The sequence below is a fragment of the Hyperolius riggenbachi genome, chromosome 7, assembly GCF_040937935.1.
Source record: "Hyperolius riggenbachi isolate aHypRig1 chromosome 7, aHypRig1.pri, whole genome shotgun sequence".
Lineage (NCBI taxonomy): Eukaryota > Metazoa > Chordata > Amphibia > Anura > Hyperoliidae > Hyperolius > Hyperolius riggenbachi.
The window spans coordinates 164,206,097-164,456,943 of NC_090652.1; the positions used below are offsets into that span (position 1 = coordinate 164,206,097).

The window sequence follows — 250,847 nt, forward strand, 5'->3', positions numbered from 1 at the left end:
CTATAACTGTGTTTTCATTCAATGTACTACAACACTGCTGGGGGGGGGGGGGGGGTGTATCAAGTTCGTGCACCGTGTATAGGACTCAGAAGACTAGTATCTCTGCCTCTGGAACGGGAACAATCTTTCCGCGGGTCGTAGATATAGGGTTTGCGGCTAATGGCTTGACCATGTCTCCACCACAGGTAATTCCCCCTTAAAAGACAGGGCAGTTTTCACATTTCATGCTTTTCTCACTCATTCACCTTTTGGTACTTTATTTTAGCTACATTTTAAAGAGAATAATAAGAGAAAATTAAAGCAAATTATAATTTACAGTTTTCAGCCATTATAATTTTAAAATAAAATGTGCTACGAGGGATACAACTGACAAGTTTTATTTGCCCATTTGTCCCGGTTATTACAATGTTTAAATTGCATCCCTAGTATTATGTATCGCGACAATATTTTATTTGGAAATAAAGATGTACTTTTTCCATTTGCGTTTCTTTATACTAGATCAGTGATCTGCAAACTTGGCTCTCCAGCTGTTAAGGAACTACGAGTCCCACAATGCATTTGCCTTTATGAATCATGACTGTGGCTGTCAGACTCCTGCAATGCATTGTGGGACTTGTAGTTCCTTAACAGCTGTAGAGCCAAGTTTGTTGGGGAGATGTAAGCTGCCAGATACTTGTATCTACGCCTCTGGTGCTGAAGTGAAGTCCACTCCACAGGGGCGTAGATATACTGCCCGACTGTGCTTAACATGTTAGACAGATTTATGGATGCCTGGGTATCCTTTGTTTGTTTTCTCCAGGGAACAACAAATTATACCACTCAAAAAATAAATGGGCTGTGCTAGAATAGGGGAAAGAAAGCTACATCCGATAACCAGACCACAATGGTTGCTGAAACAGTATAAAACTGAATAATAAAATACTAAATACAAACAGTAACTGCTAATGCTGCTGTGACAAAAATAATGGTAAAACAGGTTCACATGTACTGTATGTAGTCAATTTATATGAATCATTAACCATCTGCACTCCAAAACACATGCTCACACTGTTCCTTACTCACACTGCTTAACATGAAAGTAGATTATTAAAGCACATCTGACTTCAAAATGCAACAGCACAGATAGATAGTGCAGTGTTTTTACTACCACCAACTTTATCTGCTCTATATTCGGACTGCTCTGTTGAACTGGTGCTGAGCAGTACAGTCTCTCCATAAAGACTTAAAGAGGTACTTCAGCCTAAACAAACATACTGTCATTAAGTTACATTAGTTATGTTAATTAAAATAGATCGGTAATATAATTTCTTAACCACCCTGTTTTAAAAGAACAGGCAAACGTTTCATTACATGAGGGCAGACATCTTTTTGGTTAAAAGGAGGTGACAGGGAGCATAAGACACAGTTCCAACTATCCTGTGTGCTGATCACCCCTCCCAGCTGCTAGGCAATGTGAATAACAACTTAGGAAATCCCATCATGCTTTGCACAGCATCAGGGGAAAAAGCCCGGGCAATTTTCTTTGATGGGTTTAGATAAAAATGCAGCTAAAAATTATGCTTTGGTAAGAAAAACAAAGTTCTGATGCTGCGAAACAATTAAACAAACACCAAGCCTTTTCAGTTCTGCTGAGTAGATTTTTAGTCCGGAGGTTCACTTTAATCCTTGTATACACACTAGGCCAAACTTGGCAGAGGTGGTTGCACATGAAACTTAGTACATGTGTAGCAGATAATATCTAGTCCCCTATTTACACCACCACAGGAAAATGCTCTGTTGAGGGGGTAAGACAACCAGGGCTCTATTCTAAATACTGTAGTAGCCCTGCTGTCTGATTTTATCATAAGAAGCTAAAGCAAAGACAAGGCAAGCCTCTTCTAGTCAGGTCAGGGATTCAAACACCACAGCCATAGACTGCAGTTTAACCTTCCCCCTCTTGACTACAATCAGAATGATTTATTTTGACGATTACAAAGGGGGGCTGTACTCGAAATTGGTTTTGGCTTATACAGGTTCTGGAAGGAGGGGGCTGCCATACTACGGCGCCACCAGTCGCACTTTGCATCATCTATCTCGTGTTTTATTTTGTTTTGAGTAAAGGAAGAAATGACATCACTATCTCCATCTGCCAGGATGGACTGGAGTGCACTAGATCACATTGACCATAGTTCTTTACACAGAGAGTCTAGGAAGGGAGTCTGTTAAGATTTTTTGATGCACTTTGGTGGGCAAACAAGTAACTGTACATGTAAGTACTGTTATGCAAGATTTCTAAGGTGCTGCAAAAAGGGCAAACAAATGGTACAATCACTCTACATTTGGCCCATGGCTCCCATCTCTGATGATTGTGTTTGAAGTTCTGTAAAACTATGCCTTATTGCACATCAGGAAAACATTCACTAGAAATAGACTGGTAGGAGGTGCACTGCATAAATATAATAATAGTTTATAAAAAGGTAGATGTTGAGTTACCTCCGCAATGAACATTCATAAGTGCCATTTATTCGGAAACATAGTAGACAATGCTTTTCACAGATCTTGCTCCCCTTCCTCAGATCATTTTTGGTGATTGATATGCTTGTGTGCCAGCTCTTGAGCGCCTTAGGATTTATTCATACTATCACCTCTGTTGGGAAGTCCTTTTTTTTTTTTTTATACTGGTGACTGACTGCCCTGATTGTTGAAGAACGTAAAGGCTGAGTGGGGTCAGTATATTTCCCCAACTGAAGAGAGAAAACTATGGAGGCTGACATATTTATTTTGTTTTAAATCAGGGGTCCTCAACCCCCGGTCCGCGGCCCAATGGTGGTCCGCAAGACATTTTTCGGTGGGCCGCGGCTTCTCTCCCTGCCTCCAGCAGAGTCATTAGCCAGTTTCAACAGCTCACTTGCATGCAGAGAGCCGCGGCAGCGGCCATGCATATCAGACGTCTCCAGTCCTGCCTCCTCCATCAGCGTGCTCAATCACACCCCCTTCCTCAAGCAGCAGTGGCCGTTCATATCGGAGGCCTTGAGCCCCCCCATCACTGTGCCCAATTACATCACCTTTCTCAAGCGGCGGTAGCCATTCATATTGGAGGCCTCCAGTCCCGCCTTCTCCATCAGTGTGCCCAAGCGTCACCTTCTTGAAAGTGCCAGCCTCCAGTCCTGCTCCTCCATCAAACTGGCCAGTGAAGGGCTACATCCCCTGCATCAATGTGGCTGTTTGTCGCAGTGTGCACAGCTGCAACGACGGGTGTGCTTTTTAGAAGCCTTTAGCCCTGTCCCTACCATTAAAGTGCCCAATCAGTCAGCGACCCAACCAGGAATTATGGTCCTGCATTGGCGCTTTATACACAGCGTGCAGGAGCACCTGGGTGATGTTAGAACAGGCATGGGCAAACTTGGCCCTTCAGCTGTTAAGGAACTACAAGTCCCACAATGCATTTGCCTTTATGAGGCACGACTGTGGCTATCAGACTCCTGCAATGCATTGTGGGACTTGTAGTTCATTAACAGCTAGGGGGCCAAGTTTGCCCATGCCTGGGCTAGAAGGAGCAGCTTTGACGGAGGTGACTAGGGAGAGCCTGACTCTGGCATTACATCAAGCAGGTATGTATGCCATTTTGTGAATTTTTTTCATGTGCTGGTTGTACTTTTAGGTAGTGGGGCAGTGAGGTAGTGCTGAAGGAAACTTGAACTGATGTTAAATGTATAGTCTTTTACATCAAGCTCCCCCATATTCCATGCTGTCCTTTGGGTCCCCTCAGTTCTTCCACCTGTGGCTCTATTACGTGTGCGACCTGAACGCTAGTGGGGAATGAGTGTGCATCCCAGTCCATGCGTTGCCAGTAGTGTTCTGCGCATGCGTGAATCTCCCGGTGATGGTAGCGCAATAGAGGTGGTTGGGGCCACGCAGTCGCCACAGCTTGAGTTTGAGTCACATATGTAACAGAGCAGCCAGCGGGAGAACGAGGGGACCCATAGGACACGAAGGGACCGCACGAAATACAGGGAGCTGGAAGAAGCCCCAGGTAAGTAAATGACGGCACATTTATCCTCCATTCAGATTTCCTTTAATCTAGACACTGAGCACAGTTTTATATATTTTAAAATGTACCTGAGATCTAATTAATGTGTTTATTCTTACCTGAGGCTTCCTCCATCCCCATGAGGTGCGTGGCCTCCTCAGCCTTCCTCTGTGGACCCTCTGTTCTTGTGCTATGCCTTTGGTAATCTGGCCAGTCATGCACTTCTGCACATGCTCAGCTGGGTACAGGCACTGCTACCGTGCCTGGGAGTGTTCTGCACCTGTGCAGGCTCAGAATGCTCCCCGCTGCAGGCGCGGCCAGACGGATAAGCAGGGTGTAGAATGGAGAAGATGGCGAAGTATCCCCTGCACCTTATGGGGCTGGAGGAAGCCCCAGGTAAGTATAAATAAACACATTAATAAAATCTCAGGTTTCCTTTAAAAAAAAAACTAAACTCCTCATAAGGGAGGCTCGTATATACACATTATTGTATTTTATGCGCTTGTTTTCTCCCCCACTCGGTCTGACGGGTCTTGGAAGTAATGTCTTGTGTCCCAGTGGTCCTCTTGTCCAAAAAGGTTGGGGACCCCTGTTTTAAATGATACAAGTTGCCTGCAAGCCCCGCTGGTCTATTTGGGTGCAGTAGTGTCTGCAACATACGAAAAAGGCATGCAGCTAATCTTGTCAGATCTGACAATGGCCTCAATTCACTAAGCAGTTTAGACTAGTCTACAGATGGATTTTAGTCTACTGATGGTTTAGTGTAATGTTTTAGACCTGGTCTAACATTCAGTAATTACACAATTCACAAAGGCAAACAAGGAGTAACCACGCCCACTTTTTCTGACAGAGATTAGACCAGCTGATTTTTGTAGGTAAAGTAATTCTGTGCAGTATTTTAGATGTGAGGATGGCATCTTTTGAATTAATTATACAGGAGTTTAATTGTATGCAGAGGAAAGCTCATCAAAGGAGAAGGATAGCTATGCGTTTGTGAATTGCATCATTTTGATCATTTCCCCTGCTTTACCGACCTGATTACCAAATGGTTTACACAAGGTCTAAAAACAGGTCTAAAACAATTAATAATAGTGAATTCCACTTTGATGCAACTGGCCAAACCATCAGTAGACTAAAAAACATCTGTAGACTAGTCTAAACCGCTTAGTGAATTGAGGGCATTAATGTCAGAAACTGCAGATCTTGTTCAGAGTATACGTCTAAAAGTATTAGAGGCAGAGGATCAGCAGGATATCCAGGTGACTGGTGTTGCTTAAAGGGGAACTTCAGTCTAAACAAACATACTGTCATCAAGTTACATTAGTTATGTTAATTAGAATAGATAGGTAATATAATCTCTTACCCACCCTGTTTTAAAAGAACAGGCAAATGTTTGTGATTCATGGGGGCTGCCATCTTTGTCATGGGGGCAGCCATCTTTTTGGTTGAAAGGAGGTGACAAGGAACAGGAGACACAGTTCCAACTATCCTGTGTCCTGATTACCCCTCCCAGCTGCACACGCTAGGCTTCAAATGTCAAATTAAAAATGTAAAAAAAAAAATTTGCACCAAAACAGCAGTACGAGAACAACAAAATCAGAAATCCCATCATGCTTTGCACAGCATCAGGGGAAAAAAGCCCGGGCAGTTTTCTTCTGTACAGCTAAAAATGAGGCTTGTATAAGAGAATCAAAGTTCTGATGCTGTGGAACTGTTAAAGAAACACAAAGCCTTTTCAGTGCTGCTGAGTCGATTTTTAGTCCGGAGGTTCACTTTAAAATGAAATATGGCAGCGTTTATATCCTTCTTGCTTCAGTTCTCCTTTAAGTTAAATGCACCAGTATTTAGCTATGTGTAGAATGTGTGTTTAATCTTGATTTTGTTGTCAGGAAACTATTGTAAGAAGCCCTTTAGGTAAGGCAAGGTTCACTGCTTAGATTGTTGTTCTCTCAAAGGACAGAGTCCAAAGGGAATGGAAACAGTGCAAGGTAACTATAAAGGCCAGAACTAAAGGTGGGGCATAGCCAATGTTTTTCACGTGTATGAGCCGTATAGGCAAATATAACAATGAGTAGAAATAACTTAAAGTAAAAAGTATGTAATGGTCAAATCTAATATGTAGAATCTTATGGATTCTGTATGGTTCTAACATAAGTTTATGGCATATACAGCATAATATAAAATATCAGGTAGGCTTTGAGCTATTTTCGACCAACACAAGAAATCTATACAACAGCATGTGTCCAGTGATGCTCATCCAGATGCCTGAACTATCCAGATATCCAAACTTTTTTCTGGTTTCTGAACTCGGTTACTGATTCCAGATAGCTGGATAAATCCGGAATGCACTATCCGAGTGAATCCAGATATTAGGTATCTGGAAATCAGTCCAGATACCTAATTCGGGTACCCGGATAGCGTAACCACGGAGATGACGTCTATGACATCATTGAGCCAATCAGAGGGCTCCCAGCCGAAGCCCTAGCATCCAATCACAGAGGGGAACCCTGGCCAGCCCCTCCTGTATATAAGACGGGCGCCATGATGAGAATCTCGTCCTTGCTTGTGACTGCTCACATCTCTAGTGCTGTTGGCTAAGCAAGTGCTGTATTACTGAGTTTGCTCCTAAACACCTGTACTACACCAGTATTTTATTGTTTTTTAGTTAGCTAGCTTGTATTTTGATTTTAGTCAGTGTGACAGTCAGACTCAGTTCTGCAGCTGCTAGGCTAGGTCACTACTACAACTAGTCTACTACTACCAGTTATGTATAGTTAATTTGTATTGAGTTAGTTTACTTTAATTGCAGTGCTGTTACAGTGTGGTAGATAGACTGACAGTTAGTGTGTCAGTGTGGGCTACTCTGCTGTCACTCCGTTAGTTGAAGTTCTACTATGGCTACTATCTACTAGTACTACTGATTTGAATAAAGTACAATTACCCCACTTCATTTGGACACATATAACGTTGTACTATGTCAGCTGGCACTGGCAGCCGGGGGGAGGGGCAGCATGAAAAGCAAGGGCAAGAGGAGAGGGAGCAGCATTGCAGCCACTATCAGTAGTTCTGCCGTGTCAGTGTCCATTCCGCCGCTAGCCACTAGCCGTGTACGCACTGGGCGCCCACCTGTTAGGGGGAGTCACACTGCAGAGGTGCAGCAGCGTGTAGCGGCCATTTTCCAGCAGGGTCGTCGGCGCACATTGCAGGAGAAAGACGCCGAGCCTGTGATGGAGCTGATGGTGGATGAGCAGCAGGCCACCTCCAGCTCTACAACAGAGATCTCTACCCACCGCCAGGGTCCACACAGAGCAAATCTTCTGCTGCCAGTCTGCCACCAGCTATTATGCCACTACAATAGCTGTATTTTGTTTAATTTTTATGAGATGTCTGGGCTGAAAACTGTGATGTCCCAGTTGTGCATTGGACACAATGTGGTCTGGAACCTCCTGATGTTAATTTACAGCCATTTCTTTTTTTTTTATTTCTTTTTTTTTGTATTATACCTCCCCACATAAACAATTGCCATTTTTCTTTAAAAAAAAAAAACATGATGCTTCATGCATAATTTAGTATAAAAGACGTTTTGGAAGCAATTTAAAGGCCACTTCCGGTTTTCAATCCAGATACCCGCATTCAATCCAGATAATGGGTTCGGATATCTGGATAGACTCGGATATCCAAACGGTTCGAATCCAGATATCTGGATTTATCCAGATTTGTTGCTATCCGGATCCAGAACAATCCAGATAGCAAAAAGAGGTATCCGAGCACCACTACGCTGTGTCCTCCTTTCTTAAAGCAAACGTGTGTGTCTTATTATTTACATCAGAAGTTGGAAGAGTGGCATGGACCAGAAGCTTCCTGGATCCTCAAAGCGCCAACCATTACAGCGCTGTATCCTTTTTTTTAATCTCCTTGCAGAATTTGATTGGTTCATTTTCAAGCTGCATAAATGTTCATATAAAACTTGTATAATCCTGCATCATCTCGGAATGATTTGCATCTCACTGACCATCCCTACTGTCTGCTAGGGGTATCTCCTTCCTGGATGAGGCCTCTTTATGGTTTGGTAGATTTTGCCATTAAGAGTTTGCATTGTGTCAGATGTATTTATCCATTAGTGCTAAAAGACAAGAATTCATGAGTACCGTTAAGGGGCCCATACACCTAACGATTTTCCCGCCGATATACAGCCGTTTCGATCACAGTGATCGAAACGGCTGTGAAATCGCCGCGCACACCGCTGACAGAACGATGGATTTCCGGATTTACAGCGGGTATACATTACCTGCTCCGCCGGCGCGAGTCCCGCTGTCACCGCTGCTCCGTCTCCGCGCTGGTCTGGTCTTCGGCATGCTTCACTTCTTCCTGCCCGGCAGGAAGTTTAAACAGTAGAGCGCCCTCTACTGTTTAAACATCCTGCCGGGCAGGAAGAAGTGAAGCATTCCGGAGACCAGACCAGCGCGGAGACGGAGCAGCGGTGTCCAGGGGACTCGCACCAGCGGAGCAGGTAATGTATGCAGGGCGGGGAGCGGCGGCAGCACCACCACCACAGATTGTGAACGGCTTCAGGCTGAAATCGGTTCACAATCTGTTTGCAGTACAGGTGGCCATACGATCCCTCTCTGATCAGATTCAATCAGAGAGGGATCTATCTGTTGGTCGAATCTGATGGCAAATCGGCCAGTGTATTGCCACCTTTACTCGGCCATACCAGTTCCACAGCAGATCTGGAGTTTGGCTCTATACCCTGTGCCACATGTTGCACCAGTAGCTGGAGTTCAACTACATAACAACCTGAACGTCAATGTCCAAATGAATCGCTTAGCATACCATAGCCTAATTCAATGACAGGGCTCGGTACCCTCAGGAAAGATGTATTCGCTTTGTAAGATTCCTGTGGATGGTCCACTAAGCACAGAAAGAAGGCACTCTGGCCCATATGGAATTATATGAAATAAACTTTTTCTGCTACGTTTTCTGCAAAGTGATATTATCAAAAGTGTCCATAAAATGCCTTTTAAATCATTATCAAGCAAAAAATTAATTTAAATAGTTTAAATAATACTTTTCTCACCTACTTTGAGGTACTTTTTCAGTTGCAAAGTACTGAGAAGTTATTCTAAATAGAAGATGTGAAATTGGACCTGTGCAATTAACTTTTTCTTCTGAGTTTTCTCCTAGGTGATATTTTTAAAGTTGTCAATAGAATGCCCTTTAAATCACCTGCAAACAAGAAAATATTTAAATTGTTTTAATAGTACTTTTTCACAAACCTTTTGGTATTTTTTCAATTGGAAATTGCAGAAAAGTTAGTCTAAATAGAAGATGAAAAATTATTTCCTAGGAGAAAACTCAGGAGAAAAAGTGAATTACATATGGGTCCTTGTGATAAAATAACTTTTAAACCACCAGCAAGCAAGAAAATACTCAATAATTTTGATTGCATTTTTTCACTAACTTTTGGGTACTTTTCAATTGTAAAGTTTATTAAGTTATTTTATTTAAAGAGACGATGAAAATTATCTACAAGGAGATACCTCAGGGAAAAAGTTAATTGCATACGTGCCATTATCCCCTAGGAGAAAACTCAGGAGAAAGAGTTGATAGCATATGGGCTGTGTTTTAAGTTTTGCCCTCTTTATGGAATTAATGAAACCTATTATGGAACCTATTGGGGGTGATGAAGGCACTATATCTAGTTTAGTATTTCTTCTTTCAAAGAGACTCGAAATTTAATATTCATAGTCTGCACCCAATCCAATATATGAGCTGGTTAAGATGAGATTTTATATATATACTGGGATCTGTATATAGTGCTCTAAGCTTATAGTCAGGATGTTTTCCAGACCATGTAAAACTCAGGAGTCACATATTAGCAGTGGCTGTAAACGTTTGACATTATTGAAATACAAAGTAATTAATGAAATTACCACAAAGCTGATCTTTGATGGTTAAATCTTTTTGAATTTGGAGATAAAGTGAGGGAAGCAAAATTCTCAAAAAGTAATTTGTTGTGCATTTTACTCTGGTACAAACGTACATCTTAAATGTATGAATGTTCTCTTAGATGTTCTGTAATAATGATCCTTTTACTTGGCAACTTCATGGGCCAATATTATTCACCATTATAAAACAGATATACACAATATATCACAAAATGTATAACAACAATCCTTCCTGTATATAGGATATGGAGAGCTCACCAAAAGTAGATTTATCAAAACTTATTAATGTCTCTCAAAGGAACAGGCAAGGAACTGAAGATATAATTTCTCTTTTTGTTTAAAAGTGTATTCACAGGATTCAGCTCTATACTTTGAATAAGAATGCAGGAAAATCGCATAGCAATCGCACACTGCTAAGCAATTTTCCATGCGTTCTGGCATTTCTTGCTAGGGAAATCAAGGCAAATCGCAATCACAAATCGCAAAGCAATTGTGACCAGGGCCAGATTTAGTCCAAGGCCACATAGGCCATGGCCTAGGGCACCACAGGACGAAGGGCACCAAAGCAGCATGTGAAACTGGTGCAGCATTTGCAAGCTTGCAAATGCTGCAATGAAGGGAGATCAGGTGAGCGCCTAACTGCGGTACTCTGCTGCTAGCTTCCTGTGCAGCAGCCACCTTGCTCTCTGTGCACATTTGCATTGTGGCTGGCGGCTATGGACTTGGGCAGCATTGGAGATGGAAAGGAAGAGGAAACTTCTGCACTGGAGAAGAGCGGAGAAATGAGTGACACAGATGGCTGCTGCGGTGTGAAGGCGAGCTAACTACGTATACTGAAAAGGGGGAGTGGGAAAAGGAGGGATTAAGGGGGTCATCTGGCTACTTATACTGGAGGGAAAGGGGGGAGGAGTCATCTGGCTACATATACTAGGGGGAAGGGGTCATCTGGCTACCTATACTGGAGGGAAAGGGGGAGGAGTCAACTGGCTACCTATGGGGGGAGGGGTCATCAGGCTAACTATATTAGAGGGAAGGGTTCTTCTCGCTACCTGAACTGAAGGGGGGCGGCTGGTGACAGTGGCCTAGGGCCGTAAAGAGTACAAATCCGGCCCTGATTGTGACCGATCGCGGTGGTGAAAAACATGATTGCATCGCAACAAGATTGGGTTTTCCAGTGCAAAAGAGCCCTTAGCAGTCACAATGTGCTCTTAATTTCTGTCAGCACTCACAGGTGGTCCCAGTCACTGGCTTCCAAATACTATTAAATATTTAGGGAGACTATTGACATATTTAGGGAGCATTTGGCATAAAAAACATTAAGTTGGCAGAGCCACATCAAGCACTAGCTGTAATGTCACATGCTGTGACATTACAGCTGTAATGTTCCAGATATCCACAAGGGGACCAGCAGGTAACAACCTGCTGGTCCCCTTGTGGATGTCTGGAACCAATATGGAGATGACTTTACAGGGCATTCACATCACGGCATTGATGTTGCATGTAAGCATGGAAATATGAACAGCTTATTAACAGTGAACCTGAACTGAGTATAATTATTTAAAATAAACACATGATGTACTTGCAAATGAATATTACATACTTACTTCGCCATAGGTTCCTCTCAGAAGCTCAGCATTTTCTTCTTACAATGATTCCTTTTAGTTCAGACAAGATTTTGGCAGAACTAAAATATATCAGTTGCTGTCACTTATATAGCAGTTGCTGTCAGTTATAACTGAAAGGACAACTGATGAGCAAGGTAATGTCCATGTTTCTCTATGGCTCAAGTGGGGGATATAAGTTTAAGGGCTCCTTCACACTAAGGGCGTTTTTGCCCTTTTGTCCAGCGCAGGCGATGACTTGTGCCAGGGAGTAAATGACAAAACCGCTCTGGAAAAGCGCTAGGAAAAGCGCTTTTACAAACAATGTTTTCGTTTTTAGGTGTGAACGAGGCCTAACAGTGTGCTTACCAGAAAGCTGGCCATTTTAAAAATGGAGGGCGGAGAATTCCATTGATCACAGTGGGCAAACAGGATGCAGGAGAGGAGAAAGAGATTGGTGAGACTACACAGGAGAAAAGTATGATGTGTGTTTGTTTATTTTGACTTTTAATTTTCAGTTCAGGTTTGCTTTATTAATAATTACCTTAATTTAACCACCTACGGATTAGGGGGCTCATGGGCCCTTTAAGAACAGAGCCGTCTATGCCCTTTCAAGACGTGATTGCTGTGATTGGCTCACAGCAATCATAGGTTAAGGCGAGGCCTACAGCAGGTCGGGTACCCGCGGGTAACCCGAAATACGGGCCGGGTTCGGGCACCCGAATTGATTTTTGCTGCGGGCGCGGGTCGGGTGTGTCTGCGGGTGCGGGTAGTGAGGAGGGGAAGCAGCGCCAGGAGGGGCAGTTGGGACAGCGACAGGGAGGGGGGCCAGAACTCCCTCACCTGGGTCCCCTCCATCTCGCTCCCCCTCCAGAATAGCGGCAGTGCTGCGGGTGGGTGGGCGGAGGATTACTCACCTTCCACTTCCGTTCCAAGCGCTGGCAGCGTCCCCTCGTCACAGGTCTCCGCCTTCAAATGCAGTGGCTGAAAGTGGGCTTTTGTAATGTTCTTGGGCACAGGTAAGGTCACAAACTCTGTATCTCCAGGTCCTACACCACTGATGGGGAACACGTGAAGAGCTTGTGTGTGGTGGGTAGGACACTGGATAAGGGTACTGTTAGAGTTTTGTAACATTACATATCTCTATAAACTACATTATTTCATATGTGCTTTTATGGATACAGCAGGCCTGTGTTACAAAGCAATTCTAAAAGCCTCATTGGCCATCATTCATAAAGCATTTCCGCATGCGGAAATGCTTAAAACAGCTGACTTTACCGACCACTTGGCAAAGTCAGCATTCATAAAGCCTCTTTCCGCATGGAAAAATTACACTACCGAGCAGAGTGATAAATCACCGCCTTGTGCGGTGATTATCGGTACAAATGAAGCAAAATGTTCATTCATGAAGATCACCGCAAGCGGTGTGAGGTCGGGAAGTACAGCTCCCTCTGATGTGGCGATACCAATGTAAGTGAATGGAGACACACAGACCTCGCAGGCAGCTGCCGCGGAGCGGAACACGGAGAAATGTATCAACTCAGCAGCTTCCGTGTCTCCGCAAGCCTACCGCCAGCCTAGTTCGGGGAATCTCCGCACTGCTTCCGCACATGGATACATCTTCATGAATGCCCACCCAGAAGTCTAAAAATCCGCCAGCGGTGTTTTCCCGCACTGATTCTGTTTACCGACAGCCTGTTCATGAATGATAGCCATTGTATCTGACCCAAAAACCTTTCTCAGGGCTAGGACCACAATAAGCCAGTAAATGACAGATACTCTGGTGTGTCCACAATGGCCTCAATTCATAAAGCATTACCGCATGCTGAAAACAGCAGACTTTACTGACCACTTAGCAATGTGCCAATTCATAAAGGCTGTTACCGCATGAAAAACTACAATTACCGACCAGGGAGATAAATTACCAACTTGGCTGTAGTTACCTCCAACACAAGTCAGTAAATTGTCAGCAAATGTCAATTCATAAAGCCTTTAACCCTGACGATAGTTACCGACACATCGGGTGAGGTCTTAACGAATTACAAGTGAGGTAAAGTGAGTCATCTGTGCGAGTCATGTCTGCAGGCAGGGACAGTCTGTGCGAGTCATTTGTGCAGAGAGGCGTCTGTGTGAGTTATCTGTGCAGGGCAAAAGAGCGATATGGCCACACTGCTCTACTCTACTGCTCAAAGGGCTGCGGTAATTTACCAACCTTCAACGGCAGCTGGGAAAATCTTTATGAATTAGCACACAGACCGGGAAAATACAGAGTGCGGTATTTTCCCAACAAGATTTTTTTTATCGCACTGCTTTTTATGAATCGAGGCCAATGGCTGTACCTACTGCAGATAAACTACTTGGCTAACATCCATCCCCAACTGCTAAGCACGAATCCCGATCAATGAGTTGCAAATATTTCTGAGTTCACGCAGGATTATGTAAATTTATTGAAAACTGACCAATCAAGGCCAACCAAGGCTTAAATTGATTGGTCCATTTTCAAGGTGCATAAACTTGTGTACAAATTTACATAATAGTGCATGAAATGGAAAACATTTTCATCTCATTGATCATCCCTACTAAGCACAAAGGGGGACATTTATCAAGAGTGTCTGAGACAAAATATTGGTAAGTCTTTAGAAATCCTTGCAGAATTGTCTCAGGCATCCTGAGAAATCACTAGATAGTGCAGTTTCCTTCTAAAACTGTTGTAAAATAGGAGGAGTTAGGAAGGTCTCTCAGACAGTGCAGTGTGTGAGGGAAGTAGCTGTTGCTGAGGTATCCTATACATCTGCTGTATTGCATCAATACCCGGCACTGGAAGGGTTAACAGCTTCACAGGACACCTGGCAGTAGGGGGGAGGAGTACTTCACAAATCATGTCTAGCCTGCACTGCTGAACTGTAGAACTGCTATTAAGCACTTCTTAATCTGCAGCAGTTTAGGAATGGATTTGCACTTTTCTTAAAGGGGAGCTATGGTGAAAATTAGGTGTCTGCCATAACCCTGTTATCACTGTACCTAACATTAGGAGCTTCAGATGCCAAGCAGTTTATTTTTTTTAAATGTGTCCTTGACAGGTTATACAGAGCGGATGCAGATATCCTTCCCGACGCATCTTGGAGCTAAGCGAAGTGCCATCCCCCTCTGCTAAGTCAGGCTGAGTTTAAAGCCCCATCTACACGATACGATTCTTTGTGCGATTCGATTACCATTCTATTAACGATCCGATTAAATCCGACATATCCGATCGGGATTCGATTCGATTGAATTCAATTTGCCATTGTGTTTTTTCTTTAACCCCTAGTTAATTCTTAACCCCAACCTAGCCTATTAACCCATCATTAACCCCTGAAATATCTATACCTGTTTATAAACTCTTAATGACTGCCACCTGTAGCGAATGGATACGATCGCTAGGGCAAAAGTTTGGGGCCCCAATGCTCTACAGATGTATTGCTCTGCTGTTGCCCATCGATGCATCTGTACAGCACTATGGCCCCTGAACTGTAGCCCTAGCAAACGCATCCGATCGCCATAGAGACACAGGCTGGGGATAATGGTCCGCCACATGCTCAGCTAATAATAAAAAATGGCAATGGCATAACCGAGAAGGACCAAATAATTCATTTTTAGTGTGTGTGTTTTATAACTGTGGGGCATGTCATGTGAAAATTAGGAAGGATGAAAAAAAAAGTATATTTTCTGCATTTGCCTAATTTTTCCCCCAAAAATTACTATAAAATAGATTTGGGAGAAAAATATTACACTAAGAAAGCCTAGATTGTACTGAAAAAACAAGATATATATCACTAAGATGGCATAACTGATGAAAAAGTTACTTCTGTACTAAAACGACACAGCTAAAGTGTAGTTTAACTGACAATTATCTGCAGATCAGATCCACCAGGATGGATCTTCAGATCTGCAGATAATTGTCTGATCTGCAGATGAAGGTCTGTTAAACAAGGTGTGTATGAGATCTGCAGATATCATAGACTATGAGTGCATTTTGCAGGAACTGATCTTTTGCAGATATTGATCTGTTGAATGTGTACAGCATCCTTGTTTTCAGCATCTTGCAAAGATTTTTATCTGATGGGGAGTAGAGATGTCGGCGAACCTGTTCGCCGGCGAACATCTCCCCCATGTACTACTTCCGGGTCGCTATGACCCGGAGTAGTACGCCTGCGCTGGCCCGGCGACGCGCGTCCTAGATCGCGCGCCTGTTGCCGGGCACTTTCTGCGCATGTGCGTGACGTCATGAGTGACGTCACGCTCATGCGCAGAGAGGGCCCGGCAACAGGCGCGCGATCAAAGACGCGTGTCGCCGGGCCGGCGCAGGCGTACTACTCTGGGTCATAGCGACCCGGAAGTAGTACATGGGGGAGATGTTCGCCGGCGAACAGGTTCGCCGACATCTCTAATGGGGAGTTCAGCTCAATAGAATAGACTGTGTAGGTATGGCTCTCATACTACATGGAAGGGGGTAAAATTGGTCTGTGATCTTTCATTTTCCAAAGACTTTTATCTGATGACTTTTATCTCAGGAAGATAGTGTCATATTGCAACAGGATCTGGATAGGATGGCTATATGAGCACATACATGGCAGATGAAGTTCAATGTTGACAAATGTAAAGTCATAGGCCTTTTCAAAGGACTAGAGGACATGATCTGCGCATGGAGTAAAAACGTTTTAGCCATTTATTTAAGAAAGGGTTCTTTACAGTAAGAGTGATTAAGATGTGGAATGCATTGCCACAGGAAGTCGTTATGGCAAACTCTATACCTGCATTTAAAGGGGGCTTAGATGCTTTCCTTGCGTTGAAAGACATCCATGGCTACAATTACTAGGTAATGCCTAATGATGATGATCCAGGAATTTTATTATGATTGCCATCTGGAGTCGGGAAGGAATTTTTCCCTTTAGGGGCTAATTGGACCATGCCTTGTAAGGGTTTTTTCACCTTCCTCTGGATCAACAGGGATATGTGAGGGAGCAGGCTGGTGTTGTACTTTATACTGGTTGAACTCGATGGACGTATGTCTTTTTTCAACCAAAATAACTATGTAACTATGTAACTCTGTAACTATGATGTGTGTACCCAGCTTTAAACGCCTCAAACCTCCAGCGGAATTTCCAGCCCTAATTCTGTTTAAGGCTGCTTTCACAGTAAGACGTTACAGGCGCACATTAGTGCAGCCTGTAGCGCAGCCCAACTCACAGTAATGAAAAATCAATGGGCTGTTCACAGTGCCCACGTTGCGTTACATTGTAACGCTACACGTTATTTAATAGTGCAGCATGCTGTGCGTTAGTTAAACTGTTTGCACATGCTCAGTATTGTGTGTTTTTTGGGGGGGGGGTTTTGAGCAGGAGAGGAGGAGGGAAGAGTCTGATATTGTTAGCCACATGGCTAATTAATATTCACTGCACTGCCGTGCAGTGATGGAAAGTTCGGCTCGATTCATTGAATCGATTCATTGAAAAGAGCCGGACTTCTTATTTCTACTGTTCAGAATCGATTCATTGAAAAGAGCCGGACTTCCCATCACTAGGTTCAGTCCTGCTGCTCTGAATAGATTCTGAACAGTAGAGATAGGAAGTCCGGCTCTTTTCAATGAATCGATTAATTGAAAAGAGCCGGACTTCCCATCACTACTGCTGTGTTTTCTTCCTGGAGCGGCCGCTGATTGGCTGGCGGGACCACGTGATGCGGAGTGTTCCGATCACATGGTCCCCGCAAGGTATGAGACAAAAAAGGTGCACCAACAGCCGCACAACGCGGCTCACTCTGGCGTCCACCTCCAACACCACCATGCGTTGCGTTAAGGGCACGTTATGCGACCTTAACATCCCCTAAAACGCAACGTCTTGGTGTGAAAGAGGCCTAAGTTTGGCTTATTGACATTCAAATCCTTGCAAAATCTGGGCCCTGGATACCCAAAGAACTTGTTGCAACTGCATCACCACACAATCTTACATCAAAAGGATCTAATAACTTGGTCACCCCCAGAGTCCACCTCAAAACCTTATGAGACAGAGCCTTCTGTCATGCTGCCCCTACAATTTGGAACTCCCTGCCACACCCAATCAGGGCATCTCCATCTCTGGAAGCATTTAAGTCCAAACTGAAAAGCCACCTGCTTAGCATGGCATTTATAAACATCTATTTCCTCTCTTAGGCCTCATTCACATCATACGTGCTAACGTGCGCATTTCGGCAGCGCATTTGATGTGCCACATGCAAATGCGCTGCATAGCCGTCGGGAGCTCAATACAGAGTATAGCACGCAGCGGGGGCTTTTACTTACCTCCCGGGGGATCTGGACCTCAGTAGCCACTCGCCTTCCTGTCCTCCGAGGTTCTGAATCACTCTGGTGAGATCACTGTCATTGATCTCACTACAGAGTTACAGTACCACCTGGAGGACGGAAGTAAAATTGCAGCGCTGGAGCACAGGGAGGTGAGTGAGAGCAGGGGCTGCTGCAGAGACTATGACGGCATGATTTTTTCCCTGATTTTAGGTCTGAAACGTTTTAAAGAAAACCTGTAACTACAAAAAGTTTCCCTTGGGGGTACTCACCTCGGTAGGGGGAAGCCTCTGGTTCCGATCAAGGCTTCCCCCGTCCTCCTATGTCCCACGCCGGTCTCGCTGCCCCTCCTAACAGCGGGCATATAAATATTTACCTCCCCAGCTCCAGCGCAAGCGCAGTATCTGCTCTCCGCTCGGAGATAGGCGGAAATACCAGATCGCTGTCGGCCCGCTCTACTGCGCAGGTGCAAGTCTCGGACAAGACTCGGACAAGAGATCTGGTATTTCCGTGTATCTCTGTACGGTTTGCCGCAACAGTGCCAGGAAAGGTAAATAAATCAGTGCTTGTCAGGCTTGTTGAGAGAGGATTGCCGGACACTTCGTGGGAGCCAGTGCTGGACTGCTTGCAGCTACAGGGGAGGGGGAAGCCTCATTGGGACCCTGAGGCTTCCCCCTACCGAGGTGAGTACTCCCCAGGGGAACTTTTTTTTGGTTACAGAGTCTCTTTAACCACTTGCCAACCGCCCACAGCCGATGGGCGGCGGCAAAGTGGATGCCGAAAGGACCGGAATACGCCATTCGGCGGCGGCTCCTTTGGGCGTGTTGGGGCAGCGATCGCGTCACTGGAGACGCGCGCTGTCCCTGGCAACAGGCTCCGCCCACCCACGACATCATCCTGCTGGCCGTTCGTAAGCGCCGGCGGGATGTTAACCGCTCGATCGCCGCATACAAAGTGTATAATACGCTTTGTAATGTATACAAAGGGCTCTATTCTCAAAGAGCCAAATTTTCCGCAAAATTTTACTGCTATATTCCCGCCAGCGGTAAACTCCGCATTTTTTCCACATCCACTAATATTTTCCACATGTTTTCCGCATGCAGGAAAAAGATGCGGAAACAGCCATTATTCATGCGGGAATGATGCGGTAAAAAGGTCGCATGAAAAAGTGTTTAAAAAAAAAAGTTAAAGTCCAGCAAGCACAGCCCTTAAGCCTCCACACTTCATTAAAGTCAATGGGATGCGGAATATATCACCTACTACTTATAGGTGATAAAAAATCGGTAATTAACGACGAAATGATGCGCCTGAACATTTTTGAGAATTGATCTTTTATTGCGGAAAATACCGACTTTTGCGGAAATTTTTCCGCATGAATCCCGCACTTTTACCGCACTTTTTCCGCATGCAGAAAAAACATGCGGAACATTTTGAGAATTCCAACTTGACGGTATTTTGGGTGCAAACTTCCCGCATGTACTTTACCGCATGCGGGCGAGCCCAATGTGTATTATACAGCCTGCCTCCTGCCCTGGTGGTCCCAGTGATCGAGGGACCACCAGGGCAGGCTGCAGCCCTCCATGTCTGCACCCAAACACACTGATCTGCCCCCCCCTGCCCCCTGATCACCCACAGCACTCCTAAGACCCCCCCCCCCCCCTGAACACCCCCCAGACCCCTGTTTGCACCCAAATCACCCCCCTAATCAGCCATCTATCACTCTCTGTGAACGCAATTTTTTGAATTAGGTCCTAATCTGCCCCCTGGGGGCTCCTGATCACCCCCCACACTCTCAGATCCTCCCCAGCCCCCCCCCCCAGTGTACTGTATAAATCTATCCTCCCCTGTAATCACCTGTCAATCACCACCTGTCACTGCCACCTATCAGAGCAGACCCTAAATTGCCCCCTGCAGGCACCCAAACACCCGCCCACACCCTCAGATCGCACGCAGACCCACCGTCATATCACCACCAAAGTGCATTGTTTACATCTGTTCTTCCCTCTAATCACCCCCTAATTACCCATCAATCACTCCCTGTCAATATCTGTCAGCGCTATTTTATAGATTAGGTCCCTAACCGCCCTCCGGGGGCTCCTGATCACCCCCCCTACCCTCAAATCCACCCCAGACCCCCCCTGTGTACTGTATACATCTATTCTCCCCTGTCAATCACCTGTCAATCACCCATCTATCATCCCGTCACCACCTTTCACTGCCACCCATCTGATCAGACCCTAACCTGCCTCTTGCGGGCATCTGATCACCCCCACACCATCAGATCGCCCGCAGACCCACCGTCATATCACCACTAAAGTGCATTGTTTACATCCGTTCTTCTCTCTAATCACCCCCTAATTACCCATCAATCACTCCCTGTCAATATCTGTCAGCGCTATTTTATAGATTAGGTCCCTAACTGCCCTCTGGGGGCTCCTGATCACCCCCCCTACCCTCAGATCCACCTCAGACACCCCCCCCTGTGTACTGTATACATCTATTCTCCCCTGTCAATCACCTGCCAATCACCCATCAATCATCCCGTCACCACCTTTCACTGCCACCCATCTGATCAGACCCTAACCTGCCTCTTGCGGGCATCTGATCACCCCCACACCATCAGATCGCCCGCAGACCCACCGTCATATTACCACCAAAGTGCATTGTTTACATCTGTTCTTCCCTCTAATCACCCCCTAATTACCCATCAATCACTCCCTGTCAATATCTGTCAGCGCTATTTTATAGATTAGGTCCCTAACTGCCCTCCGGGGGCTCCTGATCACCCCCCCTACCCTCAGATCCACCCCAGACCCCCCCTGTGTACTGTATACATCTATTCTCCCCTGTCAATCACCTGTCAATCACCCATCAATCATCCCGTCACCACCTTTCACTGCCACCCATCTGATCAGACCCTAACCTGCCTCTTGCGGGCATCTGATCACCCCCACACCATCAGATCGCCCGCAGACCCACCGTCATATTACCACCAAAGTGCATTGTTTACATCTGTTCTTCTCTCTAATCACCCCCTAATTACCCATAAATCACTCCCTGTCAATATCTGTCAGCGCTATTTTATAGATTAGGTCCCTAACTGCCCTCTGGGGGCTCCTGATCACCCCCCCTACCCTCAGATCCACCTCAGACACCCCCCCCCCTGTGTACTGTATACATCTATTCTCCCCTGTCAATCACCTGCCAATCACCCATCAATCATCCCGTCACCACCTTTCACTGCCACCCATCTGATCAGACCCTAACCTGCCTCTTGCGGGCATCTGATCACTCCCACACCATCAGATCGCCCGCAGACCCACCGTCATATTACCACCAAAGTGCATTGTTTACATCTGTTCTTCCCTCTAATCACCCACTTATCACCCATCAATCACCCCCTGTCACTGCTACCCATCAGATGAGACCCCAATGTGCCCCTTGCAGGCACCCAATCACCCGCCCACACCCTCAGATAGCCCCCCAGACCCCCTCTGATCAACTCGCCAGTGCATTGCTTGCATATATTCTCCCATGTAATCATCTACTGATCACCTATCAATCACCCCGTCACTGCTACCCATCAGATCAGACCCTAATCTGCCCCTTGCGGACAACCAATCACCCGCCCACACCCTCAGATAGCCCCCCCAGACCCCCTCTGATCAACTCGCCAGTGCATTGCTTGCATATATTCCCCCCTCTAATCACACCTTGAGACACCCATCAATCACCTCCTGTCACCCCCCTAGCACTCCTATCCATCAGATCAGGCCCTAATCTGCCCCATTTTAGAAAGAAGACACCCCAAGGTATTCCGTTAGGTGTATGATGAGTTCATAGAAGATTTTATTTTTTGTCACAAGTTAGTGTAACATGACACTTTGTAAAAAAAAAAATAATAAAAATCAATTTCCGCTAACTTGTGACAAAAAATAAAACCTTCTATGAACTCACCATACTCCTAACAGAATACCTTGGGGTGTCTTCTTTCTAAAATGGGGTCACTTGTGGGGTTCCTATACTGCCCTAGCATTTTAAGGGCCCTAAACCGTTAGTAGTCTAGAAACCAAATGCCTCAAAATGACCTGTGAATAGGACGTTGGGCCCCTTAGCGCACCTAAGCTGCAAAAAAATGTCACACATGTGGTATCGCCGTACTCAGAAGTAGTATAATGTGTTTTGGAGTGTATTTTTACACATACCCATGCTGGGTGGGAGAAATATCTCTGTAAATGACAATTTTTTGATTTTTTTTTACACACAATTGTCCATTTACAGAGATATTTCTCCCACCCAGCATGGGTATGTGTAAAAATACACCCCAAAACACATTATACTACTTCTCCTGAGTACGGCGATACCACATGTGTAACACTTTTTTGTAGCCTAGGTGCGCTAAAGGGCCCAACGTCCTATTCACAGGTCATTTTGAGGCATTTGGTTTCTAGACTACTCCTCACGCTTTAGGGCCCCTAAAATGCCAGAGCAATATAGGAACCCCACAAGTAACCCCATTTTAGAAAGAAGACATCCCAAGGTATTTCGTTAGTTGTATGGTGAGTTCGTAGAAGATTTTATTTTTTGTCACAAGTTAGTGAAAAATGACACTTTGTGAAAAAAAACAATAAAAATCAATTTCTGCTAACTTGTGACAAAAAAATAAAATCTTCTATGAACTCACCATACTCCTAACGGAATACCTTGGGGTGTCTTCTTTCTACAATGGGGTCACTTGTGGGGTTTCAATACTGCCCTGGCATTTTAGGGGCCCTAAAGCGTGAGGAGTAGTCTAGAAACCAAATGCTTCAAAATGACCTGTGAATAGGACGTTGGGCCCCTTAGCGCACCTAAGCTGCAAAAAAATGTCACACATGTGGTATCGCCGTACTCAGAAGTAGTATAATGTGTTTTGGAGTGTATTTTTACACATACCCATGCTGGGTGGGAGAAATATCTCTGTAAATGACAATTTTTTGATTTTTTTTTACACACAATTGTCCATTTACAGAGATATTTCACCCACCCAGCATGGGTATATGTAAAAATACACCCCAAAACACATTATACTACTTCTCCTGAGTACGGTGATACCACATGTGTAACACTTTTTTGTAGCCTAGGTGCGCTAAAGGGCCCAACGTCCTATTCACAGGTCATTTTGAGGCATTTGGTTTCTAGACTACTCCTCACGCTTTAGGGCCCCTAAAATGCCAGGGCAATATAGGAACCCCACAAGTAACCCCATTTTAGAAAGAAGACACCCCAAGGTATTCCGTTAGTTGTATGGTGAGTTCATAGAAGATTTTATTTTTTGTCACAAGTTAGTGAAAAATGACACTTTGTGAAAAAAAACAATAAAAATCAATTTCTGCTAACTTGTGACAAAAAAATAAAATCTTCTATGAACTCACCATACTCCTAACGGAATACCTTGGGGTGTCTTCTTTCTACAATGGGGTCACTTGTGGGGTTTCAATACTGCCCTGGCATTTTAGGGGCCCTAAAGCGTGAGGAGTAGTCTAGAAACCAAATGCTTCAAAATGACCTGTGAAATCCTACAGGTACTCATTTGACTTTGGGCCCCTTAGCGCACCTAGCCTGCAAAAAAGTGTCACATGTGGTATCGCCATACTCAGGAGAAGTAGTATAATGTGTTTTGGGGTGTATTTTTACATATACCCATGCTGGGTGGGAGAAATATCACTTTTGACACTTTTTTGCAGCCTAGGTGCGCTAAGGGGCCCAAAGTCCAATGAGTACCTTTAGGATTTCACAAGTCATTTTGAAGCATTTGGTTTCTAGACTACTCCTCAGGCTTTAGGGCCCCTAAAATGCCAGGGCAGTATAGGAACCCCACAAATGACCCCATTTTAGAAAGAAGACACCCCAAGGCATTCCGTTAGGAGTATGGTGAGTTCATAGAAGATTTTATTTTTTGTCACAAGTTAGCGGAAAATGACACTTTGTTAAAAAAAAGCATTAAAAATCTATCTTTGTTTGTTTTATTTTTGTTTCAAAGTGTCATTTTCCGCTAACTTGTGACAAAAAATAAAATCTTCTATGAACTCACCATGCCTCTCAGTGAATACTTTGGGATGTCTTCTTTCCAAAATGGGGTCATTTGGGGGGTATTTATACTATCCTGGAATTTTAGCACCTCATGAAATCTGACAGGTGCTCAGAAAAGTCAGAGATGCTTCAAAATGGGAAAATTCACTTTTGGCACCATAGTTTGTGAACGCTATAACTTTTACCCAAACCAATAAATATACACTTATTGGATTTTTTTTTTTTATCAAAGCCATGTAGCAGAATAAATTTGGACAAAAATGTAAATAGAAATTTTACTTTATTTGAAAAATGTCAGCACAGAAAGTTAAAAAAAAAATCATTTTTTTGACAAAATTCATGTCTTTTTTTGATGAATATAATAAAAACTAAAAATCACAGCAGCAATCAAATAGCACCAAAAGAAAGCTGTATTAGTGACAAGAAAAGGAGGGAAAATTGATTTAGATGGTAGGTTGTATGACCGAGCAATAAACCTTGAAAGCTGCAGTGGTCTGAATGGAAAAAAAGGCTCTGGTCCTTAAAGGGAACCTTAACTGCAAACAAAAAATGAGTTTTACTTACCTGGGGCATCTACCAGCCCCCTGCAGCCATCCTGTGCCCTCGCAGTCACTCCTGGCTCCTCTGGTCCCCCGCTGCCAGCTAGTTTCGTTTTTGCCGACTGGGAGTCGGCTGGCTGCCATGCGTACGTTTTTAAGCATCCCTGCTGGTGCAGGAAGCTATTGCAGACATCAACAAGTACATTTCCTGGTGCCTCCATGGCATCATAACAGCTGGGTTAGCTCCGCCCCCTAACCCCCATAGGACAAAGATTTCTATAAGTTACCTCCCTATGTGCGGCCCTATATTCTTTTTTCTGTCCTCCCTCAGGACATAGGTTTCTATGCGGTGTCCCTTTTAAAATTTTAAATATTCCCAGCAGGTTTACCCTTTCCTGCTGGCAGACTTTGTGTTGGGTGCTAAAGGCCTCTTATCAAAGTATCCGGGTGCCTGTACCGGAATACGTGACCGCAGCTCACAAGGTGGTTTGGTCACGCGCGTGTAAGCTGTGGATCCTCTTGATGATCCTCCATTTAAATTCCTCTATGGTCTCTTTTCTATCCTTTTATGCGGAAAGTTATTGGTGGTCAGTGGTTTCGCTTACCTGAACTGTACAGATAGCGTGAGCTGGACAGCGGGTAGCGGCTCGGCGTCTTCCGCATTCTTTCTACTCCTTCTCTCCCCGGCTACCTAGTGCGCGCGCGCGCGCGCGAGGAGGAGGATTCTTATGCTGTGCAGGGCAACCGGTCTGCGCGGCGAGTCCTTATGACGTGGTGCCCTCATGTGTATGCCGTCGGCCATCTTGCTTGTGGGCGGATGGCTGCGCGGAGCATGCTCAAGGCTGGGGGGAGGTCCCGGGCAGTATTTAAACAGCCACTACAGCGCTTCACTTCGAGTAAGAAGCTGGAGACGCTGTTGGACTGTACCTACTCGGGATACCTCTGCTCTTTAGGTAGATTTTAATAGTATATATACCTGCTGCATAAAAATTTCTTATATGGCTGTAGGTGTATATGGGACAAGAGGAGTATATATACGTATATAGGTATATATATATAGAGATATGTATATATAAATATGTAAAAAAAAAAAAAAAAAAAAAAAAAGGAGGGTAATAAATTAAATTACCTATTATGGTCTGCTCTTTTTTGCAGTTCCAAAAGTTCGAAGAAGACTTCAGCGTCCACGTCTGCGAAGAAATCTTCTCATAAAGATCAGAGACCTTCATCGAAAGATCGTCACTCAGACGATGAATATCGTTCGATGAGAGAGTCAAGATCACGATCGAAGAGACGTTCCCAGGAGAAACAGACTTATAGGGAAAGCACGCCCAAGGAAAGATCGAGATCGCCTAGGGAGCGCATTAAGCGTTGTTGGGCATGTGACGAACCAGCACTACAAGATAAAAAGCTCTGTGCCAATTGCTTTAGGGATGCATCGGGACAAAAAGAACGAGATTCCGCTGAAGCCTTAGAACTGATAAGGAAAGCAGTAAGGGAAGAACTGGAAAAGGAAAAACAATATAGTGCGACAGCCACACAGGAACAAGTTATGCTACAAGGGCAAGAAGAGGAAGAACTTACGGGAAGTTTCGACTTCGCATTAATCCCAAAATTGATACAGGCGGTAAAAGAAGCAATCGATTGGGAAGAGACGGAGGAGATTCCGGAACCGGAGAAATCAGCTAAATATTACCCCCATCTCCAGAAGACTGGACCCACTTTTCCTTTTATGCCGGAAATTAAAAACCTTATACAAGAAGAATGGGATACACCTGACAAGAAGCCATCCCTTCAAAATAAATGGGGAAAGTTTTATCCTTTAAATCAACAAGAAGCATTTTCCTTAATGAATACTCCAGCAGTAGATGCATCAGTCTCGGAGCTAGGAAGGCATACCACGCTCCCCATGGATAATTCAGCTGCATTTAAGGATGTTTTAGAAAGGAGAATTGAGAGTGACTTGAGAAAAATCTATATGTCAGCGGGCGGTGCATGTAGACCAGCAATCGTATTGACCGCTTTAGCAAAAGCAATGAAGAACTGGGCTTGCAACATAGAAGACGCGATAAATAATGGAGGAAGTAAAGAAGAAATCATTTCTATCTTACAAGATCTAAAAGTGTCAGCTGACTTTATGGGAGATGCAGCTATAGACTGTGTCAGAGCTTCCGCCAGATCTATGCTTTCAGCTACTACAGCAAGAAGAGCACTATGGCTTAAGCCGTGGTCGGCCGACCTAGCCTCAAAACAGAACTGGGTCAAAATACCTTACGACGGGAAACTTTTGTTCGGTAAAAAGATGGATGAGGCCATTACAAAAAAGACAGGTGGAAGATCTGGAATGCTGCCACAAGATAAAAAAGTTAGAGCACAGAGATTTCAACAAAAGTTCCAACCACAAAATAAGTACAAGGAGACCAAAACCTACAGGCCGGGTAAACAATATCGGCGTAATTGGAGAAGTGGACAATCCGGTTCTAGCAGAAGCAATAAGCCAGCTACAACCAGTCAACAAACCCATGGGAAGTCTTTTTGAGGGTACGTCCACCCACATCGATCAAGTAGGAGCAAGACTTGCCTTATTCACTCAGGTGTGGGTGGAAAAGACGACGGACTCTTGGACCCTAAATACTGTCAAACACGGTCACAAGTGGATGTTCAAAAAGAAACCACCAGACATATTCGTGCAAACAAAAATGCCTCAAAACCACGAGAAAAGACACTGCCTATTTCAGTATGTGGAGTCATTGGTGAAACAGAATGCAATAGAAGAAGTACCGACTCATCACAGATTCGAAGGGGTTTATTCCAGAGTGTTCCTGGTACAGAAAAAAACTGGAGACTGGAGGCCAGTGATAGACCTCAGAATATTAAACGAACACATACTACTTCAGAAATTCAAAATGGAATCCTTACAATCCATAGCATCATTAGTTCAGGAAGGAGACTTCATGCTTTCAATAGACCTCAAGGACGCTTATCTTCATATTCCAAAACACCGGCAGTTCAGAAAATTTTTGAGATTCCATTTTGCAAACATCCACTTACAGTTCAAGGCACTTCCGTTTGGCCTATCAACATCCCCAAGGACGTTCACAAAAATACTGCAAATAACAATCGCACTGATCAGAGAAAAGAAGATACGTATATTCCATTACCTGGACGATATACTAATCTTGGCACAATCAGAAACAGAACTACTGATACACAGAGATACAGCCCTTACTCTACTCCAAGAGATGGGGTGGCGCATAAACTGGGAGAAGAGCCAGTTAATTCCCACAAGAAAGATGGTCTTCTTAGGAGCATTGTTCGACACAACCCGGAACATAATATCTTTACCGGAAGAAAAGGCGTGCCACCTGGTGAACACGATAAAGAAGATATTCCAATCAACCTGGATCACAGCCAGACAATGTCTCAAGATACTGGGACTGATGGCCTCCACGATCCCCACAGTGAGGTGGAGTCATTGGCAAATGAGATCGCTACAATGTCACTTTCTGGATACATGGAACAAGAAGAATTTGTCACAAAAGATTTATATTCCACAAAAGACGAAGGAAGAACTAAGATGGTGGCTAGACGTTCAAAATCTCACTCAGGGGAAGACGTTCCTGCTTCCGAACTGGATCGTCGTGACGACCGATGCCAGTGCATGGGGATGGGGAGCCCACTGTCAGGGTCAACTGATACAAGCCCCGTGGTCATCCAGACAGGACCATACCCAGTCCAATATATTAGAACTGAGAGCAGTACGAATGGCGCTGGCGAGACTAACCCCACTATTAAGCAAGCAGTCAATATTAGTGAAGTCGGACAACAGAACAACTGTCTCTTATATAAAAAGACAGGGTGGAACGCACAGCCGGACTCTGTTGGAGGAAGTAAAACCTTTAATGTCTTGGGCTCAAAAGAATGTTTTGGAGATTTCTGCAACATATATTCCTGGCAAAGAGAATACAACAGCCGATCAATTATCCAGGGGATGGAAAAACAACAACGACTGGTCTCTGTGTACAACAGAGTACAACAGGATAGTGAAAATATGGGGTCTACCCGAAATAGATCTGTTTGCTTCAGAGAACAATTACAAGGTGAACAAATTTTTCTCCAGAACGAACTCCGAGCTGTCGGACGGAGTAGATGCTCTAATTCAGCCATGGAGAGCGAAGTTAGTATATGCTTTTCCACCAGTACCTCTGATTCTACGTTTCTTGAAAAGGTTGGAGAAGGAGAAGTTAATAGCAATTGCCGTAATACCGAATTGGCCAAGAAGGATATGGTATCCACTTCTACTTCAACTCAACACTACACAACCGATCACATTGAAAGTGACCAGACGACTATTGACTCAGGGGAGCACTTGCCATCCGAATCCAGATCGATTACTGCTGACGGCCTGGAGGCTGAAAGGTCGAGATTAGAGCAACTGGGATGTACAGATACGGTAATTCAAACACTCTTAAAATCAAGAAAGGCATCAACTAATGCTACCTATTCCAGAGTATGGGGAAAGTTTCAAGAATTCTTGAAAGTGCAAAGCCTGGAGACTTCGGACATAACGACTAATCACATTCTTGCCTTTTTACAAGCAGGACTGGAATTGGAACTCGGATATAATACTCTAAAATCACAAATCTCGGCCTTGGCAGCTATAACAGGGAAGCCTTGGGCAAAAGATCCTCTGATACAACAATTCTTAAAAGCAGTGTTGAAAATGAGACCTCCAAGGAGGGATTTCCATCCAAAATGGGATCTAACAGTTATCTTGGATTGCCTATCAAAACCCCCATTCTTCCCTCATGATAAGTGTAATATACTCAACTTGACTCAAAAAGTGACTTTCCTGACTGCAATTACTTCAGCGGCAAGAGTATCTGAATTACATGCTATTGGATGTAAAGAACCTTCACTCACCCTTTATGAGGATAGAGTAGTCCTACGCCCAATGGAGCGTTTTCTGCCAAAGGTAGTGTCACCTTTCCATCTTAACGCAGAATGGACACTCTCTAAGATGTATCAGGACTTACAACTGCAGTCCACACATCCGTTATGTGTGCCATCAACAATAAAGGCATATTTAGATTTGACAGAATCCTTCAGGGTTTCAGAACAACTATTTGTAATACCAACGGGGAAGAGAAGGGGGCAAGGAGCTTCTAAAAGAACTATCGCTGCCTGGTTAACAAGACTGATCAAAAGAGCTTATGTTATGGCAAACCTGGAACCTCCGCAAAAAGTCACAGCCCATTCAACCAGAGGCGTCTCCTCTTCCTGGGCATGTTTAGCGGGAGTGTCTTCAGTGGCAATCTGTAGATCTGCTAACTGGTCTTCTAAGAACACTTTTGTAGATCACTATAAAATTGACTTGTCGAATCTTGCCTCTGCACAATTTGGTAAATCAGTACTGAATGTAGCAAGCAATGTAAATAAAGTGTGAAAATTGCTATTGTGGTCCCGCCCATTTGTCTGGGTAGATAGTTAAGACCCAGCTGTTATGATGCCATGGAGGCACCAGGAATACAGGAAAATTGTATACTTACCTACGGTAATTTTCCTTTCCTGGTGCATACTCCATGGCAGCATAACAGACCCTCCCAATGTCCTTCGGGAGGAGATAGCAATTAGAATATAGGGCCGCACATAGGGAGGTAACTTATAGAAATCTTTGTCCTATGGGGGTTAGGGGGCGGAGCTAACCCAGCTGTTATGCTGCCATGGAGTATGCACCAGGAAAGGAAAATTACCGTAGGTAAGTATACAATTTTCCTGTATTTTACGCGTTACGGGTGTAATGCTTAAAATTTTACGCAATACACACGTAACGCGTAAAAATGTACTTGTTATCTGCAATAGCTTCCTGCACCATCAGGGATGCGTAAAAACGTACGCATGGCAGCCGGCCGACTCCCAGTCGGCAAAAATGAAACTAGCTGGCAGCAGGGGACCAGAGGATCCAGGAGTGACTGCGAGGGCACAGGATGGCTGCAGGGGGCTGATAGATGCCCCAGGTAAGTAAAACTCATTTTTTGTTTACAGTTAAGGTTCCCTTTAAGGGGTGGAAAGACTGTGGTCCTCAAGTGGTTAAAAAGACCCTAAGATCCAGAAATAATCATACCTCCAGGGAAGTTAATAAGTGAATAACATAATCTAGAGTATATTCTACAGGTACATACACACATCCAATTTTTATTGGCCAGTTTTACCACTTCCATGTAGCATTAAAGCACTATTTGTTCAAAGTATTACAAATCTTTTGGCCCTCATACTATATGTAGGTGGTAACCTGGCCAATCAAACTGTGTATGCAGCGAGACATGGCCAGGTCAGGATGTACTTGTTTCTACTTTCAATATGGTCAAATGTGCTTTGTTTAAGTGAACCCAGGCAAACCTCAGGTCAAAAAGCACATAGTTGCCTAAGAAACGTGTCAGCGTCCGAGAAAAGTGCCTAGGAAGAAGGAAGCCTCTGGAAGCCCCCAAAACAAATCTGACAACAGCTTGATCACGACCACACCTTTCTTCATGCACAACCATGGCTTTGCACCTGCACAAGTATGGCAGCACCTGTGCAGTACGCCCCAGACACTTGCGCACGAACAGCACCATGCTACTGTGCAGACACACACTGTTTCAGGAGGGTCCCGGGCAGCTACAGTGGTCTGGGGGATAGTGTGGAACGCCTCTGCTGTATTTTTCTCACCCATGGGAAGCCACTCTGTTATGTACTGCTTATCGCCCCTCCGCAGAAACAAACATGTCGCTATCCTGCAGGCTAGTAAACAGTTTGTATGGAACTCTGCCACAAACCGTCGCCTGAAGGCTGGAGCTCCAATCCCTGCTGAGCGACAAAAATTGAAGGTGTGTGCTAAGCTTGTGTGTCCTTTTACACTTGTCCATTATGGGCAATTGAATATGACACACTGCAATGCGGCGGAAGTGCTTTGGGTAACGCAGAAGCTGCAGTGAGTTACTCCCAGAAGTGCACCAGAATTTCCGGTTTCATTTTTTATTTCTTGGTTCGCACTGTGGCCATAACGCGTAGTGTGCCTTTTCGACTGCGTTGCAGTGCGATTGTTCCAATACACACTGCACCAAGTGTAAAAGGACTGCAGTGTTTGAGTGCTGTACAGACACACTTCTTGCCTCTGGCCAAGAAGTGTTTAATGTAATAAATAGGTGAGAATGGGAGATGGGCAATGGAATGGGTGCTGACCAAACAGCTTCTAGAAGGCAGTGTTCTAAAATGACATACCTCCTAACTTTTTGAGATGAGAAAGAGGGACACTTAAGCCACGCTCCTGCCACACCCATGATCACGCCCCATCACACCCCTAGTCGCGCATACCATAAAGATTTTTAAAAAATGTTGTTTTATAATTCAAACCACACTGGTCCTTTCTATCCTGGTTCATTTTCCTTCATATTAACATTTTAAAATTAGTAATATATCAATTTAAAGAGACTCAGAGCTGAGTCTTCCTGCTGTTTTGTTACATACACGGGGCTTCTTCCAGCCCCATAAGCATGGAGGTGTCCCTCGCCGTCCTCCTCAGCGCCTCCGTTCAGCCGCAATCTTCCCAGGTAAGAGGCTTAGTGATGCCAGCAGCGGACCTTCTGCACATGCGCAGACCTTCTGCACAAGCGCAAAGGGCCACGGCTGATGTCACTCAGTCAGACTGAGTCCGACTGAGCCGCGTAGCGGGAGTTGACTGTGGCTGAACGGAGGACTGCGGGAGGACGGCGAGGGACACATCCATGCTTATGGGGCTGGAGGAAGCCCCAGGTAAGTAAAAAACAGCAGGAAGACTCATCTCTGAATCTCTTTAAGGCCTTGTTCACATTGCGTTCAGCTAGCGTGTCCATCCACGGTGGACTTTTTTTTCCCTCATTTTTGGGCGATTTTCTGCGCATTCGCTCGTTTTTTTGTGGGCGTTTTTGTAAGCGCTTTTGCAGAGCTCTTCCGTCTTTTGATCCGGAAAAAAATCCAGAAACAATAAATACAATGTATTTTTTTTTTTAAATGCTCACTCAATCGCTTGCCAAAGTGATTTTGTGAGTGTTTTGCGTTGTTCCTATACTTTCCATTGAGGCAAATTACCTCAAAAATGGCTCAAGGCTCAATGGCTTTTCAAAGCGGATTGAAAATGAACCGCTCTGATATGAACTCTCTCATAGAGAGCCATTGCACAAGCGCTTTCAGGGAGATTTTGAAAATTGGCAGCGCTTAAAATTTAGCAAAAAACACCTGTAATGTGGACAAGGCCTAAGGCCCCATTCACACCTAAAACAGGAAAACTTCGGCGATTACCGCTAGCGTTTTGCAGGAGTGATTTTTCCGCGATTAACATGGAAAAATCACTGGACACTGCAGTGTTTTGGGAGCGATTGCGATTAGCGGTTCTGTATATGCTAATACGATCGCTCCAGAATCGCCAGAAAAATGCTGCAGGCTACGCGTTTGCATTTCAGCTAATCGCTGCTAATCGCAAAATGCTTAAGATGAGAACAGCCACATAGACTAACATTCAGGGCCGGCCCTAGACTTTTTGCCGCCTGAGGCAAATTTAGGAGAAAATTGCTGCCGCCCCTCCCCCCCCCCGCCCCTCCCGTGGGTACAGGGGGACCGGCCGCCGAGCCGGAGGGGTAGTGGGCAGGTCGGGGGTATTGGGCCTAGCGGTGGGTCGGACCTCCCCTCCCTCGCCTGGGTTCCCCGATCTGCGCTCCCCTCCAGCTGTAATTAGGAAGCAGCCGCTTGCAGATCGTAAGAGGCACGGGTGGGGAGGACTCACCTTATCCGCGTTCCATCGTGCGCTCCACTGACGTCACTTCCTGCATCGCCATCCACTTACAATACAGTGGGCGGCGATGCAGGAAGTGACGTCAGTGGAGCGCTCGCTGGAACGCGGAAAAGGTGAGTCCTCCCCGCCCGTTGCCTCTTACGATCTGCAAGCGGCTGCTTCCTAATTACAGCTGGAGGGGAGCGCAGATCGGGGGACCCAGGCGAGGGAGGGGGGGTCAGACCCCCCTCTCCACCGCTAGGCCCAATACCCCCGACCTGCCCGCTACCCCTCCGGCTCGGCGGCCAGCCCCCCCGGGCGGGTGCCGCCCCTAGAAGTTTGCCGCCTGAGGCAAATGTTTCACCCCGCCTCATGAGCGGGCCGGCCCTGCTAACATTGCACAAGTACTTTTCAAAACGCTAGCGATTTCCAGCGATGCTGAAATCGCCTGAAAAGCGCTCTAGTGTGAATGGGGCCTGAAGGATGCTAATAAAGTTTAGAGTCAATCAAACACATTTTTTAGTAGAGAAATATACAGTATCCTACTAATATCATAAATGGGAAAGTTCGGATGTTTGGATGTTTGGATGTTTGTTACTCGATCACGCAAAAACGGCTGAACGGATTTGAATGAAATTTGGCACACACATAGTACATTACCTGGAATAAAGTATAGGATACTTTTTATTCCCATAACCAAAAAGAGACAAATACAAATTTCACTGGAAAATGTAAACTGCAGCCATACACTGTTACACTGGAGGTGTGTTTAGCGTCTAAGGGTAGAATGGTTAATTTGCATATCTCCAGCAGTGATGCACTGGGAGACATCTCAAGCTCACTCCAACCTGAATTATCACAAATTCTTTCTGTTTTAAGAAAGCAAACGTTTGTTTTTCTTAACATCTTAGTAAGGGGGCTTTTAGGACCATTGTAGTCCCTTACACACTCCAATGAGTTCTGGGTCACCATGAGCTTGCTGGGTAGCATGTCCCTCTCGGTGTTACAAGCCCTACTGCATAGAGCCAAATTAATCTATGCCATGCACTGATAAGGATCAAACAATCCAAAACAGTCTGTATGCATGTTGGATTATTATGGCGCTGTACAAATTAACAAGCTAACACATCATTGCATTCCAGCAGTTCTGGAGGTGTGTTTAGTTTCTAAGGGTAACAATGGTTAATTAGCATATTTTCAGCAGTGATGCACTGGGAGACATCTCAAGCTCACTCCAACCTGAATCATCGCAAATTCTTTCTGCTTTAAGAAAGCAAACTTTTGTTTTTCTTACACTGTTAATGGTAGGGTTCTTAAACTTTGCACAGTTGGTCGTTGGGTGACTAGGGTTATTATTCAGAAAAGTGGTTGGAGCCTATAAAAGCCAATCAAAATTTACCTAATGATTTTCAAGGGGAATATTTACATTTCTGCCATTCTTGCACTGTTAATGGCACAAGCCTCAAACCTGGTATAGTTGATCATTGGGTGACTGGGGTTCAATTTCAGAAAGGGGGTGGAGCCACAAATAGCCAATCAGATTTGTTTCATTCCAATGCAAATTATTGTTGCCAAACACCGCAAAGCTCACAAACTTGGTAATTGAGTAATTGATTAATTGTGTGTTAGGGTTAGGAAAGTGGGCACAGCCAACACCAGCCAAATACATAAGCGGGAAACGCCGGGTCATAAGTGGGCGGAGACAAATTAAAATTTTACTGGGAAAATGTAAACAGCAGCCATTCTTACACTGTTAATGGTAGGGCTCTCAAACTTTGCACAGTTGGTTCCTGGGTGACTGGGGTTAATATTCAGAAAAGTGGGTGGAGCCTACAAAAAACAATCAAAAATTACCTATTGATTTTTCAGGGGAATATTTCATTGCTGCCATTCTTGCACTGTTAATGGCACAAGCCTCAAACCTGGTACAGTTGATCATTGCGTGACTGGGGTTTAAATTTATATAAGGGGGTGGAGCCCCAAACAGCCAATCTGATTTGTTTCATTTTAATGCAGGTTATTGATGCCAAAGACCGCAAAGCTCACAAACTTGGTCATTAAGTAATTGAGTAATTGTGTGTTAGGGTTAGGAAAAGTGGGTGCAGCCAACACCAGCCAAATACATAATCGGGCAATGCTGGGTCATCAGTAGGCGGAGACAAATACAAATTTCACTGAGAAAATGTAAACTGCAGCAATTCTTACACTATTAATGGTAGGGTTCTCAAACTTTGCACAGTTGGTCACTGGGTGACTGAGATTAATATTCAGAAAAGTGGGTGGAGCCTACAAAAGCCAATCAAAATCCACCTATTAATCTTTAAGGGGAATATTTAATTAATGCCATTCTTGCACTGTTAATGGCACTGTTAATCACCTGTACCTGGTACAGTTGGCCATTGTGTGATTGGGGTTCAAATTCAGAAAAGGGGTGGAGCCACAGCCAATCAGATTTATTTTATTTCAATGCAAATTATTGATGCCAAAGACCTCAAAGCTCACAAACTTGGTCATTAAGTAATTTTGTGTTTGGGTTAGAAAAAGTGGGCGGAGCTAGCACCAGCCAAATACATACCTGGGCAATGCCGAGTCTTCAGTGGGGGGAGACAAACACAAATTTCACTGGGAAAATGTAAACTGCAGCCATTCTTACACTATTAATTGTGGGGTTCTAAAACTTTGCACAGTTGGTCACTGGGTGACTGGGATTAATATTCAGAAAAGTGGGTGGAGCCTACAAAAACCAATCACAATTCACCTATTGATTTTCAAGGCAAATATTTAATTGCTGCCATTTTTGCACTGTTAATGGCACAAGCCTCAAACCTGGTACAGTTGATCATTGGGTGACTGGGGTTAAATATTTAGAAAAGGGGTGGGGCTACAAACAGCGAATCAGATGTGTTTCATTTCAATGAAAATTATTCATGCCAAAGACCACAAATCTCACAAACTTGGTCATTGACTATTGACAATTGTGTGTTAGGGTTAGAAAAAGTGGCCACAGCCAACAGCAGCCAAATACATACCCAGGAAACATCAGGACATCAGTGGGTGGAGAAAAATAAAAATTTAACTGCCAGAATGTAAACTGCAGCCATTCTTACACTGTCTGTCAATGGCAGGGTTCTTAAACTTTGCACAGTGGGTGACTGGGATTAATATTCAGAAAAGTAGGTGGAGCCTACAAAAGCTAACCAAAATTCACCTATTGATTTTCAGTAGTAGTAGTGGAGCCACAGCCAATTATTGATGCCAAAGACCGCAAAGCTCACAAACTAGGTAATTGTGTGTTAGGATTAGAAAAAGTGGACAGAGCTAACACTAGCCAATTACATACCCGGGCAACGCCGGGCGACCAGCTAGTATATATATATATATATATATATATATATATATATATATATATATTTATATATATATAATTACATAGAAAGAGGGACAAAGTCCTGAAAGAGGGACAGGGCTCCAAAAGAGGGACAGTTGGGAGCTATGAAATGATGTGCTAGTTCATTGCTGTCATTCAGCAATCTTACATGCAAAACAATATTGTGGGACGCCTGTACACAGGCTACACCTTGTAAAAATGATTTCAGCCAATGTTATTTTCTACCTTGTTCAGCCTGTATGCCTAGTACACACCATACAATTTTCTGTAAGATTTTCTGTAAAGCCCCATCTACACAATACGATTCTTTGTGCAATTCGATTACGATTCTATTTACGATCTGATTAAATCTGACATGTCCGTTCAGAATTCAATTAAATTCGATTTACTATTGTTTTGCAATGGCAAATCGAATTGAATCGAATCAAATCCCGATCGGACATGTTGGATTTAATCGGATGGTAAATAGAATCGTAATCGAATCGCACAAAGAATCGTATAGATGGGGCTTTAGATTTACCTGTCAGATAATTTCCGACATGTTGGATTTTATCTATCTAACCATCTATCTGCCAACAATTAGGCATTGTTCTACTCAGCAGGAGATAACCAGAAGACAATGCACCAGAGATAATGACCAGTCTCTACCAGTACTTTACAGAACATAATTTAATTACAGAAAATCTAACAGAAAATGGCATGGTGTGTACTATACATTACTGTGTTTTCTTACAAGAAATTACTTTTCTAATTGCATGTCCTTAATGTACCAAATACAGATGTGCCGGGTGAGTTAATTTATTTATATCATCCTTCTGTGTTTGCATCTTTCATTCTTCTTGACACGTTCATTCGCCATTATTCGAAGAGCATTGAAGGTAAACGTGGAAATGCATGAATGCCATTCATTTAGGTAGGCGGGCTCCATCAGCACGCAGCGGTGTAGCAGGAAGCATGTGACAATAGAACATTGGCAGTCGGGAGCTCCTTCCTCCATCCAGAGACAGCACAGCGCAAATCAGCAGTACACTCCCACTCCCTGAGCTGCGAGGAGGGGCGAAGGTCGATCCAGCACGAAATTGCACGCATAGCACGCAGGCATCAGCACTGGTGGAGAGTGCTCATCTGACTGTGCTGTTGTGGTGGGTTTAGAGTAAAAAAATGTCTTCGGATTTAGAAAAGCTGCGGATGTCTGGAGCGGGGAAGGCTCTCGCAGTCCTGACAAGCGGAGGTGATGCACAAGGTCAGTGGAAATCATATTATCTTCTTAGATGCACATAGTGGATGTGCTGCTTAACCACAAGTCTGTCGTCTAGGTGTCACTAGGGGAATGTATGTTCATTGAAATACTTTATTTACGTCTCACCAAACTCTCATTCATTTCCTGAGACCAAGTCACTACATTCTGCCGAAACAGATCTTGTGATATGTAAGTACTACTTAATTTGAACCCCCTCCCTCCTGGTGGTTGACTTTAACCCTAGAGGCATAGCTACACATTATGGGGCCCTACGGCAACATTTTGATAAGGCATTACGCAAACCTATCCTCACTTGAATATTCTCTATTGACAAGAATAAACCCAGCAACCTACATATTTTGCAGGGCTGTCAGGAAACCTGTGTTGACAGAATGTATTTCAAATGGTTACATATGTCCACCTTTGTGTACAATGCATTGCTAACCTTTTCAATTATTCATTAGGTCTATTCTCAGTAACCCAGGGGTTCTCAAACTGGGTGCTGTGGCACCCTGGTGCGCCTCGGGCACCTTTCAGGGGTGCCTTGGCATGCATCCCCATCCTTTATGCAAAACCATCAGGTAATGCAACTGCACATTGATATACAATGTGGCTGCATTACCTGATAGTTAACCTTTAGTCCCTGCAACCATGGTTGAATTTGAACATGAGAGGAATCGCAGTGCCTAATAAGCATCACTAGCTACTTGGAGTGAGTCGTCGCCTGATAAGGGTCATAACGGCATATCTGTAGTTGTTTGTAACGAAAAATCCACAACGCCGGATGGATTGCGGAAATACGGTCGCATCCGTTCCGGCAGGCGGACTTTACAACGCGGGATGCGGAAATTTGTCCGCATCCGTTGCGCAAAACCTTCCGAGCGCACAGCACCAAACTCACCAGCGTGCTGCTCACCAGGGCTCCGTCATCGTGCCTCTAGGGGGTGCGCGTGCACGCCAGACACGCCTTTATGCTCCTAGAAAGCGGGTCAGCTGACCTGGAGGTCAGCTGATGTTTTTGGCCTGCTCTGATTGGTTGCTGCTTGGGGTGGAGACTCCTTTCCCAGGCAGTATTTAAGGAAGTGCTTTTCAGTAGCACTTCGTCTGTATTTGCGATACCCTGTGTCAGCACTCAGACCTAGTCAGTTCCCGTGTGATAATCCGGCAGGACCCCGGCTCTTGTCACACCTAGTCAGCCTTGTATTTGATATTGTGTTATTTATTGGTTTATCGCCAATATATACACATATTATACTGTCTTGATTTATCGTGTATGATTCTGTGCCTGTCTTGACTATTCTTCTGTTTCCTGATTCTGTACTTCACCAGCCCGTACCGTTATCGACTATTGGCTTGGTTTCCGACTATTCTCTTGTCTCACGTTTCTGTACTGTTGCCGAACCTCATTTTGTCTGACCTTTCTCCCTTCAGTGGAACGTCTCCCACTGTAGGGTTCTATCTCTTTGAGACGACCGCCACTAGCAAACCATTTCTGCTAGAGGCCGAGACTCCTCCATTGTGTCCTTTGGAGGATCTCACACACGGGGTTCCCATTCAGAGGTAACCACACCTCTGAGGAATTGTATTTCTGTGCCCTATAGAGATACTTTATTATACCAAACTCCTATAAGTAGTGAGTGTCTCTACACTTTGCTATTGCACCAAGCACCTTCCTGCATCCGATTGTTCCGTGTCTCGCTATACTTGCTTTATTGGTGATTCTGCAGATCACCATATAATCAGGTATAGCATCTGTATTGTTGGTGATACTGCAGATCACCAATAATCAGAAAATCGGTGCTTGCTGACATCAATCGTTACATTGTTTTTGCCGAGGGGTGCCTTGAAAAAATTTCAAAGCCATGAAGGGTGCCATCACCCAAAAAAGTTTGGTAACCTATTGTTTTGTAACTGTATTCTCTGTTGTACAGCGACGCGGAAGATGCAAGTGCTAGATAAATCTAAAGTAATAATACATATTTAGAAATACCAGTACCTTTTGTCATAAGGTATTTTAACCAGGGATGTCACTTCCTGTAGGCATTAAAGGAAACAAGTATCTATGAAAAATATAAAAGAAACCTCCCCTATTGTTTTTTAAATGGGAGTGTGCCAAGGGTGGTGGTGGTAGCAGGCATTAATTAACCTCAGGGGGCTGCTCCCCAGCATTATACTGGCATCCATCTTCTCCAGAGAGAGACACTGTTGCAAGTTTTATGCCCCTCAGGACTACATCTCCCAGCATGCATTGTGGCAGTCGAGGAAGCGTAACACTGCTGGGAGCTTCAATCTGCAGCACCTGTGGGTTTCCTTGGAGAAAATGAATGCCAGCATAAAGATGGCAGGCTAGGGTGCAGCCTGCAAAGGTAAGTAGGTGCTAATCTAGTTTTGAGGACGCAGCAGAAAACCTCATAGGGAAATTCTGCCAATGTGACTGGGTGGGCAGTACCCTCTTAAACTGCTAGATTTCAGATTAGTAGTTTACTATAACCTATCACAATGCTTTGTGCTGTAGAGGGTGCAGTGATTGAAGAAGTGTTCCCTATGACATTTCCTGCTGGATCCCCTAACTAGCACCAGTAAGTAATACCTGCTGCCCCCCACGGCACACTCCATTTATGATCCTCCCCTAGGGGAGATTTATTTTGTATATTTTCTAAAATCTGTCCTTAGTTTCTCATGTTGCAAAACTGCTTTCCTGCAGTAAACCAAGATGGCGCCGCACTGGTAGCCAAGGCCACAGGGCTCCGGAATATTCTTTAACTCTCTCCTTCTCCTCTAACTATGTTGCGCCCAAATCCCCCCTTACCTACCGGGGAGGATGTGGAGGCACAGGAGAGCCTGGTCCACAGGGCTCAATCATCAGCCACGGGACGGCGGCAGCCTGCCAGCTGATCGGGGCCCACGTGTGATCCGCGCTCCACCACCGCTGCCCAGACTGCTCTTCGCCGCTCAGGGGGGGGGGGGGGGGGGGGGAAACTGTGTGACAGCCGCCACTGAAGACTGGCTTCTCCCTGGTCTCCGACATCGCATGGCCCGTGACCTGTAGCCATCGGTCTGCCACGTGGGGAGGTGACGCCGGTCCCGACACCATCCACAGCGGCTCTCGGACGGGACCCAGCCGCTGCTCCAACCTTGTGCACTCGCTGGCCCACAGGATGCTTCCCCCTGCAGCCGCTCCGGCGTATGGCAGACGGGACCACACTGGCAGCTCTCCTGCTCAGCGGCATCCCCCCGCCCGCTTTGATCAGGAAATCCCGTTAAAAGAACGGGATTTTCCTGGAGGGCTTCCCCCGTTGCCATGGCGACGGGGCGGGATGATGTCACCGACGTCGGGACGTCATTGGGAGTCCCGAACCACCCCTCAGCGCTGCCTGGCACTGATTGGCCAGGCAGCGCACGGGGTCTGGTGGGGGGGGGGCGCGGCGTGACGGATAGCGGCGATCGAGTGCGGGGCGGCGGCGATCGGTGTGCTGACGCAGCTAAAAAAAAATTAAACAAATCGGCGAAAACCTCCTGCGCGGCTTACCCGCTACTATGTTCGGGGTTACCACCAAGGAGGTTAAAGCGGCCCTGCATGGCCCCTAGGAAAAATACTCGCCTCCACCACTGCGGCACAGAAATGCTGCGGGCAAATCGTGGGACCGGAGTTCAGGTGCCCCAGCACAGGGTCTCCTGTGCCTGTTTCCCCTACACGAGCAGAGGCGGCCTGATCTCTGCTACTACTCCAGCCACCATGGGAACATGGCCGCTCCTCCACTGCGACCACAGAAGGCCTGTTGCCGCCACCCCACAGCACTCTGCTCCCAGGGCAGCCTCAGAAGAGGAGATGCTGGCGCTCCACCACCGGGTGTCCCTTCTCCCCCCCCCCCTCTCCCAAATTGCCGCTAGGCTGCAAGCTGGGGGCTGAATTCTGAGTGCAGCCATGGGATCCACCAGCCACACCACCAACCAGCTGGACAGCAGCACTCTCTGAACTCTGTCTCTCTCTGGCCAACAATCCTTCTTCTCATTCTCTCTCTCTCTCTTTATTCCTGTCTTCTCTCTTTTCTCTCCTTTATGGACTGTCGGACATTTATGGGGGGATCCGAGTTGCTGCTACAGAGTAGTTGAGCGCCGCCAAGGAGGCAGGCAGCTCCGCTCACACAGCACTGGGACCCCTCTAGTTTTTGCTGCTATGTATTTGCCTACTCTTGAAATACTACGCTGCATGTGTTATGCCACTCAAGTGTATATCTACTGCATGTCTGATACTGTACCGTACCATCACTGACCCTGTATGTGCCAAAAATAATTCCGGGTACAACTCCCGTTGTACTTGGCGAAATAAAACGATTCTGATTCTGCAGACTTTAAATCCGCTGCTCAATATTGGTACAGGTCAGACATGAAAGATGGTAAGCTTGTTAATAAACTCAGCCCACCACCTGGTCATGGAGCCTCTAGTCACCACAATAGAAATTGGTATGCTCTTTTTAAAGATTGCCATGCATAGATTTATGTTCAGATATGGCAAACCATCAGTATTTTGCTGATGGAAAAGTGATAGACATATTCATTCATTTTTATTAATTATTGAGCAAATATTAATCAGAAGCAATTACGTTTTCAGTAACCTGCAGCTTACCACCACCACATTTGATACTATTAAGAATTGATTTTTAATTTATTTTCCCAAAAGCTGTTGGGAAAGGCTGTAGCTGTTAAAGTAATTTGATGTGACTCAATGTTTTAATTGATTTGAATGTTTAATCTATTAAATAGTATATAGCTGCCCAGGGCTTAATAATGCTACATACACACTTGAGATAAAAGTCTGTGGAAAAGGCAAGATCACAGACCAATTTTACCCCCTTCCATGTAGTACGGGCGCATACTCTACTCAGTCTATTGTATTGAGCTGAACTCCCCATCAGATAAGACAAAGACAAACACTTATATTGCGCTTTTCTCCTGGTGGACTCAAAGCGCCAGAGCTGCAGCCACTAGGACGCGCTCTATAGGCAGTAGCAGTGTTAGGGAGACTTGCCTAAGGTCTCCTACTGAATAGGTGCTGGCTTACTGAACAGGCAGAGCTGAGATTCGAACCCTGGTCTCCTGTGTCAGAGGCAGAGCCCTTAACCACTACACTATCCATGCAAAGATAAAATCTTTGCAAGATGCTGCACACAAAGATGCGGTACACATTCAAAAGATCAGTATCTGCAAAAGATCTGTTCCTGCAAAAGATCCATTCCTGCAAAATGCATTCATAGTCTATGAGATCTGCAGATCATCATACACACCTTGTTTAACTGACATTCATCTGCATATCTGACAATCCTCTGCAGATCTGAAAATCCATCCTGGTGGATCTGATCTGCAGATGAATGTCTGTTAAATAAGGTGTGTATGATGATCTGCAGATATCATAGACTATGAATGCATTTTGCAGGAATGGATCTTTTACAGGAACAGATCTTTTGCAGATACTGATCTGTTGCATGTGTACCGCATCTTTGTGTGCAGCATCTTGCAAAGATTTCTATCTGATGGGGAGTTCAGCTCAATAGAATAGACTGTAGGGCTCTTATACTACATGAAAAGGGGTAAAATTGGTCTGTGATCTTGCCTTTTCCAAAGACTTTTATCTCAAGTGTGTATGTAGCCTTACCTCAAGCTAATTTACCCAGAACCTATGCCCTAATGGTGCATACACACATCCAATTTTGATTGACCAATCACCTACCAATTTTACCACCTTTATGTAATAGGAGTGCCAGCAGATTGTGTAGGCAAGCTCTCATGCTACATGGAAGTGGTAAAATTGGCCAATCCAAAATTGGATGTGCGTACAAGGCTTAAGATTAATCCTTGAGTTATGTGCCTAGCCTATCTCTGTGGGTAGGACATGTTGACGACATGGACCTTTATCTGGAGTTTTATTTATGTTTATAATAGAATGCTGTTTTGTAGAACCACAACATTTTCTGTGATAGGTATGGTAAAGAAGAATACCTTTGCCAAAGGTTCCCGTTTAAAGTGGAACTTACAGGGTACCTGTAGTTGGGGTACCCGGACTTCCCTGGTCTCTCTAGGCCCTTCTGTTCCCGAGTAGGGTTCCTCTGAGCAATATGCCTAAATGACAGCCCATTTGGGCTGTCGTTTACCATGGAAACTGACCCCCTCAAAATACACTTCTTAGACTTGGAAATCAGAGTGGATCCTGTTAGTGCCAATATTAGTACTTTGAACTATTTTAAACCTACTGACAGGAACGGATATCTTGATTATTATAGTGCCCACTATAGGCCCTGGCTTAAAAATGTACCGTATGGCCAATTTAAACGATTACGCCGAAATTGTACGAATGATGACGATTTTGATCGCCAGTCGACAATTTTGAAGACACGATTTTTAGAAAAACATTATCCTATTACCTTGGTGGACTCTGCTTTGGAGAGAGCTTCCGCCCTCTCCCAACAGGAGTGCTTACTACCCAAAATCCACACGGGAAGAAAATTGGGGGCGTCCAACTCGACCACTAATCGGCTGCCCATTGTTGTTGATTTCTCTGGACAGGCTGGGGAATGCAGGCAGATTTTCGAAAAGTATTGGCCAGTTCTGTTGAGCGATCCTGTGCTTAGACATACCCTTCCCCCCCCCAAACCCCAACTGGTGTTCCGAAGAGGCAAAACCATCAGGGGCCATATAGCACCCAGCAGATTGTCATCGAGTGGAATTGATACCAATGATGACAACCAGGCTAAACTGGGGTGCTATTCATGTAAGTCCAAACGATGCCTCTGTTGTAATACCCTTAACGATGGTGCAGTTACCTTTCAGATCAATGGTTCCATACAATTTCCGATAAAGAGCCATGTAAATTGTCAGAGTATATATGTGGTCTATCTGTTGGTTTGCCCATGCAATCTGGGCTATGTGGGTTAAACTACCCAGAAATTTCAAACCCGCCTGAACAAACATAGATCGAATGTTACTAAGGGGGAACCCAAACATGGGGTGTCCAACCATTGTAATTTAGTACACAACAGGGACTTCAATGTACTGAGGGCCACCATTATAGAGCAGGTGCACCATTCAAACAAACATGAGAAATACCGTATCCTTTGTAGACGGGAATCCTTTTGGATTTTAAAATTGGGGACCTTGGAGCCGGAAGGGCTTAATAAATGCCTGGAGGAGATGAGTCACCTGCAACACATGATGTAGTGCCAGTTTGACCATGTTGCTCTCTCTGGGGAAGGGGTGGGGGGGTTCCTTGCTGGGTGGGCGGGTGTGGAGACGTGCGCATACGGGTGCTTGGGCATGTGTGTGCTGTGCCCTGCGTGTGCGCCGTCTCCACACCCTTATGTACACACGAGTGTAGCACTCGGAGTGTCCATGGGACTGAGCTTTGATGCTAATATGATATATGTGTGGGTATGAGAAAAAATGTGACAATTGCTTTTATATGTATTAATTATTGGTAATTTTGTATATGTAGTGTAGCGTGCTGTCTGTTGCTAATAATGATTGAGGGCTACTGCCAGGGACGACTACTGTAACTATCAGACTTACTGTTCGGGTATGGGTACTTTCTTTGATACACATTGGGTGTCTGTGTGCTCTTTTGCCAGAGCACATTGAAACTTACATCTCCACTTATTTTCCCTCTATTCTATACTATACGGTGGTTGAGGTCTTCTTGATCCACTGGGACTCCGTAGTCACCTTGCAGAAAGGGCTGATTGGATGATATATAAGGGGCTGTTCCCCTATTTTATTGTAAGCTTTGACTTGAAAAAGCGGGGGTTGTTTTCCCCGCGAAACGCGTTGTCTATGCTTGTGCATTAAATTATATTTTACATATCCCTGCCTATGTGCTTCTTGCACCTTCATCCTCCCCACTCCGCTTTCCTGCCTCTGTGGAGGACCGGACGCCGCTCACCACGCTTCTCCGCGTGTGTTAGAGGAAGCGTCCAGGTCCCCATAGCAACTGCCGCTTGGATTACTGGGAAGGCGACGTCACGTACTTCCGCCCTGCCGATACGGAAAGCCTGGTCCCCGGCTGGCTTAGAGGGACAACTGCCTACCGCGGCTGAGTACGCTGTGCCGGCCACAATACGATTAGGTGAGACCATTCCACCTTCCTTCTGCTTCTTGTTGAATTGACTTCTCAGAGCGCTCCCCTCCTCTCTTTTTTTTCTCTACATGTATAGTGTTTGTGGGAGCTGCCGAGCAAACTACTTGGGTGGCCAGATCGCGCCTTGAGGGGCTCACTACCCCCATTTCTCTCTATCTGAGCAATATGCAACATTAATGGTGAATATTGCTCACAGTCGCACTCCCCTCCATGAAAAGCGTGGCCACATTGGGCAGATGTAAATTACGGCCTGCGCAGTGGTACAGGGGTGCTCCTGCAGGGCTTTTTTCCTCTGCGTACGAGCGGCTCCGTGCTACTGCGCAGATGTGAACCCACTGGCGCCTGTGCAGAGGGGAGTGCTCACGAGAAGGTGAAGTGTCCTGACCGACAACAGGTGGGTCTAGGAGGATTGGGGAAGTCCAATTAGGACAGGTAAAGTATAGTGCACCAGGGGTGGGGGGGGGGCAGCATAGGGCCTGAGAGGCGGTGGATGCGGTCTCACATGGAATCGGTCTGTGGTGTACAGTTCTGTCTGTAATCAGATTCGATCAGAGAGAGATTTGTCTCATGGTTGAATCTGCTCATCATCGCTAGATGTATGGCTACCTTAACCTCCCTGGCAGTACGCAGTTTCGGTGGCTGCATCCGCGGGAGGGATTTTTGTAATAGTTGTAGCTAGCACTAGGCTTTCTACCAGTGTCCCCAAAGTCCCCTGCACCTCTCTGATATTCCCCGATCGCCGCCGCTTATATTTACCCAGCCGCAATCCCGCGAGAGCTGCAGCCTCCGCAATCCGCTTCAGTCGTCGCTATGCTGACGATTGGACATGGCGTCATGCGCAGTCCCGATCCTCAACAAAGAAAGAAGGGCTACACCATATCATTTATGATCATATGATGCACTGAATTTCGGTCTCCCAGTACTCGCCGACTTTGCGACACATTACCCCAATTTGTTAAACTCAAAAAAATACATATAGGCTAGGGTTCTCAATGTGTTGCCAGGTAAACCATTTATTTATGACACTGTACAAAAAGGCTTGACTACATGCAAAAATCAGCTATCTAAAACACTTTAAAACCTTGCTGGAGCATCTGTGCATCACACTAATAATGAACACGACTCTGACCGATAACCATCTAATCTAAGCCGGCAGTTCATACATTCCTCCACACACACTTGCAGCCATGGCGCCCACAAACGCACTTGAAAATACTGGAATTCAGTGGCAGTTGCTTAGCCAGATTATAGGCAACCCATAGGGAGCAGAGGGATCCGACTGTATGACAGCGAAAGACAGCAGGTATATTGCAATCCTGTACTTCTCACAGAGATAGTCCCATAATTGGTACAGCAGCAGCTAATAGCCATGCACATGCAATAGTGCTGATAATCTCACCACCTCCGTCGTATGGTTCCTTCAGTGGGTACCCACTCTGTTAACGACTTGCCACTGGGGTTTGGGTGTTCCGAACGGAATTCCGCATGTGTTCCGTGTATGCCGGTGCATAACTAGCACTCCAGCAGCCAGGCCATACACCCTCTCCCATGCGTTTGGATCATGCAGATCACACAGACGCCAACGGAACTTCCGCAATTAGGTCCGCATGCGAAGCCTGGAGCTGATTGGGAGGCTGCGCCATCGTGGTATCCCTGGGGGGTACGTATACCGGCGGCAATCGGAGGGGATTGGAGGGACTTTGGGAACACTGGTAGCTAGCCTAGTGCTAGCTACAACTATTACAAATTTTATTACAAAAATCCCTCCCGGGGCCATGCAATCCTCTGCGGCAGTTACCCCGAGGGTAGGTCGGGGTTACCGCCAGGAGGGTTAAAGAACCTCAAAAAATATAAGAACTTGCCTATAATCAATTTTCTTATTTGCATTATGTAGATTTTTTTTTTCTTTCAGTTTTATTGAGGTTTTCAAAATGACAATACAATGATAAAATAGGGAGTAACATATCCCAATTAGCAGCATATAATGCTTCTTGTACAACAATATTTTATGCATATATCACAACTCCGCACAAGTCACTGGAATCAAAATAGGCTGTCTGCTGAAAAAGACTTGGGAGAGGTCAGCCCCCCGTCGCTACCAGCTGGACTCGCCAGCCCAGGGTGGTTGGCGTGCCCTCAACAGGGACAATGATCCCTACCTTCTATGAACCTAACCTTGGTTCCTCTTAAAGAGAGTCTGAAGCGAGAATAGATCTCGCTTCAGACCTCATAGCCTACTAAAACGCTGCTATCCCGCGGCTTAACGGGGGTCCCTGTCCCCCCAAATCCCCTCCGTAATGCGGGGGAGCGCTTCCGCATTGGGGCAGGGCTAACCGCCGCAGCCCTGCCCCACGCGTGTCTGTCAGATGCGTATCTCCGCCTCTCCCCCGCCCCTCTCAGTCTTCCTTCACTGAGAGGGGCGGGGGAGAGGCGGCGATGCGCGTCTGATAGACGCGCTGGGAGGCAGGGCTGCAGCCGTTAGCCCTGCCTCCAGGAAGAAAAAAAAAAGCGACCAAGTCTGCGACCAAGGTTTGCGGGGGGTGGGTTGGGGGTGAAGGGACCCCTGTTAAGCCGCGGGGTAGCGGCGTTTTAGCAGGGGCACATGTGCCCCTGCTATATATGAGAGCTGAAGCGAGATTTAGTCTCGCTTCAGTGTCTCTTTAAGGAGGAACAGAACACAGTCAGAGACAAACATTAAGAGAGGAAAAGGAAGAAATGAAGGGAAAGAAAGAAGGGGCTAGTAGAGGGAGGGGAAAAGAAGGGGGGGGGGAAGCCCACCATGTTGCCAAAGGCAATTGCCTTATTATAGTGGATTACCTGTAAAGGGGCCCATACACCTAACGATTTTCCCACCGATATACGGCCGATTCAATCACAGTGATCGACTCGGCTGTGAAATCGCCACGCACACCGCTGACAGAACGATCGATTTCCGTCCGAAATCGATCGTTCCCGTCGATCCGTCCGTGCGGAAGATTTTTCTCGATCGCTGGCGGGTCGGGAGTGCGTCGCTAGCGGCGTTCGAATGCCCGACGACCGACGCAATACAGCGGGTCTACATTACCTTTTCCGGCCTGCGCGAGTCCCCTGGTGTCTGCTGTCTTCTCCGCTCTGGTCTGGTCTCCGGCTCTACTGTTTAAACTTCCTGCCGGGCAGGAAGAAGTGAAGCATGCCGGAGATCAGACCAGAGCGGAGAAGACAGCAGAGACCTGGGGAGTCGCGCCGGCGGAGCAGGGAATGTATGGGCGGGGGCTTAGCGACGGCAGCACCACCACCACAGATTGTGAACGGTTTCAGGCTGAAATCGGTTACAATCTGTTTGCAGTAAGGCAGCCATACGATCCCTCTCTGATCAGATTGGATCAGAGGGATCTATTTGTTGGTGGAATCTTATGGCAAATCGACCAGTGTATGGCCACCTTAAAGAGAACATGAGGTGGCATTGTATTACGTTAGTGGGGCACAGAGGCTGGTTGGGCACACTAACACCAGCCTCTGTTGCCCCATCGTGTGTCTCAAAGACCCCCCTGCTCGCCGCTATACCCCCGCAGTGCTGGCGACACGCAGCGTGTCGCCAGCACAATGTTTACTCTAGCGCTGTCTGTCAGCGCCGCTCCGCCGCCTCCTCCGCATTGCCGCTACCCGCCCTCGTCCCTTCCCTCCCGCTGATTGGAGGGAAGGGACGAGGGTGGGTAGCGGCGATGCGGGGGAGCGGCGCTGACAGACAGCGCTAGAGTAAACATTGTGCTGGCGACGCGCTGCGTGTCGCCAGCACTGCGGGGAGTATAGTGGCGAGCAGGGGGGTATTTGAGACACACGATGGGGCAACAGAGGCTGGTGTTAGTGTGCTCAACCAGCCTCTGTGCCCCACTAACGTAATACAATGCCACCTCGAGTTCTCTTTAAGGAGGTTAACTATGACCTGTGATAGTAAGGTGTAGATTTTTTTTTTTTTTTTTTTTTTTTTTAAACTCATGTTTTCAGTCTCTCATGGAGGGCTCTGTGCCCTCCATTTTCCTTAGTATTTGAGGACTTTTGGTTCCCCTGAAACATTTGTCCTACTTCTGTCATTTTACAGTGCAGATTTGTAACCGAAAGGAAAATGACTGGTTGCCATGGGCAACAAGCAAATCAACATGCATAAAGCCTGGGATCAAAGTATTATGTGTCAAACAAGAAAAGTTGTTCAAGGTTAAATGAAGAGCAGTGCTCACTAATGCATGTCCTCAACATCACATTACTGGAATGTTAGTTGACCAATAGGAGCAGCGTAGTGAGTTACACAATTTTTTCCTCGAGGCTCTCAATACAATGTGCATTCGCGTTCACGCATGCATTTTTCGCTAAAGGCTCATATACACATCAGGCAATAGTCTTTGGAAAATGAAAGATCACAGACTAATTTTACCCCATTCCATGTAGTATGAGAGCCATACTCTACACAGTATATTCTATGGAGCTGAACTCCCCATCAGATAGAAATCTGCACACAAAGATGCTGTACACAGATAAGATGCTGCACACAAAGATGCTGTACACATTCAAAAGATCAGTATCTGCAAAAGATCTGTTCCTGCAAAATGCATTCATAGTCTATGAGATCTGCAGATCATCATACACACCTTGTTTAACAGACATTCATCTGCAGATCAGATCCACTAGGATGGATTTTCAGATCTGCAGATGATTGTCTGATCTGCAGATGAATGTCAGTTAAACAAGGTGTGTATGATGATCTGCAGATCTCATAGACTATGAATGCATTTTGCAGGAACGGATCTTTGGCAGGAACAGATCTTTTGCAGATACTGATCTGTTGCATGTGTACAGCATCTGTGTGTGCAGCATCTTGCAAAGATTTCTATCTGATGGGGGAGTTCAGCTCCATAGAAAAGACTGTGTAGGTATGGCTCTCATACTACATGGAAGGGGGTAAAATTGGTCTGTGATATTTCATTTTCAAAAGACTATAGTCTGATGTGTGTATGTGGCCTAAGTGTCAGTGCCCATCATTTCACTAGTTGTGGATGTGTCTTTTACTTACTTGCATTTTAACTTGCTATCATTAAAATGTGTGTTTTACTATGAAAATGTAGCATGCTCCACTTATAAAAACACAGTGCAGTGTGAAAATACTGAAGGCTAATATGGTTTTCCTATGGAAAACTGTTTGAACTGCATTGTTAAAACTGCATTCGTGCACAAAAATACACATATAGTGGGTAAGAGCTTTTAGGGCTGAGTCTCACTTCAGACCGGCAAAGAAACGCAACTTCAGATGAAAGAAAAATTTTATTGATATCAGACACTAAACCGTCACTAGATAGCAATATGTACAGTGTTTTCATTGGTTTGCTTTACAGGTTTTAGAGACAGGGTTCCTTTAAGGGCTTTACAGGCATTAGAAATGGACATTGAGATGCAAATAATTTTATATTGATTGTATACAAATTTACCGGGCCGTGGAGTTGAGTCACCTTCAGAGCAATTTTTGGGTACCTGGGCCCATACGCAATTCACTTTTTCCTCCCTAGTTATCTCCTGGAAGAAAATGTTCATTTTCTCTTTAAAATAACCTTCAAGCATTTTACAATTGATAAAAGTACCCAACAGTACTTTACTTTTCATTTCTGGTGCCCATGCTAGTGATGGCACTTGTATTGACCTGAAGAAGTGGGCTGAGACCCAAATACATCTTATAATTTTTCTATACCTACCCTGTGTTTTGGGTTTTTTACACCTGGAGTGGCAAAGATACCTCCCTCCCTGCTTTGTTTTTTGCTTCATTGAAATTCCTAATTTTTGGGCGCCTCCACCACCCCAGTACTGCACAACACATCTCCTTTGGAGGTGTTTTTCTTTCAGGTGTGGTTATCTACAACCAAGAAGGAACAACCAGGAGTGCAACCATCCAGTGCCAGTAGGACCTGGAATACAGGTGCAATCCACCTTTGTGTGTATAAACACTCTTGTGCTTCAAAATTAACATTTAACACCCTATGATACTGCACCATTTTGCTCCTAGTCTCTCTTTGTCATACAGATGACCTTGGTGTTCCCACAGTGACCACTTTTACTTCTATCATAAATTTTATATACAGTAATAGCAGTGCTTAGTCCACAAAAATGAACCAAAAAAAAAAAATCAAAACAGTTTCTTGTGCTGCTGCAATAAGTCACCATATTTTTAAAGCTGAGATTTAAATCTAACTGTGTACACAGGACTGTTGAAATACTTCAACGTGGTTTTGTTTTTCAGCCTTAATTGTAGATTGTCCCTGCCACTTTCTGCCTTTCTGAGCTGGTTGCTTTCTCTGTTGTGTGATTTTGGTGAAAATTGTGGGTACAGATTTTTAATTGACCTAGTATAGTTCTTCTTAAAGGGAAGGTCCCAGCAGCATAAAAAAAAGACATTTACTTACCCGGGGCTTCCACCAGCACCTAGTTCTGCGCCTGCGCAGTATACGCCGACCACGTGCAAGTGATTGACAGCGAGGGACATGGTGGCTACTGAGGACTGGAGGAAGCCCCGGGTAAGTAAATGTCTGTTTTTTGGGGGGATTTTTTTTTTTTTTTTTTTGCTGCTCGGACCTTCCCTTTTAAGGCCTCCTTTCCACGAACTGTTGAGCTGTGTGCTCGGCAATTAGTTACCAGGCAGCAGTGAGCAGTTACCAGGCAGCAACAAACAGTTACCAGGCAGCAGTGAGCAGTTGTCAGAGTTTGAGAGGCATTTCACTGCCTATCAACAGTTCGTGGAAAGGAGGCCTTAGAGAGGTAAGGCTGTATTTCAGGGCTTCGTAGGTGGAAATGTTTGTTGCCTGGAACAACCACTCCTAGTTATTGCTTCATTTTAAAAACAGCAGTGGAACCATAACAGTTGGAAGCAGGACAAATGTTTCCTTCTCAAAACAATCATTTTGAGGAAGCCAAATGGCTCGCGGCACAGACTTCCTTTATCTATGTACACCATTTAAATATGAATTTTTAGAAAACCTGTTGGCCACAACAATGAAAATGGGCTCCCTCTGGCCATTACTTTTGGTGTGTAACAGTTTGTAGTTCAGGGACATGTTTTAAAGAGAAACTCCGACCAAGAATTGAACTTTATCCCAATCAGTAGCTGATATCCGCTTTTACATGAGAAATGTTATCATTTTCACAAACAGACCATCAGGGGGCGCTGTATGACTGATATTGTGGTGAAACCCCTCCCACAAGAAACACTGAGGACCGTGGTACTCCTGGCAGTTTCTTGTCTGTGAACCTTGTTGCATTGTGGGAAATAGCTGTTTACAGCTGTTTCCAACTGCTAAAAAAGCATGCAGCAGCTACATCACCTACCAACAGTAAAAATGTCACCATGTACTAAATGTCAGAATGTAAATCAGGGATTTAAAAGATTTTACAATGGGTAAACACTGAGTACATCATTCATACATAATTATTGTAAAAAATGAAGCACTTTTTTATTACAATATTTTCACTGAAGTTCCACTTTTTAAAGAATCTGTATTGTTAAAATCGCACAAAAGTAAACATACCAGTGCGTTAGGGGACATCTCCTATTACCCTCTGTCACAATTTCGCCGCTCCTCGAACCATTAACCTGCTGAGCGGTCTGGACGAGCTCAGCTCGTCCAGTACCGCCGGAGCCTGCCGCTCAGGCCCTGCTGGGCCGATTTGGCTCAAATAAAAAGCAGCACACGCAGCCGGCACTTTGCCAGCCGCGTGTGCTGCCTGATCGCCGCCGCTCTGCGGCGATCCGCCGCGAGCAGCGGCGAAAGAGGGTCCCCCCAGCCGCCTGAGCCCAGCGTAGCCGGAACAAGAAGTTCCGGCCAGCGCTAAGGGCTGGATCGGAGGCGGCTGACGTCAGGACGTCGGCTGACGTCCATGACGTCACTCCGCTCGTCGCTATGGCGACGATGTAAGCAAAACAAGGAAGGCTGCTCATTGCGGCCTTCCTTGTTTATTCTGGGCGCCGGAGGCGATCGGAAGAACGCCTCCGGAGCGCCCTCTAGTGGGCTTTCATGCAGCCAACTTTCAGTTGGCTGCATGAAATAGTTTTTTTTTTATTAAAAAAAAACCCTCCCGCAGCCTCCCTGGCGATCTTATCAGAACGCCAGGGTGGTTAAAAGTGGTTAAAAACAGTTTTAAAAAGTTTGTTTATAAACAAACAAAATGGCCATCAAAACAGGAAGTAGGTTGATGTACAGTATGTCCACACATAGAAAATACATCCATACACAAGCAGGCTGTATACAGCCTTCCTTTTTAATCTCAAGAGATCATTTGTGTGTTTCTTTCCCCCTGCAGCTATCCTCCACTGAAGTGTCAGGCTGTTTCTTCCTGCAGTGTGCAGACAGCTCTGCCTGTATGTAATTCCTCAGTATGTGAAAGCCCAGCCAGCTCAGAGGAGGATTTATCCAGCTTGTAAAAGATAAGAGAGAAGAGAGAAGCTGCCCTTATCTAAATAATACACAGGCAGTGTGCAGAGAGGGGCCTGGAAGGGGGAGATGCATCACAGAACCACAACACTGAAGAACTTGGCAGCCTTCCAGACACAGGCTGACAAGTCTGACAAGAGAGAGATAAGTTGATTTATTACAGAGATGGTGATAGTAGAACGTGCTGCAGTAAGCCAGAACACATTAGAATAGCTTTTGGAACTTGTAGGATGATAAAAAAACAGGATGCAATTTTTGTTACGGAGTCTTAAACTATCTATATAACTGATATATTTTAACTGTGTTCTTTTCCATTTTAGGAATGAATGCTGCTGTTCGTGCTGTTACTCGCATGGGTATTTATGTTGGAGCTAAAGTTTATCATGTCTATGAGGTATTTTTTTATTTATTGTAGTAACAATATCTTCGCTTGTTGTTTAATTGCAAAGTTAAATTACACTATAAGGCATTTTTTTTATATTAAAGTGACTCTATATTGAGAGGCATATGTAGGCTGTCATATTTATTTTTTTAACAATAAAAAAACCCCAAAAACTCATTTTTGTTTACTGTTAAACAATGACATCTTATTAGGATTGGTACTTTATGTATTCATGTCTATTTCATCATGTCACATGTCGCTTCAGATATGCTTCAAAGCCACTGACCCGAAGAAAGTTTGCAGATCAGGTGCTCTGACTACGTAAGTATGGCTACATAAGCGCCATGCTTGTTTCAGGTGTGTGATTCAGACACTGCTGAATCCAAAAGATGAGAAAAACAGACAAGTAGCATTGTTTGAAGGGTAATCAGTTTGGCAGTTTCCATCTCTCTCACTACAGGTTTACTTAAAGGACAACTGAAGTGAGAAGAATATGGAGGCTGCCATATGTATTTCCTTGTAAACAATACCAGTTGCATGGCAGCCTTGCTGATCTATTTGGCTGCAGTAGTGTCTGAATCATTCCAGAAACAAGCATGCAGCTAATCTTGTCAGATCTGACAATAATGTCAGAAATGCCTGATCTGCTGCATGCTTGTCTATGGCTAAACATATTAGAGGCAGAGGGTCAATAGGATAGCCAGGCAACTGGTATTGCTTAAAAATAAATAAATATGTCAGCCTGCATATCCCTCTTGCTTTAGTTGTCCTTTAAAGGAAATGTCAGGCAAATTAAGGTAATCAAGCTCTACTTACCTGGGACTTCTTGCAGCCGACATGCCCCTTGTCGCAGCTTCGCTCCCAGCCGCAGGCCCAGGGTCCCCGCCAGTGCAGAGGCCGACTCCGCGAGGTCATCCTATACTGCCCTTGCGTGAGCACCACTGTCAATCGCTTGCACGTGGGCTGGAGTGTTCTGCGCAGGCGGTTGGGAGTGGAGCTGCGATGAGGGACATGTTGGCTGCAAGGGGCTGGAGGAAGTCCCAGGTAAGTAGAGCTTGATTACCGTAATTTGCCTGACATTTCCTTTAATGTGTACCATAAGGGTGGGTGCTTACATGCGATTGCTCTCAATTTTTGATTTTGCAACTTAAAAGAGGAGCTATTTATAGGAAAGCGATTTTGGGCTCTGCTTTCACCTAATTAATCGCTCTGAAAATGCTGCAAGCAGGGAGATGCAGGGCGATTTCGACAAATTACAATTGCTCCTGTGGGCTCACCTTAATTTTCATTAGCCTAGTGTTTTAGAATCCGTGGCAATTCAAACATGCAGCTAAAATCATTCTGGTGGGCCATAGCCCTTACAACTTTTTTTTTTTTCTTTAACATAAGTTATTTGAGCCTTCTCTTAGTAATGATTTCTTACATACCCTTTGGTTTGTCTTGGTGATGTCTCATTTCTTTTAACCTGTCTCACGGTCCTGCCATGGTGATTTTTTTTGTTCTCCGTCGGCAGCAGCAGTAGCTGGGTCTCTAAAATGCCCCCCATCCTACTGTATAAAGTTTTATCTCAAAGATATAATGTATATGTAGGATCTAATTGTAAGCTTACAAGGGCAGGAACTTCCCCACTGCATCTCATGTTTTTCTATTTTATGAAATGAACATGTACCAGCATTGGTCATGTTTTCAAACTACACTACAGTTGTATATATTTGTACTGGTGTTCTGATTTTACAGCGTGTTCAACTGGTCATGTATATATGCTCCACATTATTGTCTGTCATGTACTATGTACAACGCTATGGATAATTTTGGTGCTATATAAGATCCGGGCACTTCTTCTAGTGATGTCAGTCGGCTGCATAGCTACACTGCTCTCTAGCATTTTTACTTTCAAGAAGAAGCTCTTCTCTTCTGCATTCATAGATAAAAGAAAGATCACACAGCTTAATGAGGCTCGGTTCCCAATTATGCTGGACCACGTGCACCCAGGGGGATCAGACAGTGTAGTATTTGCTCTGATGGTCCGCTGTGGTTTGGCTGGAGCCAAGGGGCAAATGCGTTACTACTATTGTCTGTATCGTGAATGCATCCGCCTGCACGGGTTTATCCCAGACTGCACAGTAGTGTGATCCGCTTACCACAACAGATCCCACAGATCTGGTGCAGAGTGAGCGGTGAATGGACAAAAAAATGTCCATTCTCAGGTCAAGTGGGAACACGGCCTGATTGATACGCCTGCAGGGGCAAGTTTGGACTTAGGGCCCGTTCCCACTTGTGTAGTGCGAATTCGTATGCGAATTTTACCGCATATCCGCATACGTTTTTGCGTATGTTAGTAAGAATGTGAATTTAACCATGTCAGTGCATGTGTGCTCTTACATTGATCTTGTGCGAAAATGTACGTGAATTTGCATAGTGAAAACGCACGCGAATTTTCTATTAATTTCCTGCACAGAAAAACGCTCTGTTTTCCTGACAAGTGGAAACAGGCCAATTAACTTGTATTGGTTATGCGAATCTACGTGCAGAAAACGCATGCTGATTCGCGATAGTGGAAATGAGCCCTTTAGGTGTCTACATGCTCACAATCCGTTTCTCCTCTATTTGCGTTACACGCCAGGATTGAACTTGAGCATTCCTGAGTAATTTTTGGTCAAGATATTGAACAACAGTAATCAGGTATACCTATTTTTTGTATGATCAAGCCAGCAGGAGTGTGAGATAGACCATAGCCACAGCAGCATGTGAGCAACAGATACCTTGCTTTATACTATTTCAAGATCAATTGATCTACGACAAGATTGCTAAAATATTGTGTAATATCTGATGGTACAAGATAGTAGAACAGGTAAATAATTCCATAACAGGTATTGTTTACCTGTTCCTCAGAGCAATTGCTTTTTGACAAATTAGCTATATGACAAATATTGTCACAACTCTTAATTTGCTTGTTTATTTGCCTTCTTATTTTATAATATGTTCTCCTCAATACCTGCTTTTGAAACGCGCACAAAGATAGCAAAGACATACATTCTCTTAAAGCAGGATTTAATTCTATAAATTACATACACGCAGTTGTATTAGAAAAATAATTAGACCAGGACCGGCGGCAGGGAACAGAGGATCGTAGGACAGCGCGGGACATGACAGCTGCAGGGGACCGATAGAAGCCCCAGGTAAATGTCAGTTTTTTGTTTTTTAAACCCTCCACAGAACCCCTTTAAATGCCAACTGAAGTGAGACGTACAGGGGTTGGACAAAATAATGGAAACACCTAACATTTTGGCATCAGAATCTTTGAACATGTTTTAACCATTTACCGGCAACCTAGCGTATTAAAACGTCATGCTTTTGCCTGTTAATGGCAACATGACGTTTTAATATGTTGCACGTTCCCGCCGCCGCACCGCACGTGTGCGCGCCGCTACCGCCGCCGTTTCCGTCGGGTTCCCGTGCTGGGTGATTGGGGAAGAGGACCGAGAGGTCCTCTACCCAATCGCACTGCCTGGAGTGAATGAACGCGACCGCGAACAGCGGCCGCGTCCATTCATAAAACAGGAAACTGTTTAATAAAGAGTGTAAAAAAAAAAAAGTGATCACTTCCTATATGGGAGTGTTCACTAGCGCCATCTTGTGGCCAAAAAGTATATTACACATACAAAGCACATACATACGCAAGTACATACACACTATTAATAAAATTACACTTACAACCCCTCCCCCCCCCCCCCCCCCAAAAAAAAAAAACACTTGTAAAAAAAAAAAATCAGCTTAAAATAAATAAATAAATAGTTGCCTTAGGGACTCAGCTTTTTAATCTATATTTTATGGGGGAAAATTATTTTAATTTATTATATACGGGCAAAAAAATAAATAAACAGAAAAATAACACCTATATTTCAAAATAATATATTATCGCGATACATTGTGATAAGGACATAATTTAAACGGTTTAATGAACGGGACAACTGGGCAAATAAAATGTGTTTATTTTATCCACAGGAGAATGTTTAATTTTAAAACTAATGGCTGAAAACTGAGAAATCATTTTTTTTTTTCATTTTTTTGTTTTTTTTCCCATTAAAACGCATTTAGAATAAAAAAATTCTTAGCAAAATGTACTACCCGCAGAAAGCCTAATTGGTGGCGAAAAAAACGAGATATAGATCATTTTCTTGTGATAAGTAGTAATAAAGTTATTAGGGAATAAAAGGGAGGAGCACTGACAAGTGAAAATTGCTCTGGTCCTTTAGAGTAAAAACCCTTGGGGGTGAACTGGTTAAGAAATCAAAACTTGACATATGTTAATTTTTTTTGTTTATTTTCATTTGATATGTTTAATTAAAATGTTTTTTTTTACAGATATTTAAACCAAAGTTGGTTATAATTTATAAAAATGGCAGATCTCTCAGACTTTCTAAGAGGCCAAATTGTTGGTGCTTTTATGGCAGGCGCTACTGTAACAGAAACTGCCCCAATGCTTGGCATTGCAAGAGGTATTGTCTCAAAATAATGACTGCCTTTGAAAGAGAAGGAAAATTGTCCTCAGCAAAGCACAGTTGTGGCAAAAGTCAAAGTTGTCTGAGAGAGACCGTCGGACTCTAAATCGAATTGTTAGAAAAGCTCGCAAGACCACGACTCCTAAAATCACTGCAGAGCTGAATGAACACCTGCAGAACCCAGAATTGGTCCCTCGAGCAGTGGAAATATGTGATTTTTCTCTTAAGAATCTTCGTTTACCTTATTTCCGACCTCCGGATGAGTGTGCGTTTGGAGAGAACCGAAAGAAGCATTTCATCCAGACTGCCTTCTCCCAACCGTAAAACATGGCGGGGGTTCTGTGATGATCTGGGCTGCTATTTGTTGTAAAGCTGCCGGGCCAATGATTTCCCTTCATGGAAGAATTAACAGCCGAGACTATTTAGGAATTCGGGGCGAAAAAGTTCATCCTATGGTTCAAGAACTGTTTCCGGAGGGGAATGCCATCTTTCAAGATGATAATGTCCCAATCCATACAGCTAAAATTGTTAAAGAATGGCACAAAGAACATTCTAATGAAGTTGAGCATCTCATCTGGCCACCACAATCCCTAGACCTCAACATTATTGAGCATTTATGGTCGTTATTAGAGATTAAAGTAAGAAGTCTATTTCTGCCGCCATCGTCTCTAAAATAACTGGAGGGTGTTTTAACTGAACTCCTTTAGAAACAATTCACAGTTTGTATGAATCAATACCTTGGAGAATTGAGGCTGTGATTGCCACAAAAGGTGGACCTACACCATATTAAAATATATTTTGTTGATTTTCAAGGTGTTTCCATTATTTTGTCCAACCCCTGTATATTGAGTCTGCCATATTAATTTCCTTTTAGGCCTCGTTTCCACCATAGCGAATCCGCATGCGGCGACGAGATGCGGATTCGCTTGTTACACTGAAGTGGCCGGGGCTGTTTCCACATGTGCGGCGTGCGGGAGCGATTTGGCAGCGGGCCAAATCTGCACGACGGGACCCACCGAATTCGCCTGCGTCGGGAATCCGTGCGAATCGCCGCTAATGTTTTTAATAGTAAAAACGCATGCCGTTTTTACATGCGTTTTTACCCGCGATTTCGCGTGCGATTTCGCACCTTTTTCAATGTTATTTTGCCCTGGCAGTGTCATGGTTAATTTCGCATGGCACCCTGCCATGCGAAATCGCACGCGAAATCGCGGGTAAAAACGCATGCGGAAACGCATCCGCATGCGTTTTTACAAGCGTCGGAATGCCGGCGAAATCGCGTCGCAACAGTGGAAACAAGCCCTTAGACAATATCAGTTGCCTGGCAGCTCTGCTGATCTGTTTGGCTGCAGTAGTGTCTGAATAACGCCAGAAACAAGCATGCAGGTAATCTTGTCAGATATGACAATAATGTCTAATGCTGGGAATACACAGTACGCTTTTTGAGACATTTAGATGGCTCGATTGATATCTTGATAATTTACGACATGGCCGATCTCCCGCCCTATCGATTTCGCATAGGGAACAATAGGAAAAGATAAGAAAAACGGAAGATAAGAGAATCGAGCGGGGAATCGATCGGCCGGCAGAATCGAACCCCAAAAACGCACCGTGTATTCCCAGCATAACACCTTATCTGCATATGCTTGTTCAGGGTCTATGGCTAAAAGTATTAGAGGCACAGTATCAGCAGGATAGCCAGGCAACTGGTATTGCTACAAAGGAAATAAATATGGCAGCCTGCATAGCCCTCTTGCTGCAGTTGTAATCTAAAACGTAGCAATCTAAGCTTAAAGGACATTTTTAGATCTGTGCTTGTAGATTGGCTCTAATCTGAAAGTCATTTCAAGCGGCTCAATTTACAGGTAATTTGAGTGTTTTGGTTTTACACTGATATTGTTCAAAAGCAAGCTGTAATTTGCTTTGTGCAAGAATACTGTTGGTCTTCTGGAATATACCCCATTACAGGTATCCTCAACATTTGTCAAAGACAAACATACACTGTTTTTTTGTAATGTTACTGCTCTTGTGAAGGCTAAAGGTCCATATCCACGGCAGAGGTGCTTTGTTCTTCACCAACAATCGTTTCGCATGATATTGTGTTACAAAAATTTGTTAAACGATGGTTAAAAATTGCCAATAGACTGCGATAATTGTTCATTTTGAAAGACCGTCATATCGGCAATGATCGTTCAATCTTTCGATAGTCAATGTACTATAGCGGAAGAATAATTTGGTTTGAACCATCACTCCCACAACCGTTCACATCCCATCCGCTTTCTGCCAATTGCGATCTTGAAAGATATATCGGGAAATGATAGTTTCTTGCCGGAGCTCCACAATGTAATCTTCTTGTGGGTACTTAGCTTAAGCTGTAGTTTAACTTCCCTGATATTTTCATTGGAGAATAGATAGACTGGTACAAGTGAGCAGTTCTTGCCTGCAGATTGCTCCAGGTACTTCCTGATAATGAAACTTTTAGGAGTGACATCTCCTGCTGGTTATGGAATTTTATATAGTCAGTCACTGCCCTGGCTTTCTCAGTGCTTACATGAAAAAAGGGTGCAGGGGATTGCCGTTAGTAGAATTACCAACATTCTTCTACTTAATTCCAATAGTAAAATATCAGTAATCTTTACCGATATTTTTCGCGTCTCAACCTAACCCTGCTCTCACACAGAACCCTCCCTCTACCGATGCCTAACCCTAAGACCTTCCTTTACCAATGTCTAACCTTTAGACCTCTCTCTGCCTATGCCTAACATTTAAAGCCCTTCCTCCTCCCCCCCCCCCCCCCCCCCATACTTGACCACACAACCTTAACCCACCCTCGCCACAATGCCACGATTTGCAGCAAAGGAGGTCAATTCTGTATCCTGGGGGTGCCCGATAGCAGGCACCGCCATCCACCTAAATTTCCCTTTTTTTGCCACAAATTGCAGCTTTTATAATATTAGTCTATGGCGGCGCGCTTTTTTCCATAAGGGCTTCTGCACTCCTTTTTCCTGATTCACTCCCAGTGTCTCAGTATTGTATTAATTTTTCTTTTACTTAAAGGACAACTGTAATGAGAGGTATGTGGATTATGCCATATGTATTTCCTTTTTAAAGCAGGAGGATTAGCCATACTATCCCAGGGAAAAAAAAGCATATATAAGTAGATAAATACTTGATCTACTTACATAACACATGTATTGTACTGTCCACCTTTTGATTTCAGTGAATTGTATATAGTAAATGAAGAGAATTCTGTTCCTGGTGGGGACCATGTCTTTTTCTCACAGTTTGAGGCTAAATACTGATGTCATTTCTTCCCTTAACTTTTTTTTTCCCTCCAATCCTGAGTCACCTCAGCCTTGCTTGTAAACACAAGTGAGCAGAGGATCATGTTTCAGCTAGGCAGGGAAATAAAGGGAAGAGGAGTAATATAGTATAGATAAAAAGAACCACCAGCATTCAACTGAATGACAATGGCTATTAAAGGGCCAGTGCTCCTATGGTTTGCAGTTATCATGTACCTTAAGAGCAGAAAAAAAAATTGAATGCAGCATCAGCATTTTTATTACTTTAACCACTTGCCGACCGCCAACTTCATATTGGCGGCGGCAAAGTGGCAGCCCCAGGACCACGTAACACAGAATGGCGTCAGGTCCTGGGGCACTGTTTTGCCGGGGATCGCGCGCGCATCCCCCGGCAATAGGCTCCGCCCACCCGCGACGTCAACCCGCCGGCCAATCGGAAGCGTCGGCGGGTTGTTAACCCGACGATCGCCGGATAGGAAGCGTATAATACGCTTTGTAATGTTTACAAAGTGTATTATACAGGCTGCCTCCTGCCCTGGTGGTCCCAGTGTCCGAGGGACCACCAGGGCAGGCTGCAGCCACCCTAGTCTGCACCCAAACACACTGATCTGCCCCCCCTGCCCACCCCCCAGACCACTGTTTGCACACAATCACCCCCCTAATCACCCATCAATCACTTCCTGTCACTATCTGTCAACGCTATTTTTTTTTTAGTCCCTAAACTGCCCCCTGGGTACTCCTGATCACCCCCCCACCCCTCAGATTCTCCCCAGACCCCGCCCCCCCCCCCTGTGTACTGTATGCATCTATCCCCCCTGATCACCTGTCAATCACCTGTCAATCACCCCCTGTCACTGCCACCCATCAATCAGCTCCTAACCTGCCCCTTGCGGGCAATCTGATCACCCACCCACACCAATAGATCGCCCGCAGATCCGACGTCAGATCACCTCCCAAGTGCAGTGTTTACATCTGTTCTCTCCTGTAAACACCCACTAATTACCCATCAATCACCCCCTATCACCACCTGTCACTGTTACCCATCAGATTAGACCCTAATCTGCCCCTTGCGGGCACCCAATCACCCGCCCCACACGCTCAGATTGCCCTCAGACCCCCCCTTATCAATTCGCCAGAGCAATATTTACATCTGTTCTTCCCTGTAATAACCCACTGATCACCTGTCAATCACCCATCAATCACCCCCTGTCACTGCCACCCATCAATCACTACCTGTCACTGCCACCCATCAATCAGCCCCTAACCTGCCCCTTGCGGGCAATCTGATCACCCACCCACACCATCAGATTGCCCCAGACCTACCCTCAGATCACCTCCAAAGTGCATTGTTTACATCTGTTCTGCCATCTAATCACCCACTGATCACCCATCAATCAGCCCCTGTCACTGCTACCCATCAGATTAGACCCTTATATGCCCCTAGGGCACCCAATCACCCGCCCACACCCTCAGACTGCCCTCAGACCCCAGCCCTGATCACCTCGCCAGTGCATTGCTTGCATCTATTCCCCCCACTAATCACACCTTGAGACACCCATCAATCACCTCCTGTCACCCCCTAACACACCTACCCATCAAATCAGGCCCTAATTTGCCCCGTGTGGGCTCCTGATCACTCGGCCAAACCCTCAGATCCCCCTCAGACCCCCTTCCGATCACCTCCCCAGTGCATTGATTGCATCTATTTTCCCCTCTAACCACCCCCTGAGACACCCATTAATCACCTCCTGTCACCCCCCCCTAGCACTCCTATCCATCAGATCAGGCCCAATACAACCTGTCATGTAAGAGGCCACCCTGCTTATGACCGGTTCCACAAAATTCGCCCCCTCATACACCACCTGCCATCAAAATTTGCAGATGCTTATACCCCTGAACAGTCATTTTGAGACATTTGATTTCCAGACTACTCACGGTTTTGGGCCCGTAAAATGCCAGGGCAGTATAGGAACTCCACAAGTGACCCCTTTTTAGAAAAAAGACACCACAAGGTATTCTGTTAGGTGTATGAAGCGTTCATAGAAGATTTTATTTTTTGTCAAAAGTTAGCGGAAATTGATTTTTATTGTTTTTTCACAATTTTAATTTTTCACTAACTTATGACAAAAAATAAGATCTTCTATGAACTCACCATACACCTAACGGAATACCTTGGGGTGTCTTCTTTCTAAAATGGGGTCACTTGTGGCGTTCCTATACTGCCCTGGCATTTTAGGGTCCCTAAACCGTGAGGAGTAGTCTAGAAAACAAATGCCTCAAAATGACCTGTGAATAGGACGTAGGGCCCCTTAGCGCACCTAGGCTGCAAAAAAGTGTCACACATGTCATATCGCCGTACTCAGGAGAAGTAGTATAATGTGTTTTGGGGTGTATTTTTACACATACCCATGCTGGGTGGGAGAAATATCTCTGTAAATGGACAATTGTGTGTAAAAAAAAAATCTAATATATGTCATTTTCAGAGATATTTCTCCCACCCAGCATGGGTATATGTAAAAATACACCACAAAACACATTATACTACTTCTTCTGAGCACGACAGTACCACATGTGGGGCACTTTTTTGCAGCCGAACTGCGCTAAAGGGCCCAAAGTCCAATGAGTACCTTTAGGATTTCACAGGTCATTTTGCGACATTTGGGTTCAAGACTACTCCTCACGGTTTAGGGCCCCTAAAATGCCAGGGCAGTATAGGAACCCCACAAGTGACCCCATTTTAGAAAGAAGACACCCCAAGGTATTCTGTTAGGTGTATGACGAGTTCATAGAAGATTTTATTTTTTGTCACAAGTTAGCGGAAATTGATTTGTATTGGTTTTTATTTCACAAAGTGTCAATTTCCACCAACTTGTGACAAAATAAAATCTTCTATGAACTCACCATACTTCTAACAGAATACCTTGGGGTGTCTTCTTTCTAAAATGGGGTCACTTGTGGGGTTCCTATACTGCCCTGGCATTTTAGGGGCCCTAAACCGTGAGGAGTAGTCTAGAATCCAAATGCCTCAAAATGACCTGTGACTAGGTCCCTTAGCGCACCTAGGTTGCAAAAAAGTGCCACACATGTGGTATTGCCGTACTCAGGAGAAGTAGTATAATGTGTTTTGGGGTGTATTTTTACACATACCCATGCTGGGTGGGAGAAATATCTCTGTAAATGACAATTTTTTGATTTATTTTACACACAATTGTCCATTTACAAAGACAAAGATTCTCCTGAGTACGGCAATACCACGTGTGGCACTTTTTTGCAGCCTAACTGCGCTAAGGGGCCCAACGTCCAATGAGCACCTTTAGGCTTTACAGGGGTGCTTACAATTTAGCACCCCCCAAAATGCCAGGACAGTAAACACACCCCACAAATGACCCCATTTTGGAAAGTAGACCCTTCAAGGTATTCAGAGAGGAGCATAGTGAGTCCGTGGCAGATTTCATTTTTTTTTTGTCGCAAGTTAGAAGAAATGGAAACTCCTTTTTTTTTTTCCTTTTTTTTTTTGTCACAAAGTGTCATTTTCCGCTAACTTGTGACAAAAAATAAAATCTTCTATGAACTCACCATGCCTCTCAGTGAATACTTTGGGATGTCTTCTTTCCAAAATGGGGTCATTTGGGGGGTATTTATACTATCCTGGAATTTTAGCACCTCATGAAACATGACAGGTGCTCAAAAAATTTGGAGATGCTTCAAAATGGGAAAATTCACTTTTTGCACCATAGTTTGTAAACGCTATAACTTTTACCCAAACCAATAAATATACACTGAATGGTTTTTTTTATCAAAGACATGTAGCAGAATAACTTTCGCGCTCAAATGTATAGGAAATTTTACTTTATTTGAAAAATGTCAGCACAGAAAGTTAGTCATTTTTTTGACAAAATTCATGTCTTTTTTGATGAATATAATAAAAAGTAAAACTCGCAGCAGCAATCAAATAGCACCAAAAGAAAGCTGTATTAGTGACAAGAAAAGGAGGTAAAATTCATTTAGGTGGTAGGTTGTATGACCGAGCAATAAACCGTTAAAGCTGCAGTGGTCTGAATGGAAAAAAAGGCTCTGGTCCTTAAGGGGTTTTATGACTGCAGTCCTTAAGTGGTTAATACACTCCGACCAATTGCGGTTGAAATTTGATTTTTATGGTGACAATCGTGCTTTAAGCAACACCAGTTGCCTAGCAGCCCTGCTGATCCTCTGCCTCTAAATACTTTCAGCCATAGACCCTGAACAAGCATTTTGCAGATCAGGGGTTTCTGACATTGTCAGATCTGATAAGATTATCTGCTTGCTTGTTTCTGGTGTGATTCAGACACTGCTGCAGCCAAATAGATCAGCAGGGCTGCCAGGCAACTAGTATTGTTTAAAAGGAAATGAATTTCAGCTTCCATATCCCTTTCACTTAAGTTGCCCTTAAAGCGTCAATAGTTCTTTGTTTATTTTCAGCAGCTGTATTTCCCAAACCTTTCTTCAGGTATAAAGCGGTAAAAGCTTCTGGATTTCAGGAAAGTAGTTAAATTGCTCTGCTGTGAACCTTATCGCTGTGGCTATCAGGGCTGTGGAGTCGGTCCAAAAATCCACCGACTCCGACTCCTCAGTTTAGGATTCCACCGACTCCGACTCCTCTAATTTGCATATTACAATTTTGTTGATTAAAAGCATGTAACATGAAATTCGTCTCTTAACTGCCAACGCTTAGGAATTTTACAAGACAACTGAAGTGAGAAGGATATGGAGACTACTATATTTATTCCCTTTAGACTAAAACTAGTAACTTGTAAAAGGTACAAACCGGAACAAAGAACATCTATCAGGCCCTAGGCAATGTAAGTGTGGGTACATGTAAGAATGATGTGCAGGTACTCTGCAGGGGAATGAGGAGATTGTAAACAGACAACACCTCTGTGTTCAATGTGCACAGCATTCTCAGTGGATTCCCTGCAGCTCTGTGGGGAGTGCATATGTAGAGTATAGTACTACTGTGTAACAAAGTAAACAGATGAAATTAAAGTTTTATACATACCTGGGGCTTCCTCCAGCCGCCTTCAGGATAATCAGTCCCTCGTTGTCCTCCTCCACCACCTGGATCTTCTGCTATGAGTCCAGGTACTTGAGGCAGTCGGGCGTAGTGCGCATGTACACACTCCGCCGCCAGGAGCAATACTACACCTGTGCAGCACTATTGCGCAGGTGCAGAATGTTCCTGGCTGTGGGAGCGGCATGCGGCCGGACAGCGCTGACTGGCTGAATTACCAGGACTCATAGCAGAAGATCCGGGTAGTGGAGGACAGCGAGGGACTGATTAGCCTGAAGGGGGCTGGAGGAAGCCCCAGGTATGTATAAAACTTTACTTTTCATCCGTCTCAGTTACCCTTTAATTTGTAGTCACCAAACCAAATTTTAACAACATATCAAATTATTTGATTTCATCAGCAAAGGGAGTGCATACATTTGCATAAATCAGCATCAATGCAGAATTATTTCCATCTCATTGACCATCTCTATTAGTGACACAGCTACACATCAGGCTTTATTCTTACAGCATAGATGTTATTTAGTATATATGTTACGGCCAGAACCCGAAGTTTGGCCACTTCTAGTTCTGGCCGGCCACTTCGGGTTCTGACCGGCCAATTTGCGAAGTGGCTGCTGCGCTGCGGCCAATGTTAGAAATGGATTGTTTACTCTGATATTAATGTATCTTCTGGCCGCAGCGCAGCGGCCAAACGTATAACCACTTAGTTAATTTGTTGCAATTAAGCCGGCGGCAATGTAACAATTCAAGCCGCCGGCTTTTTATCTGCCTCTCTCTCTCTCTCTCCTCTTATGGCCAGCCGGCGGGGGGACACGCGTGTCCCCGAGAGTCGTTCGTCGCAGCAGGGGCAGCAGAGCGGGGAGGCTGCAGACATTGCTTCTGCCAGCATCCGCTCTGCAAGAACGGCAGGCTTCCCTGCCGCGACGAACGACTCCGGGGGGGGGGGGACACTCGTGTCCCCGCCGGCTGCCCATAGGAGAGCGAGGGAGGCGGGGGGAGAAGGAGAGAGAGGCAGATAAAAAGCCAGCGGCTGGAATTGTTACATTGCCGCCGGCTTAATTGCAACAAATTAACTAAGTGGTTATACGTTTGGCCGCTGCGCTGCGGCCAGAAGATACATTAATATTAGAGTAAACAATCCATTTCTAACATTGGCCGCAGCGCAGCGGCCACTTCGCAAATTGGCCGGCCAGAACCCGAAGTGGCCGGCCAGAACTAGAAGTGGCCAAACTTCGGGTTCTGGCCGTAACATATATAAGAGATTCCTGTGTACACATCATGTATACAGTCACAATCAGATATGTATATCTGACCTTAAAAATACGGGGACTGCTTTATTGAAGCAGCACTAGTAACTCATTTTGATTGGTTTATTTCATTTTTGTGGACTAAGCACAGCTATTACTGTGTATATACTGTATATATACATTATTTTTAATGACTATTATCTGAGAAATAGAACATTTTATCATATTTTCTATTTTAATTACAGTTACAAATTCATTAGGAGTCGGAGTCGGTGCATTTTTTCCCGACTCCGACTCCAGGCACCCAAAATTGCCCGACTCCGACTCCACAGCCCTGGTGGCTATGCATGCACTGCATTGAGTCACAGCTGAGCGCTACTGCACTCAGATGTGGCGGGGTTTCTGGTTGCCAGGTAACCGCACCGCGTGTCAAACAATGGCACATGGTGTTATGAACAGCAACATTTGGCTGCATTACATTGCAACATTCATGCCAACAAGAGCATAGTTCAGCCTCCAATGTAAAACAGGCCTTGATATTCTTTCACACCTGCAAATAACAAGTTTGTCAAGTAGAAAATAAAATACAGTTCATCACAATATAACAATGATAAATGCACCTACAATATTCAAAAAATATACAGTATATTAAATGAATATGCACTAGGGGTCTGTGCTAAGCATTCTGTGATTACCATGCTGACATATGCACAAAACCCTGTACAAAATAAAGTATGTTAAAGAAAAATAAATAGTACTGAAATGCAAAGTTTGTAGTGGAAAACAGTAGTGCATCTACTATCCCAGTGTTTTCCAACACTATATTATAGCATATATAGCTTGCTTGAGTAATTAATGCATTAGCTAAGTACCCCTTATTGTGGGTAATACCTCAATGAAGAGAGCGCTTTGAATGGAGATTCACATAGAAAGCGGCACATGCCACAAAGGCATGAAACTATTGGAAAGAATAGTGAACTTCCAGTTAATAAAATAATTTGGGTTGTTTTATAAAGATTGGAAAACAAAAAAAAAACCATAATGGACCTGCAGCACAGGATGTTGTAATATCAATTACATTGGGGAGGGGGGGGGGGGGGGGGGGGGTTGCTGTACAATCAGTAAAACAGCAGTTATGCGACTGCAGTCATGCACTCGCCTGCATTGAGAACTTTTTACAATAAGTTCATGCGATGCGGGCCCAATTACCAGTAATCTCTTGGTGTGAGTCCATAATGTGACAGATTGCACAAATTATCAGGAGATAGTTGTGAACTTATTCTACCCAACATCAGATTTAGAAACAAAAAATCCAGTACTGATTTGTTGCACCACTTGTGTTCTTTACACATCACATCACTAGTCAATCTGAGGTCACCCATTGGGACGAGGGGCATGTAGTGCAAATAAAAACAATTTAAACATTATAATGTGTTCCACCAGCACTTCTCATTCCAAGTGTGCTCAGTAAATGAATATTGACATTGCATATACATTGAGGGCCCTTTTCCACTACAGCGTTTGCGATTGCTTAATCGCAAAACCGCAAACCGCTAGTGATTTGTCAAATCGCTACAGTTTGCTTTTAGCATAGGAATCGCGGTAGGTCATTTCCACTACCGCGATTCGTTTTTGACCGGATCGCGATCGCGCGGCGGAGCGATTATTGCCGCGATTTTGCTATGCAGTGCATAGCATAGCAAAATCGCGGCCGCGAACGTCGGGGAATCGCCGGTAATTGCGATTCAGCAATCGCTAGCGTTCAGCGTGAACGCTAGCGATTGCTAGTGGAAAAGGGCCCTAAATGACATAAGTATGCTTCCATTTGTTGTAGATGTGTAACATAGATATGGCTAATTTTGTAATATCATGTACGGCTATGAACTCAGACCTTATTTTCAATGGCTGAATTCGAAGTTGCTACAGTGTTTAAATCTAGTGAAAATATGGCCTGGACAATTGTTTATTGCTGGGATCAGTTTGTTTTCAATATATTTTTTTTTTTTTTTTTTTTTTTTTTTTGTATGCATGGGGAAATATGTATATATCTGATGAGAGATACTAATCACTGAAACAATCACAGTTTACTTAGGAGCCGTTCAGTTCATCATAAATAATGAATCTTCAGTCACCGATGTCATCCACAAAAGGTATTGGAAAATTTCAAGAACACAATGTGTGTAACAAAAATTAATCTGTACAGGTATGGACTTATCCAGAGTATTCAAGATGTTCTTTTGCCTTGCAGCATTTAATTTGCATGTAGCATGTTGGTAGATGCAATATGAATCGCCAGTTCAAGCATGGCAGTGTGCTGGAGCATTTTAAGTCCTATGTACTGTAGTAATTGATAAGCATTTGTGTTTAAGTAATTGACTGCACAACATAAATTTTTAGGCAGTGTAAAATGTTATGTATTTCATTAAAAATTATTACTGGTAGGTTCTGCTGCTGTGCACAGACTGTGAGTGTGGTAATGGCAAGTTCCTTGCAGGAGGAAACTGTCGATCACTTCACCTGTCTTTTGAAAAAATCTCTTTCCAACGAGCAGTCAGTCCTATTCCTAGCTTATTTGCCTGAAGTACACCTAGACTCTAGGTCCTAGAGTAAAGGTGGGTACACACGTCAGATAAGTCTTTGGAAAATGAAAGATCACAGACCAATTTTACCCCCTTCCATGTAGTATGAGAGCCATACTCTACACAGTCTATTCTATGGAGCTGAACTCCCCATCAGATAAAAATCTTTGCAAGATGCTGCACACAAAGACCGCTGTACACACGCAACAGATCAGTATCTGCAAAAGATCTGTTCCTGCAAAATATCCATTTCTGCAAAACGCATTCATAGTCTATAATATCTGCAGATCTCATACACACCTTGTTTAACGGACAATTATCTGTGGATCAGATCCACCAGGTTGGATCTTCAGATCGGCAGATAATTGTCTGATCTGCAGATGAATGTCCATTAAACAAGGTGTGTATGGGATCTGCAAATATCATAGACTATGAATGCATTTTGCAGGAACAGATCTTTTGCAGATACTGATCTGTTGCGTGTGTACAGCATCTTTGTGTGCAGCATCTTGCAAAGATTTTTATCTGATGGGGAGTTCAGCTCCATAGAATAGACTGTGTAGAGCAGGGGTGCCCACACTTTTTCGGCCCGCGAGCTACTTTAAAATTCGCCGAGGCCAGGAGATCTACCGATGTTTCAAATGCCCCTTGGCATGACGCTGGCGTCCAGGTCTTCAGGCCTGGCTCCGGTGGGCAGCGTGAGTGGAGTCGGAACTCGGAAGTTGTCCGCCTCTCCACCCGATTGGCTGCGCGCCTCTCCTCTCCTCTCCTGGATGACTGCGCGCCTCTCCTCTCCTGAATGGCTGTGCTCCTCTCCTGATTGGCTGCGCGCCTCTCCTCTCCTGATTGGCTGCACGCCTCCCCTCCCCTGATTGGCCAGGCTCTCTCCTCCCCTCCCCTGATTGGCCAGGCTCTCTCCTCAGGCGGTCGCGATCTACCGGTAGATCGACCTATTGGGCACCCCTGGTGTAGAGTATGGCTCTCATACTACATGAAAGGGGGTAAAATTGGTCTGATCTTTCATTTTCCAAAGACTTTTATCTGACGTGTGTACGCACCTTTAGAGAGCTATAGTGCCTAAATTGCTGAACACTGGCACCAGATACAAGCAAATTAATGGCTTAAATTTACTAAGCATTAAAGAGAAACCGTGACCAAGATTTGAACTTAATCCCAATCAGTAGCTGTTACCCCCTTTTACATGAGGAATCTATTACTTTTCACAAACTGATCATCAGGGGGCTTTGTATTGCTGATATTGTGGTGAAACCCCTCCCACAAGAAACTCTGAGGACCATGGTACTCCTGGCAGTTTCCTGTCTGAACCTTGTTTCATTGTGAGAAATAGCTGTTTACAGCTGTTTCCAACTGCCAAAAAAGCATGCAGCAGCTAAATCACCTACCAACAGTAAAAATATCACCATGTGATAAATGTCAGAATGTAATTTGGATTTAAAAGATTTTACAATGGGCAAACACTGGCTAAATCATTTATACATAATTATTGTAAAAATGAAGCACTTTTTTTATTACATTATTTTCACCGGAGTTCCTCTTTAAAGCATGTGGTAATTCATAAAAGAGCTGACTTTTGCCAAACACCTTGTCAAATGTCAATTCATTAAGGCTGTTACCACATGGCAAGCTGAAATTACTGTCTTAGTGAGGTAAATTACCGAGTTTCATGGCAAATACCTCAATGCATGCCAGTAAATCTCAATTCCTAATGATTAGAGCATGTAGTAAAACCAAGGTGAGATGTTCAGTATTTATCTCCAGTTTTAAGCTGTTGGTAACCAACAATCAGCGTTCGATAACAATCTTACAGGCAAAGCAGAAGGCCAATAGGAGGAGCCACCCGGTCCTACTACTCCCACCATTGGTGCCGATATACTGTCGACCGGGACAAGTTTCTCTCCTTCAGGCTATTAATAAAAATGTTGAGGAAGACTGATGCACAGAGTTTAAGAAACTAAAAGGGACAATGCAGATCTAAAAGCATATTGGGCATGCCTCTTACTACTGTAATGCTGTCACAGCACAGAAGTGGGAGAACCTCACCATAGCAGAACCTGGCTTGCTACAGAGACCTAGACCTATTTTTTTTATTTTTTTATTTTTACCAAACAGCTTTTAGAGAATTAAAAGGAGGTATTTTCTTGGAGGCGCCCAGTATGTATCAGTAAGTACTGTATGTTTTCTAATCGCTAGATTAAATTAAAAAGAGGTATTTTACCTCTTCAGACGATAAAAGTGACAGTATTGAAAAGGAAATTGTATTAGTAAAACTTAAAGCTGTTGACAATGCGTTTCGTGGGTCCTCGCCCGCTGCCTCAGGTCAATAACACAGGGTAAACCTGATCTGCAAGAGTTGTGGGTTGTGGGGGCCTTTATAGTCTAGATATAGACTACACAGATGCCCACGCTCCACATCTCTCGCAGATCAAGTTTACCCTGTTTTTGACCTGAGGAAGCGTGCAAAGACCTGTGGCACGTGTTGTCAACAGCTTTACGTTTTAATAAACTTTCCTTTCCAATACTGTGGCTTTTATGGTCTGAAGACAGATGCACGTTTGAAGACCATACTTTTATTAATACATAGTGGGCGCCTCCTAAATACCACCTTTCTGTCTAGTTTCTAGGCACCTCCTCAGGAGGTGATAGTTCTTTTTTCTTTTTCCTAAATTGTAGTATCCTACAATGAGGAAAAATCTCTGAGAGAGCGACTGACCCAGGTTCTGGAGGATCTGGATTACCGAGCAGGGATGTGTTTTGTTTTTTTGTTTCCAACCCCCCCCCCCCCCCGTATGTGAGCATGGTGGTTGCAGGCTGCAACCTACCTTTGTGAATATCCAATACCCATGATACTTTATAGAGACTTTATGTGTGCATCAAACCAAGTAACATCTGACAAATCTGGCTTTGCAAATTTGGCCTAATTGGCTACTCACGAGACCTAGCTCATGCAAATATGCATTTGCTTTCGCATGCCAAAGTTTTTGCAGGGTTAAAACCAATACCGCAAAGCGGTTGCCCTGCTGGAATTAGTTCATGCTACATTAGCACTATCCAGGAGTGCCATGGGGAGGCTTCCCAATGCCCCCTACACTTTTTATAGAGAATATATCCAATACCCATGATGTTTGTCTATTTATAACCTAACGGTACTACACCATTTGGCTCCTTGTTTTCCCTTCACCTCATAGGTACCAGGACTCCTTACCTGAGGAATCTGTACTTCTATACAACAGCTTTAGGCCCCGTTTACACTTAATCAGTTGCTCTCAGTTATAACTTAAAGGACAACTGATTTTCAAAGTAATGTCCATGTTTTCCTATGGCACAGTTCACACTTAACGTGTTTTAACTGAAATCTTTTTCACAATGCACTGCTATGGAAAAGAAAAAAAAATGCGTACCAACTGATTAAGTATAAACAGGGCCTGAGGCCTCGATCACATCTCTTCAGCGCAGGTAGCCATGCGATCGCAAAGCGTACGATCGCACGTCCTCTGCACTGCTACCCGCTGCGCTGCTGATCCCATCCATTGACTTGCGGGCAAAATGCAGGTAGCAGTACGCAAGCGCTTCATAGCGCATCGTACTGCTGCGCAGGGTAGTAGATGTGAACAGTAGAAGGGCTGTCTATGCCCTTCTGCCGTTCCTGCATTTCAGCTTATCATACGCGCTTCCAAATGCGCACGGAAGCGCGTATGATGTGAACGAGGCCTTGGGGTCCATTTCCACGGGCAGTTGAACTGTGTGCTTAGCAAGCATTTATCAGGCAGCTGTGAGCAGTTGCCAGACAACAGCAAGCAGTTGTGAGAGTTTGAGAGGCGTTTTGCTGCCTATCAACTGCTTGTGGAAAAGGGCCCTTAGTGAATTGAAGCCAATCAGTTTTTAGCACATGGCCAGTCACTTGTCAGAAAGGGTCCAAAATTAGCTTGTTTTAGCTGCAAGAGGTAGGTCAGGAAGCTTGCTTTGCTGCCAATCACAGGAGTGCCTACTTTTACATATGCAAGATATGGGTCAAAAATGTGTGCTTCACCTGTGTATTTAGCGATCTTACAGTTTTCAATAATTACAGACTTTGTAGACAAAAGCTTCACAAATTACAGTATATACTAAAGAAAACTTCAAAAAGAAAGACCACAACAATCTGATCAATCATCATGCCAGCATCCTATCTATAGACATATAGAAAAGTAATATTTCTGCTGGTTTCCATCTTTTGTTTCTCTGATTCCCTTATTTTTTTTCTTCTTCCCAACGCACCTCAGTGTTTTCCCTCCCTACTGCCATGGCTTACTTGTCCTCCCACAGCAAGGGACCCATTTTTGAAGAAAAAGGGTCTACATGTTTTTTTAAGGGCACTTTATTTGGCAATTTTTAGGGGGGATGTTACACTCCCCTTTAAAATGACTTTTATTTTGAGTATTATCTTGCTTGCTGGGGATTTTAAAGGCATTTTAAAGCTGTATAAAAACTTGACATAATCAATAAACATGTTTTCCTACTTTTTGTATGCCATACACTTATCATATTTGCTTTTGTGCATAAGTATTATTGTAACAATTTGTGTCAGCAAATAACAGAATTCTGATTATAGGTGATCTGCAGTATCGCCTATAATGCAGATGTATACCTGATTTATATGGTGATCTGCAGAATCGCCTATAATGCTGGTATATCAGAAGCTGTAGTGACAACAATATATAGTGATTTGGTGCAAAAGTAGTACTGATAGGTTTAACAATACCTCACCAGAGGAGCTGGTGGGTACTAACAGTACAGTGCCCCTCACCAGAGTCAAGGGCCCTCTGGTGAGAGTAGAGACAGATCGGGTTTGGCAACAGACAGATGCAGTACAAAATCGGAAGGCAGAGACTGAAAGGTATAAACCAGCAGAGTCAGCAGCAAGATCAGATGGGCAAAGGTACAGAATTGCTGAGCAGAAGAATAGTCAGAACAAGCCAGAGTCATGCACAAATAATACACAGTAGTATGATTAGAGCTATCAAACAATTCCTATCTTGTGTGAAATCCCCGGTTTCCTCCCTGATCAAAGCACACCGGAACTATCTAAGGGTCTGAGCTCTAACACGAAGTATTCGCAACAGCAGACAAGTTGCGAGTGAATCAGCTAGGCTTTTGAAGCAGAGGAGACCCATCAGGCATGCCGTCCTCCTCTGACATCAGCCGACCGGTCGGTCAGCTGACGCACTTCCTCCTCGCATAAAGGTCCTGTCTATGCACACGCGACAAAGCAACCCTATGTGCAACAGACAGCCCCGTCCTCGGCATGCGTCCAGCTTTCCCGGTAGTGATCTTGTAAGTCCTATGTTTAACCCTTTGAATGATGTTCTAGTTAAAAAAAAATTGGTGGTAGTATATAATATGCTGTAAATAATATTTTAGAGCAAATAAGAAATGCTGGGTTTCATTCTGCTTTATAGGTATGAACAGATAAGGAAAAAATTCAGCTATATGCATACGGGCAGAGCTGTCGGTGAGTACAGTCTCCTTCAACATCACTGGAGAAACTTGGAGGAACTCTGACAGGAAGGGGGTGTGATGCAATTCAGTAATACTCCTAGGGGCCATCACATTGATCACAGTGCGATGCAACGTTTTCTGTCAGGATAATGCAGTGGATGCAGTGCAATTACTGAGTGACGTGCATGTTTACTTTAGCTGTGAGGTATAAGTTTATGGTACTGCATGCCTCACTGTATGGTTGCTCTGAGCTGGTAATTGTGCAATGTGACTTTTGTGAAACGTTCCGGTGTCATCGCAGTGTTCTCTTCATAGTGCTAAGAAGCCTGGGGACGGCTAGTGGTAAAGTGGACCTGAACACAGAAGGAAAACCTAGAGAAATGCACCCTGTATGCACTTAGCCTGTTTAATGCCATTCATCTGTGACTGAGTGACATGTTGTAATTTGATCTCTCCTGTGTCACCTGTGACCTGACTGAGGACAGAAGGAAAGCATAGAGAAATGCACCCTGCATGTATTTAGAGAGTTTAGCCTCTCTAAATACCCCACATCTGTGTTTAATCACAAGTTGTAATTTGATCTATCGGTCTGCCCTGTGTCAGCTGACTGCTATGGGCCTGGCTGTACCTATTCCTGGCTACCTATACTGCAGGCACCTTTTCCTGGCTACCTATACTGCAGGCACCTTTTCCTGGCTACCTATACTGTGGGCACCTATTCCTGGCTGCTCAGTGAGTAATTTGGGCGCTGTCAAGAGAGAGAGCACAAATTACTTTAAAAACACTGCTATTCGTCCGCCAGCAATAGCTGGAATCTGAATTACATCTTTCCCCACTATCCACAGTGACCTGGAGAGGGAATAGTATTTAACGCGGCCAGGACTTTTGCAGGAGCAGGGTGAGCCGGTTTACAGCTTTACCCTGCGCCCAAATCTCCCTGCAGCTTAATCATATGTATGTTGAGGGAGTGGGGCACATCTGGTTACCATACTGGGGTGGGGGCACATTAATGTAAGGGAGAGGCCTGGGTACAAATAATTGTGTAATACTGTATACCGTGATACCATCATACCGTGAATATTCATACCGTTGCAACCCTAATGCACATATCCCTGTGTTTTGTTGTATCTTTAATTAAAAGAAAATGAATTTCTTTTGAAAAGTAAAACACTCAAAACATACTGAACTTGGCAAATACACGTTTTTAGACCAAAGACATTCAACGTTTTTAATGTCCTAGGTTTGTCTGAGTAATGGTCTTGGTAAAGTCACTCGATAATTTAAAGGTTTTCTTTTTCTGTCTAACAAAGTAATTAAAAAGGTAATTGACTGTAACTGGTCAGTGGAGTTTTGGTATTAAGCCTTCTGGCCCTCTACAATCTAAAAATATTCTCACAAATGCATTCCTCCACAGTAGTTTACTGCACGTGGAATTTCCAATATGTTGTTTTAGTCTGGATAAGGCATCAGTGCAGTTAGCCAACATTTTATTGAGACTCTTGTGTTACGAACAGCCACCGTTGTCACAAAAAAATGTAACTGTACCTCTGCACTTCATGGTTTAGAGCAGGCTTAACTTTTTTGAAGTCCAACTTCAGAAAATGTTATTGAGAAAAAGGCCAAGAACCACCTTTTGTTTTGTTTTTTATAGCTGTTTGTGTATCCATATACAGGATCTTCTCAAAAAATTAGCATATTGTGAAAAAGTTCATTATTTTCTGTAATGTACTGATAAACATTAGACTTTCATATATTTTAGACTCAAATACACACAACTGAAGTAGTTCAAGCCTTTTATTGTTTTAATATTGATGATTTTGGCATACAGCTCATGAAAACCCAAATTTCCTATCTCAAAAAATGAGCATATTTCATCCGACCAATAAAAGAAAAGTGTTTTTAAAACAAAAAAAGTCAACCTTCTAATAATTATGTTCAGTTATGCACTCAATACTTTGTCAGGGATCCTTTTGCAGAAATGACTGCTTCAATGCGACGTGGCATGGAGGCAATCAGCCTGTGGCACTGCTTAGGTGTCATGGAGGCCCAGGATGCTTTGATAGTGGCCTTAAGCTCATCCAGAGTGTTGGGTCTTGCGTCTCTCAACTTTCTCTTCACAATATCCCACAGTTTCTCAATGGGGTTCAGGTCAGGAGAGTTGGCAGGCCAATTGAGCACAGTAATACCATGGTCAGTAAACAATTTACCAGTGGTTTTGGCACTGTGAGCAGGTGCCAGGTCGTGCTGAAAAATGAAATCTTCATCTCCATAAAGCTTTTCAGCAGATGGAGGCATGAACCCACTTTTGAACCAGAAACAGCGGCAGAAGCGCCTGACCTGGGCTACAGAGAAGCAGCACTGGACTGTTGCTCAGTGGTCCAAAGTACTTTTTTCGGATGAAAGCAACTTTTACATGTCATTCGGAAATCAAGGTGCCAGAGTCTGGTGGTAGACTGGGGAGAGGGAAATGCCAAAATGCCTGAAGTCCAGTGTCAAGTACCCACAGTCAGTGATGGTCTGGGGTGCCATGTCAGCTGCTGGTGTTGGTCCACTGTGTTTTATCAAGGGCAGGGTCAATGCAGCTAGCTATCAGGAGATTTTGGAGCACTTCATGCTTCCATCTACTGAAAAGCTTTATGGAGATGAAGATTTCATTTTTCAGCACGACCTGGCACCTGCTCACAGTGCCAAAACCACTGGTAAATGGTTTACTGACCATGGTATTACTGTGCTCAATTGGCCTGCCAACTCTCCTGACCTGAACCCCATAGAGAATCTGTGGTATATTGTGAAGAGTAAGTGGAGAGACACAAGACCCAACACTCTGGATGAGCTTAAGGCCGCTATCGAAGCATCCTGGGCCTCCATAACACCTGAGCAGTGCCACAGGCAGATTGCCTCCATGCCACGCCGCATTGAAGCAGTCATTTCTGCAAAAGGATTCCCGACCAAGTATTGAGTGCATAACTGAACATAATTATTTTAAGGTTGACTTTTTTTTGTTTTAAAAACACTTTTTTCTTTTATTGGTCGGATGAAATATGCTAATTTTTTGAGATAGGAAATTTGGGTTTTCATGAGCTGTATGCCAAAATCATCAATATTAAAACAATAAAAGGTTTGAACTACTTCAGTTGTGTGTATTTGAATCTAAAATATATGAAAGTCTAATGTTTATCAGTACATTACAGAAAATAATGAACTTTTTCACAATATGCTAATTTTTTGAGAAGATCCTGTAGACTTTGCTTCCTGTACTAACAAACTCTTTCCAGCAAGAACAAGTATAAGGTTAGGGCCCCTAGTGGCGTACATGTAAAAAGGGCGCTGGAGATAGCCACTATTAGCATTTTGGTAAAGTTACAGAAATTCTACTAGTTAATTCCGATAGTAAAATACCAATATTTTTCTATAACTTACTGTACTATAACTTAACCTTGTCCTGTTAACGTCATACTAGCCATCTTTCTTAATGCCTAACACTAACCGATACCCCTGGTGGTGCCTAACACTAAGGAACCTGGCCCTAATACTCCTCTGGTGGAGCCTAACCTTAACACCCCCATGCTTAACACTAAGGACCCCCCCATTTCCCACTAACCCTATCTGCCAAAATTTCCCACTCTACCATAGGCTTCATTTTGCACTTGCTATTTGTACCTGTAGTTTGCATAGTGGGTGGCCCTGGGGCCCGCTATTTTATAGGGCTCCAGTGCCCAAATTACTGCTAATTGCAGCTATTAGCATTGCCGTTGTGGCAGCACCATATTTACGAGGGAGTTTGGCTCCCATTTTATCTACTTCTGCCTGGGTGTGGCTCTGCAAAATGTAAAAACTATAGGCTCACTATACACCAGCAATTTTGTATGTGTACCTGTCTTTCAAGGATATAAAGAGATGATTTGCATATTTAGAAGTAATGCATCATGGCACACTTTATTGCTTAGTGTAAAAGAGGCAAAAAAAAACTTTTAAGACCATGAATGGTATGTGTAGTACGGATAATTAATAGAACATTAGCAGCAAATAAAGTCTCCTATTTTAGTTTCAGTTCTATAACTTTTTAACTAAAACCTTTTTTTTTTTTTGTAACATTGCATCATTCTGTCATATTTGCAGTTTGAAAACCACACTCTGTATTTTAATCTATAGCAAAGAAACTTGTGCACAGGACTGCAGCTATTACAGCCTGAGTGCAACTTCCTAAGGATACTCACTGTACATTGCTTGAAGAAAAAGAGCGGTAGTGCACATCCGGCTAAAACTTAACATTTATTCCAAACTTGTTAAAAACAGTTTCCAAGCAATACAAAAATGGAGAGAGGTACAGGCAGAGAGAAGGTCAACAGCCGTTTCGCGCCTATATAGCGTGGCGCATCAGGACAATTTGCCCCATAAAAATACCCCTTTATATATCCTCTATCTTACCTGTTATGGTGGGTGGGTGATGGTCACGGCTATCCAGCTTCCGCTGTTTGAAATGCACGCCGCATTGGAAATATCAGCCAAGTTTCCCCATTAGTTACTTCCGGATTACGACAAAACGTCATTTCCGGGTTAAGGCCAGAGTCTGAGAGCTGACGTCGCGTCGTGGAACGCAGACATCGCATGTTTGCCATCATAGATGCGACACAATATACGTGTCCATTAGTTCCTATGGGAACCTATGCCATCTTGTGGCCATATGGCTAACTGCACATTAGACTTTAAAATGAGGGGAAATTAACATCACCGCCCACTTTGGGTAACATAGAAGAATACTATCCCGCAGGTGTAATGGGTGGACACAATGATCATTGAATAATAGATTATACATTACTCACCACCCCCCAACATAGAACAGGACCCAGTACATCCCGGGATACAGTCCAAATCTGTTCAAAAAGAATGCACAAAAAGTACATGATATTAAAATCTAGATTAAGGGTAAGTATAAAGAATGTCATAAAAACTAATTAGTACTGTGGGAATTCTTAACTCTGTACCAGAAAAAGATCTATTACAGGAATACTGAAAAGTTATTTCTTTCATTTAGACCCAATGGGCCAGTGGCCTCAAAGAAGGAAATCCAGTACCTCTCCCCTTGCAATAATTTTTTATGCCAGTCTCCCCCTCTAGTATCTTTTTTAACTACTTCTAATCCAAGGAACCTGAGGCCTGTGACATCTCCCCCATGGGCACACCGCATGTGTTCGATTACTCGAGGGCAGCCTTCTCCACTATGGATGGACCTGCAATGGGCCTGGTAACGGTCCTTCAGCATATTTGTGATCTCGCCTACGTAGATACGCTGACAAGAACACACCAGGGCATACACAAGTCCCCTGGTTCTGCAATTGATAAATTGCTTAATTTTGCAGGCCCGACCACAGTGGACAAAACTACCGCCCCCAACAATAAAATTACAGCACAAACACCGCTGGCATCTAAAATTTCCCAATGGACGAGAGGCACCAAGCCAAGACCTGGTTTGGGGACTTGTAAATTCGCTATGTGTTAATCTATCCTTTAAGTTAGGAACTCTTCTGTAGGAAACACAGGGGGGCACAGAACTTTTACAACCAAAGAGTTTGTCTAGCTGTATAATCCACCAGTTTTCCTCAATTGCTTTTTTGATGGTTTCATACATTGGTGAATAGGAGAAATGCATATGAAAACTATTTTGTTCTCTATGTCTAACCTTGGAGGTCAATAATGATGCTCTATCTTTCCCTGCTGCCTTACTAAACGCCAAATTAATTAAATGATCTCCATAACCTCTAGAGCTTAACCTCTGTTTAAGTTCATCTGATTGTAGCAGAAAATCCTCCCAAGTACTTGCATTTCTTCGCAACCGGAGAAACTGGCTATATGGCAGACTTCTGGTTGTCGTCGAGGGGTGATAGCTCGTGGCCTGTAGTACAGAATTGGCCGACGTTTTCTTTCTAAAGGTTTTAGTCAACAAGCCTCCACCCCTCACGACAATGTCTAAATCCAGAAATTGTAGTTGTTGATCTCCCCAATGATGAGTAAACAGCATATTCACATCATTAGAGTTCACATACTCCATAAACGCTACAAATTCCTCTCTGGTCCCTTGCCAAATTACCAAGATGTCGTCTATATAGCGGATCCAGAGTTTTATCCGCTCCAGGAACCCATTCCTCGACGAATAGATGGTATTGGCCTCCCAGTGGCCCATGAAGAGGCCAGCATAGGTGGGGGCCACTGGGCTCCCCATCGCTGTGCCGACCTCCTGACCTCTGTATTTTAAACTATAAAACAGCAGAACTAATGTCCCTTTGAACTTTCCTGCAGTAAAACCTTGTCTCAACCCGTCTTCGGTTTCTTTGATCTATAAGTGCAGGATTGTCTTCAACCCAAGAGTTGAAGAGCTCACAGAAGTTCCTTTGCATAGATAACCTAAGTTTATTTTACTCTTACTGTACTGGAAAACAATATGAGATGATTTTTTTTTGCTACTAATTTCTATTTCTTTCTATTTCTTAGCTGTACTACACATACAATTCATTATCTCATTAGTTTATTTCCACTTCAGGTTTGCTTTTAAAGCTGAAATATTTTAAATACCTTCTGTTTTAAAGGGAGTCTGAAGTGAGAATAAATCTCGCTTCAGACCTCATAGTTAGCAGGGGCATGTGTGCCCTTGCTAAAACGCCGCTATCACGCAGCTTAACGGGGGTCCCTTCACCCCCAAATCCCCTCCGTACAGCCGGGAAGCGCTTCCGCATTGGGGCAGGGCTAACCGCCGCAGCCCTGCCTCATGCGCGTCTATCAGACGCGTACCTCCGCCTCTCCCCCGCCCCTATCAGTCTTCCTTCACTGAGAGGGGCGGGGGAGAGGCGGCGATGCGCGTCTGATAGACGCGATTAGAGGCAGGGCTGCAGCCGTTAGCCCTGCCTCCAGGAAGAAAAAAATTCACGACCAAGTTTTGTGGGGGGGGGGATGTGGTTGGGGGTGAAGGGACCCCCGTTTAGCCGCGGGATGGCGGCGTTTTAGCAGGGGCACACATGCCCCTGCTAACTATGAGCTCTGAAGCGAGATTTATTCTCGCTTCAGAGTCTCTTTAAGAACCCAAAAATATATTAGAGGAGCTGTTAGGTATAGGGTCTCAGAGACAACAAACACATATATCAGTAGATAAATACTGGCTGTACTTACATTACATATGCATTACACTGTCCACATTTGGATTTCACAGAATTTTTATATAGTATTTTCAGAGATTGATGTTCCTGACAGCTCATGGCAGGTTCCATGTTTGAGTGTCTTGTCTGAAGCCAATTGTGATGTAATATCCGCCCTTATACCCTGCTTCCTGATTGATTATCCTTTAGCCCTCCCAAGTCCCAGCCCTCAGACACTCCCAACCCTCAGACACTCCCACCAGTCTCTGGTCTAACTAGGTCATATTGTCTGTCACTCAGCGGGGTGGGGGGGGGGAGGGATTGTGTGCGATCTCGCTGTCAGTTGGGGTGGGGGGAGCCGTGCGCGCGATTGCGATGTCAGTCGTTTTACGGCCGATTGCGATGTCAGTCGTTTTACGGCCGATTGCGATGTCAGTCGTTTTACGGCCGATTGCGATGTCAGTCGTTTTTCGGGCCGATTGCGATATCAGTCGTTTTGCGGGCGATTGCGATGTCAGTCGTTTTGCGGGCGATTGCGATGTCAGTTGTTTTGCGGCCGATTGTGATGTTAGTCGTTTTGCGGGCGATTGCGATGTCAGTCGTTTTGCGCCGATTGCGGGCAGAGCTGCTGACACTAGCAGGGGGGTGGAGGTGCGGGCAGAACTGCTGTCACTCGCGGGGGGGAGGGGGGGCTGGGGGGTGCGGGCATAGCTGCTGACACTGCGATTGCGATGTCAGTCGTATTGCGGCCGATTGCGATGTTAGTCGTTTTGCGGCCGATTGTGATAGTCTTTTTGCTGTCACACGCGGGAGGGGGGAGGAGAACGGGGGGATGTGCGGGCATAGCTGCTGTCATTCGTGGGGGGGGGGGCGTGCATAGCTGCTGTCATTCATGGGGGGGAGTGTGCATAGCTGCTGTCACTCGCGGGGGAGGATTGTGTGCGATCTCGCTGTCAGTTGGGGTGGGGGGAGCCGTGCGTGCGATTGCGATGTCAGTCGTTTTACGGCCGATTGCGATGTCAGTCGTTTTTCGGGCCGATTGCGATGTCAGTCGTTTTGCGGGCGATTGCGATGTCAGTCGTTTTGCGCCGATTGCGGGCAGAGCTGCTGACACTAGCAGGGGGGTGGAGGTGCGGGCAGAACTGCTGTCACTCGCGGGGGGGAGGGGGGGCTGGGGGGTGCAGGCATAGCTGCTGACACTGCGATTGCGATGTCAGTCGTATTGCGGCCGATTGCGATGTTAGTCGTTTTGCGGCCGATTGTGATAGTCTTTTTGCTGTCACACGCGGGAGGGGGGAGGAGAACGGGGGGATGTGCGGGCATAGCTGCTGTCATTCGTGGGGGGGGGGGCGTGCATAGCTGCTGTCATTCATGGGGGGGAGTGTGCATAGCTGCTGTCACTCGCGGGGGGGGGGGTTATGGTGCGGGCAGAGCTGCTGTCGCTCGCGGTGGGGGGTATGGTGCGGGCAGAGCTGCTGTCACACGCACGCGCGCTTGCTTGCTGTCACTCGCGGGGGGGGGCATGCGGGCGTAGCGGCTGTCACTCGCGGGGGAGAGGTGGGATAGCGGTATGTGTGGGCAGAGCTGCTGTCGCTCGCGGGGGGGGGGGGGCGCGGGGGTTGTGCAGGCATAGCTGCTGTCACTCGTGGGGCAGGGGGGGTATATGGTGCGGGCAGAGCTGCTGTCACTCGCTTTGGCATGGTGCGGGCAGAGCTGCTGTCACTCGTGGGGGGGGGGAGTGCGGGCGGGCGGGCATAGCTGCTGTCACTCGCTGGGGAGGATGGAGGCATAGCTGCTTTCACTTGGGGGGGGGGGGGTTATGGTGCGGGCATAGCTGCTGTCTCTCGCGGGGGGGGAGGGGGGGGAGTGCGGGCATAGCTGCTGTCACTGGCAGAGCTCGATCTGAGGGGCTCTCACAACAGGGAGGGGAAACCAGGAAGGACGATAGGAAGCAGCCAATCAGGCTGCAGTAAAGATTTGGAGGAGGGATAGGGAATTGAATGGGAGGATCTTGCCAGATCAATTATTTCCAGCATGTCTGATCTGATTTCTGATCGATTTTTCCATAGAAGTAAATGGAAAATCGATCGGGAAATCAGATTGGACATGCTGGAAACAATTGATCTGGCAAGAAATCTGCCAGAAAATCTCATTATGTGTATTAACCCCCCTGGCGGTATGAAAAATTCTGCCAGGGGGCAGCGCAGCAGTTTTTTTTATTTTTATTTTTTTTTAAATCCTGTAACGAGCCCAGGGCTCGCTACATGATAGCCGCTGCTCAGCGGCATCCCCCCGCCCGCTTCGATCAGGAAATCCCGTTCAAAGAACGGGATTTCCTGGAGGGCTTCCCCCTTCGCCATGGCGACGGGGCGGGATGACGTCAGCGACGTCATTGGGAGTCCCGATCCACCCCTCGGCACAGTGTGGAACATCTTATATTTTTTAATAATACTTTGAACTGTATCCACAGGAACTGGAAAACATTTAAAAATGGCCTTGTAGCCCTTCCTGACTTGTCAGCAGCCACAATGCACAGCCGCAGGTCCTAAATGAGCTCCTTTGTCTTAGCCATGACTGTCCACAAACCAACTGCAGATAGCTTCTTTTTCACCTGTTGAGTTGATTAAAACAGCTGTTCCCAATTAATCAGGGTAATTAGGATGCTTTAAACAGATTGGACTATTTGGAATGGTATAGAACTTTGGATTTTCCCACAGACTGTGACAGTTTGTGAAGGGTATGAATAATTTTGGACTGGACACTTTTTGCTCAAATTTAAATAAAAACAGAGTTTTCCCCCCACAATAATGCCTTTTGTACATCGTCTTATTATCTTTTGGGAGTCACCTATGTCATTTCCCATCAACAAATTACTTGCTGGTTGAATAAAAGTAACTAAGTCAAAATTTGCCAGGGGTATGAATAATTATGGGTAGCACTGTATATACTTTGTACAGTGCTGTGGAAGATGTTGGCGCTACATAGGTATTAAACAAGTATACATACTTACACATATTTTACATTTTACAATTCTTTTCAACAGTGAACCATTTTGTAATGCACTTGACCAGGATCACTGGTAAAGTGTTATATACATTCATTACAATAATGGTTAAAGGAAAAAGGCTTTATTTTAATTAAATAGCAATGTATCTAGCAACCACTTTTTGTGCGAGTGTGTATAAAATGTCAGTCATGAATTTGTAAAACCATAAAATGAATAAATGAATCAAATCAGTGTAATTACGGCAAATGGACTTCTTATTAACCTGATCCTCTTAGGCTGGGTACACACTGCACATAAAAATGCTCTTACTATTGCGCTGACTTAAGTCATACATGCGGTGTTCAAATAAACAATGGTGGTGCGCTTCTATATAAATTAAAACAATATGCAAACAATATGCAGTGCACTAGACCAAGGCTTTTCAACCTGTGGTACGCGTACCACCGGTGGTACTTTGCTGTTGGCCAGGTGGTACACACAAGGTTTGCCTGCCACTTTATTGCCCGCATGCCACTTGTCCTGCCCTGCCTCCACAAAGTTTGGCTCCTCCTCCCTCGCTCCTTGCTTTTCTGCTCTGCAGCATACTTCAGACCTCAGATCAGTGGGGAAGAGACAGACAGGCAAATGGTGCACAGTAATGGTGCAGATACAGAAAGGGACATCACTGCTCACTTTCTGTACTTGAAGTATACGTGCCGTCACTGTGCACCGCTTGCCTGACTGTCACTTCTCTGTGGCTGGCTTACCAATGATCTGAGGTGTGAACTATTCCGCAGAGCAGCACAGCAAGGAGTGAGCAAGGGGGAGCCGAACTTTGTGGTGAGTCACTGCCTAGCTCTCAGCTCTCTGATGGTGGGACTAGGCTACCTATAATTATGCAGGGGGGGGGGGGGGGGAGCGAGCACTGTAATAACAGTGCAGGAGATTTGGGCGCAGCTGGCGCCATCATAGGCCGAAATAGGAATTACGGCTATAGCGACGCACAGTCAGTAACTTCGGCGCCATCAGAAGACAGAGCTGAAGTTGCTTTTAAAACACTGCAATTCGGCTTCCAGCAATTGCCGTATACCAGCTGTATCCTGCACCCCAGTCTCCCGGCGGGCAGTTCATATGTATGCGGGGGAGGGGAAAGAGAGGAACTTGCAAGACTAACTATATTGGCAATTTACCTACAGATTGCCAATACTGACAATATGTAGGCTTGCAATCTAATTGTAGTCGTTTTCCCCACCAATGCCTCCTACTTTTCCCCTCCCATATGCCCTCTTCTTTTATTAAAGTGTACCTGTAAGAAAAAAAGTGCCCCGAGGGGTAAACCTCAGGGAAGGGGAGGCCTTTGTATCCTAAAGAGGTTTCCCCCTTCCTCCACAGTAGAAGGGATCCAGTTCTGGGAGCCCCAAAGTTCTCCTTGTCGGTGTGTGCGCATGCGCAGTATTTGTTTTCCTTGACTGCAGTGCTTGAGTTTAGGTCTTCTTTAAAGAGGTTCTGTGGGATTCTAAAAATCAATGAAACAAGCTGACACTTATCTGGGGCTTCTATCGGCCCCCTGCAGCTGTAATGTCACGCGCCGTCCTCCTACGATGCTCCGTTTCCCGCCGCCGGTCCTGGTTTAATATTCGTCTAAGCAGACGAATAATGTTAGCTCCTGCTCGCGTCATCTGGAGCTTACTGCACAGCAGCAGTGTAATAACTTGTGTGATTACACTGGGACCGGCAGCGGGGAACGGAGCATCGGAAGAGGACGGCGTGGGACATTACCGCTGCAGGGGGGGCGATAGAAGCCCCAGGTAAGTGTCAGCTTGTTTGATTCTTAGGCTGCAAAATAACTCCTTTTAAGTGAGAAGAATACGGTGGCTGCTATATTAATTTCATTTTAAACTATATACGTTGACTGGCAGCCCTGCTGATCTATGTCTCTGCAGAAGTGTCTGAATCACACCAGAAACAAGCATGCAGCTAACCTTGTCAGATCTGACAATAATGTCAGAAACACCTGATCTGCATGTGCTTGTTCAGGAGCTGTGGCTAAAAGTATTAGAGGCAGAGGATCAGCATGATAGCCAGGTAACTGGCATTGCGTAAAAGGAAATAAATATGGCAGCCTCAATATGCCTCTTACTTAATTTCTCCTTCAACTACTCACTTTTTTCACTGTAGTGGTCCTTTAAACAGTTGAAATTTGACAGTTGGAAAATGACAGCTTAAATAAGACAGGTAGAAAAGGGCAGTTGCAATTTGGCAGTTGAAAAATAGCAGTTGGAAAATGACAGTTTGCAAATGGCAGTTAAAATTTGACAGTTGGAAAATGGCAGTTGGAAAATGGCAGTTAAAATTTGACAGTTGGAAAATGGCAGTTGGAAAATGGCAGTTAAAATTTGACAGTTGGAAAATGGCAGTTAAAATTTGACAGTTGGAAAATGGCAGTTGGAAAATGGCAGTTACAATTTGACAGTTGGAAAATGGCAGTTGGAAAATGACAGTTGGAAAATGGCAGTTGGAAAATGGCAGTTAAAATTTGACAGTTGGAAAATGGCAGTTGAAAAAATGGCAGTTAAAAGTCCAACTGCCATTTTCCAACTGTCAAATTTTAACTGCCATTTTCCAACTGTCATTTTCCAACAGCCAAATTTCAACTGTTTTTCGACTGCCATTATCTTCCAACTGTCATTTTTTTAACTTCCATTTTTCGACTAGCCTTTTCCAATTGTTTCCTTCTTCCTTTCCTATTTTATTTATTTCGCGAACACATGCCTTGAGATCCTCAATGTTGAATGTTGATTTGCCACCTCATTTTGTGTTTTGAAGGCTAGATTTGCATCACGATTTGCACAATTTAAAACTGGCTATCTCTAACAGTGACAGGTGTCAGATATGGTGGCTGGATAGTGTAATGGTTAAGAGCTCTGCCTCTGATGTAGGAGACCTGGGTTCAAATCTTGGCTCTTGCTATTCAGTAAGCTAGCACCTATTCCATAAGGAGTTCTTTGGGCAAGACTCCCTAACACTGCTACTGCCTACTGAGTGTGCTCTAGTGGCTGCCTCGCAAGCACTTTGAGACAGGAGAAAAGCGCTATACAAAAAAAGGAATTATTATATGGATAACTGCAGGGCAGTTTCTAGGCTAAATTGCACCCAGGGTGAGTGTGTAAAAATTGTGCCCCCACTCCCCACATGGACTTGCGAACCCTTACTCTTTAGTGACAGCCACACAGCCACAGGTCACAAGTAGATCTGCCTACTTACTAGTGACCAGCCGCTCATCCAGGAGAAAGCAGGGACCAGAAGAACACACAGGCGAAGAGACTCTTCTATGGGCGCTGCACACTGACAGCCTGCAGTACCGCTACAGGACACCAGGTGTCATCACGCAGTGGTGACAGCCTGCAGTACCGCTACAGGACATCAGGTGTCATCATGCGGTGGTGACGTAAATAATGACTTGATGTCAGACGCAGGCAGCCCAGGAGGAGTCAAGGAAGGTGATCGCTCCGGTAATTTTCTTTCTTCTTCCATTTGGCTGCACTGCGCGTCACCAGCTCCCTAGCGGTTATGTCCTTCTGCCTGTGCCCCCCTTCTTCTACTTGCCGGTCTGTGCCCAGTGCGGTCGCCCTGCCCGCACTGCCCAAGAAACGGCCCTGGATAACTGTAGAGAGGGAGTGGGGAAAAAAGTCTATGTTGGCTTTTTATCTTCTTATCTTGCTCCCAGTCTAATGACCCATTTATTGTCTTCAACTGTCATAGTGGTTCTCTTTCCAGGCTAGCACTTATAGCCACCTTTGAAACTTGTCCACACATTCTCTACCTTAGTGTTGGTACTGGTGTTCCTCCACGATGGTGACCGTCTCTTTCTTGGGCTACTTCAAATGTATTTATTTATTGTGTATTATGGTGATTTATTGTTGCGGAGTTGTTTTTCAGATTAACTTGCACTGTTTTATTCTTGATAAAGAGGTACTTTGTTGCTTTGGAATTTTGGATTATCTTAATTACAGATCTTTCTGTACCAATTTTTTGGAGTGCCAACCATTTACTTCTCTTTACAAAAATATATGGCACGTGTTTTGCTCTGCATGGCAGTATTAATTGAAATGAGGAAGCACTGTGTTGGCACAGAGATGCATGCAGCAGTTTGTCAGAACACAACACAGCACAGCACATGAGTCTGTAAAGCCTCATCTACACGTGTAGATGAGGCGGCGATCCGGCGGCTCGATTAGCCGCCGGATCGCCTCTTCCGCGTGCGCCGGAATCAATACCTGCTTGATTTCCGCTCGTCCCCGCCAGCGCCGCTTATCTTCCCCTCGATTCCCTGCCATTGTCCCCTCGCGGGGAGCGAGCAGGGAATCGGCGGTGGGGAGATCCGTCCTGTCAGATCTTATCAATCGAGCCGCATCAGCGGCTCGATTGATAAGGAACATTGCCGCCACATCTACGCGTGTAGATGAGGCTTTACACATTACTGAAATAAGCTCAGCAATGCAGCAGTACATCCTGACCTTCACGGTTGTTATCAAATTACCATTTTAAAGGACCACTATAGTGAAAAAGTAAGCAGTTAAAATCTTTCAGAACCAACATGTTTTTGACTAGTCGAGTTCCTCATTGGGGATACAAAGGGTTTTCTTTGTTTTTTAAAATAATTTCCTAAATGGCAGTTGCTAAGTCTAACTGCCAAAATAGGACCAGCCAGCGTCCGTACTCGCACACTATTTAGGCAGTCAGACTTAACAATGGCCGTTCAGCAAATGCTTTTGAAAACAAAGGGAAACCCTGAGACTCCATCATGAGGCGATGGACTAGTCCAAAACCTGTTGGTTCTGTCAGCTTTTGAAGCGGACCTAAACTGAGAGCTTCTTCTCTGCTCTAAGGAGATAAGCAACAGCATCATAACTTTAAAGAAAAACATTTCTTTGTTACAACTTGCAGGAATCTTACAAAAACCCTGCAGTGTTTACTTTCTGGTGTCCTAGGAACACAAAAGGGTTAACCTCCTGTGTTTACATATTAGCCCAAACTATGGCATAGAGTGGCACAGCTGCCAACCCTAACTTACACTTGCCTTTTACTTGTTGGTAAGGCCTAATTAGACAGGCTAATCTCTCTAGACCAGGGCTTTGCACCTGTGGTACGCTTGCCACCGGTGGTACTTTGCTGTTGGCCAGGTGGTACACACCAGATTTGCCTGCCACTTTTTTTGTCCACCTGCCACTTGTCCTGGTCCTGTCCTGCCTCCACAAAGTTTGGCTTCCCCTCCCTCGCTCCTTGCTGTGCTTCTCTGCAGCATACTTCAGACCTCAGATTAGTGTGGAGGAGACAGCCAGGCCAACGGTGCACAGTGATGGCGCAGATACAGAAAGTAACATCACTGCTTATTTGAAGTATACACGCCGTCACTGTGTACCGCTTGCCTGGCTGTCTCTTCTCTGCGGCTGGCTTACCAATGATCTGAGGTGTGAACAATTCCACAGGGCAGAACAGCAAGGAGTGAGCAAGGGGGGAGCCGAACTTTGTGGTGAGTCAATGCCTAGCTGTCAGGTGGTGGGGCCTGGCTACCTATAATTAAGCGCGTGGGGGGGGGGGGGGGACTTGTATGGCTACCTGTATTGGCAGTCTACCTCTAGATTGCCAATACTGACAATATGTAGGCTTGCAATCTAATTGTAGTTTTTTTCCCCACCAATGCCTCCTACTTTTCCCCTCCCAAATGCCTTTTTTCTTAAAGTGTACCTTGTAAGAAAAAAGTGCCTCAGGGTACTTACCTCAGGGAAGGGGAGGCCTTTGCATCCTAAAGAGGTTTCCCCCTTCCTCCACAGTAGATGGGATCCAGTGCTGGGAGCCCCAAAGTTCTCCTCATCGGTGTGCGCATGCACAGTAGCTGCTCTCCGTTAAGGCGCCAGCAGAAACAACCAAGCCCGACTGCATCCAATCTACTGTGCAGGCACACTGGTGGTACTTGAAAGTTTTCAGGCAATAAAAGTGGTACAATTAGTGGAAAGGTAGAAAAGCCCTGCACTAGACAATGAGATTACTATGTCACAGCCATGGTGTAAAAGAGCCTGCATGGCACACTTAAACTTATCTCTGTAGCAGGTACACTCCTTTAGGCCTTAGCATGATACCACAACTTGATATCACCCAGTAAGAAGGGGCACTAACCCTTTTTCTAGCCCCTCTATTAGATAGGGTCAACATTGCTTTGGAGTCATCTAGGTCGCCCATATTTTATCCAGATATCACGGTTGGTTCTCCTGCTTGAATATGCCTCATGAACCAAATCACCTCAGAAAAAACAGTCGAGTCACCATAGCCTAAAATGATATAACATAAGGTAAGATTGCACACTCCTATGTAACTGGAGTAACATAGCACCCACAGTTTAAACAGGTTCTACCCTGAGTGATGGCCTCCTGGCTGGTTAGGAACAGTGCTGCACGTCTACTCGGCCCAGAACCAAGTTCCACCCTTTACCACTACGAACCGCCATGTCCACACCCTCCACTTTACTAGTTGCGTCGCTCTCACGACTCATCGGGAGCGTGGGCTAGGCAGCGCCATGTTAGTATGTTATATTGCATTTCCAGAACCTACTACTTTCGGAGATGTGATTATAAAATTCTAACGTGGACTTCTTTTTAGTGCACTCTTTTGCATAAAAATGTTCTGTGTATCAGAACAGAAGGAATGCTGTTTGTTCCATTCTGACAAGTGGAGCCCTGTTTGGGACCTGAACAATTTTTCCAGATTGGGCACATGACGTGGATGGTGATGAGGTCGAGGGAATCAGTGCTAGCCTATGAGAATGGAGATTGTCCTTTCTCACTAGGCTTCTTGCCGCACACATTCGCCTATCTCCATCCATTCAGGTCCTCCACCACTGCTGCTGCTATCCATTCGGGTCCCAGCATGGAAGAAATGCTTGTATACCGACCACAGCCCCATCATGCTCTCACCCTTTTTAGGCCTCGTTCACATTACATGGGTTGCCGTCTGTATTTCGGCAACACGTGCAGGAGGCAGACACGCATGAACATCAGAAGTGCGTAAACTGCACTGTCTGATGTTCACACTACATGGGTTCCATACCAGTGCGGTGCGTGAACGCATGCTGTGCTGCATGCATTTTTTAGAAAAATGCGTTGCTGGCCCATTCACTACAGTGAATGGGATCAGCCACGCAACTCATAAAAACGCAGATGGCGTGCAATCGTACGCATTACATTTGATTCGCACGGCCATCTGCTTGTAATAATGTGAACGAGGCCTTAGTGTTTTTGATTTTGTTACACGTTTATTCGTGTTAATTATGTCACTGTTATTACCAATTCTGTACTTTGTACAGATTCTGTATTTTTTTATACTGGTGTTTATCATTGTCTGTATTATTCTGTACCCAATGTTTGTTTTTTACCTTGTACAGCGCCACAGAATATGTTTGCGCTTTATAGTTCAATATTTTTTTAAGTGTTTTAATTTGAAGTGCAACTTTTTTTTTAAATGGGGTGGGGGGTTACATAATGGATAATTACACACATGTGACACTGGCTGATGCTATTTACAATAAGCAGCAAGTCTGTAGTAATGCAAAACTTTATTTTGATAAATTTGACATGTAGATGATTATTTTTTCCAACTTTACTGCTTTAAAATGTTACCCTGTTCTAGTACAAAATGGCTTGTATAATGATATATCATTTTCTAACAGAACACTACAAAGGTATCTGGCAGCTTAGTTTGTGGCTGTTACAACTTTTTTTTCCAGAAAACTTGCTTTAACCACTTTCAAACCACAGGTCTTTTTCCCTTCAAAACCAGAAAAATTTTGACATCACATTCCTCCCATTCATTCGCCAATATCGCTACTTATCACACTGAAATGATCAATGTATTTTTTGCGGGGCAAACTAGGCTTTCTTTGGGCAGCATTTTTTGCTAAGAATTATTTTATTATTTTATTGTATATGCATTTTACAGGGATTCAGCAATTATAGTTGAAAAATATGTGCTAGTATAGATAAAAAATGCATTTGCCCATTGGTCCCGGTTATTACAATGGTTAAATAGTACATGTATGTTGAGATTTTATTTAGAAATAAAGGTGTACTTTTTTCCATTTAGTGCTTTTTCTTTTTTTTTTTATACTATAACAATTATTACAAGCGTTTATAAAAATAACAGTAATAAACCCTCATGACATATTAAAAAGTCCATAAGTTAACTATGTATTTTTTTCAATGGTGTCATTTTTTTTTTTATTTTGTGTAAGGGGTTCAAAATGCATAATAATGCATGTAATTCTATATAGAGAAATGTGTGTGTGTGTGCATTTTTACTTTTTGGCCACAAGATTTTGCTACACTTAATTGCAGAGTACTGTAAATAGTACACAGGAACTATTAAGTGTAACGTTTTTGGTTACAGGTGGTGAATGAAATACCAGTGTCTCTCTGACGCAGGCTCGCATTCATCACAGGCACGGTGATCATGTTTGGGGACAACTGTTTCCCATTCACCGATCACGGAATGATGGGATTCTGATTAAAGCTAAAGATTGCGAACGGTGGTGGTAAGTAAACAATACGCATATATGTGTAGCAAAGATCCGGAAGTGGTTAAATCATGACATTATACAAATTGGTACTGAAGATGCCCAGAGTTCTGCTGTCTGTTTCTCTCAATGGTTCGCCTGTACATGAAATAAACCATTTTGCATCCCCTTGCGCCCCACTTGCTTTACTTAATTTGCTACAATGACACATTTATTCCACATGGAGGAGGGATCCTTTACATCCAGAGGAATGCTGGGTATGTGTACACATAGTAAGGAGTCACACTCCTCTAATGGCTAACACAGCCATACAATAACCAGAGCTGTTACAGGCATGTCTGCACTAATTAGAACTAATGAGAAACTATATTGTGAGCATTGTGTTGTGTGTGTGCATTTGAAAAGCGGATGCTTTAAATCATTCATTAGTGAAGGCCCAGTTGTTTATGTAGGTGTATATGATTTGCGCTATCACTGAACCTTCACTGTATCTGCCCTGCTCATTGTTATGATCAACAATTAAAGGCCAAAATCACTGAAGGGACCCAATGATGCATGTATATGTGCTTTGAGATTAGTTATGTGTAGCTGCTAATGGGGCTTGCTTTTATAGACCTGTTGCAAATCAAAGCGCTAATGCATGTTTTGAGTTCTGTACGTATTGAGCTGTTTGTAAATGTTTATTTTGTAAACGTCTCTTCTCTTTTTTTTAAAGGGGTATGAAGGATTAGTTGAAGGTGGAGATTGTATCAAACAAGCAGACTGGTTAAGTGTATCGAATATAATCCAACTGGTAAGTTTAAATCAAAAACTGTACATTTTCCAAGAACCAGTTCATTAATCTTTGTTTCCTGTCATTGGAATTCGAAGCATATTGCATGGCAGCACATTGTTATGCAGTGTCAGCTCCGTGTTACTTCGACATGGCCGTGTGTTGTACTACACAAAATGCAGCACCCACTAAAGAGAAAAGTGTGTCATGACAAATGGTCTCTGTGCCCTGAGACTCTGCAATCCAAACAAGGTGTAGTTGGCAGCACTGTATTAAAAAAGCTCTTAATTGAAGCGCAAATCTCCATGTAACAAAGTTCAGCAGCTGCAGATGACAGCATGCTGTTTTAGAAGTCATGTTTCAAAGCCTTATAGCTGCCACTTGCGGTAAATGGTAGCTATACAGCTTTGTAAAAGGACTTTTCTGAAACTGCAGGCTGTCTGCTGCAACTGTTATACTTTGTTACATGGAGATTGGAGCCTCCATAAAGAGCTCTTTTACTACATTGGTGCTGACTACACCTTGTTTACTGTGAGCACATGCTGTTAGAAAAAAATGTATAATAGTTTGTTGTATTTTTGGTGGTTTGCTGAGAAGGGCAAATTGTTCAGCAGCAGACCATGTGAACAAGCCCAAGGGATGGTTGTACGTAACATGAGGTGCTGGGCAAAAATTAATGTGGGGCCCCTTACATTTTCATACTGTACTGACCGTAAACTTGTGACCTCTACAATGTCTGACTTGTGGAGCCCTTAAAGGACCACTATCGCGAAAAAAGTATGCAGTTAAAAAATGTGACAGATGACAGGTTTTGGGCCAGTCCATCTTTTTAAGGGGGATTCTCAGGGCTTTCTTTGTTTTCAACAGCATTTCCTGAACAACAGTTGCAAAATTGAACTGACATAATAGTGTGCAAGTGATTAGGGAGGCCGGCTGGTATCTTGCTATTTTGGCAGTTAAACTGCTGTTCAGGAAATGCTGTTGAAAACAAAGAAAGCCCTGAGAATCCCCCTTAAAGAGAACCTGTACTGAGTAAAATTATTTAAAATAAACACATGAGGTAACTTCAAATGAACATTACATAGTCACCTTGCCATCAGTTGCTCTCAGAAGCTCACCATTTTCTTCTGACAATGATCCCTTCCAGTTCTGACAACATTTTGTCAGAACTAAAATATATCAGTTGCTGTCAGTTATATATCAGTTGCTGTCAGTTACAGCTGAGAGGAGAACTGATGTGTCCATGTTTGCCTATGGCTCAAGTGGGCAATGTTACAGTTTAACTGTGTGCTGACCAGGAAGCTGTTATGGGGTAATGGCTATTTTCAAAATGGAGGACGGAGAATTCCATTGATCACAGTGGGCCAACAGGACGCAAGAGAGGAAAAAGAGATTGAGGAGTAGACTACAAAGGAGGTAAGTATAACTTATGTATGTTATTTTAACTTTTAATTTTCAGTTCAGGTTTTCTTTAAGCTCAACACACCATACAATCTTGGTTGTACAGATTTACCAAATCTATGTAGTATAAGGGCCAACAGATTGAAAATACCTTGAATGATTGAATGGGGAAGCTCTTATACTACATGAAAGTGGTAAGATTGAACAACCAAGATTGTATGGTGTGTGTTGAGCCTTAAAAAGATGAACTGGCCCAAAACCTGTCATCTGTCACATTTTTTAACTGCCTACTTTTTTCTTTCACTTTTGTTTTATTGCAGAGAGAAATCAGAATAACACACATTTAGTAATAAACATGAATTCAGTATATCTAGAGGCATATATCGTATTGCTTAATCTATCATAGCTCTGCATTGATAATAACAGGATTAATAAAAACAGAACCCTATAAACAACATAACTTTTCAAGTAAAGAATAGTTTCCCTGTGTAAAAGGCACATTAAACAGACCTATATCCTGCGGAATAAGTAAAATGTTCAAAACGTATAAGACCCCGGTTATCCAGGATAAGAGATACCAAGAATAGTAGCATTAGACCAACAGTCCCAGTCAATATGAAATTTATAGATAGTGTCTTGTAAGGTATGATGCAGAAAGTCCATTGTTCTGACGCATTCCACTCTGTGCCGAATTTGTTCCAGAGGAATCACAGAATTCTTCCAGTTACGCACAATAGCCCACAAAATAGAACACAAAAATACAAAGTATATTCTCTTCCATTTCCTGGGAATACTCTCGTTTGGCATTAGCAAAATTACATGTTTAGCTTCTAAATGTATATTTAAAGATATCAGATTGCTCAGATCGTCTCAAAAAGCCTTCCAAATATTTTGAACCACAGGGCAATTCCAGAAAATGTGAGAAAATGAGCCCTCTTCTTGGCATCCCCTAAAACATCCAGAAGAGGCAGTAGGGAATATTTTGTGTATTTTTAAGGGAGTATTATACCATCTCGTGAAAAGCTTCAACGCAGTATCTCTAATCATGGGTGTTTTAGTCACAGTGATCATATTAAGGTTAATCTTAAGCCAGTCTGCATTATCTAAAGTAAGGTGCAACTCTCCCTCCCAATCCAACATCGCTTTAGTTTTTTGTGTTTGTGTAAGATTATTACATTGCTGGTAAATTAGGGAAATAATCCCTTTTTGGGTGGTTGGAGATAGATATGTTTTCATGGAATGTACAATGAAATCTGCCGTAAGGGCCGGTGTGTTTTTGGAAAAAACTTTTAATTTGAATGTATCTAAAATACTCAGAATAAGGGATGTTATAATTAAATCTCAGCAGAGAGAATGGAATGAATTTATCCGCCATCCAAAAGCGATTAGATGTGGTGAGCGCATTAGTGATCCACCAATAAAATTGGGAGGAATCTCGAAATGCTGGAGAAAAGTCTGGATGTCCGAGAAAGGAGAGTTTAGGAGGCTTATCTGAGCAAAGTTTCATAGCAACTTTATGTGAATGCCATAGAGAATAATTATTCCATACAATAAGATTTAAAGAACTTAAAGGTCTGGCAGAGTGTCGTTCTAAAGTCGGGACTGAAGCTAAATTAAAGGGTAGAACAGAATCTCTTTCAAATTGCACCCATGGGGTAGTAGGTTGCGGGTCATACCATGATAATATTTGTGCAAAACGTGTTGCAAGCAGATAGTACCATAAGTTGGGCATCCCAGCTCCTCCATGTGAGATAGGTCTATATAAATTGACATTTTTAAATCTAGCAGGCTTGTTGTTCCAAATAAATGTATTTAGTAGTTTCTGAAATTTATTAACCAGACTTCTACCCAGTCAAAGTTAGCCCTGTATAACTTGACCACTGAGGGAGGAAAATTTATGGGCATGGCCTGTGATTTTGCGACATTTACTGTTAAGCCAGATAGATCCCCAAAATGATTCAAAAGCTGAAAAACTATTGGCATAGATGTTATGGGCTGCGATAAAGAGTAGGGCATCATCAGCATATAGACTTATTTTAATTTCGTTCCCATTTTGAACATACCCTTTGATATCTGGGTTATGCTGGAAGGCTAGGGATAAAGGTTCTATGGCCATTGAAAATAATAAGGGTGATAAGGGGCACCCTTGCCTAGTTCCCCTACTAATTTGAATTGGTTTAGAAAGGACACCAGGAATTCTTAATTTAGTCTGTGGAGAGTTATACAGGGCTAAAATGCCATTCACAAATGACCCCATTATCCCCATTTTAGCGATGACTCTATGTAGATAAGGCCATAAGACTGAGTCAAAGGCCTTATGTAGGTCTAAGCTTAGCATCAAAAATCTTTCATTATTAATTTTAGCATCCTGAAGTATATTGCAAGCCAATCTAGTGTTGTCTATAGTTTGTCTTTGTGGGATAAACCCAGCTTGAGAGGGGGAAATTAAATCGGTGATTACTACTGATAGACGGTTGGCTAGGATCTTGGAGAAAAGTTTTGCATCGTTATTCATAAGTAACTGCCTACTTTTTTCGCGATAGTGGTCCTTTAAGGAGTTTGGAGGCTGGGGTAACTGCCCTATTTGATACTGTGAAAGCACTGGCCCAAACAAGCCCTTAACCATTTAGAGAAGTATTAGGGAGGTCTGGTAAGCTATAAACAAAGTAAATGTTGTCAGTTATAACAAGGAATAAACACTGGTGAACTGGTGTTAGCAGAGGCTGCAACTGTAGGAAAGGAAGGTTGCTTTGGTACTGGTGCCCACAGCATGGCTTCCGCCATGTGACATAGTATACCAGCTTTAGGTCATTAGAACTGGTGCAGAATGCAGATATTCTTCTTATGACTGACTGATAAGGTAAGGGATTTTGTGTGTATATGTAAATGGCATATACAGATTAAGGCTTCTTGCACATATAGCGTTACATATAACTCCTCTAACTCATCACAGTGGCCATTGAGCTTAATGAGACAGACCACAATGCCCGCAGCGCAAATGCGCAATGCAATGGAAATAGTCCAGGCAACGCAGAAGCTGCAACTTGTTGCCGGTTGGTAAGAGCGGTAGTGCGCAGCGCAGTACTCCATGGGAGGTGATGGCACCACAAACAACCTTTAAAGATTGGTGCTGCGCACAAGTGCGCATCGGGGGAGTTGCTGTGACATACTTCCTGTCAGGCAGTAAGAAAATCACTGAGCGGGGGCGGGGTCATGCAGATTTTCTTGTTGGGGCAATCTGCCATGGGGACCAATTTGCTTGCAGTGGTGTGATGCGCTGAGGTAGAGCTTTTCTGCAGTATGCAAATTGCACCACACATGTGTGCAACTGGCCTTAATAAACAAAAACATACTTGTTGTCTGTCTTTTGTTAGCTTTGGAATTCATGTTCGCAGGGGTCACACTTGTCTCTGTTTTCTACACTTTTCAGAAAACTGAAAGACAAGTGTGACCCCTGCCTTACAGCAGCTATTGTAATTTATATAGACACAGACAAATTGCACAAGATCTCAGGGTTTTTTTCTGAGCGCGAAATCTGCATACAAATCTGACCTAGCCCATTGATTAACATGAGCTCTTGGTTGAAATCCGTTTTTCTTTGCAGAAAATGCGCTCGAAAGCCGTCAAGTGTGACCCCTGCCTGATTTTTGTATTTACTCACACAAACCATGGTTCTCGGCCATTTTCTTCTTTCTTTTGTCTAATTTTTATTCAGCAGTAACATATACAGAATCCCACAGTCAATGCAATGTACAGTATACTATTTGAGCTTAAATTCTTCATATAGAGAATAAAGTAATTGACCACTGAAACCTTGCAAGTAACCTGGATCAACCCCTTTTTTTGGAAAGACCCAAAATTACATAATGGCCTGATGAGTGGAGCATTTTTTTTTTCTTGCCTCTAGCAACCAAAACTTCATTCTTTCATTTTTAAACAAACATTAAAAATGACATCTCAAAGCAAGGCAAACTTTTCAGTGAACAGTCATTCATACGTATACTGACTGAGGATGGCAATTGCAGATGTACAGTTTGTGTGATCACATTATAAAAGTCAAGATATTTGGGTTAACAGTCTCTCTATGGGGCTCCAGTGAGAGGTAGTGGAGCCTGGTCCCTCAGTCAACACAGAATGTTGAAGCACTTGTCAAGTCAGTTTTGATTACAGATCTGCTGCTCTCTCCCAACACATGTATGATGTAACAAAGGTTTTTTGGGGGTTTTTTGTCTTTTTTTTGTTTTGTTTTGTTTTTTAAGTGCAGCTGTGCGACCATAGCTGCCACATCCTTTTTCTGAATGACTAGAAGGGGCCTTGGACATTTTCTCCAGAGCCTGCCATCTAGATCTACATTCTTCCCCTATAGTAAGAAACACCTCAGGTTTTTTACGCTTCTCTTTTTCTATTCCCGGCGTTTGGGTGAGCGGTTCATTTTTGTGCTAAGCGGTTTTCTAAGCGTTTTTTCCAAGCAGTTTTGTAATTCACTCCCTGACGCAAGTCAGGAAATTAACGCTTTTACCCGGTAAAGAATAAATACAATGTATTTATTCTTAAAAACCGGGAATGCAATCGCTACACAAAGCGACTTTGTGAGCGTTTTGCGTTTTCCTCTACCTTACATTGAGGTGGAATCGCCTCAAAAATGGCCCATGCATCGCTTCTCTGAGCGGATCAGAAACGAACCGCTCAGATGTTAACTCTGTCATAGAGAATCATTGCACAAATGTTCTTGGGGCGATTTTGAAAAATCGCCCGTGTTTGAAAAAAGGGCAAAAACACCCTCACTGTGAACAAGCCCTAAGAGAGTCAGCAGCAAGCAGACGCGTATCTACCAGCATGCACATATGTCATTTGCCCTGGGCGCCCGCTTCTCCAGACAACTAGGGGCGCAGACTGACTATATCATTCAAAGTTATCACATGCGCCGTCAGTAGCAAGTGATCGGCACCTGATTTCCTCTATCACATCAGTTGTGTACAGCCACGCTAGAAACAGCCTCCTTGTATTTCCTGCAGAAGCCCCGCCCAGAATTCTCCGCCTTCTCCAGTCTGCTGTGTGAGTGAGATCAGATGTGCACAGCATGGCACTCAGTCTCTGCCCACAGCCGCAGCCTCCTCCTTGAGCCCGCCCACTGCACACCACAAAAGGAAACATCCTGTACTCGTAAGTTACTAGGTGTATGTAAATAGGATAGGATAGGGGGGGTTGTGTCTTGTAGTGCTGTGTGTGTGGTGTGGCTGGGACTTGTAGTGCTGTGTGTGTGGTGTGGCTGGGACTTGTAGTGCTGTGTGTGCGGTGTGGCTGGGACTTGTAGTGCTGCGTGTGCGGTGTGGCTGGGACTTGTAGTGCTGCGTGTGCGGTGTGGCTGGGACTCTTAGTGCTGCGTGTGCGGTGTGGCTGGGACTTGTAGTGCTGTGTGTGTGGTGTGTCTGGGACTTGTAGTGCTGTGTTTGTGTGTGGTGTAGCTGGGCTGGGACTCTTAGTGCTGTGTGTGCGGTGTGGCTGGGACTTGTAGTGCTGTGTGTGTGGTGTGTCTGGGACTTGTAGTGCTGTGTTTGTGTGTGGTGTAGCTGGGCTGGGACTCTTAGTGCTGTGTGTGCGGTGTGGCTGGGACTTGTAGTGCTGTGTGTGTGGTGTGACTGGGACTTGTAGTGCTGCGTGTGCGGTGTGGCTGGGACTTGTAGTGCTGTGTGTGTGGTGTGGCTGGGACTTGTAGTGCTGTGTGTGTGGTGTGTCTGGGACTTGTAGTGCTGTTTTTGTGTGTGGTGTAGCTGGGCTGGGACTCTTAGTGCTGTGTGTGCGGTGTGGCTGGGACTTGTAGTGCTGCGTGTGCGGTGTGGCTGGGACTTGTAGTGCTGCGTGTGCGGTGTGTCTGGGACTCTTAGTGCTGCGTGTGCGGTGTGGCTGGGACTTGTAGTGCTGTGTGTGTGGTGTGTCTGGGACTTGTAGTGCTGTGTTTGTGTGTGGTGTAGCTGGGCTGGGACTCTTAGTGCTGTGTGTGCGGTGTGGCTGGGACTTGTAGTGCTGTGTGTGCGGTGTGGCTGGGACTTGTAGTGCTGTGTGTGTGGTGTGGCTGGGACTTGTAGTGCTGCGTGTGCGGTGTGGCTGGGACTTGTAGTGCTGCGTGTGCGGTGTGGCTGGGACTCTTAGTGCTGTGTGTGCGGTGTGGCTGGGACTTGTAGTGCTGTGTGTGCGGTGTGGCTGGGACTTGTAGTGCTGCGTGTGCGGTGTGGCTGGGACTTGTAGTGCTGTGTGTGCGGTGTGGCTGGGACTTGTAGTGCTGTGTGTGGTGTGGCTGGGACTTGTAGTGCTGTGTGTGTGGTGTGGCTGGGACTTGTAGTGCTGCGTGTGCGGTGTGGCTGGGACTTGTAGTGCTGCGTGTGCAGTGTGGCTGGGACTTGTAGTGCTGTGTGTGTGGTGTGGCTGGGACTTGTAGTGCTGCGTGTGTGGTGTGGCTGGGACTTGTAGTGCTGCGTGTGTGGTGTGGCTGGGACTTGTAGTGCTGCGTGTGCGGTGTGGCTGGGACTTGTAGTGCTGTGTGTGCGGTGTGGCTGGGACTTGTAGTGCTGCGTGTGCGGTGTGGCTGGGACTTGTAGTGCTGTGTGTGTGGTGTGGCTGGGACTTGTAGTGCTGTGTGTGCGGTGTGGCTGGGACTTGTAGTGCTGCGTGTGCGGTGTGGCTGGGACTTGTAGTGCTGTGTGTGCGGTGTGGCTGGGACTTGTAGTGCTGTGTGTGCGGTGTGGCTGGGACTTGTAGTGCTGCGTGTGCGGTGTGGCTGGGACTTGTAGTGCTGCGTGTGTGGTGTGTCTGGGATCTGAAGTGCTGTGTTTGGGATCTGAAGTGCTGTGTGTGGTTTTCATTTGTCACTTGGGGGGGGGGGGGGAGGGAGGCCTCACACTACCTGCAATTGTCACTTGGGGAAGCTGCATTTATCACTTGAGGGCCTCAGTCAGGCCATGCACACCCTGCCCACTCCCACAACCCCTCCCCCCAATGACAAATACCTACCGAGTTAATGACTCCACCCGTCTGTAAAATAATTGTCTACGTTTTTTAACCTTTTGTCCAGGAAAAATTGCATCAAACCCCCGCCCCCCCCATTCCCAAAAGGGGCGCAATTTAATTGCTTGCCATGGGCGCCGTCATCCCTAGATACGCCTCTGGCAGCAAGTCAGCTAATTTAAATAGAAAGTTGTGGTAGAAATTTTAACTATTTTTTTTTATTTGTTGTACATTGTGTATTGATCATAATATAAATTACCGAAATGACATTGTTTGCCTGTTTCAGGGTGGCACCATTATTGGCAGTGCCAGATGTAAAGCGTTTATGACTCACGAAGGACGATTGGCTGCAGCTCATAACCTTGTACAACATGGTATTACTAACTTGTGTGTCATTGGTGGCGATGGAAGCTTGACTGGAGCAAATATCTTTCGAAAGGAATGGAGTACTCTGCTTCAGGAACTATTTAAAGAAGGTACAATAACTGTATGCTACATATCATTATATGGCCCTTATTCAATTCTCTTTTTCTCCAAGGTGATACTTTCACATCTTATCAATAAAATGCCCTTTAAGCCAACAGCAAGCAAGAAATTACTCTGAATAATTTTGACAGTACTTTTTTTTTCTATTTTTTGGAACTTTTTTAGTTGCAGAGTGCCGAAAAGTTATTTTAAACAGCAGATGAAAAATTATCTCCTAGGAATAAGGGCCCATGGCCCATATGCAATTCACTTTTTCACCTGAGTTATCTCCAAGGTGATATTTTTAAATTGGTCGATAAAATGCTTTTTAAGCCACCAGAAAGCAAGAAAATACTCAAAATAATTTTGATATCACTTTTTCATTTACATTTTTGTACTTTTTTAACCTCCTTAGCGGTAACCCCGTGTGTGACACGGGGTAAGCCGCCGGAGGGTGCCGCTCAGGCCCTGCTGGGCCGATTTTCAGAATTTTTTTTTTTGCTGGACGCAGCTAGCACTTTGCCAGCTGCGCCAGCACCCCGATCGCCGCCGCGCGCCCGATCGCCGCTATCCGGTGCGGCGCGCGGCCCCCCCCACCCCTCCCCCAGACCCCTGCGCTGCCTGGCCAATCAGTGCCAGGCAGCGACAAGGGGTGGATCGGGTCTCCCAATGACGTCCCGACGCCGCTGACGTCGGTGACGTCATGTCGCCATGGCGACGGGGGGAAGCCCTCCAGGAAATCCCGTTCTTTGAACGGGATTTCCTGATCGCCTATCGCCGGAGGCGATCGGCGGGGCTGGGGGGATGCCGCTGAGCAGCGGCTATCATGTAGCGAGCCCTGGGCTCGCTACATGATTTAAAAAAAAAAAAATAAAAAAAAAAACTGCTGCGCTGCCCCCTGGCGGTATTTTTCATACCGCCAAGGGGGTTAATTGAAAAGTGCTGGAAAGTTATTTTAAATAGAAGGTGAAAAATTATCTCCTAGGTGAAAACTCAGGTGAAAAAGTGAATTGCATATGGGCCCATGTGTCTTCTTCAGTAAGATTGGCTGGAGATCATCAAGGAACATAAGTGATCCAGCAAATCAGCCCTACGTTAACATAAGAAAAATAACACTTTAGGGTCATATCAGACCATTTTGCGGTGTGACGGGTGAAGAGTTGCAAATGTTTGCTATCCAATAGCTGGATTATGTATACTCACCCAGGATCTCTAGCTCAGGAAAGTGTTTAGTAAACAAATCTCGATGTATACTATATTTTTTTTTGTCGAATTGCTAATGATTTCATGTTTGTTTTTTAATATTTCCCTTCTTGACCCCGGAATCCTTTTATGATCCAAACTAGTGATGAGCAGGAAATATAAACATTCTAATTTCCTCCCAAAATTAGACACTTAAATCCAGCAACTGTTAATTAATTAGTTGGGGCTTGCTAATTAACTGGCAGCTAAAGGCTTTGATTGGCTAAATGTAATGTCCTGCCTGGCCACTTAGCCACTATGAATATGTGACACTGTTGTCATAGTTGTACTGAATTAATTTCAAGGTTAACATGGGCTCTAATGCAAACAAAACACAAAGAAAAACAATGGAAAAAAGACAATAAAAACAAATGCATCTTTGGTGCCGGTTGCTGGACTTTGCAGACAATTGTTGGTGAACCCTCTCGTAATTATACAGTACAGAGAAATTTGTCAGATAGGGAAAATGTTTGCAAGTAGTAGTGGTGGCTGGTGTTGTACTTTATACTGGTTGAACTCGATGGACGTATGTCTTTTTTCAACCAAAAGAACTATGTAACTATGTAACCTGAAGGGGTGTGGTGCTGTTTCATGGATTCATTGGGCCAGATGTGCATTTGATTGCTTTGTCTCCTCTCTGGAATCAGCTGATGGTGGATCACTAAGGTTTGACCATGTGATCCCAAGAGTAGGAAGTAGTAGATGCTATGCTAAATCTCCTAGGATCCTTGCATTACAATAGAGTTGTTGCACAAAGCTGTATTATGCTGCAATGTCTGGTATTACGCGCAGGTTCATGCACACATTTTAACCACTTGATGACCCACCCTTTACCCCCCCCCTTAAGGACCAGCGCTGTTTTGAGTGATCTGTGCTGGGTGGGCTGTGCAGCCCCCAGCACAGATCAGGTTGCAGGCAGAGAGATCAGATTGCCCCCCTTTTTTCCCCCCTATGGGGATGATGTGCAGGGGGGGTCTGATCTCTCCTGCCTGCGTGTGGCTGGCGGGGGGGGGGGGCACCTTAAAGCCCCCCTCCGCGGCGAAATCCTCCCCCTCCCTCTCCTACCTGGCCCCCCCCGGCGATCGAGGCTGCACAGGACGCTATCCGTCCCGTGCAGCCAGTGACGGGACGTCCCCTGTCACATGGCGGCGATCCCCGGCCGCTGATTGGCCGGGGATCGCCGATCTGCCTTACGGCGCTGCTGCGCAGCAGCGCCGTACAATGTAAACAAAGCGGATTATTTCCGCTTGTGTTTACATTTAGCCTGCGAGCCGTCATCGGCGGCCCGCAGGCTATTCACGGAGCCCCCCGCCGTGATTTGACAGGAAGCAGCCGCTCGCGCGAGCTTCCTAATTAATCAGCCTGCAGCTGGCGACGCAGTACTGCGTCGCTGGTCCTGCAGCTGCCACTTTGCCGATGCACGGTGTAAGCGTGCGGTCGGCAAGTGGTTAACACCCAATTCCTGTGGCTTTAATGCAAGGGGTACTATTTTTTGCATTGTGGCTAAGTAACAGTTTGCTGGAGTAACTAAAAGAGGGAAACCATAAAAAAATTACTGGGCATATATTTTTCATGAACTACCGGTAATGCGAATTGATCATTTGCTTGTAGCAGATATAATGCATACATTTATGCTAGTACTTAGAGAATTCATAAAATATTGCTTTAGTGCACAGTAGTGTACAAATGCTTTGTGTGCGTCACGCGTAAAACTCTGTGCAGCGTCTCTTGCTAACATTTATGTACAGTAGCTGTACTAACAGTTTTGTTTGTGAATCATCCCCATATCTACATGAGGAAGTGGGACTTGCATTTACAGGAATCTGATGCAGGGCAATTGTAAAAGAAGGCATATGTGTAGTGATGATGGGCAGATTCAACCAAGAGACAAATTTCTCTCTAATCGAATACACCGCAGGCTGATTCCCGATCCATTTCATGCTGAAATCGATCCGGAATCGGCCTTGGAATGCCATATCACCTGCCCAACGCTGTCCCCCTAATGTGCAGTGCCCTGTGCATTATACATTACCTGTCCATGGCTGCGCTTGTCCGCCGCTTGCTCCGGGCACATTTCTTGGCACATACACATGTGAGCACATGTGACGTCACGCGCCCACAACATTCCAGCAACCACGCGAGGGGCATGTTAGGACCAAGGACTGTGGTGGACACGGACAGGTAATGTATAGTGCACTGGGCACCAGGGGGTTGGGGAGGGCACATTAGGGGGGTTTCATTGTGTTCGTTCCCCCCAATATCACTCACCATACTGCTGCGCACCAAATCAAAGTCGGCACTTCATCTTGCTGCATGTCCGACTGATTTATGCAACAGATTTTGGCCCAAAATTGGTCGCATCGTTGATCGGGCATGCACTTGGTGGCACAGATTTTCATTGGATTATAATTATTTAATCAGATGGTTGATTGGCCGCCAAGTCACCTGATGTATGGCCACTTCAAGACCTCTGTTTGTTAATGAAACATGTTTGGACAGGTGTGCAGCTGCAGGCAAGCATAGCTGTAAAGTAGGGTCTTCAACTTCACAAATTAAGTTCCAAAGAGAATACTTGTAATTTACACTTGTTAACATGATTTCTCTATAAAACATTTCTGATATGTGCTGTAAATTTGGCAACATGTTTAATGTGTTTGGAATTTTGAGATGTAAATCTGATGTCAGTTAACATTTTTCAGGAAAGATAACTGAAGATGTGGCTGCAAAGTATTCTCATTTGAATATTGTTGGTCTTGTTGGCTCCATTGATAATGACTTCTGTGGTACAGACATGACCATTGGAACAGATTCAGCATTACACAGAATTATGGAAGTAATTGATGCAATTACTACTACTGCTCAGAGGTAAATAAGTGTTGTGTTTTTTTGTTTTTTTTTGGTTTTTTTTTTAGTCCTTTTTGTTAGAACTAAAGGCTAGCATATTCTATTAAATGTATGGCTGATTTTAAAATTGACTGTTTTTTTCCGAATTAAAATTTTGTATTACGTGTCATAAATTAGGTGTAAGTAGAAATCTGAACAAGCATTGATAGGACCATCCCCACAACTAGCTTGGAATTGCTTGTTGCTGTACAAAGCTATGTGGACATTGCTCGCACACTATCCCGACTCCACCGCAATCCCACTGCCCTAAATCCATAAAAGAATAGCATTTCCTAATTAAGCCCGAGTCAATATTTTGACCAAAAATTGATGAAGAAAGCCTTAGTTTTTAAAGGGTACCTGAAATCGCTATAGAAAGTTAGGGACCATTGGTGTGCTGAAACCTTTTTTTCCATATTTGACATTACTATTGAATATTGTTCGCGGCCACGCTCCCCGCACACTACAAGTAAGCTTGCACTGCTTAGGTGTGTGGACAACCTGCGCAGTAGCACGGAACCAATAATGCACATTTTTGTTCGCTACAGAAGTGATCTGCACTACTGGCTTTCTGTGCGGTTGTGCTAGTATACAGAGGGGTGTGCAGCCACACAGTGGAAGGGTCCTGAACATCTTCAATATACCGTAATTAAGTTGTGAATTGGTCTTGGTATATATGTAAATACGGGATTGGAGATGACTCAAACTGTGTGGAGTTTTACCTCCACATATGCATTAACTAAATTTACATGTATTTGAAGGGAAAAAAAAGACATAAAAAGAATGAGACTATTCATGCACTTTAAGGATCACAGCCAAGAGAGTCGCTAACTTTTTTCTTTTTTTTTTTTTTCCCCCTTTCCAAATTTTCAAAAGAAACTTTGTGTGCTGGTTGGATTATTATTATTATTATTATTATTATTATTTATTGTATTTATAAAGCGCCAACATATTACGCAGCGCTGGACCATAAATAGGGATACATACAATATTTAGGGGTGACATACAGCAAAATGACAATACCTGAATACAAGAAAGACCAGATCATGCAGCACAGTATGAGTACAAGGTAATGGTTAGTCACTGGAGGGGAGCATGGAGATTAGGCAAGTTAGGTTCACTCAGATGCATAGCATGGGATCGCAGTAATGGAGGTGCATGATCAGGTAGGACACAAAAGGAGGAGGACCCTGCCCAAAGGCTTACAATCTAGAGGGAGAGGTAACGACACGGAATGTAGGGGACCAGAGTTCCGCTGTGGGTTTAGAGCACTTGTGAGGGGTAGTAGGCCAGAATGAAAAGGTGAGTTTTCAGGGCTTTCTTGAAGCTGTTGAAGGAGGGTGCTGCCCTAATGGGTGTAGGTAGGGAGTTCCATAGTGTTGGAGCAGCTCTTGAGAAGCCCTGGAGGCGTGCATGGGACTGGGTGATGCGGGGGGCGGTTAGGCGAAGTTCATTGGAAGAGCGGAGTGAGCGGCTAGGGATGTACCTCTGAGTAAGATCGGAAATGTAGGTTGGACAGGTTTTGTGGACAGATTTGTAGGTCAGACACAGTATCTTGAATCTGATTCTGGACTGGATAGGAAGCCAGTGGAGGGATTCAAGGAGGGGATCCGCCGTGGTGGAGCGATGGGAGCAGTGGATAATGATGTATACCATATGTAATTGTCCAGTAATGAAAGCCACTTGTGTTCTATTGCTACTGTATTGTAGGTAGACAATATGACTACTGAAGCAATAAGCAAATAAACGCCTGGCAATGATTACGGGAAATATGTGATTTTATCAGATTTTATCCTTTCTTTGTACATTGGAGGCTATATTCATGCAATTCTGTTACTAAATGTACTCCTAGGTATGATACTGTGGTCAGTTGAAAACAGTTTTTCATCCATTTCTACCAAACAGAAGACCCTTTCTGTCCCAATCATTGACTAAAAGCCTGATCTGCTTGTCCCCTTGGGCGGCTCTGTTCAAGATGGAGTAGTGTTTACATAGCAACTCACCAAACCGTTTAGAAAAACTTAATTTACCACTGCGTTGGCACAAGGCCAGCCCAAGTTTGTCAGCTAAAACCAGACCAGGCAGTTTGGACGTTTTTGGACACGATATTTGAAATATATATATATATATATATATATATATATATATATATATATATATATATATATATATATATATATATATATATATATATATATATATATACATATACATATACATATACATATACATATACATATACATATACATATACATATACATATACATATACATATACATATATACATATATACATATATATATATATATATATATATATATATATATATATATATATATATATATATATATATATATACATATACACATACACATACACATACACATACACATACACATACACATACACATACACATACACATACACATACACATACATATACACATACATATACATATACATATACACATACATATACATATACACACATATATATATATATATATATATACACACACACATATATATAATGTATATGCATGCACGTACTGTACTTGTATATGGGTATATGCATATAATACATATATACATGTAAATGTTTACTTATGTTTTTTCCTAACAGTCCAGGTCCGCTTTAAAAATAAGTCCCGCCCCCGCCGACGTCACGCCGCCACCTTAGTTCCGCCACACTGATTGGCTGCCGGGTACCCGGAACAAGAGGGGGGATATGGGGATCCCGGTGGCCAGAGAGAAACCGTAGACAGGCAGGGAGGGAGGCGTGAGTCCAGCTGCGCAGCGCCGATTGCGCGCAGGACTCCAAAACAAAAAAAAAGTAATTCCTGACCTGAGCTTGGGCTTGCTTTTTTTCCTACCCGGAGCTCAAGTCGGGGTTACCGCCAGGGAGGTTAAAGTGATGGGCTGAATGCAAACTCTTGAACTTATGTAAATAGGTACCACCATTTAAAAGATAGCGTTGCTGTTTAGCATTGCAACAATAGCAATGTGCACATGGGATGCCTGGTAACAATGGGCCTTGATGCACTATGTAACGCTAAAGTTGCCTTTCGCAGGAGTGAACGGCAATTTTATTGTTACTAACGCCAGGGGAGCACTGCATGATAACCTGTTAGTGCAACTAGCGCATTAACCCGGTATCACTCATGGCGCTACAGTGTTCTCCTCAGAATTTTTTTCCAGCTGGGTGGCTTGAAAAAGTAGTCGGGTGGCATAAAGAAGTAGCCGGGTGGGGCAAGATGAGAGAAGGCAGGACTGGTGCTTCTCTGTACAACTCACAGACTTACAGCAGAGAAGGAGGTGAGCCGATGACAGCTGGGTGCTAACCAAAACTAGCCGGGTGGAGCACCCGGGTGAAAGAGCCTGGGGAGAACACTGAGCTAATGGGTAATGGATGGTGTTCTCTTTTTTTTTTTTTTTTCTCTGTGGAATGGATGGTGTTCCCCTAGTGTTAGTAATGGTATAATTGCCATGTGCTACCTGCGCGTGGCATCTGTAATGTTGCCTGGTACATCAGGCCCAATTACAGTTATCAGTTAAAAGTAATGAGCACTCGCTAAAAGTGCTGTTTTATATTGCATTATGTCAGCATTCATCAATGTATTGTCTGCAGCAAATCCAATTAACAAAAATAACTGAAAAAGAGGTGGTTCAGCCAATGCAGCTGATGTGTTTTCATAAGGTGGTCATACAGAGGTTGAATATGATATTCGATTCAACAATCTTTTCTAAGGATTAACCTTTCCCTGCCAGCCGATTTGTCCAAAACACGAACATCTGCTGCCAAGCAGTTTTTAGGGGAGCACTCATTAAGTTTACTTAAGATTTTTTTTTACAAGAAAACCTACATGAAATAGGACATATTATATATTATTTTTTCCATAATGAATTGGGCTTGAACACTTAAACAAAATTTTGTACATTTTCTGGAGCTATAACACAATTTTTGAGTGAAATATGTTAAAGTGAAATAAAAATAAAATATTTCTGGTTTTTTTTTTTTTTTGTTTTTTTTTCGTTTTGTTTTGTTTTTTTCCCAAAGAAGAATTACATTTACTGACAAAATGTTACTCTTTAAGACTGTGTTAAGCCCTGATTCTGCTGAATCCAGTGATACCAGATGGGTATTGGTATCCCACTTTTCTGTCCTGGAATAGGTGCCGCTAGTACAGGTAGCCAGACATAGGTTTCCCTAGTATAGGTAGCCTGGAATAGGAGCCCATTTTGGGCTCACATACACATGTACTCTAGAAATTTTGCGCAGATGTCAGTGCTATATAAATACATCATTTGGTAGGTCATTAGACTATGACTATCGTATGGGAATAGATTGTGAGCTCTTCTGAGGACAGTCCATTACAGGGAGAAGGCTACATGCGGTGCGTGCAAAAAAAAAAAATGCCTGGGTATAGTTGCCCCAAGAATAGGTAGCCAGATACAGGTTTCCCCATTCTGGGTAGTTAGCTATAGGTGCTCCTAGTATAGGTAGCAAGTTAAAGGTGCCCCCATTATAGGTAGTTAGCTATAGGCACCCCCAGTATAGGTAGCAAGTTAAAGGTGTCCCCATTTTAGGTAGTTAGCTATAGGTGTCCCCAGTATAAGTAGCACTAGTGCTCTAAACCTACAGCTTAACTCTGGTCCCCTACCTTTCATGTCCTCACCTATCCCTCTAGATTGTAAGCCTTCGGGCAGGGCCTTCATCCTTCTGTCTCCTACCTTATCACGTACCTCCATTACCGTACACCCATCCTACAGATCTGAGTGAACTCGACTTGCCTAATCTCCATGCTCCCATCCAGTGACTAAGCATTACCTTATACTCCTACTGTGCTGGGTAATCTGATTAGTATGCATTCATGTATTGTCTTGCTGTATGTCACCCCTAAATATTGTCTGTAACCTTAACTAATGTACAGCGCTGCATAATATTTTGGCGCTTTATAAATCAAATAAATAAAAAAATAGGGGTCCCCAGAATAGGTAGTTTGCTATAGGTGTCACCAGTATAGGTAGCAAGTTATAGGTGTCCGCAGTATAAGCAGCAAGTTATAGGTCTCCCCAGTATAGGTAGTTAGCTATAGGCACCCCCAGTATAGGTTGCAAGTTATAGGTGTCCCCAGTATAGGTAGTTAGTTATAGGTGTTCCCAGTATAGGTAGCAAGCTATAGGTGTCCCCGGTGTAGGTAGTTAGCTATAGGTGTCCCCAGTATAGGTAGCTATAGGTGTCCCCAGTATAGGTAGCCTGGAAGGGGGAGCCTGCTGGCACACAACGGTGGAGAGGGGGCTCAACCACCCCCTCCCTCACCTGGGCCCCCCTTCTGCGCTCCCTTCTCCAGGTTTTAGTGCAGCAGGCGGGGAACGACTCACTTCGTCCTGGTTCCAGACGCCGGAGCTTTGCCACAAAGCCTCTGCATGTAACCTGTCTTGTCTCCAATGCTGCTGACTGTACTTCCGCTAATCAGGAAGTACAGTGAGAGACATTGGAGACACATGACGCAGATCTCCAGCTCCTGAAATGCAGAAGCAGTGAGTAGTTCCATGCTCGGCCGCTGCCATTGCACTAAATTCTGGAAGGGGTAGTGCGGCCCCCTTCCTGTGCTGCTACCCCCTCCTGCCGCTCGGTGCAGGACCTGGGAAGGCCTATTTAAAGTATAAGAGGCTAGGCTTACCGGGGATTCTCCAGTGTTCCTGGTGAGCCAGCCTGAGCCTGTAGGAGCCCTCAGTATAGGTAGCAGGTATAGCTGCCACTGCGGAGAGAGGGGTTGACATCCTCTTCCTTCCCTCCACATGGGCCCCCCTCCTGTGGTCCCCCTGAATAGCTGGAAGGAGGGATACTTGTTTGTAATTACTCACCTGATCGCTGGCTCCATGCGGTCTCCGGCAGCTGGCTGCTCTTCTGTTCTCTGTATTACGCGTAGTAATCACACTTCATACAGGAAGTAGAGAGGAGATGGCTGCCGGCGTGGGACACTGGCATGGAGTGAGCAATTGGGTAATTACGCACTGACTGCTGCTCCAGCTATTCAGGGAAGCAGAGGAGAGGGGCCCAAGTGGAGGGAGGGAGGAAGGAATGATGTCGACCCCCCTCCCCGCTGGTTCCTGTGGGCAAAACTGCCAAATAATTTACTAGGTATGCTGCTGGCACTTAAAGCACTTACCTGTTACAACGTACCTAATACATGCTTGGCAGTGAAAGGGTTAATAACATCGACTGTAAATCATATCTCTGCCACTGGCCGTGGTTTTGTGCTCCGGTCTCTCAACAAGTGGTTGGTTGTCTCACTTCATAGCACCAGGTGTAGGGTTTTAAATGCTTGCAGACTGCTCCATGCCAGTTGGCATGTACACTGAGGCAGCCCCTGGACCGCTCAACGCCAATTGGCGTGAAGTCCTTGGGCGGGGTTTTGCAGGAGCATCTCCTCCAGTCTCCCAGCAGCGATCACCACTAGGAGACTGTTAGACAGCGAAACCGCAGTCATTTTACATTGTACAGCGCTGCGATCTACGGCAGCGCTGTACTGGGGACAGCTGTGACGCTCGTTTCTCCCCCTGGGAGACTCAGAGAGCGATCGGCTCTCATAGGCTGATGTCTGTTAGAGCCAATCACTGTGATTGGCTGGGGGAGGGAGAGAAGGGTGTAGTGAAAATAAAATAAAAAATAGCACATTTTATTAAAAAACAAACAAAAACAAATAAACATTGTGGGAGCGATCAGAAATCTCTGTTGGTGGGTAGAAGAGGAGGAAGGGAATCACTTGTGTGCTGATTTGTACGGCCCTGAAGTGAGGCCATAAAGCTGCAGTGGCCTAAATTGTAAAAAATAGTCTGGTCACTAGGGGGGTGTAAGTCTACGGTCCTCAAGTGGTTAATCTTGGTCACTAAACTATCAGTGGAGCTTACATAATCTTCCCATGTTTACATGGTTTCCTTTGTTCCCAGTTAATTGGTTTTCCCCCAATCATTGACCTGTTGGGGGTGGGGGGCAGTTTTTGACATTAATTATTCAAAGTGTGCTGTAAAGATCTGAGAGTGAGCTTTCCTCAGGAAGACAATCTTGCATGTCCATTTTGTGCGTACCTCTGAAGTTCCCTGCAGGAATTAATTATTATTTTTCACTTTGATGGCTATGCTTTTCTTTGATCTGACACTGCAGTGAAAACAAACTCACAAACAGGCCCAGAGGCAGCTCTAACCCTTAAGTGTATGGAACATCAATGAGGTATTGCTCATGTAGGGTAATTTTAAAGTTTTTCAAAAAGCTAGCAGGTAGCCCGCTTAAAAAATTATCTTTGTTCATGTTTGTGACAGGTGCACTTTAAGAATATTTGTATTACTATTGACCAGGGATGTTCAGTGAGATGCAATTTTTTTCTGTATACGTGATTATGCAAATCGTGTATTTAAATTTATGCAGCTTGAAATCTGATCAATTGAATGCCATATTGCAGGGATTCCATAGGTCTCTTTTCAAGCTGCATAGATTTGCATACAAAGTTTGCATAAACCTGTATGAACTCAAAACTACTTGTATCTCATTGACCATCCCTACCAGTGACTTTCATTACTTAAAGTGCGTGCATGCGCTGTATGTCAGCAATGTACCCTGTAACACTAGTTTTTTTTTATTTAATACAAGTACCGTATGTTGTGTCTTCTCTATAGCCATCAACGGACCTTTGTATTGGAAGTCATGGGGCGACATTGTGGGTAAGGGAAAAAGTTTTACTTATCTTATACGGCTATCTGCCATGTGTAATGGAACAAAATTTTTGTTCTTTCGTGCTTCCTTTTACAGTATGTTCTACTATGGGCCCTTTTACACTTAATCAGTTGCTCTCAGTTAAAACGGAAAGAAAACTGATTTTCAAAGTAATGCCCATGTTTCCCTATGGCACCTTTTACACTTAACGCGTTTTAACTGAAATATTCTTCCCAATGCACTGCTATGGAAAAAACGCGTTTTAACTGAAATCTTCTTCCCAATGCACTGCTATGGAAAAAAAACGCGTACTAACGCACACCAACTGATTAAGTGTAAAAGGGGCCTATGGCTCTTGGTGTAGAAGCAATTTTGTTTTGTAAAGGAAATTATAAACATGTGATGCATTATGAATGCTAGTACTGCAGTGATTCGCATAATATTTCTTACAATAGTGTGATCAGCAGAGTCTGTGTTTTAATGTACAGTTCGATCCTCTCTGTAGTATAGCTAGTACAGTTGTACTTTTAGGCTCCTGACAATTCAGTAGCTAACTGCTATACCTTGTCTTTTTCACTTCCTTAAAGGGAAGGTCCAAGCAAAAAATAAGAGTTTCACTTACCTGGGGCTTCTACCAGCCCCATACAGCCATCCTGTGCCCTCGTAGTCACTCACTGCTGCTCCAGTCCCCCGCTGGCAGCTTTCTGACCTCGGAGGTCAGGGCCACATTGCATACATTTTTACGCATTCCAGCTAGTGCAGGAACAAAAATGTATGCGTTGCACCACTAACGCGTAAAAATGTATGTGTTAATGTTCCTGCACTAGCGGGAATGTGTAAAAATGTACGCAATTCGGCCCTGACCTCCGAGGTCAGAAAGCTGCCAGCGGGAGACTGGAGCAGCAGTGAGTGACTACGAGGGCACAGGATGGCTGCATGGGGCTGGTAGAAGCCCCAGGTAAGTGAAACTTTTTTTTTTTTTTTTTTTTTTTTTTTTGCTTGGACCTTCCCTTTAAGGAGGATTAAATGTATAAAAAAAAAAAGTGCTTCATTTTTACACTAATTATGTATAAATAATTTAGTCAGTGTTTTGCCCATTGTAAAAGCTTTCTTCTCCCTGATTTACATTATGACATTTATCACATGGTGACATTTTTACTGCTGGCAGGTGATGTCAGTGCAAGTAGCTGCTGCTTAATATTTTTGGCAGTTGGAAACGGCTGTAAACAGCGATTTCCCACAATGCAACGAGGTTTACAGACAGGAAACTGCCAGGGCCATGGTCCTCACAGTTTCCTGTGGGAGGAGTTTCACCACAATATCAGCCATACAGAGCCTCCTGATGATCTGTTTATGAAAAGGAATAGATTTCTCATGTAAAAAGGGGTATCAGCTACTGATTGAGATGAAGTTGAAATCTTGGTTACGGTTTCTCTTTAAATCCTTTGATTTATTCAGCTAGTTTTTTTTTATGTTGTACAACCTTAATTCTCCAGAGGTTACAATGTTCTCTAGCCTTCAATATTTTTCATATTTGTGGCATTATTCCCTTTATTAACTTCTGTTTTTCGTTATAGATATCTTGCCTTAGTCTCTGCTCTAGCATCTGGTGCCGATTGGCTTTTTATTCCAGAGTGCCCTCCTGAGGAAGGCTGGGAAGATGTCATGTGTTCTAGACTTGGAGAGGCAAGTATATTCTATATTTGGTAATATATTTATATTGGACATTCAATAAATATTCTGATTGCAGGGCAAACACAACTATACATTGGCCAACTGTTAAGACTGCAGTTTTTGATGCCAAACATCCTGACCTGACAAATTTTGCTCCATGAGGAAGTTAGGCCTATGATACTTAAAGAGACACTGAAGCGAAAAAAAATTATGATATTATGATTTGTATGTGTAGTACAGCTAAGAAATAAAACATTAAGATCAGATACATCAGTCTAATTGTTTCCAGTACAGGAAGAGTTGAGAAACTCCAGTTGTTATCTCTATGCAAACAAGCCATTAAGCTCTCTGACTAAGTTAGTTGTGGAGAGGGCTGTTATCTGACTTTTATTATCTCAACTGTAAGTGAACTGTTTACTTTTTCTCTGCCAGAGGAGAGGTCATTACTTCACAGACTGCTCTGAAAGAATCATTTTGAATGCAGAGTGTTGTGTAATCTGCACATATTATAGAATAATGCAATGTTAGAAAAAACACTATATACCTGAAAATAGAAAAGTATGAGAATATTTTCTTTGCTGCTAATCTTCTAGAAATTATTCATAGTACACAACCAATTCATTATATCATATTTTTTTTTTTCGCTTCAGTGTCTCTTTAAAGGAACTCCAGCCTAAACAAACATACTGTCATTAAGTTACATTAGTTATGTTAATTAAAATAGATAGGTAATATAATCTCTTACTCACACTGTTTTAAAAGAACAGGCAAATGTTTGATTTCATGATGGCAGCCATCTTTTTGGTTGAAAGGAGATGACAGGGAGCATGAGACACAGTTCCAACTGTCCTGTGTCCTGATCCCCTCTCCCAGTTGCTAGGCAACGTGAACAACATAGGAAATCCCATCATGCTCTGCACAGCATCAGGGAAAAAAAGACCGGGCTTTTTTTCTTTGATGGGTGGAGCTTAGCTAAAAATGCAGCTAAAAATTATGCTTTGGTAAGAAAAACAAAGTTCTGATGCTGTGAAACTGTTAAAGAAACACCAAGCCTTTTCAGTTCTGCTGAGTAGATTTTTAGTCCGGAGGTTCACTTTAAGAGCCTCTGCAGAGGCTTCCCACGTCCTCCCATCGTTGCCGCAAGTGGTCTCCCAAAAGAGATCTGACAAAAGCTTGTTGAATCTCTGCGACCGCATTACTCTTCACTCACAAACACGGCCATACTGCCCCTGTGCTAGTATGGCCACGCCTGCACAGTAAGCTGGAGCAACTCATGCACAAACGGCTCTCTACTACTATGCAAGCATGGCCACCCTCGTGCATGAAGAGCAGCGTGGTCACCATCTTGAGGAGGATTTTGGACCACCACGCTGGTCTGGAGGAGGAGGACATGGGAAGCCTCTGGAGGCTGCATTTCCAAACTTTGATATTGTCCTTGTAAATATTTACACATTAATTAGATAGCCTCTCCGTTGTCTCTTTTCAATACTAAATAATCCCGTTTTGATTAACCTTTCTTAGTGTTGTTAATTCTACATCATTTTTTACGCTCTACAACAGGCTTTCTCAACCAGGGTTCCCTGGAACCCCAGGGTTCCTTGAGTACTCTGCAGGGGTTCCCTGGCATTTTCCCCCATCATGGAGGGAAGTATAATATGCTCATATTATAATAGGGGGTACGGTAAAAACCAGCACTAAATTGGAGGTCAGAATAATAATGAGCACATTAATAAAAAGCACTTGGATAAGGAGACAATGTGTGGCAGTGTAATAGGGGGTAGTGAAATAAATAGCCACAGCTACTTTTAAAGACCATGCCTTATAGAAAATTCAGGGGTTCCTCGGGATCCAAAGATTATTTGCAGGGGTTCCCTGAGATCCAAAAATTATTTGCAGGGCTCCTCCAGAGTAGAGAGGTTGAGAAAGGCTGCTCTACAAAGATGGCAACTTTACGTATTTACATTGGGCCTAGCTCTGAGCCCTGAGGGACCCCACAATCTGGCAGATTTTGGACTAGTTCATCTCTTCATGGGGGATTCTCAGTATTCTTTCTTCTTTACAAAATTATTCCCGGAGAGTCCCTGTACAAAGATGCTAACTGGCCTCCCTACTCACTTGCACACTGTATTGGCAGTTGAACTGAGCAACAGCCATTCAGTAAGTGATTTTGAAAATATTAAAACCCTAAGAGTACCACATGAGGACATAGACTACTTCAGAACCACACATTTTACTGCATACTGTAAGTGACAGCTATACTGAAAAAATGTAATTTATAATACACTTTTGCTCTGGGGCAAATGTACACCTTTTTCAAAACTTGATAGTTACTCATAAATAACTTATCCTTAGAACCGATCATCATGTAATCTGTTTTTCTAGTTAAAACTTTTTTTAAAAAGTTGTAATACAAACCTTATTCCTGTTTAGTGCACAATCTAGTGAAACTATGGAGTTCTTTGTGTCATTCACACCACTGTATAACTCTTTATCTATAATTTTTTATTTTTCAATCATTTTGATCATTTGCAGACTCGAAGCCGAGGTTCAAGGCTGAATATTGTTATTATTGCAGAAGGAGCAATTGATCGGAATGGGGCACCTATTACATCTAAATATGTAAAAGAGGTGAGTTGATTGTTTTAGGTTTTAGGTTTGTTTTTTTAAGCATTAACTATTGGGATTTTTTTATTTACCGGGACGGTGATTAAAATGTATGCACACACCTCAACATTTTCATCATTTAAACAATTTCTTATTTAGAGTCAATGAAAGTTAGATAATAATAGTCATCAACTACCTGCATATGAACGTCTTATTCTAATTCAGTTGTTTATGCAACACAGGTCAAATTGCAGTTCTGATTGTATTGTAAAGCCCTATAATGTGCAGCCAGCAGGGTTGCCAACCTAAATTTCTTTCACAGACAAAAGGCCCTAAAAAGCAGGACATCTAATTTTGTGACAACTGCAGCAATCCTGAGGGCCCTTCACCCCCAATGTGAAAAATGCATCATTCTTATGGGCCCCTCACTCCCGATGTGACAAATGCATAATTCCCGAGGGCTCTTCACCCCCAGTGTGTCATATGCAGCAATCCTAAATACTTCTCATCCCCAGTGTGACAAATGCAGCAATTCTGAGCCCCCCCCACCACGTAACCCAATTCTACAGTATGCCCCTCAGACCCCCCCCAAAAGTCAGATAATATATCTCCCATATACCCGTATAACTTAGTTAACATATATGCAACATATCCCCTATAGCTATGCAGCACCCTTCCAATCACCACTTGGCAACTGGGTGGTGCTGATAAAAAAAAAAAAAAATGTAAGTGATGCTGCCCAGCCTGGTGTACGTCACAGATCACATTCTGATCGCAATGTATAGACTTTGTGACGGGCATCTTCTTCAAAAAAAATTGACACTATAGTCAGCCCAATTTTAAGTTGTTTTTTTGTTTGTTTGTTTTTCTTACAGACAGTTGCCAACTTGTAGTATGAGAGAAAAGACCTCCATACCTCATTAGTTTCCCCCTACATTTTCAAAAAGTTTTATGGGAAAATTAGATTAGATGAATGATGGTCCCAAAGCAGGGGTAAAACTCAAGAGAACTGCTGGATGTGACCCTTAGGGAAGGTGACAAAAATGGAGGATAGGAAGTTTTTGTGTGAGGAGCGAATGGTGCAAGTGAGATGATATCTGGAAATTAATGAGGAACCCTATGAATGGGATTCTTATCTAATCTGATCCCACAGCGGTTCTGTATTAATCATGATTATTTTGCTCAAGTACAGCCTGTGCCTGCACAGTAGCATGGAGCCGCTCGTGCATGGAGTAAAAAAACCTGCATAATGGACTCAGTGTTACTGCTCAGGTGGGGGCTGTACTTGCTCCTGGGGAGTGTGGCCACTCTCATACATTGATGGGAGCACAGCTGCGAGAACATACTCGACAAGCCCCTGTTAAATGTGTTCAGAGGGTCCCTGCACTGGATTGGTGGGCACCAGGTAGATACGGGAAGCCTCTGGGGCTATCCAGAAGCTTCCTACTACTGAGGTAAGCGTTTTCATTTTCATTCTATTTTTCCCTTCAGGTACAATGAGCAGAACAATGTCTGAATGGGGGTATTACATGTTGTTAAATGCAAACATGAAAAATATGGCATTATTTTAGATATACAGTGTTCGACTTAATATATCATGTCTAAATATTCTGTTTTACACAGCTTGCGGTTCAGCGCTTGGGATTTGACACAAGAGTCACAGTTCTTGGCCATGTACAGAGGGGAGGAACACCATCAGCATTTGATCGTGTCTTGGTAAATTGAAAGTTTTTTTGTTTTTTAAATAAATGGCAAGAGTCATACTGTCTCCTGTTCTGTCATTGTAGTTGTTGGTGCAAAAGCTATCACAGCCTCCTTTAACATCCTACAAAAGTTACAATCCAGTTGGGAATAATTTTCTTGGGATATGTTAAGTTTGCTTAAATTGTGACCTTGATCAGTAATGCCATGCGCTTATACTAATTGTAAACACATAGGCATAAGAACATGTTCAGATGTAATAGTCATTTATTGGAAACGTGAACTTCTAAAACTTTCACTTATACTATATACCAGAAGTAGCAAGCCACATGTACAGATAACCTGGACTCTACCTGGATAAGTTGCAAGTTGATTTTACTTAAAGGAACCTTAACATAGCCCCCCCAAAAAAATTCACTTACCTGCATGCGTAGACGGCCACAGGGACGGGATCGAGGATGCGTGGGCCAAGGCCGCGAAGGCGCACTGGCTAGTTGCCGAAAACGAAACTGAGCTGCGGCGGGGGACCGGATGAACAGTGAGTGACGGCACAGGACATCTGCAGGGGTCTGGTGTAAGTGAATTTTTTTTTTTTTTTTTACTCTAAGGTTCACTTTAATGACATATAACGGCAACAGCATGCACTATTTCATCAAGTTCTATTGAACTTTATTACTGCTCTACATTTTTTAACCACTTGCCGACCGCGCACTCATAACGCGCGTCGGCAAAGTGGTAGCTGCAGGACCAGCGACGCACATTTGCGTCGCCGGCTGCAGGCTAATTAATCAGGAAACAGCCGCTCGCGCGAGCAGCTGCTTCCTGTCAATTCACGGCGGGGGGCTCCGTTGATAGCCTGTGGGCCGCCGATCGTGGCTCGTAGGCTAAATGTAAACACAAGCGGAAATAATACGCTTTGTTTACATTTGTACAACGCTGCTAACAGTAGCAGCGTTGTACCAGATCAGCGATCCCCGGCCAATCAGCGGCCGGGGATCGCTGTCACATGACAGGCAGGAGCCTGTTAGAGGCTGCACAGGACAGATCCATTCCTGTGCATCCTCCGATCTCCGGGGCAGGGAGGAGAGGGAGAGGGGGGAATCCTGCAGTGGAGGGGGCTTTGAGATGCCCCCCCCCCCCCCCCCCCCGCCAGTTACACACAGGCAGGAGCGATCAGACCCCCCAAGCACATCATCCCCCTAGTGGGGAAAAAAGGGGGGCGATCTGGTCGCTCTGCCTAATGTTTGATCTGTGCTGGGGGCTGTAGAGCCCACCCAGCACAGATCTCAGTAATCAGCACTGGTCCTTAAGGGGGGTAAAGGCTGGGTCCTCAAGTGGTTAAATAGACACTATATAAGCCAGGAATACAAAAAACAGATTTACTCACCTGGGGCTTCTACCAGCCCCCTCCAGCCGTCCTGTGCCCTCGCAGTCACTCACTGATCCTCCGGTCCCCTGACTAGTTTAGTTTTCGCTGTCAAGCTCTAACAGGGAGTCGGTGGCCTTTCTGCGCCTGCGCAAGCCTGGCCACGCGTATCCTTTATGTTCCTGTTCTCAATAGCGTCCTGCACAGGACGCTATTGCGGACAGGAACGCGAAGAAAAATGTGTGGTCAGTCCTGTCGGGCCTTTCAGCAAAAACGAAACTAGCTGGCAGCAGGGGACAGGAGGATCCGTGAGTGACTACGAGGGCACTGGATGTCTGTAGAAGCCCCAGGCAAGTAAAACAGATTTTTTTATTCCTGGCTTAAGTGTCCCTTTAAAGTGTAACCGAGCCGAAGCTTGGGTACAAAATCACATACTTGCCTAAGAAGAAGGTTGCCCCTGGGACCAATAGAGGTTTCCCACAGCTTCCTCCGGTCCCCCATTGCTGCTTGCAAACCCTAATCATCAGAAGGAGCATCTCGGGCAGCAGTGGAGGACCAGAAGGACAGCATGGTGAGCTTCTGGTGGATCCAGAAGCTTACCTCTCTTTAGGCAAGTATGTGTTTCTGAACCCAAGCTTCAGCTTGGGAATCTCTTTAATCATTGAAGTCTATAAAACACACCCCAAATGGGTGGGCACAAACTTAAAGGTACATGAATCACCTTGCTATACACAGTCTTAAAGGACAACTCAAGTGAGCAGCATATGGAGGCTGCCATATTTATTTTCTCTTAAATAATAACAGTTGCCTGGCTGCCCTGCTGATCTGTTTGGCTGCAGCAGTGTCTGAATCGCACCAGAAACAAGCATGCAGCTAATCCTGTCAGATCTGACAATGTCAGAAACATCTGATCTGCTGCATGCTTGTTTTGCGTCTATGGCTAAAAGTATTAGAGGCAGAGGATCAGCCAGGGATGCTCAAATCCGAATTCAGGTGAAACCCGGATAGTTGCTATCCGGATTTCACCCAGTAAACCTGGGGGGGGGGGGGGGGGGGGGGGGTTAAGCTTACCTGTCTGACATCTTCTTCGGTCCGTCCCATCGGCGCCTCCCACAATGCGGTCCACGTGCATCGCGTGACTACAAACACTTCCTCCTTCAACCCGGAAGGAGGAAGTGTTTGTAATCCCGTGACCACCGCGTTGAACGCATCGTGGGAGGCGCCGAGGGACGGACCGAAGAAGACGTCAGACATGTAAGTTTGACTCCGCCCCCCCACCCCCAACCCTCCCCCTGCCCACCCTGCACAGGTTTACTGGGTGAAATCCGGATAGCAACTATCCGGATTCACCCAAATTCGGATTTGAGCATCCCTAGGATCAGCAGGACAGCCAGGCAACTGGTTTTGCTTAACAGGAAATAAATATTGCAGCCTCCATATCCCTCTCACTTCAATTGTCCTTTAAAGGGGAAACATTTGCATGGAACAACTGCATAAACTCGCATGCATGAGCAGAAAGTCTACCCCCCAAAAAAAATCTCAATTCTCATTGAGGCCATGAGAAGAAAGTGTGTTCAGTATCAGTATCCTGCTCGTCCTTCTCAGCAACATAGTCCTACAATCAAGCAGAGTAATGTACCTTTTCCAATATGCACCATCAAAAGTCACTGCCATTATGTTGATGTTCTGAAAAAATGCCTGCCAATGGGAAATTCAAATGTAACTTTGTAAGTTATGTGTGTGTGTTTTCTGATAAGGCTCTTTTTATGTTATTGGTCCGGTGGTTTGACCTACATTGCCCATGCCACATGGGCATATTTTAAATAATAGATCACATTAAACAATGCACAGGAACAATTTCACAGACAGGGATCTGATGCACAGGGAAAATTACTCCAGATTGGGCCCCTAGTAGGATTGCTGACATAATCGCCCCAAGAATGCACATGCAATGCTGCACTCCAAACATGGGAATGTCTCATTCCTTCTAGGTAACCAAGTGGATGCCTGGACTTTTTACTGTGAGATGTGTGCCCTCATTAATATGTCACTCACACTTATACCTTATCTACCTCTGTAGACAAACCAGGGATGAGATGTAAACACTTTGGATAATAAAGAATCTGATGTAATCAAATCCCAAACTTTAAAGGAACACTGTAGGGGGGTCAGGGGAAAATGAGTTGAAGTTACCCGGGGCTTCTACTGGTCCCCCACAGACATCCTGTGCCCGTGCAGCCACTCCCCAATGCTCTGGCCCCGCCTCTGGTTCACTTCTGGAATTTCAGACTATAAAGTCTGAAAACCACTGTGCCAGCGTTGCCGTGTCCTCACTCCCGCTGATGGCACCAGGAGTGTACTGCGCAGGCCCAATATGGTCTGTGCCTGCACCGTGCACTCCTGGTGACATCAGGGGAAGCGAGGACATGGCAACTTTAACCACTTAACGACCGCCCCCAGCCGATGGGCGGCGGCAAAGTCCGGGCCCAAACGACCGCAATACGCCCATCGGCGGGGGCGGCTGCGGGAGTGGCTATGCGGCGATCGCGTCATTTGTGACGCGATCAGCCGCCGGGGACTGGCTCCGTCCACCGCTCGCTGTAACCCGCCGGCCGTTCGGAAGCGCCGGCGGGTTACTAGCTGCCCGATCGCCGCACGGAAAGTGTATAATAGGCTTTGTAATGTATACAAAGCCTATTATACTGGCTGCCTCCTGCCCTGGTGGTCCCAGTGTCCGAGGGACCACCAGGGCAGGCTGCAGCCACCCTAGTCTGCACCCAAGCACACTGATTCCCCCCCCCTGCCCCCTGATCGCCCACAGCACCCCTCAGACCCCCCCCCCTGCCCACCCCCCAGACCACTGTTTGCACCCAATCACCCCCCTAATCACCCATCAATCACTCCCTGTCACTATCTGTCAACGCTATTTTTTTTTTTAGTCCCTAATCTGCCCCCTACTCCCTCCTGATCACCCCCCCACCCCTCAGATTCTCCCCAGACCCCCCCCCCCCCAGACCCCCCCCACCCCGTGTACTGTATGCATCTATCCCCCCTGATCACCTGTCAATCACCCGTCAATCACCCGTCAATCACCCCCTGTCACTGCCACCCATCAATCAGCCCCTAACCTGCCCCTTGCGGGCAATCTGATCACCCACCCACACCAATAGATCGCCCGCAGATCCGACATCAGATCACCTCCCAAATGCAGTGTTTACATCTCTTCTCTCCTCTAAACACCCACTAATTACCCATCAATCACCCCCTATCACCACCTGTCACTGTTACCCATCAGATTAGACCCTAATCTGCCCCTTGCCGGCACCCAATCACCCGCCCACACGCTCAGATTGCCCTCAGACCCCCCCTTATCAATTCGCCAGTGCAATATTTACATCTGTTATTCCCTGTAATAACCCACTGATCACCTGTCAATCACCCATCAATCACCCCCTGTCACTGCCACCCATCAATCACCCCCTGGCACTGCCACCCATCAATCAGCCCCTAACCTGCCCCTTGCGGGCAATCTGATCACCCACCCACACCAATAGATCGCCCGCAGGTCCGACATCAGATCACCTCCCAAGTGCAGTGTTTACATCTCTTCTCTCCTCTAAACGCCCACTAATCACCCATCAATCACCCCCTATCACCACCTGTCACTGTTACCCATCAGATTAGACCCTAATCTGCCTCTAGGGCACCCAATCACCCGCCCACACCTCAGAACGCCCTCAGACCCCAGCCCTGATCACCTCGCCAGTGCATTGCTTGCATCTATTTCCCCCCTCTAATCACACCTTGAGACACCCATCAATCACCTCCTGTCACCCCCTAGCACACCTACCCATCAGATCAGGCCCTAATTTGCCCCGTGTGGGCTCCTGATCACTCGGCCAAACCCTCAGATCCCCCTCAGACCCCCTTCCGATCACCTCCCCAGTGCATTGATTGCATCTATTTTCCCCTCTAACCGCCCCCTGAGACACCCATCAATCACCTCCTGTCACCCCCCTAGCACTCCTATCCATCAGAACAGGCCCAATACATCCTGTCATCTAAGAGGCCACCCTGCTTATGACCGGTTCCACAAAATTTGCCCCCTCATAGACCACCTGTCATCAAAATTTGCAGATGCTTATACCCCTGAGCAGTCATTTTGAGGCATTTGTTTTCTAGACTACTCCTCGCGGTTTAGGGCCCCTAAAATGCCAGGGCAGTATAGGAACCCCACAAGTGACCCCATTTTAGAAAGAAGACACCCCAAGGTATTCTGTTAGGTGTATGATGAGTTCATAGAAGATTTTATTTTTTGTCAAAAGTTAGCGGAAATTGGATTTTTATTGTTTTTTTTTCACAAAGTGTCATTTTTCACTAACTTGTGACAAAAAATAAAATCTTCTACGAACTCACCATACCCCTAACGGAATACCTTGGGGTGTCTTCTTTCTAAAATGGGGTCACTTGTGGGGTTCCTATACTGCCCTGGCATTTTAGGGGCCCTAAACCGTGAGAAGTAGTCTAGAAAACAAATGCCTCAAAATGACCTGTGAATAGGACGTTGGGCCCCTTAGCGCACCTAGGCTGCAAAAAAGTGTCACACGTGGTATCGCCGTACTCAGAAGAAGTAGTATAATGTGTTTTGGGGTGTATTTTTATACATACCCATGCTGGGTGGGAGAAATCTCTCTGTAAATGGACAATTGTGTGTAAAAAAAATCAAATAATTGTCATTTACAGAGATATTTCTCCCACCCAGCATGGGTATGTGTAAAAATACACCCCAAAACACATTATAATACTTCTCCCGAGTACGGCGATACCACATGTGTGGCACTTTTTTGCACCCTAACTGCGCTAAGGGGCCCAAAGTCCAATGAGTACCTTTAGGATTTCACAGGTCATTTTGCGACATTTGGTTTCAAGACTACTCCTCACGGTTTAGGGCCCCTAAAATGCCAGGGCAGTATAGGAATCCCACAAATGACCCCATTTTAGAAAGAAGACACCCCAAGGTATTCCGTTAGGAGTACGGTGAGTTCATAGAAGATTTTATTTTTTGTCACAAGTTAGCGGAAAATGACACTTTGTGAAAAAAAAATTAAAATCAATTTCTGCTAACTTGTGACAAAAAAAAAAATCTTCTATGAACTCACCATACTCCTAACGGAATACCTTGGGGTGTCTTCTTTCTAAAATGGGGTAATTTGTGGGGTTCCTATACTGTCCTGGCATTTTAGGGGCCCTAAACCGTGAGGAGTAGTCTTGAAACCAAATTTCTCAAAATGACCTGTGAAATCCTAAAGGTACTCATTGGACTTTGGGCCCCTTAGCGCAGTTAGGGTGCAAAAAAGTGCCACACATGTGGTATCGCCGTACTCAGGAGAAGTAGTATAATGTGTTTTGGGGTGTATTTTTCCACATACGCATGCTGAGTGGGAGAAATATCTCTATAAATAGACAATTGTGTGTAAAAAAAAAAAAAAAAAAATTGTCATTTACGGAGATATTTCTCCCACCCAGCATGGGTATGTGTAAAAATACACCCCAAAACACATTATACTACTTCTCCTGAGTACGGCAATACCACATGTGTGGCACTTTTTTGAAGCCTAACTGCGCTAAGGGGCCCAAAGTCCAATGAGCATCTTTAGGCTTTACAGGTGTGCTTACAATTAGGCACCCCCCAAAATGCCAGGACAGTGAACACACCCCACAAATGACCCCATTTTGGAAAGTAGACACTTCAAGGTATTCAGAGAGGAGCATAGTGAGTCCGTGGCAGATTTCATTTTTTTTTGTCGCAAGTTAGAAGAAATGGAAACTTTTTTTTTTTTTTCTTTTTTGTCAGAAAGTGTCATTTTCCGCTAACTTGTGACAAAAAATAAAATCTTCTATGAACGCACCATGCCTCTCACTGAATACTTTGGGATGTCTTCTTTCCAAAATGGGGTCATTTGGGGGGTATTTGTACTTTCCTGGAATTTTAGCCCCTCATGAAACCTGACAGGTGCGCAGAAAAGTCAGAGATGCTTGAAAATGGGAAAATTCACTTTTGGCACCATAGTTTGTAAACGCTATAACTTTTACCCAATCCAATAAATATACACTGAATGGTTTTTTTTTTTATCGAAGACATGTAGCAGAATAACTTTCTCGCTCAAATGTATAGGAAATTTTACTTTATTTGAAAAATGTCAGCACAGAAAGTTAAAAAAAATTATTTTTTTGCCAAAATTCATGTCTTTTTTGCTGAATATAATAAAAAGTAAAAATCGCAGGAGCAATCAAATAGCACCAAAAGAAAGCTGTATTAGTGACAAGAAAAGGAGGTAAAATTCATTTAGGTGGTAGGTTGTATGAGCGAGCAATAAACCGTGAAAGCTGCAGTGGTCTGAATGGAGAAAAAGGCTCTGGTTCTTAAGGGGCGAAAAGACTGTGGTCCTGAAGTGGTTAACCACTTGCCGACCGCCCACAGCCCATGGGCGGCGGCAAAGTGGACGCCTAAAGGACCGCAATACGCCTTCAGGCGGCGCGTCCTTTAGGCATGCCGGGGGAGCGATCGCGTCATTGATGACGCGCGCTTCCCCCGGCAACTGGCTCCGCCCACCCGCCGTAACATCCCGCCGGCCATACGGAAGCGCCGGCGGGATGTTAACCCCGCGATCGCCGCTACAAAGTGTATAATACACTTTGTAATGTATACAAAGTGTATTATACAGGCTGCCTCCTGCCCTGGTGGTCCCAGTGTCCGAGGGACGACCAGGGCAGGCTGCAGCCACCCTAGTCTGCACTCAAACACACTGATCTGCCCCCCCCCCCCCGCCCACTGATCGCCCACAGCACCCCTCAGACCCCCCCCTGCCCACCCCCCAGACCCCTGTTTGCACCCAATCACCCCCCTAATAACCCATCAATCACTCCCTGTCACTATCTGTCAACGCTATTTTTTTTTTTATCCCCCCCCCGGCCCCCTGCCCCCTCCTGATCACCCCCCACCCCACCCCTCAGATTCTCCCCAGACCCCCCCCCCAGACCCCCCCCCCCCCCCTGTGTACTGTATGCATCTATCTTCTCTGATAACCTGTCAATCACCCGTCAATCACCCATCAATCACCCCCTGTCACTGCCACCCAACAATCAGCCCCTAACCTGCCCCTTGCGGGCAATCTGATCACCCACCCACACCAATAGATCGCCCGCAGATCCGACATCAGATCACCTCCCAAATCCATTGTTTACATCTATTCTCTCCTCTAAACACCCACTAATTACCCATCAATCACCCATCAATCACCCCCTATCACCACCTGTCACTTTTACCTATCAGATCAGACCCTAATCTGCCCCTTGCGGGCACCCAATCACCCGCCAACACGCTCAGATTGCCCTCTGACCCCCCCTTATCAATTCGCCAGTGCATTAATTACATCTGTTCTTCCCTGTAATCACCCACTAATCACCTTTCAATCACCTATCACCCATCAATCACCCCCTGTCACCCCCTGTCACTGCCACCCATCAATCAGCCCCTAACCTGCCCCTTGCGGGCAATCTGATCACCCACCCACACCATTAGATCGCCCGCAAACCCGCCGTCAGATTACCTCCCAAATGTATTGTTTACATCTGTTATCTTCTCTAAACACCCACTAATTACCCATCAATCACCCCCTATCACCACCTGTCACTGTTACCTATCAGATCAGACCCTAAGCTGCCCCTTGCGGGCACCCAATCACCCGCCCACACGCTCAGATTGCCCTCAGACCCCCCCCCCTTTTCAATTCACCAGTGCATTAATTACATCTGTCCTTCCATGTAATAACCCACTGATCACCTGTCAATCACCTGCCAATCACCTATCACCCATCAATCACCCCCTGTCACTGCCACCCAACAATCAGCCCCTAACCTGCCCCTTGCGGGCAAACTGATCACCCACCCACACCAATAGATCGCCCGCAGATCCGACATCAGATCACCACCCAAGCGCAGTGTTTCCATCTATTCTCTCCTCTAAACACCCACTAATTACCCATCAATCACCCCCTATCACCACCTGTCACTGTTACCCATCAGATCAGACCCTAATCTGCCCCTTGCGGGCACCCAATCACCCGCCTACACGCTCAGATTGCCCTCAGACCCCCCCTTATCAATTCGCCAGTGCAATATTTACATCTGTTCTCCCCTGTAATAACCCACTGATTACCTGTCAATCACCTGTCAATCACCTATCAATCACCCATCAATCACCCCCTGTCACTGCCACCCATCAATCACCCCCTGTCACTGCCACCCATCAATCACCCGCTGTCACTGCCACCCATCAATCAGCCCCTAACCTGCCCCTTGCGGGCAATCTGATCACCCACCCACACCAATAGATCGCCCGCAGATCCGACGTCCGATCACCTCCCAAGTGCAGTGTTCACATCTATTCTCTACCCTAAACACCCACTAATTACCCATCAATCACCCCCTGTCACTGCTACCTATCAGATTAGACCCCTATCTGCCCCTAGGGCACTCAATCACCCGCCCACACCCTCAGAATGCCCTCAGACCCCAGCCCTGATCACCTCGCCAGTGCATTGCTTGCATCTATTCCCCCCTCTAATCACACCTTGAGACACCCATCAATCACCTCCTGTCACCCCCTAGCACACCTACCCATCAGATCAGGCCCTAATTTGCCCCGTGTGGGCTCCTGATCACTCAGGCAAACCCTCAGATCCCCCTCAGACCCCCTTCCGATCACCTCCCCAGTGCATTGATTGCATCTATTTTCCCCTCTAACCACCCCCTGAGACACCCATCAATCACCTCCTGTCACCCCCCTAGCACTCCTATCCATCAGATCAGGCCCAATACAACCTGTCATCTAAAAGGCCACCCTGCTTATGACCGGTTCCACAAAATTCGCCCCATCATAGACCACCTGTCATCAAAATTTGCAGATGCTTATACCCCTGAACAGTCATTTTGAGACATTTGGTTTCCAGACTACTCACGGTTTTGGGCCCGTAAAATGCCAGGGCGGTATAGGAACCCCACAAGTGACCCCATTTTAGAAAAAAAGACACCCCAAGGTATTCTGTTAGGTGTATGACGAGTTCATAGAAGATTTTATTTTTTGTCAAAAGTTAGCGGAAATTGAATTTTATTGGTTTTTTTTCACAAAGTGTCATTTTTTCACTAACTTGTGACAAAAAATAAAATCTTCTATGAACTCGCCATACACCTAACGGAATACCTTGGGGTGTCTTCTTTCTAAAATGGGGTCACTTGTGGGGTTCCTATACTGCCCTGGCATTTTAGGGGCCCTAAACCGCGAGGAGTAGTCTAGAAAACAAATGCCTCAAAATGACCCGTGAATAGGACGTTGGGCCCCTTAGCGCACCTAGGCTGCAAAAAAGTGTCACACATGTGGTACCGCCGTACTCAGGAAAAGTAGTATAATGTGTTTTGGGGTGTATTTTTACACATACCCATGCTGGGTGGGAGAAATTTCTATGTAAATGGTCAATTGTGTGTAAAACAAATCAAACAATTGTCATTTACAGAGATATTTCTCCCACTTAGCATGGGTATGTGTAAAAATACACCCCAAAACACATTATACTACTTCTCCTGAGTACGGCGGTACCACATGTGTGGCACTTTTTTACACCCTAAGTACGCTAAGGGGCCCAAAGTCCAATGAGTACCTTTAGGATTTCACAGGTCATTTTGCGACATTTGGTTTCAAGACTACTCCTCACGGTTTAGGGCCCCTAAAATGCCAGGGCAGTATAGTAACCCCACAAATGACCCCATTCTAGAAAGAAGACACCCAAAGGTATTCCGTTAGGAGTATGGTGAGTTCATAGAAGATTTTATTTTTTGTCAAAAGTTAGCGGAAAATTGATTTTTATTGTTTTTTTCACAAAGTGTCATTTTCCACTAACTTGTGACAAAAAATAAAATCTTCTATGAACTCACCATACTCCTAACGGAATACCTTGGGGTGTCTTCTTTCTAAAATGGGGTCATTTGTGGGGTTCCTATACTGCCCTGGCATTTTAGGGGCCCTAAACCGTAAAGAGTAGTCTGGAAATCAAATTCCGCAAAATGACTTGTGAAATCCTAAAGGTACTCATTGGACTTTGGGCCCTTTAGCGCAGTTAGGGTGCAAAAAAGTGCCACACATGTGGTATCGCCGTACTCGGGAGAAGTAGTACAATGTGTTTTGGGGTGTATTTTTACACATACCCATGCTGGGTGGGAGAAATAACTCTGTAAATGGACAATTGTGTGTAAAAAAAATGAAAAAATTGTCATTTACAGAGATATTTCTCCCACCCAGCATGGGTATGTGTAAAAATACACCCCAAAACACATTCTACTACTTCTCTTGAGTACGGCAATACCACGTGTGGCACTTTTTTGCAGCCTAACTGCGCTAAGGGGCCCAAAGTCCAATGAGAACTTTTAGGCTTTACAGGGGTGCTTACAAATTAGCACCCCCCAAAATGCGAGGACAGTAAACACACCCCACAAATGACCCCATTTTGGAAAGTAGACACTTCAAGGTATTCAGAGAGGGGAATGGTGAGTCCGTGGCAGATTTCATTTTTTTTTGTCGCAAGTTAGAAGAAATGGATTCTTTTTTTTTTCTTTTTTTTGTCACAAAGTGTCATTTTCCGCTTACTTGTGACAAAAAATAATATCTTCTATGAGCTCACTATGCCTCTCAGTGAATACTTTGGGATGTCTTCTTTCCAAAATGGGGTCATTTGGGGGGTATTTATACTATCCTGGAATTCTAGCCCCTCATGAAACATGACAGAGGGTCAGAAAAGTCAGAGATGCTTGAAAATGGGAAAATTCACTTTTTGCACCATAGTTTGTAAACGCTATAACTTTTACCCAAACCAATAAATATACACTTAATGGGTTTTTTTTAATCAAAAACCTGTTTGTCCACATTTTTCGCGCTGCATGTATACAGAAATTTTACTTTATTTGAAAATTGTCAGCACAGAAAGTTAAAAAAATCATTTTTTTGCCAAAATTCATGTCTTTTTTGATGAATATAATAAAAAGTAAAAATCGCAGGAGCAATCAAATAGCACCAAAAGAAAGCTTTATTAGTGACAAGGAAAGGAGCCAAAATTCATTTAGGTGGTAGGTTGTATGAGCGAGCAATAAACCGTGAAAGCTGCAGTGGTCTGAGTGGAAAAAAAGTGCCTGGTCCTTAAGGGTTAGAAAGACTGTAGTCCTCAAGTGGTTAAAGTCTGAAATTCCAGAAGTGAACCGGAGACAGGGCCGGAGCATCGGTGAGTGGCTGCGTGGGCACAGGATGTCTGCGGGGGACCATTCGAAGCCCCGGGTAACTTCAACTCATTTTCCCCCGACCCCCTACAGTATCCCTTTAAGTAATGTTTGTTTCACATAGTTTGCACGACGGTTGAAAGTGGATATGAACAAAATGTCTCTCTCACACTCAACATTCTCTTTGCATTGTTGTTTCCTGAGGGTCATTATATCTATATTTCCCACTGGTTCCGTTGAATCAACCACTTATCCCTCCTTTAGCCCTCTCATCCTTCATCATGGGCAAGGGTAGGAGCATAGGGGCCCCATCGGGGGCCAAACCAAAAGCAATTAGATTTCAAACACAATTACAACAAAGAAATGGTGAACATTGATAGCCTTGAGTTCGCCACAGTACTAGAATCTAAAGCATAGCTGGCAACTGATACTGCATCAGCTTGCGGAATGTTGGTATGCAAGCTGGGAACATTAAGGCTAACCAACTATTTAAGTACATATACACAAGTCCTCAATGAAGTGCAAAAAAGAAGTGTTCTCTTTTAGACAACTTTTCACACGGGATTGTAACTGACCATCAGAGAAGACTCCCAGGTGTTCCAGGAGGGAGTCTGAGGCAGAAACAGTGGGTTGACCAGGGGAGTTAACTAGTTTCTGTGTGCATCAACCACTTTCAAGACTTTTCATTTTGGCTTTTATTCCCTAAATTGTTGAGAAGCCACCCAAAGATTGCTGTCTGGGTTCCTTTTCTTAGTATAAAAAAATAATCAAATGGACGTATCTGCCATCTCTGCCGTGGCAGTCATGTGACACGAGAGAGATCAAATTACAACTTGTAATTAGACACAAATGAGTGGGAAAACACACACACACACACACACACACACACACACACACACACACACACACACACACACACACACACACACACACACACACACACGTATATATGTATGTGTGTAGATAAATACTTGATCTACTTACATAACACATGTATTGTACTGTCCACGTTTTGATTTCAGTGAACATAAAATATAGTAAATGAAGAGAATTCTGTTCCTGGTGAGGGCCATGTCTTTTGCCCATAGTTAAGGCTAACTCGTGATGTCATTTCTGCCCTTTACTTTTTTGCTTGTCTCCTCCAATCGCTGAGTCATCTCAGCCTTGCTTGTAAACACAAGTGAATAGGGGATTAGGTTTCAGATGAGCAGCTGGCAGGGAAATAAAGGGAAGAGGAGGAATATATTATAGATAAAAAGAACCCCCAGCATGCAATTCTTTGGCACGGACTAATAAAGAGCCAATGCTCCTTAAGTATGTGATAACTCCAAATCATAACAGCAGAAAAAGTTCTGAAAGTTTTGAATGCAGGCTTAGCATCTTTATCACTTAATACACTCAGACCAGTTGCTGTCAAAATGTGATTGTTATGGTGACAATACCGCTTTAAACATAGAGAATGCAATAATAACATAAAATAACGATGTCTAATGGAGAACAATAATAGCATATCAGTTAAAGAGTGCTTTATAGTCCAACTTTGAGCAATCGATGGAAACCAGATAAAAATTTTGGTTAATATCAGTCAGTAAATTGAATCAATAGGGTCTAGTTCTACCCACAACTGCTTCTAGTTTTTAATTCTGTTCACTCTTCTTTGTCTCCACTTCTTATCTTCTCTCTGCAGCTCTTATCTGTACTTCAGCAAAAATTGAGTTTGGAACAGTTTGGTGCTGTTTTAAAACAGTTAAAATCAATAATGCAAGTATTTTGGAATATTAATCAGAGTTTTCGTTCTAAACATTGAAACCACTGATGCTTTGCATGTGCACATCTTTTTTTATTTTATTTTCCTCTTTGCATTTTGTTTTACACTTATTTGGATGTATTTGTGTGGCCAGCACACAATAAAGTTAGCACATGGGTCAGTATGGGAAAGCAGATGATACTTGCACTGAGAATAGCGATCAATGCAGTAACAATCAATTGCATCATTCTGTTAGTTTTGTATTGCTGGAAGCTTTTGAAGGTGTGATCTTCCATCTGGTCACCAGGGATTAACTGCTGTTGTCAGTCATACTATGTAAACATTTGCTGATAAAGTTATTTCAGGTAGATTGATCGACTGTGATTTAAAAAACTGACCCTTGGATGGTGCCATTTATGGTGCTCAAATATTGCGGTGGTTTGTAAGGAAATTGGGCATATGTATTAATTTTGTACAATCTTATTTGCTGACTAGTAGAACTTTCAGGTTAGTCACTGACCCAAGAACTGCACTAACCCATGTCACTAACCCAAAGTCGCAAACCCATTTACTGTACCATCACCAAAGTCATAAAACATGCTTTCTAAGGTAATTTGAAAAGAATACAGATGCTGGATTATGTTTGCAGGTTAAAAGTACCTGATTATATTGATTAAAAATATTTGTGCTATGAGTAGAGCAGTCACATAGAAATGTCTACATATCGCTAATATGAAGTGCCACAGCACCTCTGAAAAGCTTCTGTATTGCTGTACCGCAGTTGTGACTATTACTGATCACCTTCTGTTCTTTGTGACAGCCATTAGAGTGAAGATACATTCAGACGGGCAAGATTTGTTTTACCAAACAATCATTGTTGATCATTCAGAATTATGGGTTTAGGAAAAATTGCTGTACAGACACATTATTTGGCTATGGACAGGCAGCCTGTTCTGTTCTATGAACAATGGAGGAGGGGGACAACAAGCAAGTAGAGACTGGAATTGAGAATAATGCACTTACCGGTACATTATTGTGAGAATTAATGCACAATTTGTCATTTAGTGATTCAACATGACAGATTGCTAAAGGATGTTGTGGCCTCTATGTTCATGCAGACAATCACAAATCATCATTGAAATGGTGCTTGCGTGTCTGTAAGGCTAAGTTTTTCCATTGCTGCGATTCCGGGCCGATTCCCCGCCCACGAATTCGGATAGGATTTGACAGCCTATTGAAGTCAATAGGAAGCATCCAAATTCGTGGGCGGGGAAAAATCTGACGGCCTGCAGCATATTCTCACGTCACCCATCCGAATCCCATAGCCGTGCATAGGGCGGCTAGTGGGATTCGGCTGCAAGACGCAGGACAGCTGTGCCGGCATTGCGTCTCGCAAGTCGCATGCCGAGCACAGTGAAAACAAGCACTAAGAAGCTTAACTGGAAACAACTGAAATTCTCCCCAATGTTGATGTAAACACCATGAAGTTGGAATAGGATTGACTCTTCCTTACTTTATGCAGGTCCTCTAAATAGGTAGTGCAGATACCGAAAGGGTGTCAGAGTGCAATGATAGCAATGTGGAAAAAGCTAGTGGTGGTGTGAGAGTAGCCCCTGGGAACTGTATCTTCTACAACAGTGGTGCTTGGCAAGTAACTCCAATAGAGATACATATAGGTATGTGCCGAATGGAAATATACCACTGCCTATAGATAATCCCTAACCTTCTCATCATTAAAGGGAACCTAAAGTGAGGCTTCCATGTCTATTTCTTTTTAAACAATACCAGTTGCCTGGCTGTCCTGCTCTCTCTGCTCTCTCCCTCTTTGGCAGCAGTAGTGTCTGAATCACATCTGAAACAAGCATACAGCTTATCCAGTCAGACCTCAGTCAGAGCACCTGATCTGCATGCTTGTTCAGGGTCTATGGCTAAAAGGCAGAGAATCAGCAGGACAGTCAGGCAATATGCATTGTTTAAAAGGAAATAAAAATGGCAGCCTCTATATCCCTCTCGCTACAGCCACAGAGATCCCTAAGATGTCAAGTGAGGGAAAACTAAAGTAAAACCCAAACCCGAGGTGGCTTTAGGTTCCCTTTAAGAGCCTTATGGTATGAAATTGGTGATCAATGATCATATTTATTGTCCAGCGCTGCGTAATATGTTGATGCTATATAAATCCAGTTGATGATGATCACAGGCCAGCCACCTAAAAAGGAGGTATGTTGCTTGATCTAGCCCCCACTCCTCGGTGTGATCCAGTTTTGTTGGGCCCCATGGTGTGTCCCTAGCTTTGTAGTGCTCAATAGTCATAGACCAAGTCGAAGACCATCAGACTGAATGGGAGCTGCATTGTGACAGCTGGGTGGATCACCTGGTAAACAATGGATGGTAAGGACCCTGGCTTCACCGTAAACTATACTGTAAACAATCTCAGTGGTGGCAGTGTAAACAGATAAGCTAAATGTTGCAGAGTGGTGCTGTGTGCTATTTTCAGTGACATCCATTAGCCATGATGTCAGGAAGATTTTTTTTTTTTTAACAGAATTTTAATTCTTCCCTTTTTTTAAAAACTAGCTCCTGACATTTTGAAACATGTTTTATTATTGAATGGTTCAAAATACCAGTATTTCATTAAGCTTTTGTTATGCGTTTTCTTTATTTGCAGAGCAGTAAAATGGGTATGGAGGCAGTAATTGCACTGATGGAGGCAACTCCTGAAACTCCAGCCTGTGTCGTCAGCTTGTCTGGTAACCAGTCTGTGCGGCTGCCATTGATGGAGTGTGTCCAAGTGGTATGTAATATATTCTGTGCTCTAGCTTTATAACCAAGATAGAGAATATTATCTTTTATTAGTTTAGTTTTGTTTTTTTTCCACATAAAATGGATGCCATTAGCCTTGTTGCAGTACTTTCAAAGTGGACAGCAGTGCTGCTGTTTTTGCCTCTTCTAAGTGTTTACTTTAAAGAGAACCCGAGGTGTGTTTAAAGAATGTTATCTGCATACAGAGGCTGGATCTGCCTATACAGCCTAGCCTCTGTTGCTATCCCAAACCCTCCTAAGGCCCCCCTGCACTCTGCAATCCCTCATAAATCACAGCCCTGCTGTGAGGCTGTGTTTACATCTGTAGTGTCAGTCTCGGCAGCTCCCCCACCTCCTGCATAGCTCCGGTCCCTGCCCCCATCCCTTCCCTCCAATCAGCGGGGAGGAAAGGGACGCAGGCGGGGACCGGAGTTCTGCAGGAGGCGGGGAGATCTCACAATGATTTAATTGTAATTTATGTTTGTAAATTGGAAAATACAATTTTGAAAAATGTATAGTTTTCCTAATGCTATTTCTGTTAAACTTCCGTGAAACCAGGACAGCTGGAATGTCATAAAGTACTGTGTTTTTACAGCTTTACTATTCCAACTGTACTTGAGATTATAGAAATACGCATTTATACGTAGCTGGGGCTTCCTCCAGCTCCCTGTGGGCCATAGGGCTTCTTCCCTGTCCTCCCGAGCCACTCTTTGAAGGGCCTGTGTGATTAATAAATATCAGGAGGAGTGTTTAAAGAGCAGAACATCACACTCCATCTGCTCCTTTAGTTCATAAATATAACACTATTGTAGTTGTAAGCCTACTGTTCTGTTTTTCTAGTTATTACTTCTCTAGACATGAAGTTTTGGGCTAGTTCACATGGGCAGTGGCTGGCTGGCATAGTTTGTGCGAACGCCGCATTGCGATCCCGATTTGTTTTTCCTGTCATTTCAGCTGACCCTGAAAGCAACCTGCTACTTCCAGGGTTGCTTACTGCCGCATGTCAGTTTTACCGTGCAGGAGTGAAAGCTGCTGGAAGCCATCAAGTGCTTCTCTGTACACTTGCAGAAAAAGCAGTTGACCGACAAGCCGCCAGAAGGCCGCGTGAACCAGCCAAAATAAACATCTGCAGCTAATAATTTTGAAAGAGCAAGTATTTTTAAATTATATAAATTAAAAAAAATAATTTTACTATTCAGTGTCCAATGACAAATCATGGTGTTCTTCCTTAGGCTGCTTTTACACTTGTGTGGTGATCCTGTGGCAGGGAAGCCTGCCATTTGATCACCACACAAATCCATTCTTCATATGACCCTGCAGCAGAGTGCGCTGACAGGGTCATATGCATAGGCCAAACCCCTGCTCAGTGACGCACTCACTGCTGGACAGGAAGTACGTCACTGGGATTTCCGTCGTTTCCACTTACTGCATCTCTGTTGACTTGCATTATTGCATATTCTGTGCAGTAGGTACAGATCATGCTGTAGCACACTGTTGACTGCAACGGGATTGCTTCGATTTGAATACTTTCATTGCACCCATTGCCTTAGTGGCCTCTTGCAGTAAAAAACGCTAACTGTAACACCATTGTGTAAAAGGGCCCTGAAACAGGAACTGTAGTGAAAATAATGGAATTGCTGCTTTTTTACAATATTCATTTATAGAATATTTAGTCAGTGTTTGCCCATTGTAAAATCCTTCCTCTTCCTGATTTACATTCTGAGATTTATCACTGGTGGTGGCATCTTTAGTTCTGCAAGGTGATCTGTACAGAATGTTCGATGGCTGAGAGTTCTATACACTGAGGGAGATGCAGCTTGCCTGGTAGTTGGAAAAAGCCATTATTTCCCACAATGCAATGAGGTTCACGGACAGCAAACTGTTAGGACCATGGTCATGACATCACACTGTGGGATGGGTTTCACTACAACATCAGTCACACAGATATCATTGATAATCTATTTGAGAAAAGGTAGATTTCTCATCGTAAAGGGGGTATTGGCTACTGACTGGGAATCATGGGAACCTAAACTGAGAAGGATATGGATTTTTCCGTTTAAAATAATACCAGTTGCCTGACTTTCTCTAACCATCTCAGTGTACGGCAGGAAAAGGAGAGACTCCAGGCTCCTCCTCCAAGGGAAACACAATTGACAAGAAGTTTAAAAGGCCCCCACCCCCTGCTACCCTCAGTATCTTGTGTTTCCGGCCTGCCGAGGACACAGTTGACAGCTTTAGTTTATTTATCTATTTGGCGACTTTGTGTAGCTATGCAGAGCAGTTTGTTTGGGATAAGATCCCATCCTGGCCTGTGATCAGGCGTTGGGAAGTTTATCCTGCCTGCAATAGTTAGACATAGTGCTTCTGTTCCCAGGTGGTCATCATGTCTGTGTGTGTTATGACGCTGGGAATCTCCCCCCTTCGGTAGCCTGAAGGGTCGCAGATGATCTCACTTAGCTCGGCCAGGTGGGCAGTTTGAGCGGTGAGTGCACGCGGGTGCACAGTGGCATCTGACAAGGGGGAGATGGCTAGGATGAGACGGCACCAATATTTTTGTATATGGACAACGCCGTCCTCCAGCAGCCGTAGGAAGTGATCACAGCAGAAGCTTAAGGATGTGGTACTTCCGGATCACTCCAGTATAATGGAGGAGACAGAGACGCCGGCTGAGCGGTTGCTGTTGCAAGTCATGGCGGATCCTCTGTCGGCAGACAACACGGATAGCGGAGCAGTGCTTTTCAGCGCTGCTAGCTTTGGGCGCAGCCAGCGCCGCCATAGACTGTAATAGGAATCAGTCTATAGCGGCGCTCAGTGAGGAAGGTCGGCTCCGTCAGCAGACGGAGCCGAAGTTGTTTAAAAAACACAATAATTCGGCCTCCAGCAATCGCTGGAAGCCGAATTATTTCATTCCCCCACTATCCATGTCGGCCTGGAGGGGGAATAGTAATTAAAACGCCCCGGACTTGTGCAGAAGCAGGACCAGCCATTTAACAGCTGGATCCTGCGCCCAAGTCTACCAGCGCCGTATTCAAATGTACGCCACGGTGATGTAGCGTTTACCATGTATTTGCTTGGGGGGAGAATCTGAGGGGACAGTACAAAGATTAGAATCCCTAAGTTTCTCTTTTCTCCAGATGGGGCTCAGCGATTGCTAAAAGCCCTTACCCCTGATCCTATTCCTGTGAGTTTACAGAAGTAATTTTCAGGTCTAGCATTTGCATAGGATTGTTACATACTAGCTGTGGGGACTGATAATTATTTGCTGGGGAAATGCATTCACATGGCTGAGATTAGAGTGGTTTCCCTTGTATGTTTTGTGCTATTTCTTCTCCTGTGTCCAAACAAGCAAGCAATAGATGCAGGACTGGATGAAGGTGGAATGTTGCCATTGCAACAATAGGCTTCCCTGGGATTATAACAAATTAGCTGGTCAAGGCTGCACAGGAATAAAGTTGATTGGCAGAATTAGGGGTATAGAAACTTCCACCCAACAAATCTCTGAATAATTTCAGGTGGTCCCCTGATTTGCACTTGTGTGCAGATTATAATTTGCTTAGGCTGGTTAGCCCTGCATTTATTTGCTGAGACTTGTTAACCTTGATTTTCTTTGCATATGCTTGTTAGCCTTGCTTTCATTTTGCATAGGCTTGCAAGACTTAATTTCTTTTGCAGAGGCTTGTTAAGCCTTGCATTTATCTGCATATACTTGTCAGCTTTGCTTTTATTTACATATGCATGATAGCTTTGCTTCAATTTACAGAAGATTGTCAGCCTTGCATTTGCATGCATTAGCATTTATTTGCATATGCTTGTTAACCTTGCTTTCATGTGCATAGGCTCGCAAGACTTGACTTCTTTTGCAGAAGCTTGTTAAGCCTTGCATTTATTTGCATACGCTTGATAGCTTTGCTTTCATTTGCAGACGCTTGATAGCTTTGCTTTCATTTGCAGACGCTTGATAGCTTTGCTTTCATTTGCAGACGCTTGATAGCTTTGCTTTCATTTGCAGACGCTTGATAGCTTTGCGTTCATTTGCAGACGCTTGATAGCTTTGCGTTCATTTGCAGACGCTTGATAGCTTTGCGTTCATTTGCAGACGCTTGATAGCTTTGCTTTCATTTGCAGACGCTGGATAGCTTTGCTTTCATTTGCAGACGCTTGATAGCTTTGCTTTCATTTGCAGACGCTTGATAGCTTTGCTTTCATTTGCAGACGCTTGATAGCTTTGCTTTCATTTTGCAGACGCTTGATAGCTTTGCTTTCATTTTGCAGACGCTTGATAGCTTTGCTTTCATTTTGCAGACGCTTGATAGCTTTGCTTTCATTTTGCAGACGCTTGATAGCTTTGCTTTCATTTTGCAGACGCTTGATAGCTTTGCGTTCATTCGCATAGGCCTGTTAGCCTTGCGTTCATTCGCATAGGCCTGTTAGCCTTGCGTTCATTCGCATAGGCCTGTTAGCCTTGCGTTCATTCGCATAGGCCTGTTAGCCTTGCGTTCATTCGCATAGGCCTGTTAGCCTTGCGTTCATTCGCATAGGCCTGTTAGCCTTGCGTTCATTCGCATAGGCCTGTTAGCCTTGCGTTCATTCGCATAGGCCTGTTAGCCTTGCGTTCATTCGCATAGGCCTGTTAGCCTTGCGTTCATTCGCATAGGCCTGTTAGCCTTGCGTTCATTCGCATAGGCCTGTTAGCCTTGCGTTCATTCGCATAGGCCTGTTAGCCTTGCGTTCATTCGCATAGGCCTGTTAGCCTTGCGTTCATTCGCATAGGCCTGTTAGCCTTGCGTTCATTCGCATAGGCCTGTTAGCCTTGCGTTCATTCGCATAGGCCTGTTAGCCTTGCGTTCATTCGCATAGGCCTGTTAGCCTTGCGTTCATTCGCATAGGCCTGTTAGCCTTGCGTTCATTCGCATAGGCCTGTTAGCCTTGCGTTCATTCGCATAGGCCTGTTAGCCTTGCGTTCATTCGCATAGGCCTGTTAGCCTTGCGTTCATTCGCATAGGCCTGTTAGCCTTGCGTTCATTCGCATAGGCCTGTTAGCCTTGCGTTCATTCGCATAGGCCTGTTAGCCTTGCGTTCATTCGCATAGGCCTGTTAGCCTTGCGTTCATTCGCATAGGCCTGTTAGCCTTGCGTTCATTCGCATAGGCCTGTTAGCCTTGCGTTCATTCGCATAGGCCTGTTTGCCTTGCGTTCATTCGCATAGGCCTGTTTGCCTTGCGTTCATTCGCATAGGCCTGTTTGCCTTGCGTTCATTCGCATAGGCCTGTTTGCCTTGCGTTCATTCGCATAGGCCTGTTTGCCTTGCGTTCATTCGCATAGGCCTGTTTGCCTTGCGTTCATTCGCATAGGCCTGTTTGCCTTGCGTTCATTCGCATAGGCCTGTTTGCCTTGCGTTCATTCGCATAGGCCTGTTTGCCTTGCGTTCATTCGCATAGGCCTGTTTGCCTTGCGTTCATTCGCATAGGCCTGTTTGCCTTGCGTTCATTCGCATAGGCCTGTTTGCCTTGCGTTCATTCGCATAGGCCTGTTTGCCTTGCGTTCATTCGCATAGGCCTGTTTGCCTTGCGTTCATTCGCATAGGCCTGTTTGCCTTGCGTTCATTCGCATAGGCTCGTTAGCCTTGCGTTCATTCGCATAGGCCTGTTTGCCTTGCGTTCATTCGCATAGGCTCGTTAGCCTTGCGTTCATTCGCATAGGCCTGTTAGCCTTGCGCTCATTCGCATAGGCTCGTTAGCCTTGCGCTCATTCGCATAGGCTCGTTAGCCTTGCGCTCATTCGCATAGGCTCGTTAGCCTTGCGCTCATTCGCATAGGCTCGTTAGCCTTGCGCTCATTCGCATAGGCTCGTTAGCCTTGCGCTCATTCGCATAGGCTCGTTAGCCTTGCGCTCATTCGCATAGGCTCGTTAGCCTTGCGCTCATTCGCATAGGCTCGTTAGCCTTGCGCTCATTCGCATAGGCTCGTTAGCCTTGCGCTCATTCGCATAGGCTCGTTAGCCTTGCGCTCATTCGCATAGGCTCGTTAGCCTTGCGCTCATTCGCATAGGCTCGTTAGCCTTGCGCTCATTCGCATAGGCTCGTTAGCCTTGCGCTCATTCGCATAGGCTCGTTAGCCTTGCGCTCATTCGCATAGGCTCGTTAGCCTTGCGCTCATTCGCATAGGCTCGTTAGCCTTGCGCTCATTCGCATAGGCTCGTTGACCTTGCGCTCATTCGCATAGGCTCGTTAGCCTTGCGCTCATTCGCATAGGCTCGTTAGCCTTGCGCTCATTCGCATAGGCTCGTTAGCCTTGCATTATTTTCAATCTACAGAGAATTGAAGCGATAAGCTTTTTGGGAGAACCAAAGACTGATTGGTCCAGATATGCATTTTAGATGGGACTCTTCTTCAGTCAGGGCCAACATTTTGGTCGAAAGGTGCTTCAGGCAGCAGTCCCTCCCTCATGTGAGTATGGGGTTACTTGCCTATCTCTCCTTTTCCTGCCGTACACTGAGATGGTTAGAGAAAGGTCAGTTTAGACTTACCTGGTAAAGATGTTTCTAAACATCTCAGTGTACGGCATACTACATCCCTCCCTCTATGCTGCCTTCTATCCTTTCTTCCTGACTTTTTTTGCACTGTTTTGGTGTGGATTGAGCAGTAGACAGGAGTCTGGGTCACGTTTGGGTGTCTCATTGGCCGGATTTCTTGTCTATATACTGAGGGTAGCAGGGGGTGGGGGCCTTTTAAACTTCTTGTCAATTGTGTTTCCCTTGGAGGAGGAGCCTGGAGTCTCTCCTTTTCCTGCCGTACACTGAGATGTTTAGAAACATCTTTACCAGGTAAGTCTAAACTGACCTTTCCTGCTGATCTTGTGTCTCTAATACTTTTAGCCACAGCCCCTCAACAAGCATGCAGATCAGGTGCTCTGACTGAAGTCAGACTGGATTAGCTGCATGCTTGTTTCAGGTGTGTGAATCAGCCACTACTACAGCCAAAGAGATCAGCAGGACTGCCAAGTAACTGGTATTGTTTAACCAGTTCCTGATTTTTGATACAAATGTATACACCCCTGTGTTTAGCACTAGCAGAGCAGGGGCGTATATATACGCACTGTTTACTTACCACCACCAATCGCGATTCCTGCGTCGTTTCCGCCGTATCCCCGTTCTTCCGTGATCAGGGCATGAGAATCGATTTATTCTCAGCCCCGATCACTGTGCCGTTATGAATGGGAGAGATGCATCGCTCATTCATAACCCCAAGGAAACTGTTACAAACATTTTCCTTCCTATCTGCTGTAAACAGCAGACAGTAAACTAAGTGTAGTGCCATCTTGCGGCCAAAAAGGAAAATACAGCCAAATGCACCCAAATATACCATAAGACACTTTTACATTCAAACTTTTATTAAATATTTATTTTTTAACCCCTTCCACCCCTACCCCATAGTTACCAAAATAAAACTTGTAAAAATAAATAAATAAAATTACAACATTAAAAAAAAAAAACTACAGGGTGGGCCATTTATATGGGGAATTGGTGATATTAACTTCGGCCTGGTGCACACCAGAGGAGTTTTTCTGAGCGTTTTGAGTTTTTAAATCTGCTGCTAATGGTATCCTATGTGTCTGTGCACACTGGAGCAATGAGGTTTTGTAAAAAAAACCCATAGCATTACATTGGGAAGAGCTTTTGAAACCTCTAAAAGCTCTTCCCAATGTAATGCTATGGGTTTTTTTTTTTACAAAACCTCATTGCTCCAGTGTGCACAGACACATAGTATAACATTAGCAGCAGATTTAAAAACTCAAAACGCTCAGAAAAACTCCTCTGGTGTGCACCAGGCCCTCCTGTTTGTGGCACATTACTATATGTGAGGGGGAAACATTTTCAAGATGGGTGGTGACCATGGTGGTGATTTTGAAGTCGGCCATTTTGAATCTAACTTTTTATTCAAATAGGAAGAGGGTCATGTGACACATCAAACTTATTGGGAATTTCACAAGAAAAACAATGGTGTGCTTGGTTTTAACGTAACTTTATTCTTTCATTCGTTATTTACAAGTTTCTGACCACTTATAAAATGTGTTCAATGTGCTGCCCATTGTGTTGGATTGTCAATGCAACCCTCTTCTCCCACTCTTCACACACTGATAGCAACACCGCAGGAGAAATGCTAGCACAGGCTTCCAGTATTCATAGTTTCAGGTGCTGCACATCTCGTATCTTCACAGCATAGACAACTGCCTTCAGATGACCCCAAAGATAAAAGTCTAAGGGGGTCAGACCGGGAGACCTTGGGGGCCATTCAACTGGCCCACGACGACTAATCCACTTGCCAGGAAACTGTTCATCTAGGAATGCTCGGACCTGACACCCATAATGTGGTGGTGCACCATCTTGCTGGAAAAACTCAGGGAATGTGCCAGCTTCAGTGCATAAAGAGGGAAACACATGTAGCAATTTCGTATATCCAGTGGCCTTGAGGTTTCCATTGATGAAAAATGGCCCCACTATCTTTGTACTCCATATACTACACCATACCATCAATTTTTTTGTTCCAACAGTCTTGGAGGGATCTATCCAATGTGGGTTAGTGTCAGAAAAATAGCGGTGGTTTTGTTTAACTTCACCTTTCTTAAATTTGCCTCATCACTGAACAAAATCTTCTGCGTAAACTGAGGGTCCAGTTCCAATTTTTGTTTTTCCCATTCTGCAAATTCAGTGCGCCGATCTGGGTCATCCTCGTTGAGATGCTGCAGTAGCTGGAGTTTGTAAGGGTGCCATTTGTGAGTGGCTAATATCTGCTGAAGGGATGTTCGACTAATGCCACTCTCTAGTGAAATGCGGCGAGTGCTACGCTGTGGGCTCTTGCTGAATGAAGCTAGGACAGCCACTGATGTTTCTTCCTTAGTGACAGATTTCATGCTTCCACATTTTGGCAAATCCAACACTGAACCAGTTTCACAAAACTTAGCAAGCAGTTTGCTAACTGTATCATGGGAGATGGGTGGTCTCGTAGGGCGTCTTGTATTGAAATCTGCTGCAATGACCCGGTTACTGCGTTCACCGGACATCAACACAATTTCTAGCCGCTCCTCATGTGTTAACCTCGGCGGCATGTTAATGACTGTAAACAAAGAGAAACTTGTAAATAACTCATGAAAGAATAAAGTTACGTTAAAACCAAGCACACCATTGTTTTTCTTGTGAAATTCCCAATAAGTTTGATGTGTCCCATTACCCTCTTCCTATTGAAAAAAACAAAAGTTGGATTCAAAATGGCCGACTTCAAAATGGCCACCATGGTCACCACCCATCTTGAAAAGTTTTCCCCCTCACATATACTAATGTGCCACAAACAGGAAGTTAATATCACCAACCATTCCCATTTTATTAACGCGTATCCATATAAATAGTCCACCCTGTACATAAATGGTTACCTTAGGGACTTTTTATATATGTATGTTATGAGGGTATATTGCTGTTGCTTTTGTAAATAAAAGCTTATAATTATTTCTATAGTATAAAAAAAAAAAAGTAAACTGAAAAAATACACCTTTATTTTCAAATAAAATATTATCGCCATATATTGTACTAGGGACGCAATTTAAGCATTGTAATAATTGGGATAAATGGGCAGATAAAATGTTTTTTTTGTTTTATCTGCTATAGCACATTTTATTTTTAAACTACAATTGCTGAAAGCTGAGAAATGATGAATTTCGGCAATTTTTTTCTTCTTCCCTGTAAAATGCATATATAATAAAATAATTCTTAGTAAAAAGTACTGCCCAAAAAAAGCCTAGTTTGTCTCGCAAAAATAATATATAGATTGTTTCAGTGTGATAAATAGACATAAAGTAATGGGCGAATGAATGGGAGAAGCGTTATGTGAAAATTGCTCTGGTCTTGAAGTGGAAAAACCTATGGTATGGAAGGAAACATCCATATCCCTCTCAGGTAAGGTTCCCTTTAAGGACACATTCTGCAAATATAATATTTTATTACTATTATTATTATTTAGTAGATACATGGCGCCGACATCTTGTACAGAATATGTGTATGCATAAGTCTTTTTTTTTTTTTTCTCTTAAAGAGACACTGAAGTCTCCTAAAATTCAGCATTTTATTGCAAAAACCCTTTTTATTGCAGAATCAGAATCAGTTTTATTTCGCCAAGTACAGCAGAGCTGTACTCGGAATTATTTGTGGTACACATGGCATAGGCATAGTATAGGAAGACAAGACGTACAACACAACACAAACAGTTGGAATTACAGTATTGGTATAGGTCTGACCCTCGTTAGTAACAGACCCCGGTCATCAGTTAGTGTTCTTCTTGTCATGCAGGAACAGTCCAATACTAATAATAGTTAGGACAATAATAGTAGTAATAACGATGATGGTGGCCCCCATACTGCCCAGGGCAGTGAGAACCAGGGAGGTTAGCGGTGAGAACTGGCTGGAAGGCCCCGCTAGGGCATGCCAGAAGGCGGGCCTGACGGGGGGAGGTTGGAGTTCAGCAGCCGAACCGCTTGGGGGAAGAAGGTGTTCTTCCGTCTGGAGGTTTTGCATGGTATAGTCCTGTAGCGGCGGCCCAATGGGAGGAGCTTGAAGTAGTGTCTGCCTGGGTGGGAGGGGTCACGGGAGATCACAGTGGCCCTCTTCATCGTCCAACCGGAGTGGAGTAGATCAAGTGGTGGAAGAGGAGACCCGATGATCCTCTCTGCGTCAGTTATGACTCTCTGTAGTTTGTATTTTTCACTGGCCGTTAACCATACAATGATTGAGGAGCAGAGGATGGATTCTATGGTGGCAGTATAGAAGCTGGCCAGCAGCTTCCTGGGCATGCCGAATCTCTTTAGTTGGCGCAAGAACAACCACCTCTGCTGAGATTTCTTCTGAATGTTGGTGGTGTTCTGCCCCCACTTCAGGTTGTTGGAAAGAGTCATTCCAAGGAACCGCACAGATGTCACCCTAGAGACTTTGGTATCCTCAATGAGGACAGGTGGGAGGGGGGAGGATTCTTCCTGAAGTCCACGACTAGTTCAACGGTTTTAGCAGCGTTGGGTACTAGGTTGTTGTCTCTGCACCAGTTGCAAAAACCTCTTTAACATTATTGCCCTAACTAAAACACTGCATCCCTGCAGCTGAACACTAACTAAATCCCCCCCAAACTCCCCTCGCAAAATCCACAACTTTCTTGGTCGTGGATTTTGCTGCCCCGGGAGGCAGAGGTTTCGGCGGCAGCTCTGCCTCCATGCACGTCAATCCGCGCATATCGCCGCCTCTCTCAGTGAAGGAAGACTGAGAGGGGTGGGCGGAGGTGGCGATCTGCGCTGATAGACGAATGTAGAGGCAGAGCTGCAGCTGAAAGCTCTGCCTCTCACGGAAGCGCAGTGTGCCCGGGGGAGTTTGAGGAGATTTAGTTAGTTCAGCCGCGGGGATGCAGCGTTTTAGTTAGGGCAATAATGTTAGAGGTTTTTTTGCAATAAAAAGCTGAATTTTAGGAGACTTCAGAGTCTCATTAACTGTCCCTCAGAGGGGCTCACAATCTAATCTCTACCATAGTCACATGTCTATGTATGTATGTGTGTATGTATGTATCATGTAGTGTATGCATCATAGTCTAGGTCCAAATTAGGGGAAGCCAATAAACTAATCTGTATGTTTTGGGGGTGTGTGAGGAAACTGGAGTTCCCGGAGGAAACCCACACAGACACAGAGAGTACATACACACTAGATAGATAGGTGTGTGTGTGTGTGTACTATGTTATATTGCAAAGTGGAGCTTAATAAATGTTTTTTTTTTATATTTTTGTCTGTTCTTCTTTGAGGGAGGTAAGTCCACCATAGCTTCCCCCTTTTAAATGGTTTTTAGACGTTTTTACCCTATTTTGGCGCCTCTGTTCAAACATCTATATATGTTATAGCCCATGTCTGTTTCTAAGTTTGTATAGCTCCATGGAATATGTTGGCGCTTTATAAATCAAATACCGTATTATTTTGGTTTATAAGACCCTTTTCTCCCCCAAAAGTGTGTGGTGGAGGGGGGGGGGGGGGAGGAGGAGGTGTCATGCGTCTTATAGTCTAAGTACTACATTTTCAGATTCCCCTGTCCCCTCCGATGTCCACTGTCCTTCTCCCCCCCCCCCCTCCCCCCTTCCAGAGTCCACTGGGTCCCTGAGCTGGCTGCTGACCCTCCCCCAATCACCTCCCAACTTAACAGACTCTGCAGAGTCTCTGGGGAGCAACAGTTAAGATGGGGGAGGGACACCTTGGAGGCCCCTACAGGCTCTGGGGCCCTGAGGCAATTGCCCATTTTTTCCTATGGTAGCTCCGGCCCTGCCTGTTACATACAGAAAGTGAAGGCCGCTGTTACCCCAAAGTTTCTTCAGGCTACGGAAGTAGCCGCTCAACTTTAGGAATAATCAACGACTCAGGCAGGGGGCGCTGCCCCAGATCACCAATCACAGCCCTCCGTTCTCCCTTTTCACTTCCTAATAGCAGCCGAAGGTCTTGTGGGCGGGACCGTGGCTCTGTCATAGGGGGGCAATCACTGCAGCGATGGGCCCCTATGACAGAGCTCTGGCCCCGCCCTCAAGACAGTGAAGGGGGCAGGGAGACGGGACAGCGGACACTGGAGGGGACAGGCACACCAGATCACAAAGTATGTAGGGAATGAGGGCACAGGGGGGACAGAACGACATGAGGACAGAGGAGGACACAGAAGGAAGGGGACAGGAGGTACAAGAAAAGAACAGGGGGTACAATAATTGGGGGGGGAGGGAGGTCCATAAGACGTGTGGTACGCAGCGTGACCAAGCTTCATACCGACGTGACACGGTCATCGCTCCACCACCTTAGTGCCTACCACCCACCTCCTACACTGTTCACTGTAAGCTATGTTTGGATATACACCGCTATTGCACTTGATCTGTATTTGAGTGTCATGAATATTGACTGTCACATCACATGAATGAATTTGTGGGACGGAAGGTGCACGCTTGCCCTCCCTTTTTTTTTCTCTCTTGAGCAAGATTGTGCTATCTGCATTTCCTACTAGCTGCAGAGCACACGTCCAAGTCACTGTTGGATCTAGCAGCATATGGTGTTGCATGGTCACGGAATGTATACGTTGCTGTGTACATCCCTCCACAAACATGTATGCAGTCTGCGCTCCAGGAACTCGCAGATCAAATCACTGAGGTGGAAAGGGAGTATCCCGATTCTTTTTTTTTTTATTTTTTTATCATACTAGGGGATTTCAACAGTGCTAACCTTTCCAAAGAACTCCCCAAATACAGGCAACACGTCACAAGCGCAATTAGAGAAGGTAAGACACTTGATCACTGTTACACTACGACTAAGGACTCGTATCACTCTGTCAGCAGGGCAGCTCGGGGGAACTCTGATCATGCTGTTATACAGCTTATCCCAACATACATACAAAGACTAAAAACTGCCAAACCTGTAGTGACCACAGTTAAGAAATGGACGAGTGAAGCTGTAGAAAAACTACAGAGCTGCTTTGATTTAACAAACTGGAATATATTTAAAGAATCCACCAGTGACCTAAATGAATACACTGACGCTGTGACATCATATATTACCTTTTGTGAAGAGTCCTGCATCCCCACAAAAAAGTGCACCAGGTACAAAAACGATAAACCCTGGTTTATATCACATCTTAGGAAGCTGCGCCTCAATAAAGAAAGGGCATATCGTACAGGCAATAAAGTCCTCTACAAAGCTGCGAAATACAAACTGCAGAGAGCCATTACTGACGCAAAAAAAGATTATTCTAAAAAACTTGAGAAACAATGTTCAAACGCCGACTCGTTCACAATATGGAAATCTCTGCATGAAATTACCAGCTACAGGAAGAAATCTCCGCCCTCACTACACAATCTACAGCTTGCAAATGAACTGAATACATTTTATTGCAGGTTTGACACTAGCAACAAAAGCCAAACACACCAAGTCAGTCTGCATAATTTACATCTGTGTAACAGGCAAACTGAACACTCTTCCTGCCAGCCAACTTCTCCACCCCCTGCGGTGCCTCAGCATCTACACAACACAGGAGGCCAGACTCAATCTATTGACCTGTCCCCAGATGTGCATGCTCTAACAATATGCCAATCAGATGTAAACAGACTCTTCAAAAGACAAAACACTAAGAAAGCAATGGGGCCAGACACCGTGTCTGCGAAATGCTTGAAACTCTGTGCCGATCGATTAGCTCCTGTATTCACAGACATATTCAAAGCATCTCTCGAACTCTCAATTGTTCCGGCCTGTTTTAAAAGCTCAACTATTGTACCAATTCCAAAAAAATTCAAAACCTACATGTTTAAATGATTACAGACCTGTTGCCCTGACATCATTGGTCATGAAAGCATTCGAAAAACTGTTAATGGCTTATCTGAAATCTATCACAGATCCCCTGCTGGACTCTGCAATTTGCCTACAGGCCTAATAGATCCGCAGATGATGCCGTGAACATGTGTATGCATTATGTACTACAGCATCTAGACACCCCAGGAACTTACACCAGGATTTTATTTATAGATTACAGCTCTGCATTTAATACCATAATGCCATCTCTGCTACACAGAAAGCTCTCCCAGCTACACATACCTGAATCCATCTGCAAATGGATAACCGATTTCCTAACTGACAGGAGACAGCATGTTAGACTTGGTAAACACACATCAAGCTCTCTGACAGTCAGTACTGGTGCACCCCAGGGATGTGTGCTTTCCCCACTGCTCTACTCACTGTACACCAATGATTGCATCTCCACAGATCCATCTGTTAAGGTTCTGAAGTTTGCAGATGACACAACAGTAGTTGGTCTCATAGAAAACGGGGACGAGTCTGCATACAGGCATGTGGTGGGACAGCTTTCCTCCTGGTGCAGCAGCAACAACTTGGAACTAAATGCTCTCAAAACCATGGAGATAATAGACTTTAGGAGATCTCCCCCCCCCCCCCAGCACCTCCCATTAACCATAAATGGATCCACAATAACCCAGGTAGTCATTCAAGTTTCTTGGGTCCACTATCTCACACAACCTAAAATGGGACAACAACACTGCCACTATTGTCAAGAAAGCGCAACAGAGGATGTACCATCTACAGCAGCTGAAAAAGTTTGGCCTACCTCAAAATTTAATGGTGCAGTTCTACACTGCAATTATCAAATCCACCATAACATCTATGACTGTATGGTTCGGCTCCTGCTCAGCATTAGAAAAGGTGAGGCTGCAGCGCATCATCCGAACAGCGGAAAGGATAATTGGCTGTAGCTTACCTTCCCTGCAGGATCTTTACGCTAGCAGGTGCAGAAAGAGAGCAACCAAAATTGCCTCTGACCCCTCTCACCCAGCTCACTCCGTCTTCCAGCGCATGCCTTCAGGAGTAAGATTCCGGTCAATCGCTACCAAAACCTCTAGACACAGGAACAGCTTTTTTCCTCAAGCGGTAGCCATACTTAATGCTGAACCACGTTAGAGCTGTAAATGAACAATTAACGCATTGCTTACTGCCACTATACTTGCATAAATGTCCTTGACTTGTAATATACACACTGTCTGTCCTTGTATTGTTTTTGTTTGTGTTTGTTAAGCAACTGCCAAGACAAATTCCTTGTAGGTGCAAACTTACTTGGCGAAATAAAATTGATTCCGATATACCTATGTGATCTGCCTAGCTCACGTGTAAGTCCAATAGGAAGTGCCACACACAACTGCTTTTTTGCTATCTAAGAAACATTTAAGAGTAACTGTCGGGCTGCAAAAGCTAATTTAAACCTCTATTCTCCTGTGTTAAACAGTTTAGAAGCAAGCCAAAAAGGCAATACTGAAGTTAAAAATCTCTTACTTTTGATGTGTGCTGACAGCAAGGCTCAGTATTCCCAAGCTCTTAAAAGGACGAGAGGCCGCATAACATACAGCAAAGCATTCTGGGGCCCTCCCCTCGGCTGCTAGTGAGAAGTTACAGGGCCAAGTTACAACAGCATGTAACTCAGTCCAGCGCACAGCACTGATAACTCTCCGGGCAGAGTACACTGCAGGAGTCCGCTATTGTTCCTAGCCACATGGCTAATTAATATTCACTGCACAGTAGTGTTATTCAGTACGAGCTTTTCTGTGAGTGGAATCATCAGGAAGCAGGCAGGACATGAGGACACATTTGGCTTCATAGGAGACAGACAAACATGGAACCTGCCATGAGCTGTCAGGAGCATCAATCTCTGCATATACTATATAAAAATTCTGTGAAATCCAAACGTGGACAGTGAACTGCATATGTAATGTAAGTACAGACAATATTTAGCTACTGATATGTGTTTATTTTCTCTGAGACCTTATACCTAACAGCTCCTCTTTAAGGTACAAGAAAAGAACAAGGGGAACAATAATTGGGGGGGGGGGGTGCATAAGATGCCCCTGCACCATGGATGCACCAGGTTAGTTTTTTTTTTTTTCATCATTGTCCTCTAAACCTAGGTGCGTCTTAAGGTGGCCATACACTTATAGATTTGCAGCAGATTCGACCATCAGATAGATTTGTCAGATGCCTGTCAAGTCGAATCTGACAGGAATTTATGATGTGTGCCACACACTAGGAACAGATTTCCAATAGATTTCAGAATGAAATCTATTGGAAATCTATCTAAATGCATTATTGGACCATTAGATGCAATGCAACTCTATAGTCTGCAACTCTATAGTCTGCCAGCAGCAGATCGACCTAGATCTTCCATCCTGTCAGATCAAATACATCAAAATCGGCCACAAATCGATTGAACAATAGATTTGAAAGAATCGATTTCTGATCGATCGATTGTATAGAATTGATCGCTCGATGGCTGAAATCGACCAGTGTATGGGCCCCTTTATAGTCTGGTGCAACTTGTATTCCAAAAAAACACAGTAAATGTGTGATTTCCAGGGGCACAAGGTATTTGTTTGGCTTTATTATTTCTTTAGCATATAAAAGATACCTATGCACTATACAATATTTTGAATAGAGTAGATGTTAGTTTAAGAAAAAAGTTTCAAAAAGGCCTTCTCCATTTATCATGGATTGTTTTTCTGAACAATGATTGAGAAAGGCTGTCCTCTTTGTGATTGTAATGTGAGTGTGACAGTAGCACCCTGATCATGAGCAGTGCGCAGTTGATGGCTGTCTTGCTTGGTACTGAATCTGTACAAAGCTAGCAGAGGAGACGGTATGATTGATATTGGTTTAGGTGCAGAAATCTGGTTTAAAATCTATTGGTGCAAGTTGGGGATAGTCTATGAGAGGCTATTAATTTTAAAAAACTGTCGCCAAAATCTTAAATTTAAAACACATAAAAATAAGTACATTTCTTCCAGAGTAAAATGAGCCATACATTACGTTTCTTCTATGTTGCTGTCACTTATAGTAGGTAGTAGAAACATTACCGACAGATTTTGGGTTAGTCCATCTCTTCATGGGGGATTCTAAGCATGGCCTTTATTCTTTATAAAGACATTCCCTGAAAAAAGATTTATACAAAGATGCTGTCCCGCCTCCCTGCTCACTGCACACTTTTTGGCAGTTGGACAGAGCAACTGACATTCACTAAGTGAATTTTTTAAAAATAAAGAACACCCTGAGAACCCCCCATGGGAAGATGGGCTAGTCCAAAATCTGTCGTAATGTCAGATTTCTACTACTTACTGTAAGTGACAGCAACATAGGAGAAAAGTAATTTATGGCTCATTTTACTCTGCAGATGAAGGTCCGTTAAACAAGGTGCATATGAGAGCTGCAGATATCATAGATTATGAATGCATTTTGCAGGAACTGACCTTCGGCAAGAACTGATCTTTTGCATGTGTACAGCATCTTTGTTTACAGAATCTTGCAAAGATTTTTATCTGATGGGTGTACTAAGCTTAATAGAATAGACTGTGTAGAGCAGGGGTGCCCACACTTTTTGGGCTTGTGAGCTACTTTAAAAACGAATAAGTCAAAATGTTCTACCTATGTACAATTTTAGGACCACAATTGTATATACAGAATAGAAAATGTAGTGCGGTTGGGATCTACCATGAAGTCCTTGTGATCTACCGGTAGATCATGAACTACCTAATGGGCACCCCTGGTGTAGAGTATGCTCTCATACTACATGGAAGGCGGTAAAATTGGTCTGTGATCTTTCAATGATCTTTCAAGTGAGTACTTAGCTTGAGGAAGAGCAGTTTTAAATGAAATTAGATAAAGGGAACCTAAACTGAGAACGATACGGATTTTTCCTTTTAAAATAATACCAGTTACCTGACTCTCCTGCTGATCCTGTGTCTCTAATACTTTTAGCCACAGCCCCTCAACAAGCATGCAGATCAGGTGCTCTGACTGAAGTCAGACTGGATTAGCTGCATGCTTTTTTTCAGGTGTGTGATTCAGCCACTACTGCAGCCATAGGGATCAGCAGGACTGCCAGCAACTGGTATTGTTTAAATTGAAACATCCATATCCCTCTCAGATTAGGTTCTCTTAAGTTAGAAGCTTTAATTTACATTAACCACTCAGTTGCACACTCACTGTAAGATTTCATTATGACCTACTGTTTTCATTTTAAAAAAAAGGGTGGCCCTTTTGTGGCTTGGAAATCATTATACATTTTATTTATCATGGTACTTTTATCACTGTCATTACCAATGCTGTATTTTTTATTCTGCATTTTGTATCATTTTTGTATTTTGTCACTAATTATGTATCTTGTATATTGGTGTATACCATTGTCTGTATTATTTTTTACTCCTATGTTTGTTTCTTACTTTGTACCGCGCCACGGAAAATGTTGGCACTTTATAAATCAATAATAATAATACTTAATGTTTCTTATTTTCCAAGACGAAAGATGTGCAAAAAGCTATGGAAGAAAAGAAATTTGAAGATGCAATTCAGTTGCGAGGAAGGTAAGAGGCAAATGTCTGGAAAAAAAGGTTCTTTCTAGACCAATAGTAGTAAGTGCATTTTATATCTGACTTCATACGATGGAATGATAAAACCCGTCCTGGACATTGGGTCAGTCGAAGTAATGTAGAGAGAGGAAATGCAGTAATAGCAGTGGATTCAGCTGCAGTTCATGTTGGACTTGAAGGCTGCACAATGTAGGCTCGGATTACGGTTTATTTCCTTTTGCTTTTTCTAGCCTGTAACTGTCTGTTGCTTTTTATTCTTTAGTAGGATGTTTAAAACAAACTAAATTCTAGATAGGTGTTAAAAATAATTTGCAGGCATTAATGCACCATTACCTGTACACTCTTAAAAGTAAATTAAATTATTTTCTGCAGATTCGAGAGTTTTGATTGAATCTGCTTGTAATCTGTTTTGTACTGGGGTTCAATTGATAACTCTAATAAAAAAAATCCAAATCAGTTGTTTTCTCCTGCACTTAGTAGTCACACTAGGCAGACTCGCATGTGCATTTTCCATAGCACATAGTGGAAAACACATGCGATTCTGCCTAGTGTGGACCTACCCTCAGTGTAGCAGATTTGATCAATTTCAATTCAATGAGTGTACAAATCTGAAATTTAACTGTTTCAAGCTATTATTTCTAAAAACTATGCAATAAGCTATTTAACTGACCCTTTTTTCTTGCAGGAGTTTTGAAAACAACTGGAACATGTATAAGCTTCTTTCACACCAAAAGCCATTAGATTTTCAGGTAACTTCACAAAATTGAAATGGCATGTTTTTATTGTGCCTGGAGTGAAAGTATTTTTTTCCCACGCATGCAGGAACCGCTTTAATGTGAGCCAGCCCATTGATTATCAATGGCTGTCACATCTGGAGCATTTCTGCATGCAGGAAAACTGCATTCGATTAATCCAATTGTGACCCATGCCTAAGAGATCGTCTAAGCCGAGGTTACCTCCTCCCGCTGAAAGTCTCTATCATGTGGTCCATGGTTGTTCCTCCTTTTTCCCTCATAGCAACAAAATGCATTGCTAGCATGTAGGTTAGCTATGTGTCTGTGGAGCACTCTGCCCCAAACTGTTGCCCAAGGAATCCCAAGTCTTGATCCCTGCACAAGTGTGTGTGTGTGTGTGTGTGTGTGTGTGTGTGTGTGTGTGTGTGTGTGTGTGTGTATATATACACACCTTAAAGAGAGTCTGAAGCCATAAAAAAATGTTTTTATTGGCCAGTTATATTAAGCATTAAGATCCTAGCCAATATGCCACATTCCCACGGCAGAACAAACTATCCCCCCGAAATATCCAATGCAAAATTCTCCAATCCTACCGATTAGAGGCGGAGATTGACTGGACTGGAGGCAGAGCTACAGCGCAAAGCTCTGCCTCCCCCGGGCAGCAAAATCTACGACCTGGAAAGTCGTGGAATTGTGCCCCGGGATTTTGGGTGGATAAATACCTTCTTCTGCCGCGGGGATGTGGCGTATCCGCTATGATCAGCTATGATAACTGGCAAATAAAAATGTAATTTTTATGGCTTTAGACTCTCTCTTTAAGGGCTCGTTTCCACTAGCGACCGTGCATCCTGTGAGACGCACAGCAGGACTTCCTTCCTGTGAGAGTACACAGCCGAATCCCGAAAGCCATGCATGGCTATGGGATTCCCTGCCTCCGGCACGGAAAAATGCTGCAATGTTGGCTGAATCGCTAAGGCAAGAGCGATTCGGATGGTGGCAGCATTATCCCCTATGGCAGAGTTTCCCCGCACGATTTGCTTGCGGAGAAACTCTGCGGATTCAGCACGATTTCCGCAGCAGTGGAAACGGGCCCTAATAGTGTATGACAACTTCCGACTTGTAAAGAAGATATTTATCATACAGTAATGTATTGAATTCTATGTAGTGCCTAATCATTTAAATAAAATAACTGAAAGAAAAACAAGAAAAAAATCAAAATGGTTACAGTAAAAGATAAAAAAGTACACCAGATCAGAGTGATTGAATATGCCTGTAATCAAACTGAAAAATTGATAAGTGTGTGGCTACCATTAGTGGTCCTTTCATACCTAGATGTCTGACTTGTACAGATGAAACACTTATGGGTGGTATGGTCTACTGGAAACCTCTTGTGAAGACTGGTTGGAGTTCTTAATTTCAGTTGACCTTGTATATAAAGCTATAAATGCATTTGTTTGGTGGTTCAATTTCCAGGAGGTAAATTGCACAGCACCAATAAATTGCCTAGAACGTTTGCAAGGTTCAGCATGACTTTTTTTTTTTTTTTCTCATGAACACACTTTGAGCACCATTCTTAAAATTTCTGTATTTGCAGCATAATAAAAATCTTTGTCTTAATATAATAATCTTCTTTACTAATATATTTTTTATTATCCCCTCAAAGAGCAATTTCAATATTGCAATCTTAAATGTTGGCGCCCCGGCTGCAGGAATGAATGCAGCAGTTCGGTCCGCTGTACGAATTGGAATTTCACAGGGGCATAAAATCTACGTAGTGTCTGATGGATTTGAGGGCCTTTCGACCGGACAGGTAAAAACTTCTGTCCTTATGTCTTTCTTCCCTTCATACGGAACATTCATTACCTTAAGTTTCTTAACTCCTTTTGGACCTGCAGGATTTGGACCCATAAGGACCACAACCTTTTTGTTTTTCAATTTTTCCTTTGTGATCACTGATTGTGTCACAATGATCACAGGGTCAGGAACCAATAAAATTGGCTTCCAACCAGCACACAGAGCTTAGTGGGGATGTAAGCACAATCCCAGTGGGGGCACACAGGCATACATTCAAAAAAAGCCACAAGTTGAGAAGGGTGCAGTATTGCGGTAATTGAATATTGGTAGTGTTCCTAATTAATGCTTCAATAGCATGTTATTGATCATTGGAATGCAATCTACTGATCTTATGTTGGGGGGGGGGAGGGGGCTGACCTTGTTCATGGGAGACCAGGGTTTTTGTATGTATGTTTGATACGTTATGTTTGATATGTTAAATAAAAATGTTTTTTCAAAAAAAAAAAATATATTGGTAGTGTTACTGATATTCTACTAAATCAATATAGTAAAATATCGGTAATATTTACCAATATTTTACTATGACCAAATCTCTCCCTACAGCTCTGCTTTATAGTTATGTCTTACTTGATTGCATTATTTACTGCACAAGATGAGGTCAGTTGCGATATTCCTTCCTCTGGGAATACATGTGTGAGAAAAGCACCCTCTTGTAGCAATACTGATGCTCGTTGGTTTCCTTAGGATACCATGAATGTAATTGTGGTGGAGCATTGTGCTGTTAAACTTCTGTGTGCACTGCTCTTAACCACTTGCCGACCGCGCACTCATACCGCGCGTCGGCAAAGTGGCAGCTGCAGGACCAGCGACGCAGTATTGCATCGCCAGCTGCAGGCTGATTAATCAGGAAGCAGCCGCTCGCGCGAGCGGCTGCTTCCTGTCAATTCACGGCGGGGGGCTCCGTGAATAGCCTGCGGGCCGCCGATGACGGCTCGCAGGCTAAATGTAAACACAAGCGGAAATAATCCGCTTTGTTTACATTGGACGGCGCTGCTGCGCAGCAGCGCCGTAAGGCAGATCGGCGATCCCCGGCCAATCAGCGGCCGGGGATCGCCGCCATGTGACAGGGGACGTCCTGTCACTGGCTGCACAGGAAGGATAGCGTCCTGTGCAGCCCTGATCTCCGGGGGGGAGCAGGTAGGAGAGGGAGGGGGGAATTTTGCCACGGAGGGGGGCTTTGAGGTGCCCCCCCCCCCCCCCGCCAGCCACATGCAGGCAGGAGAGATCGGACCCCCCCAGCACATCATCCCCCTAATGGGGAAAAAAGGGGGGTGATCTGATCTCTCTGCCTGCTACATGATCTGTGCTGGGGGCTGCAGAGCCCACCCAGCACAGATCACTCAACACAGCGCTGGTCCTTAAGGGGGGGTAAAGGGTGGGTCCTCAAGTGGTTAAAGGGAACATGAACTGAGTAAAATTATTTAAAATAAACACATGATGTAGCTGCAAATTAATATTACATACTAACCTCACCAGCAATTCCACTCAGAAGCTCACCATTTTCTTCTTACAGTGATCCCTTCCAGTTCTGACAAGATTTTGTCAGAACTGAAATATACCAGTTGCTGTCAGCTATATATCAACTGCTGTCAGTTACAACTGAATGTGCAAGATAATGTCCATGTTTCCCTATGGTTCAAGTGGGCGATATTACAGTTTAACAGTGTGCTGACCAGGAAGCTGTTATGGGGGTAATGGCCATTTTCAAAATGGAGGACGGAGAATTCCATTGATCACAGGGAACAAACAGGATGCAGGAGAAGAGAAAGGGGTTGATGAGTAGACTACACAGGAGGTAAGTATGACGTGTGTATGTTTTATTTTGACTTTTAATTTTCAGTTCAGGTTCTCTTTAAAGGGCCACTATCGCAAAAAAAAAAAAATGATCAGTTTAAATCTGACAGAACCGACAGGTTTTGGACTGGTCCATCTCCTCATGGGGGATTTTCTGAATCTTCTCAGCATTTTCTGAATGGCAGTTGCTAAGTCTAACTGCCAAAATAGTGTGCACGTGAGTAGGGAAGCTGGCATCTTACTATTTTGGCAGTTAGACTGCCATTCAGGAAAGGTTTTTGAAAACAAAGAAAACCCTGAGAATCCCCCATGAGAGGATAGGCTAGTCCAAAACCTGTCGGTTCTGTCAGATTTGAACTGCTTTTTTTTCCGCTGGAGCGATCCTTCAAGTCAACTGCCACCATTCCCCCTTTATAAATAGAATGAATTATGTTTGGAGAATTGCTGACCAGGAAGCTGCTATGGGGGTAATGGCCATTTTCAAAATGGAGGACGGAGAATTCCATTGATCACAGGGAACAAACAGGATGCAGGAGAAGAGAAAGGGGTTGATGAGTAGACTACACAGGAGGTAAGTATGACGTGTGTATGTTTTATTTTGACTTTTAATTTTCAGTTCAGGTTCTCTTTAAAGGGCCACTATCGCAAAAAAAAAAAAAAAATGATCAGTTTAAATCTGACAGAACCGACAGGTTTTGGACTGGTCCATCTCCTCATGGGGGTTTTTCTGAATCTTCTTAGCATTTTCTGAATGGCAGTTGCAAAGTCTAACTGCCAAAATAGTGTGCACGTGAGTAGGGAGGCTGGCATCTTACTATTTTGGCAGTTAGACTGCCATTCAGGAAAGGTTTTTGAAAACAAAGAAAACCCTGAGAATCCCCCATTAGAGGATAGGCTAGTCCAAAACCTGTCGGTTCTGTCAGATTTGAACTGCTTTTTTTTCCGCTGGAGCGATCCTTCAAGTCAACTGCCACCATTCCCCCTTTATAAATAGAATGAATTATGTTTGGAGAATTGCTGACCAGGAAGCTGCTATGGGGGTAATGGCCATTTTCAAAATGGAGGACGGAGAATTCCATTGATCACAGGGAACAAACAGGATGCAGGAGAAGAGAAAGGGGTTGATGAGTAGACTACACAGGAGGTAAGTATGACGTGTGTATGTTTTATTTTGACTTTTAATTTTCAGTTCAGGTTCTCTTTAAAGGGCCACTATCGCAAAAAAAAAAAATGATCAGTTTAAATCTGACAGAACCGACAGGTTTTGGACTGGTCCATCTCCTCATGGGGGATTTTCTGAATCTTCTCAGCATTTTCTGAATGGCAGTTGCTAAGTCTAACTGCCAAAATAGTGTGCACGTGAGTAGGGAGGCTGGCATCTTACTATTTTGGCAGTTAGACTGCCATTCAGGAAAGGTTTTTGAAAACAAAGAAAACCCTGAGAATCCCCCATTAGAGGATAGGCTAGTCCAAAACCTGTCGGTTCTGTCAGATTTGAACTGCTTTTTTTTCCGCTGGAGCGATCCTTCAAGTCAACTGCCACCATTCCCCCTTTATAAATAGAATGAATTATGTTTGGAGAATTGTGCATGTAGGGTGAAAAATGTATTTATCATTTAATAGTGTATCTACTAATAGACATCACAGTCCAGGCAGATTTATGATGTTATAGCACTATGGTTATAGGAACAGTTACTACCATTTTTTTTTTTTAAATTTTAGATTAAGGAGGTTAGCTGGCATGATGTTGCTGGATGGTTAGGACGTGGTGGTTCAATGCTGGGGACAAAAAGGTGAGTTGAGAAGATTCTTTGTTCCTATGATATTTACGTTTTATTATATGAAAAATCTCAAAACCCGGGAATTGCAGACAAATAATCTGATTAATGCACATATACAAATTCTGTTAGTCTAACAAAGCCTGGACCAAGGTAGTATTATCAGAATTGTTGTATTGGTGAATGCTGTACTTTAGTATAGTATAGCCAGGACCAGAATCACTGTATTGATGATGTTCTTATAATAATAATTCTTTCTTTAGTCTCTTCAAATAGCGGACAAAATTCACGGGTACACAGACCGAAATTTCACTTCACATACAAAGACTGCCTGACACGTGTTTCGCGGCTATCAGCCGCTTCCTCAGAGGCACATCGTATACAAACATCTGTTAAAAAACATATAAGCCGAAGTACATACCATTAGAGACCCATGCGCAGGTCAGGATAAAAAGCCACTCCAGAAAAAAACTAAAGGGATGGGGTCAATTATACATACAGTGGCTTATAAAAAGTTTTCGGCCCCCTTGACATTTTCCACATTTTGTCACAACTGCCACAAACCTGAATCAATTTTATTGGAATTCCACATGAAAGATTAATACAAAGTGATGTGTAGGTGAGAAGTGGAATGAAAATCATACATGATTCCAAACATTTTTTAGAAATAAATAACTGCAAAGTGGGGTGTGCTTAATTATTCGGCCCCTTTTGGTCTGAGTGCAGTCAGTTGCCCATAGACATTGCCTGATGAGTGCTAATGACTAAATAGAGTGCACCTGTGTGTAATCAGTACAAATACAGCTGCTCTGTGACGGCCTCAGAGGTTGTCTAAGAGAATATTGGGAGCAAGAACACCATGAAGTCCAAAGAACACACCAGACAGGTCAGGGATAAAGTTATTGAGAAATTTAAAGCAGGCTTAGGCTACAAAAAGGTTTCCAAAGCCTTGAACATCCCACGGAGCACTGTTAAGCGATCATTCAGAAATGGAAGGGGTATGGCACAACTGTAAACCTACCAAGACAAGGCCGTCCACTTAAATTTACAGGCCGAACAAAGAGCGCTGATCAGAAATGCAGTCAAGAGGCCCATGGTGACTCAGGACGAGCTACAGAGATCTACAGCTCAGGTGGGGGAATCTGTCCATAGGACAACTATTAGTCGTGCACTGCACAAAGTTGGCCTTTATGGAAGAGTGGCAAGAAGAAAGCCATTGTTAACAGAAAAGCATAAGAAGTCCCGTTTGCAGTTTGCCACAAGCCATGTGGGGGACACAGCAGACATGTTGAAGAAGGTGCTCTGGTCAGATGAGACCAAAATGGAACGTTTTGACCAAAATGCAAAACACTGTGTGACGGAAAATGAACACTGCACATCTCTCTGAACACACCATCCCCACTGTCAAATATGGTGGTGGCAGCATCATGCCCTGGGGGTGCTTCTCTTCAGCAGGGACAGGGAAGCTGGTCAGAGTTGATAGGAAGATGGATGGAGCCATATACAGGGCAATCTTGTAAGAAAACCTCTTGGAGTCTGCAAAAGACTTTAGACTGGGGCAGAGGTTCACCTTCCAGCAAGACAACGACCCTAAACATAAATCCAGGGCAACAATGGAATGGTTTAAAACAAAACATATTCATGTGTTCGAATGGCCCAGTCAAAGTCCAGATCTAAATACAATCGAGAATCTGTGGCAAGATCTGAAAACTTCTGTTCACAAACGCTGTCCATCTAATCTGACTGAGCTGGAGCTATTTTGCAAAGAAGAATGGGCAAGGATTTCAGTCTCTAGATGTGCAAAGCTGGTAGAGACCTACCCTAAAAGACTGGCAGCTGTAATTACAGCAAAAGGTGGTTCTACAAAGTATTGACTCAGGGGGCCGAATAATTACGCACACCCCACTTTGCAGCTATTTATTTGTAGAAAATGTTTGGAATGATGTATGATTTTCTTTCCACTTCTCATGTGTACACCACTTTGTATTGGTCTTTCACATGGAATTCCAATAACATTGATTCATGTTTGTGGCAGTAATGTGACAAAATGTGGAAAACTTCAGGGGGGCCGAATATTTTTGCAAGCCACTGTACTGATCTTAGTACACTAAAGGAGCTTTTTGTGCCTGGCACTCAGTAGGTGGGGGGCGATTGGGTCTGCTGCACCTTTTAATAACCCGTCCTAATCCACTTGGCTTTGCTCTGCGTGGGTGGAGGGAGCGTGCAGTCGGGCCAATAGGAACACAGTTTAAATCACAGTACAAACAAGGCAGCCTTCACCCCCTGGTCACACCCCCGCATCCATCCTGGACAAGATCTTGGAACAGGTCAGATCCATCCACATTACATATGCCTTGCTGTTAACCCGGACAATATATATTTATGCTCGCTGAGGAAATAAATGTGAATTGAGAAGCTGTGCACGGGGCTGCCTTGTTTGTACTGTGATACATACTTATCTTACCCCTAAGTTTGCGATAGATGTCACTGCGATCTGAAACAATGCAGACCAACAAAAACTATAAGCTAAAATCAAGGCAGCCCCGTATAGAAAAGCTAAAAAAGGCTCCTTTATAAGAAATACCACATTGAGAACCAACACCATGAAAAAACATCTATGCCCCAAGCCCCTATAGGTGACAGACACTCACTGGTGTCAAAATTAATGCAAGGCATACCACCATTTGTATAGATGGGTATAAAGTGTACATACACCAAAGTGCACATTGTCACTGTCTATACAAATGGTGGTATGCATTGAATTAATTATGACACCAGTGAGTGTCTGTCACCTATAGGGGCTTGGGGCATAGATGTTTTTTCATGGTGTTGGTTCTCAATGTGTTATTTCTTATAAAGGAGCCTTTTTTTTTAGCTTTTCTATACGGGGCTGCCTTGATTTTAGCTTATTGTTTTTGTTGGTCTGCATTGTTTCAGATCGCTGTGACACCTATCACAAACTTACGGATAAGATAAGTATGTACAATTGACCCCATCCCTTTAGTTTTTTCTGGAGTGGCTTTTTATCCTGACCTGCGCATGGGTCTCTAATGGTATGTACTTTGGCTTATGTTTTTTAACAGATGTTTGTATACGACGTGCCTCTGAGGAAGTGGCTGATAGCCGCGAAACACGTGTCAAGCAGTCTTTGTATGTAAAGTGGAATTTCGGTCTGTGTACCCATGAATTTTGTCCGCGATTTGAAGAGACTGTAAAGAAAGAATACATTTTAAGAACATTGGTTCAAAAAAAGCCCCATTGTATTGTTTGGTGTGCAAGTGCTGTGTCTTGATTTATCAGGGGTGAACCACACTACGCTTTTTTATTCTGTCTATATGATATTGATGATGTTCTGCCGGAGGGTAGCACTGCCAGAACCAGAATCACTGTGTTGATGAAGCTGTACCTTAGGGTAGCACTGCCAGAATCGCTGTGTTGGTGAAGCTGTATCTTAGGTTAGCTCTGCTAGAACCAGATCACTGAAAGCTTGCATGATTTAACTCTATCAGTTTGCTTTTAAAAGGTATTACTTTTGCAAACCTTTGTTCTTTTCTACCTACATAATTTGTTTGGCTAAAAGGGTGCAGAAACTTTTGTGCTACTGCCAGAACAAGAATCGCTGTGTTGATATCGATGTACTTTAGGGTAGCACTGTTAGAACGGGGATAATTGTTTTGAGAAATGCTGTACATTATAATAGTATTAACAAAATCACTGCATTGATATTACAGTATGGTAATAATTCAAGAACCAAAATCGCTTTCTCTGAGATTCTTTACATTGGAGTTATATTAATTGAGATTCCGCTGAAGCACAATAACTGAATTATAAAAAGCAAATGTGCTTTTTTTGTTGTTGTGGTTTTTCAAACTATGTAATGTAAAGTCACCTACAACCTCTGTTATTATCTGCTTGAAGGAAACCATACTGAAAAAATATTGTAGTTTTTGACACCAGCTGTTCGGACTGGTGCACACCAGAGCGGTTCTAAAGCATTTTTTTTAAAACGCTTGCAGGGGGAAAAACGCTTGGCTAATGATATGGAATGGTGCACACCAGAGCAGTTTGTTTTTCCCCTAAACACAAACTCCTGTCCTGCAGCATTTTTTAGATTTCTGAGGCGTTTCTGCCTCAATGTTAAGTATAGGAAAGTGGAAAACCACTCTTGAAACGCTAGATCCTAGCGGTTTTCCAAGCGTACTGTTCAGTAACAGCTTTACTGTAACAAAATGACATCTGCTACACAAAAACGCTCCAAAAAAACGCTAGGCATGTTTAGAAAATCTCTCTAGACTCGTTCTAAAAAACTCCTTCAAAAACCTCTAGCGTTTTGCAGACCTGCTAGAGGTTTTTGGTATGCACTGGCCCTTAAAGAGAACCCGAGGTGTGTTTAAAGAATTTTATCTGCATACAGAGGCTGGATCTGCCTATACAGCCCAGCCTCTGTTGCTATCCCAAACTCCACTAAGGTCCTCCTGCACTCTGCAATCCCTCATAAATCACAGCCATGCTGTGAGGCTGTGTTTACATCTGTAGTGTCAGTCTCAGCTGCTCCCCCGCCTCCTGCATAGCTCCGGTCCCTGCCCCCGTCCCTTCCCTCCAATCAGCAGGGAGGGAAGGGATGCAGGCGGGGACTGTAGTTCTGCAGGAGGCGGGGAGAGCAGCAGACTGACACTATAGAGATAAACACAGCCAGCTCTGACAAGCTGTTTGTCAGCAGCGTGGCTGTGATTTATGAGGGATTGCAGAGTGCAGGGGGACCTTAGGGGGGTTTGGGATAGCAACAGAGGCTGGGCTGTATAGGCAGATCCAGCCTCTGTATGCAGATAATATTCTTCAAACCCACCTCGGGTTCTCTTTAATCTGTGAATGTAATATGCTTATATTCTACACCAGCTGCTTACTTGTTAACACTCAAAAGTTCATCCACATGTTTATTTCATGCAGCAGCATCTATTGCCTAGCTTTATGTTGTATGCTCCTGCTATGGTGTATCATGTATCAGTGCACACTTCACGCTACAGTGATAACCCTTCTTCTGTAACAGTGTGCTTCTCTCCCACAACCAATAGACTCAATCTTACTAACGTGACATTTGATTAATACAATGATTTTGTTATATTTGTTGGTTTCAAAAGTGAGAGATTTTGAACTAAAAATAATAGGCCACTTATATGAAGGGTCCCACAAACCAGGACCCATCACACAAAATGCACCCAAAACATGACATAAATAGCCAAGTGTAAAATGCACATCATAACCTCTCCTATCGGTTTATGCATGTTTATAATGGCATTGACTCTGACAAAAGACAATCATTCCATGGAGCAAGAAGAGGGCAGAAAGGAATTTGTGTGTGACTGTTTAGGCGTGGGTAGCTATTCCATAGCTTGACTGATTGGGGAGTGTTGAGTAGGCATTTGAGCTTAACATTGAGGAGAGAGAGAGAGAGAGAAGTTAGTGACGCAAGTCCGGTAAATTTCATTGTATGTTTGGGACATTTCAATATTGAGCACAAAGTCTACCTTATGTGAATTGTTTTCCACAGTACAGGTGCAACTTGATGTGTTGCCTCTTTAAAGAAGTGCTGGTGATGATATGTTTTTCTGTTTGACTTTTAAGGACAATTCCAAAGACTTGTTTACCTGCAATTGTGGAAAACATTAGAAAATACAGCCTTCATGCTCTTTTGGTTATTGGTGGATTTGAGGTAAGTTCAAGAGTCCAAAGCATATTTGGTTAACATGAGTAAATGTATTCCCTTTAAATTGAAAGGGAGTTCACACAACTTGGCAAGCTGTCTTTTATGTAAAAAACCTTATATTGTGAATCTGCTCTGTAAATTTAAAGCATGCTTCTATTTATATACCTACTAGCTGATGACCCGGTATTGCCCGGGTATGTATTTGGCTGGTGTTGGCTCTGCCCCCTCTTTCTAACCCTAACACACAAATACTCATTTACCAAGTTTTTTAGCTATTGGGTCTTTGGCATCAATAATTTGTATTTTCTCATTGAAATGAACCAAATCTGACTGACTGTTTGCAGCTCCACCTCCATTTCTGAATTTGAATCCCGGTCACCCAATGACCGACTGTAGCAAGTTGGAAGCCTGTGCCGTTAACCGTGTAAGAATGGCAGCAGTTTAAATATTCCCCTTGAAAATGAATAGGTACATTTTGTTTATCTGTTGTAGGCCTCACCCACTTTTTTCTGAATATTAATCCCATTCACCCAGTGACTAACTGCATAGTTTGAGAACCCTGCCATTAACAGTGTAAGAATGGCTGTAGTTTACATTTTTCTAGTGAAATTTGTATTTGTCTATGCCCACTTTTTGTAACCTTGACACGCAGTCACTCAATGACCAAGTTTATAAACTTTCAGGTTCCTGGCATCAAAATTGTGTGAATGGAAGCAGTTTATCAAATAAAGAAATCTGATTGGCTGTTTGTGGCTCAGCCCACTTGAGTGAATTTGAACCCCAGTCACTTAATGACCGACTGTAGCAGGTTTGAGGCCTCTGCCAATAACCGCGTAAGAATGGCAGCAGTTTAAATATTCCCCTTGGAAATCAATAGGTGAATTTTAATTGGCTGTTGTAGGCTCCCCCCACTTTTCTAAATATTAATCCCAGTCACACAGTGGCCATCTGTGTCAAGTTTAAAAACCCTGCCATTAACAGTGTAGCATTGGCTGCAGTTTATATTTTCTCATGTAAAAAGTTAGTTGTTTTTGGCTCCACCCTCTGTTTCTAACCTTGATATACAGTCACTCAATAACCAAGTTTGAGCTTTGGGGTCCTTGGCATAAATAATTTGCATTTTACCACTGAAATTTAAAAAAATCTGTGACCCCGTCCCCTTTTCAGAATTTGAATCCCAATCACCCAATGACCGATTGTCCCAGATTTGAGGCCTCTGTCAGTGTAAGAATGGCAGCAATATAAATATTACCCTTGAAAATCAATAAGTGAACTTTGAGTGGCTGTGGTAAACTCCACCCACTTTCCTGAATATTAATCCCATTCACCCAGTGACCAGCTGTATGTAGTTGGCTCCGCCCACTTTTTTGAACCTTGACATACAATCACTCACTGACCAAGTTTGTGAGCTTTCACTGAAATTAAACAAATCTTATTAGCTGTTTGTGGCCCCGCCCCCTTTTCAAAATGTGAACCCTAGTTACCCAATGACAGACTGTACCAGGTTTGAGGCCTTTGCCTGACATGGAAAGGCCGCTCGATCGAGCGGCCGTTTCCATGGTAACCCGCAGACGACCAGTTTACGCCAATCGGCGTTAGCTGGTCGTCAAGAGGTTAATCCCCGTCACTCAGTGGCCAACTGAGTCAAGTTTGAGAACCCGGACCTTAACAGTGTAAGAATGGCTGCAGTTTATTTTTTTCCATGTAACAAAATTATTTTTGGCTCCGCCCACTTTTTTTTTTTTACCTTGACATACAGTCACTCAATGACCAAGTTTATGAGCTTTGGGGTCCTTGGTATCAATCATTTGTATATTCCCATAGAAATAAAACAAATCTAATTGGCTGTTTGTGGCTCCAGAATTTAAACCCCAGTCACCCAGTGACCGACTGTATTAGGTTTGAGGATTTGCTATTAACCATGTAAAAATGGCAGCAAATTAAATATTCCCCTTGAAAATCAATAGGTGAATTTTGATTGGCTCCACCCACTTCCCTGAATCTTAGTCACCCAGTGACTAACTGTGCAAAGTTTGAGAACCCTGCCATTAACCGTGTTAACCGTGTAAGAATGGCTGCAGTTTATATTTTCACAGAAATTTGTTTTTGGCTCCGCCCACTTTTTGCAACCTGGACACACAGTCACTCAAAGACTGTTTGTGAGCTTTTGGGTTGCTGGCATCAAAAATGTGTGAATGGAAGTTTATCCACCAAAAGAAATCTGATTGGCTGTTTGTGGCCCCCTTTAGTGAATTTGAACCCCAGTCACCCAATGACCGACTGTAGCAAGTTTGAAGTCTCTGCCATTAACAGTGTAAGAATGGCAGCAGTTTAAATATTCCTCTTGAAAATTAATAGATGAATTTTGATTGGCTGTTGTAGGCTCCACCCACTTTCCTAAATATTAATCCCAGTCACACAGTGGCCAACAGTGGTAAGTTTGAAAACCCTGCGTTTAACAGTGTAAGAATGGCTACAGTTTAGATTTTCCCATTAAAAATGAATGGCTGGAATTTGATTGGCTGTTTTATGCTCTGCCCACTTTTCCTGGATTTGTAACTTCGGTCACCAAGTGACCAACTGTGCCAAGTGTGGGGACTTTTGGCTTGATCACTGTGAGAATGGCAGCCTTTTACATTTTTCCCATTGACATGCATGGGTGAAATCTGATTAGCTGTTAGTAGCTCCGCCCAGGTAAGCAGGGGGGAGCGAGACCCCCAGAACATATCATCCCAGGTAGTAAGGGATCTGTATACCAAGTTTTCATTCAAATTGGTCAAGGCATTTTCGTGTGATCGCGGCACATACATACATACATACGATTTTATATATATAGATAATGTAACATTAGAATGATCAGGTACAGGTAGAGCACAATAGCAAGGATGGGAGACTAGGCATGGTCTGTTGTTTGGTAACAGACATAGGTAACTGATTTAAAGCTAGGGTCAAACAAGGTTTCTCTTAAGAAAGTACATCACTGGCCACCTTGAAATAAGAGGCTTATATACATTCGCTTACACTTACACATCCTTATGTATGGGGATATATGGCAGCGCATGCACAGAACTGAATACATGTATGTGCATGCATACCTGTGCACACCTTTAAAGGAGTCATCAGGGAAATTGTAATAAAATAAGGGCTACTTACCGGGGGCTTCCTCCAGCCCCAAGCTCCCAGCATGTCCCTCCCCGCAGCAGTTCGCTGCAGCTCCGTCCCGGTCCCCAGTGATGTCAGGGCGACCTCCAGGTCAGCCTGTACTGCGCCTGCACGAGCGGCCCTGTCATTCACCGCCACGTGCTGAGAGCTTGGGGCTGGAGGAAGCCCCCGGTAAGTAGCACTTATTTTATTACAATTTCCGTGATGACTCCTTTAAACAATCATAGACTGTGGTTGCTGCACATGGACAAGACAGGTATACCCATCATGGGTACTGTAATGGTGGGGTAAATAGGAGACTCTCCTGCAGTTCAAAAATCACATAGGATAAAATCTGAGGAGCTCTGCAGCTGATTACTAGAACAGATCTAAAATAAATATTGATACTACTCTTACTATACATTACCATTCTCTTCTGATACAGCAAAGCTGACAATTCAGCTGTAAAATGAACCGAAAGAGGAAGTGAAGACTTAAGCTGGCCATACACTAGGCCGATTCGCTGCCGATCGACAGCAGATTCGATCACTGGGATCGAATCTGCTGTCATATCGTTAACACTAAATTTCGATCTATTTCGTCCCGAAATAGATCGGTCCCGTCTATCGCTCCGTGTGGGAAAGCAACGTCAGTCGCCCGCGGGTAGGGAGCACGTCGCTAGCGGCGTTCGAGTGCCCGACGACCGACGCAATACAGCTGCAATACATTACCTGCTCCGCCGGTCTCTGCTGTCTTCTTCTCCTCTCTGGTCTGGTCAGACACCACATGTAGCTAGCTAAGTGCTACATGATGTACAAAGTTTTTTTGTTTTGTTTTTTTAAATCTCCCTGGGCCATGCGATCACCTGCGGCGGTAATGGACGAGCTGAGCTCGTCCATACCGCTCAGGAGGTTTAATATCTGTGTTTAAAGCTTTGACTGTCTCAGATGCAGCATGGCAGGTTTTTTTCATGTTTTGCTCCCATACAGACAAATCTTAAACTTTAAGACTTGCTACCGTTCCCTCTATTCAGATTTGTCTCTTAGGGTTGATGCAGTTCTGAGCGTTTTTAAAAACACTTGCGCTTTGAAAAGCACTTGGCTAATGTATTTCAATAGTATGGTGCAACCTCGGTTTACAACCTCAGCTAGCTATAATCGATGCCTTACCCACAGTTTGACTGTTCAGTGAAAGTCTATAAAAACAACTATAACTGCATGCACTGAATTAATTTTTTGTAATGTTTTGACAAAATTCTAAATTTTTAGCTTTATTTATAGCAATTTAAATTCAGTTTTATGCAAATATAAACTTAAAAGCAAAGCTGGGTCATCTCAAGGCCAAATTATGCCAAAACAATAAAACAGAAAGCTCTGTACACAGCCTTTGCCAGAGACTTATGATTTACTGCATAATCCTAATATATTTTATGAAGTAATACCTCCTTAAAGCGGAATATAACCCTGCATTTCAACTTTGCTCTAAAACATTATTTACAGCATATTATATGCAAAAGGCATTTTTTTTTACTAGACCAGCATTGGAAGGGTTAAACACAGAGGTTTTAAGTTCCCTACAGACATTCAGATAGTTACATTCTATTTAGTTAGTGTGTAACTGTTTATCAATAGATACATCTCTTTGGCTGTCCTCCAAGCTCCTTCTCAGTGAGAGAGATGAGTCATAATAAACACATATTTGTAAACAAAAAGTATCTAACTCAAGTTCGGATTCCTCTGCAGAAATCTCTAGGGACTTTAGAGCCCTGTGTAACCCTTCCAATGCTGGTCTAGTAAAAAAAAAAATGCTGGTTGCATATAATATACTGTAAATAATGTTTTAGAGCAAAGTTGAAATGCAGGGTTATATTCCGCTTTAATATCTCATTTGTTTGGCAGGCTTTTGAAGGAGTGTTGCAGCTTGTTGAGGCCCGAGAACAATATGAGGAACTTTGTATCGTCATGTGTGTTATTCCTGCAACCATCAGCAACAATGTACCTGGGACTGACTTTAGTATTGGATCAGACACAGCTGTCAATGCTGCCATGGAGGTAAATACCGACAGCCTTTATGTTTGATATCTTAAACTCTAGATATACTAACAAAAATAATTTTCAATGCTCTCTCTTTGTGGAAAACTTGAAAATCATGGCCAATGGAAATCCTAAGGGGCGAAACATTCATTCTACAAATAAAAAGCACTGTATCAATTATAAAAGAATAATCTAACATTAGCTGCTAAGCGAATCCCAGTCTGCCCTTCTGTAATGTCAGAGTACATCAGATATTATCAATACCTCAGAGAGGAGGCATACTGTATTGGATATTATCTAGATTCTGTCTATATATAGGGGCACAAGACACTCTTCTTCAAACAGAGAAATCACACATGGGTAAAGGTGGCCACACACCATACAATTTTTTAAATATCTGTTCAATTTAAGAATTGCAATACATTTTTCTGACTGATTGTAACATTTAAAAAATATGACCAATGTACCACACACCTACGGAAACTCTAACAAAATTGCTAGGGTGTGTATATTAATAAATTGACAATCCAACACACACCATACAATCTTTAGAAAGATTGAAGAAAAATATCTGGCAGTCCGGATCGATAAAAATCGAAGAAAACGGGAAATCCGATCGGATTTTTCAGTCGAATGAAAAAAAAGCTTCCGATTTTTTCGGGAAATACGATCGTTTTTATCGAATTACTGTAAAATCGGATCATTTTATTGTATCGTGTGTGGCCACCTTAAGGCGGACCTGAAGATGGTTAAAAAAAAAAGTTTCACTTACCTGGGGTTTCTGCCAGCCCCCTGCACGCGCCCTGCGCCCATGCCAGTCCTCAACGATCCTCCGAACCCCCGCCACGGCGCAGTTGTTTCAGTTACAAGTCAACAACCACTGCGGCCCTGCCTGCACACATCCTCGTTCACGCTCCTGGTACGAGACAATCTCTACTGCGTCTGTGCAGGACGCTCCTGGTAATGGGAGCGCGAGCAGCCCTGGTCACGCAGTGGACAGCGACTCTACAGATGGAAGCTGCGCCGTGGTGGCGGATAAAGACTGGTGCTGGCACAGGGCGGCTGCAGGGGGCTGGCAGTAGCCCCAGGTAAGTGAAACTTTTTTTCTGTACCTGCTTCAGGTGCGCTTTAACTTCACACCCTGATGCTGACTTAAGGGCCTGAGCCCACTAACGCAGTTGTATCCGCTTTTCAGCATTTCTAACATTGATGTGTAACTGAAAAGCGGACATAACTGCGACAGTGGGCTCAGGCCGTAAGGGCATTGAGAAGGGGAGAGGGGGTTAATTTTCCGCTACCTCCTAGAACATGACAGCTCCTACATCTATTTTAAACCAGGAGAAGATGCAGGAAAATGAAGATGAAATAATCCAGGGCACTGCTGCATATTGTCATTAAGATTCTTTGGGTGAGCATTGTGTCTGCCACTGATTTTAAACTTTGTTTGATATTTGCTGCTAAAATCCCTTTAAAGGGAACCTGAAATGAGAAGCATATGGAGGCTTCATTATTTATTACATTTTAACTAATACCAATTGCCTGAAAGTCCTGCTGATTTCATTTGGCTGCAGTAGCATCTGAATCGCTCACCTGAAACAAGCATGCAGCTTATTGGGTCAGAAAATCTGATCTGCATGCTTGTTCAGGGTCTATAGCTATAAGAAATAGTCAGAGGATCAGCAGGACAGCCAGGCAATTTGCATTGTATAAAAGGAAAGAAATGTCAGCCTCCATATCTCTCTTACTTTAGATTCTCTTTAAGAAATACGGACACTTTGCTGACTTGCTTGTAAAAATAGTTTTAAACGGTCTGCAGAGCTGATCCTCAATAAATGACACTTCCCAAACCATTGATGACCAAAATGAGTATGCACATTGTTGTAGGTGTGTAACTCGGACACCACCAAATCCAAAAGATCAGCACTACAACCAGACAGTTTATATTTTAGGAGGAAATAGACATGGAAGCCTTTGTATTCTTCAGATGGTTTCCTTTGCATGAATCAATGACTTAATGATTCCTTTAAAGCGAACCCGAGGTGGGTTCTAAGAATCCTAATAGCAGACAGAGACTGGCTGTGCATATAATCACCAGCCTCTGTTGCTATATATCTTCTCTCCAGGGCCCCCCTGCACTCTGCTCTGCCCCCCATAAATCACAGCCGCGCTGTCGACACGCAGCGTGTCACCAGCCGACTGTTTACGATTGCCTATCAATCTCCGCCGCTCCCCCTCCTCCTCCATAGCTCCGGTCCTCGCCCGCGTCTCTTCCCTCCCCGCTGATTATATTGCTATTAGGATTCTTCGAACCCACCTCGGGTTCTCTTTAAGGTTCCAGATTCTACCAAGAGACAGCTCTCTCTCTGATCGGAGAGAGATCTGTTGGCTGCCCATACACTGCAGGCCAGTTCCTGTTTGAGTTCAGCACAACATTTTCCAGGAATCGGCCTTGCAGCTCCTGACTGTGTCCCCCCCACATGTTTCTATTCTGCTATGCTTTGTCGTCTGTTATTTTTATATGCCTATTTAATTTTAAACATGGTAAATTAAAACTTATATTTCACAGATTGTTCCTGTTGCAGTGTTTCTAATTTTTAAGAAATATATAAACATAATAACATTTGCATTTCTTTTTCATTTTAATAGAGCTGTGACCGAATCAAACAGTCTGCTTCTGGAACAAAGCGACGTGTGTTCATTGTAGAAACCATGGGTGGATATTGTGGCTACCTAGCTACAACAACAGGAATAGCAGTTGGTGCTGATGCTGCATATATTTATGAGGACAAATTTAACATCCATGATCTTAAGGTGAGAACAGATAGGGTGGGACTAAATAAGTTTTAAAGCTATAGTTGAGTGAACAGTAAAGCATTTTTATTTTAATGTAAAATCTCCAGTTTTCTCAAAGACCTCAGAGTATAAGACTGTGGCCTCAATTCACGGAGCATTATCAAACGTTTATCAAACACTTTATCAAACGTTTGATAATTTACCTCATGGGTAAAATCTCATTTTAAATTCACTAAGGTGTTATAAATTTATCGAATGTTTTACCGATAAAACGTTCAACAAATATATAACACCTTAGTGAATTTAAAATGAGATTTTACCCATGGGGTAAATTATCAAACGTTTGATAAAGTGTTTGATAAACGTTTGATAATGCTCCGTGAATTGAGGCCACAGTGATAAAAACCAAAAGCCATAGTGTTACATTTAGGTGGAGTTGTACTCCTAAAATAAGGTCACATGTCCAACTGTCCATGGCAACTGCTCCACTGCTTGTAGATACCGTTTTCATTCGTCTCCATTTGGATGTGAGTTCTCACCAGGCCTAATCTGTCACTCTCCTAGAAACCTTTTTTGTGAGGGAAGTAGCCAGGGGTTTTACCAATCAGGGTAGTCTTTTCATTGTAGAGGTAACTACCTAGTGACTTCCACCAATTTTTTTAAAAAAAATGTTAAGCCTTTTTATCACTTGAGTGCCTCATATAGCTTTTGTCATTGCATTATTTTAGCTATGTTAAATACCCCGTCAGTGAAACTAGTATTTGGGTTAAATACAGTTATAGGAAAGGCTGTGGTACACACTTCTGTCACTGCAGTGGTTACTTAGACTGAAGAACATGAGATATCTATTGCCTCTGCTGACTCCATTATGACTCTTCATATGAAGTCAGTGCAGCATGTCTTGCTGAGACATGGAACTGATGCCCTGTCAGACCAGTGCACAGATCTTTATCACTTATTGCAGTGGAAGAGGTAGCTATCACAGGAACTCTCACTCATGGTATTAAGCCTGTCACTAGGTTAATCCTATAATCCTAGTGACAAGTTTGCCTCATGACTGAAGATAATTCCTTTATTGAGCCGCATTGTCAAATTACAGCACATACATTTGGTCACAGAAAGTGCTGAGAATCGTCCACAGGATCAACTTCGATTCTTCAAACACGTAAGAAAATGCCGAGCAGAGTATGATCTAAAGTCCAATCCACAGCATGAGATAAAATATTCGGCTTAAGACTGATTATGAAAATATTCTTTCAACAATACAAAATATTTTTGTGAAGATTTCTATTTTCTTTTTTGTACATGCATTTTTTAAGAGGTGTGGATGCTACTAATTGTGATAGAGGAAGAGATTTGACAATAGATGCTGCAGGGAGGGTGAATTGTGATAGAGGAAGAGATTTGGCACTAGATGCTGCAGGGAGAGTGAATACATCTGGACCAGTGCTACTGACAGTGTGCACTCAGAGAAATGTAGGTCAATTCTCTCTCTTTTGCTTGGATTATCTCCATTCATTTATACCTGATTGTTACTAGTTAGAAGACGATGCCTTAATTTTTTCTTCAGCTGGCTTAAGTGTGCAATGAGACTCGAGATTCAGCTTAATGGATGCCCTTGCTCTCCCTTTTTTTCTGTTTCCAACCTAGATAGGGAAGAGAAGAGCGCAGGTGACAAAGTTGAAAAGTAACAAAGAGTTAAGCTACGTTCCCATGCTGGCCTAAACTCGACCGTGGCGGACGAAAATTCTTACCATGGTCGAGAACAAGAAAGTCAGACCTGCATCTGTACAGCGGCCACACCAAGTCTGCTAAAATTCCGGCATGCCGGATCTATAGAATGCACCGCACAATCGCATTGTCCTCCCCAGCCCACAGGAATTTGGGCAGTTCTGTGGCGCTCATTCTTCCAGTACGACTCCTTGGGCAATGGAGACGTTCCAAAGATCCCCTAGGGCATAAGTATGGTGGATGTGTCAGGAAACTCTTACAAGCATGGCGGGAGAATTCAAGTTCTATGCAGACAGTGCCCTGTCAGAGTTTGTTTTGGACCAAGTGCGCTAGAATTCTTCAGATGTTCCAGTTGCTTCCAGAAGCAGGAGGGATTGTTGTAACATCTTATTCTTTGAGGATGTCTTTAGTGTTATGCCCTCTGTTGTTTCATTAGGATTCTTCAAAAAATAAGTTCAAGTCCTATTGTTGAAACGAAAACAACTGTACATTGCTTGTGCTGTAGTGTATGCAACAGCAGCTATGTAATGGAAAAGTGCTAGACACTTAACTACAGTGGCACTACTTCATATATGACAACACACAATGTACATTTGTCTCTATTGCAAAGAGGCAATATTTGATCTTTTGAACACATTTAAAAATGCTATAGCAGATTGGAACAGAATGGACATTTTTTGAAACATCCCATTATTAATTTTTAATAACATTAAATTGCTAAATTGATTCTGTAGCAATTGTATGCTTGCACTGTAACTTGTACATTCTGTTTATTTTGTATTTATATAGTGCTGACATTTTACACTGCTTTACAGACTCATGTGTCCATCATAGTCCAAGGCCAATTTCATCAGTTTGTCCTCCTTGTTTACGATAATCATGCTCTATTATAAATTTTAAAATCAGGTTTTTATCTTTGTTTTTTGTTTGTTTGTTTTTTTTTAGTCAAATGTGGAACACTTGACTGACAAAATGAAGACAGATATTCAAAGAGGACTTGTGCTAAGGTAGTACACTGTTTGCTGCTTAGGTATCCTATTAGTTGAAATGTTTAATATATTTTATTTAACAATATTTCATAATGAAACACTTTATATGTGTTATATATTTATATATGCATTATCTTGATTTGCCCTTATAGTCTGTCTTTGAGCAAGAACTAAAATCCTTAAACAGACCGGTTTTATTTTTGTAGTATAAAATACACATGTGCTAATCCAAAAGCCATGTACTCTTTCTAGATTTTTTCTGCTCAAGAAGATTGTCCTTTACTGTCTTCGGTAAAAATATACTGTGAGCTTTTTGTCCCTAGGCCTTCTCAAAGGACTAGAGGACATGATCTGCACATGGAGGAAATACGTTTTAGCCATTTATTTAGGAAAGAATTCTTTACAGTAAGAGTGATTAAGATGTGTAATGCATTGCCACAGGAAGTAGTTAAGGCAAATTCTATACCTGCATTTAAAGGGGGCTTAGAAGCTTTCCTTGCGTTGACAGACATCCATGGCTACAATTACTAGGTAATGCCCAATGATGTTGATCCAGGGATTTTATCTGATTGCCATCTGGAATCGGGAAGTAATTTTTTCCCTTTTGGGGCTAATTGGACCATGCCTTGTAAGGGTTTTTTCGCCTTCCTCTGGATCAACTGGGATATGTGAGGGAGCAGGCTGGTGTTGTACTCTGTTCTCTGGTTGAACTCGATGGACGTATGTCTTTTTTTCAACCCAAATAACTATGTAACTATTTGGAACAAGAAAATTTATGCGTGCTCAAACACCACTAAGCAATTATAAGGAGTACAATAAAAATTGTAAAAAAGAAATTAGGCAGGCAAAGATTGAAGCTGAAAAACAAATCGCTAAGGATATCAAATCTAACCCAAAAAAGTTTTACAAGTACATTAACTCTAAAAAAAGAAAGGTTGACTGTATAGGACTCCTAAGGATGAGGGTGGGAACTCAATGGTGGATGACCAAGGTAAGGCAGAGTTATTAAATGCTTTCTTTGCTTCTGTCTTCACAAAAGAAACAGCACTGTTGCAAACTACAGAGGCGGAAGAGTCTCAATCTTCTAACTGTAATAATAAATACTTAACGCAGGAAGAAGTGAAGGTAAGACTAAATAAATCAAAAATAGACAAGGCACCTGGCCCGGATGGCATGCATCCTCGGGTCCTAAGGGAATTAAGTTCAGTTATAGATAAACCCCTTTATCTTATCTTTTGTGACTCTTTTGCAACTGGCAGAGTCCCAGTGGATTGGCGTACAGCCCACGTTTTCCCATTATTTAAGAAGGGCAAAAAATCAGATCCAGGAAATTATAGACCTGTAAGCTTAACATCAGTTGTAAGCAAACTATTTGAGGGGTTACTAAGAGATACTATACATGACTTCATAGTAGAAAATAATCTTATTTCTCAGCATCAACATGGGTTTACTAAAGACAGGTCCTGTTTGACTAACATGCTCCGCTTTTATGAGGTAGTGAATGCTAATATGGATATTGGGAATGCTCTAGATGTGATATACTTGGACTTTGCAAAGGCCTTCGACACTGTTCCTCACAAAAGTCTGGTGCAAAAGTTGAGGATGCAAGGACTGGGGAAGAGTCTGTGTTCATGGATAGGGAACTGGCTAATGGACAGAAAACAAAGAGTTGTGTTCAATGGATCGTACTCAAAATGGGAGACTGTTAGCAGTGGGGTCCCACAGGGGTCTGTTCTGGGTCCAGTGCTCTTCAATTTATTTATTAATGACCTAGTAGATGCAGTAGTGAGCAATGTTGCTGTTTTTGCAGATGATACAAAATTGTGCAGAATCATCAATTCTCAGGAAGATAGTGTCATATTGCAACAGGATCTGGATAGGATAGCTATATGGGCACATACATGGCAGATGAAATTCAATGTTGACAAATGTAAAGTCATGCATTTTGGACGTACTAATGGTCTAGCACCATACAAAATAAATAGGATACAGTTGGGGACAGCAAACTTGGAGAAGGACTTAGGAGTACTCATTGACAACAAGTTAAATAATCGTACTCAATGCCAAGCAGCTGCAGCTAAAGCTAACAAAATTTTGGGATGCATTAAAAGGGAAATAAAAACTCGAGATGCTAGCATAATATTGCCCCTGTTTAACTCTCTAGTAAGGCCACATCTGGAATATGGAATTCAGTTCTGGGCACCACATTACAAAAAAGATATTGCAGTTTTAGAGCAGGTGCAGAGACGAGCAACAAAATTGATACGTGGGATGGAGGGTCTCACTTATCAAGAAAGGTTAGATAAACTGGGTTTATTTAGTCTAGAGAAAAGATGCCTTAGAGGGGATCTAATTAACATGTATAAATACATCAGAGGGCAATATAATAGCTTGGCGGATGAGCTTTTTGTCCCTAGGCCTTCTCTAAGGACTAGAGGACATGATCTGCGCATGGAGGAAAAACGTTTTAGCCATTTATTTAGGAAAGGGTTCTTTACAGTAAGAGTGATTAAGATGTGGAATGCATTGCCACAGGAAGTCGTTATGGCAAACTCTATACCTGCATTTAAAGGGGGCATCACAATTACTAGGTAATGCCTAATGATGTTGATCCAGGGATTTTATCTGATTGCCATCTGGAGTCGGGAAGGAATTTTTCCCTTTAGGGGCTAATTTGACCATGCCTTGTAAGGGTTTTTTCGCCTTCCTCTGGATCAACAGGGATATGTGAGGGAGCAGGCTGGTGTTGTACTTTATACTGGTTGAACTCGATGGACGTATGTCTTTTTTCAACCAAAATAACTATGTAACTATGTATCCACGTTTAACCCTAACAAATCTGGCCTAATTGGCTTATCATGAGGCATAGCTCATGCAAATATGCATTTGCTTTCGCATGCCAAACTATGCAGGGTCAAAAACAATACCGCAAAGCGGTTGCCCTGTGGGAATTAGTTCATGCTACATTAGCACTATCCAGGAGCGCCACGGGGAGGCTTCCCAATGCCCCCATACAACCGGGGGGCCGCGGGGCCCCAGGCTCTCTCACTGCCTGGGAACCACAGTGGCACCCCGGAGGAGGAGGCTGGGTGGCGCAGGTTATAGGCGAATGAATGGAAGGAGCACTGACAGGTGAAAATTGTTCTGGTTTTTTAAAGGGAAAAAAACCCTTGGAGGTAAAGTGGTTCATCTATCCTTATCTTTTGACATCTCTATTAATCCAATAGTCCAAGCCAACGTTTATCTGAAATTCAACTTTAACGTTGCTCTTTTGTAAAAAGCCCAAATCCCACAAACCTTTTTATTATTTAGGTTAAGAAAAGTACAGAAAGCGGTTCAAAATCTTTGAGGGACCTTATGGCTCTATGGGCCTGATCCAATTCACATTTTTCTTTTAAGTTTTCTCCTAGGAGATACTTTCCATATTCTGTTTAAAATAACTTTTCAGCACTTTACAATTGAAAAAGTACTAAAAAGTACATGAAAAAGTACTGTCAAAATTATTCAGAGTATTTTCTTGCTTGTTGGTGGCTTAAAGTGTACCTGAGGCGATATGTGGAATGAGATAAACCTGTATGTACAGTACAAAACATATTCACCACTTCCCAATCACATTTTATTTCCTTTTAAAAACCAGGGCGATTTTCACATCACGCTCCTCCCAATCATTCGCCAATAACTTTATCATTACTTATCACATAAATATTATCTATATCTTGTTTTATTTGGCACAAATTAGGCTTTCTTTGGTTGGTACTTTTTGCTAAAAAATTATTTTATTTTATATGCATTTTAAAGGTATTATTAAGAAAAAAGGAAAAACAATTATTATTTCTCAGTTTTCAACCATTATAGTTTTAAAATAATGCTTTCCATGAGAAAATGTATGCGTGCTCAAACACCAAGTTTAACCCTAGCAAGTCTGGCTAACTATGTATGTTTCCCAGTTCATTGTTGGCAATTTGCCTGGTTGGCTTTGCTTGTCCAGCAGCTGCTGATCCCAGGGGCGTAGCAATAGGCCCTGCAGCGCCTGTGCCCGCGCGTTTTTTGGGGGCTGGAGGGGTGGCAGCATGAGGGGAAAGCCTTGCCCACAGTCGGCGGGGAGAGGGGAAGTTCCCCCTCTCCCTCACCTCGGGGTTCTCCCCTCTGCGCTCCCCTCCAGCTAGTGAACCTGTGTGTGGGCAGCGGGCAGCGGCGGCAGGATACATACCTTCTTCCTTGCGTTCCATCGCCGCCTTCTCGCTCTAGCGGCTGACGTCACTTCCGGAAGCGGAAGTGACGTCAGCCGCTAGAGCGAGAAGGCGGCGATGGAACGCAAGGAAGAAGGTATGTATCCCGCCGCCGCTGACGTCACTGCAGGGGGATTTTCTGGTGTTTGCTGCCCACATTACGATTTTCTGGTGACTGCTGCCCACATTGTGATTTTCAGGTGTCTGCTGCCCACATTGTGATTTTCTGGTGTCTGCTGCCCACATTACGATTTTCAGGTGTCTGCGGCCCACATTACGATTTTCTGGTGCCTGCTGCCCACATTACGATTGTCTGGTGCCTGCTGCCCACATTACGATTTTCTGGTGCCTGCTGCCCACATTACGATTTTCTGGTGCCTGCTGCCCACATTACGATTGTCTGGTGTCTGCTGCCCACATTACGATTTTCAGGTGTCTGCTTCCCACATTACGATTTTCTGGTGCCTGCTGCCCACATTACGATTGTCTGGTGTCTGCTGCCCACATTACGATTTTCAGGTGTCTGCTGCCCACATTACGATTTTCAGGTGTCTGCTGCCCACATTGCGATTTTCTGGTGACTGCTGCCCACATTACGATTTTCTGGTGTCTGCTGCCCACATTACGATTTTCTGGTGACTGCTGCCCACATTACGATTTTCTGGTCACTGCTGCCCACATTATGATTTTCTGGTCACTGCTGCCCACATTATGATTTTCTGGTCACTGCTGCCCACATTACGATTTTCTGGTGACTGCTGCCCACATTACGATTTTCTGGTCACTGCTGCCCACATTATGATTTTCTGGTCACTGCTGCCCACATTACGATTTTCTGGTCACTGCTGCCCACATTATGATTTTCAGGTGTCTGCTGCCCACATTACGATTTTCTGGTGTCTGCTGCCCACATTACGATTTTCAGGTGTCTGCTGCCCACATTACGATTTTCAGGTGTCTGCTGCCCACTTTATGATTTTCTGGTGTCTGCTGCCCACATTAGGATTTTCTGGTGACAGCTGCCTACATTGCGATTTTCAGGTGTCTGCTGCCCACATTGCGATTTTCTGGTGTCTGCTGCCCACATTGCGATTTTCTGGTGTCTGCTGCCCACATTACGATTTTCTGGTGTCTGCTGCCCACATTACGATTTTCAGGTGTCTGCTGCCCACATTACGATTTTCAGGTGTCTGCTGCCCACATTGCGATTTTCAGGTGTCTGCTGCCCACATTACGATTTTCAGGTGTCTGCTGCCCACATTACGATTTTCAGGTGTCTGCTGCCCACATTGCGATATTCTGGTATCTGCTGCCCACATTACGATTTTCAGGTGCCTGCTGCCCACATTACGATTTTCAGGTGTCTGCTGCCCACATTACGATTTTCAGGTGTCTGCTGCCCACATTACGATTTTCAGGTGTCTGCTGCCCACATTACGATTTTCAGGTGTCTGCTGCCCACATTGCGATTTTCAGGTGTCTGCTGCCCACATTGCGATTTTCAGGTGTCTGCTGCCCACATTACGATTTTCAGGTGTCTGCTGCCCACATTACGATTTTCAGGTGTCTGCTGCCCACATTACGATTTTCAGGTGTCTGCTGCCCACATTGCGATATTCTGGTATCTGCTGGCCACATTACGATTTTCAGGTGCCTGCTGCCCACATTACGATTTTCAGGTGTCTGCTGCCCACATTACGATTTTCAGGTGTCTGCTGCCCACATTACGATTTTCAGGTGTCTGCTGCCCACATTACGATTTTCAGGTGTCTGCTGCCCACATTACGATTTTCTGGTGTATGCTGCCCACATTAGGATTTTCTGGTGACTGCTGCCCACATTACGATATTCTGGTGACTGCTGCCCACATTAGGATTTTCTGGTGACTGCTGCCCACATTGCGATTTTCTGGTGACTGCTGCCCACATGGCGATTTTTCTGGTGACTGCTGCCCACATGGCGATTTTCTGGTGACTGCTGCCCACATGGCGATTTTCTGGTGACTGCTGCCCACATGGCGATTTTCTGGTGACTGCTGCCCACATTGCGATTTTCTGGTTACCTCTGCCCACATTACGATTTTCTGTCCCACATTACGATATTCTAGTGAACGCTGCCCACATTACAATTGTCTGGTGAATGCTGTCCACGTTACAATTTTCTGGTGACTGCTGCTCACGTTACGATTTTCTGGTGACTGGTGCCCACATTACGATTTTCTGGTGAACTCTGCCCACATTATGATTTTCTGGTGAACTCTGCCCACATTATGATTTTCTGGTGAACGCTGCCCACATTACGATTGTCTGGCGAATGCTGTCCACGTTACAATTTTCTGGTGACTGGTGCCCACATTACGATTTTCTGGTGAACTCTGCCCACATTATGATTTTCTAAAGGCCCACATTACGATTTTCTGGTGAACTCTGCCCACATTACGATTTTCTGGCCCACATTACGATTGTCTGGTAAAATGCTGCCCACTTTACAATTAATTTACAGTGAAACGCTGCCCCATTACGATTATTTGGCACCTATGGGGGGGGGGGGGGGCATCCAAATATTCGCAGGGGGGCCCAGTGATTTCTAGTTACGCCCCTGGCTGATCCATTGAAGTTTTGCTTCAAGACGCCTCCAGCTCATTTGTGTAAACCCTTGAATAACATTCTCAAGATCCTCCCCTGATTTATTTATGGTTGCATTACTAGGCTCCCTAATTCTAGTATTCTAAAATCTAGGCACCCTTATTCTATCCTTTGTGGCTTCTTTATTTCATTTGTTAACCTGCTGGGCATTCTGATTATACCTCTTTTTTTTTTTTAATCATGTAGCTAGCCTCCCTGCCAATTCCCAACCACCCTTCCAATCGCCGCCGGCGCCTATGCCCGTCAAAAAATCACGTTCTGAACGGCATTTCCTTGAGGGCTTTCCCTGTCGCCATGGCGACGAACGGAATGACTTCATCGACATTGTGACGTCATAGGGAGTCCCGATCCACCCCTCAGCGCTGCCTGGCACTGCTGGCCAGGCTGCGCACGGGGTCTGGAAGGGGGGGGGCCCTATTACGCGGCAAAGTGCTAGCTGCGTGTTTCAAAAAAAATTATTCAAATTGGCCCAGCAGGGCCTGAGCGGTGGCCTCCGGCGTCTCTGGACAAGCCTAGCTCGTCCAGAACGCTAGGCAGGTTAAAGGATACCCGAGGTGAAATCCTTTTTACAAATGGAGGCTCCAGGCATGTTTAGGCAGGAGTCCTCATGCCCACTGCTTCCCTCGTTCACCTCTGTCCCCCTCCGTTCCAGTGTATAAGCCCCAGGTGTGCTCCTATTATATTCAGTTGAAGCAATGTTGATGAACCTCCAGTGGGGGGGGGGGTAGTACATGTGCTCTGCAGAAAGGCAAAGATCTGACAGCACCAGGTTAGTAAATTATAGCTCTTTAAAGAGAACCCGAGGTGGGATTTACTTAGGCTAGTGGGGCACAGAGGCTGGTTGTGCACACTAACACCAGCCTCTGTTGCCCCATGGTGTGCCTCCAAGACCCCCCTGCGCGCCGCTATACGCCCCGCAGTAGTCGCCAGCACAATGTTTACCTCTCGCCTGTCTGTTAGCGCCGCTCCCCCGCCTCCTCCTTATCGGCGCTACCCACCCGCGTCACTTCCCTCCAATCAGCGAGAGGGAAGGGACGCGGGCGGGATAAGTAAATCACACCTCAGGTTCTCTTTAATGCATATTCTTTAACAAAAATTATAACTCTTTAATGGGTAGAAAACTCCTATGAGCGCATCATCAATAAACCTGCCCCAGAACATGCTAAAGTCCCCGAACACCACAGTGTCTTCCCACCAGCCCAGGAACAATTTTGCATACAATAGCATACATACTTTGCCCATTGTGCTGCCCCTGAGCTGGTGGTAGTTGGTACCACCAAACAGAAACACATTGTGTATTCAAGAAGTTGGGCCAAAAAAAGAATGCGAGCATATAAATGTCTTCCCTTGTCTGGAGAAAATGTTCCACAGCATTGGCAGCTCCAGGATTTTTCTTATTGAATGTGCTATGCAGATGCTGGATCCAGTGCTGGGTAGATGTCAACTTGTGGCGTGCAAAGCAGCAAAATGGGCATGTCCATGCACTGGAAAGTGGGGGTGGTAATGGCGGGCCATGAGCAGGGCCAAATGAATTTAGCTGTGTAATTCAGACAGTAGGCATCAACAGCACTATATAAAGCCAGATGTAATAATAATAATACTAATAATCCGAACATTTGTATAGCGCTTTTCTCCTGTCGGACTCAAAGCGCTCAAGAGCTGCAGCCACTGGGATGCGCTCAAGAGGCCACCCTGCAGTGTTAAGGAGTCTTGCCTTGAACTCCCTACTGAATAGGTACTGACCCTAGCCAGGATTCGAACCCTGGTCTCCCATGTCAAAGGCAGAGCCCTTAACCAGTACACTATCCAGCCACTACCAGGCAACCCCGCTCCCAGTATAGGTAGCCTGGTGTCACATAAGTATATGCCCCTTCCCTTTTTTTTAGTCTGGTGCACAGTGCACTTCTGGGACCTCCTGATGTTTAGGCAAAGGATTTTTTTTTTATAATATGGCATATTGTTGATTGTCACTTAAAATCCTAGGGCACATTTGTTTATCAATTTGCTTATCAATTACCACAATATTACCACCTTTGTCACCTGGTTTACTAATCAATTGGTCATTATTCTTATATTCATCAAGAGCCTGCCCTTCTTCTCTTATGAGATTATCATGTATATGAGAAGAAGGGCAGGCTCTTGATGAACATAAGAATAATGAACAATTGATTATTAAACCAGCTGACAAAGGTGGGAATATTGTGGTAATTGATAAGCAAATGGATAAACAAATGTGCCCTAGGAATTTAAGTGACAATCAACAATATGCCATATTAAAAAAAAAAAAAAAAAAAAAAAGTCTTATTCATTTTCTTGCAACCGTGTTGACAAATGTATAAATGTGTGAAAACTAATAATGAGGGGCAGAAATCTTGATTTTACTGGGTGGAGCCACAGTAGGTATACCCTCTGTCTTCTCTCTTGGTAAATTATTTTGAGCTTCTTTCTCATTCTGAGCTTTTTTTGTGTGCGTGTCTTTTGCCTCTTGTGATTCAAGAGTTTTCTAGCAAAGAGATATCTTTAGTCCATTCAAAAGCAGAACATTTACAAGTCGGGGCAAATATTGAAAGCTTAGTGTGTAGGGTGGTTTGTGTTAGTCAATTCCCTTTCATAAGCCTCTGGAGTGTCTGCTACCATTGTATCAGCTCATGTGGAATTTGTCCTGGAGTCCACAATAGTTACAAATATTTACACTAAAGTGAAAATTTTACAGCTCAGATAAAATCAAAAGATTTTTTTTGTAATACATTATAATTCAGATTAAAATTATGTGAACATTTCTTAGTGAAATCTGTACTTCTGTATTATGTCGTCCAGGCAGTTACACACTCAGGAAAAGTGTATACAATGTTTCAATTCCTTCAGCATCAGCAAGTGTATACAATGTTTTAATCCCTTCATGTTTTTACAGATAACAGCCTGGAATCTTTTGAGGAGCTGTGCAGAATGAACACATCTATTAACATAATAAATAACAGTACACAACTAAAGTATCAGGAAAAAATAGTTTAGTAAAATTAGTAACCCTTAACCCCCCTCTTAACTCCTAACCTTAACCCTAACCATTCACCTTCCCCCTCCTTAACTCCTAACCTTAACCCTAACAATTCACCTTCCCCCTCCTTAACTCCTAACCTTGACCTCCCTCCTCCTTAACCTAATTCTTAGCCTCCCCCCTTAACTCCTAACCCTTAATCCCTAACCTTAATCTTCCCCTCTGTAACCCCTAGCTCTGTAACCTCCCCTTTCAACTCCTAACCTTGACCTCCCTCCTCCTTAACGCCTAATCTTAAGCTCCTCCTCCTTAAGCGTTAACCCTTCACCTTCCCCCTCAATTCCTAACCTTAACTCTTAACCTCCCCCTAGTTAACCCCTAACCTTAACCTCCCTCTTCCTTAATCCTAACCTTAACCTCCCCCTTCCTTAACTCTTAACCTCCCCCTTGTTAACCCTAACCCTTAACCTGCTTGCCCCCCTCCTTAATGCCTAACCCTTAAACCCTAGCCTTATTTTCTCTGACCCCTCCTTAACGCTTAACCATTAATCTCACCTCCTTAACTCCGGACCTGGACATCCAAGGTTAGGAGTTATGGAGGGGGGCAACGGTTAAGGGTAAAGGAGGAGGAGGTTAGGGGTTAAGGAGGGAGGTTAAGGTTAGGGGTTAAAGAGGGAGAGTTGTTTAAGGGTTAAGATTAGGGGTTAAGAAGAGGGACGGATAGTGTTAAGGTTAGGAGTTGAGGAGGGGGTTAAGGTTAGCAGTTAAGCTGGGGGAGAGGTTAAGGTAAGGAGTTTAGGGGGCAGTTAAGGTTTAGGGCTAAGGTTAGGAGTTAAGGAGGGGGTTAAGGGTCAGGTTAAGGTGGAGGGAGGTTATGGTTAGGAGGGGATGGGGGGTGGTTAAGGTTGGGGGTTTAGGAGGGGGGATTAAAGGTTAGGGTTAAGGTTAGGAGTTAATGAAACTCTGAAGTCTCCCTAAAATTAGGTTTTTAGTTTAAAAACCTCATTAACATTATAGTCTGACCTAAAACACCGCAGAACCCCGACTGAAATCCCCCTCGATCACCCCAAACTCACGAGGGTACACGCAGGCAACTTCCACATAGAGGCAGCGTGGCTCTGCCTCTATGCGCGTCAATCAGCGCCGGATCGCCACCACTCCCCCGCTCCTCTCAGTCTTCCTGCACTAAGAGGGGCGGAGGAGAGGCAGAGATGTGCGCTGATTGACGCGCATAGAGGCGGCAGCAAAATCCACGACCAAGAAAGTCGTGGATTTTGCCCTGTACCCCCGTGAGTTTGGGGTGATCGAGGGGGTTTTCAGCCGCGGGGATGCAGCGTTTTAGGTCGGACAATAATGGTAATGAGGTTTTTAATATAAAAACCTCATTTTAGGGAGACTTCAGAGTCTCTTTAACTACTTCCCGACCGCCGTATAGACAAATGGCGGCCGGGAAGCTGACGCCGCAAGGACCGCCGTATAGACAAAATGCGGCGGTCCTTGTATGGGCGTGGGCGGAGCGATCGCGTCATCCGTGACGCGATCCTCCGCCGGGAGTCGGAAGCCTGGCATTTTGCCTCTGCTCGCCGGCCACTTAGCAGCGCCGGCGTGCGGAGGGATCTCGGGGATCCGCCAATCAGAAGGTATAAGGCACTTTGTTAAGTAAACAAAGTGCCTTATACGTGCTTCCTCCTCGCCTCGTGGTCTCATTGTTGCAGAGACCACTAGCGAGGAGGAAGCACTTTGTGAGTATCACAGCACACATGTTTTTTTTTGCCTACAGCCCCCCTGATCTCCCACCCCAGGCCTCATACCCCCCCTGATTACCCCAGCAGACCCCTGCCAGCACCCTTGCACCCCTTTAAAAACCCCAACCCCCCCACCTATCACTAACTTTAAACGCTATCCCCTGCGTTAGGTCCCTAACTGCCTCCTAGTCACCCCTGATTCCCCCCCCCCTACCTTTAGATCACCCCCAGACCCCATCCCAGACTACCCCCCTGTATACTGTATACATCTGTATACAGCTACCTTACCCTCTGATCCCCCTCTGATCCCCCTCTGATCACCTGTCTATCACCTGTCCATCACCCCTTGGCACCCCCACCCATCAGAGCAGACCCTAACTGCCCCGCGGGGGTAACCGATCACCTGCCCAGGCCCTCGATTGCCCTCATACCCCCCTTCTGATTACATCCCCTGCTCTTTGTTTACATCTGTCCTCCCCAGCAATCACTAACTGATCTGCGATCAGTAACCCCCTGTGTCTGCCTCTCATCAGATCAGGACTCAGTCTGCCCCGTGCAGGCTCCTGATCAACCCCCCACCCCCTCAAATCGCCCTCAGACCCCCCCCTAATCACCGTCCAAGTGCATTGTTTTTGACTGTGCTGCGCTTGTATTCGATTGTGCTGCGCTTGTATTTGATTGGGCTGCGATTGTATTTGATTGTCCCGTGATCTGCTTCGATTGTCCCGTGATTGTTTGATTGCCTGAGACCCCACTTCCCACCACACCCAACCCCCCCCCCCCCCCACCCCCCACCACACCCAACCCCACCCTCCCCCCACCACCTCCAACCACCACCTTCCGAGTGCATCAGATTTGCTTGTGCTGTGATTGGAGTCGATTGTGCTGTAATTGTATTTGATTGTCCCGTGATCGGCTTCGATTGCCCCGTGATTGTTTGATTGCCTGAGACCCCACTTCCCGCCACACCCAATCCCACCCTCCCCCCATCACCTTCCGAGTGCATCAGATTTGATTGGGCTGTGATTGGAGTCGATTGTGCTGTAATTGTATTTGATTGTCCCGTGATCGGCTTCGATTGCCCCGTGATTGTTTGATTGCCTGAGACCCCACTTCCCGCCACACCCAATCCCACCCTCCCCCCATCACCTTCCGAGTGCATCAGATTTGATTGTGCTGTGATTGGAGTCGATTGTGCTGTAATTGTATTTGATTGTCCTCTGAGACCCCACTTCCCACCAACCCCAATACCTCTCAAATACTCCCTTTTTGCTAGGTAGGTGCTCTTTTTTTCTGGGTAGTCTCGGAGGAAAACCCCATAAATTTAGCAATCCAAAATGGCAAGAAGGGGGCTTTCCGATGACGAGGTATACAGGTACATGGACCAGTCGGATGAGTTCTTTTGGGAAGAATCATCCGTCGAATCTTCCGGGTCCGAATTTGAACCTGTAGAAAGCAGTGGTTCCCTGACCGATAGTGATGACGAGGCTATGGTCCCGGCTAGAGCCAGGCGTACCAGACCCCAAGTCGTTAGACCGCAGGTGGCGCAGGATCCGCCTCAAGGGCAGCAGGGTGGTGCTAGCGCTGTTGATAGTTTTCTTGGTGAGGCAGGCACCAGCAGCGCAGCATCTCCTGGACTTAGTGCCAGTGCTTCCGTAGACCCTGGCGAAGTGGTGAGCGTCAGCATGGAAGTGGAAACTGGTACGGTGGCAAGTGCAGTAGTACCCCCGTCGCAGCCACCAAGAAGAAGACGGGCCCGTAGTACCCATAGACTCCCAGAGGTGCTGGCACAACCAGATTGGCAATCCCCTGATTCCGCCGCACCCGTAGTGCCCCCTTTCACCGCCCAGTCTGGAGTCCAGGTGGCGACAGCTCATCTAGGAACGGTCCTAGACTTTTTGCAGCTGTTCATCACCCAGGTTCTCCTGGACTTAATTGTGGTTGAGACCAATCGTAAAGCCACACAATTCATCACCGAGCACCCGGAGAGCATGTATGCCCAGCCTTTCGGGTGGAAACCAGTCCAAGTTTCCGACATTAAAATCTTTTTGGCCCTTATCCTTCACTTGGGACTAATGAAACAAAATGTATTGCGGTCGTATTGGTCTACGAACCCAGTACATCATGTTCCCTTGTACCCTGCTGCCATGTCCAGGACACGATTTGAGTCCATCCTGCGCTTCCTGCACTTCAACGACGACGAAACCTGTCTTGAAAGGGGAGACCCTGCTTATGACCGGCTCCACAAAATTCGGCCCCTCATAGACCACCTGTCCTCAACATTTGCAGATGCTTATATCCCTGAACAGAACATCTGCGTAGACGAGTCCCTCTTACGCTTTACCGGGCGCCTTGGCATCAAACAGTACATCCCAAGCAAGCGCGCCCGGTATGGGGTGAAACTGTATAAGCTCTGTGAAAGGGCCACAGGCTATACATGTCGTTTTAGGGTCTATGAGGGAAAAGACTCAAAATTGGAGCCGGTCGGGTGCCCTGACTACCTGGGGAGCAGTGGAAAGGTTGTGTGGGACTTGGTGTCACCCTTGTTCCGGAAGGGGTACCATCTTTTTGTGGACAATTATTACACAAGTGTGGCCCTCTTTCAGCACTTAAAGTTAGAAGGAATCCAATGCTGTGGCACTGCGCGGCCTAGTCGCCAGGGCTTCCCCCAACGGCTCGTTACCACCAGACTTCAACGGGGGCAGAGGGCCGCCTTGCGTACTGAAGACCTGCTCGCGGTGAAATGGAAGGACAAGAGGGACGTTTACTTTCTGTCCACCATTCACACAGACACGACAGTCCAAATTCAACGGGCAACTAAGGTCATTGAAAAGCCCCTTGTCGTCCACGAATATAATGTCAACATGGGAGGGGTGGACTTCAATGACCAGAGGTTAGCGCCCTATTTAGTTACCCGGAAAACAAGACGCTGGTATAAGAAAGTGTCTTTTTATCTGATTCAATTGGCAGTTTACAACAGCTTTGTTCTCTACAGTAAGGCTGGGAGAACTGGATCTTTCCTCCAATTTCAGGAACAGATCATTCTGGACATCCTGTATCCAGGAGGTGCCAGGCCCCCCCCCCCAGATGCAACTAGCCGACTGCATGGTAGGCATTACGCCTATCAGATTCCGTGTGCCCCAGGTCAACGCATCCGAAGAAAACGTTGTCGTGTCTGCAGCAGGACTGGAAGAAGGAATGACACCAGTTTTTATTGTCCCCGCTGTCCTGACCAGCCTGGCCTATGCGTAGGGCCGTGTTTTGAGAGGTACCACGAGCAGGTACACTATTAGAACCTAGGGAACTCCAGACACAGGAGTAGGCACACACTCAGTGGTCTTTCGCACATTGTCGCAGGGAGAGGAGAGATAAGCTTGAAAACCAAACGGGTAAGCATAAAAGTGGCAAGAAGGATCGGTTTCCATGCTTGATATTGCTGATCTGTCCTGGGTTGGCGATATAAGACGGCATGTTTGAATTTCCCTTGAGTGTGGACACCCCCGGTTTATATGTGATTTGGGCCTATGATGATGCTTTAATGCCACACAGAGTCATCTCTATTGGCAGGCATATTGCTGTATCCTACAGGCATAATGCTGTACACTAAAGTTCTGAGGCCCAGTCACATAAGTTGGTGGCTCACCCTGAGTGCAGGGTGGCACGGGGTGTCTCTCTCCTGAGGTTATCACTGCCATTGATGTGGAGCAAGGTATGTTTGCCGTTCATTTTTCCTTTCAGCCCAGAGTGCATTACTTGTATACCCAATATAAGGAGTATAGCAGAAACTCCTAATACTGGCCATACATGTAATGATTGCAGAGACCCTAAAATGCCAGGACAGACTCCACAAATGACCCCATTTTGGAAAGAGGACACCCTAAAGTATTATGTGAGGTGCACGGTGAGTTCATAAAAGATTTTAGTTTTTGTCACAAGTTAGCAGAATTTTTTTTTAATTTTTTTTTTTTAACAAAGTGTCATTTTCCGTTTACTTGTGACAAAAAATAAAATTTTCAATGACCTCACCATTACCCTCATGGAATACCTTGTTGTGTATTCTTTCCAAAATGGGGTCATTTGTGGGGTTTGTTAACTGTCCTGGCAAGTGGGCGGGGTGCTAAATTGTGAGCACCCCTGTAAAGCCTAAAGGTACTCATTGGACTCTGGGCCCCTTAGAGCAGTTAGGGTGCAAAAAAGTGCCACACATGTGGTATCACCGTACTCGGGAGAAGTAGTACAATGTGTTTTGGGGTGAATTTTTACACATACCCATGCTGGGTGGGAGAAATATCTCTGTAAATGGACAATTGTGTGTAAAAAAATCAAAAGATTGTCATTTACAGAGGTATTTCTCCCACCCAGCATAGGTATGTGTAAAAATACACCCCAAAACACATTGTACTACTTCTCCCGAGTACGGCGATACCACATGTGTGGCACTTTTTTGCACCCTAACTGCGCTAAAGGGCCCAAAGTCCAATGAGCACCTTTAGGCTTTCACAGGTCATTTTGCGGAATTTGATTTCCAGACTACTCCTCACGGTTTAGGGCCCCTAAAATGCCAGGGCAGTATAGGAACCCCACAAATGACCCCATTTTAGAAAGAAGACACCCCAAGGTATTCTGTTAGTAGCATAGCGAGTTCATAGAAGATTTTATTTTTTGTCAAAAGTTAGTGGAAAATGACACTTTGTGAAAAAAAACAATAAAAATCAATTTTCCGCTAACTTTTGACAAAAAATAAAATCTTCTATGAACTCGCTATGCTACTAACGGAATACCTTGGGGTGTCTTCTTTCTAAAATGGGGTCATTTGTGGGGTTCCTATACTGCCCTGGCATTTTAGGGGCCCTAAACCGTGAGGAGTAGTCTGGAAATCAAATTCCGCAAAATGACCTGTGAAAGCCTAAAGGTGCTCATTGGACTTTGGGCCCTTTAGCGCAGTTAGGGTGCAAAAAAGTGCCACACATGTGGTATCGCCGTACTCGGGAGAAGTAGTACAATGTGTTTTGGGGTGTATTTTTACACATACCCATCCTGGGTGGGAGAAATAACTCTGTAAATGGACAATTGTGTGTAAAAAAAATTAAAAAATTGTCATTTACAGAGCTATTTCTCCCACCCAGCATGGGTATGTGTAAAAATACACCCTAAAACACATTATACTACTTCTCCTGAGTACGGCAATACCACATGTGTGGCACTTTTTTGCAGCCTAACTGCGCTAAGGGGTCCAAAGTCCAATGAGCACCTTTAGGCTTTACAGGGGTGCTTACAATTTAGCACCCCCCAAAATGTCAGGACAGTAAACACCCCACAAATGACCCCATTTTGGAAAGTAGACCCTTCAAGGTATTCAGAGAGGGGCATGGTGAGTCCGTGGCAGATTTCATTTTTTTTTGTCGCAAGTTAGAAGAAATGGAAACTTTTTTTTTTTTTTTTTTCTCACAAAGTGTCATTTTCCGCTTACTTGTGACAAAAAATAATATCTTCTATGAACTCACTATGCCTCTCAGTGAATACTTTGGGATGTCTTCTTTCCAAAATGGGGTCATTTGGGGGGTATTTATACTATCCTGGAATTCTAGCTCCTCATGAAACATGACAGGGGGTCAGAAAAGTCATAGATGCTTGAAAATGGGAAAATTCACTTTTTGCACCATAGTTTGTAAACGCTATAACTTTTACCCAAACCAATAAATATACGCTGAATGGGTTTTTTTTTATCCAAAACATGTTTGTCCACATTTTTCGCGCTGCATGTATACAGAAATTTTACTTTATTTGATAACTGTCAGCACAGAAAGTTAAAAAAATCATTTTTTTGCCAAAATTCATGTCTTTTTTGCTGAATATAATAAAAAGTAAAAATCGCAGGAGCAATCAAATAGCAGCAAAAGAAAGCTTTATTAGTGACAAGAAAAGGAGCCAAAATTCATTTAGGTGGTAGGTTGTATGAGCGAGCAATAAACCGTGAAAGCTGCAGTGGTCTGAATGGAAAAAAAGTGGCCGGTCCTTAAGGGGTAGAAAGCCCTAGGTCCTCAAGTGGTTAACCTCCTTGCCGGTTATCCCGAGCTTAGCTCGGGGTAACCTGCGCAGGAGGATTTCTCAGGGCCGATTTGCATACATTTTTTTTCCTACACGCAGCTAGCACTTTGCTAGCTGCGTGTAGTACGCGATCGCCGCCGTTTCGCCGCTACCCGCCGAGCCGCCCCCCCTGCCCCAGACTCCTGCGCAGCCTGGCCAATCAGTGCCAGGCAGCGCAGAGGGGCGGATCGGGATTCCCTGTGACGTCATCCCGCCCCGTCGCCATGGCGACCGGGGAAGCCCTGCAGGAAATCCCGTTCTGAACGGGATTTCTTGCTTACTCTGATCGCCGAAGGAGATCGGAGTGGGTTGGGGGATGCCGCCGCTCAGCAGCTATCATGTAGCGAGCCCTGGGCTTGCTACATGATTTTAAAAAAAAGTGCTGCGCTGCCTCCTTGCCGGATTAATTAGACCGGCAAGGAGGTTAAAGATGGTGGAGATGAAGGGTTAGGGTTAAATTTAGGGGTTAAGAAGGGTGGGTTAAGGTTTAATAATGTTACTATTTTTTTCCTGTGTTTTCGTTATATACTGTAATTCATTATGTAAGTAAATGTGTTCATTCTGCACTTAATAGCCACAGCACCTATATTGTAAGAGGTTCCAGGCTTTAATCTTAAGCTGGCCACTAACGGTCCAATTTCTAGCGAAAAATCGTTCGAGCAATCAAAAATTCGGATTGGTTGTAAATAATCTCCATTGGTGGACACAATCGATTATGAACGAGTGAAAATGTCGCCCGAATGAATTTTCGTCGAACGAAAATTTGGATTTTTGTGGTGGTCGTGATAGATAGGAAGCAATGATTGGTTAGTTGATGGTGTAGTGAACGATTTTTCGTCCGATCAGAATTTCTGATCGCTTGAACAATTTTTCGCTAGAAATTGGACCGTTAGTGGCCAGCTTTAGACACTGATGTTGAAGGGATTGAAACATTGTATACACTTGCTGACTCTGAAGGGATTAAAACATTGTAACTTTTTTTCTGTGTGTAACTGCCTAGACGGCAGAAGTACTCTGAAATCCTTATGCACTGAGCTTTATACTTAAAGGACAACCGATGTGACATGATGAAATAGACATGTGTATGTACAGTGCCAAGCACACAAATAACTAGGCTGTGTTCCTTTTTTTTCCCCTCCGCCTGAAAGCGTTAAAAATCAGGTATGCAAATTACAGTTTTTGACCGGGTCAGGACCGGATCGGACTGGGCCAGACTATAGCATAACCCTCACTGATAAGTGATTACAGCCAAAACACAATTTCCTGTTAGTAAGTGGCTTCTGAAAGCAGGTAAGAGATAAAAAAGGGTGAATAATTCATAGATTTTAGCTCTGGAATACTTCAATGAAGGTGTCATTGAGCAAAGACAATGAAACATTAAATACTTAAAAACTAGATTTAAATATAAAATAAAACTGTGGGACATCTCAAAAAGTCATTTTTTGGAGGAGGACAGCAGATACAATTCTTTTTCTCGTCAGTTTATTTTCACCTCGGATGTCCTTTAAAGAGGAATTGCAGTGCAAAGTGGGGAAGAAAATAAATCAATTAATTGTAAAGTGAGAAGTTAAAAAATAGAGGAGAGATGATTGATCGCCGTGTGATTTGTTCATATTGTTTGATCCACAATCTGCCTGCATGTAATCATCTTTACTACTGGCAGATATGAAAAAAAAGCACCAACTGCTATTATCTATAACCACACCCCCTAACAATGCGATAGGCTAAAACTGGAGAAACGCAAACAAAAATGCACCCGACCACCGGGAGCCCGATCTAGTGTAATATCGTCTTGCTGGGTTAGAGGTGAAGTAATTCTGGTGAAAATATACTCACAAATCTGGGTTGCTCCAAGGAGGCAACCACTCGTTATCGCAGATAGGGAAGTGCCGTCCCCACTCGGCCTTTTCTTGCTAAGTATCGGTCACAACTCCAAATGAAAAAATATTCGGCTCGCTATAAAAGCGAGAACGAAGACCTTACTAATAGGGTACTGTATGTAGATTGAGAGGAAAGGAGGCGCCCAATAAGAAAATTTGTATAAATTATATTAAAGCATGTACCAAAAGACACATGCTCTCAATGATTAGAAAAATTTGAGAATTTTACTCATAATAAAATTGAATATGTTTTCATTTATTAAATGAGAACAGCACTGTGACAACGCGTTTCTCGGCGTGAAGCCGCTTCCTCAGGTCAAGTGAGTGCCTTGAAATAAAACAAGAAGTAGCGCTCAGACCACTCAGCACCATTTAGATTAAAAACAAACAACATTAGATAAAATACATAATTATGTGCAAATCTGTCTGTTTTTCACATACCTATGTGATATACTATTGGTTGGTATTCAATTTTATTATGAGTAAAATTCTCAAATTTTTCTAATCATTGAGAGCATGTGTCTTTTGGTACATGCTTTAATATAATTTATACAAATTTTCTTATTGGGCGCCTCCTTTCCTCTCAATCTACGATAGGCTAAAAGGTTGTTGGTTTTTTTTTTTTTTTTTTTTTATAGATAAACATATGCACAGAGGGAGATACTGGTTGCTTAGCAGTTGGAAACAGCTGTTTCTCACAATGCAAAAAAGCTCACAGACAGTAAACTGTCAGGACCTAGGTGCTGACATCACACTGTGGAAGGGGTTTTACCACAATATAGGCCATACAGACATACATGGTTTATTTGAAAAAAAGATTTCTCATAGGAAAGGGGGTAACAGCTACTGATTGAGATGAAGTCCAATCCTTGGTTACATTTAGGCCCGGTTCACATCTGCAATTTTTAACGGAACCGGCGATACGAATCCGGCCATTTGGATCCAGTGAAAACGATCCGTTTTACAGCCAGTGTGTTGTAATGTAAAACATCCGTTTTCCATTGGTTCCTATAGCGCTGCAAAACCTTATGTTTCCATTCCACTGAGCGAAACAGTCCAGGAAATTAAGTTCTGCAGCAATTTTTTTTTTGTCCGTTCAGCGGAACGTACAGTGGTGAAACCGTACGGCCGGTTCCGTTGGCAAAAGCTAATGTGAACCTGGCTTTAAAGTGGCCACACACCATACACATTTTTTTTTTTTTTTTAATTCGAGTATTCCGATCCAATTTCCTGATAGGTTTTGATCAGAATATTCAATGTACCACACACGTATATTTGAAATTGCCACAATTTTGGGATAAACAATTGAAAGCTCAGAAAAAATTGGTTGGTTTAAAGTGGAACTGTCGTGAAAATTTTAAAATTTAAAACACATACAAATAAGTAAATTTCTCCCAGAGTAAAATAAGCCATAAATCACTTTTCTCCTATGTTGCTGTCACTTACAGTAGGTAGTAGAAATCTGACATTACTGACAGGTTTTGGGCTAGTCCATCTTGTCATGGGGGATTCTCAGCATTATTTATAAAGACATTCCCTGAAAATAATTAATACAAAGTTGCTGGCCAGCCTCCCTGCTCGCTGCTCACTATTTTGGCAGTTGGACAGAGCAACTGCCATTCACTAAGTGCTTTTAAAAATAAAGAAAACCCTGAGAAGACGGGCTAGTCCAAAATCTGTCGGTAATGTCAGATTTCTACTACTTACTGTAAGTGACAGCAACGTACGGGAAAAGTGATTTATGGCTCATTTTATCTGCATTGTATATAAACACATGCACGCACGAGCACACGCACACACACACCCTTACCAAAAAGTGAAATTTCTGCAAGATTCTCAATAGCTCATTTCTAGTAGTCATTCTTTATTATGGTGTTACATATATTCACATATTTATTTAGTTTATCAAAATCGCTTTTACTAACATTTCATATTTCCATTAGTATTCCATTACTTTGTCACCATTTCTGTTATTATTCTGGTCATTTTTAATTTTGTAAACCTCCACTCCTGCCCCAGTTTCAAATAAATTAATACTTTTGTAATTTTCATTTCCCCTTCATTGCAAATAACTTTCTTGTTAGTGATTTTTCTATAGTGGCTGTATTTCAGTACACAACTTATTTATTTTATTGTATTCTGAAAAGTAAGATCTTGTTTTGTTCTTAGGAATGAAAAATGCCATGACTACTACACCACAGAATTTTTGTATAATCTGTATTCAGCTGAAGGAAAGGGGATTTTTGACTGTCGAACCAATGTTCTTGGACACCTGCAGCAAGTAAGTTACCTGTAAAACTAAGAATGTGGTAGCTTTGTTAATGCTTGCGTTGGCGCTAGAAGCTTTCTAAAGGTTAAGATGGCCATACGCTTTTCATTTTTTGCATTGATATCCAGCCATTTCAATTCTTCGTTAGAATCTACTAGAAATCGATGCAGCAAATGATTTTCCGAAATCGGTCATTCGCAACTGTTTTCAGTCTATTGGCTGCAGGTTAGGAGCTCGTCATTAGCAGCATTCCATTTTGAGACAGGCGAAAAATATACTTTCATCTATCCAAATCACGGTTCCGGTCTCTTCTCTTCCCAGCTGCTCCTACCTCTCTCTTCACTCCCAAGTCCAGGGGCACCTGTGCAAGGAAACAAATGCTAGAGATTCTCCTCACAGGGTATATATTAAAGATTAAAAACCTCTCTGCCATTAAAAATAAGTGAGCAGGGGCTATTATGACTAAGGAGAAAAAAGGCCATGGTGGGAGCTAATGGGCAACAAGAGGCGGTATAGGGGTAAGTATAGGGGCACCACCCCTATACTGCCTCTTGTTGCCCATTAGCTCCCACCATGGCCTTTTTTTCTCCTAACCTAGTCATAATATCCCCTGCTCACTTATTTTTAATGGAAGGGTTTTTTTTTTAAATCTTTAATATATACCCTGTGAGGAGAATCTCTATTGTCTTTTCTCTCCCGTCTTTTTGGGTAGTTTTTTGTTTTGGTAATTTAAGGCAATAATGAAATTGATTAAATTTATTAAAAAACAATTATCCTTTGTAATTACTAATATTGACTAGGCATGCCATGCTGGGACTTTTTATGTGCCTCTGCACTATTGGTACCTCCTTTCAGAATGAATCTTGCTCCTCTTTTCTCCACACCTTTCTTTTTTTCTCCCCTGGATCCCCCCTTTTTTCTCCCTCTTTCCATGGGGCTTATATCCCTCACCTTTCACTCACCACTTCTTTCCCCTCACTCTCACTGACCCTATATCCTTTGGTACACCTAGATACTTCTCACTTTCCACCTCAACATAGGTCCTCATCCACCCTTTTTCCCGTACGGAGCCGGTGCCTATTCAGCTAATATAGCTATTTATATGTGAGAATGCCTCCATATCCTGCCAGGGGATACACAATTGATTAATGTGCTTTCCCCCCTCTTCTTAGGGGGTTTTGTATGTAGATCCCCGGTTCGCCTAACGCCCGATGTGAGTCGGGCGCAGGGCTTCTGGGGTTGCTAAAACAAACAACACTGACATGTACGTTGCAAGCGCGAAGCGCTCTATCCAGTACATAGCAGGACCTCCCTCGCACAGTCATTGGCCAGCGTGCAGCGGCGTCATAGATGACTCGTGCATGCGACCTTCTGTGAATGACTGTGCGTTCCACCGGCCCTTTCCGGGAACCAAGCCGGGTAGTGACGTCAGTTCCTATGTGGGTGGTTCTATACGGCGGACCGGAAGTGTGCTTGTTTAGCGCATTTAAACCCCGCCGCCTGTTCTACACTTGTTGCACTTCACCTCAGAAGAAGCTTGGCGCACGCCATGCGAAACGGTCGTTAGGCCGTGCACCTACCGACACCCACATACACCCAGGTACAGCCTTTGTGGACACTTTATTGGCTATGACACACGGTTTGATGTTTGCCATACTTGCAATGTTCACTTCACTTTGCTATCTACGTGTTCATTTGCTGCACATTAAATTATAGTGCCTGACTCATGCATTAGTGCACAGATGCTGGCCTGGCTGTGCACATCCTTGATCGCACACCCGTAGCTGAGAGCGCTTTGGATTGTGGGTATACACAGAGCTCACCTGGCCGTGAGTGCGCGCGATCAGTCGGGCCAGTGCCTACGTACTAATACCCGACCTGGCTAACCAGGGAGTGGCTGCAGGTGGCATTTGCGCGGGAAAGGAGGGGGATAGAGGAGATTAGGGAGAGCAGTGGGCAAGAGGGCTACTTCATATACATGCCTGCTAACCCCCCCCCCCCCCCTTTTACTTTTTACTTTTTACTTTTTGCTCTGGTATCAGTATATATATATCTGGTATATTTTCAGTGATTCTTTTATATAATATTTCCCTCATCTCTCTGCTGTAGATTGCTAGAAATTCTTGTACTTGTACACTGAGGCACAATTTCCTGATTGGTAATGATAGAGGTAGAAAAAACACTATAATGCCAAAAGTGTTGCGACTTCCGTCCAAATAAATGAGTGCAGTTGTTCCAATCAGTTCCATGGTCGCAGGTGTAGGGGGTCACTGCACATTGCACAGAAGTTGCAAACTTTTTGCAGTCAGTAGCTACAGCTCAAGAATAATGAATATGAAACTTCATAGAATGGGTTTCCATAGCTGAGCAGCTGCATGCTACCCTTACATCACCAAGTGCAGTTCAAAGCTTTTGGTACAGTGATGTAAAGTACCCTGCCACTGGACTGCACTGTCGCAAGAGTAAAGTTTGGTGGCGGGCAGATAATGATGTGGGGTTGTTTTAGGGGGGTCGGCCTTCAGGACTCCCAAGACATTTTGCACCGTTTTATGCCTCCAACTTTGTGGGAATACTTTGGGGATGACCTTTTCCTGTTTCAACATGGCTGTGAACCAGTGCACAAAGCAAACTTCATAAATACTTGGATGAGCAAGTTTGGTGCAGAGAAACTTCACTGGCTTACACAGAGCCTTGACCTCAACCCAATAGGACACCTTTTGTAATGAATTTGAGTGTAGATGGAAAACCAGGCCGTGTCATCCAATATCATTGCCTGACGTCACAAATGCTCTTCTGGAAGAATTGTCTAAAATTCCCTAAAGCTTCTGGAAAGCCTTCCTAGGAGAGTAGAGGCTGTTATAGCTGAGGGGGAAGCCTATGAGTCAAGAAATAGAAGTTTTATATGTGTGTTAAGGCAGGTGTCCGAATACTTTCAGCCGTATAGTGTACATATGAATAAGAAAGGTGTTATGGGAAATGTACTTCAGAACAATGAAAAGGTGTAGAATAAAGATTTTCTTTTTTATTGCTAGGGTGGTTCTCCGACTCCCTTTGATCGCAATTATGGAACAAAACTGGGTGCCAAGGCTGTACTATGGATTTCTGACAAACTGAGAGAATCGTATCGCAGAGGTAAGAGAAATTTACGATCAAAACCATTATTTTAGCTTTTTGTCTTCCGAAAATGTTGTTGCATGTGTTGTAAAATGTCCATTTGTGTCACTCCTCAAAAAAAAAAACACAATTTGTTTATTAGGTTTTCTGAAAATAAAGATATTGTAATACTGGTTACAGCAACAACTGTCAGCATACCTGTCAAATAGGGATATTGTTGTGCATGGTATGCACTTTTCATTTTTGTTTCAAAAGTTAATTCAAAACATTCATCATAGGTAATACATGTATAAGTATTTATACATAAACCTGAGGAATTAAAAAGCCAGTATCTGCATATTACATCCCAATATCGTAATTTATTATATCATTAAAATATTATACCTTAACCACTTATTGTTTACAGTACAGTATATCTACTCCCCTAAAAAACTTCATCTAAGCCTCAGGGGAGTAGATATTCGTAACTCTGCTACAATCGCCGCTGTGCGTGCTCTCACGTGCTCACGCACTAGTTCTTACTGCTACATGTTAGACCGGAGATCAATGAATGGGAATGCAGTTCCCATTCATTTTTCTAGTTCCCCGTGTCCATGATCGCACATCAAGTAGATGCCTGCGGTCATTTGTAAACACTGTAACTTACACTTACACTTACACGCATTGGTTCCTGTTTGTGTACTAAAAGCATGCGCAGGAAGCTAATAACTGAGGACATCTTGTGGCCAAAAAGTAAAATTACACCTACAATCATTTACTTTAATAAAGAGACCTGCACATAATTTAAAATTAACCCCTTACCTCCCACTCTCTCCCATAAATGCCCAAATAAAACTTTTACATTTAGAAAAAATTATAAAATAAAGTAAAAAAAACAAAACGACATAAATACTTACCTTAGGGACTGAACTTTTTTTACATGTATGTCAGGAGGGTATATTACTATTATTTTTTAAAATTATGGGCTTGTAAATAGTGACAGATGCAAAAATGAAAACCTGCACCTTTATTTCAAAATAAAATATTGGCGCCATACATTGTGATAGCAAGATAATTTAAATGGTGTAATAACCAGGACAAATGGGCAAATAAAATACGTGGGTTTTAATTATGGAAGCATGTATTATTTTAAAACTGTAATGGCTGAAAACTGAGAAATAATGATTTTTTTAATTATTTTTCTTAATATTCCCATTAAAATGCATTAGAAAAAAATAATTCTTAGCAAAAGGTACCACCCAAAGAAAGCCTAATTAGTGGCAGAAAAAAACAAGATACAGATCATTTTGTTGTGATAAGTAGTGGTAATGTTATTGGCAAATGATTGGGAGGAGCGCTGAAATGTGAAAATTGCTCTGGTCCATAAGGTAAAAATACACTCAGGGCTTAAGTGGTTAAGATGCCAAATGAGCCATACTAACATAGATCCAACAATAGTAGCATAATGCTGACCGCAGTCATAGTCTTGATCAAAAGAGGTTGGAACCAGCACCACTAAATGATTCAAAATAATCAAGACTTGCTAGGTGTGCAGGGGGCATACAAAAACTGATAATGCAATAGACAAGGAGGAAAGAGTAGCCCAATATGCACCACACTAGACAATATATCAAAATGTATATAAAGTCATCTTTATTAGAACATCAATAAAGATAAAATGTATAAAAACAACAACATGAATCTGGGGTCCCAGTAATAATGTACATATATTAGTAATCCAAAAATGAAGAAACCCAAGTTTTAGACAATGAATAATTAATTGGATAACCTCTCAAATGCCACAATGAATCATATAATCTGAAAGTCACAGCGTTTCAAAAAGATAAATATATAATGTATGAACACAACGTGATAAAATGTGCGAAAAGACCTTGAGCAGCCTGCAAAAATGGTATGTTATTGTATTGTACTGGTACCAAAAAATGGTGAGAAAAATGATACAAAAGAATTATAGAATAATACTAGAAAAAATGGTACCTATATATGTTACGGCCAGAACCCGAAGTGTGGCCACTTCGCGTTCTGGCCGGCCAATGTGCGAAGTGGCCGCAGCGGAGCGGCCAATGTCAGAAAAGTAATTACTACACTAAGCTACAATGTATTTTACAGCTGTCTCGCTGCGGCCAAATGTATAACAACTTGCTTAATTTCATTAAATATAGCTGGCGGCAATGTAATAGATGAAGCCGCCGGCTTTCGCACTGCCTCCTTCTCCTCTCCATCCAACCCCCCGCCTCTCCCTGCCTCCTATACGATACGGAGCAGCCGGCGGGGACACGCGTGTCCCGAGAGTCGTTCGTCGCGGCAGGGGTATCCTGCCGTTCTTGCAGAGCGGGTGCTCTGCTTCCCCTGCCGCGACGAACGACTCTCGGGGACACGCGTGTCCCCGCCGGCTTCTTCGTATCGTATAGGAGACAGGGAGAGGCGGGGGGGGGGGGGGGAGGAGGAGGAGAAGGCAGTGCGAAAGCTGGCGGCTTCATCTATTACATTGCCGCCGGCTATATTTAATGAAATTAAGCAAGTTGTTATACATTTGGCCGCAGCGAGACGGCTGTAAAATACATTGTAGCTTAGTGTAGTAATTACATTTCTGACATTGGCCGCTCCGCTGCGGCCACTTCGCACATTGGCCGGCCAGAACCCGAAGTGGCTGGCCAGAACGCGAAGTGGCCACACTTCGGGTTCTGGCCGTAACATATACAAACAATGATCAATAAAGTGCATACAATGAGTGCAAAATCACAGTTCAAATGCATGAGGAAATGCATATAAAAATAACCACAAACAATGTGCAAGGAATGCACAAAGGCAAGAGAAAAGTGCCGAAAGTACAAAAGCTGAACTTACTGGAAAGGTGGCAGGAGAGGGAGAAGTGGACCCCAGGTCAAACCTTAGTGCAGCTCGCGGGAGACTGCCCGCTTCTGAGAAGGCTGAATGCTGGGGATAAAATGCTGCCCTTTGAACTATCGAAAGGGAAGTGACATATACGCTATGCCCGAACGTGATGCGGCCGCGTCATTACGCCAGCCTCATCCGGTTGCCATAGCAACCTAGACATGGCTGCGCCGTCTGTGAGAGCCAATTGTAAAAGGGTAAGGAGGGGCGGAAGCGCTAGTTGAACATAGTGTAGAAAAAAGAGGAAAAGGAGATGAGGAAATAAAGATGAAAGGAAAAGGGGTACTCTTATGTAAAAAACATACATTGTATTGAAGAACATCATAATGGAAGCAATAATAATACGTATATAAATAATGATAAAACAAACTTCACTGGCTTGTCAAAACTTGTGCAGAGAGTGACCTCTACTGGAGAAAGAAAATAACACTGCATAACATATTTGAGTCTTAGTTCTTGAATATATTCTCTATCTGGCTTTCTTTGCTGCGCATGATGTATTGAGTATCTTCATACTGCAGTTTAAGTGGAGGAATGATAATTGGGGAGTGAAGGGAAAGAGAAACAAAACAAAATATATATATATACATACATGTACATCTCATTTATTGTGCACAAGAGTGGATGTGCTCTCAAATGTGAGATGTAATTTGTCAAATTAACACCAGAGAGCAAACAACCGAATATATGTACCCAGTACCAGCACATGGGCCAAAAATAAGGCCAAATGGCGAAGAAATAGGGCTCAGTGTAAAAGACTACTAAACGAGAAAACCGCGTTTAGACCACTAGGTGTTTGGGTGCCCATTTCAAAGATCCACTTAGTTTCTGCTCTGAGTAAGGATTGGGTGATATCTCCTCCTCGTGTGGGTGCAGGGATTTTTTTTGAAGGCCAGTAACTTTCCAACCAACTGTGCTGCTATTATGGTACATAGGAGCATGGTGAGCCACAGGGGTAATCTTTTTTTCCTTCTAAGTGATCCTTAGCTGCTGATCTGATCGTGGAAAAGTGTTTCTGTATGCGTACTTTTAGCATATTTTTCGTCTGACCAATATATTTAAGGCCACAAGGGCATTCCAAGCGATAGATCACACTGGTGGTTTGACAATTAATAAATTGTTTGAAATTGAAATACCTTGTATGTGTAGCATTCCATACCTGTTTGGTAGGTGTCATTTCTGGGCAGATGTTACAGCTGCTACAGGGATAGCTGCCTTTCGGTTTTGTGGAATGCTTTTGTTGCGTACTGTAGTGGCTTCTACAGATTATATCTCTTATGGTGGGGGCTCTCTTCGCTGTTAATGAGGCATGCTCTGTTACACATCACTGGATCACTACGAATGACATACCAATGTCTGTTAAAGGGAACCAGAGGCCCCAGAAAAAAGATTTTATACATACCTGGGGCTTCCTCCAGCCCCATACGCACGGATCGCTCCCACGCCGCCGTCCTCCGCTTCCTGTATCCGGTGGTACCGAGTCCCGTAGTTTCGGCCAGTCGGCGGCAGCATGCAGCCAATTGTCCGCATCACAGGGGCTCCCGGCATACCCTTACGCGTGCTGCTGCATACTGCGCAGCCGCACGCGTAAGGGTATGGAGGGAGCCCCTGCTCATGCGGACAATTGGCCGCGTCCGCCGGAAGTGACGGGGCCCGGTACCGGCGGATCCAGGAAGCGGAGGATGGCGGTGTGGGAGCGATGCAGGCTTATGGGGCTGGAAGAAGCCCCAGGTATGTATAAAAACGTTTTTCTTTTTAGAAGTATGTCGTCTCTGGTTCCCTTTTAAGACTATTGCGTATCTGGGTCCATTGGCTGTTGTACATTGTGCAAAATCTGACTAGAACTTCTTTTTCTTTTACCTTTGGTTGTAACAAATCCACTCTATTGCTTGATCTTGCTATATGTAGAGCTCTTTTGACAGACTTCTTTGGATAGCCTCTATTCAGGAATCGTTGTGCCAACTTGTCTGCTTCTCTCTCAAAGTCAGATAGATTTGTACAGTTTCGTCTCAGCTGGTGGAATCGTCCGAATATTACGTTTGTGCCTGTATGAAAAGAATCAAAATGTAAGACTGTTGACAGCAGTTTCTTTATGGTACAGTGTGGTATAAATAGCGCCTTGCTTACTCAATTTTATTTTTAAGTCCAAGAAACTTTCTTCAGTCTGAGAGTAATTAGCTGTAAGAAAGATATTGTGGTCATTGGTATTTAGGAGAGAAACAAATTCCTGGGCTTTCTCTATGGTGCCATTCCATAGTATAAGTATGTCGTTCACATACCTAAAGTAACCAAGAATACTTTATGGTACACTCCCATTTTTGACGAACAAATAATTTCCCTTTCCCACCAACCTAAGAAAAGGTTGGCGATTGAGGGGGCGCACTTAGCTCCCATTGAAACGCCATGGGTTTGCAAATAATATTTACCGTTGAAGGTAAAGAAGTTATGTTTGAGGACGTAGTCAAGCAGTTGGAGAAGGAAGGTATTGAAATCGTCCCTTGAGGTTGAAGTTGACCTGAGGAAGTATTTGACGGTTGATAAGGCATCTCTGTGGTCGATATTCCTGTAGAGTGATCCTACATCACAGGTAATGAGTAATGAGCCTGGGGGCAAGACCATATCATCCTGTTCAGTGAGAAGAGCTGATGATTCTCTTACATAAGAGTCCAGACTGGTCACATGGTCCGGAAGAAAACAATCAATAAAAGAACAGCAACATTCCAAAAGACTAATACCTGCCACTATTGGTCTACCTGGTGGAGCTTCTCTATTTTTATGCACTTTAGATAGCAAATAGAGAGTAGGTGTGACTGGATGTTTTACTGTCAGAAACTTCCATTCTCTGAGTGAGATGAGTCCAGTATGCTTTGCCTCTCTCAATATCAAGTCCAGTATGCTTTGCGTCTCCCAATATCAAATCAAGTTTGTCTTTAAAAAGAGCTGTAGGATTGGTGTATAATCTACAGTAGAATTTTTTGTTGTTTAATTGTTTGGCAGCGGTAGGCCAGACCACTACATTACCCCGTTTATCAGCCTCTTTGATGACTATATCAGTTCGAGAACTTAGTACCTGTAATGCTCTCTGTTCTTCCTTTGTCAGATTGTTCTGTGTACCAGGAGTTCTCTGGATCTTCTTTAGATCTTGGAGCATCATTTCAAAAAAGACTTTGACCTGTGCACATAATGCAAGAGAAGGCATAAAGTATGAAGGGGGCCTAAACCCAGTCTTTGGCCGGTCTTCTTGTGGGGGGTCGTTTTCACTTACCAGATCGAGCAAATCTTGTAAGACTTGACGCTCTATAGCTTCTGGAAGAAATAGTGCATCGTGTAGTTGTGGAGTAGTCTTTTTTTTTTGTGTGATACACAAATTTGAGGGTCAGTTTAAGACAGAAGAGATGGAGATCTTTCACTAGTTCAAACAAGTCAAATTCCTTAATAGGAGAAAAGGATAAACCTTTTCTCAAGACTTGGACCTCGATCTGGGTAAGGGGTTGGTCTGACAGATTGATAATTTCTTCTGCTGCTACAGCTCCTCTGGACTCCCCAGTGGTCTTTTCTTTTTGTTCGGGGTGTCTTTCAGGGCCTGTGCATAACTGGTTAATCTTTTTCTGATATCTCCTGCCACCCCTTCGCTTTCGCTTCCAGTATCTAAAAAATCAGACGTATCGGAAGATTGGTTGTTATATGGTCTGACTGGCTGATGCCCACCTACTGCACCCTCTTTTGGTTTAGCATTAGGAAGTCTTTTTGGATTTTTCCTGTATCTTCTTCCTCTGCGATTGCCTCTGTGCCTCCACAAATAGGCTTTGTTTTGATTGTAATCTTCTCGATCTCGTTGCAGCTTTTTCTTTTTTTGCCTCAATAGTGTCTTGTTCTACTTTAGCTACATCTCTCTGTAATTGGGTCATGAAAGGCTGCACGAGAGTGAGAGAATCATATTTATTAAGGTCTTGAGGGAGGCTATTTATTGGATTTTTGAGGATGGGTAACAACTTTCTATCATGTCCTAGAAGCATTTGTATAGTAATGACTGAGCATTTTGCTAGACCTTCTATGCAGTCATAGTCTTGGGGAAACTCTGTTCAAGAACCCCTGGAGGCAACGAAGGGTTCTTAACAGAAAACATGAGATTAGGGTCTAACTGCAATATAACCCAGAAAATAATATTGAGTGAGTTGGAAGTTCTCCTGGATACTCCCTACCCATTTCCCAGGGAATTTGCTGTGGGAATGAAAAAAGAGAATGAATGAACAAGAGGGGAGGATAAGGCAGCACGGTGGTGTAGTGGTTAGCACTCCCGCCATGCAGCGATAGGTCTGTTTGGATTCCAGCCAGTATCTGCACAGAGTTTGGATGTTATCCTCGTGTCTGCGTGGGTTTCCTCCGTGCACTACGATTTCCTTCCACATCTCAAAAATATACAGATAAGTTAATTGGCATCTCCTGAAAATTGGCCCTAGACTACGATACATACTCTACACGATACATACATTAGACATGAGGAATAATTAAGTGACAAGACAATATACCGTACTTTGTACAGCGCTGCTGAAGATGTTGGCACTGTATAAATGCTAAATAATATTGTAAAAGAACAGAGAATGAAAAGGCAGTAGAAATTCATCACAAGAGAGTGCAGAGAGGGGGAGATGGGATTCCCTTTGGTTTCTGGAGTTTCTGCAATTATTTCAGGACATTTTTATTGAATCCATGTGCACCCAAAGTTTAAAAAATATAGTACCTTGTAAGATGCTAGTCAGCTTTTCATTAACCATGATATTGTTCCACCTGAGGGTTGATGCAGTAGAATCCCGTTATAGTAAACTCCAAGTGACCGGGAAAAAATAATTTACTATATCAGACGTTTACAATGTCAGAAATTGTCATACTCAAACACAAAAAGTATACTATACTATAGTATTGTATCTTAATTCTGTCAATAATTGGGAGTCATTTTTTCTATTCAATATTTCAGCAAGCGACCACAGACTGTCTAAGCTAGATCACACTGCACAGTGCTCAATGTGCAGGAATTTGCATGCAATAATCATGCAGCAGCTTGCACAGGAAGCATAGGCCTCACCAGTTAATGCAGGCACACTACTGATAGTGTGCTTCTCTGTCCACATTTCTGAGCAGCCTGGATGATACTGCAGCATTGCAGCCATGCACACGCAAGTTACAGATAATGGGCAATAACGATGTTCTACTGTAGTAGACTTTTTTTTCTAATTTTTAGCTACAGTTATTGTTGCTGCTTGGAACAGTAATGTTGCTAGTCTATTTTGGGAGGCAGTGTGGGTGTCTATTTTCCAATATAGAAGGGCAGTCCTTGGCTCCTTGTGGATTACTATGTGAAATAAGGAATGCAGTAGACCATAGACACTGCTGTAAAGGCAAATTAGTTTGAGTATAGTCCACCAAGTGTGTATCACAATCTCTGAAGCAATTTGGGTTTACCATGGGGTAGAGATGGGCTAATCTTGTTGGGTCTAATGCTACATACACACTTGAGATAAAAGTCTTTGGAAAAGGTAAGATCACAGACCAATTTTACCCCCTTCCATGTAGTATGATAGCCATACTCTACACAGTCTATTCTATTGAGCTTAACTCCCCATCAGATAAAATCTTTGCAAGATGCTGCACACAAAGATGCTGTACACATTCAAAAGATCAGTATCTGCAAAAGATCTGTTCCTGCAAAAGATCCGTTCCTACAAAATGCATTCATAGGAACGGATAGGAGCAGATCCTCATACACACCTTTTAACAGACATTCATCTGCAGATCAGATCCACCAGGATGGATCTTCAGATCTGCAGATGATTGTCAGATCTGCAGATGAATGTCTGTTAAACAAGGTGTGTATTGAGATCTGCAGATATCATAGACTATGAATGCATTTGGCAGGAACTGATCTTTTGCAGAAACAGATGTTTTGCAGATACTGATATTTTGAATGTGTACAGCATCTGTGTGTGCAGCATCTTGCAAATATTTTATCTGATGGAGAGTTCAGCTCAATAAAATAGACTGTGTAGAGTATGGCTCTCATACTACAAGGAAGGGGGTAAAATTGGTCTGTGATCTTACCTTTTCCAAAGACTTTTATCTCAAGTGTGTATGTAGCATTAGAATCTGTGTCCTCACTTTATATGCAGATTCAAGTGTATGTAAATTGGTGGAGCTGTTCTGTTCAAGCACTTCACCCAATTCAAAAAAAGAAATTGAACTGTGGCCTGAAGGTACTTTTTTTTATCAAATTGGGAAAGATCTAAAGGGAAGTCCTTGCCTTTTACCAGATTCCTTATTCAATGGCATATTTATCAGAATCAAAAATACTCATTAGGTGGTTTGTTAAATTAATTTTTCTTGTGAGTTCCAGCCTTCTGTATAAACCTTTGACGTTAGAGTCTGTAACTGTAGAGAGGCCATGGTCCTATAGCCACCATCAGAACACTGAAGTAGCATCCCAGCCATGAGGGAATAGTGGGTCATTAATTCTAGAAGCCATAGGGAGGCACAGGGAATGCAAGCCTGACAAGAATCTGGGTCCCATGCCTTAAGGTTATGTGCAAGGAGGACGGGGGCTTAAATCTTTAGGATGTTATTGTTGGGGAACTCATACTAGGGTGTACAGAGATATTGGTAGGCTAGAAAGGCAATTCTAAAAACAGACACAATGGACCATCCTTGTTGCAGAATATCCCTTTTAATGTTTTTATCCTTTTTATTTGTACTGTTTAATGGGCTTTTATGATTTTCTTTCTGTAAATGTCTTGTAATATTTTTTCCTTTATCAATAAACAATATTTAAGTCGAGCTGAATTTGGGATGCTCTGAAGGAACTTTAAGAAGGCTACTTTAAATTAAACTTTGTTACAGTCCAGATTGGGAATGGCAACAAATAGTACACACATTTATAATGGTCAGACATGCAGCAGCAGTTGCCGTACACAGTGAATGTATTTTGTTTAACTCCTTAGCGGTAACCCCAAGTCTGGCTCGGGACAGAAAGCTGCAGTTCTGAGCAGTATTCACGAGTTGGATCCATTGGAGGTGTGGAATGTGCCGCAGATCTCTCAAACAGTATTATTTTTAGGATCTGAAAGCTTATGAAAAAATTGCACAGCTTTTGGGGAAAAAAAAATCTGGAAATGATCATACTGCCAAGGAAGTTAAAGGGAACCTGAAGCGAGTAAAATTTAAAATAAAAACATGACGTAGCTGAAAATTAAAGGGGCACAACTGCGAAAAACTTTAACATTTAAAATATGTGCAACCATATACAATTAAGAAGTACGTTTTTTCCAGAGTAAAATGAGCCATAAATTACTTTTCTCCCATGTTGCTGTCACTCACAGTAGGCAGTAGAAATCTGACATAAGTGACAGGTTTTGGACTAGTCCATCTCTTAATAGGGGATTCTCAGCAAGGCTTTTATTCTTTATAAAGATATTCCCTAAAAGGGATTTATACAAAGATCCTGGCCAGCTTCCCTGCTCCCTACACAGTTTTTGACAGTTGGACAGAGCAACTGCCATTCACTAAGTGCTTTTGAAAATAAATATATCCCTAAGAATCCCCTATAAAGAGATGGACTAGTCCAAAACCTGTCACTTCTGTCAGATTTCTACAACCTACTGTAAGTGACAGCAACGTAGGAGAAAAGTAATTTATGGCTCATTTTACTCTGAGAAAAAAATGTATTTATTTGTATATGTTTGCACATATTTTAAATTTTACAGTTTTTTGCTGTAGTTCCCCTTTAATATTACATACTAACCTTACCATCAGTTCCTCGCAGAAGCTCATCATTTTGTTCTTACAGTGATCCCTTTCAGTTCTGACAATATTTTGTCAGAAATGAAATATACCAGTTGCTGTCAGTTATAAATGAGCAGCTGTCAGTTACAACTGAATGTGCAAGGTAATGCCCATGTTTCCCTATGGCTCAAGTGGGCGATGTTACAGTTTAACAGTGTGCTGACCAGGAAGCTGTTATGGGGTAATGGCCATTTTTAAAATGGAGGACGGAAAATCCCATTGATCATAGTGGACAAATGGGACGCAGGAGAGGAGAAAGACATTGAGGAGTAGACTACACAGGATGTAAGCATGACCTGTGTATGGTTATTTTGACTTTTTATTTTCAGTTCAGGTTCTCTTTAAGGGTTAACATCTTAGTTGTTCTCTTTAAGGGTTAACATCTTAGTTGACGCACCTCAGTTGGCTGATGGTGTAATGGTTAAGGGCTCTGCCTCTGACACAGGAGACCAGGGTTCGAATCTCGGCTCTGCCTGTTCAGTAAGCCAGCACTAATTCAGTAGGAGACCTTTGGCAAGTCTCCCTTACACTGCTACTGCCAATAGAGCGCGCCCTAGTGGCTGCTGCTCTGCTCTGGCGCTTTGAGTCCGCAAGGAGAAAAGCGCAATATAAATGTTATTTGTCTTGTCTTGTCTCAGTGAAAGCTTCTCTCTACCTGCTGGTGCTTTGAACTTGAAATGGTCTGTGTAGGGTAAAGCAGGGAGTCTGTCAGTCAGGTTGTTTTTTTTGTTTTTTGTTACATGCTGTTAACCTCCTTGCCGGTTATCCCTAACTCAGTTCGGGGTAACCTGCGCAGGAGGATTTCTCAGGCCCCGTTGGGCAGATTTGCATAATTTTTTAGCACTTTGCTAGCTGCGTGTAGTACGCGATCGCCGCCGATTCGCCGCTACCTGCCGCACCGAGCCGCCGTTCTGAACGGGATTTCCTGCTTACTCTGATCGCCGAAGGCGATCGGAGTGGGCGGGGGGATGCCGCCGCTCAGCGGCTATCATGTAGCGAGCCCTGGGCTCGCTACATGATTTAAAAAAAAAAAAGTGCTGCGCTGCCTCCTTGCCGGCGAGAATTAGACCAGCAAGGAGGTTAAAGGCCCCATTTACACTTAATCAGTTGCTTTAAGTTATAACTTAAAGTGAACCTCCAGACTAAAAATCGACTCAGCAGCACTGAAAAGGCCTGGCGTTTCTTTAACAGTTTCACAGCATCAGAACTTTGTTTCTCTTATACAAGCCTCATTTTTAGCTGCACAGAAGAAAACTGCCCGGGTAGTTTTCCCCTTATGCTGTGCAAAGCATGATGGGATTTCTGAAGATGTTCTCGTTCTGCTGTTTTGGTGCAAATTTTTTTTTTTTACATTTTGAATTTGACATTTGAAGCCTAGTGCGTGCAGCTGGGAGGGGTTATCAGGACACCGGACAGTTAGAACTGTGTCTCATGCTCCCTGTCACCTCCTTTCAACCAAAAAGATGGCTGCCCCCATGACAAAGATGGCAGCCCCCATGAATCACAAACATTTGCCTGTTCTTTTAAAACAGTGTGGGTAAAATATTATATTACCTATCTATTCTAATTAACATAACTAATGTAACTTAATGACAGTAAAATTGTTTAGGCTGAAGTTCCTTTCAAAGTAATCCCCGTGTTTCCCAATGGCTCAGTTCACACTATACATGTTTTAACTGACAGATTTTTCATAATGCATTGCTATGGAGAAGAAGAAAAACGCGTACCAACTGATTAAGTGTAAGGGCCCATTCACACTTGAGCGTTTTGCCGGGGATTTCAGCAAAACACTCAAACGCTAACACTTTTCAAAGCGCTAGTGTTATAAAAGTCTATGGGCCTGTTCTTACTTGGGCAATTTGCGCTAATCGCTGCAAACCGCCCAAAAACGTGAAGCGCAAACGCGTCGCCTGCACCATATTCAGGCGATTTCTTCGCGATCGCGTTCCAGTGCTATAGAAGCGGTAAACGCGATCGCGGAAAAATCACCTGCAAAATGCAGGCTTTAATGGCCGGCGTTTTGCAAATGCAAGTGTGAATGGGCCCTAAATGGGGTAATAGGGTGTTTCACAGCATAACCACTGTTACTGTATTAAATCATTGACTATTGATATAATATATTATGGACATGTTCAATGTCTGTGAAGAACACACAAGTTTCATAGTCTGCAAAGTCTCATCTTTTACATTTTAACTCGCACATTTTCAGGTCGGGTATTTGCCAATTCGCCAGATTCTGCTTGTGTAATTGGCCTGAAGAAGAAAATTGTAGGCTGTACATCTGTAGCTGAACTAAAACAGATCACAGACTTTGAGTAAGTATATAGTGTACTAACAGAGGAAAACTATCTGCATTCATTGATTTTCAGTGCATAGTAAAAGTTGCACCTTTCACCCTGAAAAACATGGCACTTAGTGTCTAATTAATTAAAAGCTATGTGGTCATGAGGCCATCAGAAAGTAAAGGTCATCCTAGAAACATCTGCATCCACTAAGGATGAGGATGCATTATCACCCGAGCCGGAAAATTACAACTAAAACAAAAATTTGTTTTATTGGCCTTTTTCAACCACAGCCTATTTCCTCCAAATGCACCTTTCCATATTGAATGTCTTGACTTGAGCATCCTTCTTTGTTTAGTGCTCAGTAATCTGTGGTGTATATAAAGAATACCCAGACAGCTCTTGGCTATTCGGCTTGTTTAAATTGGCATCGTTACTGGCCTGAGGAAGTTGGCACATTGACTGCGCAAATAACATTCCTTTTTTGTTAACTCCTATTTTCTACTTTTATTGTGCTTTTAACAAAGTTTTATTCACCCTTGTTGAGCTCATGGTGACCAGGAACCACCAGGAATGTATAAAGGGTTAAAAGCTCTTTATTGAAAAGCAAAGCTAAATGTAATTTTTCTTAAAGCTGAATTATCACATATACCTTCTGTTTAAAGTGATCAACTTTAGTTTCCCATGATACATCACTCCTGAATATGCTACTCATCTGTTTCTGCCCCTGAAAGCAATGCTGCAAATCCAGAACCGTATTAGCCTACGGCTAATACAGTTTACAGAGCCACACCGATCCAACATATAGTATAGTGTATACAGGCTGCTTCAGACTTGTTGGACCTTGTCAGTGTATGGCCCAGTGCACACCAACCGGTTTTAGCAGCGATCCGCCAACTGCATCAGCCTATGAAAACGCTTGGCTAATGTATTTCAATGGGGTGGCGCACGCCAGTGGTTTGCGTTTTTTAGCAAACCGCAAACGTGCCTCCTGCTGCACGTTTGTGGTTTGCAGAAGCGTTTCTGCCTCAATGTAAAGTATAGGAAAAGCTCAAACCGCTCGTGAAAACGCTAGATCAGAGTGGTTTTCCAGGCGGCGTTTTTGTTACAGAAGCTGTTCAGTAACAGCTTTTACTGTAACTATGTGTAATCTGCTACACAAAAACGCTCCCAAAACCGCTAGGCATGTTTAGAAAACGTCTCTAAACATGCCTAGAATCGCTCTGAAATCTGCTCCAAAAAACGCTAGCGTTTTGAGGATCTGCTAGCGGTTTTGGTGTGCATTGGGCCTGAGGCATGGACTGATATGGCTCTATGGGATAGGGTTTAGACCAGTACTAAGAAATACCCAGGCAGCTCATGGTGACTCAGAACCACTAGGAATGTAAAAAGGGCTAAAAAGACCAAAAAGCCCTCTATTAAAAAAGCAAAGTTAAATGTAATTTTACCTTCTTAAAAGGTATTAGCAATAATTCCGGTTTAAGTGAGCAACTTTGGTTTCCTATGATGTACTCCTGGTGTAAACCAGAAAGAGCCAGGTTCTGACAGCACACGCCTGTCACTGGTCTCAACACACCCTTCACAGTTTTACTCCTTAAGGACAGCCTTGGCTAAAAGGCATTTTGCTGCACGGATACAGTCCAGAAAGGTAAATTAATTTTAATTTGGATTTTTGCTTTTCTTTCAGACACAGAATGCCAAAGGAGCAGTGGTGGCTGAAGTTGCGTTTGCTGCTGAAGATGCTGGCTAACTACCACATTAGCTTAACAGAATATGTTTCAGGGAAAATTGAGCATGTGACACGCAGGACTCTAAGCATAGATAAAGGTTTTTAATGTGTTACCCAGTTGAGCTAAATCCTTAAAAGTCTGATTCAATAAACGTCTTTTTTTTTATAGGAGATGTTATCTTATCTGCAAAATACCTTTTTAGCACATCACAAAGTGCTAAATAGTTGGTAAGAACATATCAGTCATAAATGAATTTGGGACAACTTATTTTTTTCTTACTGAAGGATGACAATGTAGTTTATTGATGTGCTGTGAAAACATCTGTGTGGGATACTTTCAGAGAAAAGTTAAGTAAATCAAGGCCATTGTCCCCCTATAGCCGGGTTTCACATCAAAAGACCAGACTTATTCAGGGAATTTTTTTTTTTACTTTTTTAATTTCCCTTGAAACTGAGTTTTCGGGGTTGGATAGATGCCAGCATAAATTTTGTGAAATCTTTACAGTATTCATTTCATCTCATGCACTGTAGTCATTTCGACATCACATTTTATTGTGACATATTTATATGCGAATTCCACTTTCATTTTAGTATTAAATTTCACATTTCTATTTACATATAATGTGCTGCTACCATAAATCAGTTTTACTATAATTGCATGTGTACGGCCAAAGTATTGGAGTCATTATATGGTTAGAGGTTGGACTGTTTATTTTATATTGCCTGTAAACAGAACAGTTAATAAATACGTATATGGATGGAATAGTCTGACCCTTGACCAGTTTTGAATGTTGAGCAAAGTGATTGTTAAAGTTGCATGATAGGTTTTATTTGAAATGTAACATTAAGCGCTTCACTAAAAATAAAAAAAATGAAAGTGATTGTATTATCTGTATATTATCTTTAACCATCAAACCTTCAGGGTCTAGTAAAGGTGAACTTGTCAATAAAACACCACCGTAACTTGTTTTTTCTTCCAGCACATACCTTTTTTCATGTCCTTTTATTTGGCTCTTGAAATATCACTGTACCAAGATTACTTATTGTAATCCTTCCTTTTCTGTACTGCAGACAGGCCTCTGCCAGGATTCCTTCATTGCATTTGCATTTAGGAGTTCATTTTCCTCTTTAGTTGGGCCACGTGTTTCTGATCTACAAATGGGTAGGTCATGGCGAGACTTTTCTTTCATCGTTATTACAGTTTGTCATCCTACTGCAATCAGAACCATGACACCCTTCTATTTATGGTGCCTCCTCCAATGGTCCCAATTACCACATTCTACTGTTAGATTTTTCATTTATGTTGCCTAATGTTGGTGTATGGCAAGCAGTGCCATGAAAAAAAACCACCTGGAAATAGTTGCACTCCTGGTTGTAACATAGACATGCTGTTTCGGAGTGTCAGCATAAAACCAAAGGCTTGTTTGATTTTTCTTTTTTTGGGGAGGAGGGAAGTATTTGTTTATGTAGGCTTTAATTGTTGTTGAGTGTCTTAACATTAAGCAATGCGCAGATGGAGGTGTTGCATGAGCATGGGACAGCACGGTGGCGTAGTGGTTAGCGCTTTCGCCTTGCAGTGCTGGGTCCCTGGTTTGAATCCCAGCCAGATCAACATCTGCAAGGAGTTTGTATGTTCTACCTGTGTTTGTGTGGGTTTCCTCTGGGAACTCCTTTTTCCTCCCACATCCCAAAAACATACAGATAAGTTTATTGGCTTCCCCTAAATTGGCCCTAGACTGCAACACATACACTACACGATACATACACATAGGACATATGACTATAGTAGGGACTAGATTGTGAGCTCCTCTGAGGGACAGTTAGTGACGAGATAATATATACTATGTACAGCGCTGCGGAAGATGTCGGCGCTATTTCAATACTAAATAATAATAATGAGGCGAGGGTAGCCATACCCATTGGCTACAGATCCAATACCAGCAAATCTACAAAAGGAATTCTAATGTTGGGCTACTTACCCCCCCCCCCCCCCCTTCCCCAAACCACGTACTGGTTTTATTATTCTTGCATTAGCTCACGACTGGTAGCCATGCACTAACTAGACAAAGCTAAGGTTCGGCTTTGATAGAGGGAGGGTTCAACTGATACAAGGGTTAGATTTAGCGATAGTAAGATATTCGTAAAAATGACAGATATTCTACTGTTACCCATAGCCCAATAGTAGAAAATCAGTAAAGTTACCAATATTTTACTAGCAGCTATCCCTGGTGCCAAAATTATTGTAGCAGCTTTTATAAATGTACACCCTTTACTGCATCCTATCGTATCCTAGTTGATGCAGAAAAAGGCAAAATACCCTTACATTGCTTGAGCCAATTAGCCTCAAAGGACATCTGAGGTGATGACATTGTATACAGCTTTACTTACCTGAGGTTTCTTCCAACCCCTAGAAGTTTGTGTGTCACTCGCCACAGGTCTGCAGTCCTCCAGGGTCCCGCTGTCAGCCGTGTACTGGATCACTGACCTACACACACACACACACACACACACACACACACACACACACACACACACACACACACACACACACACACACACACACACACACACACACACACACACACACACACACACACACACACACACACGTCGGCGGCTTCTGCACATACGAGTGCGTGCGCAGGTGAGTAAAGCTGTATAAATGCATACAATGTCACCTTGGATGTCCTTAAACCTCCCTGGCGGTGCATTTCTGTCTGGAATTGAGTCAAAAGCGGTACATTTTTTTTTCAAGAATTTTAAGCCTCAAATTCTTAAAGGAGTAATATCGATTGAAACGACTTTTTTTTTTTAATACTCTATATTAGTGTACACATTACCACTAGTGCTAGGGGCACTTTATTTATTCACCCAGGTCTCTCTCTCACTATCCCTGCTTAAAAATTAATTTCTCACACAGCTCATAGTAGTTTGGGTCACCCTGAGCTGCTTGGTTACTCTGTCACACAGCTCACAAATATATGTCACTGTGTCACTCACAGCATGCAGCAGACATGAGGAGAAATAGGCTGATCTGAGGTGGTAACAGGTAACTAAATGAGCTGGAGTATTGCTGGAATATAACTAGCTATACCAGGAGTCTGTGTTTACACTCAGACTGGCTGCCTGCTTGAGGCGATTCACTCCAGGCTGCATCCACTTTACAAGCTGCTGAGAGGGGCAGACCACTGTCTACAATTAGCATTATTAGTATCTTTATCAGTAAAGAGAAGCAAAGATAATAAACACACATTGCTAGAATCTTTAACCCCTTACCACCATATCAACAAGATTCTTTCAGCAAGGTGATAATTAAACTATAAACTGAGGAGTTGATAGCATCTCCCCTTTGCAGAGACATGGTCAAGCCCTCTGGGAGCTCAGTATTAGATACATTTTGTATCCAACACTGACGCCAAAACTGACGGAGGATTTTACAGCTGAGAGGAACAGCTGTGTGAGGAATCAAATTGCTCCTAGTACTTGTCCTAATGTGTTCTACAACATACAGCATTTAAAAATAAATGCATACATCGATAGTATTCCTTTAAGTAATAACTCATATTTCAGAATAAAATCCTAGTAGACATTCTGCATATAAATAAGACTAGAACACAAATTTGTTGAATTAAATTTATGAATAAACTTAACCACCCTGGCGTTAAGTTTCCCCAGGATTTCCGTGCAAAAAGTGTTTCAATTAATTTCCAACCATTTTTTTTTTGCAACCAATTTTTTTTTTAATATTAAATTTAATACAGATTATTGTATTGAATTCAATTTAAAAAAAAAAGTGTTTTCTGCAAGATGTTGATGACGCTGTGTGACCCTGGTGTCATCAACACCGATCAACGGGGGACATGTGATCGCTGAGGAAGAAGCAAAATCCGCCAAGGGACATGGAAGAAGACACTGGGGAAGCTATCAGAGGTACGCGACGAGGGATCAGCATGCCAATGGTGAGTATAAGACCCAGATGTATAGGTAGAAGATGTGCAGCCAGGTATAGTTAGCCAGATGTGCAGCCAGGTATAGTTAGCCAAGTATAGTTAGCCAAGTATAGTTAGCCAGGTATATAGCGAGCCAGATGTTTAGCCAGGTATATAGCGAGCCAGATGTTTAGCCAGGTATATAGCGAACCAGATGTTTAGCCAGGTATATAGCGAGCCAGATGTTTAGCCAGGTATATAGCGAGCCAGATGTTTAGCCAGGTATATAGCGAGCCAGATGTTTAGCCAGGTATATAGCGAGCCAGATGTTTAGCCAGGTATATAGCGAGCCAGATGTTTAGCCAGGTATATAGCGAGCCAGATGTTTAGCCAGGTATATAGTGAGCCAGGTGTTTAGCCAGATTTATAGGTAGCCAGATGTCCCCCTCCCGATCCTCCCCCCCCCCCCCCCAGCACGCTGTGGGTAGCGATCTGTGCTACCCACAACGTGCAGAACAAGCATCCAGCCACCCTAGGGAATCCCTGGGCAGCCAGCGGGGCAGAGAATGTGCGGGGGATCCCCCTTGTATGTGGAGGCTGTGCTGGCGGGGGATCCCCCTCTGTGTGGGCGGGGGGAACCCCTTTATATGGTGGCTGTTGCGGGCAGGGGATCCCCCTCTGTGCGGGTGGTGGGATCCCCCTTCTATTGTGGCTGTTGCGGGCGGGGGGATCCCCCTCTGTGCGGGTGGGGGGATCCCCCTTCTATTGTGGCTGTTGCGGGCGGCCTATCCCCCCTCCTCCCCCTCCCTCCCGATGTCCCCCCTCCCGATCTCCTCCCCCCCCCCCCCCCCCCCTCTCTAAGTCCATTGAGTAAATAGATTTACTCACCGAGGGCTTTCTCCAGCGACGGCAGCAGCACTTCCTCCTCCATCTCTGAAGTCCCGGTACATTTTATATACAGTGGGATACTAAAGTTTGGGCAACGTTAATCAACTTGATTTTCCTGTATAAATCGTTGGTTGTTACGATAAAAAAATGTCAGTTAAATATATCATATATGAGACACACACAGTGATATTTGAGAAGTGAAATAAAGTTTGTTAGATTTACAGAAAGTGCGCAATAATTGTTTAAAGGGAATGTCCAAGCAAAATAAAAAAATGAGTTTCACTTACCTGGGGCTTCTACCAGCCCCATGCAGCCATCCTGTGCCCTCGTAGTCACTCACTGCTGCTCCAGTCCCCCGTTGGCAGCTTGCCGACCTGGGAGGTCGGCGGGCCGCATTGCGTACGTTTTTACGCATTCCCGCTAGTGCAGGAACATTAACACATACATTTTACGCGTTACTGGTTCAATGCGTAAATTTTTACGCATTGAACCAGTAATGCGTAAAAATTTATGTGTTAATGTTCCTGCACTAGCGGGAATGCGTAAAAATGTACGCAATGCGTCCCGCCGACCTCCGAGGTCGGCAAGCTGCCAACGGGGGACTGGAGCAGCAGTGAGTGACTACGAGGGCACAGGATGGCTGCATGGGGCTGGTAGAAGCCCCAGGTAAGTGAAACTCATTTTTTTATTTTGCTTGGACATTCCCTTTTAAATAAAATTAGGCGTGTGCTTAAATTTGGGCATTTGTCATTTTATTGATTCCAAACCTTTAGAACTAATTATTGGAACTCAAATTGGCTTGATAATCTCAGTGAACCCTGACCTACATACACAGGTGAATCCAAGTATTAATAAATTTAACGGGGTCAATTTTAACTTTCCCTCCTCTTTTAATTTTTTCTGAAGAGTAGCAACATGGGGGCCTCAAAACAACTCTCAAATGACCTGAAGACAAACATTGTTCACAATGATGGTTTACGGAAAGGATACAGAAAGCTGTCTCAGAGAGTTCAGCTGTCTGTTTCCACAGTTAACATATTAAGGAAATGGAAGACCACAGACTCGGTTCCAGTTAAGGCTCGAAGTGGCAAAAACAGAAGCGACGAATGGTGAGAACAGTCAGTCAACTCAGAGACCATCACCAAAGACCTACAATATCATCTTGCTGCAGATGGAGTCACTGTGCATTGTTCAACCAGTGCAGGGACTGGGAATCTTGTCAAAGTTGAGGGACGCATGGATTCCACTCAGTATCAGCAGATTCTGGAGACAAATGTCCAGGAATTGGTGACAAAGCTGAAGCTGTGTCGGGGCTGGATGTTTTAACAAGACAACGACCCTAAACCCTGCTCAAAATCCACTAAAGCATTCATGCAGAGGAACAAATACAATGTTCTGGAATGGCTACTTCAGTCCCCAGATCTGAATATATTTGAAAATCTGAGGTGTGAGTTAGAGAGCTGTTCATGCTCTGAAGCCATCAAACATCTAGAGATGTTTTGTAAAGAGGAATGGTCCAAAATACCTTCAACCAGAATCCAGACTCTAATTGGAACCTATAGGAAGCGTTTAGAGGCTGTAATTTCTGCAAAAGGAGGTTTTACTAAATATTGATTTCAGGTTTTTTGTTTTTTTGTGGTGCCCAAATTTATGCACCTGCCTAATTTAAACAATTATTGCACACTTTCTGTAAATCCAATAAACTTCATTTCACTTCTCAAATATCACTGTGTGTGTCTCCTATATGATATATTTAACTGACATTTTTTATCGTAACAACCAACGATTTATACAGGAAAATCATAACGATTAACAAGGTTGCCCAAACTTTCGTATCCCACTGTACATGCAGGCAGCATTTCTCTATGTTCACCTTCTGTTGTGTGCAGCACATCGGTGCCCAGATGGGGAGATCAGACAGGCTAAACTATATATATATACACACACACACACACACACACACACACACACACACACACACACACACACACACACACACACACACACACACACACACACACACACACACACACACACACACACACACACACACACACACACACACACACACACACACACACACACACACCATTTATATCTGTTTTTTTTTCTGCCCTGCGCAATAAGTTCAGGGCCATTTAAAAAAAAAAAAAAAATGGTGCCGCCATTGCGCTCTGATAGTGCTGATAGCCGGGGGGAGCCTGGGTCTCGCTGCACAGCGCTGATTGCGCATGGGACCCAGGCAGCCAATAGGAGCAGCTTGGGCTTACTGCTTCCAGCTCCTGATACTGAGCCCGAGCTCCATTCAGGATTACCGCCAGTGGGGTTTAAAGGGAAAATAGTTCTTCTTGATGGCAATCAAGGTGGCAATCAAATAAAATCCCTGGATTAACACCACTGGAAATTTGCCATAACTACTTCTGTGGTAAAATATTTCGGAATTTAACCACTACCTTAACCACTTGAGGACCGTGGGCTCTACACCCCTTAAGGACCAGCCACTTTTTTTCCATTCAGACCACTGCAGCTTTCACGGTTTATTGCTCGCTTATACAACCTACCACCTAAATGAATTTTGGCTCCTTTTCTTGTCACTAATAAAGCTTTCTTTTGGTGCTATTTGATTGCTGCTGCGATTTTTACTTTTTATTATATTCATAAAAAAAGACATGAATTTTGGCAAAAAAATGATTTTTTTAACTTTCTGTGCTGACATTTTTCAAAAAAAGTAAAATTTCTGTATACATGCAGCGCGAAAAAATGTGGACAAACATGTTTTTGATTAAAAAAAAAAAACATTCAGTATATATTTATTGGTTTGGGTAAAAGTTATAGCGTTTACAAACTATGGTGCAAAAAGTGAATTTTCCCATTTTCAAGCATCTATGACTTTTCTGACCCCCTGTCATGTTTCATGAGGGGCTAGAATTCCAGGATAGTATAAATAACCCCCAAATGACCCCATTTTGGAAAGAAGACATCCCAAAGTATTCACTGAGAGGCATAGTGAGTTCATAGAAGATATTATTTTTTGTCACAAGTAAGCGGAAAATGACACTTTGTGACAAAAAAAAAAAGTTTCCATTTCTTCTAACTTGCGACAAAAAAAATGAAACCTGCCACGGACTCACTATGCCCCTCTCTGAATACCTTGAAGTGTCTACTTTCCAAAATGGGGTAATTTGTGGGGTGTGTTTACTGTCCTGGCATTTTGGGGGGTGCCTAATTGTAAGCACCCCTGTAAAGCCTAAAGGTGCTCATTGGACTTTGGACCCTTAGCGCAGTTAGGCTGCAAAAAAGTGCCACACATGTGGTATTGCAGTACTCAGGAGAAGTAGTACAATGTTTTTTGAGGTGTATTTTTACACATACCCATGCTGGGTGGGAGAAATATCTCTGTGAATGACAAATTTTTAATTTTTTTTACACACAATTGTCCATTTACAGAGAGATTTCTCCCACCCAGCATGGGTATGTGTAAAAATACACCCCAAAACACATTGTACTACTTCTCCCGAGTACGGCGATACCACATGTGTGGCACTTTTTTGCACCCTAACTGTGCTAAGGGGCCCAAAGTCCAATGAGTACCTTTAGGATTTCACAGGTCATTTTGAGGCATTTGTTTTGTAGACTACACCTCACGGTTTAGGGCCCCTAAAATGCCAGGGCAGTATAGGAACCCTGCAAATGACTCCATTTTAGAAAGAAGACACCCCAAGGTATTTCGTTAGGAGTATGGTGAGTTCATAGAAGATTTTATTTTTTGTCACAAGTTAGCGGAAATTGATTTGTATTGTTTTTTTTCACAAAGTGTCACTTTCCGCTAACTTGTGACAAAAAATAAAATCTTCTATGAACTCACCATAGTCCTAACAGAATACCTTGGGGTGTCTTCTTTCTAAAATGGGGTCATTTGTGGGGTTCCTATACTGCCCTGGCATTTTAGGGGCCCTAAACCATGAGGAGTAGTCTGGAAATCAAATGCCGCAAAGTGATGTGTGAAATCCTAAAGGTACTCATTGGACTTTGGGCCCCTTAGCGCAGTTAGGGTGCAAAAAAGTGCCACACATGTGGTATCGCCGTACTCGGGAGAAGTAGTATGTGTTTTGGGGTGTATTTTTACACATACCCATGCTGGGTGGGAGAAATATCTCTGTAAATGACAATCTTTTGATTTTTTTTTACACACAATTGTCCATTTACAGAGAGATTTCTCCCACCCAGCATGGGTATGTGTAAAACTACACTCCAAACCACATTATACTCCTTCTCCTGAGTACGGCGATACCACATGTGTGACACTTTTTTGCAGCCTAGGTGCGCTAAGGGGCCCAACGTCCTATTCACAGGTCATTTTGAGGCATTTGTTTTGTAGACTACTCCTCACGGTTTAGGGCCCCTAAAATGCCAGGGCAGTATAGGAACCCTGCAAATGACTCCATTTTAGAAAGAAGACACCCCAAGGTATTTCGTTAGGAGTATGGTGAGTTCATAGAAGATTTTATTTTTAGTCACAAGTTAGTGAAAAATGACACTTTGTGAAAAAAAAAAACAATAAAAATCAATTTCCGCTAACTTTTGACAAAATATAAAATCTTCTATGAACTCGTCAAAAACCTAACAGAATACCTTGGGGTGTCTTTTTTTTTCTAAAATGGGGTCACTTGTGTGGTTCCTATACCGCCCTGGCATTTTACGGGCCCAAAACCGTGAGTAGTCTGGAAACCAAATGTCTCAAAATGACTGTTCAGGGGTATAAGCATCTGAAAATTTTGATGTCAGGTGGTCTATGAGGGGGCGAATTTTGTGGAACCAGTAATAAGCAGGGTGGCCTTTTAGATGACAGGTTGTATTGGGCCTGATCTGATGGATAGGAGTGCTAGGGGGTAACAGGAGGTGATTGATGGGTGTCTCAGGGGGTGGTTAGAGGGGGAAATAGATGCAATCAATGCACTGGGGAGGTGATCGGAAGGGGGTCTGAGGGTTTGGCCGAGTGATCAGGAGCCCACACGGGGCAAATTAGGGCCTGATCTGATGGGTAGGTGTGCTAGGGGGTGACAGGAGGTGATTGATGGGTGTCTCAAGGTGTGATTAGAGGGGGGAATAGATGCAAGCAATGCACTGGCGAGGTGATCAGGGCTGGGGTCTGAGGGCGTTCTGAGGGTATAGGCGAGTGATTGAGTGCCCTAGGGGGCAGATAGGGGTCTAATCTGATGGGTAGCAGTGACGGGGTGATTGATGGGTAATTAGTGGGTGTTTAGAGGAGACAATAGATGTAAACACTGCACTTGGGAGGCGATCTGATGTCGGATCTGCGGGCGATCTATTGGTGTGGGTGGGTGATCAGATTGCCCGCAAGGGGCAGGGTAGGGGCTGATTGATGGGTGACAGTGACAGGGGGTGATTGATGGGTGGCAATGACAGGGGGTGATTGATGGGTGATCAGTGGGTTATTACAGGGAAGGACAGATGTAAATAATGCCCTGGCGAATTGATAAGGGGGGGGTCTGAGGGCAATCTGAGCATGTAGGCGGGTGATTGGGTGCCCGCAAGGGGCAGATTAGGGTCTGATCTGATGGGTAACAGTGACAGGTGGTGATAGGGGGTGATTGATGGATAATTAGTGGGTGTTTAGAGGAGAGAATAGATGGAAACACTGCGCTTGGGTGGTGATCTGATGTCGGATCTGCGGGCGATCTATTGGTGTGGGTGGGTGATCAGATTGCCCGCAAGGGGCAGGTTAGGGGCTGATTAATGGGTGGCAGTGACAGGGGGTGATTGATGGTTGATTGACAGGTGATCAGGGGGGATAGATGCATACAGTACATGGGGGGGGGGGGGGGGGGTCTGGGGAGAATCTGAGGGGTGGGGGGGTGATCAGGAGGGGGATAAAAAAAAATAGCGTTGACAGGGAGTGATTGATGGGTGATTAGGGGGGTGATTGGGTGTAAACATGGGTCTGGGGGGTGGGCTCTGAGGGGTGCTGTGGGCGATCAGGGGGCAGGGGGGGGGGGGGAAATCAGTGTGCTTGGTGCAGACTAGGGTGGCTGCAACCTGCCCTGGTGGTCCCTCGGACTCTGGGACCACCAGGGCAGGAGGCAGCCTGTATAATACACTTTGTAAACATTACAAAGTGTATTATACACTTTGTATGCGGCGATCGTCGGGTTAACATCCCGCCGGCGCTTCCGTATGGCCGGCGGGATTTTGCGGCGGGTGAGCGGAGACAGGCGCCGGCGGAGGATCGCGTCACGGATGACGCGATCGCTCCGCCCATGCCCCTACAAGGACGGCCGCCATTTGGCAATACGGCGGTCCTTGCAGGGTCCACTTCCCGGCCGCCAATTGTCAATACGGCGGTCGGGAAGTGGTTAATACAGTAGATAGCAAAACTTTTTTTTTTTTCCTCCATACACCGATTATGTCCTCTTGCCTGTTGTACAATCCTAGGGGCAGAAACTCATCAGCCTAGCTTCAGTGTTGCCCTCTGATAAATTCTTTACATGTTAATCAGGTCACTTCTCAGTCGTCTTTTTCCAGGCTAAAGTTTGTCCAATCTTTCTTGGTAAGTGAGACCTTTCAACCCTTTGATCAAATTAATTGCCCATATTTGTACCTTTTCTAGTATGTCAATGTCCTTCCTATATTGTGGTGCCCAAAACTGTATCCCATATTCCAGATGAGGCCTCACAAGTGGCATGCTGTGTATACAGAGGGAGAAGTATACTAGCATCTTGTGATTTTATTTCCCACAATTTTATTTGTTTTAGCCGTTTTAACCATATACTTTGAGGCAGCAGCTAAAATGCCATGTATAATTAAACACCTGCACAATAAACATTTGTTTGACAACTAATCTGGTGACAATTTGGAGTCAAATACAAAGAATCTTTCATATTTGCTTCACATTGATGTTGTAAACTGCTACCCAGGGATAAAGCCCCTTAGGTGGTTACATTGAGTTTCTGGGGAGAATAGCAAATAGCTGCGAGGAGGTCCAGTTCTCCAGCAGTAGAATTTTTACACCAACATAAGGGTAACCATCATGGAAATAAGAGGTTGTTCCACCAGTTGGGGCCATCAGTGTAGACATTAGCAGGATGATCCATTTGGATCATCTGCCATGTCTCATTTTAAAGGGAGCCTGAAGTGTTCTTAAAATAAAAACGGATACTTGCCTAAGGAGAGGGAAGTCTCAGGGTCCTATAGAGCCTTCCTGTTCATCCTGCGGTCCCCGCATTCTAGTGCTGGATCCCACATTAGCAGTCTCTGACCAATGGGTCGGGAACTGCTCACTTACAACGCTGTGAGCGGCTTCGCCAATCTTCTCAAGCCTGAGTGCTCCCGAAGACTGGCCGCTCTGTACTGCTAGTGCGCGAATGCTCCCGAAGATTGCCGAAGCCTCCAGCAGTGGCGGAACTGAGCAGTCTCCGACCGATGGGGGATCCAGCACTGGAATGCGGGGACCATTGGAGGAACAGGAAGGCTCTATAGGAACCAGAGCCTTCCCTCCTTAAAGGACAATTGAAGTGAGAGGAATATGGAGGCTGCCATATTTATTTCCTGTTAAACAATACCGGTTGCCTGGCAGCCCTGCTGATCTACTTAGTTGCAGCAGTGTATGAATCACACTAGAAACAAGCATGCAGCTAATCTTGTCAGATCTGACAATAATGTCAGAAACTCCTGATATGCTGCATGCTTGTTCAGGGTTTATGGCTAAAAGTATTAGAGGTAGAGGATCAGCAGAACACTCAGGCAATGTGCATTGATTAAAAGGAAATAAATATGGCAGCCTCCATATCCCTCTCGCTTCAATTGCCCTTTAAGTTTCTGTTTTTTTTTATTTTAACACTTCAGACTCCCTTTAACAGGGGTAGGTGTGATGGTACATGGAAGGTCAATGGACTTCATCACAGCTAATAAGGCCAAAGGGGAACTCAATATTGACTAATACGGCCATGTGAATGCCATCTTGGCTAATAACACTGCTGTGTGTATATTTGCATAGCACTTCCTCTACTTTAAATGTCAAGTACAGACACCTTGGCATTGGTATAGTACAGTCTTGGCCAAAAGTTTTAAAAATGGCACAAACACTGATTTGCACCAACTTTGAGGCTTCATTGTTTACAATGGCAATTTATATGCAGTATAATCTTGTTATATCAAACTCTGATATAGTAAACATTAGGGTATAGTTAACTACCTTTCCAGGTCCCAGCCAATCTCCATTATAAGTCAATGGGAGCAACGCCTGGTATAGTAAACTCTGATATAATAAAACTTCTGTTTTAGCAAACATGCCTTTTTGGCCCCTACGTCGTGCTGACCCTGGATATAGTAAACAGTGGGCGGTGCATGCATCATGTCTCAGTGTGAAACCCATGGTCAGCTGCCCTCTTCAGGCTGGTTGCAGGGGGTGAGTTGATGCCTAATAACATTTGTAAGACAAGAAGAATGGCACCAGCGCTGGATATACAGTACAGTACAGTACTGTAGAAATAAGCAGCCTGGGTAAAATGAGAAATAATGTGAACATAAACAAGAGGATGCAGTGCAACCACTTCCACTTTGCAAACACAGATAAATATATCATCACAGTCCTCCCACTGGATTGTATGCAAGCACCAGGCATCTCTTCCCTGGTTAGCAAGGATGCGCCTGTGGAGTGCAGTACAGGCTACTTTCAATTGTAGCGCAGATCAGAGTGGGCCTACATGCTGCAAAATTAAGGAGGGTGGAGAGGAGAGTGCTACATTCCGCCAGCGGAGGTATCAGAGCCACTCGCATTACAGATGCCAGTGGCTTTTCATGATTGGCTGCATTTTATAGAGAGGCTTCATGATTGGCTCAAGTGTGAGCAGAAAGTTTTACAGGACACGTGTTGCAAGTTCTGCCCGCTGAGGTATTGGAGCCACTCACAGGAAGCGAGTGGCTGCCTCTATTCAGTGACGGCTGTAATTTTTAAAGAGCCCTGGATACTGTACCAGCAATACTGTATGTCCAGCCTGGCTATGCAGCCCTAAGGTATACTTTAACCTTGTAGTCCACCAAATGTGCAAGTGCTTGTACTTTACCTTCATTGGGAATGGGTTTGTCCTTTGCAGCAGAGAATGTACCGGGGCATGCTGGGCCATTTACAGGACAATTTCTAATATATTGTAAACTTCTGATATAGTAAACCACTTTTCCTGATCGCTTGGAGTTTACTATAACGAGATTATTCTGTATACACCAAAATGTTATGAGTTAACAGATTAATTCCAAAGTCCTACTTTGCCATGAAAATGAACTTAAACTGGAACTCCAGTGAAAATAATGTAATACAAAAATTGCTTAATTTTTACAATAATTATGTATAAATGATTTAGTCAGTGTTTGCCTATTGTAAAATCTTTTAAATCCCTGATTTACATTCTGACATTTATTACATGTGACATTTTAACTGTGGGCAGATGATGTAGCTGCTGCTTGCTTTTTTGGCAGTTGGAAACAGCCATTTCCCACAATGCATCAAGGTTCACAGACCGGAAACTGCCAAGAGTACGTACTCAGAATTTCTTTGTGGGAGGGGTTTCACCGCGATATCAGCCATACAGCGCCCCCTGATGGTCTGTTTGTGAAAAGGAATAGATTACTCATGTAAAAGGGAGTATCAGCTACTGAGTGGGATAAAGTTCAATTCTTGGTCGAAGTTTCTCTTTAATACCAAAAAAAAAAAATTCCACTGCATGTCAGCCCTGCCACAAAAGGACCTGCTGAGATAATTTCAGTAATCTTCTCGTTAACAGGGGTTAGAGTATTGAAGAGCGCTGGAGATTATTCTGTCATGCTGATTGAGTTAAAATAGTAGACTGGATGCTTTAAAAGGAGGGTGATGGTTTAATTACCTCAAGACTGCTTCACAGCAATGGGAGTGACCGCGGCGGCGGCCCCAGGACCGCCTAACACTAATTGGCGTCAAGTGCTGGGGCCGGCTACTGCAGGAGATTGCGCGCAGGCTGCACGTGCATCTCCTGCTTGGAAGGCGGAGCAGTCTCCCAGCAGCGATCGCCACCTGGAGACTGTTAGACTGTGAAACTGCCATCTAATAACTGTGTACAGCTGCTAGACACGAGAGTGATCGGCTCTCATAGGCAGAAGCCTATGACATCTGATCGCCAGGATTTGCTGGCTGAGGGGAGGGGTTTGAAAATAAATAAATAAACAAACCGGAAAGAATGACACAAATATTTATTTAAAAAAAAAAAACGAGGGGGGCGATTAGACCCCACCAACAGAGCTCTGTTGTTGGGGAGAAAAAGGGGAGGGGGGGAAATCACTAGTGTACTGTGTTGTGCGGCCCTGCAGCTTGTCCTTAAAGCTGCAGTGACCTATTTTGTTTCAAATATTTTTATTGAAAGTTTTATAATAAAAGGGGAAACCGTTGTATATATAACATTGCTTACAATTCAGTACAAACACAGCGGCAATAAAAAGTATTAGACTTATTGCAGAACAAACAAATCCAATAATAAAACATACTATAAAGTGGAATATCGTACCATCTAAAATGTTCCAAACAGTAACAATAGCTAAAGGTCTCCTTAATAAAATATAGCTCCCATTGAAGTATTATTAATCCATATCATGAGCGTTTAACGTTGAAGATTAAACAAAATGATCTCCAGGGAAATAACAGAAAGGAAGTCTGCCATCCTTCATTAACCTTAAAAGGCCGTATGGGGACCACCTTTATCTGTGTTTAGCACTCTCAGACAAAGGACCTGTCCTCCAGTGAGGTCTGGACTGCTTATTAATTATGAGAAACTGGGTTTGTTTCTAGTAGGGTGCTAAGTGCAATAAAGAGTCCCTTAGGGAAGGGGGAGTGCCTGGCAAGTTACCATTCAAAGAGCTTCAACAAATTCTGATTGGTACTTTTGCTGTGTTCATAAGCCATCGTTACATCTACATTAAATGTAAGTAGATCTAAGAGAAGAAAAGAGGTCAGAAGTAGAAAGTAGGGAAATGAAGACACAGAAGGAGGGATTTGAAAGGAAGGTCAAGAGAATCCAGAGATGAGGGATGTGCCGGTTAAGCCTCTGTACGCAGTATATCTGCGCTCACGGTGCGCTTTCTGGAAGAGATCATTGATTACGTGCCATTGCAATTTGTTCAGGACTTAACAAATAATTCATTAATGGATCCCAGATTTTGTGGAACTTTTTCATACTGTCATTCATATGAGCTCTCAGCTTCTCGAAGAACAGAATATTGCCATGCCTATTTTTGATAGCTTCAAAACAGAGGGATCGGGTGTTCCATGCTGCTGCTATTTTAATTTTAGTTACAGTAAAAATATAATTGAGGAGGGCGTTTTGTGCAGAAGTTAAATGCGGGTAAGGGCAGCCTTGTAAGACATGAAGCGGGTTTCGCGGAACCGGAGCATTAACCAAGGATGATGCCCAAGTGCAAACCCTGATCCACAGCTTACGTACTTTCTTACATTTCCACCATATGTGGGCAAAAGATCCTACCATTTTACATCCTCTAAAACAGTCACCCAAGCATTTCTTATTATATTTAATAGGCAGTGGCCTATTTTTAAACGAATAGCCTGGTCTTTAGGGGGGGCTAGCACTGTGGTCCTGAAGTGGTTAAATCATTGTTTGGGGGCATGACCAGCCAGTGATGTCAGCGAACATGCCTCACACAGCTCCCACTGCGATCCTGCTACTGTTGATCATCAGGGCTAATTGGTCCTCTAGGTCTAGCCAAAGATTCTCCATGGCAGAGCGGAGAGTGTTAGGAGCAGTCTGGTAGCTTTCAAGGCTACCATGCTACAGAAAAAGGGCAAAGAAGATCCAGGCCTGTAAGTCACTGGAAAGCTCCATTTGTTCTGCTGAGATCCTCATATCTCTGTTGATGACGAATTTGAAGATATTGTCGAAGTTCTTAGCGAATTAGTTGGCAAAAGTAATTAAAAGTATTGTTGAACTGTATCAGACGGGGTTTATTCCTTAATCAATTCCTTAAACCGCAATCAATATTCCTAGAGCGTACCTCAATATGCAGCTCCTGGCAGATAATTCTGGTGACAGAGTCATATTATCGTTGGATATTGCCAAGGCCTTCGACAGTGTGGAGTGGCAATATCTTAACACTGTTCTAGTGGATATGAACTTTGGCTCAAATCTTATATAACACCCCAAGTACTCATTTAAGATCAAACCACACTTTATTCCCGGGTTTTAGCCTCAAAGAGGGACTAGCAGGGTTGTCCCTGTCGCCTCTCCTCTTCGCTATTGCGATAGAGCTAATGGCTGCACTGATTAGGAGCAGATGGGACATCCGTGACTTTCGATATGGTAATGTGGAGGAAAAGTGGCACTTTTTACACAGATGATACTCTAGTGTTCTTAGAAAACTGTTGTTTCACTGGTGAATGCCATGGGTACCTTGTCTGTATTTGGGAAATACTTGGGTTTGGTGATTTAATTGGCATAAATTCTTCCTATTATCATTGGAAGAGTTCTCCCTGACTGTTGTGAGGACATCTAAAAAGTATCCTTGTTTGAAAATCTTGGGTTGGTCTTTTCCCCTAAGTTGGATTCATTTGAGGCCTTAAATATTACCCCTTTACTAGTTAAAATTCAGCAGAAGCTTATAACATGGGCTAAACTGCCACTCTTCCCTGTTGCAAGAGTCCATCTTCTTAATTGGTCCTATGCCTCAGCTCTCATACCGTCTCCATAATGCTCCGGTGTGGCTGAATCTTAAGTTGTTCAAAACTGTTTTAGGGTCTTCATCTGGGGTCAGGGTCAGGTTAACCACTTGCCGACCGCACGCTTATACCGTGCGTCGGCAAAGTGGCAGCTGCAGGACCAGCGACGCAGTACTGCGTCGCCAGCTGCAGGCTGATTAATCAGGAAGCAGCCGCTCGTGCGAGCGGCTGCTTCCTGTCAAATCACGGCGGGGGGCTCCGTGAATAGCCTGCGGGCCGCCGATGGCGGCTCGCAGGCTAAATGTAAACAGAAGCGGAAATAATCCGCTTTGTTTACATTGTACGGCGCTGCTGCGCAGCAGCGCCGTAAGGCAGATCGGCGATCCCCGGCCAATCAGCGGCCGGGGATCGCCGCCATGTGACAGGGGACGTCCTGTCACTGGCTGCACAGGACGGATAGCGTCCTGTGCAGCCCAGATCTCCCGGGGGAGCAGGTAGGAGAGGGAGGGGGGAGAATGTCGCCGCGGAGGGGGGCTTTGAGGTGCCCCCCCCCGCAAAATGCCTGCAGGTAGGAGCGATCAGACCCCCCCTGCACATCATCCCCATAGGGGGGAAAAAAGGGGGGCGATCTGATCGCTCTGTGTGGCCGCGGATCTGTGCTGGGGGCTGCAGAGCCCACCCAGCACAGATCCAAACAAACAGCGCTGGTCCTTAAGGGGGGGTAAAGGGTGGGTCCTCAAGTGGTTAAAATCAAATTACAGTATCTGTAGTACCCTAAGGACGAGGGTAGCCTAGCGGTTCCCAACCCCTGGGTTTATTTTCTGGCCTCATAAGTCCAACACCTCACAGGGTGGCATTCAGTGTTCTCCTCCAGAGAGTTGCTTACTAAGTTTCTGGGGTTTATCTCTATCTATGCTGCCCTGGAGGCTGTGGCCTATAAGTCACGTTAATTCCAATGCAAAAGGTATGGGATAGACTGCGAAGCATGCAGGAGATTAGTGGTTATACAGCTTACTTACCATTACAGGATAACAATAAAATGCCTCAGTTGAAAGCGCTGACCTTCTTGAGACATTTGGGCCTGTAAAGGGTTAACCCCTCTGGCCAATGGAAGATTGCATCTGCTGAAAGCTATTTCTGTGAGTATGGGAGTTGTTCAGTCACCCATGTTTACTCACTAAAGAGCAAGGGCCGGGGTTGCCCGCAATGAGAACTGTGGCTACTAATAGCATCCCGTATTAGTAGCCGCAGTTAGCATAGCGGGCAGCCCCAGTTTCCCACTATTTAGTGGTCGTCCAAAACTTGCCTCATGGGTTGGGGGGGGGGGGGGGATGTTAAGGTTAGTTGCCTACTGGGGTTAGTTGCCTACTGGGGAATTACCAGTCAATCGGATCCGTTTCACTCCGTTGCCACTCAGCTGCAACCGTTCTGTTTCCCCACATCTCCTTCAGACCCCCATCACCAAAGTGGATTTTTTTTGTTTTGTTTCTGCACTAGTGTGGAGAAATGTTGAATTTTCTCATTGCCCCCAATTCAATGCTTCAGCTTCAGTTTCCGTTCCACTGGGCTCAGCGGCCTGGAAAAATTGCTGCAGAACCAAATTTGCAGTTTGTTCATCGGATCGTGCGGAACAGATCCGTTTAACCGACCCACTGTGAATGGATCCATAGGTTATAGGGGATCTGTCACATCTGTTTGGTTCCATTCAATTAGGATCCGCAAATGGACCGTGTTTTTTTTTTCTTTTTTGCCAGTGTGAACCGGGCCTAAAGGTTAGGCGTCGGGGTGGGGGTCAGATTAGTTGCCCTGAGGGGCTTAAGGTTAATTGCCCCCCATGCTCCCCCTTCCTGGTTAAGGTTAGGCACCACTGGGGAGTGTTACTGAGTGAGAGTAGGGTGAGGTAAGGGCATAGTAAAATATCTGCAAATTTTTACTATATGAATAGAATTGTAGAATAACAGTACATTTACTGGTATTCTACTACCTATGACCTATTAACCACTTGCCGACCGCGCACTCATACCGCGCGTCGGCAAAGTGGCAGCTGCAGGACCAGCGACGCAGATCTGCGTCGCCAGCTGCAGGCTAATTAATCAGGAAGCAGCCTCTCGCTTCCTGTCAATTCACGGCGGGGGGCTCCGTGAATAGCCTGCGAGCCGCCGATCGTGGCTCGCAGGCTAAATGTAAACACAAGCGGAAATAATCCGCTTTGTTTACATTTGTACAACGCTGCTAACAGTAGCAGCGTTGTACTGGATCAGCGATCCCCGGCCAATCAGCGGCCGGGGATCGCTGTCACATGACAGGCAGGAGCCTGTTAGAGGCTGCACAGGACAGATCCGTTCCTGTGCAGCCTCGGATCTCCGGGGAAGGGAGGGAGGAGAGGGAGAGGGAGGAATCCTGCGGTGAAGGGGGCTTTGAGGTGCCCCCCCCCCCTGCAACACCCAGGCAGGAGCGATCAGACCCCCCCAGCACATCATCCCCCTAGTGGGGAAAAAAGGGCGATCTGGCCGCTCTGCCTGGTGTTTGATCTGTGCTGTAGAGCCCACCCAGCACAGATCAGCAAATACAGCGCTGGTCCTTAAGGGGGGGTAAAGGCTGGGTCATCAAGTGGTTGAACCATATTTTTTTTTTCGGCTTATGCCATGTCCAAATTGGCATGCTGCCCTTTTAAATGTACGCTCTTGTAAAACTAATTCAAATAAATTATTTAAAAACATCAATGTAAAGTACATTCCAGTCACAGTAAGGTAAATGGAAACCTAAGGGTAAATGAATAAATATTTAACCTGACACAAGTCTTAATGATTATCATTACTTGTTTATTCCAAAGTACATTTGGTATTTATTCTTGTGCAGATGATCCCCCAGCTAAGCTATTGGATGTCTATCTACAGTATATTGATTTGGACCAATTTAACCTTTATATTTTTGGGAAATACTACTTACCACACCAGAACCAGACTTTATTAATGAAGCAGTTATTTCATTGTACATCCAGCTCGGGGTTGGATTGAATGTACTGCTCCCTGAGAAATAGGTATTGTATAAGACTGCATGTGCTGGTCAACTAGCGAAAGTTTTTACACAAATATTCAACCTCTCTCTGTTCTTGGGTGTAGACCCATCATGCCTTAACCACTTGCCGACCGCACGCTTATACCGTGTGTCGGCAAAGTGGCAGCTGCAGGACTAGCGACGCAGTATTGCGTCGCCAGCTGCAGGCTGATTAATCAGGAAGCAGCCGCTCGCGCGAGCGGCTGCTTCCTGTCAAATCACGGCGGGGGGCTCCGTGAATAGCCTACGGGCCCGGATGGCGGCTCGCAGCCTAAATGTAAACACAAGTGGAAATAATCCGCTTTGTTTACATTGTACGGCGCTGCTGCGCAGCAGCGCCGTAAGGCAGATCGGCGATCCCCGGCCAATCAGCGGCCGGGGATCGCCGCCATGTGACAGGGGACGTCCTGTCACAGGCTGCACAGGACGGATAGCGTCCTGTGCAGCCCCGATCACCGGGGGGACAGGTAGGAGAGGTAGGGGGTGAATGTCGCCGCGGAGGGGGGCTTTGAGGTGCCCCCCCCCGCCAGCCACACACAGGCAGGAGAGATCGGACCCCCCCAGCACATCATCCCCCTAGTGGGGAAAAAGGGGGGTGATCTGATCTCTCTGCCTGCACCCTGATCTGTGCTGGGGGCTGTAGAGCCCACCCAGCACAGATCACATAATTCAATGCTGGTCCTTAAGGGGGGGTAAAGGGTGGGTCCTCAAGTGGTTAAATCTACAACCATTGTGCCAGTCCCAAAACATCCTAGGATAACCTGTCTTAATGATTATCGACCTGTTGCTCTAACCCCTGTCATCGCCAAGTGCTTTGAACGATTGGTAGCCACACACATCAAGGCCTCCATCCCAGCAAATCTAGATCAACACCAGTTTGCTTACCGAACAAATAGATCGACTGAGGATGCCATCTGTGTAGCTCTCCATGCTGCCCTCTCACACCTGGAAAAGCCCAACTCCTATGTTAAATGCTGAGCTGTAGTCAACAAAGAGCATCCTAACACCATTGTACCTAGCCAGCTGACCAACAAACCCCATGCACTAGGTCTTGCTCCCTCCATATATACTTGGTTATTGGACTTCCTTACTAATCGCCCTCAAACTGTCAGACTAGGAAAACAGACATCCTCCACCCTTACCCTGAGCACTGGCGTGCCACAGGGCTTTGTATTAAGCCCTCTCCTCTATGCACTTTTCACCCATGACTGCCAGCCTATCCATACCTCAAACATAATTGTTAAGTCTGCAGATGATGCAACTGTCATTGGGCTTATATCAGACAATGAGGAAGCTGCATACAGAGAAGAAGTTAGGAACCTGACTGCATGGTGCGACATTAACAACCTGTTATTAAATACAAAGAAGACCAAATAAATTATTTTGGACTTTAGGACCACCAAAAAGACCACTCACCTACCGCTAATGATCAATGCAGAGGCTGTGGAGAGCGTTTCCAGCTTCAAATTTTTGGGAGTCACCATCGCAGAGAACCTGTCCTGGGCTGACAATGCTTTAGCTCTAACTGGCAGAGCACAACAACGCCTCTACTTTCTGAGAAAACTAAGGAGCGCTAACCTCCCACAGAGGCTGCTGGTTAATTTCTACAAATGCACTATAGAAAGCGTTCTGACCAATTGCATGACGGCCTGGTACAACAGCTGCACGAAGGCTACTAGAGAAGCCCTGCTGCGAGTTGTTAAAACAGCAGAAGCCATTATTGGCACTAAACTACCATCACTGGAACTTTTGTATAATACTCGCCGCGTGAGAAGGGCCAAAAACATTATCAAGGACAACACTCACCCTGGAAATGCCTTGTTTGAGCTCCTTCCATCAGATCAATCCGCACACACACAAACAGACTGAAAGACAGCTTTTTCCCATCTGCCATAAACTTGATGAACTCTGAATCCTCTCTGAAATAATTAACACTGTACAAATTGTTTAAATATCTGTAATACCTGGCATATGTGTATAATTTCTTCTCTTCCTTGTTACTATCACTATGTTCCCTATATGCACCGTGGGGTTGTCATGAAAAGTAATTTCGTTGTGTTACACAATGACAATAAAGTGAATTGAATTGAAATTGAATATGAAAGGAATCGCCGCCGGGAGACTTGGGCGGAGGATGCAGCCGGTATGGCTGATCCTGCTTCTGCACAAGTTCTCGGCGACGTTAAATACTATTCCCCCTCTAGGTCGACGTGGATAGTGGGGAATTAAATAATTCGGCTTCCAGCAATTGCCAGAGGCCAAATTATAGTGTTTTATAAGTAACTTCAGCTCCGTCTTCTGACGGTGGCGAAGTTACTCACTGTGCGTCGCTATAGCCGTAATTCCTATTACGGTCTATGGAGGCGCCGTCTGCGCCCAAGTCTCCTGCACTGGATTGGAAGTGTTCGATTAGACTATGTATGTCTTCAAGTTAATCTAATACCATGGCATAAAGCCATGGCATAATTGTTATTGGGTGATTTTTTTTTATCTTTGTACAGTATATGTAAAATGGCAAAGACCCTAATATTTATCCTGGAAAAGTGGAATACAGTTTGTGAAATGAGTCAAGATATTGAGTCATATTTATATTGACTGTGCAAACCTGGCATAGGTGTTATTGTATTGCTCTGTGGCAAATAATAATATATAATATATAACCACTGCTATATTGATACCTGTTGGAAACCACTAGAGATCCATTTAAACATACTGTACAATTTAGAGTAACAGGCTCCATCAAGTGATTGGGGTTTATAAATATTTAAACTTTTGTTGTTTTGTTTCTTTACACCTATATATTTGCATCTAGCCCCATTTATTTTCTGCATTAAAAAATATATTTAACACATTTAACAAGTTGAAAATTCCTGTTAAATTGCTGATCAGTGTTTCAAGGATAAGAAAAGTTCCACATTTGCAAAGCTTGACTCATTGCCATCAGCAAATTTGCAAGTAATGCTATATAATTTGATTAAAAAAGCAACTGCATGATGTCACTTCTGACATTGGTCAAAAAGCATACAAGTCAATATTTTAGGCTCGGCATGCATCCAGGATTTTGTACAGTTATCTAGTACTGAGTGTTAAGTTTGTTGCTGAGACTTCATTAGAATATGGTGGGTTCTGCTGAAAGGTCAGATAACTTGCAGTCATGTAAATTAAGTCTCATGCAGCACCCATATTGAAAAGTGTGTTTTTTTGTTTGTTTTTTTAAACTGTTCTGGATTCCCAGCTGGCTATATAATGAGATTTCTGGAGATGCCTCGCCAGGATTTTGTCCGAAACGCTGTATGCTGGTGTGCTCACCCATTCAATTGAAGCTTACTTTTTAGCAAGCCGCAGGCTCATATGAATCAAGTCAAATTTTAAACAGATGTTCAAATTATTTCCTAAGATAAATATTTCCTTACATAGTAATAAGTAATTATGCCAAAGCTTGGGTAAATGAGGAACATCATAGCTGAAATAAATACACATTTTAATGTCTAAACTATTCATCTCACTACATTTAAATTGTATCTGAACTCCAGATGTGTTTTTAACCAAAAAGTATTTGTATATTCCGCTATAACGCATGAAAAAAATTGAACAGAGGCGCCAACAAGAATAAAAATGTTTAAAAAATGATTTAAAAGGAGGAAGTTTTGGTGGCCTTGCCTCCCTCGCAGATTAACAAACTGAAAACTGTTACTTTAATTCAAGATAACATTTATTAGGTGCACTTTGCACCTTTAGCACTTTGGAGCACCTAATAAATGTAATCTTGAACAGTTTCAGTCTGAAAGGCCTGGTGCACACCAAAAACCGCTAGCAGATCCGCAAAATGCTAGCAGATTTTGAAACGCTTTTTCTTATTTTTCTGCAGCGTTTCAGCTAGCGTTTTGCGGTTTTGTGTAGCGTTTTTGGTGTAGTAGATTTCATGTATTGTTACAGTAAAGCTGTTACTGAACAGCTACTGTAACAAAAAACGCCTGGCAAACCGCTCTGAAGTGCCGTTTTTCAGAGCGGTTTGCGTTTTTCCTATACTTAACATTGAGGCAGAAACGCATCCGCAATCCAAAATCTGCTGCAGCCCGGGAGTATGCGTTTCTGCAAAACGCCACCCGCTCTGGTGTGCACCACCCCATTGAAATGCATTACCCTAGCAGATCCGCACCCGCAAGCAGATCGCAAACCGCAGCGGAAACGCTCCGGTGTGCACTAGGCCTTAGGGCTGATTCACACTACAAGAGCTTTTTAAGCGCTATAGATTTTAAAAGCTCTTGCTAATGCAACGCTATGGGGGATTTTTACAAAATCACATCGCTCCATTGAGAACACACACATAGGATAAAATTAGCTAGAGCTTTGAAAATCACAAAGCACTTAGAAAAGCTCTTGTAGTGTGTGAACAAGCCCTTAATCTGCGAGGGAGGTAAGTCCACCAAAACGTCCCCCTTTTTAAACTGTTTTTAAACGTTTTTATTCTTGTTGGCGCCTCTGTTCAATTTTTAACATTTAGTCTAGTCCACCCTTGGTGGAGGGGTGTATCCCCATATTCTTCCTATCTACAGAGAGCGACTTCTTAAACTTGAGTGGGGTCAGGTTCTAATTCTCCCCACCCGCCTTGATAGTGGTTGCCTGTGTGATAACCCATGTTTGTGAGTATAATCCTTTTGCTTTTACAACGATCTGCTTAATTGATGTAAATACTACACTATATTGGGCTCTCGGTTTCCTATCTCCATTTTCTAGAGCTATAAAGCATGTTTAACTAAAAACCTGTACTTTGTCTCTTTCCCCAGATATTTCCAATTCTTGTAAATTCAGTCGGTCAGTCAAAGTTTTAGACACAGTAAACATGCCCCTCTCCTGTCCCCTTCTAATAGACACCTTTTAAACTGAGATGACATAGAAGCAGACATTTAATGCAAGCAATGTCATTTTCAGTTATTGCAGAAAACAAGATGGCAGCCACCTTGAAACAAAACCTGCAGCTCTGACTTGCAAGGCTAGATGGGTATATGCGTTAGTAAAACAAGGTTATTTAGTTATGTAGAGGCAAAATTTAGTTCTGTATGGCAGAGGTGAGGTCAAGTGGCAAAACAATTAGCTTCAACTATTTGTATATGTGCTTGTATTGCTGCCTGCCGTTCTAATTTAAAGTGTGCCTGAGACGGGGGGGGGGGGGGGATAGAAAAATGCATACATACCTGGGGCTTCCTCCAGCCCCCTTTGGCCTGATTGCTCCCTCGCTGCCGTCTTCAGCCTTCTGGATCCTCCGTAAGGGGGTCCCGTATGTGTGACCAGTTGGTGCATTTGCAGTGCGGCTGCTAAGATGTACAAAATGTAGGCAACTTCCAGGAAGTTTGTAATAACTTCTGTAATGTTGCTTCACGGTTATCTTCTGTATGTCTGGAGCAAATGAATACAGCTACAGATGGGCTCCTTTCCTGTTTAGGCTCCTTTTACAGTGAACCTGAAGCAAGAGGTATAAGGAGGATGCCATATGTAAAATATTCTTTTTAAACAATACCAGTTGCCTGGCAGCCCTGCTGGTCTATTTGGCTGCAGAAGTGTCTAAATCACAACCCTGAAACAAGCATGCAGCTAATCCAGATAGATTTGTTAGGAAAATCTAATCTGCAGGGCTTGTTCAGGGTCTATGGCTATGTATTAGAGGCAGAGGATCAGCAGGACAGTCAGGCAACTGGTATCATTTAAAAGGAAATAAATCTGGTAGCCCTCCATATCCCTATCACTTTAGGTGTCCTTTAATAAATCTTTTCTTTCAGTATCACATAGTGGAGATACAAATAATGGTGAACTTGTATCTGGTGTCATCCTTTATTTGATTTGCTTGGCCTCATCTTCGTTACAATACATTGAATAAGTATGCACAACCTTGAATTATTAAATTAAAAAAAAAAAAATTTGACGAGGGCAAAAATGTGCTAAAAATGTAGGATCCCGATGTAGAAAAGCTTTTATAGACCCGAACCATAAATCAAATAACTCTTCTCCTAAGCTTTTTCCCCCGGGAAATAATTTTTCAACACTCAGCAATTGAAGAATGATTAAAAAGTAGGCGAACAAGAAATATCAAACTGATTTTGAGTATTTCCTTGCTGGGGCTTAAAAGGTATTTAATTAGTAATGTGTGAGAAAAGCCAGCAGAAAAGTTAATGTAATAAAGACCCTGGTCTTGCCTCTGTGATTTTCACCAAAGGTGGTTCTCGCATGGAGGAGGGTGAATTCCCAGGCAAACAACAAATCACTGGTTTTTATTTATTAATTTCTATGGCACAATAAAAAAAATCCTTTAACATGTTACATGTGTTGTTTACAAACCCCAATTAAATCAGTTTTAATTTCAGGCTGTAACAATACTAAAGAGGAGGGGGTGAATATTTATGCAAGCCTCTTTATATGACCACAAGTATCAGATACATGAAGTGCAGGTTTTTTTTATACAGTGCAGCACTTTGAACAACATTTTGGAAAACAGAATATACATTTGGTTGTATAAGTTATTTTTTACTTTCTTCTAAGAAGTGTTATAAATAAAAGCACGCTAAATTCCGTTAAATATACTTATACAGGTTATTGGACCTCCCAACAAATTAGCCTCAGAGTACTTAGAACATAGCACAGAAAGTAGAATTCATAATATTTACATACCAGCCTGTATTCATATAGATGCAGCCTATCTGCTGCTGCACTTTGAGGAGAACCTATACATTTGTGAGCCATCCTCCCTGATACACTGCACTGAACAGAAACCGTGACTGTAAGGGTGAACAGAGTATTATACCATTACTAAGGATGGTTAATGAGATGCAAATTATTTGAGTTGGTGCAAAATTTTGCAAATTTTGTATACTAATGTATGCAGTTTGAAAATGAACCAATCAAAGTTTACCTCAGCAGGATTTGATTGGTTTATTTTCAAGCTGCATAATTTTGCATACAAAATTTGCATACTGCTGCATCAACTTGATATTATTTGCATCTCATTGACCACCCCTAGTCATTATGCACACAACTGCTACATTTCTCTGAAATGGTGTGAATTTCTCTGGAATGGTTGCATGTAAAGTTAGTCAGTTAGTTAGTTGCATGTGCAAATGCAAGGATAGTGGCCATTCCCCAGATAGGAGGCTGCTCTTACTGCCCCATCCGCCTCCTCCTTATGCTGTTTACAGACACAGAACATTTATTTTGCACTTTTCTCCTGGCAGACTCAAAGCGCCAGAGCTGCAGCCACTAGAACATGCTCTATAGCCAGTAGGAGAGCCCAAGGATCCCTACCACATAGGTGCTGGCTTACTGAACAGGAAGAGCTGAGATTCAAACCCTGGGAAGAATCAGCCCTGGGATGAATTAGTTCAATTTCAGTGCAAGATTACAGAGGCGCCAATCAGAATAAAATACATTAAAATTCCATAAAAACGGGGGGGGGGGGGGGCCTTGGATGATTCACCACCACAATGAAAGACACTTATATTAATAGTAATAATTTATTAATTTTACTCCAACAATCTTTTGCAACGCGTTTCACGGGTCTATCGCCCGCTTCCTCAGGCAGTATAAAACAGGAGTAACTGTAAAAAGACATATAAAATATAAAAAATAATAATAATAATAAAAAATAAATAATAAATATATATGTATATACACACATATATACACATATACATACATATATACACACATACACATAATGCACCCGTCACCCATATAGTGCACCAATTAGATGTCAATATCATTAGGTTCAGAAAATAATCTATACACATGTACCTGTATACAACATTAGCCCCTCCAAAAAGAAAAGGCTATAAATGCCTATATCCAATGTACACATATGATCCTACAAGTACAATTACCTCCATTCTATATGAAGTGAAAAATATATTGCACATCCCCTATATTTCATATCCAACAATTCTGACAACAGTATTAACATATTTCATATTATATATTATACCAGTAGTATCTCATGATCCTCATCATGAGAGGATGGTGAAGTATAGACTCCTACATAGGTTCAAATACATATACACATATCTAAACACATCCATATATCCCTGTATGCAATATACAAATCCCACTATAATTTAGCCCAAAACAAAAACTTTTCTTATACACCTATCAGCAGGTGATCTCCGCGTTCCATGCGGCCGAGTGTGGAGCGCATCTACAACTTCCGCATAACGCCCTGGAACGCATGCGGCCAGTTTGTGGAGCGCATCTACGACTTCCGCTTAACGTCATTTCCGCAGGAAGCCCCTTCCGACTCTGATAACATACAAGCGTACAAAAAGATAGGACGCTGTGGCGGCAAGATACAGAGGTGCTACACTTGCTCTAGTGACACTTCAGGTAAGCGACCCCCGCAACAATTTTTCCTTTAAGGAGTAACTGTCAGGGCGGAGGCTCTCCGTGTTATTGATGGTACAGGCGGAGAAGGAACGCGGAGATCACCTGCTGATAGGTGTATAAGAAAAGTTTTTGTTTTGGGCTAAATTATAGTGGGCTTTGTATATTGCATACAGGGATATATGGATGTGTTTAGATATGTGTATGTGTATTTGAACCTATGTAGGAGTCTATACTTCACCATCCTCTCATGATGAGGATCATAAGATACTACTGGTATAATATATAATATGAAATATGTTAATA

General features: G+C 43.9%; 1 protein-coding gene across 2 annotated transcripts; it reads left to right on the forward strand.

Moving 5' to 3' along the window:
* Positions 1 to 37,667: 37,667 nt before the first annotated feature.
* On the forward strand, positions 37,668 to 222,360 carry PFKL (phosphofructokinase, liver type). 2 transcript variants are annotated; one of them, XM_068244841.1, is made up of 22 exons: positions 37,668 to 37,901; positions 54,788 to 54,861; positions 96,417 to 96,494; positions 105,163 to 105,352; positions 109,283 to 109,448; positions 117,145 to 117,189; positions 118,759 to 118,867; positions 121,388 to 121,483; positions 123,083 to 123,175; positions 140,261 to 140,386; positions 159,276 to 159,340; positions 160,032 to 160,095; positions 161,744 to 161,890; positions 165,451 to 165,521; positions 171,129 to 171,216; positions 176,250 to 176,402; positions 179,031 to 179,195; positions 181,854 to 181,915; positions 203,648 to 203,759; positions 206,780 to 206,879; positions 219,796 to 219,901; positions 221,556 to 222,360. In XM_068244841.1, the coding sequence occupies exons 1-22, from the start codon at positions 37,820 to 37,822 to the stop codon at positions 221,701 to 221,703; spliced, it is 2,340 nt and encodes a 779-aa protein (XP_068100942.1). In that variant the 5' UTR covers positions 37,668 to 37,819; the 3' UTR covers positions 221,704 to 222,360. The 2 variants fall into 2 exon arrangements, with proteins under 2 accessions (XP_068100942.1, XP_068100943.1); XM_068244842.1 differs by lacking the exon at positions 37,668 to 37,901 and adding an exon at positions 55,115 to 55,170 and having other exon boundaries at positions 54,786 to 54,861.
* Positions 222,361 to 250,847: the final 28,487 nt, after the last annotated feature.

What these genes read in the sequence shown, in the direction of transcription:
- PFKL (XM_068244841.1), top strand. Translation starts at nt 37,820, where the DNA reads ATGTCTTCGGATTTAGAAAAGCTGCGGATGTCTGGAGCGGGGAAGGCT. An exon ending in AGGGCCTTTCGACCGGACAG is followed by an intron (nt 161,891 to 165,450) that starts GTAAAAACTTCT and finishes TTTAAATTTTAG; the next exon opens with ATTAAGGAGGTTAGCTGGCA. An exon ending in GAGAGAATCGTATCGCAGAG is followed by an intron (nt 206,880 to 219,795) that starts GTAAGAGAAATT and finishes GCACATTTTCAG; the next exon opens with GTCGGGTATTTGCCAATTCG.